Consider the following 288,358-nt stretch of genomic DNA (forward strand, 5'->3'; position numbering starts at 1 on the left):
CCGCCATTAATTATACAGTTATATATGAAATTATACACTTATTTATGGAAAACTACAGTTATGATATCTGTTTTTGAATACATATAAACAGTTATCATCGGATAAATAAGTGTATTTATGCTTTTATAAGTACAGCAACTATATATACTAGTACTGTGTCTGTACGTCTCACATATATTTAGTGAAGACATTTTATCCGTAGTTGCATTTTACAAGTCAAATTAAGATATCACATTTAGGATTACAAACTTATATTGATGTAACTAAACATAGCATTTATACTTATATATGTATGTATTCTTCTATAAAGATATATTTCTTTTTCTTTCATACCTACACGTGTAATACTGGCTGGTCCAGGGCAATACACTTGTGTCGCCTGAGGCTGTATTGCATGGCTACCCATGCAATAGAGCCTCGTGACGTCACGGCGTCAACAAAATCTCTATTTCCTTGGTAAAATTTTAATATTTCTTTCACAAATATGACTGGTTTTACTATAAAAGATGCAAACAACGGAATTTGTGTTGAAAGTATCACATTATTTTTCAGGTATGGAAAATTGACTTCCAGTCATAGATTTCTTCGAATTATTTCAAAATGGCGGGATATTATAGTTGTAAAATTGCAATGAAACGTCGAGGTATGAAAGAAAAATACACTTTCATAAGTGGATATGAAGGATAGGGATATTCTACCCTCAGGATCACAAAATGTTGCAAAACCCTCGGCAAGCCTCGGGTTTTACTACATTTTGTGACCTTCGGGTAGAATATCCCTATCCTTCATATCCACATATGAAAGAGTCTTATAATATAGACCTTATAATTCAGCGTAAGACATCAAAATGTTTCTGTAGTTACAACTTGAATATTTTAAGTTATATTAAATATGTATTATGGACGTTTAATACAATTTGATTTGAAAGAAATAAGTACCGGTTGCAGAAATAGTACAGATTAATAGACATAGACTACATAGATATGTCATATAAACCAGTTATATACGTATACCAGATACCAAAAGTAAGTGAGATAAGTAAAATACAACTACGGATGAAACTTCTTCACTTAATATCTAAGATAAGATAGTCTGTTAGATATATGTGAGAATCTATAGTTGATATACTTATAAGTGCATAAATACACTTATTTATCCGATGATAATTGTTTATATGTATTCAAAAACAGATATCATAACTGTAGTTTTTCATATATAAGTGTATAATTGATGGCGGTAATGCTCTTCCGTATAAAACGGTGCACATAAAAAACGAATTATCAACAGACTCTTTAGAAACAGAAAAAAATGCTTTTTGTAGTAACGACAAAACGTCAACCTTGATGTCTACTCAAGCGGAACGGCGAGTATTGTGGCTTAAGATATGGGTGTATTATATGTATGTATAAGTAGGCTTATATCGATTCAATATTTTGAGCATGTGTACAATATATGATCATGTTTAATGTATTTAACAAATCACCAGCACACCCACGTGTTGTAGTGCTATATAGTGTGACGTACGACACACCCGGTTTCGTATTGTATGGAGTTACTGTATAGTGACCATGATGGAAATACACTATTAGGAAAATAAGGTAAAGTATTAATTCTGCAAGTCGTGCATTTTGTCCGGTATTTTAACGCAGTGACCGTATTGAATGTTACGGTAAATATTGATAAAGGTATTGTAGGAGTGTCATGAATATGGATATTCATCAGTCTACTATCATATCCTTTGCACATGTTCACATATATACATATACATGTATACAACAACAAAGCCATAGTAAGAAGTCAGAAAAGGGTGTGATGGTTTATGTACGTGTTTCGGAGGGGGTTTCTATAACCTCTTCCAAGAGGCGAAACCCTCATGACAACAGAACATTGACCTCTATAGTCAGTGAGACAAAGTCTAGTAATAGGCGGAGTCATGCATACCATTACACTTTTAGTAACTAACTAACTTACTCTCATACTAACTAGGAGTATACTTCCTATAACATCCATACACATAGATCTATGATGGGACAGGAAAAAACGGATCCGTTTGAAAGAGAACCATCGTGGGCAAAGAGGCAATTGCAAGGCCCAAGGTCCCACCTAAGTCTGTGAGTCATAGTCAATAGATGCAAGACATCTGTTGGAATACGATACGCTCATTATTCGGCCTTCGTATTTACGTGTAATTAATTATATTCGATAATGTGATTTCTGCGTCGATGAGCGTCGCATTATATGAAAATGCATTTATATTATATATATGTATGCATATGGATGTATCAAATCGCAGGACTTTAAAAAAAAAAACAGCAGTCGTATGCGCATCGACAGTTTATAGCAACAGGTAAAAAACAAACCTTCACCCGAGTATGGGTGTATTTAACTGACGTACCAGATTTTGAACCATAAACACTAGCCTATTGACATTACATACACCGTATACAATATTGAAAGAAAGCGACCATGCAAGTCGAACCGTACGACATAAAGCGTGGGGCTACGTTTAGTGTTAGGCTTTAAAAACTCCACAGTGAACACCTTCCTAAAAAGTCAAAAGTTATATGAAGCAGATATCAAGCGTTAAGAATTGGTTTAGATAATTGACGTTAGAAAGCACGACAGTCATTTGGAATTTATTTTGTGCTGTGACTATTGGGGAAGTTTAGCAGAAACTACACCAGTCGCCTATGTAGTGTGAGTATATGTATATGTAAGGTTTCTGCAAAAATCGGTTTATTATTTTTATCATCAGAACTTGCTAAAATAGAAAAAAAATAAAGAAAAAATACTATATGAGAAGAGAAGTAAACCACTATAATATTGTCTTCCTTTATTAATTTCAATGAAGGTATTGGGCTATTTATTGATCAATATCCCATTATTCTGTGTCTGTTTCTATACTTCTATAAAAGATTTTATATCAAGGACATTTGTTTCGGTGGAAACGGTCGTCAAATGCAGGTACTGTGATCACAACGTAATGTAAACTGTTTAGTTATGAAGAACACATTTACTGTGCCAAACATACGTATTGTATATTTCATAATTTTGCAATCTTATGCATATGTACATAAATGTAACGTGTATATATATAGAATCTCAGAAACAGGTGACGAAGAAAGACGATACCTTAGTATATATACATAAACGAATATTGGCCATTTGAACTGCTAATAACGAAAATAGCAAGCCTCACAAATATGTTGGAAAATACGTATTGTAAATTGCAAGAAATGTGTTAACATAATGCATTGTAATACGTACATATAGTTCAAAATTGGAGACAACAAAACAAAGTGATTTTGGTCCTAAATTTCCTTAGCAACCCTGCCAACTTATCTATAACTCCTTATGACACAGATACACAACACACTTATGGATTTGACGATGGCTAGGTAAACAAATATAGACCATAACAAACCTAATAATCTTGTGTTTAAATATACTGTCCATATGGACATGTTTGCCTTTACCTGTACATATATACGAAATAAGAGACGCGGTAGTCTAGTTTTGGGACATTTCGCCTTTGAAAATTGTAGTTATCTGCTCTTGCGAAAACAATCAATACCTGCCCACAAGGACAGATAACTGTGTAATATGCAAATGACGTTGCATTGATACAATTTCAGTTGGCTCAGTTGTAAATAATTGGACATGAAAGTGCATTTAATGTTTATATCCTTAGTTTCACAGAGATCTGAGAATCAGTTACAGTTTATATCAATTTCAACCACCAGAGTGCCTATTGATCAGTTTAGACGATTTAGGGGTCTTGATCAAAATCCGGTAAAAATCGTATTCTACATGTACCCTATTAATATTAAATCATCTAAAATGGTCTATGGGCACTCTGGTGGGTCGAAATTGATATAAACTGTAACTAATTATCAGACCCATGTGATTAGTTTTGTGCAAATATTACGCCATTTTTTCGATGAAAATTATGATGTAATTGGCTTTATTATTACTAATGACTGTATACAGATCTCAGTATTCCATCTTTACATTTTACAGTTATCTGATTTTGAGGATAGTCATTGGATTGTTAGTGAGTGTGATGACCAATAAATGCCTTAAGTGTATTACAGTACTTGGAGGTCTGCTGTCTGCCCACCTGATGTCACACAAGGCAGGTTATGATCCGAAACATATGGTGTCACAATTAAAATCAACAAGAAGAAGAGATAACTCGTATCATACGCTCCTCAAGATTAGACAAAGATGCTCCACCACTGACAAATTGATTTTTTTTCACTATTAAAAACAGGAGCAGACGATTTAGTATTTTTCTTCAGTTACACAAGTTACTTACTTTACACCTATATCATCATTGAAAAGTTTGAGCATCTAATTTTACTTGAAGTTAAAAATATGAAAAATAATTAATTGCACCCCGAAAAATTCCGTACCACTATATCCTTTATGGAATGAACTACTGAATGCGCATGCACCAAAGGCAAAATAAATTATTTTATATTATTTTTTGTGTTAATTATACTATTATATACACGATTGAACACCAATTATTGTTCAAATGATGAATATCATTTATGCTCTGTCGGCGGTGGAGCATATTTAAAAAAGATTCATCGATAATAATTTGTGAAACGCTGAAACCGTACCTATAGGACATAACTGGTCATGATTACTGAAGCAGTATTATACAAGTACACAAAAATCCGAATCAAAAATGATTTACGAAATGATATTTTGAATTTTGTCACTAAGGTATTGTTGTCAGGTCAGACGCCATGATAACAATGTCATTGTATCGATTGGTTAGACTAATGGGACAAAAAAACTTGGCATACATTTGTAATGTTGATCACGGAGAGATGTTCGAAGTCTTAGAAACCACGGGTGGTTGGTGTGACAGGTTAAAACAACTACAGTGTATTCAGAATCTGTTTATATTGATCTAAATCGCCTCGGTGCCCATCAAGGAGGATTGATATAGAAAATTCTTTATTGCTCATCGAACTGAACACATAAATGGTAGAGAAAAGAAATAAATAAACCATTTGATAAGACTTCGCAAAAATCAATGCGAATAATGGTAACGTCGTATTGGAGAATTGATCCACGGTATTCATTATTCCTCAAGGATATATACCAGCTCATTTTTTATCGATGAACGGCCGCCCATTGGCAGGCTTCAATACCTAACAAATAGGCTAGGTAAAACATATTAAAAATAAGACTTATAAGATCACACCGATTTTTTAAAATGCTTCTCTTAATTGATGTGTCAACTGTCAACTAAATTCTAAAATTCATTATTAATATATTGGTGACGAGTTTCTTTCTCTCGAAGTTTTAAACTAACAATACTTTACAGTTTGCTGGCTTGATCGATATGTACATGTATACATTCATTAACATAAACTAGTTAGCCTTGTCTACTGGAAACTATATTCATTATTTATTTCAAATACCATACAAGCACGTAACAATATGCTAAATCTATATGAAGCACGTATACACATTCACGTTTATGGGAACATTACCCAAACACCAAATTCACATATACTAAGTATACAAAAATATAGCAATACACATTATATGAACAACATGCAAAATGAAGTCATGTAAAGATTTTGCTTATCATTCATGGCTTTTATGGCACAAAAATTAAAGGATGTACTGTACGCATATTTTTCAGATTATCTAAAGCAAATTTGTCTTTTTACTCGAGGGTTGAACTGTTTTGACTTGACAGGGCACTATTTAAGCTGTGGTGACGGAAGCTTATGTCGACGTAGAGATTTCTCTGGTAAATCGCTGATTGATATACAAGAACAATGAAGAAGCTGACACTTCTGATTCTGGGGTTAGCGCTATTGGTGTATGTTCTGATCGGGGGCGCCGTGATGATGGCGCTCGAATCGACTAACGAATCCGACACCAAGACGGTTACCAGGGCTACCTTCACCGACTTCGTAGGTAAGAGTCAACAGAAACAAAGGCGTATATATAATGTCATTGTATTAATACACGTCCTTTTTATTTGTCTGAGAACTAAAACTCCTGCATTTTTCGACCATTTTTGTTCCAAAAACTTTAGTTACTTTTACATGACAACTTGACTTTATTCTATGGTGAATTTCAGACTCAAGAATACGATTAGATATATAATTAGGATATGTCGCAATATATGCAGTCTGTAAGTAATTGCCAGGTCCGTTGTAGAACGAAAGTGAAGTGGCGCTGACATTTTAGAAATTATCTTTTTGATGTTGACGAACTTGATTCCAATGCTCTTTATTCCAGCTGCCAAGACGTGCGTGTCGTCAGCGGAACTGGAGACGTTTGTCCGCGCTGTCATTACAGCATATGACCAGGGGATCATCGCCACCAACCAAACGGACAGCGCCTCCCTCTGGGACTACGGGAACTCCGTCTTCTTCGCCATGACAGCCGTCACCACAATCGGTATGTTGGTGACGTGACTAATGGGGAACTTTAATTCCAGGATAACTTACAAAGTCTTTGATATTTCTGAACACTATTGTTTAAAAAAGAGGCATTAATCTTATCCACAATGATTGCGTAAGTAATCAAAGATATATACCACGCATTTCATTCCTATGTACAACTCTTTCCTAACATTGATATTGTTTTTCAATGTAGAATCAGATACTAATATAATTATCATTTGTTGATTACAATAGTTGCAAGACGTCTGTGAGTGACTTTCAATAAATTTCGGCGGAGAAAATGTTGTCATTTATTCCGAAACAAAGCCGAAACTTTCTCGTGTGTCTGCAGCATTTTGTGTTATTGACACATGTTGTGTCAACGGAATATTGCTCTCCACATTGACATTTAAATATATAACGAACATCCTGTACCCATTGATTTATAACAATAGAAGGCTTCGGATCAATGAACATAACGATATTGGCATGTTTTAAAATAAAGCAATGTAAATTGACAGTTTGGGTATCATTTCAGGTACACGTACTGTACAATATAATGGCGACCGGAAGAGCACTTTGCGGCTCAAGTGCTCGGATGGTCCCGGGTTCGGATACCGGTCTGGTCGTGCATTTTTCCTATAAGGAGCATAATACTAGGATAAGTTAGGAAATAGGTTGGTGACATAGTTTGATGGTTATAGCATATAACCTACTGGTGGAAGTGCTTTAAAATGTATTTAAGCGCAATTTGCCTGTTTCTAAGGTCAATACCACAGGTATCTGATAATTAGTTACAGATTATATAATCATGGACCCACAAGAGTGCCCCAAGACATTTTTAGACGTTTTAGAGGTCTAGATAAAAAAACCCAGTAAAAATCATACTCTAACATATGAATCTGATTAAAATACAGATCCTTATTATCACTACGTTGGATAAGAGGATCTGAGAACACCCAATTTGGGGTCACGTCAAGATGACCTTTTGAAATGGCCAATCAAATTGGCACTGCCAGAAACTTGACTGGGGACGAAATAGTTTGAAAAAGCTGTCCAAATCATTTTCATGTATGTAGCCATCTCGCCCGAAGTGCACAACAAAGCTAATTGTATATCTATACTGGGCCGAACAGATATTTCCAGTTGATGTTGTAAGGTGTAGAAACTGCATTTGCTCTGAAATACACGTGGTATAAAGGTCATCTGGACGTGATCCCTTATGGGATATTGTCAGATCCTCTTTTGAACGGAGTGGTTATTAGGATCTGTGTTTTAATCAGATTGCTAACATATATTCTCTAGACGTTTTAGAGGTCTAGATAAAAAACCGGATATACTATGTAGATTATGATTTTTATCGTATTTATCCGTTTTTTATATAGACCTCTAAAACGTCTTAAAATGGTCTTAGGGCACTCTGGTGGGGCCATGATTATAATCATACTCTGTAACCAATTATCAGAATCCTGTGGTCAATGCTATATATAACTTAATATGATTCTTCTCGCCAATAATAACTACTAATAACTTAATTAAGTATTCCCGAGAACTGTTTTATAATTCTGTTGTATATTTTTTCCAAGGTTATGGTAACCAGAGTCCAGCCACGAGCGGCGGCCGTGCGTTCATTGTTGTATTTGCCTTGATCGGGATTCCTTTTTGTGCTGTGTTTCTATCAGGAATCGGTGATAAAATTGCCGGACTCACGAAGTCATTTCAGGACAGGAAATTTTCAAAGAATCACGATGTTGCTGAGCATCGTCTTAAAGCTCTTATCGTTCCCCTTACTGGGTTTATTCTGCTAGTATTTATACCTGCCGGCATTTTCACCGCCACTGAGGACTGGTCGTATGCCGAGTCCTTGTATTACTGTGTTATCACCTTGACAACCATAGGATTTGGAGATTACGTTATAGGTGAGTATTGATCCAGAGTTATCTGAACAAATGAGCGGGATGATCATAATGTCATTATTTGAGGTGAAAAACACGTTGTTTCATCATGTAATGTTATTTTAAAGGGACAATTCACTCACGCTAATTCTTTTACATAACCAAGAAGCAAAATATGGCATAAATGTATTGTTCTACATTTCTTATGAAACATATAACATAAGATATTGACAAATTCCACGTCATTGTTTAGTATTTTAATTGATACCGTTGTAATTACAAATCGTTGATCAATACGATTAAGCAGGTACAATATGTACGCTGTACCAATATCCGAGCCAAAGTCACGCACGTTAAACAAATGAACTACATAACCACTGTGGAGGTGATATAATGATTTTTTAGGCAAGACAATTCACCCAATAAGGTAAACACACTTCTGTCAGAGCGATTTGAGCTGTTCTAGACAAAAGTAGCATTACTCTACGAGCAAGGGACTGGGTTCGGCATACAAGATATTCGACCACAATGTGTAATGGCGGACAGCGAGTGAGTTTGAATATTTCACACGCATTTCACCACCATGGGATTTTCTGACATATCACAGTAAAACCGACTGATCTAATTTGCATTAGAACTGGGGGTTTCCCGATATATATACAAATTTTAATGTTCTCGTAGAATGAATTGTCCCTTTAAAATCGAATACATGTTATGTTACAGCTCACAAAAATTAACATACATACATGTTAAATTATAAAATTGACGCTCATCCTCGATACTCCAGGGGTTCCGATCACTTACGATCTCTACACCCCTGGACTATTTCATTGTAAAATTGAAGGCAGCTCAGTGAAAAACATTTGACCACAGGCCAGCAAAAATTTCTTTTGAAGACTACAGAGTGAGCGATGTCTAACATCGAAGTCACACGGTCGACCACAGTGTACCGTAATACGGTTCTTTTGATGTACATCAAATGACTAAATTACCTGTTCCGTTCTGTTGCCTCCAGTTTTACTATGAGATAGTCCAGAGGTGTAGAGATCGAAGCTGAGCGAAACCCCTGGAGTATCGAGAATAACTGACGCTCTGTAAGACATTTTGTTGGATTCGAATCCCAGTTCAGTTAGCATATATAACTCCATGAACCTACATACATAGGTTTGTACTTATCATATGTAGAATGTTGGTGCTTAATCTTCTCCAACCACAGTCCCAAATAAAAAAAAAAAAATGGTATCATATTATGATTTTTTCTATCGGTTCTGAAATCTATTTCAACACAAAATTAAATTAAAGAACTTGTATTATAATCTGTAAAATCTACATTAAATGTTTCTCAACTATTGCCACGTCATTTTAACGTAACGTTCAGTGTATTGTACATGAAGGGGAAAATGCGACTGGAAGAGAAGTAGTTTTTATACACCTGTTATAATCATTTTAAACATTTATTCGTTTAAATTACTTTTGTTGTAGAACTTAGTTTCTCACTTTTTCCTTGTCAATAGGTACCGAGGAAGTCGATTTCCGTATTGGTTATCGTCTGCTTACTCTGATTTGGATAGTGTTAGGACTGGCTTATATCGCGTCGCTCATATCACAAGCACAAGCCGAGTACACTAAGATAGCGGAGAAGGCGGATTCGAAAATAGAGAAGAAAACTGGAAGCAAAGTAAAGGTATGGGCAGAAAATGACAATAATTATTAAAATCAATGTCATTTAAAACACATTACCAGGTATCTGATTTCCTAAGTCTTCTCATTGATGAGAATACTGCCTTTAAAAAGGTTCGCAGAAAAGTTGTGACTTTATTTTCAGGACCTACATGTAGGAATTAATTGCCAGTCTACATTTTTAACATGTATCAAAGTGTCTTTGGTCCAAATAAAAATGGCTAACAAATGTTATATTTCAATTTGGTTTACTTATGACCTCTAGAATATTAATATGATATTTTTACCTGCTACCCCTTTCCTCTTAGACACCACTAGAACGAATATACGTACCCGGCCTTCTATACCTTTCGGAAACGACACCATATTCCGTCTAAAAGTCTTCTGAGCTACAATATTGCAGCTAAGACACCACTAGTTAGCTGAATACAACGCGCATATTGTTCTTGTAACTGTTTGTTGTCGGTTGTGCAACTAAATACATTTGTAGCTTACTGCCCCTAAATATGTAAACTATTAAGTTTTATGTTTTCTAATATCTCAGTTTTGTTTATCCTCCAGGTCGACGAGGAAGAGAAAAAACCAGGAAATATAGAACTCTGACCAAAAGCGAGCTATTGTTTGCAATATGTGCCTAATGTCCAGAACTTATAAAGTCCGTGCAGTATCTTTCCTCAAATGGTTTACAAAAGGATGAATCGTGTTACTGGAATAACAAGATCTTCAAATAGTGATAGGATTTTCACAGATGGTGACAAATTATTTTGTTCCATAGGATGTCTATGTATTGGGCGCTGCCAATGAAGGTTCAGGTCTTTTAAAAAGATATTCTCGATTTTTGGAAGATTAGACAAAAGCATTTTTGTATTGAACACTGCATTTTTTTTTATATCATAGTGCTTATGCCAAAGTTTCACTACATTTTCAGCATTACCAGTGTATCTCAACCTCAAGATGGTTTAACAATAACACTAATAATGCTACTCCAGGAATGTTAGAGGTATAGCTCCAGGACAAACTTTTGAATCATTAGGAGTTTCTCAATATCGATAATCTACCAGGTAACAATCATGCATGATGGAAAGTTGTATATAAACCTTCTTGTAGGAAAAAGTAGACTTCATGAGCACAAGTGCTTCAGGTGATTATTTTATATATTATACGACTCATTATGTCAATTATTTTATGCGTGTTATTTTTCAGTTATTTGATGTATTTGAATATTGCCATTTTAGTAAAGAGTTTTTAATCTGAGCAAATACTTGATCAATAATCATATTCAAATCGAAGTTGGGTATAAAATGTCAAAATATACCTGCACAACATCTCCAAATAAGTCATAGCAACTAGTGAACCAGGTGTCCAAAAGAGTAAGCGTTTAATGTGCCTTCTGAGGTGAATGTTTCAGTTCCCCAAAAAGATCATTATGTTCCAATGAACGCATATGGCATTAATAGTTGTTTAAGATAAGTTCAAAGTATCAAAACTCCAAAAATTGACTAAATTATTTTTTTCCATTATTTAATTGATGATTTTCATTTGATCTTTGGATAATTATTTTACATGAATCAGATCCATGGTTAATACATAATTGGCCTCATTATTACAATAATGTAGTATCGACCAATTTACTGACACAACTTTCAGTCTTATACAGAAGGAAAAAAAGGAAAGAAATACTATACATTGTTGTTTGCCTACCGTATCAGGAGACACTGTCTTCCTAGCTTGAAATGCCATCTGACAAGTAGTGTTTAATAATATAAATAAGTTAAACCACTTTGATGTTATTAGTGTTTGTATTTGTACAAGTTTAGTTTAACACACCAAACAATGGAATGTAACAAAAATACATTCAATCATCACAGTAGTTTGTAAAATTGTCAATACCACAAACCTACAATGGTTTTAATGTGTTTTGGCAGCTATTGTGTCCTTAAGTTTATCTTTCGCACCGTCTGGCAGTATAAAATAGTATGCCATTATAAAATGTACAGCATCAACTCCTGTTTACCTGAATACTTCCCTATAACGATAAATAAATGATTGGCATTTCTGACATACATGATTAACTAAACACTCTCAGTTTGGAAATTTCTAATTTTTGGTACTATACAAAGCAGTTAGCCATATCTGTAAACTGTGACTAAACCAAAATGTAGAATTCTGATGCAGGAGCAGTTTTGTGTACATGTATACTGAATTTGAATCACTATCATTTATGGATAAATTATGAGAATTTATGTCATTCCAGAACCTAATTCGATTTGCCCTCTTTTTCCAGAATATAACTTTCGATCATTCAAATCTGCTTCTGGAAGCTCCTCAATCTATACCATGAGACATGAGAAAACTTTTCTTTATAAAAGAGAACAAATTGAGTTGGCCTCGAAGAGATATTTTCATGATCATATTAACCCTTTCATGAGCCTCATAAGGTGAGCTCCATCAAATGAACAGTTTGAAATACAGCTTAGAAAATCGACCAGTGAGAAGTGAGTGAATGTTTGAACTTGTTTATATATGAACCAATGAAGTCCCATTGCCCTTTTTTGCTTAAATATGGCCCGATCGGGGTCAGCATCATCCTTTGTACAGGTTTGTATCCCAATCAGCTGCCAATACTTCAAGTGGTGTACTACACAAAAATAATCTTTGGTTTCAGTTTTTAGTTATGAATACATTAAATACAAACATAAAGTAACAGTAAGCAAAAACAAAGCTAGAAAATATTAAGTTCACAGAATAAATCTTAACCTTTTCAATATATATATATTTCTAAAATAAAATAAATAGAATTAAAAACTAGATTACAAGTTTCCATCAATATTTCCTAGCTTAAAGCACTATTGGACAAAAACAATACATGTATTTTTATCATATTGACAGAGAAATTCTGATTTCACCAATGACCACTGCAGCATTAGGATCATGTTTTCTTTTCTCAGAAAATGTTGGACAAAAAATAACAGATTATTTTTCTTTTCAAAAAGCCACGACCTGCATACACCATTTTCCAATAACTTCTCGTCACAAAAAATCTCTAATTGTTCTATTGTTAACAGGTAAAACATCACAACTTAAAAATGTTTATTAACACATATTCACTAAAATTTCATTAGAGGGAGATGAATTAAAACATGAATTCGTAATTATTGGAAACAAAACTTTGAATAAATCCCTCAGTTTAAATGATTATTACTCCTCAGATCTAAAAGAAAACACTTGAGCTATGGGCTTTACATTTTATAACAGCCACCTACTGCTATAGTTCACGTAAAATCTGTAACACTGTTCCGTGCTATAAATCATTCGAGGTATTTATTGTGGCCAAAAAATGGCCAAATGCATATGGTTTATCATTAATATTATGAGATCAGAGTTACTTCTCTTTACTCTACTCTGTACGTACAATACAGTGGTAGTTTACCGACTTTGGAGAATTTAAAGTTGGAGACCGATTGGCGGCAACAAAGCCATGAACAGACGATTCCTTTGAATCCGAACATAAATCAAAGAAGCAGTTCATAAATTCTCATTAAAGATGCTCCACCGCCGACAGAGCATAAATGATATTCATCATTTGAACAATAATTGGTGTTTAATCGTGTATATATACATTGTATGTCCAATTAACACAGAAAATAATATAAAATAATTTATTTTGCCTTTGGTGCATGCGCAATCAGTACTTCATTCCATATAGGATATAGTGCCACAGATTTTTTTCGGGATGCAATTAATTATTTTTCATACTTTTAATTTGAAGCAAAATTAGGAGCTCAAACTTTTCAATGATGGTAATGGTGTAAAGAAAGTATTTTTTGTAACCGAAGAAAAATACTAAATCGTCTGCTCCTGTTTTAGATAGTGAAAAATACCATTTGTCAGCGGTGGAGCATCTTTAACATGAGCCCATGAAGGATCATAAATCTGTCATAAGTTTTGTCTTAGCCAATCACAGAGGATGTTATTAAAATGTTATATAATCATTTTTGATTGGCTAAGGAAAAATAAACAGTGAAAGTCTCAAATTATTTCTTAGACCAAATCAAGCCTGTTTGCCAATAACTCTTAACGTAACCTAATTTAAATAAATGATAAATTAAATGAATAAATTATGAATGAATTAATATGGTTAAGTAACAAAATGGAGATTATTATTTTATTCTAGGTCAAACAGAGGTCAGGATCGGTATCAAATAACGTTTCAAGCCACACTATTTCAATAAGGAAGACAAATTGTCAAACACAATATACAATTTACATGTACACAGCATTTTCTCCAGCACGGATTGCACACCTTCACCACATTCAACTCGTACACTATATATATCTCACATATATTAAAGGAATAACTCATTGACAATAGCAAAAATTGAGAAATTAAATTATATATAGCACATGTATATCATTTATAACTTTGTCCAGTTCTCAGGTCCATAAAAACTAAATAACAAAACCTGACATTCGTAAGTACAGATAAATAAAAACATTTCCATGTTACTCGTAAGTCTGCTTTATCAGAATACAGCTGTATTAACAATTTGTGTCATGGAAAAAGTTTCTATAACCATCTCCATATATATACTGAACAGTACTGTAAAATCTAATAATGTGTTGTTATTAAAGAATAAAAACAATTCTATGAGATCAAATTATTATTTGTAGAATATGAAGATTTTCCTTTTTTTAAATGTAAATTTTGCATTAAAATTATTATGCAATTACATTCAAACTTGATTACATCAAATTCAGCTCCTTGACAATACACTGTGTACAAGGTATCTTAATGAAGTCCATGTGTATTTTCAATATACATTCAATATAAAATAAGTGTCTAGATAAAATATTCAGGACCCAATTTCACAAACATTTCTTAACTTACGAAAATTCCTTTACTTGATTTCCCAAAGTTTAGCGGAGGATAAAAAAAATTGCTATGATACTAAGTTAAAATATACATCTCCAAATTCAAGATCTTAAGGTTTTTTTAATCATTATTAACATAAATCTGTACTGACCATATACAACATAGTAAATGAATAAATTCTAAAACGGTCTTGATGAATTCACATGAACACTATTTCCTTGTGTGGAGACGACACTATATCAACATAACTTGTGTCTGTAAAAGAGTTGCTTGAGTTAGTTAAATGCTTTGATGAATACATGTAAATCAGCATGACCTACAACATAAGGTATGAGATACAAATACATGTGTATAATTTATATAAACTTTGTACCTACTTTCCTATCTATGGTAAACACACACAAACCCAGTTATTTTCATACATTTTTGCCCCCCCCCCAAAATAAAAATCACCAAAATGGAAGAAAATAAATATATATACCCTTTGAAATATCATCAAATGTATAAGCGAGACATGCTTTTTTTTCCAAGTACCCTTTCGAGATTTTGTCCAAATTGTTCATATTTCATTGATACATGTACATTGTATGAATAATTTTGTGTCTTGTCTAAATCTGGCAATAATTAATTTGTATCTGAATAACTATTAGCTGGTATTCCAACTACCCAGTAATGATAGATATGCTGGTGATAATAGTTCACTTTTGATATTCACAGATAAAATGTGTTTTTCTTTCACCAGCATATCTGCCTTCAATATTCAAATCGAAATGACAAGTCACCCAATAGTAAACAATTTACATAGGTAATAACTTTTGATCACATCAGGGATGTCAATCTGTTTGGTCAGTAAGACAATTTGCTACAAAAATAACCTGCTAAATAATACATACCCTTATATAGAATTCGGCTATAGAGAAAACATGGGATGCTGAGGAGATTCTTTCCCAAATCATCAGCCTAAATACTTGGCCTTCAAAATGATCTAGAATTAATGCTAAAATCAAACCAACATTAAATAAAACATAACAAAAAATAGACAACTATCAATTAGCCAGAGAACACAACCTTGTACAAGTACACATAAATGTTCTTAATCCAATGACTATAAATAATAGTTTTTTGTAATAGTTCCATAAAATATAAACAAATGAGCTAATATCAGGATTTCATAAAAGACATAGAAAATGTAGAACTTAGAGATTTAAGACTAACAATCCTTCGGCGTGGTTGGAAGCGTTGACAGAAGGGAAATCGGCCATGGAGAGCCATAATAGCAGTAAGGAGAATAACAATACCAAGTAGAATATAGCCAAACGCTAAAGATGGTGCTTCTTCCTGAAACACAGAAAATCAGCTTATTTAATTTAACAGTTAGCTGCTCTTGTAAGGTTATTATACATTTGTCATAGCGTTATAATAATTGATGACCTTTATAGTAAAATAACTGATTTAAGACATAAAACTGTACAGCTAACGATTTTCATGGGGATGATGTTTTCTCAATTTTGCAGAATATTGTTCAATTTCAAGCTGACGAAATTACATTTTCTCGTTTTACGTTAAAATCAGAATCTTTGATATATGTAAATAACCGGCGATATGGTACCTCTGAACAAGGTAATTGTATTTGTAAAAATATTAGGTAGCAAACACAAGGAATGTTGAGAGCTCAAGTATCTTGCCTCACAAGGGCAAGGTTCTTTCTTTCTCACTCTAAAGAGAGTGTACATAACATGAATATTAAGTCCTTTTACACTATGACTGATGTTTGATAAATATATTATTATGAGGTTACTTGATGCGTTGATTAATTAATTATTAGCATGTCATAATAAGATAGTCACAACAAAGTCAATTTCAAGATAAACAATAATTTGATATTGCTTACAAAAGTGCCATATTTTCAATATATCTTACCAAAACAGCAGAATTCATCTTCACTATTCCGTCGTTAAATTTCCAATCTATTAGATAACTGAAAAACTTCACATATAACGGGTGTATTTCTTGTAAGGTATTCTGAAAAAAGAATAAACAGAACACAATATGGTAAAAGTTGTGCAGAACTATTAGAATCATATTGATATAATAAATGTTAAAAGATTAATAACAGGGATCCTGTTATAGCTTTACATTTACATTCTCGAGTCTAAATATATGTTAAGGTTTTAGTAAATAGGAAAAATGGTGACCCTTTTTCATAATGTACACTTTGTTGAAGACACCCGACAATTGATTGTAATAGAAATATGTTATAGGCTACATTTATCATCCATGTATCAGGATAAGTATTAAGTAAAGCCTAACGTAGTGCAATCGACTGTGGGTCTCATTCCAACAATGAAGTGTACATTAATATTGAAGTATATAATACTGAGAGTTAAACTATAAACAGCCATATCAAAATCTTTTAATTTGTAATGGCATGAAGTCAATATCAATATGTAACAGGGCAGGAGGACAAACTGAAGAGCAAGTCAATGTCAATATGTAACAGGACAGGAGGACAAACTGAAGAACAAGTCAATGTCAATATGTAACAGGACAGGAGGACAAACTGAAGAACAAGTCAATGTCAATATGTAACAGGACAGGAGGACAAACTGAAGAACAAGTCAATGTCAATATGTAACAGGACAGGAGGACAAACTGAAGAACAAGTCAATGTCAATATGTAACAGGGCAGGAGGACAAACTGATGAACAAGTCAATGTCAATATGTAACAGGACAGGAGGACAAACTGAAGAACAAGTCAATGTCAATATGTAGCAGGACAGGAGTACAAACTGAAGAACAAGTCAATGTCAATATGTAACAGGACAGGAGGACAAACTGAAGAACAAGTCAATGTCAATATGTACCAGGACAGGAGTACAAACTGATGAACAAGTCAATGTCAATATGTAATAGGACAGGAGTACAAACTGATGAACAAGTCAATGTCAATATGTAACAGGACAGGAGGACAAACTGAAGAACAAGTCAATGTCAATATGTAACAGGACAGGAGGACAAACTAAAGAATAAGTCAATGTCAATATGTAACAGGGCAGGAGGACAAACTGAAGAACAAGTCAATGTCAATATGTAACAGGACAGGAGGACAAACTGATGAACAAGTCAATGTCAATATGTAACAGGACAGGAGTACAAACTGATGAATAAGTCAATGTCAATATGTAGCAGGACAGGAGGACAAACTGAAGAACAAGTCAATGTCAATATGTAACAGGGCAGGAGTACAAACTGAAGAACAAGTCAATGTCAATATGTAACAGGACAGGAGAACAAACTGATGAACAAGTCAATGTCAATGTAGACAGGCAGGAGGTAGACAAACTGAAGAACAAGTCAATGTCAATATGTAACAGGCAGGAGGGACAAACAGAAGATCAAATATGTAGACAGGGAGGACAAACGATGAACAAGTCAATGTCAATAGACAGCAGAGGACAAACTGAAAAAAGCAATGTCAAGTAACAGGCAGAGAGAGTCAATCAATGTAACAGGACAGGAGTACAAACAGATGAACAAGTCAATGTCAATATGTAGCAGGACAGGAGGACAAACTGAAGAACAAGTCAATGTCAATATGTAACAGGGCAGGAGGACAAACTGAAGAACAAGTCAATGTCAATATGTAACAGGACAGGAGGACAAACTGATGAACAAGTCAATGTCAATATGTAGCAGGACAGGAGGACAAACTGATGAACAAGTCAATGTCAATATGTAACAGGACAGGAGGACAAACTGAAGAACAAGTCAATGTCAATATGTAACAGGACAGGAGGACAAACTGAAGAACAAGTCAATGTCAATATGTAACAGGGCAGGAGGACAAACTGAAGAACAAGTCAATGTCAATATGTAACAGGACAGGAGGACAAACTGAAGAACAAGTCAATGTCAATATGTAACAGGGCAGGAGGACAAACTGAAGAACAAGTCAATGTCAATATGTAACAGGGCAGGAGGACAAACTGATGAACAAGTCAATGTCAATATGTAACAGGGCAGGAGGACAAACTGAAGAACAAGTCAATGTCAATATGTAACAGGACAGGAGGACAAACTGAAGAACAAGTCAATGTCAATATGTAACAGGGCAGGAGGACAAACTGATGAACAAGTCAATGTCAATATGTAACAGGGCAGGAGGACAAACTGAAGAACAAGTCAATGTCAATATGTAACAGGGCAGGAGGACAAACTGAAGAACAAGTCAATGTCAATATGTAACAGGGCAGGAGGACAAACTGATGAACAAGTCAATGTCAATATGTAACAGGGCAGGAGGACAAACTGAAGAACAAGTCAATATCAATATGTAACAGGGCAGGAGGACAAACTGAAGAGCAAGTCAATGTCAATATGTAACAGGTAGTGGTGTTCCGATTAATCAAGTTTGTCGAGTATCGTTGGTTTGAGGTGTTTGATCAATTAATCGAGTAAGAAATCTGTAATCGAGTTTCGTCGGAATTTTCCGACACCATGATAACCAAAGTATAAAGTTAGCTGATCAGTAAATCATGCAAAAAAATCAAAACCAATTTGTTATAATGATTCCCTTGTGTGTGATTGTCACTCATCATTTCAAATTTTAAGAGTTTAGACGAATTGAAGAGCGCATAAGTAATAAGTAGTGATGTAAACGTTCAGATGAGCATGATTTGTGAAGAAAATATGCCATATGACAAGAGATCCCAGAGGGATCTTGGCGCCCACCATAGAATGATCTATGTCTGACAATGGAAAGAAGGATCTTTCCCTGCTTTTCAAACTTTTTCAAATATACAACATATGACATTTAAGACAAATCACTTTATTGCTTTCTGAGAATCAGCGGTGAAATCCAAGACGGCGACAGGTTAGCCATCGTGTTGACCAATCAGTCCCAAAGGTACTATGCACAACTAAAGTCCAAGGGGAAACTACACATGAAATATGAGAGATATCCCTTCAGTAATTGCTGACAAATAGCAATAACTATCAAAATCCAAGATGGCTGCCTGGTGGCCATCTTGTTGACCGATCAATTGAAAAATGCAATATGCACAACAAGGGTCCTAGGGGAACATACATATCACATTTAAGAAACTTCCCTTCAGTACTTTCTGAGAAATAGTGGTAACAAACTTTAACTATCAAAATCCAAGACGGACGCAAGTCGGCCATCTTATTCACTGATCAGTCCCAAAATGCAATATGCACAACTCGGGCCCAAGGGGAACGTACATGTGAAATTCCCACCAGCACTTTCTGAGAAATAGTGGTAACAAACTTTAACTATCAAAATCCAAGATGGCCACCGGTCGGCTATCTTGTTGACCGATCGGTCCCAAAATGTAATATGCACAACTTGGGTCCTAGGGGAACCTACATATGAAATTTGAGAAAGATCCCTTCAGCAATTTCTGAGAAATAGCGGTAACAAACTTTAACTATTAAAATCCAAGATTGCCGCCGGTCGGCCATCTTGTTGAGCAATCGGTCCCAAAATGCAAGATGCACAAATAGGGTCCTAGGGGAACCTACATATGAAATTTGAGAAAGTTCCTTCAGTACTTTCTGAGAAATAGTGGTAATAAACTTTTATCTATCAAAATCAAAGATGGCCGCAGGTCGGCCATCTTGTAGAGCGATCAGTCCCAAAAAGCAATATGCACAACTAGGGTCCTAGGGGAACCTACATATGAAATTTGAGAAAGATCCCTTCTGTACTTTCTGAGAAATAGCGGTAACAAACTTTAACTATTACCAGAGGGATCTTGGCGCCCACCAAAGAATGATCTGGGTCTGACAATGGAAAGAGGGATCTTTTCCCTGCTTTTCAAACTTTTTCGAACACACTATATATAAAATTTGAGACAGATCGCTATAGTACTTTCTAAGAAATAGTGATAACAAACTTTAAGTATCAAAATCCAAGATGGCCACCTGTCGGCCATCTTGTTCACGATCGGTCCCAAAATGCAATATGCACAACTAGGGTCCTAGGGGAACCTGTATATGAAATTTGAGAAAGATCCCTTCAGTACTTTTTGAGAAATAGCGGTAAAAAACTTCAACTATCAAAATGAAAGATCCCTTCAGCACTTTTTGAGAAATAGCGGTAACAAACTTCAACTATCAAAATCCAAGACGACCGACTGTCGACCATCTTGTTGACCGATCGGTCCCAAAATGCAATATGCACAACTAGGGTCCTAGGGGAACCTACATATGAAATTTGAGACACATCCCTTCAGCACTTTTTGAGAAATAGCAGTAACAAACTTTAACTATCAAAATCCAAGATGGCCGCCTGTCGGCCATCTTGTTGAGCAATCGGTCCCAAAATGCAATATGCACAACTAGGGTCCTAGGGGAACCTACATATGAAATTTGAGAAAGATTCCTTCAGTACTTTCTGAGAAATAGTGGTAACAAACTTTTAACTATCAAAATCAAAGATGGCCGACTGTCGGCCATCATGTTGACCGATCGGTCCCAAATGCAATATACACAACAAGGGTCCTAAGGGAACCTACATATGAAATTTGAGACACATCCCTTCAGCACTTTTTGAGAAATAGCGGTAACAAACTTTAACTATCAAAATCCAAGATGGCTGCCTGTCGGCCATCTTGTTCACCAATTGGTCCCAAAATGCAATATGCACAACTAAGGTCCTAGGGGAACCTGTATATGAAATTTGAGAAAGATCCCTTCTGCACTTTTTGAGAATTAGCGGTAACAAACTTCAACTATCAAAATCCAAGATGGCCGACTGTTGGCCATCTTGTTGACCGATCGGTCCCAAAATGCAATATGCACAACTAGGATCCTTGGGGAACCTACATATGAAATTTGAGAAAGATCCTATCAACACTTTCTGAGGAATAGCGGTAACAAGAATTGTTAACGTACGGACAGACAACGGACCACGGACAAAAGGCGATTTGAATAGCCCACCATCTGATGATGGTGGGCTAAAAACATGACAGCACAGAGAGGCATCATAATCGTAAGCCTTTGAAGGAAATTTTATATGAGACTTGTTTATACATCAAGGAAAAAAAATAATCGATTTTAATCGATCATTGATTGGTTAAATAAAACTGATGATCGACCATGAAATTTCAACTGATTCCCAACACTAGTAACAGGACAGGAGGACATACTGATAAACAAGTCAATGTCAATATGTAGCAGGACAGGAGGACAAACTGATGAACAAGTCAATGTCAATATGTAACAGGGCAGGAGGACAAACTGAAGAACAAGTCAATGTCAATATGTAACAGGGCAGGAGGACAAACTGAAAAACAAGTCAATGTCAATATGTAACAGGGCAGGAGGACAAACTGAATAACAAGTCAATGTCAATATGTAACAGGACAGGAGGACAAACTGAAGAACAAGTCAATGTCAATATCTAACAGGGCAGGAGGACAAACTGAAAAACAAGTCAATGTCAATATGTAACAGGGCAGGAGGACAAACTGAATAACAAGTCAATGTCAATATGTAACAGGACAGGAGGACAAACTGAAGAACAAGTCAATGTCAATATGTGGCAGGGCAGGAGGACAAACTGATGAACAAGTCAATGTCAATATGTAACAGGACAGGAGTACAAACTGAAGAACAAGTCAATGTCAATATGTGGCAGGGCAGGAGGACAAACTGATGAATAAGTCAATGTCAATATGTAACAGGGCAGGAGGACAAACTGATGAATAAGTCAATGTCAATATGTAACAGGGCAGGAGGACAAACTGATGAACAAGTCAATGTCAATATGTAACAGGGCAGGAGGACAAACTGAAGAACAAGTCAATGTCAATATGTAGCAGGGCAGGAGGACAAACTGAAGAACAAGTCAATGTCAATATGTAACAGGGCAGGAGGACAAACTGAAGAACAAGTCAATGTCAATATGTAACAGGGCAGGAGGACAAACTGAAGAACAAGTCAATGTCAATATGTAACAGGGCAGGAGGACAAACTGAATAACAAGTCAATGTCAATATGTATTAGGGCAGGAGGACAAACTGAAGAACAAGTCAATGTCAATATGTAACAGGGCAGGAGGACAAACTGAAGAACAAGTCAATGTCAATATGTAACAGGGCAGGAGGACAAACTGAAGAACAAGTCAATGTCAATATGTGGCAGGGCAGGAGGACAAACTGATGAACAAGTCAATGTCAATATGTAACAGGACAGGAGTACAAACTGATGAACAAGTCAATGTCAATATGTAACAGGACAGGAGGACAAACTGATGAACAAGTCAATGTCAATATGTAACAGGGCAGGAGGACAAACTGAAGAACAAGTCAATGTCAATATGTAACAGGACAGGAGGACAAACTGAAGAACAAGTCAATGTCAATATGTAACAGGACAGGAGGACAAACTGAAGAACAAGTCAATGTCAATATGTAACAGGGCAGGAGGACAAACTGAATAACAAGTCAATGTCAATATGTAACAGGACAGGAGGACAAACTGAAGAACAAGTCAATGTCAATATGTGGCAGGGCAGGAGGACAAACTGATGAACAAGTCAATGTCAATATGTAACGGGACAGGAGTACAAACTGAAGAACAAGTCAATGTCAATATGTAACAGGGCAGGAGGACAAACAGATGAACAAGTCAATGTCAATATGTAACAGGGCAGGAGGACAAACAGATGAACAAGTCAATGTCAATATGTAACAGGACAGGATGACAAACTGATGAACAAGTCAATGTCAATATGTAACAGGGCAGGAGGACAAACTGAAGAACAAGTCAATGTCAATATGTAACAGGGCAGGTGGACAAACTGAAGAACAAGTCAATGTCAATATGTAACAGGGCAGGAGGACAAACTGAAGAATAAGTCAATGTCAATATGTAGCAGGGCAGGAGGACAAACTGAAGAATAAGTCAATGTCAATATGTAACAGGACAGGAGGACAAACTGAAGAACAAGTCAATGTCAATATGTAGCAGGACAGGAGGACAAACTGAAGAACAAGTCAATGTCAATATGTAACAGGACAGGAGGACAAACTGATGAACAAGTCAATGTCAATATGTAGCAGGGCAGGAGGACAAACTGATGAACAAGTCAATGTCAATATTTAGCAGGGCAGGAGGACAAACTGAAGAACAAGTCAATGTCAATATGTAACAGGACAGGAGGACAAAGTGATGAACAAGTCAATGTCAATATTTAGCAGGGCAGGAGGACAAACTGATGAACAAGTCAATGTCAATATGTAGCAGGACAGGAGGACAAACAGATGAACAAGTCAATGTCAATATGTGGCAGGGCAGGAGGACAAACTGATGAACAAGTCAATGTCAATATGTAGCAGGGCAGGAGTACAAACTGAAGAACAAGTCAATGTCAATATGTAACAGGGCAGGAGGACAAACTGAAGAACAAGTCAATGTCAATATGTACCAGGACAGGAGTACAAACTGATGAACAAGTCAATGTCAATATGTAACAGGACAGGAGTACAAACTGATGAACAAGTCAATGTCAATATGTAACAGGACAGGAGTACAAACTGAAGAACAAGTCAATGTCAATATGTAACAGGGCAGGAGGACAAACTGATGAACAAGTCAATGTCAATATGTAACAGGGCAGGAGGACAAACTGATGAACAAGTCAATGTCAATATTTAGCAGGGCAGGAGGACAAACTGAAGAACAAGTCAATGTCAATATGTAACAGGGCAGGAGGACAAACTGAAGAACAAGTCAATGTCAATATGTAGCAGGGCAGGAGGACAAACTGATGAACAAGTCAATGTCAATATGTAACAGGGCAGGAGGACAAACTGAAGAACAAGTCAATGTCAATATGTAACAGGACAGGAGGACAAACTGATGAACAAGTCAATGTCAATATGTAGCAGGGCAGGAGGACAAACTGATGAACAAGTCAATGTCAATATTTAGCAGGGCAGGAGGACAAACTGAAGAACAAGTCAATGTCAATATGTAGCAGGACAGGAGGACAAACTGATGAACAAGTCAATGTCAATATGTAACAGGACAGGAGGACAAACTGATGAACAAGTCAATGTCAATATGTAACAGGGCAGGAGTACAAACAGATGAACAAGTCAATGTCAATATGTAGCAGGGCAGGAGGACAAACTGAAGAACAAGTCAATGTCAATATGTAACAGGACAGGAGGACAAACTGATGAACAAGTCAATGTCAATATGTAACAGGGCAGGAGGACAAACTGAAGAACTAGTCAATGTCAATATGTAACAGGACAGGAGGACAAACTGAAGAACAAGTCAATGTCAATATGTAACAGGGCAGGAGGACAAACTGAAGAACTAGTCAATGTCAATATGTAACAGGACAGGAGGACAAACTGAAGAACAAGTCAATGTCAATATGTAACAGGACAGGAGGACAAACTGAAGAACAAGTCAATGTCAATATGTAACAGGGCAGGAGGACAAACTGAAGAACAAGTCAATGTCAATATGTAACAGGGCAGGAGGACAAACTGAAGAACAAGTCAATGTCAATATGTAACAGGGCAGGAGGACAAACTGAAGAACAAGTCAATGTCAATATGTAACAGGACAGGAGGACAAACAGATGAACAAGTCAATGTCAATATGTAACAGGGCAGGAGGACAAACTGAAGAACAAGTCAATGTCAATATGTAACAGGACAGGAGGACAAACTGAAGAACAAGTCAATGTCAATATGTAACAGGGCAGGAGGACAAACTGAAGAACAAGTCAATGTCAATATGTAACAGGACAGGAGGACAAACTAAAGAATAAGTCAATGTCAATATGTAGCAGGGCAGGAGTACAAACAGATGAACAAGTCAATGTCAATATGTAACAGGACAGGAGGACAAACTGAAGAACAAGTCAATGTCAATATGTAACAGGACAGGAGGACAAACTGAAGAATAAGTCAATGTCAATATGTAGCAGGGCAGGAGTACAAACAGATGAACAAGTCAATGTCAATATGTAACAGGACAGGAGGACAAACTGAAGAACAAGTCAATGTCAATATGTAACAGGACAGGAGGACAAACTGAAGAACAAGTCAATGTCAATATGTAACAGGACAGGAGGACAAACTGATGAACAAGTCAATGTCAATATGTAGCAGGGCAGGAGGACAAACTGAAGAACAAGTCAATGTCAATATGTAACAGGGCAGGAGGACAAACTGAAGAACAAGTCAATGTCAATATGTAACAGGGCAGGAGGACAAACTGAAGAACAAGTCAATGTCAATATGTAGCAGGGCAGGAGGACAAACTGAAGAACAAGTCAATGTCAATATGTAACAGGACAGGAGGACAAACTGAAGAACAAGTCAATGTCAATATGTAACAGAACAGGAGGACAAACTGAAGAACAAGTCAATGTCAATATGTAACAGAACAGGAGGACAAACTGAAGAACAAGTCAATGTCAATATGTAACAGGACAGGAGGACAAACAGATGAACAAGTCAATGTCAATATGTAACAGGGCAGGAGGACAAACTGAAGAACAAGTCAATGTCAATATGTAACAGGACAGGAGGACAAACTAAAGAATAAGTCAATGTCAATATGTAGCAGGGCAGGAGGACAAACTGAAGAACAAGTCAATGTCAATATGTAACAGGGCAGGAGGACAGACTGAAGAACAAGTCAATGTCAATATGTAGCAGGGCAGGAGTACAAACTAAAGAACAAGTCAATGTCAATATGTAACAGGGCAGGAGGACAAACTGAAAAACAAGTCAATGTCAATATGTAACAGGGCAGGAGGACAAACTGAAGAACAAGTCAATGTCAATATGTAACAGGGCAGGAGGACAAACTGAAGAACAAGTCAATGTCAATATGTAACAGGACAGGAGGACAAACTGAAGAATAAGTCAATGTCAATATGTAACAGGACAGGAGTACAAACTGATGAACAAGTCAATGTCAATATGTAACAGGGCAGGAGGACAAACAGATGAACAAGTCAATGTCAATATGTAACAGGGCAGGAGGACAAACTGAAGAACAAGTCAATGTCAATATGTAACAGGACAGGAGGACAAACTGAAGAACAAGTCAATGTCAATATGTAACAGGGCAGGAGGACAAACTGAAGAACAAGTCAATGTCAATATGTAACAGGACAGGAGGACAAACTAAAGAATAAGTCAATGTCAATATGTAGCAGGGCAGGAGTACAAACAGATGAACAAGTCAATGTCAATATGTAACAGGACAGGAGGACAAACTGAAGAACAAGTCAATGTCAATATGTAACAGGACAGGAGGACAAACTGAAGAATAAGTCAATGTCAATATGTAGCAGGGCAGGAGTACAAACAGATGAACAAGTCAATGTCAATATGTAACAGGACAGGAGGACAAACTGAAGAACAAGTCAATGTCAATATGTAACAGGACAGGAGGACAAACTGAAGAACAAGTCAATGTCAATTTGTAACAGGACAGGAGGACAAACTGATGAACAAGTCAATGTTAATATGTAGCAGGGCAGGAGGACAAACTGAAGAACAAGTCAATGTCAATATGTAACAGGGCAGGAGGACAAACTGAAGAACAAGTCAATGTCAATATGTAACAGGGCAGGAGGACAAACTGAAGAACAAGTCAATGTCAATATGTAGCAGGGCGGGAGGACAAACTGAAGAACTAGTCAATGTCAATATGTAACAGAACAGGAGGACAAACTGAAGAACAAGTCAATGTCAATATGTAACAGGACAGGAGGACAAACAGATGAACAAGTCAATGTCAATATGTAACAGGGCAGGAGGACAAACTGAAGAACAAGTCAATGTCAATATGTAACAGGACAGGAGGACAAACTAAAGAATAAGTCAATGTCAATATGTAGCAGGGCAGGAGGACAAACTGAAGAACAAGTCAATGTCAATATGTAACAGGGCAGGAGGACAGACTGAAGAACAAGTCAATGTCAATATGTAGCAGGGCAGGAGTACAAACTAAAGAACAAGTCAATGTCAATATGTAACAGGGCAGGAGGACAAACTGAAAAACAAGTCAATGTCAATATGTAACAGGGCAGGAGGACAAACTGAATAACAAGTCAATGTCAATATGTAACAGGACAGGAGGACAAACTGAAGAATAAGTCAATGTCAATATGTAACAGGACAGGAGGACAAACTGAAGAATAAGTCAATGTCAATATGTAACAGGACAGGAGTACAAACTGATGAACAAGTCAATGTCAATATGTAACAGGGCAGGAGGACAAACTGAAGAACAAGTCAATGTCAATATGTAGCAGGGCAGGAGTACAAACTGATGAACAAGTCAATCTCAATATGTAACAGGGCAGGAGGACAAACTGAAGAACAAGTCAATGTCAATATGTAACAGGGCAGGAGGACAAACTGAAGAACAAGTCAATGTCAATATGTAGCAAGGCAGGAGGACAAACTAAAGAACAAGTCAATGTCAATATGTAGCAGGACAGGAGTACAAATGAAGAACAAGTCAATGTCAATATGTAGCAGGGCAGGAGTACAAACTAAAGAATAAGTCTTACCTTAAGTTGTTCACTTTTAGGGTTAAACAGATTAAAACAGCTTTTCCCATCTGGTGGCTGTTTCCATGGCCATAACTCAATAGCAAAGGAAAAGGGAATCTGGAAAAGATACAGGTCATTGCTGTAAATATTGTGCTGTTTTGCAATCTGTAAAAATATCTTTAAACGAGGTAAATGGTTTATTTGCACTTTTTGTGGAAAATCATACTAAATCAAACGCTGTCAGTTCTAAGAGTTCTTTCACAGTGAAATAAAAAAGAATACATTATTTTCTTATTTATATCATAGTGTAATGTTTTCACTGCACATTTTTATAATTCAGTGATAACTCTGTCTTTATCTCTATCAAATCTGTGTACCATTCTAGTTCCTGCCATGAAATCAAAGATAGTGCCATCAGCTGTGTAGTGATTAAGGACATAGGACTGTCCATAGGCATATCCATGTTTAGTAGCATGTGACAATTCAGAAGCTAAATCCAGCATGTCTTCTACGTTACTAGGGAGACGATTTTGTAGTTTTGATTTTGTATCTGCAAATGAAAATGTTTATCAAGTATATAACTGAAGTTTTATTGGGGTATCATAAATATCACATTTATTATTTTCAGACTCATGGGAAGCTAAGGAAATGGCATTATTGTGACATCAAAGGATGTCACCTTGAAAACATATCCCAGTATAGTTGAATTCTCAATACAGGGTTCCAACATCATAATACATGTGTTCAAATAAATAAGACGCCACAATCATCCACATCATTCTGGTATCTCAAAACTGACTTATTTTAGTAATTAAGAGCTAGCCAGATGACTTTATATTAAATAAATGAATTTTTTCCTTTTTGCATAGCCAGTTGGACCATCTTTATCGGTATATAATATTGAGGGTTAAGGAACAGAACATAAAATATTGAAGTGAACACTTACGAGGTATAATAATGTAGTAAATACCTGCATAAGGAACATAAATCTGATTAATTCCTGAATGAAAAGAGACAAAAGCATCAAACTTGTATTTCAGTGTCAGCTCTCGAAAGACGTCGGCCTCTGGCTCTGAAAGTAAAAATAAAAAAAAAAGAAACTGTACGTAAAATGGAGAATTCATATGGATATTCTAAGGTACTGATTATGTATATCCAAGTAACAAGTTTATAAGATTAGGTTTGACATAATAAGGAGTATATGAATTAAAGAAACAAAGAAACTAACTCGATGTTTAGTATTTATTGCTTCTTTCAATTGCAACATTTTGGGGAATTTACTGACAGCCTTCCCAAGCTGTAAACATTAGTAAATTACTTTTCACTTCTTCTAAAAGAAAAGGTTAGTGTTTACTGGTGATTACTTGGTCATAATGGACATTCTATTGTATTGAAGTAATTATAGTCCAAAGGTTTCTGAATATTTAGCCCCTCTGTACGGATTCCTATGTATGTACTATGTCAGGTACGCCACCACTGGAGGCAAGTTTAAATCCCATGCACATAAGGCAGTCGCAACATACTGACCATAGATCAATGGATTTTCTTCCAGATAATTTGGCTTTTTTCACCTTAAATGACCACTGCTAATAACAGACAAAATAACATGGACATTAACCGACCGTATGCAGCCTGCTAAATACAATAAACTACGTCAGATCAGATGTTCAGAACCCTTTGGGGCGACCTCAATTTTACAAGCAAATTCGTGGAATTTCCATCCTCCCTTTCAGGATATATTGAAGGCATTTGACCTTATTACCAAGTTTGAAGGATATTGGTTAATATTTATTAGAGTTATTGCAGGGAAATGGCGAAAATGACTTTTTTTTTTATTTATTCAAAGGGCCATAACTCTGCTAAATAAGGTCCTTCGCAAGTGGCGATTGAACTTGGCCGAGCCCTTAAGACATTTAACTTTGTTACCAATCTTGAGGAAAATAGGTTAATATTTATTACAGTTATTGTACGGAAGTGGCAGAAAATGACTTTTTTTTTTTTATTTGAGCTAGATAAGGTATGTTGAAAGTCAAGATCAAACTTATTGCATGCAAATGACAGAAAATGACGTTTTTAGTCATTCAAAGGGCCATAACTCCGCTAAATAAGGTCTATCGACAGTAGCGATCGAACTTGGCCGATAGAGTCTTCAAGGCATTTAACCTTGTTACTAAGTTTGAAGAAAATCGGTTTACATTTGTTACACTTATTGCACGGAAATGGCAGAAAATGATGTTTTTAGTAATTCAAAGGACGGTAAGTCCGCTAAATAGGGTCCATCGACAGTCGCGATTGAACTTGGCCAAGTCCTTAAGGCATTTAACCTTGTCACCAAGTTTGAAGAAAATTGATTTACATTTGTTACAGTTATTGCACAGAAACCAAGTGTCACAGACAGATGGACAGACAAACCGAAATTAATATCCCCCGTTTCGGGGAAAGTGGGGTACAATAAAGTCTTTGGAAGCTAATCACATGCCCTACTAAACCATTCTAATCCCAAGTTGTCAAACAGATCTTACAGACAACTTCTTTGACAAAAAATTATTTTGGTATTAAGCAAATACATGACAAGAGCGGCTGTAACATATATATACAGGCCCAATTATACAATGTGGGCACGCCAAAGGAATAGTTTCCCCTACCTGAGAAAGGCTGTGTTCCTCTGTACTCCTCATCTGTCGGGTCTGACGAGCTACCCTTACCACCAAACTCCCAGTCAAAGTTACGGTCAAGGTCAACCCCAGTACTAGTTCCACGCCAACAGTAGTTGTTCTTCTGTTCCAACAAGCTACGTCCGTCAGGATTTGCCATACCAATGATAAAGAGGTCAACTTTTGATAGTATTGATCTGGTGAACTGTTCAGCATAACTGCCAGGCACTGCAGACAGTCCTGCTGTTAGATTACTGAGGAAAAACAGCATGGATTCTACAGGAAGGAACTCTCTTGCATGCTCTCCGAAAGAAAAAAGCACTTTGAGTTTAGGTGTCACGGTATTTTTGAATAGTTGTGTTGATGTACTTCCAGTAAAGTTGGTTATATGGATGACTAGCTGAGATTTGCCAAATCGCGAACGATAGCTTGAGTCTAATCTCATATAATTTGTATTCCTTTGAACAATATCATTTATTTTCCTTTCCAAGGCAGAAATGTTATGGTAGTAGTCATAGCTTGGTAAATATATTTCTTTTTGAGGTTTTACATCAAATCCCAATACAAAATTGTAAAATAATGATTTAATGACGAGACTGAGAAAGACAACAGTGAAGATCCTTTGTTGTTCCATGACAATTCGATTTAAATCTGAAAAAGAAAAGAAACATGCAAATAACCTGGTAGCTAAACACAGAATTTACAAATATTACAGCATGCTTGAATGGCAGCAGGGTCAATTGTTGAACAGACCAAAAAGTAGCTTAATAGCTAAAGCATCCAGCTAGTGTTATTGGTCCTGGATTTGAACCCTGGTCTGGCCACTACAAAAAAGAATGGGAGTTCGAATCTAGCTACTGTCGCAATAAATATCTCTTCTGGTTTTAGAGTTATGCACCGGAAACGAACCTGGTACAAAAATATGATATTTTCAGCAATGTTTCCATGGTTACGGAAAAAATGCAAAAAATGAAAACCTAAAAATAGCAAAAGGCACTACTAGACCATAAGACCAATGTGTGTATGAAGTTTCGTGGAAATATCTCTACTGGTTTTAGAATTATGCTCCGGAAACCATTCGTACGGACGAACAGACGGAACCCATTTGTATATCCCCCGCCAAACGAAGTTGGCGGGGGATAATTACATGTAGCTAACTTGGTAAAAGAGCATCAATCTTTAGTAAAGTATTAAGTTACCTAATGTTTAGAGGTCTTGGATTCAAACCTTTGATGTCCAATGACTACCATATATAGATATATATTTACTGTTTGCACCGACATTGACTCAATAACTATGCTTTCTAGTATTATCATTATCAGTGTATAATGATAGCACAACACGCGCGGTGATTCTATTGTTACATATTGTTAATAGTCAACCTACTCAACCTTCAAAATCTTGTCTACTCAAAACGTTTTTTCATGTAGTCATTGTTTCTGCTGGTCGCCTTATAATGAATCCTCTCTTTGCACTAGGGGGAATCGTGTAAGATAAAAAAAAACCCACCTATATATTAGTATAGAACCTCATTTAGATTATACTTGCACATATTATGTCACATGTATGTAATGGTTCTTGAACGGTAGACACTCCTGATAGTTTTTGGTGGTTCATAGGTTCAAATCCAAGCCTGGCCTTCCATTTTTCTGTGATCACTATATTTGTACAATATAACATTACCAGTAATTATAAAGCACAACGAGATACTTTTGAGTTTTAAATCATTATGTCGTGTCCGCAATGCCCATCTGAAGTTTCTCAATGTTGTACATCTTATTTCATTAGATTAAAAGTGACTGCAGGCTAGCACTATAGCTAACACTACAGCTACGTATATATATATGTAGGTGCTTGTAGCATGCTGGTAATTATAAATCAAAGATCCATTGGAAACGAAACAGTCATATTTACTTACTTTTATGCTCTAAAAATTTAGAGCCCAACCAATACTTTTATATCATTAAACCTATAAAAGAAGATGAAATGTGGGTTCAGATAAAATAATGATGTGGAAAAAGTTAAGCCATTCAGGTACACAATGTATTTACATATCCAATGAGAAACACTATGTATGTATACAGAAGAGATTCATTGTGAAAAACTGGCGATTAATGCTGTGTCGTTTTATATCCAAATGTATACTGTACAGTACATACATGTAAATTATCTACTGAACTGTCTCAGAAGTACAGTTAGCATGTGTGTGGGTTAATCTAATAATATTAGATGTCGATATTTACAGTCTGATATTGAGAAACTTCTGATGGACAATATCGACGTAATTATCAAAAATGTCACGTCATGCTACCTGTGAAATTCATGGGAGTAGTTTGCAGGTTTGGCAAATATTTATTTATCACTACAATAGTTATTTATATCAATACAAAACTGGCGAAAAACAACATTTTTGGAGATAAAAATGCTTGCAGGCAAAACCAAGTTAACCAACACCTGAAACTTACAGGGGATATTGATGTTTGTAAGATCGATCCTTTGAACATGATGCACTATTCATTCGAAATAAAAGCGCAAATTACCAAACTGTTATAACATATCAAAGTTATTCTGCTGTATTTAACTAATAAAGAGTTTATCTTAAAATCCCTAAGCACATACGGAGGTTCATCTGCCGATAATTGTTTCTAATCTGGACTATCATATATAAGCATTCATATTCATACATTATATGTTTTATGAAAGTTTTGTGATTCTGTTTTCAATATGTTCAGAAACATATATATTAGAGATTGGCGACTCCGCCATTTTCACGACCAGCGGATGTACCATATTTAGATAAACTCTTAAATAGTTAAATACAACAGAATAACCTTTAACGTTACATATTATAATAAAAAGTTCGGTAATAACATGCTCTATATGTTTCTGATATGTTTAATGGTTGTTATAAACAAGTTTCATGAGTCGGTTTTGAGCGAAAGCATTTTTATCTTCAAAAAGGTTGTTTTTTGTCAGTTTTATATAGCTAGGCCTAGTATTGCTAGAACCTCAACAAAAACATGCGCCTGGTGTGTGGTTGCATGCATACACGACTCGCGCGATCGGGAGTAAAAGGAACAAATCCGAAGTGTTTTAGCCATTTCAGAATTCGGTTTTAAAACAATTCTCAGCTTACTTACGAATATCTAGATCACACTTGGTCAATGCTATAGCATCTATAGTCTACCCAGTAGGCTAGGGACACATTTTTAGTGTGTAAATTCGTGTTTTTCACAATCGAGAATTAGCCGCAGTTGCGTATTTGTCATTTACTCCGTTACGCCAAGAGTTGTCCCCCTTTATTTTATATTTGCTAAAATTTTAAAAATATTCATCCGTTTTTTAGAGCTGTTTAGATATGCATAAAATTACATGTATATACAAATACGAATTTCAATATATCATGTTTTAAAAATGATAATACTGTTAAAATTTATCTGATGTTTGATAACTTTTACCAGAGACTGCCTCTGGTTGCATATTGATTTTGTTCGTTAGTAAAAACGAAAGCTGAAACTGAATACAAACTGACAGTTTAGACCATGGATTCATAAGCGTCATCTACGTCCTTCATTTGGCTTACTGTACACTATGAGTATCCTATCTGATTGTTCATATTTTCATTTGTGACTCATCTTCATATTTTACAGGAACCAGTATGTAGAGATAGAATTAGACAATAAAGTTGGCATTACAGACTGTAACGATTTACAGAACCAGTCAGAAACATGATATAAATATATATAGGCCTACATGTAGGCGTTTTGATAATTTTATCCATCATAACTGATCCATCCATTATTTTTAATTTTTGTACAATGACTGATCAAACTGATAAATAAAGAATGATATGGTCTCCTGATGAGATGCATGTATGGTTGTAAATTAAACAATATAGTAAGAGTTTTTTTTAAACATTTTTATTGATTTTTTTAAAACATTTTTATTGATAATTTCTTTATAAAACATTTTACATCACAAAGACATATTCAATATTTATTATTCCTATTTGAATCCAGACAAAATAGTCTTATATTAATTATTATTCTAAATAGAAATACGCATGTATAAATTAATATGAAACAAATTTTAAATCTTCGGTTCTACAGTTCATTAGGGGTGAATAAGTTAAGTGTCACATATTCTGCCCCAAAATAATGAAGTTTTATATTGTCCTTTATGTTATTAAATTGTTCATAAACTTACCATATGCCCGGAGAACAGATATAGAAGCAGGTTACAAAATTTGTATGTGGTGCAGAACTATTAAAATGTGATTGTTGGCTTGAAGCTAATAATAAGTATTTGCGCCAACTTTTGTTTAGAATTAGAATAACAAATCTCTTTGCACATATCAAATCAATGTTCATTTGGATTCCAGCACATTGAATTTGAAAATATTTGAAACCATTTAACTTGAAGACCGAGTATTTCATTGGCCCAAGAGAGAATTCAAACAGAGTATTCAATGCAACATGTCAAATATGCTAATCTTATGCTAATATCTTGAGATTTTATTATTTTAATGATCATAATTTTACACATCCAAATTCATAGCTCATGTTTGTTTAGCTAACAGTGATGGTTTGATCTGATCAGGAGCCAATCCTTTCACACTGTAGAGTCTCTCTGCTCGCTGCTGTAGTGTCCCGCCACATTTCATTCCTCTGGCCATCAATTCCTTTTTTAACTTGTCCAGACTAAGGGCTTCCAGTTCCTCTACAGATGAAACATTATCCAGATCCAAAGGTTCATCCTTTAAAACAAGAATTATGAAACATTTGAATTTTTCATTTCTGCTTGCAAAATATACCTGGGCTCTTAACTTAAAACTCTCCATACGAAAGCATTACAGATTTTAAGGAAGGCTCCTTAACATCTTTCCATAACTTCTGTTAAGCTTTCCTATGGGAAATTTTAAGTTAAGGAATTCTTAAAAGTTGAGGAATATTCTTGAAACTGAAACATGGATCCATGACCGACATAATTATACACGTGTATCTTTAAAAAGACAACGATATGTACAGAAATTGCTAATGATATATATATATCAATAATTCATAGATATATTCACGATACCAGTACTCTGAATGTTTGTTTTTCCATTAATGATTAAGTTGTTTTTTATTTAAAGCATTAACACATTTTAATAATTTTTTCTATCAAAAATAGTATTATTCTATTGCCAGTATGAGAAGAAGTAAAACTTGTTTCAATACAGGGGTTTTAAGATCCCAAAACGATGTGAGTAAAGTACAATTTACCATTGATTAGTTCCACACCATCCAATGATTACGACATCACAAAAATCACGTCAAATGATGACGTCATAATCACTGGATGGTGGGACTAATTTACGGTAAATTGTAATTTACCCGTATAGTTTTGGGATCTCAAAACCACCGTATTCCATTGTTTTTCAACACAGTATAAGGAATCTGATATAAATCCCTACCTTTACAGGTACATCCTTGTGTGCTTCAGTGTTTTTAGGAGGATGTTCCTTTAATTCTGTTAATAGGCTATTATTACCAGATTCACAGTCTATACCGGGGGCAGTCTCAGTCTTATCAGTTTTGTTTGAATCTTCTGTAGTTCTGTGTTTGTCACTATCTGAATTTAAGTGCTTAATTTTGCTATTTTTGATGTTGTCTGTTTCTGTGTTTTTTGTTACACAATTGTCCTCACAGTCCTCGATTTCAGTTTTAATTGACTCCTTTGTCAACTCTGTACATGTGATGTCATCATTCTCATCACTGTCACTTAAGTCTTCTATGTCAAATCCAAGCCTGGAAAATTGAAATTAATGCAGTTATAGGTTGATTTTTTGCAATTGTGATGAAAGAATCTTCATATCAATTGTGACACAAAATTTCAATGTCTTGAGATCTTCTGAAACAAGAATAGAGAATTTCACACACTGAGAATACGTGAATTTCACATTTACTGTGACCCCTCACTAAACATTCAATCTCCTTTAGCACTAAAGCAGGAGTCAAATATTTTGATAACTATTTTATTAAGGTATTTTCAACTCTGAGATAATGACACGAGTGGACGGTACAGAGAGCAACATATATAGTAGATCTAATTTTGATTAGATTGCATAAATTTCATTCAAGTGTAACACAAATGTTATCAGGTGTTTACTGTATGAACTCTTTCATCATATAAAATCAATTATTTACAAACTGAATCTTGCTTGTATCAAGCATTTTAAATTGGCTGAACAAAATAATATCAGTGGTCTAACAAGAGGCCCAGAGGGCCTGTATTGCTCACCTGGTTTGTAATGCCAAGTACTGTTGTGAATCCTCCTGCCCCCAGGGGGTCAGAGCCAAAATTTATACAAGTTCTGTTCCCCTTCCCCCAAGGATGTTTGTGGCCAAATTTGGTTACAATCCGTGCAGAACTCTAGGACAAGTAGCGATTTATAGGATTTACCTCTCTTTCCCCTATTGGGCTCCGCCCATCCTTCCCCCAGGGGGTCAGAGCCAAAATTTATACAAGTTCTGTTCTCCTACCCCCAAGGATGTTTGTGGCAAAATTTAGTTACAATCCATAGAGAACTCTAGGACAATTAAGTAGCAATTTATAGAATTTACCTATAATTCCCCTATTGGGCCCCGCCCCTCCTGCCTCGGGGACCAGATCCAAAATTTATACAAACTCAGTTTTTATTCTCCCAAGGATATTTCTGGCCAAATTTGGTTACATTCCATGCAGAACTCTATGACTAGTAGCTATTTAAAGGATTTATCTCTATTTCCCCTATTGGGTCCCACCCCTCCAGCCCCCGGGGGGCCAGAGCCAAAATTTATACAAATTCTGTTCCCCTTCCCCCAAGGATACTTGTGGCCAAATTTGGTTACAATCCATGTAAAACTCTATGATAAGTAGCGATTTAAAGGATTTACCTCTATTTCCCTTATTGGGCCCCGCCCTCCTGCCCCCGGAGTGTCAGAGCCAAAATTAATACAAGTTCTGTCCCCCTTCCCCTAAGGGTGTTTCTGGCCAAATTTGGTTACAATCGATGCAGAACTTTAGGACAAGTAGCTATATATATAGTGATTTATAGAATTTACCTCTATTTTCCATATTGGGCCCCGCCCCTCCTGCCCCCGGTGGGTCAGAGTCAAAATTTATACAAGTTCTGTTCTCCTTCCCCCAAGGATGTTTGTGGCCAAATTTGGTTACAATCCATGTAGAACTCTATGACTAGTAGCGATTTAAAGGATTAACCTCTATTTCCCCTATTGGGCCCCGCCCCTCCTGCCCCCAGGGGACCAGAGCCAAAATTTATACAAGTTCTGTTCCCCTTTCCCCAAGGATGTTTGTGGCCAAATTTGGTTGCAATCCATGCAGAACTCTAGGACAAGTAGCGATTTATATGATTTACCTCTATTTCCCTTATTGGGCCCCGCCCCTCCTGCCTCCGGCGTGTCAGAGCCAAAATTTATACAAGTTCTGTTCCCCTTCCCCCAAGGATGTTTGTGACCAAATTTGGTTACAATTCATCCAGAACTCTATGACTAGTAGCTATTTAAAGGAAATGTTGATGGACGGACGGACGTTGCGCCATGACATAAGCTCACCGGCCCTTCGGGCCAGGTGAGCTAAAAAGGATTGAACAACAGGCATAGCCTACATAAGTTCTCTCCCTAAGTAACAACTAGTACATAGCAAGATATATAAGTTAAGATACGCAGTGTTGTTTACAATATATAACAGTATAAACATATTATAATTATCAGATATAAGATTTGAATGTGTAAGTTTGTAGTTACAGATATATTTTAATCATGTTTAATTGCTAAAAACTCTCTTATGTATATAGAAGATAATTGCCTTGTTTTAAAAGGTTATTGGTACTGAATCCAGTATTCAATGAAAGGTTTCCTTCCACCCATAGAATACAGACCAAAAATGTCCATATCGGCTTACTAGCCATTGGTCATCCCCCATGAGTTTTGGGGCCAGTCATGGATACTGGATTGTGTATTTAAAGTAAGATTGTTAGGGGGAGTAAGTCAGTTTTTATGAATACACTTTGAAAAATTTTAAAAGTACATATAGGTAAAGCTACATTTAACTGTTATATATTATGTTTCACATATATACCAATATGTAATCATCTTTCCTGTGAAACACAGGTTATCCTAACGAGTAATGATCACCAATCTTACCATTCTGTAGTCTTTTTAGCTTTGGCTGGTTTGTATGGTTGTGAGTCTGTAGACCTCTTACGACAACCAGTTATACTAGATGGGCCAGGAGCTGCTCCCAGACTGTGGGATGGACCAGACATGGTTTGTGCTTTTTGTAGACCTATCAAACAATAACACCACAAAAAACTTCTACACATTACGCTCAGAGAAATGCAAAAGAATAGTTTTCAATGGTATGTAATCATTTTAAACATTGAATGATATTCATCACTACGTATTAAACTTGTGTAGAAAATGAAATTTTTTTACAAATATAGTACACCTACATATCATGCTAGAAGATACTTTTGTACTATTTTAGGAAAGAATCCATTTCAATCTTTACCTGTAGAGAATTATATCCATAGATATATCTGCTGGGATTACCTCAAATCTGAATTGGGACCTCACATGTGTTGGGACAAAATGCCATAGAAATGACATGGGCTATATATAGAAAATACGTACATGGTTAGTATCTTACAATACAAGGTTTATTTTGGTGCGAAAATTTTGGTGAGGAAAGCTGAAATGACGAGGCTTTGCCTAGTCATTTCGGCTTTCCGTGTCGAGCACCAAAATAAAACTTGTATTGTAAGATACTAAATGTGAATTCTGTTTATCCTGCAACCATTATGATATTCAAAACGAAAGCAAATTGCCAGTTAGTTACTTGGTTTCGCTCGAAGCGAGACGCTTCATTGATGCGCAGGAAAAGATTCATTCAGTAAACTGAATGAGAGTATACTCCTTTTTACTGCCGTCGGAAATATATAAGCGCATTCGCAAACAGTACTAGTATTTCTATTCAGTGTGTAATATCCCTGAAACAATGTAAAAATACTGAAAAAACAATAATTACCCATCAAAGAGTTACTTTACAGTACATACCTTTATCATGAGCCAAGAAAAAGACGACACCGCCGTACGAGATTTTCCGTATCGTAAAAATGACGTCATTCCGGTGAATGTGACGTCAATTTTTAGCGGGATTGCATGACGTTTCATTCACCATAAGGTTAAAGTTCGGGGTCAAGTTAGAAAATGTTCTGTCAGATGTGAACAAATTCATGTGATCGTATTGACGGATAAAGCATTTCGTATTGACGGATAAAGCACAAGTTTATCCGACAGTAGTTATCCGTCAGTATGTAGGGCAGTTGCAGGATAAATACAGGTATGTAACCCTATTTTTATGGCAGGGACACAACAATTTGAATCTTTTCAAGATCTTTTCATTAACTGCAATTTAATACCTTTTTGAAGGGCATCCTCTAGATTTTCAGCAACAAGGTTTTTTTGTTGGTCATACTGAGGATCATCAAACTTGTGATTGGGCAATGCTCGTCGCCTAGCAACTCGTTCTTGTCTTTTTTCTTCTTCTTCTTTCTCCTTTTGAGCTTTCTTTCCAATCCATTCTTTTAACCTATGAACACAATCCCACATAATTAAGTGACATTGTACATGATATGGGGTTATAAGTGAACAAATCTATCAATTATTACTTCCTTATCTGTGAAATGCCATATTCACCTCTGTATGTACTGATCATATTCTAAACAAGAGCTGTTTGAGAATAGCAAAGCTCGCCTCTGGCAGCCATTAAAGACCTAAGAGCTTATCATGCAAGCACATGTTTACCCATTGGGCCGCTTGAAATTCTCAAAATCCTGTGTTTAACCCCTAAAGTGAATGCCCATATCCATAACATATGTAATCCTAAGCCCTAATATCAAGGCAGAAATCAATGTCAATTGTATAAAGTTAAGTATGAATTAGCACCTGACGCCAGAGTTATTCCATAACCCCCTCTCTTCGAGAAGCAAGCTAAAAATGAGTATATGTACTGTACATGTATAATTTTTTTTAAATACTGTATATCATTTACAATAACCTCAAAAGTGTTGACAATATAAAGTCAAGGTTTAATTGATATGCTAGACAATAGCCTAATTTCATATACCAGTGCATGCCAAACTACATCCTGACGAACTTTTCCAAGAAAACTGTCATCGGTCCCATAAGATCTTTAGTATCACGGGACCAAATGTCCAGAATTGTTTTTATATTCAAGGGAATAGATGGCTGTCATATGCTAAAATACGAATATTTTTCTTCCCTCTCTTATCATAGTTCTTTCATGACTTAATCTCAATTGTCAGTTATCGACTACATTTCCTTATATGCTTTCGCTATATATCCTCTTTTTTCAGTTGCGTTGCTTTCATAGCAAGTCTAAAACTGTCAAAGTTAATCAGTTATAGTACCAGATATGTTTTAATGTTGAAGGGATGTGAAGTAACAATATGAACGAGTTAAAGAATAATTGGGAGCAAAATATAACTCAAATATTGTATTTATGTGCTTTTCAATTGAAGCATTAAATATATTATTTACTGCTTCTAAGTGATATAAAGGTTTTTCATTAAGAAATGCTGCAAATGCACAATTTGCTTAATGAAATTCTTCTTTTTTGCTTAAACCCCCCCCCCCCCCCCAACTTTTGCAACTTTTGACGTAGATGACTTATAAACTCTTGCTTTTGCTTAAAGATGCTCCACCGCTGACAGCACCTAAATGATATTCTTTATATGAACAATAATTGGTGTTTAATCGTGTATATATATGTCTAATTAACACAAAAAATAATACAAAATAATTTATTTTGCCTTAGGTACATGCGCAATCAGTACTTCATTCCATATAGGATATAGTGCCAAGGAATTTTTTCGGGATGCAATTAATTATTTTTCATATTTTTAACTTGAAGAAAAAATTAGAAGCTCAAACTTTTCCATGGTGGTAATGGTGTAAAGTAAGTAACTTTTGTAACTGAAGAAAAATACAAAATCGCCTGCTCTTGTTTTTGATAGTGAAAAAATCCCATTTGTCGGCGGTGGAGCATCTTTAATCAATCTGGAAAGTTAGCGTGAAACTCTAAACTTTGAAATTTTATTGTATCATTGAATTCTGAAATTTTATTGCATTATCTAATATTGTTGAATAAAATATGATTGATTATTATGAGATCTTTTATAATTTGGACTTTTATCTACAAGAATAAATTTGGTCTGTTAAAATCTTGTTTGGTCTGGTAAACAATTCTATTTCATCAGACCGAATGTCCTGTAAAGGTTGGAGAAGTTTGGCACGCACTGATATACCTAAACACTTCTAGCATGAGACCATCCTCGATATTCCGGGGTTATCTTCAATTCCGTTATATCAACCTCTGGGCTATCTCATAGTAAAACTGAAGACTCTGTGTTTTGACAACAAATGAGCAGGTGGTTTGGTCCTTTGAGGTACATCAAAAGAATCAAAATAATTATATATACAGTAAACTGTGGTTGACAGTATTGCTTTGAAGTTGAGTGTCGCTCTTTGTAATCTTCAAAGGAAGTCTCTGTAGGTCTGTGATTGATCAGATTTTTTTTCTCCTGAACTGACTTCAGTTTTACTATGAGATATTCCAGGGGTGGGAAAGTAACCCCTGGAATTTTGAGTATGGCATGAGGCAAACCCTAACACAAAATGTAAACACATGATTCTCTGGTGGATGGCTCTTTGTCACTTCAATTTAATCAACCTCTGTATTTGTTAATATGTTCACTATTAAAGTTCAAGTTCTGTCAATGAAAGTTTCTTACTGTTTCTCATTATTCACATCTCTCATTCGTCGTCCACTTAGGTCCCGACACGCCTCATGGTTGGTTGTTTTTTCAATTTGAGCTCCAATGGCTCGAAGCATGGATCCAAACCCTATAGATTTAGCAAAAGTCATAAAACAAGAGGCCCAGAGGGCCTTTGTCGCTCACCTAGTTTGTAATGCCTAGGAATGTTCTGAATACAAGTTCATTGTTTCTTTTCTGAATTCCCCTATTGGGCCCCACTCTTTCTGCTCCAGGGGGTCAAAGCCAAAATTATACAAATTCTGTTAACCCCAAGAATGTTTCTGGACCAAATTTGGTTAAAATCCAAGCAAAACTATATCACTATTAGCGATTTACAGAATTTACCTCTATTTCCCCTATTGGACCCCGCCCCTCCTGCCCCCGGGGGGGTCAGAGCCAAAATTTATACAATTTTCTGTTCTCCTTCCCCCAAGGATGTTTCTGGCCAAATTTGGTTACAATCCATGCAGAACTCTATGACTAGTAGCGATTTAAAGAAAATGTTGACGGGCAGACGTCAGACAGACGACGGACGCCGCACCATGACATAAGCTCACCAGCTCTTCGGGCCAGGTGAGCTAAAAACAAGAGGCCCAGAGGGCCTGTATCGCTCACCTGGTTTGTAATGCCAAGTAATGTTCTGAATACAGGTTCATTGTTTCTTTTCTGAAGGAATTTTAATATTAACCTCTAAATCCCCTATTGGGCCCCATCCCTCCCGCCCCCAGGGGGTCATAGCCAAAATTTATACAAGTTCTGTTCCCCTTCTTCCAAGGATGTTTATGGCCAAATTTGGTCACAATCCAAACAAAACTCTAGGACAAGAAGTGATTTATAGGATTTACCTCTATTTCCCCTATTGGGCCCCACCCGTCCTGCCCTCGGGGGGCCAGAGTCAAAATTTATACAAGTTCTGTTCCCCTTCCCCAAAGGATGTTTGTGGCCAAATTTGGTTACATTCCATTCAGAACTCTATGACAAGTAGTGATTTAAAGGATTTACCTCTATTTCTTCTATTGGGCCCCGCCCCTCCTGCCCCTGGGGGATCAGAGCCAAAATTTATACAAGTTCTGTTCCCCTTCCCCAAAGGATGTTTGTGGCCAAATTTGGTTACATTCCATTCAGAACTCTATGACTAGTAGCGTATAAAGGATTTACCTCTATTTCCCCTATTGGGCCCCGCCCCTCCTACCCCCAGGGGGAACAGAGTCAAAATTTATACAAGTTCTGTTCCCCTTCCCCCAAGGATGTTTGTGGCCGAATTTGGTTACAATTCATGTAGAACTCTATGACTAGTAGCGATTTAAAGGATTTACCTCTATTACCCCTATTGGGCCCCGCCCCTCCTGCCCCCGGGGGACCAGAGCCAAAATTTATACAAGTTCTGTTCCCCTTCCCCAAAGGATGTTTGTGGCCAAATTTGGTTACATTCCATTCAGAACTCTATGACAAGTAGCGATTTAAAGGATTTACCTCTATTACCCCTATTGGGCCCCGCCCCTCCTGCCCCCGGGGGGTCAGAGCCAAAATTTATACAAGTTCTGTTCCCCTTCCCCCAAGGATGTTTGTGGCCAAATTTAGTTACATTCCATTCAGAACTCTATGACTTGTAGCGATTTAAAGGATTTACCTCTATTTCCCCTATTGGGCCCCGCCCCTCCTGCCCCCAGGGGGTCAGAGCCAAAATTTATACAAGTTCTGTTCCCCTTCCCCCAAGGATGTTTGTGGCCAAGTTTAGTTACATTCCATTCAGAACTCTATGACTTGTAGCAATTTAAAGTACCGTATTTTCCGGACAATAAGTCGCACCTGTGTACAAGCCGCAGAGGCCTTTTTTACGATTTTTTCAGGTTTTGTACACACATAAGACGCACCGTTACATAAGCCGCAACCAAAAGTTAGGCCCATGCACCCACGCAACCCTCTGTGTAAACGATCGATCTCTAATGAAGCACGGTAATGCTTATCGATCGATTAGAATCACGAAAACTGTCTGTAAACTTGTTCTGTAAATGTATAACAAATAAAACTCACAATGATGTAAATATCTTTAGCAAAATTGATTTGGTCATGTTTCTGTTCGTTGTTTACTCTGCCATTACGTAAGACTTCTTGTGTGTAAACAAACATGGCGGCCGTACGAATTCACGCTTACTCTCTCTCATATTTCAACATGCCGGTTAAAATACTTTCCTCAATATGCATACGATTTTCTTTTATATCTATTTTGATATACTTCGCGTATTAATTATATTGATGTGTATAGGATTACTTTATTATCAAGACTATCATTAACCTAAAATTGACTTGCCATCCCATGATGGCCAAGTTCACCGAAGCCATAATTTATGTAAACTACGCGGATAAGATATTCGATGGTGTATTGCCACTGCAGAGATCGATTAATGATTTTTAAACGAGACAAGTTAATGGTGCTTTTATTAACATCGCAATAATTTCTATATTACATGTAATTCACACTATATAACTGAGGAGCCGATTTATCTGATTTGCACAGCGACATGATTCTGAGAATACACAAGTTGACCGTGTGTACACGTGTGCAAGTTTATATTATAGCAGTCATACAGAACTATATTGTTTTTTTCCCCTTTTCTGCGGCCAATGTTTAGCTATCCACTCGAAATAATATTTCAAATAAATAATAATTTAACTATTGTTTGATATTTGAGGGTTTTTTGACGTTTTAAGTTATTATTTTCTTGGGTAACGATCCTGCAGCTAATCGAAGCGAAATCATCCTCCAATGTGTTGTGACCTGTAAACAACCACGCTTCAGTCGGCCGCCCCTTTTCCATGAATTAAACAATTTTACGATTGAACATGTATCTGGTACGTTATTATTTTTATCTTTATTATATTTTCATCACATATTATATCGTTTAAACACTTTTACAGTGATATTTTCGATGTATAACTTTACTAAACCGCTATTGTGTTGCGCTAGTAAACAAACACGTTTCAGTCGGCGGATTTTCCTTGAATTAAACAATTTTACGAATGAATATCCATCTGATATGTAATCATTTTCATCGTTAATATATTTTCATTGCATATTTTATCTTTTAAACACTTTTACAGTGATTTGTTCGATGTATAACTTTAAAAAACTGGCGAGTAAAACTTACGATTTTCACATGTGAATCACGACGTAATAATGCCAAAACATCGTCAGATTTTGGTTTTCGTCCACAGATAAGTCGCACTGGTGTATATGCCGCACTCCCGATTTTCAGGGAAAAAAGTAGCGGCTTATACTCCGGAAAATACGGTATTTACCTCTATTACCCCTATTGGGCCCCGCCCCTCCTGCCCCCGGGGGATCAGAGCCAAAATTTATACAAGTTCTGTTTCCCCTCCCCCAAGGATGTTTGTGGCCAAATTTGGTTACAATCCATGCAGAACTCTATGACTAGTAGCGATTTAAAGGAAATGTTGACGGGCGGACGGACGGACGGACGCCGCGCCATGACATAAGCTAACCGGCCCTTCGGGCCAGGTGAGCTAACAATATACTGATTTCATACAGCTATGTTCTATTTATCTGTACATTCCTGGCTACCAATTATTTTTGTTAATTGAATATTGGAATATAGAGAGTGTGACCATATAATAGAGAAAACGAACCCGACTATTTCATGACCTGTAATATTTCCAACTTCCTATATTTACCCCTTTACATCAATTATCACAAGCAAATTTGTTGAAATTGTATCCTCTGCACTACTAGCTAGTTCATCCTGACCTTTACAAAAATAATAATATATTTAAGATATACATTATTAAAGCTCAAAAGAATGACAAATGAAGGCTTAGTGCCTTCAGTGAAATTTCAGTGAAATTGTATGATAAAGTTTTGAGACCAATACCTCCTTTTCCCCCTGGAAGCTTCATGGTGACATGGTACACACCACCAGCCTGCAGAATATCACTAGGATGGACCACTTTGCCATTGCTTGTTACATATACATCTTCTTCTGAATAGTGCTGTAAATAAGAATAAAAAAAAACATCAGATAAAGATGTACAGTGAATATATTAAATACATTGAATACATTCTTTTACAAGAACAATTGTATTAATAATACATTTAATTCTAATCTTAACTAAAAATGAGGAACCACATGTTTTAATCTATTGGGTATTGAATATGATGTAGATCTAAGCAGAATAATCCAACTGAATTTCGACAAAAAACTAAAATCACTAATTTCAATTTGGAACAAAAGAATTCTTACACCAATTGGCAAAATAGCAGTAATAAAAACCTTACTAATATCCCAGTTCAACCACTTATTTATATCGCTTCCAAATCCTGATAACTTGTATATTAAACAAATTAATTGTCTGTGCTTTGATTTTTTTATGGAATGGTAAACTGGATCAAATTAAAAGAGATGTAATTATTAAAAAATATGAGGAAGGGGGGCTTAAAATGATTCATCTAAAATCTTTTATAACTGCTCTAAAAGTATCATGGATAAAAAGAATTTATTGTAAAGAAGGAAAATGGAATATTATTCTAAGATCTCCATTTGACAAACAAAAATTAGCGAATACTGGAATTGAACCATACATAAAAAACAATCTAAAAATTGTAAAAATTTATTTTGGAGAGATGTTCTAGAGGCTTGGTGTACGACCTTAAGTTCAAGTAATATTTACAAAACAAATATTTTAGAAAACCCTATTTGGTTTAATAATGAAATCAGAATAAATCATAAAATTATTTTTAAGAAGTTATGGTATGAAAAGGGTGTTATATTTATCTATAACATTTTGAAAACAGACAAATCCATATATAGTCTAGAAGAATTTCGTGAAACGTATAATATTCAGACTAATTTTCTAGAATATCAGGGTATGAAAAATGCCATAAATCATGTCATCAGAAACAATCAACAAAGTTTGGACTCTGAAAAAATATAACTCTTCCTAACATACCAATAAACCTCAAATTGATTTTAAGTTGTAAAAAAGGTGTTCAAAATATATATAATGTTTTAATTAAAAATGAAGTTATACCTACTGCTCAAAATAAATGGAATCAATATTTTGAAATTGATCGGGATGAATGGGGAAATATTTATAAACAACCTTTTAATGATACTACTAGCTCAAAGCTTCAATGGTTACAATTCCGAATAAATCACAGAATACTAACTACAAAAACATTTCTTTTAAGAATTGGTAAATCAAACAACAATCTATGTACATTTTGTAAAACACATCCAGAAACAATCACTCATATATTTTGGGACTGTGAAAATGTATCAAATTTGATTGAACAATTAAGAATTTCTATAATTACTAATAATTTAAGTCTTAGATTCGAAAAACAGGATTTTATCTTCGGCAAACAAGATAGTACAAATACTAATTTCCATATTGAAAATTTGATACTGCTTCTAGTAAAACAATACATTTACAACTGCAAATGTCTAGAAAAAGAACTCAATTTAAACAGTCTAAAAAATCATATTAAATTTGAACAAAAGCTCACAGGATTATAATATCCAATAGTAATTTAAAGCGGAAACCACAAGCACTTGCAGAATTACAAAATTGGTTAAATGTATAAACAGTAATATTTAAAAAAATTTTGAAAGATCTGTGACCTAGGTTTACTTCCCCCCCTCTTTTTTTAAAATTTTTATTTTTTTGTCCTGTCTTTGGTGTAATTTTTTATTAAGAGTTGTCTCCCCTAGTTCAATTTCTCATTACATCTGTAGGAAGGGAAATAACTCTTGATAGACCTTTTATGTGAATGTGTGTGTGTATTTGTTACGTTAATAAGTTACTTGTAAATATATGTATGTACATACGTTAAAATATTCAATTTGAAATAACTCTACAAATGTAACTTCTATTGTACTTGTCTTTCATGTATCTTCTGTATATGTTGTGATGTGTATATTTTTTGAAAAAAAATGAATAAAATTTAAAAAAAAAAAAGAACAATTCCTGTATGCTGAAAAGTGTGGTACATGCATGTAACATGATTAATATAAAGAAATATAATCGCCGATCAGGGAAATTTAGTGCAAATGTCATGGTTGATTGACATTAACCTGTGTTCTATTTTTAGCCCCATAGTAAGCAATAGAGGATATTTTGTTTGTGACTTTTACCAAGGATTTATAAGTGAGAAGGATTCGTGACTGTCTCTTTACACTACTAAACACCACACGAGACGCCTATGAACCGGGAATAAAAACCGTTTTTCTCAACAAATACTTGTCTTATCAAGTCAAACGAAACACCAATGTAAAGTTTATTAAATTTTACAACGTTTATAACTTGCTTTAAGGACGGAAAAATTAGAAAATATGTCTTAAATTTTCGTTAAAAAGTACGACAGCTCATGAAATGACGGCCCCGCTTCAGAAAGTAAGACGGTAACCCTCGCACCCGCAAGCTACATCAAAGGCTGCGCCGGCAGATATCAAAGGAAAACGGTCGTCGCCCAACGTCACGGTCAGTGCACAAACACAAAAGCTCCTACGTTGTACTCCCCCAAAACCCAATGTGACTTATCCTTCTCATATACGTCCTTGCTTTTACAAACATTCAGATAATGAAAGTTGTTTCCAATTGAGTAATAATGTGGAAAGTTGTATAAGTGATGATGCCATGTAAAAATTATGACGCCTTTTTTTGATAACAATGTTAAAAATAACATTTTCATTTCAGTGAAACCTGCATTTGCGTAACAAAATTATCCCTCAAATACAGGACTGTTACTCAAATGCAGGACTATACTGCATAAGAACGAATATACGTACCCGGCCTGCTATACCTTTCGGCCGGGTACGAATTGGTCCCTATGTGTCGTAGTGGAGCACTGCCTCCGAAAATCACTCGGGCACAGTTTTCTATACTTTTTTGTAGGTTTCCAATTATTTTATGCGTATACATGCATTTACATATCATTTTTGTCCAAAACAAACATAACTAGCATTTTTAATATCTACCGTACTGCTCACAAGACGTCAGATTCACAATTTGTGGACTTGCCGTATAAATTCCCTTCAGAAAGCCCTTTATATATATTATGTAAAAAAATAATGCCTCGATGAGAATTTGATATTTTATATGGTTCAGTTTTATTGCCTAGTTGGTAAGCAATATCAAATAAAGTACGATAAAATGCAAACAAACGTTTTATAATTTTGCTCCATTAGCAGTAATAGGCACCAATTGTAGCTCTAAAGACGACACCATATTCTGTCTAAAAGTCTTTTGAGCTACAATATTGCAGCTAATCCTGCATATACGGGAATGTCCCCAACCATGGGGTCCGATGCATTGTACTGCTGATACAGGGAGCTGGTTGTATCGTTTAATTAATGCTGGCGGACCTGGATCTTTTGATACGTGACTGTGAGGCTTTACGGCCTAGTAGGGAGTTACAGTAGCAATCTACTCGTGTTCATCAGGTCGGGGAAACCACTAACTTGCGTATTATCTGCACGACAAATGGCCAGTGACCACCTTTGCTTCATCTCAGAATATGGGAGGGCATGTTTACCATTTTAGAGCCATGTGATCGCAGCAGATCATCCAACACAATATTTTCAGCATGATTAAGGACATGAAAACAGCGATTCCCGTAAGAATGGTCCACGATAAAAATGTTACTACTCATATTCGTTCAGCTGTCGTCGAATTTAAAAACAGGAAATACAATTGGTATTGTAAATAGCGGCATATAGGAGTCAAATAAAGTCCGGAACAAAGATAAAGTTTCGACTAATATGTGTAATAAATAAAACAGAATATTCTATCGCAGAAATGTAGACAAACGATACATTTATTAGATGATAATATTTCCCTTCTATTCATTTTATGATGATATTAACTATTTATTAGTAAGTATTTATGAATATCCGGAACATTCGACGTTATAATGCTACTTCCCAGCATGCAATGCTTTAAGTCCTTGTTCCGGGAAATTATAAAGACGAATGAGCAGTCAAGCCTTCATTCTTATTCCGTCATCTAAGACTAGAAATTAAGCTGATAATATGTTTTCAGGAAAACTGTGTTTTCTAATAATTCTTATGACAGAAATGAATACTTTGTCGACGAATTGCATGTGTGAACATACAAAAACGCAAGAAAATGAAGCAGATAACGGCAGAATGACAGACGACGTGGACAAGAACATCAGAACGTATGTAAAGAAATATTTAAATGTTTCCATTAATGTTTCAGATAAGACCAAGTCATCATATGAACATGTTGATAAAATGGTCAGATTTAGCGCTTACGGAAAAGATTTTACTATCGTTTTACACAATGATCGAAGTATGCTGTCACAAAATTTAACTGTGAAAATAGGAAAGTTAGTGATGACTGGAAGTCAGTTCTCAGATTCTGCATTATCCTCAGTGTTTTCAGGATACATTTTGGGAGAAACGTCTTCGTTTGTTTATGGAAAAATACACAAATGTTCATTTGATGGTATTTTACACACTAAAGACGAAGAATTATATCTTGAACCGTTGTCAAAGTACATCTCAGATGGAATTGATCGAACTTTCTTTGATAAAACTTCGATCATTTATAGGAAAAGCGATTTAGTCGATCAAAAATCACTGGACCGATTTGAAGAAGGAAAACGTTGTATTTCAGTCAACAGTTCATCAGTTCATTCTCAATCGGGTGTAGTCAAGACTCGTACTAAACGCTCAAGAGCAAAACGAGCGGCAATTTATTCTTATTCGTGTACGCTTCATATCGTAGTGGATCACACTTTTTTCATTAATATTGGCCACTCGTCGCGCTCTGAAACTATAGCTGAAATATTATATCTGATTGGAAGTGCAGATCACATTTTTAGAAGCACCGACTTCGACGGAGACGGCAAGGGCGACAATGTTGGCTTTATGGTCACAGCGATAACGATATATACCAATGAAACGATAGACGATTACAAAATGGCTGACAAAGCTGACGTTTATGAATATCTAAATCAATTTTCAAAGTACAATTTCAATGATTACTGTCTTGGCATTGCTTTCACTGCCCGAGACTTTGAAGACGGAGTTGTTGGTCTAGCATGGGTAGGAAATTCAGACGAATATGGGCCTCCAGGAGGCATATGTCAGACACAGTTAAGTTTATCGGGAGGCAGTCTTAACCTGAATACTGCTCTAGTAACACTTTTAAACTACGGTAGCAGAGTTCCGAGCTATCGAGCAGCACTGACAGTCGCACATGAATTCGGACATAGCTTTGGTAGTACTCATGATGATGTTACCGATAAGTCATGTGCACCAGGTAACGAGATGGGCAATTATATAATGTTCCCTTACGCAGCAGACGGTTCTAAACCAAACAACAATATATTTTCAAGTTGTAGTTTGAGTCAAATTTATCCCGTTATTGTGAACAAGGGTACATGTTTTCGCCAGGAAATGGGATCGGTTTGTGGAAACGGTATTGTGGAGGCAGGTGAGGAGTGCGATTGTGGCAGTTCTAGATTATGTGAATTCTACGGGGATATATGTTGTGTGCCTTCAGATGTTACTCTTGAAGTTGACAGACCCTGTCATTTTAGAAGAGAGCAAGCTAAGGTGTGCTCCTGGACAACATCTCCCTGTTGTAACAGAAACTGCACTTATATTCCAGCGGCTGATAACCACATATGTGCGAAGGCAACGATGTGCAAACAGGAATCATTGTGTGACGGAAAAAGCGGAGAATGTCCAAATGGTTCATTTTCAAGGAATGGAGTAACTTGTGATGGCGGAAAGAAGGTGTGCAATAACGGACAATGTTCTAAAAGTATTTGTGAATCACAAGATATGAAAATCTGCCAGTGCACAGAAACAGAAGACAGCATGTGTATGTTGTGTTGTCAGTCCGATAATAATACGGAATGCCAACCTGCACAGAACTTTGGTTTCTTTGGCGTTTTCGGCGAGGTACTTTATCAAGATGCTGGCGAAGCATGTTACAACAACGCCGGAATATGTGACAAAATACACCAATGTGTTCGAAATTATCAAAACGATGTTATCAAACGCCTTGGGAAGATGTTCAATGATGACAATTTAGATGAAATGAAGACTTGGTTAAAGAAGTACTGGTACTATATAGTGATAGCTGTGATTGGAGTTTTAATACTGGTTTTCATATCAATTCTCACCAAGAAGAAACTTGACAATACGCATATTGATGCCTATCGGATGGGCAGATTAATGAGAGTCACAGAACAAGCAAATCTGGAGAAAGAGCGTCAAAAACGACAATTCAAAGAACTTGAGAAAAAATATGACGAAAAAATAAAGAATGCAAAAGAAGGCACAGTTCAACGAGAGCTTACAGAGGCAGTATCTAGACTAGCAAATTTGTTTCCAACGGCCAGATCAGAAACTATTGCAGATGTATGTAGAAAGTGTACTTCAGAAGATATAGCAGTAAGACTACTGCTCGTGAAGGGCTACCCTATCCGACGAATGGTTACTTCATAAGTTGAAACTAATTAGTTGATAAGTCTTCTTTGAGTCGTTTGACTAAAATTTGCCCCATTTCCAATAAAACTGTTTCCATTGGTATCAAATTTACCGATTTTTCATGTGTATTTCTTAAGAAAAGTGATTTACCAATTCTTCCCCATTTAAGCGAAAAATATCGAATCATTTGATTTCAAAATTTCGAGGGGTATGGAGAGAGAGACATGAGGGGAAGGCAGTGATAGGTGTGTGGACGGGTGGTCCCTGTGGCACGTACACATACATGTACATAAATACATTGCAAAACAAGCGATTTTTGCGCTAGTTCGAATGATGTAACACAGCACCTTACTTGCTACAGCCATACTAATGGTTGCATATGTCGACGCTGTATTTATTTTATTATAACATTGCTTACGTCGATAATATACATGCTTAGGCATTGACATTAAATTTCAAAATCGGTACAAAATGATTCACTTTTTACGCGAGATTGTTGCGGTTCTTCTAAAGTTTAAAATGTTTACAATGCAAAGAGTTTGGGAGTTTGGAAATATTTTTACGGTATTTAATTAAAATATCTTCATGATAATGTCGACTTTGTTGATTTTAAAGTCTACGCAACACAGTCATAACTATAAATGACAAGACACCACATTTTTTATATGCGTGGGTCTTAACCCACAGATACATCGACGATTGCTACACAACGGATATTTCATGTTAAATACAGATGGTGAACTTGAATATATAGTGAAACGTTTCATAAAGCAAACCTTGCTTCTACCGATGCGATTTCGACTTTAGCGAGGTTCAACTGTATATTGTTTTTACACTTCTGTTGTTAACATACACGTCATTGTTATCTAAAGGACAATCATATATCACCTGACTAACTGTTTACTTCCATACATATGCTATTTTTTTCTCTCGACCTGCACATGTAGAAGGACATCTTTGATATCTGGTTATTTTTTCTCGATTACTGACATACCGTATACAATGAAGCAGAATTTTTATTTTTTTAACTTAAAATACGGTTACTAATTATTGAAATCCGTGTGAAAAAAATCGTTGGAACCTATTTCATTGATAAAAAGTACATATTACGATGTATGTGTGACCTTCGCGTTGTCATGTTGAATAAATTAACATCTAATGGATATAATTTTCATTGGCTCACAATGTATTCTATTTAACATCTAATTACATAATTTTCAGTGGCTCACAACATACCTTATTCTATTTAACATCTAATGGAGATAATTTTCAGTGACTCACGATATATTCCATTTCCCATATTTATTGTTTAACTATATATATCAAGTTTAGCATCATTTTCAGTGTATTTTGGAAAATTGTTTTCCTTTCGTTTTTCTCAATTTATCGAATATAAAGGAAATTCAATTATTTTAGAATATAAAAGTTCAAAATACCTTACTGAAAGGGATGCTTGTTTTCTAGCAAAGTTCATTTTCTTGGTATAATTTGTCGGTACTATTGAAAGTTCAACAATTGAGGATTATTTGTGTTAGTATCTTCATAGTTTATGGCGTCGCATGAAGTAAATGTAATATAATTAATGATGTAAATAATTATAATTCCTACGTGGTAATATATGTAGCAGGATCATATCGATAATGCCATTTTTTATGAATGAAATATTTTCTTAAAATCTAAGCGAGTCAATCGTTTTGTTGAAACTATCAAATTGTGAGCTGAATAATTAACACTATTTTTAAGCCTAGAGCTGGGTCACTGGATCCGTACTTGGTGTCTCAGAAGTTAATAAACCGCACACAACGAGCTCGAAACGAAATCTGACAGAAAAATAAAGGTATTAGGAATGTACTATAAAACAGATTTAACCGATAACTTGCTGTCCGACATTAGATTTTTCAGAATTTAATTCGATAACCAAATAATAATAATGTGCCGTAGTAAAATTGTATTTATGCTAGATCTAGTAGTTAGAAGCAGATTTAATGGCTATAATGGTTTATATATAGTAATATATTGTAATGAATATTTTTTCAAAAATCTTTTCATATTTTGAGTACTATAGATTAATTGAATCACAAATGCGGCTGTTTTAAATTGCGAATATAAATCACGAGTTTTAAATCTGTTAAAATAATTCCATATCAAGATTAGCACATGGCACTATAGTGTGTTGATAATTTATGATTTGAGGGAACCCTCTTAACAGGACAGATTATATCACTTGACGTCCTATATATTTACACCAAAATTGATATTGCCCATCCCATTTGACATACTCTGTACCTATTCAAGTGGGATGCTATCAGTCATATTGATATTGTGTCATATGCGATGAACTTTATCGCATATGATATCTAATGTATTAAAACAGAAACAGTCCGTTGACCTAACTTCGTCCAACTCTTATAAGAATTATGGATAACAGACTGGTTGAAGCCGGCTGATGACAGAAAATCTTGAATGTATTATGACAGTTAGTTGGGATTTCTATAGTCATTAAACGGATAAGATTTCGATATCTGATTTCCATTTCCAACCGTTAAGTTGTATCAATAATACATGCCGCAAAAATGGATGCCGTGGTGTGCATTGTGTTGGAAAAGGGCGGTGTTTGGGTTTTGGGGTTGCATAAGAACCCATACATGTCCGCCTCGTTCCGTCATATTCAAGTGGGGACATTTATCTTATTTAAAATATCTTTGAGACATTTCTAGTTTTTCGTAAATCCTTACACCAGCAAGAACCCTTGTCACTATTTTTTTTACTTTCATATTAAACCAGGTGAAATTAAAACAAGTATTGACATCAATGCTTAAAATAATTTTTTCAGACTACTTGACAACATAAAATAGTTTTAAAATGAATAGTCGGTCACAGGTAGGCTAAAGTCGGTAACAAATTGTGTTAATATATCCAGTATAATATCCCATAATCTCAATTGTCTAAACTGGACAAATTAAGCAGAAATTGGCCGTCGTTTTGATATGTAAGGACTTTTGGAAGGCCAATGAATGCACTTAGATTGGTTAACCTCGCCCGACTATTCACTTTGATGTACGATTCCGTTGATTTATCAATGTTTTCCCCCAAAACCAATAAGTAACGTCAATGTCTCTATTTTGACGTCAGGATAGCATCGGGTTTTCACGCCTTTCTATGATTATGTTTTCAAAGAGGTACGCGAAAAATATAATAGGCAAATCAGAAAGTCATAAAGGCTAAGTAGGGCTATTTTTCCAAATCAATACGCAAATTAGTAATTCTAATGTCAACTTGTCATTATTTGTGCAAACAAAGAGTAACTCGATAAGAGTATCCGATAAGAAATCATCTATCATTTGACTTGAGATATACCATTTCATTCACTTTTGCATGTTTTTGTCAATGTGGGAAAAGTTAAATGAACTCCGGATAATGTATGGTTCATCATAATAAATTTTTATCAGCCATGAATAACAAATTTTTTTAATAACCCATGTTTTGTGTCGCGCATGACAATCGAGGTTTGTGTTTTTATATATAAATTAATGACTTGATTCTTAATTAGAATTTGATTAAAATCTCGTATAATAGAAGTAATTTATAAATATCACTCGTCATTAGGGAATGCCGAACGCGTCGAACAGTAAAAAGTATTCTCAAATTATTGTAACTGTAAAACTTCTCCGCATATATCACCAAACACAGTCTTGTAAATTGAAAAAAACTTTTTCAACAATTTGAGAGGCGAATCGAGTTACTGTATACATATGGGGGACGAAATACATAGGCATTGGTAAACGAATATTTTTTTGATGTCAAGTGACAATTCTGAACAAAAAGGATTCAAAACATCATCAACCGAAATAAAATGTATAATAAATCTGAAACTAATCAAAATCACAACTAGTAGCAATTGACCGATTTTTGCAATCATTTGGGTAAAAGTTCTGATGTTTGTTGTTGACTACAAGTCGAGGACAAATTAAGTACACACATATATTTAATATATCTAAAACGATAACTTTATCACTGAACAAAGGTGATCGTAAATATAGGATCCTACGTATTCATACATGTGTCAGCATTCTTGCCTGACACTGCCTAGTGGATTTTGTACTCACTGATATGAAAAATGGATATAAAGGCCGCCACCACGCCATTTTAGCAGAAGCTTAGCGATATAGAAGAGCCCCCTGCTCCAAGTAATGGAGCTCAAGCTACTGTTAGTCGTTGCCCTTGTGGCTTCGACTCAGGCGGGTGAGTATAAATTGATGCTCTTATGGTGGATTTTGTTATTTTCATTTTTCAATACAATTTAAAATTCGATTTGTAGTTGTTTATAATTACTTTTAGTAATTGTTATATTTGTTTGGCTACTCGTGTTTCTATTCCTTTATGTATGTTCGATTTCTGTTCTTGTGATTTTGTCGTTCTCTTCCACCCATCTCTGTAATTCTTTTTACTCGATTTCTTACTGTTCATTTGCGTATTTTTAACTTTTGCTGTTGTCTTTCTTCTGTGGCTATTACTTAACCACTTTGTCATTTGCATTTTTTTTAGTTTCCTTACTTTGATTTTCAATTATTATTTTAAGGTTGTTTAAAAATTGTGCTATGTTTTGGTATTTATATCTTGATAAACTTGTATTGTTGCACTTTATCAATTAGATATTATTGATACAGGTATTTGTGACTATTAATAGGACGTTAAAGTAATTAACTTAAAACCTAAACCTAACCCGTGTTTGTGACACATGTTAAAAATGTCTTCAAATGAAAAGGATTTCGGATCTTTTATGATTTTTTGTCTTTCAACATTTTTTGGAAATGTAATATGTACGAGTAGATATTAATGTACATGTATATTAATAAATGCATTTATTTGTTGTCAGCCTTGTAATTTCACTTTTCATCAATTTACGGAATATTCTGTCATTTTTTCCAGGCCCTATAGACTCAGTGAGAGACAGTTGTTCACAGTCATGTCCAAGTAAGTATCATATCACTCGTTGATTAATGGCTGTACCATTTTTATCTTTGTTGCTTTCTGATATAAAAGCTGAGAACACCGAACCTTTGTGGTTGACTTAATGTTGTTAATGTCTAATGAACAAGGGAAAAGGCGAATGGCAAAATAACTTCATTAAACTACTATCTCTTTTATTTAAAGGCACAAACAAATTCGGATACAGACCTGGAAAATCATACGAGTTTGACTATAATGTTAAGACATCAACAAGTGTAAAAGGGGCGTTCGAAGGTTTATCTTATATGGAACTGACGGCCAAAGTTCACGTGGAAGCTCTTTCCAAATGTGATTTTATCCTGAGGGTAATTATTCTATTTTTTCTTAATTAAAAAGTTTACATATTTTTGTTGATTCAATCAATATCTTTTTAGATGTGTCTTAAAACATTCACCAAGTTGTTTATTGTCTGACTATTCAGAATAATATTCATTGACTACATGTTGCTACAAGTAATTTCATTTCGCTAATTTCTTGATAATACAGAGAAAACAAATTTAAACTATTTGAACTAAATTTCATGCGAGTTCAATGATTTTGAAATTTGAAATAAATAATTTTCATTCACTCCAAGGTTGAAGATGTACGACTTCATGAAACAGATCCCACGAACTACGAGAACAAGATATTGTCAGCTGGAAGTGAAGAGTTGCGTAGTGTCTTAGAGAGACACGATCTGCGTTTCTCCTTCCAAGACGGTACTGTAGATGAGTTATGTCCTTCTTCAGATGAAGTTTCATGGGCACTCAACATCAAACGAGGTATCTTATCCGTCTTCCAGAACAGCATGGATGATTTGAGACGCGGTCAGAAAACTTCGGAGGTGAGTTAATTTAACAGAAATGATTAAAGATAATTTCCTTCTCAAAAGAATTACTTAATAATACAGTTTACTAACATCAGTAAAACCCTTTGATCATCTTTGAATTCCAATAAACAACACTTTTCTATCATTTTGTCAGTCCGATGTCAATGGCAATTGCGAGGTCGAGTATTCAACAGAAAACGGCCATGATGGTTACGTAGTTAGGAAGACCAAGAATCTTCTCGGATGTACAGAACGTAACGACTACAGTTCATCTGTTCAGGGCATCCCATACAGAGTGCCTTCCGTAAGTAGTCGACACAATCGTATTTTGCCGAAAAAATTTATATGTAGATTTTCAAACAATGCATATTAAACCAAGAATGACTTTTGATTCCTTTCTCCTTTGTCACATATTTCACCCTTGTAATCGATAAATGTAAGTTTCTATCAATAAAGGCTTCTGTTGGCACGTCCAATTATGTTCAAGATAATTATATACAATGATTATCTTTAACTCCATAAACTATTATAATCACAAATCTTTACAGGAAAACCAGGCCATCCCTCTCCTCAACAGTGAACATAACTGCCAACAAGAGATTTCATCAAGAGGATTGCTTACGTCTGCCAGCTGTATGGAATCCCATACCTTCAGGCCTTTTTCACGAGAGGGAAGTGGTGCTGTTACCGAGAGCAAACAGACCCTGAATTTTGTTCGTGAATCAATCCCGTCGTCTACACCAGGTAGGGCACAAGATCTATAAAGGAAGTAATGGTTATATTATAATATATATATATTACACCCAATACTTACTTCTAGCACCTCTTCAGATACAGGAAAAATACTGTAAAATAATAAAGATTTTTGCCGTGGTCTAGTTGAGAGATTTCACTTTTGTTGTCATAGAAATATATGTGTGCAGTTACAAATACGACTATTGCTTTCATATAAGTTAATTAAAGTTTTATGCTATTTACAAACAACTTCAAAGAAAAAGAAAAAACCAAAACGAAAGTATTTTATCTAAAAATATATTACAGGCGCAATCAGTGATCGACGAGGAATGACATTCGAACATGCGTATGGCCCTGACAAGTCCATCCGATCACAAGCCGAGCTAGAAGAGAAACTTATGGATATTTGTAGGAATACACAACAGGATATTCGTCCAGAAACCCCACAGTTTTTCTCCGACTTGGTGTACTTGATGAAAACTGTCGACTCACAGGCTCTCCGAAGAGTCTATCAAAAACTTCGAACCGGAAGTTTATGCCCTAACAACATAAAGAGAGTACGGTAAGAACACATGGTATTCACATCGCATGTCTTGGCCGACGTTTTATATAATTAATACAAAAAGTGTATAAACTAGCTTCAATTACTGCATTGAATGATCTGAGTTAAAGATTGCTACTTTACATTCTATGAAATATACCCAAAAACTGATTACCAAAAAGAGAAAGATTACTTTCAAAAACTGTAGATAACGCATTTAGAGTTGTCCCGTTTATATCACTCTTTTCACCATAGTTTTTTTATATGATATTACAGAAAGTTTTTCTTGGACGCAATCCCTATGGCAGGAACTAGTTCCTCTCTGAGCATGCTCACAGAACTAATTAACAACGATGAAATCACCGGGGTGGAAGCTGACATGTGGTTGACAACCCTATCCTTCATTCAACACCCGACAAAAGATATGTTGAGAGAGGTTATGGTGAGTGCAACAACTCTGTCAAAGTGATGTGCATTGTTTTGCATATTACCCAAGTCGTTTCAGAAAAAAATAATGTACTGGATTAGTGAACACTACTTTTTGGTGTAGTTAAGTTATACTGTATGATTTAAAATTTCAGCCACTTCTTTCAAGAAACAACGGAAAGGCTATGCTAGCCGTTACATCTCTGGTCCACAATTTCTGCCGCAAAAGGACCTGTGATAATGATATGGAAGTCCGAAGCATCATTTCAACCATTGAAGGAAAGATTGAATACGGATGTAACGTGGACGGAGACAGACTGCAAAAGGTACCGCATTTCTAAGTACAGATTATGGAATTAAGATTTGAAATTTGAATTTTGAATTTTATTCGATAATATTGTGATATAATTGTGTTTTAAACTTTTCAGACAATTATGAGTCTCCGCGCTCTTGGTAACTCTGGTCATGCTACAAGTGCAGTTTCAACGATCAACACTTGTTTGACAAGAACAGAAAACCCAACAGACGTCCGACTTGCTGCCATAGAAGCGTTCAGACGAATGTCTTGTGATGCTGATGTATGTATTTGCAAATTTTCTTTATATCACGAGTGTCTGCCCAAACGTGAAATGAAATGAAAATTAAGGAAATAAGTATTGTTTACGTCATTTTATTTGTTTTGTATTTACAGAGAAGCGAATTACAATCAGTTTTTGCAAATAGAGAAGAAGATTCCGAGATCAGAATCGCCGCCTACCTTGCGCTGATGCAATGTCCAACTTCTGCAACCATCGCCCTTGTCAAACAGCAACTTGAAAATGAGGATGTAAACCAAGTTGGATCATTCATTTGGTCCCATCTGTCTAACATCCAGGAAACATCGAACATTCACAAGCAAAACATCCGAAGAATTTTGCAGAATGAAGAGCTGAGGAGAAATTTTGATCTCGACAACAGGAAATTTTCCCGCAACTACGAAAAGTCCATTTTCCTTGAAAAACTTAATGCAGGTGCAGCGATTGAGAGCAATCTCATCTGGTCTTCTTCCTCCTTCCTACCCCGCTCAATGATGGCCAATCTGACAGTGGATCTCTTTGGCCACTCTGTCAACTTTTTTGAAGTTGGAGGTAGAATTGAAGGTTTAGAATATTTCTTGGAATCCTACTTCGGACCAAACGGTTACTTCAGTGACAACGAAGCTGCCGAAATTAATGAACACACCATTAAAGGCATCAGTGGCAGAAAAATAAGGAACATCAACAACCAGGTGAATGTCAATAATTAACATAATCGCGGCGATGATATTACACTTTATTGAATAATTTGCTTGACGTTCTATCATAGTTATTTTCTTATTTTCTCAATATCATCACATCAAAAGATATTTGGCTTAAAAGTCAGTAGAGGTCATTGAATGATTATTTTTCTGCATTTTCTTGCTCATTTTATTGTCAACTGCTTCATTTGCTTGCTTATAGTTTGGATCTGCAATGAATGAACTTAAGGGAACGCTTTACACAAGAGTTTTCGGAAATGAACTTGGATATGCTCGTTTTGATGGAAAACAATCATTGTTCAACGAAGACTTCAACATCTTGGAAATGCTTATCAGTATGTCCAAAAACCATGATTATACACTTACGCAAAACTTCATGTTCATGGACTCCAGCATGATCATTCCAACGAGTTCCGGATTCCCACTTAACCTTACAGTAAATGGAACCGCTACAGTAGATATGAAGGCTACAGGTAAAATGGATTTGCGGAAAGTCGGCACTAGTCCAAGAAGTTTGATCATCCGTGGTGCTATTCAACCAAGGTAATTATATGCAACATACATATAAAAAGAAAATCAGTGATTGATGTGTGAATAGTAATCATGGTTTTGTAATAGTAAGTTGTAGCACATGATAAAACGCGGCTAATTATGCAAAATGTTACAGATGACTCTGTTTCAATGTTAATGTACATTATTGCATTAATTTCAGTGCTGCTCTCGAAGTATCAAGTATGATGAGCGTTGATGCTTTTGTAACAAAAAGCGGAATGAAAATGGTTTCAACACTGCACACAAGCACTGCTCTTCAAGGAAATATTGAACTTGCCGATGGTCATATTTTGGAGATGGAACTTGATATGCCCCGCGAGAAGATGGAAATCGTAAATTTCAAGTAAGTATGGAACTGTGATAAATTGCTATTTTCACCATAAATCAACGTCATTATCTTATTTCTTAAATATTTCACTTATTTGACACAGGACTGCCTTTTTCACCGTCCACAAAGATTTGCAGCGTGAACAGCGGATGGTTACTGAAAATAGACAAACCCACAAAATGTGTACAGGAGAAGATATGATAAAGATGACAGGTGTTCAATTGTGCGGCGAGATCCAGTTTCCCAACGCTTCATTACAAACGGACGCACCATACTTCCCACTGACTGGGCCAGTTAATTTGGCTGTTGATCTAACGAAGAAGGACACCCTGACAAGCTACAAATTCGAAACCAAATTTGTCAAGGTACACCTACTCAGAACTAAGTGGTTCTATTGATATTTTTGAGTTGATGGTTCGCTTTGATTGCTTTGAATAATTGTGATATGAAACTAGTTAGTATTTTTTAAACCTTAAATATTAAAAAAAATGATTTGCTTTACAGCACATGTCATACCATCGATGTTGAAAGATCACTTATACAAAATAGTTAAAAAATACCTAATATGAATACCTTATAATTTCAGACAAAGAGGAGTTTAGCAGCTAAGATATCATTTGATACACCCGGGTCCACTGTAGATAGAAATATGGGAATTGATTTCTTGATGAACAGCATGGACAAATCTTTGACACTGGATCTCGTTTCTCCATGGAAAAGGGCAAGCTTGACAGGTAATTAAGGTTTTGTATAATATGTTTTATAATGGTTTATATTTATTTCAGATGTCTCTGTTCAATTATCAACGTTAATTCAGATATAGCATCTTGCAATATATGTATTGTACTTTCATATCTAAAGCGCCGCTTGTTATGACATGGCATGTCTTTGTTAATCTAGTTAAGTTGTTGGAACTGATATTTATTTTCAAATGTGCTTAACATCTTTTCTCTCATTTGTACTATTCGCTGAGAATATTATTTGAAAAATGTTTGATTTGTAAAATGAAATTCATTAACATGTCATTTCTTGGTAACTATTTTGGTATTTTAGTATACAATATTACGCATAATATAAATACATATATTAAATAATTTCTTGTTTTTGTCTAATTTATTATTCCCCGCTTTCTCCGGGGGATACTTAGTGACAAGGTTAAATGCCTTAAGGGCCAATTTCGATCGCGCCTGTCGATGGACCTTATTTAGTTATGGTTCTTTGAACTACTAAAAATGTTTAAGCGTTCGCCCCTGTGAGGAAGGCTCTGGGTTCTGTCCCCTGGCCGAGGCACACCAAAGTCTATAAAAGTGGTAGTTTCTGCTCCTGCTTAGCGCTTAGCAAACAGGGAGTTGGACGACTGGTTCGCCCGTTGTCAGTATAATGTGACCGGGTGGGGTGTGTTGCTTGGTGTCTTCGTCGGCATGTTTCAGTGATATAGCACTATAAAAAGGACAATAGCTCCACTATACAAGAAGACACAACATAAATATACCGCAGTCTCCCAAAACACGCACCTCGCACAACATACACGCAACACACCGCATACATGGGAGGCCGTCCTTACATGACCGTAGCTGTTAATAGGACGTTAATTAATTAAACAACCAAAAACAATCAAACTAACTAAAAACGTCATTTTCTGCCATTTCCGTGCAATAAATGTAAACCGATTTTCTTCAAACTTAGTAACAAGGTAAAATGCCTTAAGGACTCGGCCAAGTTCGATCAAGACTTTCAAAGGACCTTATTTAGCGGAGTTATGGCCCTTTGTGTAAATAAAGAAAATCAGTTTCTGCCACTTCCGTACAATAACTGTAATAGATATTAACCGATTTTCTTCAAACTTAGTAACAAGGTTGAATGCCTTAAGTGCCTGGCCAGGTTCGATCAACTCTCTCAGCGGATGTTATTTATCAGAGTTATGGCCCTTTAATCTACTACAAATGTCATTTTTTTCTGTAGTTTCTGTGTAATAACTAACAAATGTTAAAACTAATATTGTTAAAACTTGGTAACAAAGTTTAATGTTTTAAGGGCTTAGCCAAGTTCGATCGCCACTTTTGACAGATCTTAATTAGCAGAGTTATGGCCCTTTGATTTAAAAAAAAAAATCATTTTCTACCACTTCCGTACAATAACTGTAATAAATATTAACCGATTTTCTTCAAACTTGGTAACAGAATTAAATGTCATAAGTGCTCGACGAAGTTCGATCGCCACTTGCGACGGACCTTATTTAGCAGACTTGGCCAAGTTCGATAGCCACTTTTGGCCGACATTATATTTACCTACAATATGTCCTGAAAGCGGCGGATGGAAATTCCACGAATTTGCTTGTTCTAATATAAACCATAATTGATATAACTTAAAAAGTTGTAAACTTCATTCTTGTTCCAGGATCTGTGGCATATGAACGTGTACACAAACAATTTCAAGGCCGTCTTCTTATCGATACGGTCCAGGAGTATTCAGTGAATGCTGAGGTCCGACAAAGTCGTAGAGGTTCCATTTACATCTATACCCCAGCAGTTGACATCACCATGTCAGGCCGAGATAGTATCTCTCTCACTGGCTCTGTTGAATATCTTCCATCCAAGTCTGTTGAGGGCGATCTCACATTGACCGGTATCACAGTCCAGCCTGTGAAGGGAAGATGTAAGTATATTCACTCATGACACCCTTTGATGTTTAAAAACGTATTTCAGTGACATGTATCATTTAGTAACATTCCTTTTAACCTGTTCTTGTGTTGAAAATAATAAATTCATGATTTGATTTCAGTTTCCATTCAGAACAAGAAAACTATCCGATCCATAGAAGGTGGCATAAGTTTTACAAAAGGCAAAGAGTATAGTGTTGATGCCAGGGTCCAGACAACAGGAACCGCAAAAGCAATCAAATACAGACCACATTTGTCTGTTCGTACACCACTAAAGCAAGTAATTGTATTTGGAGGCACCGCTGATTATAGGCGTGGAAAATCTATCGCAGTCGATTTCACACTCAGCAAGATTGTCGCTAAAGACATCAAACTCGAAGGTGAGTGTGCTCGTATGGAATCTTTTACTCAAACGCCACTACTACTTTCAAAACGTCATCAAAAGGTATCTAAAGATATCTACTGACAGCACATATGTTTTATATCAATGGGCAATGTTGAATGTCATTATAATTGTTATATTTGCAGTTAAAATTCGCAACATGGGAAAACGATACCAATCAAAGGTGGATATCACAACCCCCTACCTTATCACCAAGATCCAATCCAGCATTGGGGTCAAGGGCGGGAAGGCTTTCGTCACTAGAACTACTCTGGACTACATTGTCCCAAAAGTTATTCGAGACAAAGTCACTGTCAATGGAAAGGGAAACCTCGCGATCACGAAAGCCTTAAAGATGTTGAAAGGCACACTGTAAGTTATGTTCATTCTACAAATCATTAACGTTACTATTACGAAGTAGTTATTGCAGGTAAGATACACAAGTATTATCAACACTCTTATGTCGTCATTAGATTTTACTTGCACTACTTTTAGTTTAAAGTACTATCTATTGGAATTAACCACCGTAAGCATGTTGCATGTATCGTGTTAAGACTTAAGATATTGCATTATTGCTTGATATATTTCCTCTTCTTTTACCTTTTAGAAACGTCGTTTTCAAAAGGCGACCTCAATATAATATCGATACCTCGGTAGAAGCCAGTCACACCAGAAAAAAAACTGGATTGACGTTTGACATGGGCTATGGTGAAAACGAAAATGACCAGAACAAACGAATTACTCTTTCCACCACTGTGAAACACCCACGTTTGACTTGGCCTGAATCTACATTATCTACAGATTTTGACCTTAAACATTTGGGAATGGTAAATATTTCATGTCGTTCTTACCTTTGCCATGTGACGTAACTATATCTCCCAACTAGGCATTTCGCAATCGTATCACAGAAAAGCTGAGTTTTCAGTTATCTTCGCATATTACTCGAAATTATACTCGTCATGACCTCCTACTCTCAACTTTGTTGCATTTGGAAAATATGGCACGTTTATTTCTGTTACAGGGTATTGATGTAGGATTCCGAACCAGTCATACACATGATCGTAAACAACTGGAAACGTCTGTAACAGTATTACCCGATCGGGAGAACGAAATGTCTGCCACACTTCGCCTGAAGAACAAAAGCAAAGGAACGAAAAACCTGTCAGGTACACTGGCACTATCTTATGGCGGCGAAAATATTGAGGTAGGTAATGATTTGAATGAAGGAACTGATGGAGAATTCACAAACACCCTCACCGCACAATGGGCACAGTCGAAGAGAAACACCATCGTCTCAACTTTCAGATTACCGTCCACACACGAATTGATTGGCTCTGTTGATGTTAATCTCGCCGACATGAAGAGAGTCCGTATTTCTGGTCAATACCTCCTCACATGGAGGAACATGAGCGCTACGACAGAAGTCCGTATTGCTGGAGATATATATGCCCTTTCTAGTTCATATCAACTGATCAGAGGAAAATCTAGTATCGTTACAGATATTAAATACCCATCCAGACACATTACATTTGAAGCCGATGTGACGAGAAGTTTGCCTCTTTACGCAGTCAGAACCAATCTTCTTTGGGATGCCAACAGAGATACTTCCAAACGTTTCCTCGTAGACGGTCAAGCAACCATAGAAGACATCAATACCATCGACATTACAGCCAACAACAAATCGCCACTAGGCGTATATACTGTAAATCTGAAACACCGCGGTGGTAATAACTACATATCACACGCTGACATAGAATGGGGCCGATCAAAACGCATCACCGTAGACACGACCTTCAGCAACAAGAGAAACAATAACTATGCAGCAACTCTCCAGATTTCCTCTCCATTCCGAGGCTATAGATCAATCGCTTTGGAAGGAACTCATCTTTCTGACAGTTCTCGTTACTCAACGAGTCTTGATGTAGACTGGAAGCCTGTCAAGAAGATCTCGACGACAGTGACGGTGCAGAAACCAATTTCTATCTCAAACTTTGAAGGCGAGGTGGTTGTCAAATGTCCAGTGAAAGGATTCCAAAGGACAACATTTGGAGTAAATCATAAATTTACCGACAGTTTATCATCAATGGCTAAATTTACGTGGAACAAAAATCTTGTACAACTCAACGTAGATGCTGCTAACAAAGGTACATCGTCAACTCGAGATGTAACTGGACGCGTAAGCTTGAAGACGACGATTGCTCAAATTGGTTCTATGTACATAGGTGGAAGACACCACGATGATGGCACAAGATTTGTCAACAACTTCAGCGTAAATAAAGACGGCCAGGGTCTTGCGTACGAAGGCGAAATGACTCATGACCGATCTGGTTGGCAGGTGCAGAACAACGGCCGACTTTCCCTAGCTGTACAATCCCACTCGATTCAATCTTCATGGGATCACCAAAACACGCTTAGCGATGTTAGAACCAGCCTCAATGGTAACTACGGAAACAAAAATATTGAAATGGAACTAAACGGAAACCAGAATCTTGCCATCGAACGTGGAACTGCCTCCCTAAGGATGGAACTAAGAGGCAATGTCTTGCCAACTCTGGCTATTTCAGCAAAGCATGACCATGCTAGTGGATCATTGACCAATGGCCTAACTATTGAGCGGAACTCGGAAACTCTGGTGTCAATGAAAAACGTTTTTGGGAACGACAACGAACGTATTGGCTCTACCCATACAATGGAAGTAATGAATGAAGTTTACGCTGTCAAATTTGATTGTAAATATAACGACTTCCCATACACTGGAGCCATGCGTCTGGAATGGGCACCTAGAAAGAGCATTACTATATCAACAAATTTGAACCAAGCAAATGGTTTGCTCAGTGGAACAATGAGTTTACAGTCCCCAGTTATGACGGATATTGACATTACATTCAACCAAAACAAAGAAGCAAGAGAACTTATAAACACTGGTTCTATTCATTACGGATCAACTCAAGTTCTCTCTGTAGAAAATCGTATGAGGATGGACAACAGCAAACGCGTTTTCTTCCTTGTCACTTCAGGATTGGAAGACGTACCAAGACTAGAAACAAATATGTTGTTTACCGGAGATTTGAATGCATTCCAAGCTTCAGCTTACTTTGAATTGGAGCCAATTGTTTCTAGAATGTCAGTTTCTTCTCAATGGAACATGCAAGGAGATATCATTGGAAACCTCAGGATTGATACGCCATTTGCCGTGCTTCCTTACAGTCAACTCACGATCACAAGTAAACTTCAAGGAGAGGAAAGGATTTCTGTTATCAACATTGAATATCTTCCAAGGCGCATTTTGAAATTGGAAAATTCTTACAAGAACTTGCCTGGCGATCTTCTCGGAAGCCTGACTCTCACTACTCCATTTGAACAGCTTCCTCGCGTAGGTGGAATGGCAAAATTCATTGGAAACAGTCGGCGATTCAGATCTAGCATCGCACTAGAGGACATACACGGCCAAAAATATGAGGCAAAAACCAGTTTTGGAAATGAGCGAAGGCTAACTGGAGAATTGTCTCTCAAGGCACCTCATATCAACGATATCGTCGCTATGATCAACCATGAAGGAAACAGCAGGCAGTTGACCAGCCATGGGCAACTTACCTGGTTGAATGGGGACAGATATCAGACAGTTGTTGAATTTACCCGCGAAGGCAAGCTGGAAGGAAAAGTCATACTGAAATCTCCACATTTTGAAGATATAACTCTAACTGCACATCATTCTGGAAATGCTCAGAGATTCCAGTCAAATGCTATGCTACTATACGGAGATCAAACATCCGAAATGGAAATAATTTTAGTGAATGATGGCAATTTAGAGTGTTCCGCAATCCTTCGTTCACCATTCACTGGTGACATGTCTGCTATCATCCAACACAATGGAAATATTAATGCCTTCCAGTCCCATGCTGAAGTTCAGTACAAGTCTCAGAAACAGTTTGAAGCTGATGCTACTTTCAACAATGCAAACACCGAAGGTACTCTCAAACTGAAAAGTCCAATGTTTAGACCTATCACTGTGCTATTTAACAAAAATGGAGAATGGAGCAACTTCCAGTCACATGGTGAATTACAGTATCAGACAGGAAGCAGGATAGTAATCGATACGACCTTTAACATTGTCGACAGAATTGAAGGATCTTTCAGAATTCAGACACCATACACAGAAGATATATCAGCCGCTGTGCACCACACTGGTAACCTTCGAAACTTCCAATGCCATGCTGAACTCATTTATCACCCAACAAAGAAAATTGAAGGCGATTTGTCATTTGTAAACGCCGACAGGAAAGAGGCTTCATTTGCTCTGAAGACTCCATTCTGTGAAGATATTTCTTCTGCAATTCAGCTCGAGATGCAATCTGCTCTCTTCAGTACACATGTCGAAGCTCAATATGGCAGCGAAAAGATCCAAGGTGACGTTTCCCTGGGATGGGGAGTGAGAAAGTTAGGATCATTTGCTCTCAAAACACCTTTCACAGAGGACATGCATGCCGCTTTTGACCATTCTGGAAATTGGAAACAGTTTTCTAGCCATGCCGAACTTAGCCTCAGTCCAAGGGATAAAAAATATGAAGCTGACATCACCTTTGCAAATGCAAGAAAAATCAAAGCAACTGTTTCTGTAAAATCTAAGCATTTCGAAAACGTGAACCTAGCCTTCACCAATAGAGGACGTTTAGCTAAATTCAACAACAAAATGTCTGCTCAGTACGGCGAGGACAAATTGGAAACCGACCTCACTTTCGCTTTGAGACCATCCGTATCCACTGTTCTAGTCGTTACAACGCCATTCAAAGGGCTTCGTAAGTTACAAGCAACAATTAAACATGATGGTTCATGGGAAGCATTTAATTCCAAAGCAACGGCGGCGATAGGGAAATCAAAGATTACGGCCAGTGCCAGATTTACGCTATCACCATTTAGCGCTGAAATCGACGCTCAAACACCATTTGCGGGATTCAAACAAATAGGTGCCTCACTTTCTCATGTAGGAACCTTTTCACGATTTCAATCAAGAGCAGAAGTCACCTACGGTAAACAAAAGTCCATAACTGGTGACCTGCAATTCAACAGTCAACCATTAACTGGACAGGTGATCATCACAACTCCATTCACTGGATACGAAACATTGAAGGCAAAGATGACACACGAAGGAAGCAACAACGTGTATCAAAGTACAATCAATATCAATCTACCTCGTAAACAAAAGCTATCAGCTACAGCAAATATGGACTTGACTTCTGGAGTTTCTGCTGATTTAGCAGTAGTTACACCATTCAAGGGCTACCAAAAAATCAATGCCGTTTTCTCACATACAGGATCCCTTTCAAATTTTGCATGTCATGCAGAAGCTGGAATAGGTCCAAGGACCATAGTTGGCGATGCCAGGTTCAGCATGTTGGATATGGTATCTGGAGAAGCTACTCTTACAACACCATTCCGTGGATTTAAAAAGACACGTGTAGCATTCTCAATGGATGGATCATCCCGCGATTTCCGATCCCATGTTGAGGTCACATTGCGCAAGGCAAAACACGAAGTTGATCTTGCATTATCCACCCTATCTAACGTCGCAGGAAATCTTGTAATCAAGAGTCCGTATGTGAGGACGATTAAAGCGACCATTTCTCATTCTGGAAATAGTCGTGGATTGACATCTGAAGGAAAATTGGTACGTGGTGTTACAGAAGTCGTATCTGGACAGTTGAACTTTAACACAGAACCCTCTGTTACGGGTACAGCCACTGTTAAGTCTATGTGGACATCGCCTGCGATTGTCACCTTCTCCCATTCTGGCGATCTGCAAAATTTCAATTCACAAATCGATGCAGCCTATGGAGATTCACATGTTATTGCCGAGGGTACCCTCGATACGAGACGGGATATTTCCGGTAGTGTCAGCGTAAGAAGTCCTTTCTATCCATTGGAAGATGTTAGAGCAACAATGTCACATGCTGGAAGCTTCCTGAACGGTCGATACCAAGTCGGCGGTAGTTATAAGGGAGAGGAGGTTGAAGCTATCATCACTGTTGATTCTGAGACAAAGAAGGAGGTAGTTATTGATATATCAACACCATTTAGGGATTATCAACACATGAAAGCCGCATTGAGCCATAAATGTACTGATGAAATGATGACAGGAAGCATCGAAATGAAACTGAACGAAGACAAGGTTGAAAGCCAAGTAAATGTCAATATGATGAACGGTCTCAGTGGAAGATTTATAGTGAGGTCTCCTTGGTACAACGATATAAGTGGTGAATTAAGTCACTCAGGAAATTTCCCAGCGTTTACCACACACGGCGAATTGACATACAGTGGCATGAAGCAGTTCATGACAGACATTAGCCTTGAAACTAATCCACGCGTAACTATGACCGCGGCCATCACCACCCCATGGGAACAGATACGTACTATTGGAGCTACAGCTAGACATCAAGGTTCTATGGAAGATTTTTCATCGTTCTTGGAGCTCTTGCGTAACGATCAGAGGATGGTAGGAGAGGTTACCATTAATTCCCGAGACGGATTAGATGCCAGAGTAACACTCAGCACACCATTCACAAAAGATGTATTGATAACAGTAACTAAGCGAGGAACACTGATAAATATGCAAACGCATGCAGAGTTCACTTATGGTCGCGTCAAGCAAGTCGAATTAGACGGATCCTGGGATTTGACATCTTCCATTGATGCTTCAGTTATTCTAAAAACACCAGTTGAGGGCTTCAATAATTTGTTATTCAAAATAAGTCATGTTGGAGGAATGAATGGCTTCCGTTCTAATCTCGTAACAGTCTACTACATGAACCAGCAAATTGAAATGGAAGCTGTATTTAAAAACGGTGCCACACAAGAAGCCACAGTAGTCTTCACATCTCCATTTACATCTGATTTCCGAGCTTCTTTGGTGAAATCATCAGAGGAGACAACTGGAGAGGTTTATTACAACCAAAGAGAAAAACTATACACCAAGATCACTTATTCAACATCACCTGTGGTAGAAGGATCCTTCCTTTTGAGAAGCGTTATTCCAGGCATGGAAACATTGAACGGAGCATTGAGACATGAAGGCTCTTTCCAAACAACCAAGTCTCATGCAGAATTTACTATCAACGGCCAAACATCACAAGTCGACGTGACATTTAAGAACGGATTTAAAAAACAAGGTTCAGTTCGAATCAGGACACCAATGACAGCTTTTGAAGATATTGGCGCATCGTTTTCCCACAAACTAGGTAGAACAATCCTGGAATCTGCAATACAGGTGAACAAAGGCGAACAGCAAATTTCTGCCGACATTTCTCTCAGATGGCGTAATGACATCGAAGGATCATTCAATATAGCAACACCTTTCATGAAGTTCAGGAACGTTCGTGGCTCGTTTACACACTCTGGGACAATCCAACAATTTACATGTCATGCCGACTTCCAGTATGCTCCATCTAAGAAATTGTCCGGCGATATCACGTTTTCCTCTACGAATGCATTTGAAGGAAGTGTTTCCATCAACACTCCATTTGTTGGTTATGAAACCATGGCTGCTGCATTTAGGCATGATTTCTCAACAGAAAACCTTTCCAGCCACCTTGAAATATCCTACCAACCAAACCAGAAACTAGAAATGGAAGTGACTGGCTCTCTCGGAGACTCATCTCGAGGTCAAGTTGTGGTGAGAACACCATTCGCAGGATACGAAGAGACAACTGGTTCGTTCAGTCAGACTTTAAGACCAAATGGCTATGCTGCTCATCTAGAAGCTGTGTACAGTCAAGGACAAAGACTGGAAATGAATTTGAATGTATCTCCTAATGAAGGTCAATTTGCTCTTAGAACTCCTTTCCCTGGATTTGAAGACATTTCAGCAGCGTTTAACAAAGAGTGGACATCAGACAGAATATCTGGCCATGCTGAAGCTGCTTACCAAGGACAGAAAATGGAACTCGATATTGTTTTGTCTGTATCAAACGGAAAATTGGTCATAAAGACTCCTTTGTCTGGATATGAAGATATGTCTGCCAGTTTCACTCACCGAGGAACAACAGAAAGTTTCGTTTCTCATGCAGATATTTCTTACCTCCAGCAACAGAAATTTGCTGTTGATGTAACATTTTCGATGAGAAACGGACAATTATCAGTGATGACACCGTTCAAAGGTTACGAGCAGATTGCAGCGGCTTTTACCAACGCAAACAGTAATGACGAAATGTCTGGTTCCGCTGAGATGACATACTCTACCGGAAGGAAAGTTGAGATCGAATTTACACTTTCCTCTACGGCTGGTCATTTAACAGTAAAAACGCCATTTGCTGGGTACGAGGAAATAACGACTGCGTTTACGCATCAATTTACAAGTGAACGTTTCACTGGAAAGGCTAAGATTTCACCAAAGCCCAACAAAGTATATGAAATTTCCATGGACCTTTCCCTGACCTCTGGACAGCTAACCATAAAAACGCCTTTGCAAGGCTATGAAATGATGTCAGCAGCATTCACAAACCGAAAAACAGAAGAGCGTTTCACTCACCAATCGGAACTTACCTATCTTCCCGGTAAAAAACTGGAACTAGATATCACAATGTCGCCAAGTGATGGGAGTTTTGCTGTTCACACACCATTCTCTGGATACGAACAATTGTCGGCCGCTTTTACACACCAAATGGCAGAACAAAACATGGATACGACTGTAGAAGTTACTTACAGGCCTGAACATAAGATCAAGGTTAGTGCATCTGTTTCGTCAGAAAGTGGTCAAGTTACTATTACGACGCCTTTTAGTGGATATGAGGAAATGACAGCAGCATTCACAAACCAGATGACAGGTAATAACATTGCTACCCATGCAGAGATTACGTATTTACCCGGGAGAAAACTGCAAGCAGATTTCTCACTTTCGCCAGAAAATGGTCAAATTACTGTCATGACTCCATTCAGCGGATACGAAGAAATGTCAGCGGCTTTCACAAACCAGATGTCAGAAAATAGTATTACTGCGCATGGAGAGATTACGTATTTACCAGGAAGAAAATTGCAAGCCGATGTTTCACTTTCGCTAGAAAACGGACACATTGCCATCAGGACTCCATTCCGCGGATACGAAGAAATGTCTGCGGCTTTCACAAACCAGATGACAGAAGATAGCATTGCTGCACATGGGGAGATGACATATTTACCAGGCAAGAAACTTCAAGCCGATCTTTCCCTTTCGCCAGAAAATGGTCAACTTGTTATCATGACTCCATTCAGCGGCTACGAAGAAATGTCAGCGGCATTCACAAACCAGATGACAGATAATAACATTAATACACATGGAGAAATCACGTATTTACCAGGAAGAAAACTGCAAGTAGATGTTTCACTTTCGCTAGAAAACGGACACATTATCATCAGAACTCCATTCCGCGGATACGAAGAAATGTCTGTATCTTTCACAAACCAGATAAACGGAGAAAGTATCACAAATCACGTGCAGATTCATTACCAGCCTGGAAAACAAATAGAAAGTGATATTTCTATTTCGCCCAGAGAAGGAAATATTGTCCTAAGGACCCCTTTCACTGGATATGAAGTTTTATCGACTGCCTACCGCCAGGCAGTCACCGAAAGAAGTATTGCAGGATATTTTGCAATATCCTTCAAACAGGACGAAAGATTCGAGGTCGATATTGCCCTCTCCACAATGGCTGGGCATTTGACAGTGAAAACCCCATTTGAAGGATACCGAGTGATGACTACCTCATTTACAACTGATGTCTCTAGTAATACAGCTTCAACTAAGTTGCAATTCTCTCTGACTCCAGGACAGAAATATGAAGCCGATGTTTCTTTGTCTTTAAGAGAAGGACATGTTATTGTTAAGACCCCGATCACAGGATACGAGATATTTTCAGCAGCTTATACTGTAACAGTAAACAGGGCAAAGTTCGCTTTCCACGTCGAAGCAACAGATCCAACTAGTAACAAAGTTGAATTAGATGTCAATGCAAGTTTCAGAGACCGTGTGAAATGTAATGTTGTGGTAAAGACTCCATTTACAGGGTACGAACAACTCGGATTGACCATCTCCCATGTCATGCAAACAGGAAATATACAAAGTTCTGCTTCAATTGATTATGGAAGGAAGATTACCGTTGCCGCCAGAATGACAACACGAGAAGGTTTAACATCTTCGCTGACTGTTAAAGACGCCATTTGATGGATACGAGTCATCTAAACTAACCTTTTCATTCAACAAAAATGACAAAATGGTTAGCAGTCAATCATCTGTAGAGTTTGGAGGACAAAAAGGAGAATATGATCTTTCCTTCGCATTTAAACCTGCCATAGATGCCAGTTTCGTTCTCAAAACACCATTCACTGGTTTCGAGATGACCTCTGTCACGTTTCAACATGTCATTTCAGTTGACAATCAACAAGTGCATGCACGTGTTTTATATAGCAACCAAAAGCAAATATCGCTCGACATGACCTTGCAGACATCAGATGCCTACATTGGAAGCATGTCGCTGAACACTCCATTTGCTGGCTTTGAATCAAACACTGCTTCATTTGAAGTTACCCTTTCTGAATCTGGATTGACATCCAACGTTGCCGCTGCCATTGGAGAAAGAAGCATCAGAAACACATTGAGCTTGACAAAGAACGACAACTCTGTCTCTGCTTCAATCAATCTACAAACACCTTTCGACCATTTCGAAAACATGGGTCTAAGATTGAATGCAGTTGGATCTTGGTCAGACAGTCAGATCGATTTGTCCACCAGCTATGACGATACCAAACCTGTTGAACTCCTACTGAAACATGCTATCTCAGGAGACCGATGTGATGCTAGTTTCCTTTTCCGTACGCTTTATTATCCAGAACTGACAGCAAGCGTTGCTCACAACGGCAACTGGCGATCATTCTCAAATGATATTCAGTTGGCAGCTGGAAGGGATAACAGTCTACATCTCATCACAACAAGCAGATTTAGTGAGGATTTAGTCGATATTTCATCTACCTTTACCGGTTTACTGAATGGACAAATGCACTCAGTGAAGTCGACAATTAATCATCAGGGACCGATCGACAACTTTAGGACCAATTTGAAAAATACTTTCAATGGCCGTAAGTCGACTGTGAATGTATCATTCCGTAATGCAGCATCTATTGATGGATCTTTCTCAATGAAAACACCATTCAGACTATTCAGAAACATTGGAGCTTCTCTACAGCATTCTGGAGACATTAACCAGTTCACCACCAGGGCGAATATACAATTAACTCCGGCTAAAATAATTGCAGCCAACGTAGACTTCTTCAAACACCACCTTAGACGTATTAACGCTAACGTTGAACTAACTTCACCATTTGAAGGACTCGAGTTAACGAAGTTTGTATACAGACACACAGTGACATCTAATGACATCAAATGTTTCAGTGACGTCACTTACGGAACAGACAAAGTCAGTGGTGCATTAAAAGCATCAAGAAGTCCACTATCGTTCGACGTTTCTTTCCAAACACCTTTCACAGACTACGAGGAATTGGCTGCAAGGGCCAAGTATGCTAGACAAGGTCTCAGCCATAATATTAATATGAACCTGAAATATCGCACTGGAAAGGAGATTGCTTTCAAGTCATCAGTCGACCTGGCAGCTAGCCCCGTCACCCTAACAGCTGACCTTACTACCCCATTCGCTGGATATGAACTAACTGAACTGAGATACACTCATAGTGGACGATTCCCTGACTTCAGATGTAATGCAGAGTTTTCAGCGTCTTATTCCGCTCCAATCAACGGAGAATTGACAGTTAGATTCGGGTCCATCAGTGACATGGAAACATTCGTCACATTTACTAGTCCCTTCTTTGATAACGCCGAGACCCTGAGATTTGTTTTACGTAACCAGAAAGACACCAATGAATACCAGTCGCACACTGAAGTAGCATGGACCCAGACAGATGTGATCGTAGTTGATGGATCATTTGCTCGCAGTGAGACTTGGAATGGAAACACCGGTAGTTTTGGCCTGACAATAGCGACACCATTTTCATTCTTACGCTCCGGTGGTGCATCAATACATCATGAATTAGTGTCATCAAAATACACAGAAACAATGTCAGCTCAATGGAACGGTGAGAAAATGCTTGACATGGATGTTGTATTTGGAAAGGACACATCATATGTAGCAGGGTTAACAATGCGAGCACCACAACCAGTCGCGTTGTCATCAAAAGGTCAGCTAACCGACGATACCATTGGGGGAGAGATGAACTTGAACTGGAATACCGACAGCCAGGACAGCAACATGATGTTGACAGCTGCTCTGAACGACAGGAGTGATAGCTTCACCACAAGGAAAGAAGCTTCACTGACAGTAAGAAACAGCAGAAATGCAGTTGGTGTTACTGGATCACTCAGCAAATCATCAGTTGCTTTCAGCTCCAGCGGTAATATTATTATTGACGGTGTAAACAAATATGGAATCGACTTTAACACACGTGATAAAGCAAGACGTTCCAACAAAGAACAAAGCATTTCTCTGGCTATTCGAATTCCATCAAGAACTGTCAAAACCACTGGTCTCTTCCGTGACGCCTATCGTGTAAAGACCACTGAAGCCGCCATCTTCTGGGACGCCGAGAGGGATGAAACGAAGACAATTGGAGTGATTGGCACATTTACACCTCAAGGGCGATCGACAAAGGCTGACTTTTCTGTTAGCTTCCCAAGTATTGGAAAGGTAAGATATAAATTAATTTTCACACTTTTGTATTTTGAATTCTTCATGCTTCTCGATGAATTATAAATTTTCTTATTGCTCTGGATTATATTTATAGAATTCAGATTTTTGGTGATGGTTACGTCTTATTGGCATTTTAACAGAACGTAAAGCTAGACTCGGAGGTAGTAATGAACAGTGGGAATATCATCTTTGATGGCAAGACTGAATTCAGCTACTCCAGTGATGAAAGCAAGAAATTCGTTCTCCATTCACGCGTGGAAGACCTTTCCTCTGGATTTAGAAAGAACTACACTTTCGTTGTCGGCGTAAGTCACCCTGCGACCACCGTCGATATCCAGCTGACTTCACATTTGGCTCAAATAGACAACAAATATTCTGCCAGAATGAACTTGGACTACCTAACTTCCAGTCGTAGCAGAAAGAATTTTGTCTTGATGGGAGAAATTGACAAAATGAGGAAACAGATGAAAGTCGAGGTAACGATGTCTGTTATATAAATGTTGATTAAACAAATTTTCTGAAGTTTAGTGTCTTTGCCGTATGGTATTTTGACCTCATTTAACTTAAAACTTATTTGTTACAGATGGTTTCTCCAGTTAAATCTATGAAATTGTCCGGCCAAGTCAGTACCAGTGTTCCTTACAGACTCTTTATTAACAACGAGTATGACGAAAGACCAATTAACGCAGAGTTAATTGCTGATCCTAGCAAACTCAGTATGGCCTTCCATATGAATTACGATATTGGTAAGTGAATCTTTATAAAAGACTAATGTCAAAAGTGAAGAAAAATATTCTAAGGGAAAAATGATATAAACTTTTAATGACATTTCTTCTTTCATACTTCTATAAGCACTTCATTGTTATATCATTCCACTATGTCGTCAGATACTCCAGGCAAGATGTTCCACGCTGAAGCCAAGTATGTCAACAGTAGCGCGATCAGGGCTGAGGTCTACAGAGAGGAAAACACACAGAGAATTACCGACAGTTTGTTCGCCATGCGTCTCAACACATCCAGAATGCTTCACTCTAGACTTCACTGGCGCCCAACGATTGTTCAGGATCTGAAGGTATAGTGTAATGAAATAATATAATTGAGTATTAATGAAAGGCCTTATAAAAACGGATATAAACGTACTAAATATTAAACGAGTTCAGTAATTAATAATTCACAAATTTGTAGGTGATCAGAGATGTCTCTTTGGCATTATTGTATTTACTACTCGATTATATGATTTGATTACATGTATAATTTCATAACGATTTCTGACTTCAAACAGTCATATGGACTTCAGCGCATGATCCGCAACAGCAGAGACCTTGTACAGCTCTATAACGAAATAGCAACTGGATTGAACGAGGAAGTGAACTCAAAATACAGCATCATCAGATCTGCTCTCTTGCAAGAATTGAAACCATATGTGCAATTTGCAGCCATGAACATGAGAGGAATTCGGCAAGATGTGACATCTATGAGGGGATTGACGAGTTGTGCTGAGTTGAACAGCCGTATTGAGGAATTGTCGTAAGTAATAACGAAAATAGACAACATCAGTTCAATCACTAAAGTAGGACTTCATTTATGTTGGAAATATTTGTTAGCACATAGTGTGACCTGATTCATTATCTTTATCCTACAGGCAATGGAGCAATGATATTGCATCTCGAATGGAGAATTATGCCAGCTGGATGGAAACCGCTGCCTCTTCTCGTGTATCATACCCCATGAAGGACAATATTGACATGTACATTGTGGCAGGAAGTGAAATGTTATTGGTAATTACTTTTCCTACACAATGGTTTTCCATAATGTAGTCATCAGTCTACACAACTTACTAATTTCAATATTCATACAGAAAATCTTTTATACGGCCATAAAAATATTGTAGTTCTTGCTATAAATTGGAAAATGATATACATAAATAATGTTACTTATTCAAATAGTTGAATAATATTTCAAAATTGATTAAATTTGCCCTAAAAACTGCGAATAAAAACTAAAACAAGTGAGGAAACTGGTTTTTCTGCTACTTTATTATTTTATTTTGCTTTAAACAGACTATGGGTGAAGAATCAAGAAGAAACTACGCTGCCATGATGAACCTTTTGGATGAACACCTCGCAGAACTGTCGAGAACTGCCCTGCTAACATTCAAGACCTACCACGACCAATGGACAAGTACGTTCCAGTATCTTTGGTATTGAGCTGTAAATCATGAATACGAGACTGATTAAATCAATTAAATAGAAAATGTTATATTCGTATTAACCTTTATTGCTTAATTAAAAATATCCGCGATTTAACTAAAATAAGAAAAAATAACTGATTTTAAAATTTCGCGATATATTCTATATATATTTTCTCAATATTTCCCGGTTTTGATTTCGAGATATAAGCCTAGATCAATACGGTTGTATTGTTTGTTCTAGATGCAATTGCCCAACCATTGAATACAGATGTCGTACGCATGGCTAAAGCCAAATACAATGAGTATCTCACTAAGCTGACCAACCGATTGTCGTCAGTCAATATTCCTCAAAGATACACGTCCGCTATATACAATCGTAGGGAACAGATCAACTCTGCACTATATGGACTACTGGACAGACCTGAAATCAACTACATGCAATCCCAGGTAGGTTTAGTTGTATTCCCACAGAGTTTAAGACCATTTTTTGTATGAAATATGTGTATCGATGAACTTCTCAATAGTATATATGATAAACTATCATGCAGCCGAAAATGCATCTAACAAAATACATAAAAAGTACAACTTTCAGTGGTGGAAATTGTTGGAAAGTTAGCTTGTCGACTATTGTGAATATATTACTCTGAGCTGTTAATAACTTTTCTGTAATCATTGCTACAAAAACGTACAATTTGATTTGTCGATCGGCTCAAGATATTACAAAACAATTTTAATCATAAATGTACTCTAAATGACATGTTTAATACCGTAATTCACAAGTAAGTAATTTGTCCTTGTCAGGTGGCCGCTGCTTACAAATACTGGGAGGTTGAAGAGAATGCCAAGGCCGCCGCCAGGAGCGTCTACAACCACATCATGGAGATCATTGAAGAAGAAATTGAATCCCTGAAATCCGTCATCACTGATCTAGAGAAAACAAAGATAACGGTGTTTGACATCGCGAACGGTGAAGTACAGACAGACACCTACCTGATTGTTCCTATGAAATCGCTAAAATCTTTACCTGGCATTGACATGGTCCACCACTACAATAAAATCCGATCATTCATTCCGGACACCAGTAAGTGGGGAAAGATCGTTGATAACCTACCTTCCTCTGATGTCAGCACATGGATGCCTCCTTTCGATGGTAAGTGGGACATGGAGACATGCTCCATTCTATGTACCAAAATTGTTAATGAACAGTACACATTAGGTATTACAATATTGTGTGATCAAATGGAGAATAAAGCGTACATTGCGTTATATATACCGACTTATTAATAATAGAAAAAATAGCTGTGAAATATTTTTTTGTATTATTAATACCCTAACTCGTGGGTAATCCTCAAAATACGGTAACTGACCTCCTTACTGCTGAATTGAAATTTATTTGGTGAGTTATTTTTCTTGTCAGTTTACGGAACTGTTGAGGGCAACAGATTCACCACGTTTGACGGGAAAACCTATCAGTTTAATGGCCGATGTAGCTACGTACTAGCCGGTGATTACATGGATGGAAATTTCTCGATCATCCTCGACTATATGGGCAAACAGAAGCGAAGGGTTATCATCACTACCACTCAACACGCTGTACAACTCCTCCCAAAGAATAAGGTAAAATACTAATCATGCATAGCTAATATTATACCCTAAAGATAAACAACGTCTGTTCATTTTGTTCCTCAATTATCGCAATCGACGTCATTTGATCCGACTATATAATTACTTTTTGATGTCTTAACTCTAAAAAGAAATAAACCGCTCAAATTTTGAAGGAGTTTAATACAAAAATCGATTAGTTTTAGTAATTAATTCGATTTTAACCATTTTAAGATGACTTTACAATTCTAAAAAAAAGTTTAGGAAATTGCATAGCATTATCTAAATATCTAAATGTTTTGTTATTCATTTACAGTTAAGAGTTGATGGAGCCATCACGGAAATGCCATACCACACAGAAGATATATCTGTCATCAATGAAGGTGATGACGTCACAGTTACTGGCCGTGGCTTCACCGTCCGTCATAACCAACCAACTGACATGTACGATATCGGACTGAGCGGCTGGTACTTCGGCAAGACTGGAGGTTTACTTGGAACCTACAACAACGAACGTCGCGATGATTTGATGATGCCATCACGACAACTCACCAATGACGTCACTTCCTTTGCCGACTCATGGGAAGTCAATGACAGATGTCGTTAAGTTAACTGGACATTTACAAACACGTCGAACCCAAAAATGTAGCTAATCAAATGTTTTGTTATAATTTGTCTGTTTTTTTTCTAATGTTTAATTTTAATAAATCGATTAAAGCACGCAAAACTTGTGTTTGTCGTCAGTGATTCTACAAATAACTTTGATAAGAAATGAGGCATTAATATAGGTATATTGTTATCATGTTAACGGTATTTCTGTTTCTCTTTAAGCATTAAACTATCTTACTATATAATCAATTGTCTATATAGGTGACTTTGCAGACATGTTATTGGCTTTTAAAGTGACTACCATCCTTAGATGCAAATTGACAGACAGGAGTTGGAGGAGTTTTGTGTTTAAGGGTGACTGTCACAATTGGCCAAGCTCATGTGTTTTGACATTTAAGAGACATATCAACACAATGTCTGATATTGGCGGTAGGTTGTATGATCTTACCCTGGTAGTCAAGTACTCAAAATTTACAGCAATTACCATTAAAGTCCATAATATTTCTATCGATATCACACTGTCTAAACAATGGATTCATCGGGTTAATGAATCCATGGACATCGTTTTTCTTACATGTAACATACACATCAAATAACCGTAAAAGGACTTTTTAAAGAAACTCCATATTTAATATAGATATTATGACTTTTAATTCGGTCTTTATATTCCAATACCGACGTCAACACTGGCTTAAGAATATTTACTTTACCATCTTACAAAAAAAAGTTGCTGCTGCTTGTGAAGATAAATAAAGGGTTCATCTTCAGTAAATTTCATTAAAAGGATTAATATGAATATATTTTATGATATGGAGATGGAGATATAACAAAAACATTTAATCTTATATTTAAAGGTACAGCATTTTATAATTAATTGAAGGCAATTTCATAAAGGGAATAACCATCTTAATGAAAAATAGACCTTCGAAAAGGCCCGTGTATATAGAAGATTGAGCCCCAGATAGAAGGTTGTTGAACAAAACAGGAATATAAATGTTTATTTTAAGATAAATATCATGCGATAATAGCACAGAGAACAAACCAACTGATATTGAAATAAGAATGTATATTGACAAAATCGTTTTGTTTCAATAACTGATGATTAGCCATATATTTTGTCAGACAACAGGGCTAGTATGAAAATGCGATTATTCTTCGGTGTGTTGCATGTAAAATAACAGTTTGAAGCACTTCACGGTACAAAATTACTCTATGAATGTACACGAAGGATAATATCTTAATATGTAGATTTTTTGAGAACATAATTCCTAGCATCCTTATATCAAAATCAGTGAGGGGTAGTTATATGTTACTGAGTACAGGTAGATGATTTATATAGAAACTGGAAAACTCGTCGTTGGTGATCCTGGGGTTACTATCCATATTGAAACATTTACTCCCGAACTACATTACAGTCAGACTAAAGGCATTTCAGGGAATATATATGGGGAAAATATATATGACCAATCAGAGGCATACAGATATATCATTAGAAGATTGCAAAAATTAAAAACACCGTTCGTGTGAAACGATTTTGTATCTTGTTATAATGAGTTAGATATCAAATTATTTTTATCAAAGAATACTAATTTGAAGTCATATCATACGAATATACACTGTACGCGTAATTAAATGTAGTTCTCCTGAAACCATCATAATAATGAGATATTTGATTGCTCTCATTTTGACCCATATATACTACCCAATTTCATCTTGAAGCGCTATCAAAAATTTATTTTTCAACTATAATGGTCAAGGATGGAACAGCCATTTGAACAGCCATTTTTTAGTGATCACTTGTACGACAATTGTGACGTCATATTAATAATGACGTCAAAATAAGCAGATGACAGTTCATGTACTGGTTGACACCATCTGCGTTTGGTTATTTTACATAGTGGGTTGCAGTGAAAATTTAAACATTTGGCTGTGTAATCAGGGGATTTTATCATAAAATTGTTATCAAATATAAATGTAAGCCTTACACTGCATTCACTTGACAATTATGGGAGCATGAATGCCATTTGAACAGTGACAAATTTATTATAGCACGCTAACGCTTCATGTTGGAATCGCCGCAAACCAGTTGACATCCATATCCTATATTGTCAACTGATTACAGTTGAATGCTAAAATGAAGGACAAATGCATGCCTGATGGTATCGTATAATTATGCATGCTTTAAGGAGTGTGAATATACTTCAATATTTTATTTCCTGGACATGACTAGCCAGATCACTGTACGCCTCAGTACAGGTCAGCATTTATAGGTTAACCATAGATACATGATTGATCTCCATGTCCATGTCCATGAAAAAATAACCGTCGTTATTTAGGGCGTGATATATAACACTTACGCATGGGTACATGATATGGTTCTCATCAAATCACATTACAGGATTTACATGTTCATAATATGTCAAGTAATGCTGCTGATAGAGGAAAAAGTATAGAAATACAATAGGGAATAAAATAATTGGGCAGTATGTATATTAGAATAGCTATAACTGGGCAACATGGTAATTGCCGATTGTTATTATTTCTCCGTCATATAAGTAGGAACCACCATCAGACATGTAAATTGACAGAGAACTTTAATTTCAGAGAACAACGGATAAATGGTAAAATAATCAATTGGAGGAGTACCCGGAGAAAAACCACCTGGTGATTGCCCACCATGAAATTTGAACTCATAGGTGAATGCTTATATGTCAGGACATTTTAACCACTCAACAACCGCGGCCCCGCCCATTCATAGCATATATACATAAGGGCAATATAATGTAGAAAAACAGAATTATTTAGTACGTTCGTCAATAATATATTATAAGTAGGCCACCGGTTTCATACTAAATTCACTTTCATTTTCACTTTGATCCATCCTTAAAGCTGTTTTCCAATACAGACAGAAATATATAATTTGTAACTGTAGATCATCCTTTAAAACAGGTTATTACTATATTAAACACGTAGTCTTCAATTATTGCATTAAAGAGTTAACAGTCTATAACCATATACACAATTCTATCATAATCTTTAATGTTATATCCAATTATCTATCTTATAAGGTGCTTAGTTTGAAGTCCCATTAGGTTTTTGTAATATTTCAATCATAAAAATACACATCAAAATGATTGATTTGATAACCTTAAAACATTATTACTTAATTAAAGACGGAGGATTCCGGGAGAATCCGCTGATTTGTGTTGTTGAATCACACATGAGGACCGCTATGTATATCCCTTGACCCAAGTTATTTTGTCAACTAACATGATCGATGTTGACAGACAACGCCAATGAATAGTTATCTTCTTTTCTTGGTTTTGTAAATGAGGCTATATCAAAACTGCTTAAAACCTTACTTATTTTTTTAATTCTTTACAAAGATTTATCTTGGATTGATATATAAAAAAGTGAGTTAACCATGAAAAGTCAAACTTGGACATGTCCCTGCAAACATTTTTGCAAGGAATCATACATTGCAATATACACAGGTAAGAACGGAGCGAGTACACACGCTCGTTTCAGAGTAGTCTGAGGCGTGTTCTCTACTTATTGATACTGCGTAATTTGTGATTTTGTATACAAATGCTGCGCGTGTAAAGTCGTCAGAATGAAGTATGTAGTAACTTTTATGAGGTAGAACCTGTATATTTAAGACGACGAACATTGTAAAACATTGAATTAACCAGAACATGCCAGTTCTGTCAGTAAATGGAGGAGTGTCAATATGGGCCCTCTGGCAGCCAATACCGATAAACATTATTTTTTGTTTACAGATACCCGCGGGTTAGGCCATATTGATATGACATATGATGATGATCAGGGAGAGTCCCTTAGAGTTATTGGGGGTTAAGGTTAAATAGTAGGTTTTCTGTTTTGTCCATTTATCCATTTTATTAGCCATTGATATGATGGAAAAAGGTAAATTGGAAAATATGACTTTTGTCAAAAAATAGGTCACACTTACCTAATTTGGTAAAATGTCAATTATGTAAGAATAATTTCCTCTGGTGCCATTAGAAATCAGAAAAAAATGTTATATACAATCAGTTTGCATTGAGCAACACATATGTATATTTGAATATTATAAATTCAGGAAAAGAATATTATCAAACGGCAATCTGATTAAAATACAGATCCTTATAACCACTCCGTTCAATATAGGATATGACAATACCCGATATGGGGTCACGTTCGGATGACCTTTTACCACGTGTATTCCAGATCAAATACATTTTCTACACATTTCTACGTGAATTGTTAACGCCATTTCGTCCCAGTAAGCATATACATTTAGAATTGTTGTGCACTTTGGGCGAGATGACTACGAACACGAAAATTATTCGGACAGTTTTTTCAAACTTGTTCGTCCCAAGTCAAGATTCTGGCAGTGCCAATTTGATTGGCCATTTCCAAAGGTCATCATGACGTGACCCCTAATGGGATGTTCTCAGATCCTCATATTAAACGTAGTGATATTAAGGATCTGTATTTTAATCAGATTGATCAAACGGATGGGGTAATCATGTCATATCATGATGTCCCAAACATCTGTAAACAAAAATATGTTTATAGGTCATGGCCGCCATTAGGCCCAAATTAACACTCCTCCAAAGGTAACTTATTGATCATCCAGGAACGATAAAGTCATAAGAAATACTGATGTTTAGTTTATAGAACATTTTGGGACTTAAAGTGAGTTACCTCCCTTTTAACACTTCCAAAGCTGTTTTCCGCTATTTGGGCTTTTCGTCACATTCAATTAAATTCAACTATAATAACCAGCTAATTGGATTTAAGCATTCAAATGCATTAAAATAAGAAGACATCTTACAACAGATGAAAAGTACTTGTAAAAAAGTACATTTGATGTAAAAAATATCGGTGAAAATTGTACCTGTAAATTCTCGTTCCTTTTGATTTATAATGAGATTTTTTTAAATAAAATTTTAATTTTCTAGTTTGATTATCAGCGATATACATGTCAGCTCATTCAGAATATGACAAAAAATGAAGGTAAAGTTATTACTGAATTATATTCATATAAAGACAATAAAACATATCAACCATTTTATACATTATATGTATCTATACCTGTACATTATTTGGGTTACCAATACAATCAATGTAAAGAAAAGTTAATTTGATTGACAGTATGAAAATGAATGATAACGTACAACAACAAGAATAAAAAGGCATATAAAGCCATCGGAAATTAGAATTAAATTTTATTACAAAAGCTGAGAGCAATGGAACCTACCGGAATGACAAAACAGTAAACACACAAAGAGTAATTTTATAATAATCTACGGGGTTCGTGATCATTCGGGTAAAAGTTCAGATGTTGACCACGTAACTAGAGTACAAATTGCACAACAAAAGTACACATATACATATTTACTACTAGCACGCAATTAAATCTGATATTATCTAAAAAAGATAACTTTATCACTGAACAAAGGTGATCGTAAATATAGGATCCTACGTATTCATACATGTGTCAGCATTCTTGCCTGACACTGCCTAGTGGATTTTGTACTCACTGATATGAAAAATGGATATAAAGGCCGACACTGAGCCACCCCGTCATTAGTAGAGAACGGTATTGAAGTATAGAAGAGCCCCCTGCTCCAAGTAATGGAGCTCAAGCTACTATTGGTTGTAGCCCTTGTGGCTTCGACTCAGGCGGGTGAGTATTTATTTACATTTATGTTCATATGGTTGATGATGTTATTCTAATTTTTGAATACAAATTAAAATTCAATTTGTAGAAGTTCATTATCTTAATCCATATGATTTAGATGACAAGCAAGATTTTTTATCATACTATTTAACAGTTGCAGTTAGTTACTTTTTTATTTGTTTGGCTACTCGTGTTTCTATTCCTTTATGTATTCTCGATTTCGTTTGTCGTTCTCTTCCACCCATCTATGTAATTCTTTTTACTCTACTTCTACCGTTCGTTTATACATATTTTTAACTTTTGCTGTTGTCTTTCTTCTGCGGCTATTACTTAACCACTTCGTAATTTGTATTTTTTGAGTTTCCTTATTTTGATTTTCAATTATTATTTTAAGGTTGTTTATGAATTATGCTATGTTTTGGTATTTATATCTTGATAAACTTGTATTGTTGCACTTTTTCAATTATATATTCTTGATACAGGTATTTGTGACTGTTAATAAGACGTTCAAGTAATAAACCTAAAACCTAAACCTAACCCGTATTTGTGACACAAGTTAAAAAATGTCTTCAAATGAGAATGATTTCGGATCTTTAATGATTTTTTTTTGTCTTTCAACATTTTTTTCGGATATGTAATACGTACGAGTAGATGTTTATGTACATATATATCAATAAATGCATTTATTTGTTGTCAGCCTTGTAATTTCACTTTTCGTCAATTTACGGAATATTTTGTCATTTGTTCCAGGCCCTATAGACTCAGTGAGAGACAGTTGTTCACAGTCATGTCCAAGTAAGTATCATAACACTCGTTGATTAATGGCTGTACCATTTTTATCTTTGTTGCTTCCTGATATAAAAGCTGAGAACACCAAACCTTTGTGATTGACTTAATGTTGTTAATGTCTAATGAACAAGGGAAAAGGCGAATGGCAAAATAACTTATCCATTTCTTTTATCTAAAGGCACAAACAAATTCGGATACAGACCTGGAAAATCATACGAGTTTGACTATAATGTTAAGACATCAACAAGTGTTAAAGGGGCGTCCGAAGGTTTATCTAATATGGAACTGACGGCCAAAGTTCACGTGGAAGCTCTTTCCAAATGTGATTTTATCCTGAGGGTAATTATTCTATTTTTGCTTTATTAAAAAGTTTACATATCTTTGTTGATTCAATCAATATCTGTTTTTAATGTGTTTTAAAACATTCACCAAGTTGTTTATTGTCTGACTATTCAGAAATATTCAGAATTATTTATATTCATTGACTACATGTCTGCCACAAGTAATTTCATTTCGCTGATTACTTGATAATACAGAGAAAACATTTAATCAAATTCATGCGAGTTCAATGATTTTGAAATTTGAAATAAATAATTTTCATTCACTCCAAGGTTGAAGATGTCCGACTTCATGAAACAGATCCCACGAACTACGAGAACAAAGATATTATCAGCTGGAAGTGAAGAGTTGCGTAAGTGTCTTAGAGAGACACGATCTGCGATTTCTCTCCTTCCAAGACGGTACTGTAAGATGAGTTATGTCCCTTCTTCAGATGAAGTTTCATGGGCACTCAACATCAAACGAGGTATCTTTATCCGTCTTCCAGAACAGCATGGGATGATTTGAGACGGCGGTCAGAAAAACTTAGGGACGCGTTGATGTTTAATTTAAACGAGAATATGATTAAAGATGATTTTCCTTTCTCAAAGTGAATTTACTGTAATAGCTACAGGTTTCAACTTAACATTCAGTAAAATCCACTTTTTTATTTATTCTTTTTGACATTACATTTGATAACAACTCTTTTCTTGATCGATGTTTGGCTGTCACGATGGTCATTGGCGAAAATTGCTAAGGAGGTCGAGTGTATTTCATCAGAAAACGGACATGATGGCCGCGTTATCGGTAGTTAGGACAGACCTAAGAATCCTTGCTAGGTTGCTACTAGAACGCTAGTAACGGACCTTCGGTATTTCATTGTTCAAGTGGCACTTCCCCATAACAGGCTCGTGCCCGTCAGTAAGTAGTCGACACAATCGCATATTTTGTCGAAAAGAATTTATATTTAGATATGTGTATGGATTTTCAAAACAATGCATATTCAAACAAGAAAATGACTTTTGATTCGGTATCAAATTAATCCTTTCTCCTTTGTCACATATCTTACACCCTTGTAATCGATACAATGTAAGTTTCTATCTAATAATAGGGCATTCTGTTGGCACGCTGTCCAATTAGGGTTCAAGGAATTAATTCATATACAGATGATTATCTTTAAACTCCATAAACTATTATAATACACAAATATTTACAGGGAAAACCAGGACATCCTCTCCTCCTAACAGTGAACATAACTGCCAACAAGACGATTTCATCAAGAGGATTGCTACGTCTGCCAGCTGTATGGAATCCCATACCTTCCAGCTTTTTTTCACGAGAGGGAAGAGGAAGTGGTTGCTGTTAAAGGAGAGCAAACAGACCTGAATTTTGTTCGTGAATCAATCCCGTCGTCTACACCAGGTAGGGGCAAGATCAATAAAGGAAGTAATGGGTTATATTATAAAGTATATATATATTTACACCCAATACTTACTTCTAGCACCTCTTCAGATACAGGAAAAATACTGTAAAATAATAAAGATATTTGCCGTGGTCTAGTTGAGAGATTTCACTTTTGTTGTCATAGAAATATATGTGTACAGTTACAAATACGACTATAGCTTTCATATAAGTTAATTCAAGGTTTATGCTATTTACAAACAACTTCAAAGAAAAAGAAAAAACCAAAACGAAAGTATTTTATCTAAAAATATATTACAGGCGCAATCAGTGATCGACGAGGAATGACATTCGAACATGCGTATGGCCCTGACAAGTCCATCCGGTCACAAGCCGAGCTAGAAGAGAAACTTATGGATATTTGTAGGAATACACAACAGGATATTCGTCCAGAAACCCCACAGTTTTTCTCCGACTTGGTGTACTTGATGAAAACTGTCGACTCACAGGCTCTTCGAAGAGTCTATCAAAAACTTCGAACCGGAAGTTTATGCCCTAACAACATAAAGAGAGTACGGTAAGAACACATGGTATTCACATCGCATGTCTTGGCCGACGTTTTATATAATTAATACAAAAAGTGTATAAACTAGCTTAAATTACTGCATTGAATGATCTGAGTTAAAGATTGCTACTTTACATTCTATGAAATATACCCAAAAACTGATTACCAAAAAGAGAAAGATTACTTTCAAAAACTGTAGATAACGCATTTAGAGTTGTCCCGTTTATATCACTCTTTTCACCATAGTTTTTTATATGATATTACAGAAAGTTTTTCTTGGACGCAATCCCTATGGCAGGAACTAGTTCCTCTCTGAGCATGCTCACAGAACTAATTAACAACGATGAAATCACCGGGGTGGAAGCTGACATGTGGTTGACAACCCTATCCTTCATTCAACACCCGACAAAAGATATGTTGAGAGAGGTTATGGTGAGTGCAACAACTCTGTCAAAGTGATGTGCATTGTTTTGCATATTACCCAAGTCGTTTCAGAAAAAAATAATGTACTGGATTAGTGAACACTACTTTTTGGTGTAGTTAAGTCATACTGTATGATTTAAAATTTCAGCCACTTCTTTCAAGAAACAACGGAAAGGCTATGCTAGCCGTTACATCTCTGGTCCACAATTTCTGCCGCAAAAGGACCTGTGATAATGATATGGAAGTCCGCAGCATCATTTCAACCATTGAAGGAAAGATTGAATACGGATGTAACGTGGACGGAGACAGACTGCAAAAGGTACCGCATTTCTAACTACAGATTATGGAATTAAGATTTGAAATTTGAATTTTGAATTTTATTCGATAATATTGTGATATAATTGTGTTTTAAACTTTTCAGACAATTATGAGTCTCCGCGCTCTTGGTAACTCTGGTCATGCTACAAGTGCAGTTTCAACGATCAACACTTGTTTGACAAGAACAGAAAACCCAACAGACGTCCGACTTGCTGCCATAGAAGCGTTCAGACGATCTAGAGAAAACAAACAAAGATAACCGTGTTTGACATCGCGAACGGTGAAGTACAGACAGACACCTACCTGATTGTTCCTATGAAATCGCTAAAATATTTACCTGGCATTGACATGGTCCACCACTACAATAAAATCCGATCATTCATTCCGGACACCAGTAAGTGGGGAAAGATCGTTGATAACCTACCTTCCTCTGATGTCAGCACATGGATGCCTCCTTTCGATGGTAAGTGGGACATGGAGACATGCTCCATACTATGTACCAAAATTGTTAATGAACAGTACACATTAGGTATTACAATATTGTGTGATCAAATGGAGAATAAAGCGTACATTGCGTTATATATAACGATTTATTAATAATAGAAAAATAGCTGTGAAATATTTTTTTGTATTATTAATACCCTAACTCGTGGGTAATCCTCAAAATACGGTAACTGACCTCATTTGTCTTACTGCTGAATTGAAATTTAGTTGGTGAGTTATTATTCTTGTCAGTTTACGGAACTGTTGAGGGCAACAGATTCACCACGTTTGACGGGAAAACCTATCAGTTTAATGGCCGATGTAGCTACGTACTAGCCGGTGATTACATGGATGGAAATTTCTCGATCATCCTCGACTATATGGGCAAACAGAAGCGAAGGGTTATCATCACTACCACTCAACACGCTGTACAACTCCTCCCAAAGAATAAGGTAAAATACTAATCATGTATAGCTAATATTATACCCTAAAGATAAACAACGTCTGTTCATTTTGTTCCTCAATTATCGCAATCGACGTCATTTGATCCGACTATATAATTACTTTTTGATGTTTAAACTCTAACAACAAATAAACCGCTCAATTTTTGAAGGAGTTTAATACAAAAATCAATTAGTTTTAGTAATTAATTCGATTTCAACCATTTTAAGATGACTTAACAATTCTAAAAAAAGTTTAAGAAATTGCTTAGCATTATCTAAATATCCAAATGTTTTGTTATTCATTTACAGTTAAGAGTTGATGGAGCCATCACGGAAATGCCATACCACACAGAAGATATATCTGTCATCAATGAAGGTGATGACGTCACAGTTACTGGCCGTGGCTTCACCGTCCGTCATAACCAACCAACTGACATGTACGATATCGGACTGAGCGGCTGGTACTTCGGCAAGACTGGAGGTTTACTTGGAACCTACAACAACGAACGTCGCGATGATTTGATGATGCCATCACGACAACTCACCAATGACGTCACTTCCTTTGCCGACTCATGGGAAGTCAATGACAGATGTCGTTAAGACTACCGGACATTTACAAATACGTCGAACCCAAAAATGTAGTTAATCAATGTTTTTGTTATGATTTCTTTGTTTTTTCTAATGTATAATGTTAATAAATCGATTTTAGCACGCAGAAATTATGTGGTCATTGATTCTACAAATAACTTTGATAAGAAATTAGGCAATAATATAGGTATATTTTTATCATGTTGACGGTTTTTCTGTTTCTCTTAATGCGTTAAAATATTCTGCAATGGAATATATAGCCTACATACATTTAGGGGGGACTTGGTATACACTATTTATATTGCGCGCTAGCGCATTGTGAGATGACTGTCTGCAAACAACTCTGGCATCTATACACCATGGATTCCATAAAAAGAATTTTGATACTGATATTACCATGATTAGCTCATTTTGGGGGTCTATGCATTAACATTGTTTAAGTTAGCCGATGAAAACTGAAAACCGTTTATCAACGACGATTTAATCCACAAGATGGAACAGCCATTTTGACGGTGATCAGTTGACGTTATCGTGTCAACATTAGAAACGTCATAATGAATGTAAATATTGTTTTATTGATGTGACATTAATTAACCCTATCACAAATTTAAAGCGTCGCTTCGTTATCTGTATCGACCTAAGATGAAGTTAAAACACTAGATAAAGTAACGGTCCCTGTGTTAATCTAAACGTCAAGTGATCACCCTTAGAACACAAGTACTTAAAACGTGATATAATTAACAAAGTCGATTTTATGTCAGATCTTTCCTTTTCATTTATTAGAATTTATTTCAAACAGTTATAGAGATATCAACAATGCATATTAATGTACCAATGAGCTGAGGTCTTCTCCCCAACCACATAATAAGTATTGTTAATGCATGTGTTTATACCATATAAAAATAATTCTAAATATACGCGTACATGTAATACTAATAGCCGATATGACAATCAATTTCCATTTCGAAGACAACTCGTACTTATTTGTGTACTTATGATGATGCTTGGTCAGTTGTCTGATATAGGTGACAATGTCACATCATACTGACGGGACGCTACCAATATTGGAACATTTTTAAAAAGATGATTGTAAAAAGTGTTTAGATCCCGATTTCCCCACGAATATTTCTATATTGACATTTTAGGTGTGCGTTAGTCGTGTAAAATGGGTCACGATTTACTGCAGACAAACAAACAACGTGTTCCTGGTACATATGCACTTGAGTATCAGACAGCTGCACAGAGTAGATTTAACGATTTGTACACGTGGCAAAACTTCAAGGTCTAGTAAATAACATTAGAACTACTCGGAAATATATGTCTGCAGTATATTCGTGTAGTGTCTCCAGGTTTGATAATAAGTCCATGTAACATTCAGATTTTCAGACCAAATTTTTTTTTGTCGAATATTGCTGGGATTTGACATCGGCCATGACGCGATCAAGAATACAACTTATTTCTCAATATAAGAGCTACATGGATAGATTTATCATGCAGCTTTTGTTAAAAAGAAACATTCTGGTTTTCCACCTCGAGCCCAAAATATAGCTAATATAGCCGGTATTCACCACGTAACACTGCTAAGGAGTGAGAATACTAGACTTTATAGATCACAATGATTTTATAAAAACATTTACGGTTACTATAACATTACTGTTCTCATCAGTACCTTATCGCATTGACACAGACGTAAGTAACTTAAAATACCTGCACCCGGCAACGACATGTTGTAAAGTAGTAAGGTATACCGCTATTACAGTTTAAAGACCTGGAACGTGACTGGTGCACTAGATACATTATACCAACTGCATGAATATGCTAATTAGAGAAGCAACTACAAGTTGAACAGTTGAACGTTACACCAGTTAGGCTAGTGAGTGTGGTGTTCACCTCGGACATATCTGATATTCCAAGCTGACTGAGATGGTGCCTTCAATAATCAAGACGGTCATAACGTTTTTCGAAAGCAGCAAGACACCGATCACCTATATTGTTGCATTAAGTGAGTCTTTTTTCCATTGTTCAGTGACACAGCTGCACCATGATTTCATTATATAGCAACTTATAACTTATTTTAGTTTAAATCAAAGATAGTTCAGCAGAAAATATACGATAAATATATATAAGCATCTTAAGATAAATAAATTGATAAAACCATACAACTGTCATGTCAGCAACGATACTTTTATGTATATGACGTGCCTCACTACCGCTTCACTCTCCGGTGGTCGAGTTGGTCCAGACATATAACCACAAACTCTCCACCTCTGGTTTGCGAGTTCGAAGCCTCTGTTGGGTAGTGTTTTTTTTCGGGTATTCCCGGGTTCCTCCACCACTTAAACCTGACACATCTTTAATTGTCCTTGTTAATAAATAGTTTTTTTTTTCTAATATTATGATAAAATCGGATGTAATAGTATCTGGTACAAAAAAGTGGTGTGATGTTTTGAGAACGTTGATAAAAATGGCTTGGTGCAAAATTCTATAAAATTTCGTTCTGGTAACAAAAGATGCAAAACTGGTTTCAACTATAGTGTGAATATGGTATTTAATTAGATATGTGACTATTACTTACTTTTATTGAAGACCAATATTTCAGGGTTATCTTTATATCGATAAGGCTTCAAAACTAATCATGTCAGTTTTTCATGGTTGCGGGATCTATATATGTGTATATACAAAATAGGGATCTATATATGTGTATATACAAAATAGGGATCTATATATATGTATATACAAAATAGAGATCTATATATGTGTATATACAAAATAGGGATCTATATATGTGTATATACAAAATAGGGATCTATATATATGTATATACAAAATAGGGATCTATATATGTGTATATACAAAATAGGGATCTATATATGTGTATATACAAAATCGGGATTTATATATGTGTATATACAAAATAGGGATCTATATATGTGTATATACAAAATAGGGATCTATATATGTGTATATACAAAATCGGGATCTATATATGTGTATATACAAAATCGGGATCTATATATGTGTATATACAAAATAGGGCTATATATATATATGTGTATATACAAGATAGGGATCTATATATGTGTATATACAAAATAGGGATCTATATATGTGTATATACAAAATAGGGATCTATATATGCGTATATACAAAATAGGGATCTATATATGTGTATATACAAAATAGGGATCTATATATGTGTATGTACAAAATAGGGATCTATATATGTGTATATACAAAATAGGGATCTATATATGTGTATGTACAAAATAGGGATCTATATATGTGTATATACAAAATAGGGATCTATATATGTGTATATACAAAATAGGGATCTATATATGTGTATATACAAAATAGGGATCTATATATGTGTATATACAAAATAGGGATCTATATATGTGTATATACAAAATAGGGATCTATATATGTGAATATACAAAAAAGGGATCTATATATGTGTATATACAAAATAGGGATCTATATATGTGTATATACAAAATAGGGATCTATATATGTGTATATACAAAATTGGGATCTATATATGTGTATATACAAAATCGGGATCTATATATGTGTATATACAAAATAGGGATCTATGTATGTGTATATACAAAATAGGGATTTATATATGTGTATATACAAAATAGGAATCTATATATGTGTATATACAAAATAGGGATCTATATATGTGTATATACAAAATCGGGATCTATATATGTGTATATACAAAATAGGGATCTATATATGTGTATATACAAAATAGGGATCTATATATGTGTATATACAAAATAGGGATCTATATATGTGTATATTCAGATTTTTTCTTTTAAACAAAAAATCAAATTATACGCTAAAATTTTACATGGCATAGGAAACCGCAAAATTTAAACGTACCAAAATATCCCGATTTACGGTATCACTATTATTATTATGATATCTATGCTTACTATGGGTTACCCCCTCTTAAATACTCATTCCTCAGACTCGGATGAATTATTTCCCTTGAGGAATGCAGAATATGGTAATAACTCTACACAATGCCGATAAAGTGTTTCACGTATAAGAAAAAGATAATTTGCATTTATATGTTAACTTTATTTTTTACCATTCTACCCAATATGTTTTAACATAATTATCCTTTCTTTTTTCACCTTTTTAATTTTTTTTATGTAATTAAGGATGTATTCTTCTGAGGTTTCAGTCCCGTTGAAGTCTCGTTTCGACAAAGATCAAAAACGTTATGAGATTTTCAAATACAATATCTGTAGCAGGTTGCCAGTTTTACCAATTTTGTCAAAAAATTGCATTTCTATTTTTAGTAATTTCTTTTTTTATATAGGGATTTTAAGAAATGGTCCATTTGGCGGCCATTTTGAAATTGTGTCTTTTTTCGCTATGAGTAGATCCAAAGTTTTACCTTTTTTTACTGAAATTGTTTTTACTTTTAAAATCATCACTGCGCCAGCATTTTTAGCTGTATCGAGCTAATTTTTGCTGTAAATCTTTACTAGGTTCGTGATAATTGAAATGTTGAGCATTAATGTGTGAAATGATACACTTTTGTCACTTTATTTTTACATTTAATGGTAATTTGAGCGCTTTTATTTTTAATCTAAAATACTGAAAAATAACAGTTATTCAAACGGAGCAAAAAGGTAAGCCTAAGGACCCCCCATTTTTCTGTCTGATTTAGAAAGAACAACCCTTTCCTTATTGATATGCAAAATATTAACAAAAGTTTAAGACCAGAACTTTTTCTATAAAGGGTTAAATTTGGCAAAAAAAGGCTGAAATGGTGCATTTGATAGCTCAAAATTAAGGGGTAGGGGTAGCATATGTTGTTATTCTGAGAAAAAAATAGTCTTATTAATCAAAACTAGTATATCTTTAAAGAAGAATACTGAAAAATAAGTTAAACAAATATCCATACATATCAAACACCTCATTAGGAAATTTTGACTTTAATCTCTTGTGTATATGGTCAAAACGGGAAAATTCCCATAAAATCCAATATTTTGTCAACTAGGTATCTTTGAGTGACAATAGCTCAAAACGAACACACGGATATATGTTCTTCCTCCATTTTCTTTTATGGTATGAACTCCTAATTCCAAAAATCTATATGAGAAAAAAAGTTTAAAAACAAGATCATTTTGACTTTTCAGAAGAGTACATCCCTAATGCATAAAAATAAAACTTTTTTATCTACAATATTAATTGTTATATACATGTATATGTATACAAATATAAATTTGGTTATTTTTTTAATTAGATTTTAAGCAAACTTATCAATTAAAAAGTGACCATGGTGTGTGCAAATGCAAGTTTGGAAAGTAAGAAAGTACTGTGTGTGAATGTAAGTGCATAGAAGAATAAGATTACATATTCACTAAGTAAAAAAAATGCTGTATGATAATGTAAATAGGAAACTTTGCACATGTGAATGCAAGTGTAATGGTGGGATACTTAGTAAGTAAGAGAGTGTTTGAATGTAACTGTACGGATGGATGAATTTACAAAAAAAATCCTCATTATTACATTGTATTGATGAAAAACCCGAATAAATTAAAAAAAGGCACTTAACTATTTAAACCATCCTAGTCAACAGAACGAATTATATATTGATGATGCAACTTCCTCTCAAGCTGTATGTCTATAAATATAGTTTATATTGACATTTTATCAAGATCACTATGGAGTCTGCCTGGATACAATACATGTGGTCGTAATGATCAAAGCACCTCAATGAATAATTTATCAAGCATATTTGTTACATATTTGCTACTGCCAAATTACAATTAATTATATCTGTTTTTGTCAGCTCTTGGATTTAAACTATTTCGGTGGTATGTGGCGGGTGGTGTGTGTGTCTCTAAGAAACGTCTAGATGGGAAGACTGTCATCATTACTGGCTGTAACACTGGTATTGGTCTGGAGACGGCCAAGGAATTATCCGCTAGGGGTAGGTAGATATGTCACGGAATTGTCTGATAGAGGTAAGTAGCTAGGTCAAGGAATTATCCGCTAAGGGAAAGTAGCTAGGTCAAGGAATTATCCGCTAGGGGTAGGTAGCTAGGTCAAATGTCAAGGAATTGTCTGATAGGTGTAAGTAGCTAGGTCAGGGAATTGTCTGATAGGGGTAAGTAACTAGGTCAAGGAATTGTCTACTAAGAGTAAGTAGCTAAGGTCAAGGAATTGTCTGATAGGGGTAAATAACTAGTTCAAATGATTGTCTGCTAAGAGTAAATAGCTAGGGTCAAGGAATTGTCTGATAGGGGTAAGTAGCTAGGTCAAGAAATTGTCTGATAGGGGTAAGTAGCTAGGTCAAGTAATGGTCTGATAGGGGTAAGTAGCTAGGTCAAGTAATGGTCTGATAGGGTTAAGTAGCTAGGTCAAGTAATGATCTGATAGGGGTAAGTAGCTAGGTCAAGTAATGATCTGATAGGGGTAAGTAGCTAGGTCAAGTAATGGTCTGATAGGGGTAAGTAGCTAGGTCAAGTAATGGTCTGATAGGGGTAAGTAGCTAGGTCAAGTAATGGTCTGATAGGGGTAAGTAGCTAGGTCAAGTAATGGTCTGATAGGGGTAAGTAGCTAGGTCAAGTAATGGTCTGATAGGGGTAAGTAGCTAGGTCAAGTAATGGTCTGATAGGGGTTAGTATCTAGGCCAAGGAAATGTCTGATAGCGGTAAATGACTAGGTCAAAGGATTGTCTGCTAAAAGTAAGTAGCTAGGTTCAAGGAATTGTCTGCTAGGGTTAAATGACCAGGTTAAGGAATGATCTTCTAAGGGTAAGTAACGGGGTCAAGGAATTGTCTGCTATGGGTAAGTGGCCAGGTCAAGGAATTGTCTGATAGGGGTAGTAGCTAGGTCAAGTAATGGTCTGATAGGGGTAAGTAGCTAGGTCAAGGAATTGTCTACTTGGGGTAAGTAACTAGGTCAAGTAATGGTCTGATAGGGGTAGTAGCTAGGTCAAGTAATGGTCTGATAGGGGTAAGTAGCTAGGTCAAGGAATTGTCTACTTGGGGTAAGTAACTAGGTCAAGTAACGGTCTGTTAGGGGTAAGTAGCTAGGTCAAGGAATTGTGTGTTAGGGGTTAGTAGCTAGGTCAAGAAAGTGTGTGCTAGGGGTAAGTAGCTAGGTCATTGTTGGAAATTTATTAACAGTGTTCTCTCTTTTTTTGATTTTGGTCCCGATATTTGTAAATGGATACAAATTTTGCACTCTAATGCACTTTCTTTTATAAATCAAGGTGGAAATCTTTCAAACTTCTTTGAAGTCAAAAGAGGCTGTTGTTAGGGTGACCCTATTGCTCCCTATATATTTATTTTTTGTGTCGAAATACTTGCGATTAAAATTAGAAAGAATAAGAATATCAAAGGTATAAATATAGAGAGTATTCCAATAGTTCTTTCCCAAAATGCGGATGATATTTCCCTTATTTTAGATGGTAGAAAAATATTTTTGAAGGAATCTGTGAACGAGCTTAATAACTTTGCAAACATCTCTGGTCTGAAAATAAACAAAAGCAAAACACAAGTTGTGTGGATTGGTAGTAAAAAATATAGTGATGATATATATTGCCCAGAATGGAATTTGCAATGGGGTATAACAAAATTTACAGTTTTAGGTATAGACTTTAGTGTTGATTTACATAGAATCCCCAGACTAAACTATGATAAAAAAATTAGGTAAACTTAAATCTTTGATAAATACCTGGAAGAGAAGAAATCTCACACCTGTTGGCAAAATACATATTATCAAGTCTCTTCTGATATCTCAATTTAATCACCTATTCATAACATTGCCAAATCCGGATAGCCTATTTAAAAAAAATTAATACAGAACTCTATAACTTTTTATGGAATGGTAAATCTGAGAAGATAAAACGAGATATAACTATTAAAAGTTTTCATGAGGGTGGACTTAAAATGATTCATTTAGAATCCTTTATTGACTCCCTGAAACTAACATGGATACGTAGGTTGTACACATCAGAGGGAAAATGGAACTTGTATTTTAAAAAGGTTTGGTAATGAAAACATATTAGCGCATTGTGGTAGTGATTATATTTCAAAATGTCAACAAACCTGTAAAAACCTGTTTTGGAAAGATGTTTTCAAAAGTTGGTGAAAACTTACTTTAAAGTCTGAAAATATTAAAAAGATAAATGATAATGTTCTTAAAGTTCCTATTTGGCATAATAAATCAATAAAAATTAACAATAAAATAAAAGTTTTTTTTATAAAGAATGGTTTCAGAAGGGTGTTGTAGTCCTAAATGATATGATAAAAAATAGTTAAAATGTTGTTTTTATAGTTTATATGAGTTTAATCAGAAATTTAATATGCATAGAGATTTTCATACAAGGTGTAATTAATGCCATTAAAAAGACTTTCTCATCAGATTGAATTTCCAATAGGATTTTAAATTACCCGTTCATCCCAAAAACTTTTATAAGGCACTTTGCCAGAATACTACTGTTGCTACAGGAAGAAAAAATGGGATGATATTTTTGGTTTTGACAATCAAAAATGGAGACAAAAATTATTCCTTTTATCAGTACCACAAGCACAAAATTGCAGTGGCTTCAGTTTAGAATTAATCAGTATATTTTAATCACAAATTCATATCTGTTTAAAATAGGCCTTGTAGACACTCCTTACTGTCATCAGTGTAAAACTGAAATTGAGACTATAGTTCATACATTATGGGACTGTGAAAATGTTCAGTTATTCCTATCAAATTTTGAAACCGTATTAGAGATGCTTTTAATTCCATTTACCTTTAATAAGGAATATTTCATTTTTGGACTCTCTAATTGTTTAAAATTATACAGATAATGTTGTCATTTTAGTACTAAAGCAATATATTTAAAGTGCTAGATGTCTCCAAATTGGTTTATCAATGAATGCGTTTAAAAATCTTTTGAAGGATATGTACAGGACTGAAAAATACATTGCAACCACCAAGGGTGAAACATATATTATGAAATTTGTCAATGAGTGGAGATTATGGGAAAGCTTTTTAGAATAATGTAACTTTTTAAACTTTTTCTCTTAATATACTTTAATTGCTTTCTTGCATGATCTTTGTGTGGTATCTAATCTTTTTACAAATGATTTTAGAAATCTCATTGAGAATGATGAGCCTTGTCAGTCCATTGCCACTTCTTCTTTCTCTCAGTTCTTTCTACTATTCTTCTTTTTTACTTAATCTCTTCTTTTGCTTCTCTAAAAGGGTGCAACTTACAAATTTTTGTCATTAATCGTTCAATTAAAACTCAAGAAAATTATTATCATATTGTATAGGGAATACCTGGTACTGTTAACCACTTTGTCTACACGGCAACTAGTTTTTTTTCTCCTTTTCAGATTTGATATAATTCAGTCGAGTGATTATTGATTATATATACACTGCTCTACAAAAGTTCTGTTACAACTCTATTAGTTCGGTATAAAATTATTTTTGACAAAAGTATTGGGGATATAATTTATTTTCATTTGTTTTAAATGATGTAAAGGGAGATATTACTACTTTGGTGTTTTAACACAAATAATTTTCCTTATTAAGTCCTAAAAGTGGTTTTTATTAATAATTCAATTATTTCATATTTTATACATACCTATCAAATGTCTAAAAATAGTAAAACAAACTTACATATGGAACGTATTTCCATGCAAACTTAATTTAAAATGACAAAATTAATCACTGCTCACCATATGTTATCATTTTTGTTATTCTTTAAGTATGATTTAATTATGAAAAAGTTCATATAACAAAATGCAGAAATTATCTAGAGAAGACCGTTTCCAGTGTGTTTTTTTACCATGGTAATGGTGTTCCGGTGGCACAAACTGCAAGGATACTTGGAACTAGCAGGTAAGTTATCATTGTTTTCATTGAAACTTTTGAGGTTTTTGCAATTCATTATTTGGCATGCAGTTTTAAAGTTTGACAATTTCTCTTTTGTTACAGAGAGAACGTGTACAGGGCTATTATAAGATTCCAAGATACGGGTAACTACGAGGATCGGGAACGTTCTGGCTGGCCACGTATTTCTACGGATCGGGAAGACAGATTGCTAGTTCGGGCCAGTCTAAGAAATCGTAAGGAGACCGCGTTCCTTAACTTCGAACTGAATGGATCCAAACTGGTGTTGTGGCATCCAATACCACAGTGAGGAGAAGATTACACAATGCAGTGTTGAAGGGTTGTGTTGCTACCAAAAAAAACTCTTAACAGCTATCCATCGTCAGAAGAGGTTGGCATTTGCACAGAATCACGCAAACTGGACCTGTGTGGACTGGTCAACAGTTCTATGGACTGATGAGTCAAGATTCACTCTCTTCCAAACAGATGGTAGAACGTACGTTAGAAGAAGAGTGAATGAACAGTTACATCACGAGTGTGCAGTGCCTACAGTTAAGTTTTGTGGAGGTGGTGTGACTGTTTGGGGTGCTATGTCTTTCCGAGGGACTGGATTTCTAACTCTTTTGAAAGGAAATCTCAACGGAATAAAGTACATTGCCATTAAAGAGAACAGTGCAGTACCATCAGAACATCTGCTAGGCTACGGAAATAACTTTTTCTTCCAGGATGATGGTGTCCCATGCCACAGAGCTCGTATAGTAACTGAATGAAGGAGGAAAACAATATCCAGTCTTTGGAATGGCCCCTACAATGCCCTGACCTGAACCCAATTGAAAATCTGAGGAGAGATCAGTGTATGGAAGTCTGCAAGCACAAGTGCGTAAACCTTTTGGAACTGGAAGCTGCATTGCAGCTAGCATGAGATGAGATACTTGCTAGGATATGTAGAACATTGATCAGAAGTATGCCTGACCATATACAGGCAGTACTTAGAGCACGTGGAGGATATACCAAATATTAACAGAATTACAAGGTTTTTGATTTTTAACAAATATTTCAACTTCATTACCATACATGAACTCAGGGCCATTGACTTATCATGAAAAATTGTAAAAGTATCTGGACAATAAAATATTCATATGGTAATTAGAAGAATATTGAGATTATTTTGTTTTTAAATCTTATTTATAAAAAAATGCATGTGCAACATAACTTTTGGAGGGCAGTGTATGTGAAAACACGTAATAAGTAATTAATATATATAATGCATATATATATCTACAGAGAGGGTAAATTTTGTTTTTTCAATGAACACCTTGAGAGTGCATTATATCTAGCAGCCCGTGTAAATAGCTTGGTTTACAGTATGAGAGAAATTCAAAGTTTATAAATGAATATTACGATTTAAATAATGAATATTGAATATCATATGTAAATGCTTTTTGTACCCATGTAAAATCTCTTCAAAAATAAAAAAAAAAAAAAAGTAGCTAGGTCAAGTAATGGTCTAACAGCGGTAAGAAGGTGAAAAGTTTGTCTGATGGGATAGTTAGGTCAAATAGTCGTATGCTAGTACTAAGTAGGTCAATGAATGATCTACAATGGTTAGTAAGCGAAGGATGTGTCTGATTGTAGTAAGCAGTTCAAGATTCGTCGACAGGTATTAAGTAGGTCAGAGATTTGTCTACAAGGGATAAGTAGGTCAGGATAAGTAGGTTACGGTATGGTCTGATAGGGATTAGGGACATTACAATAAAAGAGTTATTTGTTTGGCTGGTTTACAGTAGAAATAGCAAATTCAATATAAGAATTAAATTACTGAGTTATTCACATAAAAGTGAAACAACAGAAACTTTGGTTGTATTTTAAACCCGTGAGTGATAAGATTAAATATATTTCAATTTCACATATTAGTGGAGTTGGTTTTCGACATTACATGTAAACAAGGTTCTGTTATATTCTTATAATTTTAGGGGCACGAATAGTAATGGCATGTCGTGATATTGACAAAGCCCATAAAGCATCGGAAATAGTGAAAAAGTTCTCAGGAAACTCTGACGTCAGTGTAGAGCTACTAGACCTAGCTTCACTGGATTCTGTGAGGAAATTCGCAGAGAATGTCAACAACGATGAAGCCCGAATAGACATCCTCATAAATAATGCAGGTATGCTGATATACTTACTTACTCTTACGGCATTTGTAACGTTGTCAATCCATAGTAAATTTCAATTACGCTTTGAAAACAAAGGGGGGGGGAACAAACTAGGAAGGTCAACAACACATTCATGCCATCACGGATACCATCTCATGTGTATTTCAAAAATTGAATTTTGTCGCTTTTTTATTGTTCGTTTGATTCCATTCCCATGTAAGATATGTTAATATCGATGCAGACTACTTGATAAGTACTGTTGTCGATCTCTTGTTTCATCTGTTGAGCTATGCGGCCTAAGGTCTGTTAAAAATTTTGACTGACTCTTCCGCTGAATATATGTCGATATCTATTCGCCTTCAATGAACTCTTGTCCCTCCTCCCCATCCCCAGGTGTGATGATGTGCCCTAAGTGGCGGTCTGATGACGGATACGAGATGCAGTTTGCTGTGAACCATCTCGGTCATTTCTTGTTGACAACACTATTGCTAGACCGGATAAAGGAATCGGCTCCGTCCAGGATTATCAACATCTCGTCTTTCGCACACTACGGTAAGCTATACAATATATATTGCATATTTGAATATGTAATTGACAAAGTTATTATAATGAATATTAAAAACAACACATCTAAGTGTTGATTTTCGTTCGTGCCATTCCCATATCAGGAGTGTGTTAACGGCTTTTTTCGTTTTTTTCTTCTTGCTAGCATTGTCCATTCGCCTTAACATATACATCATAGCAGTTGTATGTGCTTGCATTGCATTTACATAAATTGGTTTCCCACTAGTTTTGATATATTATTTAAAACATATACTACATGCTTGAATATATTTTCTTCTGAAGTCGTCACTTTATATTGACATCTGTGAAATGCATCAACATTTCCATAGGGGAGAGTATTAATTTTGAGGACATAAACAGTGACCAAAGCTACTCATCTATCTATACGTACAACCAAAGCAAGCTGGCAAACATACTGTTTACAAAGGAGCTGGCCAAACGCCTGCAAGGTAAGCATCATTATTAGCAAGCAGTGATTTGTCTATGAAAACGGATAAAAAAGCAAAACCGTGGCAATATTTAGGATGGCAACTATTTCAAAGCTGATGGAAATTTATATTAATATTATGAAGTAATATCTATAGTGTAATTTTCAGAAATCTATGTATGTCTCCTATATTTGTTCCTGGAGCATTGTATTAGTAACATCTCGAGAATCTGTACTGGTAACAGGACAAATATGTTTAATGCTATATCCCATTACTAATTTGAGGAAGTTTGGGGGATACTTATTTACGACAACAAAACTTATGCCATTATGTGAAAACAGCCGAATTCGTGAAAAACAAAAATAAATCATTTCAATGCTTATTGGGGTTCGCAATTGCGATGCTGTTGGTCCCAATCTTAGGATTTAAGATAGGCACGTGAATTTAAATTGTGAAAGTCAAGCAGTAAAATTGAATTTACTTATGTGTGGATTAAGATGAGAAGAGATGAACCAATTTCGTATGATTGATAATATACTTTCATAATGCAATATCAAATTGTCCTACTGAACAGGCACAGGTGTGACAACCACCGCCATCCATCCTGGGACCGTTAAAACAGAGCTCAGTAGGTACGTGAGAGCTTGGTTTCGTCCTTTTTACATTTTTATGAAGACTCCATTACAAGGAACTCAGACAACTCTACATTGTGCACTAGATGAACGACTCGACACCGTTTCTGGAAAATACTTCAGGTATGTACCGGTAAATACTCATAGTTTATTTAGTGTTAGGTGTAAATTAAAATGCAGTAAAATTTTGATATTTGCGAGCCCTAGTTTTTTTCGAATTTCCCAAATTTTCCCGAATCCTTTCCGTTTTTTGTTTGTTACATAGAAGTTTCTAAAAAGTTGGTAATCTTTGGTGTTATGCAATGCGAGTCATTTGTACAACGAGACATCTAGAAAATAAAAGCCATATCAATTTGATGTAAAATATAAACAATTTCACACTGTAGTACTTTACATGTAGGGAAATAAGTAATATTAATTACTTGGAATGTTTTTTACTTTATCCAGATCTGTAACAAAACATTCAGAGAGAGTTTTTATCTCCCTAGCAAATACAATTCGCCAGATCTAAAATCTTAAATCTAAAATGTTAGCTTTAGTCAGTTTTTCAAACTATGACCGACATCATCTTCTTAATAAATGTCTAATTTTGTATGTGCGAAAAATAAACATCATGTTCCTTTACCCTATCCCTGCATCCCTTCCTTTTTCCTACCAAAACACCTTAGTATTAGCACTTATAACTCGTAGTAGAAATAATCAGTACCAATTGAATCTTTATTGAATAGATATTTTTAAAGCTAAACACGTGTGACGAAATGTATTTACAAACATGGACATTAAAAAGGCTATTATCTTCAGTGAGATGGTATTTATTGGACAAGCATATTCCAGACTTCGTACATATTCTGTTAAACAAATAGTGCTGAGGAAAGCTTTTTCTCCCATACGTCACAGGGAATCCCGTGGTTGCTATGGCAAAGATATCTCTATCTTACACAGGGGGGTGGGGGGGGGGGGGGGGGTGGGTAAGACAGCTCACACGCGCTAGACAATAAGGTGACGTCATCAATACATGCGGCGTAACTGCGGCGCGCATTGTAGATGACGTCATCAATTTTGACGCATAACGACGTTACTGCGATAATAGCGCAATGAGAAAGCTGGAAACCAAGTGGAATTTTATCACTTTTTTCTACTAAGATAGAGAGAAAAAGAATCAAACATGGGTCTGTGAAGTGGACAAGGATATATCAACCCTCGTGAATGAGTTTGGTCGACAAACCTCGGCAAGCCTTGGGTTGACCGGCCAAAATCTTTCACTCGGGTTGAGATATTCCTGTCCACTTCACAGATCCATGTAAATTATATTAATCTTTCATGATCTTGTTATGCTGGTATGATTTTAACCATCGAGACCGCAAAAAGCTCAAATACATTTATGCATTTATTCATTTAATGGTTTGTTTCTGTAGTGACTGTGCAGAAAAACAACCATCCAGAGCAGCGATGAATATGGAGGACGCGAAACGACTGTGGGAGCTCTCAGAAGAAATGGTGACGAAAGCAACGAAATGAGACGACATGTGAAATCAGCGCCTTTCGATATAATTGGATTTTTAAGTTGAAAATTCCATTTTTAAATTTCACTTTATTTTATGCAATTGATAGCATTACTATATTTCCGTTGAGACCTCCAATCATTACAATTTCTAACAATAAACTTACATTACTGGCCATATTTGTTGCTGTTAATTATGATATATATGTTACTGATTAAAGATCATGATACTCCGGTTCTTACATTATTGCCTTCCAATTGTTCGATCGTATATTCTCTTCTCTGCATTGTTTGAAAGGAAAACTGTAATTGTGTATTCACCTAAAATGACACTCAAAATGACTTGCAAATGAAATCATTTATCAAGTAAGGAAACTTTCATGTCAATTTCATGTCCAAATTATTGATTTTTTGCCCTTTTAAGGTAATCTTACCCTGAATACTTTGACATGAAATGGCCTGAATTGGCCTTTACCAAGAAGAGGCTTTCCTGAGTGTGTCAGTTTGGTTCACACGATAAGTTTTTCCCCATAATTTAAACACAATATTACAATCAATGAGACTACATGTTTTGTAGGTAGACAGGTAGACAGTCAACCTCGATTGTTTCAATAACGATATTATATATATGAACGATAAAACATGATTGAGAACAAATTATTGTCAATCAGATATTTTTTTTTAAATTTTAGATTTAAATCTATTCAGTAATTCATGTAAATAACAATATTTTTCCATTTCGCAATAGGGCGCTCATTCCAGTTTCCATTTTTAATTATCTTACTTTTAGAACACACAAAATTACCCCACTCTTACACTCTTAGTCTTTATTACAGATGAATTCAAATTTGTGCTTGGATACATGTCAATCATTCGTCGCGTCCACTCAAAATAATTATATAGTTAATTTGAGTTAGTTCCAACAAATGTCTATAAATATATCAAGGGGATTCTTACATAAGATAGTCAGAAGGGAGACAAATCCGTTTTATACATTCTATTATTCTAAAAAAACATTTACGTTAAGGAACTCGAACACCATATTCAATTATTTTTTAACTTGCATCACTCTCTGTCTCTTTTTTACAGATATAGTCAACATTCAGACATAATTAAATACTAAATACAAATACTTAGTTAATATAAATAATATACTGTATAGTAGTGGTTTTCACCATTTGGACTTTTTGTACTTGAAAAAAATAATAAAAAAATAAATATCAGAGGTCACATAATCTTAGAGGTTACGTCTTCAATTAGTAAAGGTAATAATAATTTTAAGTTTAAAAGAAACGAATGCTGGACGTTCCTAGTACGCGAGTTCTAATATTTGTCTACAATATGATGTATCGCGGTTAAAAATATGCTTATGGAAAAATAAATGTGTGTGAAGGTGTTTGTGTGTTTTTATTTTTGTTGTTTTTGTTGTTTATATATATATATATATATATATATATATATATATATATATAAATTTACCTTTTTTCATTTCGCACAAAGAAAGGCATGTTGTAATATAATTCAGTAAAGAGGTATTGGGGCAGAACGTCTAATACACTCACAGCACATGTTTGACTATCAATGTACTTAATTAAAACAATCATACACAATGCGTCGGAGCTCCATCTACATGACAAACTATAGCCGAATTCAAACAGGCACAGGGTTATATGTTTACACTGCATAGAGTAGAACATTGGTTTGAATAAGGCGACCAAGATGGAATCACCAATTTTCGAAATGGCTGGAGATTTTTTTGGAATCCAACAAGACATTGATGACCTATATTGTTGCATTAGGTAAGTCTTGCCATTGTTTTGTTGTATTTTTTTTTCATAACAAAGCAGCCGAACCCATGTACGTTCATTAAAAGTTAACCTTTGGGCAATTATCTGAAGGATTCACGAATTTATGCATTTTTGTGTAATTGAAAATAAACTTCAGATAGAGTTAATGACAAAACCATACGGCAGTGACGTTATAATATGGGGTGACTAAAGTGTTAGTGAAACAGGCAACCTAATTTGAAATCGATGTAATGAAATATCAAAATCTGACTGAACGCGACGATACTTAAAGCAAGTTTGTAGTTTCTATACACAATGATAGTCATACCATGCGTGTGATTGACACTCATGGACTACTATATATAGCAATACATAAACCTTCTTCTCGGCGTATTACATATATGTACATCACCCTGAATCCCTGAGCCCATATACTAGGCATTATACTTAAATTTGGACAGGTTATAGCTTACAGTCCATATACCCTAAAATCTCGATAATAAGCCTGAATCAAAAATAGGCCGATCTTGAAAAATAAGCCTTGGATTTCTTACAATCAAATGTATCTTGTAAATATGCTTGGTTTACAAAAAGGTCGCATTAGGAAGTAAACTTTTAATTCCTTACATGGATATTAACTTAACAATTTTTCTGACGTGGGGTCAATATAAAGTTCTCATAACGTTCGGTAGTGGTGTTATTTTGTTATATACATGCATACATAAATACGTATAAATAAATGTATTAATTATCAAATTTCTTCATTTATTTTCTATTTATTTTTTGTTTTGTTTTAATTTGAAAATTGAATTTAAACACCAATTAAGAATTTTCGAAAGTAAGCCTATCCCGCCTTACATGGTAAATGAGTTTGAAAATAAGACGGGCTTATAAATAGGCCGGTCCTTGAAATAAGGCTGGGATTTCCTACCAAAAAAGAATATAAGACGTAGCTTATTATCTAGATTTTAGGGTAAATCACAACCATAATATTATCTATAGGGCAATGTAATAACAGATGATAAAGCACAGCTGGCATATGAGTTAAGTAAAATGTACGATTTTGGTAAACGTAGCGCATTTGTGTCACAAGTATATGTGAAGTATACTTTTTGGTAGTACAACTGAGGACTATTGCTGATTTTTACCTGTTTAGGGTACAAAATGTATCAATTTGAAATACATAAGACGAAAATAAATCTGCGAATAAAACTGAATTTGGTGTTTTATTAAGGATTGATTTTAAAAGAAGAACGTTTTGGTAAGGTTTTCTTTTGCCTCACTTCCTAGTATACACTAGACAGACGTGTGGTGAGATCTGGCAGACCACTGCCTACTTTGTAATTCTACCTGACGGAAATATAAAAAGTAGCCAATTGGTCATAGTATATAATAGAATAAGTAAATTTATCAGAATTAGGTCTGATTCTGATATTTAAACAAAAACCAAAATTTCCAACAAGACTCTTAACAAGTACACTGTTTTAATGTTATATATTTACTAGAATCGTTCCATTTCGTCCTCTTTCATTCTTTTTAACCTTCTGTCTCTGCTTTGTCTCTCTACCTTCATCTTTCTCTCTCTCCCTCTACTTCTGATATTGATCTTTTTATGTTCATTTAATTCAAGACCTGCGATTTTCGTTTATTAAATACGTTCATCTATATATTGCCAATTACATACATCATGTTGAATAGGGTCTTCGATCCTTGGTTTCGTCTTAATGCGTTGGTACGTGGCGGGCGGTGTGTGTGTCTCTAAGAAACGTCTAGATGGGAAGACTGTCATCATTAATGACTGTAACACTGGTATTGGTCTGGAGACGGCCAAGGAATTATCCGCTAGGGGTAGGTAGCTAGGTCAAGGAATTGTCTGATAGAGGTAAGTAGCTAGGTCAAGCAATTATCCGCTAGGGGTAAGTAGCTAGGTCAGGAATTGTCTGGTCGTCGTAAGTAGCTAGGTTTAGAATTGTCGGCTAGGGATAAGAAGCTAGATCAAGAATTGTCTGTTAGGGATAAGTACTTAGGTCAGGAATTGTCTACTGGGGTAAGTAGCTAGGTCAAGGCGTTGTCTGCTAGGGGTAAGTAGCTAGGTCATAGGTCAGGGAATTATCTAACACGGGTAAGTAACTAGGTCATAGGTCAGGGAATTATCTAACAGGGGTAAATAGCTAGGTCATAGGTCAGGGAATTATATAACAGGGGTAAGTAGCTAGGCCATAGGTTAAGGAATCGTCTGCTAGGGTTAAGTATAGCTAGGTCAAGGAATCGTCTGACAGGGGTAAGTATATAGGTCAAAGAATTGTCTGCTAAGGGTAACAGGATAGGAAAAGGAATCAAATGCTAGGAGTAAGTACCGTTAGGTAGTTCAAGTAATTGCATGATAGGGTAAGTTCCTAGGTTTAGGAGTGGTATGAAAGGATAAGTTAACCACGCATGTGTCTGATAAAATAAGAAGATGAAGCATGTGAGTGATTGCAATAGGTAGGTCAAAGATTGTTGACAGAGAGTTAGTAAGTCACAAGTTCGTCTACAAGGGGTACGTAGGTCAAAGAATAGTCTAATAGGGCTAGGGGTACGTAGATTATTAAGTCCAGGAAATTTTCTACTGTGTGATTTTGCCATATGGAACATACCTGATATACAAATGACATGTTCATGATTTCTACCACGTTAAACTGGCTTTCGATAACAAATCAATCAGGATTTCTATGCATATTTTCAATTTTAATTTTTTTATATGCAAAATAGAATGGATTAGACAGAAGCATTGCCTATATAAGTCTTCCCATAAACATTGTTTGAATTATAGGTGCTCGAATCATTATGGCGTGTCGTGATTTGGATAAAGCACACATAGCATCGGAAATAGTGAAAAAGTTCTCAGGAAACTCTGACGTCAGTGTAGAGCGACTAGACCTGGCTTTACGTGATTCTGTGAGGAAGTTCGCAGATAAGGTCAACAAGGATGAAGCCAAAATTGACATCTTAATTAATAATGGTGGTTGGTAGTGCAATATTTTAAAAAGTGAACTTGCGTAGTCTAGTTGTATTCTAATGATTTTTTATCCATGTAATTAAATGTTCTTCGTAATATACCAAAGATTTGATTTGCTTTTTTTTATCTTTCCACTTATATATTCATCAAATTTACTACATGAGGAAGAATATGTACAAAAGATCCATGATACCACAGCCTAATTTAAATTGTAAAGTGTATTTAATTTTAATGTACATGTAGTAAAATAGCCACTTTGCCTGAAGTAATTCACTAAATTTCATACATGATATTGTTAGTCCCCTTTGGAGAAAATTTGAACATGTTTTGTTTTCAATATTAATGATTGTTTAATAATATGTTTAATAAATAAATGTTTAACTTACATTGACTGAATAATATATACAAGGGAACACACAAACAGTACAGTTGGGAAAGAGATTATATTATTTACTTGAAATTATTTACATAATCCAAAACAATACGTGTATATGTACTGAGAGATTATTTTTCCCTAACAAAATGCAATTCGCCAGTTCTAAAATCGTCGTGTGATAAACACGTGTTACGAAATCAAGTAATCATACAAGTATAGCATGGCAATAAAACTATTTTCTTCAGTGAGATGGTATTTATTGGACAAGCATATTCCAAACTTCGTATATATTCTGTTTTAAAAACATAATACGGAGCAAAGCTTTATCTTTCATGATCTAGTTATGCTGATATAATTTAATCATCAAGACCGCAAACAGTTTAAACACGTAGAATAACGTATTCATTTATTCTTTTTGTTTCTGTAGTGACTGTGCAGAAAAACAACCATCCAGAGCAGCGATTAATATGGAGGACGCGAAACGACTGTGGGAGCTCTCAGAAGACATGGTGAAGAAAGCAAAGAAATGAAATGAGACAACATGAGAAATCAGCACCTTTCGAAATATTTTTTCAATTGGATTTTTTTAATACTGAACAATCTAAGTTTAATAATCCATTTTGAAAATTATCTTTAGTATAAAATTCACTAACCATGCTTTTGATAGCATTACTTAATTTCTGTTGAGACTTACATCATTAGCCATGTTTGTTGCTGTTATTTATGATAGAACTGTGATTGATCATGACAATCCCTTTCTACCATTATTGTCTTCCAATTGTTCGATCGCATATTCTAGTCGCTGCATTATTTGAAAACAAACTGTAATTGTTCAATGATCTGCATTCACAGACAAGATGTCTTCAATATTGACATGTATTCATCTAAGACGACTCTCAAAATGACCTGCAAACGAGATCAATTTTCAAGTAAGGAAACTTTCATGTCAATTTCAGGTCCAATTCTTTACCTTTAATAATATTTTGACATGAAATTGTGCTGATTTTGACCTTTACCAAGAAGAGGTTTTGCCCGAGTGTGTAAGTTTGTTGACACGTTAAGGTTGTTTTCTAAAAATGAAACGAACACAATATTAGAATCAACGTGAGCCGTGTTTTAAAACAATATGATTGATATTCGGATACACGTTCATGCAGACTAAATATTTATTGGGGGCATCTGAGCGGTAACGTTTATAATTAGTAAAGCTGATAATAATTTTTAGTTTAAAATAATCGACTGTTGCAATCACTTTGTACATATCTACGTTTAACCGATGGACACGGCATAGATTCTAACCTTCCTAGTACTTGAGTACTAATATCTGTCAACAATATGATGTCACGTTGTTTAAAAATAAGTTTTAAAATAATTTCACGGACAATTCTTTTTTCTATACCTTTGACCTTTTTTTTATCCCGAATAAAGCAAGGCATATTGTAATATAATCGGTAAAGAGTTATTGGAGTGGAACGTCTCTTACACTCATAGCATACGTTTGGCTTTCAATGTATTTAAAACAACCATACACAACGTGTCGGTGCTTTGTATTAAAGCTCCCTCTACTTGACAAACTAGGGCTGAAAACAAACAGTAACCGCAGGTTGTAAGTTTTATTAAGGCGACAAGATGGAATCTCCAATTATCGAAATGGCTGGAGAGCTTTTGGAAACCAACAAGAAACTGATAACCTATATTGTTGCATTAGGTAAGTCTTGTCGTTGGTGGTTTGTAAGTATTTTCATGCCAAATAAGGTTAACCCATGTACGGTAATTAAATATTCATATTTAGGCAATGATATAAAAGATTTGTGCATTTATTTTTGTGTACTAAAGTTAGTAAAGATAAATTTCAGATAGAGTCGTTGACAAAATCACACGCCAGTGGCATTGAAGTACGAGGTGACTAAAGTGTATCGAAAAAAGACAACCAAAATCGAAAGAGATGTAATGAAATATCAAAATAGGACTAAACGTGTACACAAGGCGACGATACCTAAAGCAATTTCGTAATCTTTATTCACAATGACAGTGCTATTCAGGGTGGTGTTATACGCCGGAAAGCCAGTATAAATGTATTGTTATATACATGTAGTAGTTCATGCGTGTCAATCACTGAGCCCATGTACTAGGTGCTGTGTTAAAATATGACAGTATATACCGTATAGGCCAAATATATCACAACCATACAATTCAACACGTATGACAGTATAATCCGTATAGGCCATATATATCACAACCATACAATTTAACAAGTATGACAGCATTACACTGTATCATGTTGAACTACATATGAAACGAGACTACACTTAACTTTGAATAAATCTAGTGTTTTATAAGAGCTAATTCTTGCATCTCTCCAAAACCATATTGCTCTTTCTAACCTTGGCCTTTTGTCTCTGCTTTATCGCTCTTCTTTACTTTCACCTTTTATTTGACTTTCTTTTCCTACTACTGAAGTTGACCTTTTTCATTTAGTTCAATCCCTACAATTTTCGTATACTAAATACGTTCGCCTTTATATTGCCAATTCAATTCATCACGCTTTATAGGGTCGTCGATCTTTGGCTTCATCCTATTGAGATGGTACGTGGCGGGCGGTGTGTGTGTCTCTAAGAAACGTCTAGATGGGAAGACTGTCATTATTACTGGCTGTAACACTGGTATTGGTCTGGAGACGGCCAAGGAATTATCCGCTAGGGGTAGGTAGCTAGGTCAAGAAATTGTCTACTAGGGGTAAGTAGCTAGGTCAAGGAATTATCCGCTTGGGGTAAGTAGCTAGGTAAAGGAATTGTTCGATAGAGGTAAGTAGCTAGTTCAAGGAATAGTCTGATGGTGGTAAGTAGCTAGGTCAAGAATTGTCTGCTAAAGACAAGTAGCTTGGTCAAGGAATGGTCTGATAGAGGCAAGTAGCTAGGTCAACAATGGTCTGCTAGGGGTAATTAGCTAGGTCAACAATGGTCTGCTAGGGGTAAGTGTTTTAGGTCAAGGAATTATCTAATAGAGTTAAGTAGCTATGTCAAGGAATAGCCTGAATGAGAAATTAGGTCAAGGAATTGTCTGATAGAGGTTAGAAGCTAGGTCAAGGAATGGACCGAAAGAGTAAGTAGATCAAGGATTTGCCTGATAGAGGTAAGTAGCTAGGTCAAGGAATGGTCTGATGGTGGTAAGAAGGTCAAGGACCTGTCTGATATAGGTAAGTAGCTAGGTCAAAAAAATGGTCTGATAGAGTATGTAGGTCAAGGACCTGTCTGATAGAGGTAATTAGTAACTAGGTCAAGGAATGGTAGGAAAGAGTAAGTAGACATGCATGTGTCTGATAAAGTATGTAGATAAAGCATGTGACTGATTGCAGTAGGTAGGTCAAGCAGTTTGTTGACAAAGAGTAAGTAAGTCACGGATTTGTCTACAGTGGCTAGATGGGTCAAAGATTGGTCTGATAGGTCTGAAATTTCTACTCTCTGTTTTTATCATATGGAACAAAAGAGAAAATATACTTGATATGTTAGCTTTCGATAACAAATTAACCAGGATTGTTAAGCATATTTTCACTTTCAAACAATTTAATAGAAATATGTGGTCGGATGGTGTAGTGATGAAACAAGTCACCTTTCACCTTACCCCGTTTCCTTCCACACTAAGACCCCTCGCACGCTTGGATTCGGGCCACCGAATATGATTTGCATAAGTTGTACAACTTGTTTCACGATCGATGTAAAATAAATAAAGTTTGTATTTTATAACCAAATGTCAAATTGATTAAACAGATGTATTGCCTATGTAGGTCTTCTTCATAAATTCTAGGTGCCCGGATTATTATGGCGTGTCGTGATTTGGATAAAGCAGATAAAGCATCGGAAATAGTGAAAAAATTCTCGGGAAACTCTGACGTCAGTGTAGAGCGACTAGACCTCGCTTCACTGGATTCTGTGAGGAAATTCGCAGAGAAGGTCAACGAGGAGGAAGCCAAAATTGACATCTTAATCAATAATGCTGGTTGGTAGTTCAATCTTTTAAAAAGTGTTTTCAAAATTATTGCAGAAATAGATCGTTTTAAGTCATAATAATTAAGTCTTATAAAAGCTAACTTCTGTCACATATAAACTTTATTTCAATGTATATTTATCATATATAACAAACAACATTAGTATCAATGCGAAGGCATGCATTTTCCTTAGTATCTGGTGGCGTTCCAATTCATCTTATTGCTTTATTTTAAAAATTTGGTGATTTCTGAAGTCGATGCCGGTATAATGGTATTCACAGAAAAAGTGGATTTTTACGGTCGAAAATTTTAATATAAATGCTTTATATTCAATTGGATTTCACATATATTTTTGTAGCTTATCATTACGGAAGTTGTCTTTGATATATTGAACAGATAAAGCTTTAGCGTTACACTTTTTATGAATTGTGTATTTATTTGAATTTCGCAAATTTAGTGTAGAATAATATATCGAAATAATAACATAAATTTAGGGAAAGTATTAAATACTTTTTTTTAGTAAGTTATGTGTATGTGCGTGATTTATATAGAGAACAACCAACTAAACAATTTACATAGACTACAATGTTAAAATTTGTTAAAGTTTTGTACTATATTATTAAAACAAAGGAATATTAGTTAGCTATTGTGTTATATAATTAAAGTTCTCATATAACACTAGATTAAAAAAAGTTTGGGTCCTTCTTTTCAAACTCCAACTAGGGTAGCTATATTGAAATCAGGTGCATTTTTCACTAAAAATCCTGCAATTCTAATATTTTTACCTTTTCATTATCAAAATTGATCTTTTGAACCTAAATCTCAATATGAATTTCCAAATTAATATCATGGTTATCTAGAAATAATTACCTGTCAAAAAAAAATTACTTTTTAAATTTATAATTAGCCAGCCAATCAGCGGCCGGGTTAAAATTCTATCCTGGGCTCAATCTTGTATACACAGGGGCCATTTCGAAGATCTATTTTTATTTAGTTGGTTGTTCCCTATAGTATCCGTCTGCCCTATGTATAATGATGGTCTGAGGGTTCCTAGTGACATATTTACATAAGCATATTATTTGAATAAATGGACATATTGAAAATTGATCGAACAAACTCTACGTACATCTTGTCCCTCTTACCCAGGTGTGATGATGTGCCCTAAGTGGCAGTCTGAGGATGGATACGAGATGCAGTTTGCTGTGAACCATCTCGGTCATTTCTTTCTGACAACACTATTGTTAAATCGGATAAAGGAATCTGCTCCGTCCAGGATCGTCAATGTGTCATCTATTGCTCACAACTGTAAACCACACACACGAGTTACTTATAATGTCTATTTTGCAGATATTATATTTCTTTATTTTTTGTCTTTGAAATGTGACATAACTCATTGAGATCATAAATAAGCATATGGGTATACCAATTTAATAGAACTTATTTTGAAAACATTAAATCCTGTTTGTCAAGGATGATTTTTATACATTAATTAAGTTAAGTAATATATCATAATATCATTGATTTTCATCACAAGCATAACTGAACACTTACTATCACCATTTGTTTTCATTAGATGGACAAATTAATTTTGAGGACATAAATAACGACAAAAAATACTCCCCGATGTATGCGTACGGCCAGAGTAAGCTTGCAAATATACTGTTTACCAAGGAACTGGCTAGACGTCTACAAGGTAATAGTTATCACTTAATGTTGTCTTCATGTCACACACAATAGTATTTGAATGGGCTTTTAGTCACCTCCTACACAGGCAAAATGTTTTCAGGTAAAGTCGGTCAATTTTAGAGAAATTTTTCAGGTCAGAGGAGAGGTACCTATCACTTTTGGCCGTTTTCGGCCTCTGATGCAGTGAGAAGCATTGAATATCTTACAAGATATCTTATGATCAGCATCATATTGTATAAAATTCAGAACATCCAATTTTTTTCTGGGATCATGGTAAATTCAGATCAAAAAGTGAAAATGGATGATTTTATTATTTCATATAATTAATCAAAAACTTAAGTAGAATTGATATATTCTTTTGCTGTTTTTTTCGTAAATCACGGTGAATTTCAGTTCAGAAAACGGACGAAAAAATGAAGAAGGACACAATAATCTAGTTAAGTATTTAAGTACTTGATAGCTTGAGATTAATATTCTGAATAGCATACAACATGCAGTTGACCCTAAAGTATATATATGCAAAATATTTTCTTATCATTGAGTAGCCATTGAACGGCCCAAAGTGATACCCCTTCCTTCACCCGAGTAACAAAAAAAAACCGTTATGACGGTCAGGATTTTGAGTTGAAATAAACCTGAATTTGACCTTAATTTCACATGATTTTTCTAGGACAATTTGACCTGAAATTAACCTGACGTATTCTTTGTTTGAAATTGACCTGATTTTCATAACATTTTCAGGTCATGCTCTTTTCATGTCAGATTGACTTGAAGATATTTGCCTGTGTATAATAAGTGCATTGGGCCCCATTGACGGGTCTGAATCCGTTCTACTGATAATCTTTATTTCAGTCCATGAAGGAATGGGGTGTTCTTCAACTTTACTACACCTATAGTAAAATATCAGTGTTAGTACACAATTCCATTGAAATTCCAAAGCGTATCTTCTATAGGGTTTAGATTTGTCTAATCATCTTAAACACAAAGACGTAATCTGGTCCTTAAAGCTGTATGCTTTATTCATTCTGAGGTATCAGAGGACGGAGTAAAACGAAGGGAAGTAACTCTAAATCTGATAAATCAGAATGTTTTTTAACTTGTAGGTTTTAAGAATGAAGTAATGGTAAAAGTGATTACTAAGGTATATATTTATAAATGCTTTACAAGGATGTACTAAAACGTATAGCAGGATTCTATCCCTTGTACAGCTGTAAGTACTTACTATTATGATTATTTTACCTTACACAGGTACAGGTGTGACAACAAACTGTCTCCACCCCGGGGCAATCAATACTGAGTTAATAAGACACGTCGAGGGATGGTTCCATCCATTTATTTTCAAATGCATCCAACCTCTCATTATCTTCCTTAAAACTCCACTACAAGGAGCTCAGACAACTCTACACTGTGTTCTAGATGAACGACTCGACACCGTCTCTGGAAAATACTTCAGGTATGTGAACGATGTTAAAGACTTATTGAGTGTATGTAATACTAACAGGTATATGTATAGTATTTAAACCATTTATCTAAACATCTGATACGGTGTATATACGTATGTACATTTTTTATGATTTTAGCCTCTAGTTATACATGATAATATCTATGTAGCTAGTTATCAGGTAAATACACTAGCTTCCTCATCCTTGATAACATTTTATATATGAACCTACGTAATAAGAATTTATTATTTCATCTTTAAGGAATTATTGTCCGGTTAAAATACTTCAAAATTATAGCAAATCCCTACATTAAAATACCATGTATATCTTAAATAGAAACATTAATACTGTTTATTTATTCAACGCCATGGCTTCGGTGTTTACATTGCTAATTATCTCCCTTAGATCATTCAAAATTTATATTTGGTATGTTTTTTATACTTGCCTGTACGTCTTATCTAAATATAAGAAAGTCTCTAAAATAGATGGTAATCAACCTTCTTAAACAGTAATGCTCAAAAATTTAATAGACGTGCAATATTAATTTTTATTAAATACTACCGCAGTGAAATGAATTCAAATAAAGTATCCACAATATATCAGGGAAATTAAAAATGATATGTCAAATTAATATGGTCAAGTGAAACGGTTTGGTTTTCTTTCTTTATCTTTATATACATTACTATGTTGTATTTCAATGCGTACTACATGTATCTATATATTCTCAATTATGTAATTATTTTCGTTTATATGGAACAACTTGTTAGGCAAATTCCGCAACCTTTTTAAGATTGTATCAGACAAGACTGTTCTTAAAGCTCCAATTCTTTTTAGAAAATGATCTGTGATATGAATATAGCCTCAGTAAACTGTCAGAGTTGATGTTCTGAATGTAAATGATATGGATGTTTTGAATTATTTAAAGACAACGCACGGTAATTATAATGTCTTCTATCTAAAAGACACACATTTTTCAAAAGAACTAACATTGCATATAGAAACTAAATGGGGATTTACTTATTAATGTTGTATGGTCTATAACTTTCGCTCTTTTTGTCATAGTGAAAACTGTCTAAGTGTTATACATATTTTATCCGTCTGTCTGCGTTTTAAACATTCTTATTTTACCACTTTTTATAAAGTTGCAGCACTTAAAGCATTTTTAATTATAAAAGTAAAAAATCTTTTTAACGTATACACGTGAAAAATAGGCTCGAAAGATGCCGAATCATTCCGAACACCGTCGCGACAATCCCGAAGTAAAACGAGAGTTGTAAAACCAAGAGAAAATGTCAACAATTTTTCATAAACAAAACATGTGGTCGAACTCAGCAGACTCTATCTACATAGAAAACAATGCCCGCACATTACAATATTTGATACACACAATATTTTACGACAATGTGTAAATTGGATATTTCAAATACTCAATCTGTGGACATATACCAGCATGATTTGCTCATATAGGCCAGAAGGAAAACGTTAACAAACACATGTGCGCTTACGCTAGTTACCTGGATCACCACGTGCAGGTCGTATCGAACGTCAGCCACATGATACGATTCGGAATCAGACAAAACCCGAAGTCACTGAACATGGCGGTGATTGAAGGCGCTTTATTCAAAACCAGGAATATATGATCCCTAGATTTCGGCTCTCTTATAGGCCGAAATATGCTTTTGTGGAGCTAAACCATCAAGTTAGATGTCAATGTTTAAATATCAAATGTTTAAGTTACATATCGTTACAGTGAAATTAGCAGCAATATAACTTTAATGTATCTTTTATTCATTTAAGTGAAACTGTAGTGGTGTTAGTTTATGTTTAATACCAATTTCGAGTTTGAAATACGTGAAGTTTAAAAATGATGCTAATGGATATTTATTAGTCATTGATATAACAATTGAAAAAACAAAATTCACGTTGGTTACATTGTACGTTCCAAATAACGAAAATCAAAACTGTTTTATACCGTTGATACTGATCTTAGTCATTTTTTTTATAATACTGAGTATATAATATGTGGTGATTTTAATCCAGTTTTCGATCAATTAATTGATACATATAATTATTCTACTTATAATAATCCTAAAGCACGAGAGGTTTAAAGCTTATAGAAGGCTATAATCTAACAGACTGCTTTTGGGTCTTGCATCCTAATTTACGAAGATATACGTGGAATCCTATAAAACAATCAAGATTTTTTTTTATATCAGAAAGTTTATTATACCGACCTGAAAAAAGTAATATGTATACATCCTTGATATAAAACAGATAATTCTATAGTTACTATTGGATTAAGATTAAATAATTTTGTACAAGGAAAGAGAATTTGGATTTAATAATGAATTACTAGAATAGAATATAGAAAATGTCCAGTACAGGAACTACTACTCCTCAACACTGGACCCATACAGTTATAGTTAAAGTGGTTAAGTTCATATTCCGGTTGTGGTAGCCTTAAAGATATATAAAATTTCCTGACTTTTTCCAATTATTATCCAATCTGTTTTTAAATCAGTTTATATTGGGTGCTGGAACAACTTGTTCGGGTAGACTGTTCCACAGTTTCACCGTTCTTATTGTGAAATTAGTACTACGTAACAGTGTCCTGGATTGCTGTGGGAATTGCCCCTGCTACTATGCATAGCTGCAACATTAGTTTTAAAAAATATATGCCTTTTATTATATACTCCATTTCTTAGTTTGTATAACTCAATCATATCCCCTCTTATCCTTCTATACGAAGCGCTGGAAGCTTTAGAATTTGGAGTCTTTCTGTATAATCTAAACTGTTCATTCCTGGAAGACATTTTGTTGCCCTACGCTGCACCGCTTCTAGCTGTCGATATCCTTGGTTTTGTAGGGAGCCCACACCGAACTTGCGTAGTGCAGTTTTATTCTAATGATTTTTTTTATCAATTTTATTAAATGTTCTTCGTAACATACCAAAGATTTGATTTGCCTTTTTTATCTTTTCACTTATATATTCAAATTTACTACATGAGGAAGAATATGTACAAAAAATACATGATACCACAGCCTAAGTTAAATTGTACAGTGTATTTAATTTTAATGTACATGTAGTAAAATAGCCACTTTGCCTGAAGTAATTCACTAAATTTCATACATGATATTGTTAGTCCCCTTTGGAGAAAATTTTAACGTGTTTTGTTTTCAATATTAATGATTGTATAATAATATGTTTAATACATAAATGTTTAACTTACATTGACTGAATAAATATATACAAGGAAACACACAAACAGTACAGTAGGGAAAGAGATTATATTATTTACTTGAAATTATTTACATAATCCAAAATAATACGTGTATATGTACTGAGAGTTTATTTTTCCCTAACAAAATATAATACGCCAGTTATAAAATCGTCATGTGATAAACACGTGTTACGAAATCAAGCAATCATACAAGTATAGCATGGCAGTTAAAAACGATCATCTTCAATGAGATGGTATTTATTGGGCAAGCATATACCAAACTTCGTAATATCCCGTTTTAAAAACATAATGCTGAGGAAAGCTTTATCTTTCATGATCTAGTTATGCTGGTATGAGTTTAACCATCAAGACCGCAAAAACTTAAATACGTAAAATAATTTATTCACTTATTCGTTTGTTTCTGCAGTGACTGTGCAGAAAAACAACCAACCAGAGCAGCGATGAATATGGAGGACGCGAAACGACTGTGGGAGCTCTCAGAAGAAATGGTGACGAAAGCAACGAAATGAAATGAGACAATATGAGAAATCAGCACCTTTCGATATTACTTTTCAATTGGATTTTTAAATACTGAGCAAATTCAGTTTAATATTCCATTTTGAAAATTCTCTTTATTATAATATTCACTTACCATGCTATTGGTAGTATTACTATATTTTCGTTGAAACCTCCGATCATTAAAATTTCTGACAATAAACTTACATCATTATCCATATTTGTTGCTGTTATTTATGATATACATTTAATTGAACATGACAATCCGGTCCTTATATTATCTTCTTCCAACTGTTCGATAGCACATTTTCGTCATTGCATTATTTGAAAAAAAAAACTGTAATTATAAAATGATCTGCATTTACAGACAAGATGTCTTCTAATGACTCTCAAAATGACCTGTAAATGAGATCAATTTTCAAGAAAGGGAACTTTCACGTCAATTTCAGGTCCAATTATTCCTAATCCTAAACTATAGGCTTCATGCCCCTTTAAAGTAAATTACCCTGAATATTTTGACATGAAATTGTCCTGATTTTGACCTTTACCAAGAAGAGGTTTCCCCGAGTGTATATGTTTGTAAGGTTGTTTTCTAAAACTTAAATTAACACAATATTAGAATCAACGTGAGCAGTGTTTTAAAACAATATGATTGATATTCGGATACACGTTCATGCAGACTAAATATTAATTGGTTGGCATCTGAGCGGTTACGTTTTTAATTAGTAAAGCTAATAATAATTTTTAGTTTAAAATAATCGACAGTTGCAATCACTTTGTACATAACTACGTTTAACCGATGGACACGGCACAGATTCTAACCTTCCTAGTAATTGATTACTAATATCTGTCAACATATATGATGTCACGTTGTTTAAAAATAAGTTTTGAAATAATTGAACTGAATTGGACTGAAAACAAACAGTAACCGCGGGTTGTAACTTTTATTAAGGCGACAAGACGGAATCTCCAATTATCGAAATGGCTGGAGAGCTTTTGGAAACCAACAAGAAACTGATAACCTATGTTGGGGCGTTAAGTAGGTTTTGTCGTTGGTGGTTTGTAAATATTTTCATGCCAAATAAGGTTAACCCATGTACGGTAATCAAATGTTCATATTTAAGCAATTATATACAAGATTTGTGCATTGTTGTGTGAAGTGAAGATAAACTTCAGATAGAGTTATTGACAAAACCATACGCCAGTGACATTGTAGTACGTGGTGACTAAAGTCTATTGAAATAGACAACCAAAATCGAAAGAGATGTAATGAAATATCAAAATAGGACTGAAAGTGTACACAAGGCGACGATACCTGAAGTAATTTCGTAATCTTTATTAACAATGACACTCAAAACGTGTGTGCTATTCGGGGTGGTGTAATACTCCGTAAAGCCAGTAAATGTATTGTTATGTACATGTAGTAGTTCAGGCATGTCAATCACTGACCCAATGTACTAGTTGCTGTGCTAGAATATGACAGCATTATACCGTATAGACTATATATATCACAACAATACAATTTAACAAGTATGATATTGGTAAACGTAGCGCATTTGTACAGAAAGTATAAATATACAATACATTTTGGTAGTTAACTGAGGACTATTGTCGGACAAGGACAATTTGATTCAAGCATGTTTTGTGTACACACTTGTATCATGTTGAAATACATATGAAAGGAGACTACACCTAACTTTGAATAAATCTAGTGTTTTATAAGAGCTAATCCTGAACGTTTTGGTTAGTTTTTCTTTTGCCTCACTTCCTATGAAAAGCTTGAACGACTGTAACTCTTGTATACACCAGACAGACGTGTGACGAGATCGGGCAGACCACTGCCTACTTTGTAATTCTACCTGACGGAAATATAAAAAAGTAGCCAATTGGTCATAGTATATAATAGAATAAGCAAATCTATCATAGTTACTTAGGTTTTATCCCGAAAACAGAAATTTCGATAAAGGCTCGATAATATTTTTCATCAGTTCACCAGTAAACTCCTTACAAGTACCCTGATTTATGTTGTTTTTACTAGTATTGTTCCATTTCCTTCTCTTTCCGTCATCGTCGTTAGTTTCTCCATATTTTCCTTGTGTCTCTCCTAAATTGCATTGCTCTTTGTACCTTGGCCTTCTCTCTCTGATTAATCGCTCTTCTTTACTTTCACCTTTTATTTGACTTTCTCTATCTACTGCTGAAATTTACCTTTTTCAGTTAGTTCATGGCCTACAATTTTCGTATACTAAATACGTTCACCTATATATTGCCAATTCCATACATCACGCTTTATAGGGTCGTCGATCCTTGGCTTCATCCTATTGAGATGGTACGTGGCGGGCGGTGTGTGTGTCTCTAAGAAACGTCTAGATGGGAAGACTGTCATCATTACTGGCTGTAACACTGGTATAGGTCTGGAGACGGCCAAGGAATTATCCGCTAGGGGTAAGTAGCTAGGTCAAGAATTATCTGCTAGGGGTAAGTAGCTAGGCTAAGAATTTTCTGCTAGGGGTAAGTAGCTAAGTCAAGAATTGTCTACTAGGGGTAAGTAGCTAGGTGAAAGAATTTTCTGCTAGGGATAAGTAGCTAGGTCAAGAATTGTCTGCTAGGGGTAAGTGACTTAGGTCAAGGAATTGTCTGCTAGGGGTAAGTAGCTAGGTTAAGAATTGTCCGCTAGGGGTAAATAACTAGGTCAAGAATTGTCTGCTAGGGGTAAGTAGCTAGGTTAAGAATTGTCTGCTAGGGGTAAGTGACTTAGGTCAAGGAATTGTCTGCTAGGGGTAAGTAGCTAGTTAAAAATTGTCTACTAGGGGTAAGTAGCTAGGTCAAGAATTGTCTGCTAGGGGTAAGTGACTTAGGTCAAGGAATTGTCTGCTAGGGGTAAGTAACTATCAAGGAATGGTATGCTAGGGATAAGTAGCTAGGTCATGAGTTGTCTGCTAGTGGTAAGCGACTAGTTCAAGGAATGGTCCTCTATGGGTAAGTAGTTAAGTCAAGGAATGGTATGATACGGGTAAGCAGCTAGGTCAAATGTTTGTCTACTAGGGGTAAGTAGCTACGTCAAGCATTATCTGCTAGGGGTAAGTGACTAGGTCAAAAATTGTCTGCTAGGGGTAAGAAGCTAGGTCAAGAATTGTTTGCTAGGGGTAAGTGACTAGGTCAAGAATGGTCTGCTAGGGATAAGTAGCTAGGTCAAGAGTTGTCTGCTAGTAGTAAGTGACTAGTTCAAGGAATGGTCCTCTAGGGGTAAGTAGCTAAGTCAAGGAATGGTATGATAGGGGTAAGCAGCTAGGTCAAATGATTGTCTACTAGGGGTAAGTAGCTACGTCAAGAATTATCTGCTAGGGGTAAGTGACTAGGTCAAGAATTGTCTGCTAGGGGTAAATAGTTAGGTTAAGAATTGTCTACTAGGGGCAAGTGACTTTGGTCAAGGACTTGTCTGACAGAGGTAAGTAGCTAGGTCAAGGAATGGTATGAAAGAGTAAGTAGACCATGCATTTGTCTGATAAAGTAAGTAGACGAAGCATGTGACTGATTGTAGTTGGTAGGTCAAAGATTTGTTAACAAAGAGTAAGTTAGTCAAGAATTTGTCTACAAGGGCTAGGTAGGTCAAAGAATGGTCTGATAGGTCTGAAATTGTCCTCTCTCTGATTTTGACATATGGAACAAAAGAGAAAATATACTTGTTAAATTGTCTTCTCTCTTATTTTGTCATATGGAACAAAAGAGAAAATATATCTGATATGTAAGTGACATGTTCATGGTTTCTACGACGTTAAAGTGGCTTTGGATAACAAATTAACCAAAAATTTTATTGTTATTTTCACTTTCAAACAATCAGAAAATGTAGTAGTTAAGTCACTCACCTTTCACCTAACCGGTTTCCTCCCATACTAAGACCCCTCGCGCGCTTTGATCCGGGCCACCGAAAGTAATTTGCATAAGTTGTACATGTACGTGTATAACTTGTTTCGCAATCGGTGTAAAAATAAATAAAGTTTATATTTTATAGACAAATGTCAAATTGATTTAACAGAAGTATTGCCTATGTGGCTGTTCTCCATAAACATTGTTTGAATTTTAGGTGCCCGAATCATTTTGGCGTGTCGTGATTTGGATAACGCACACAAAGCATCGGAAATAGTGAAAAAGTTCTCAGGAAACTCTGACGTCAGTGTAGAGCGACTAGATCTGGCTTCACTGGATTCTGTGAGGAAAATCGCAGAAAAGGTCAAAAATGATGAAGCTAAAATTGACATCCTAATTAATAATGCTGGTTGGTAATTCAATCTTTTTAAAAGTGTTTACAAAATAATTGCAGAAATAGATCGTTTTAAGATATCATTCTTAAGTCGAATAAAAGCTAACTTTTGTTGCATATGAACTTAATTTCAATTTATGATTATCATACATAACAAACAACTTTAGTATCTATGCGAAGGCTTGCGTATTCCATGGTGTCTAGTGTCGTTCAATTTCTGTTTATTGCTTTATAGTTCATTTCAAAATTTGGTGATTTCTGAAGTCGATGCCGGCATGTCAATAATCACAGAAAAAGTGTATTTTACGGTCGAATTTTTTGAAATAAATGTTTTATATACATCTGAATTTCACATACATTTTTTGTAGGTTATCATTACAGATATTGTCTTAAACACATAGAACAAGCATAGCTTTAGCGTTACACTTTTTATGAATCTTCACCCAAAACTACGATTGTGTATTTATTCAGCATCGGTTTTGAGTTTAGAATAATGTATCGAAATAATACCATTAATTTAGTGAAAGTCATTTTTAGTAATTGATCAAATTTAAAATTGTGTGTATGTATGTGTTTATATAGTATTCCTCTTCCCTATTCATAATGATGGTCTGGGGGTTTCTAGTGTAGTATTTACATAAGAATCTTACCAATACCTGGACATATTGAAAATTGATCGAATGTTATAAACTTTTCTTTACGTACATCTTGTCCCTCTTCCCCAGGTGTGATGATGTGCCCTAAGTGGCAGTCTGAGGATGGATACGAGATGCAGTTTGCTGTGAACCATCTCGGTCATTTCTTCCTGACAACACTATTGCTAGACCGGATAAAGGAATATGCTCCGTCCAGGATCGTCAATGTGTCATCTGTTGCTCACAACTGTAAACCACACACACGAGTTACTTAAAATATCAATTTGAAGAAATCATATTTCTTAAATTTTGGTCTTTGAAATGTAACTATAACTCATTGAGATCATATATAAACATATGAGCATACCAATTCAATTGATAAATTTTGAAAGCATTTTAAAATTCCTGTTTGTCAAGGATGATTTTGATACATTAATTAAGTACTATATCATAAGCATACCTGAACACTTACTATCAACATTTGTTTTCATTAGTTGGACAAATTAATTTTGAGGACATAAATAACGACAAAAATTACTCCGATGTATGCGTACCGCCAGAGCAGGAACTGGCTAGACGTCTACAAGGTAATAATTATCACTTAATTAAGGTTGTCTCCATGTCACACACAATAGTATTAGAATAGGCTTTTGGTCACCTCCTACACAGGCAAAATGTTTTCAGGTAAAATCGGTCAATTTTAGAGGATTTTGCAGCTTTCAGAGGAAATGACAAAGGCAACGCAATGAGACGACATCAAGCAATAAACTTACTACGTGCTACGACGACGAAACATTTTGTCAATTAAATGAAAATTGAATTATAATAAAAGTTAAATTTTTGCATGAGATTTATTGTGTTTATTTATCAAAAATCTATTTTGATAATCATTGTAAAAGTTAAATTTATTCATAAAATTTATTGTGCTTATGATAAAATCTATTTTCACAATATTTATAAGAACAACGGAGTATATAAAGACTATATATAATTTTCAATGGCTCGAGTGGAAAAAAACCCTCAAAAACTTGGATACAGGTGTGTATATTATGACGAATATATTGAAACCCTGTTACATTACACAGTATGGTCCTGTTTACGAGTGCAATATGAAGGGAGAGCAACATGAACTGTGATTAAAATGTGTGACTCATGGATATCCTACAGTCTGGAAATGGTCCATATAGACAAAAATATGTTCAAATATAAATATTTTCAATATTCTGCGGAGAAAAAGGGCTTTACAGCAAAAACCAGCCTGATTATTCATGATATTTTGGTGTATGCTGTAGTTACCATGGTTTTCACATGAATGAATAAGCATAGAATTTGGACAAACATCTAAATATCATATCGTAATTGAAAATGTAGTAAAAATATATTGAGTTTTCACCTAAAATACATTAATAACGGTGACTTTTTGATAGTTCACATGCCTAATAAATATTTTATAAAAAATGAAACTATAATTGATAGGAAATAAAGGAACATATCTTAATTTGGATTTTGACATCAAATCATTTATTCCGCTATATATAAATGCTTAGTTCGGTCTCATTTGGACTATGCTTGCCCCGTATGGACGCCTTACCTACAGAAGCATATAGAAATGATACAAAGTGTCAAAGAAGAGCGACAAAATGTCTACCAGGAATGTCACATCTAGCATACAGTCAAAGGCTGGAGAAAGTGAAATTACCAACATTGGCATATAGAAGAATACGAGGAGACATGATAGAACTCTTCAAAAATTTAGATGGAGTATATGACTCCGAATGTTGTAACATTTTATCTTTATGGAAAGATGCAACGGACCGGGAGAGCAGCAAGGGGCATAGGAGGAAGCTATTCCATACAAGATCTAACTATGAGATTAGGAGAAATTTTTTTTCACTAAGAGCTACTAAGATATGGAACGATCTACCAGAGAATGTGGCGCCAAATATAAACTCCTTCAAAAATGTGTTAGACAAACATTGGAAAGAACAAGAACTCTTATACAACTACAAAGCCTTTATACATCATTAATTTATTATTATTACCGGATAAAAATGTATTAAAGATGCTCCACCGCCGACAGAGCATAAATGATATTCATCACTTTTACAATAATTGGTGTTTAATCGTGTATATATATGTCTAATTAACATAAAAATAATATAAAATAAATATATTTTGCCTTTGGTGCATAAGCAATCAGTACTTCATTATATATAGAATATAGTTCCACTGATTTTTTTCGGGATGCAATTAATTATTTTTCATATTTTTAACTTGAAGTAAAATTAGAAGCTCAAACTTTTCAATGGTGGTAATGGTGTAAAGAGTGTAACTTTGGTAACAGAAGAAAAATACTAAATCGTCTGCTCCTGTTTTTATTAGTGAAAAATTACCAATTGTCAGCAGTGGAGCATCTTTAACTGTAAACTCTATATTTTGTCTGAGTAAGTCCTGAAACAGAAACAAGAGGCCCATGGGCCTTAACGGTCATCTGACTATTAGTACAATACAACATAGTCGTTTAAAGATTTTAGTCTATTTGACCTCTGTGACCTTGATTGAAGGTCGAGGTAATTCATTTGAACAAACTTGGTAGCCCTTCATCCCAGCATGCTACATGCTCAATATCAGTACCCTGGGCCTTCTGGTCCTTGAGAAGAAGTCATTTAAAGATTTTAGTCTATTTGCCACCCGTGACCTTAAATGAAGATCAAGGTCATTCATTTGAATAAACTTGATAGCCCTTCATCCAAGCATGCTGCATGCCCAATATCAGTACCCTTGGCCTTCTGGTTCTTGAGAAGAAGTCATTTAAAGATTTTAGCCTATTTGACCCCCGTGACCTTGAATGAAGGTCAAGGTCATTCATTTGAACAAACTTGGTAGCCCTTCATCCCAGCATGCTACAGGCCCAATATCAGTACCATGTGCCTTCTGGGTCTTGAAAAGAAGTTGTTTAAAGATTTTAGCCTTTTTGACCCCCATGACCTTGAATGAAGATCAAGGCCATTCATTTGAACGAATTTGATAGCCCTTCATCCAAGCATGTCAAAGGCCTAATATCAGGTCTCTAGGCCTCTTAGTTATTGACAAGAAGTTGTTTAAAGGATTTTTAGCCTTTTTGACCCCTGTGACCTTATATGAAGGTCAAGGTCCTTCATTCGAACAAACTTGGTAGCCCTTCATCCCAGCATGCTGTAGGCCCAATATGAGTATCCTGGGCCTTCTGGTTCTTGAGAAGAAGTCATTTAAAGATTTTAGCCTATTTGACCCCCGTGACCTTGAATGAAGATCAAGGTCATTCGTTGGAACAAACTTGGTAGCCCTTCATCCCAGCATGCCACAGGTCTAATATCAGGTCTCTAGGCCTCTTAGTTATTCACAAGAAGTTGTTTAAAGGATTTTAGCCTATTTGACCCCTCTGACCTTGAATGAAGGTCAATGTCATTCATTTGAACAAACTTGGTATCCCTCCATCCCAGCAACCTACAGGCCAAATATGAGTACCCTGGGCCTTCCGGTTATTGAGAAGAAGTCGTTTGAATGAAAAGTTTACGCACGGCGCACGGCGCACGACGACGGACGGTGCATGATGACGGGTCATATGACCTAATAAACTTATCTTATCTCATCTAAAATAATTATCAAAATATTTATATCAAAAAATTATTTTTGAATAAAAAATGCAAGACTAAAGTGCAACGGTTTTTTTATAAGAGCGCAGCTCTCTGCGCGGCCGAAGTCCGCGTAGAGCGAAGCTCTACTAACCATAACACGTGTGTGAGCATATAGATTCCAAATACATTCCAGTACCCCTTGGACTTTGAAATTGTGTCCCGCGGGAAAAGTCTCGCGCCTCCATGTAGGCAGCCATGTTTTAATTCTCGTTATCAGCACGACGAGATTTTAAATTTTCTCTGTAGGCGAAACGTATCACCAGGATACACTTTGAAATTACTTTAAGTAGTTTTAGATAACTACACAAGGACAAGAACGACACGATAAATGGACTGGTCAAAATGATATACTGTCTGTGTGTTGTCAAGCGCACGGTAGACTGGTTCCCTTCCCTTAGTTCTCTACTCTCCGCCAGGCTGCGCTCCGCTCACTAGGGACCGGTAGCGGGTAACCATGATGATTTTTTTGATTGGTCAATCTACATATCCGGTTCGCTGGTATCACTTTTTTTAGACGTGGGAAACCCCTTTACGCACGAAGCGACGGATCTTAACGTAAAGAATAGATAATTTATTTGAACGATATATAAACAAAATTAAATAAGATCTTAAGTTTTGAAATCATTTCGTGCTAACAGAGTTTAGTGTGTTCATAGGAACGACGTTAATGACGTTATTTTCTCTTAACGGAAGTAGCCGTCTCCATGATGACATATCATGCGCAGAAATGATGCGCACTACTCTGGAGTTGGAATTCTCACTCAAGATGGCTACTCGCTACCGGTCCTCAGTGAAGCGTACGCAAGGGAGGTAACTGAGGCACGAACCAGTCTAAGCGCACGGCACCGTCAGCCGTGACATCAGGAAGCTTGGTGCTAAAGATGACGCCACATATTCCCGCGCATTTTTTGATACATGACATGGAGAAAAACAAGATCGAAAAATTTGAAATAATCCAGTTGAATATTTCTTTCTGATCTGTATATGACGACTGCTAGACACAAATATTGAAGAATATCATTTATTTATAAAATGATCGTTTAAAACAGTTTTAATCTCATTCTGAGATTATAATCCTAACTATATTTACATTTTTTTTATATGTAGCTGCGCTCTTTCTGAGGCTTTGCCTTAAATTCATCATTTAAGAGCGCAGCTCTCTGCGCGACCGAAGGCCGCGTAGAGCGAAGCTCTACTAACCATAACACTGTGTGAGCATGAGCATATAGATTCCAATACATTCCAGTACCCCTTGGACTTTGAAATTGTGTCCCTCGGGAAAAGTCTCGCGCCTCCATGTAGGCAGCCATGTTTTAATTCTCGTTATCAGCACGACGAGATTTGAAATTTCTGTACTAGACTAAATGTGTTATCAGTAAACACTTTAAAATTACCGTAAGTAGTTTTAATTTAGACATATACAACGCAAAAATATACTGGTCCAATAAGGCAATATATACTGTGTATGTTCTCAAGCGCACGGCACCGTTAGCAGTGACGTCACAAAAACTGAAGCCAAAAATGACGGCACAGATTCGCGCGTATTTTTGATATCATGGCATGTTGCCAAGTTTTCTCTGCATCTGATAAAAACAAGATTGAAGTATATATTGAACTATTCCATTTGGATTATTTTGAATTCTTTCTAACTATCGATAGTATGTTCATGTCAGTGAAATATTTTATTGTTAATCTTGTAGAAAAATATAGACAACATAAAGTTATCATGTTATAATCTTTTACATGTAGCTGCGCTCTTTTGAGGCTTTGCCTTAAATTCATATTATTTCTAATTAGGCCTAGTAGTATGACGAAGAAAATACTAAAAGTTTGTTTTTGAGACGCCTCCTCAAGCGGAAGTTGATATTACAAAGTAAAAACTGGCTCGGAATAGCGAGGGAGATCGGACCTAAAGTCATCAATGGACTTGGATTTTATCGAAACAGCCATGTCTTTTTTTGCAAAGAACAAGTTACTGATCTCATCTGTAGTTGGATCAGGTAGATATATTTTTTAACAGGGCGATGATATTTTCAATATTTCATAATGGAAGCATGCGTACCCTAAGTGGACGCCGGTTGCCAACATATCGTAACACTTACAGTAATGCTTCATTATTATTGCGAACTGTTTCTCTGTTTATGAATATTGTGCATGCATATAAAGTGAATAACTTATTATATACATAGGTACGCACCATTGCTGACAAATTTTGCTCACCAATACGATGTGATTAATTAATAACTTATATAAGATCACCTTGACACCTAGGGGTACAGGTGTATTCTCGGAACTCCTCTGGAACGTCCATTGATCTATCCTAGTGCAAAGGGGGCATTATATGGGACACTAGAGTAAAGCAACTGTATGATAATCTACAGTTTTGATTTGTTATTAACTTGTCTTAAACAATGAAGTTTGTTAATCTAGATTATTTACAATGTTCACTATAACATGTAGAATTTATATGGATTCAAAGGATGAATGATGTAGCTATGTGATAGGTTTAGCAAACCATATATTGAGCAGGTATCCCTTATTTTCAAAAGGTTTTCTATTTGATCTGGATAATATCAATAAAAAAACTTTGAAGAAATGAATGAATGAATTTAAACATCCAATTGTAATTAGATTTTATTTTTATGAAATCTCAATAATTGATATACCCTACTTTGTATCAAGCGGTTCGAATACCCTTGTTGTGCAACCTTCTTGAAATTTTGGTAATTGAAGTAATAATTAATCTGAAAGTAGCCGAGCTTAATAAATTTATACAGGGATCAATATCTGTCTCAAATTTTACATGTTAGAACTTTCAGGAAGTTTTTTATTTCTCATAAAGTACTGAGGGTATCTCTCTGCATTAAATTCTATATAGATTCCTCTTTTTCCCTATATATAAAGTTCTATGATTGTATTTTGTATATGATCAGTTAACACATATAGCTGATAACCAGCCATCTTAGATTTGACACTTTTTTTGTGCTCCATGGCTTTAATTATGATTAGAAAACAATTAAGATAATTAAGCTACTTGTGTTCTCTGGATTTTAGTGTTTGGTTTTGTGCTGCTGCGACGTCATCTAGCTGGCGGTGTGTGTCTCTCTAAGAAACGTCTAGATGGGAAGACAGTCATCATTACTGGCTGTAACACTGGTATTGGTCTGGAGACGGCCAAGGAATTGTCTGCTAGAGGTAAGTAGCTAGGTCAAAGGTCAAGGAATTGTCTGTTGGGGTAAGTAGCTATGTCATAGGTTAAGGAATTGTCTGTTGGGGTAAGTAGCTAGGTCATAGGTCAAGGAATTGTCTGCTTAGAGTAAGTAGCTAGGTCATAGGTCAAGGAATTATATGACAGGGGTTAGTAACTAGGTCACAGGTCAAGGAATTGTCTGCTAAGAGTAAGTAGCTAGGTCATAGGTCAGGGAATTGTCTGATAGGTCATAGGTCAAGGAATTGTCTGACAGGGGTTAGTAGCTAGGTCATAGGTCAAGGAATTGTCTGCTAGGGGTAAGTAGCTAGTTCATAGGTCAAGGAATTGTCTGCTAGGGGTAAGAAGCTAGGTCATAGGTGAAGGAATTGTCTGACAGGGTTTAGTAGCTAGGTCAGAGGTCAGGGAGTTGTCTGACAGGGGTAGAACATCTAGGAATTGTCTGCTAGGGGTAAGTAGCTAGGTCATAGGTCAGGGAATTGTCTGACAGTGGTAAGCATGTCAAGGAATTGTTTGCAAGGGGTATGTAGCTAAGGTCAAGGAATTATCTGATGGTAGAATGAATATATGTACCTGGCCTATTATATGCTTTCCAGTGGAGCACTGCCGCAGTGAATCACTTCGGCAAAATTGTCTATGCTTTTTATTGGTTTCCTATTATTTCATGCTTACCGATGCATGTATAATATCAATCATTTTTGTGTAAAACTAAAATAGTAATCATTATTAATAATTATTTCTCCCATACTTCACAGGTATTTCCTGTGGTTACTTTGGGTTGACAAGGCAAAATCTATCACTCAGGTTGAGATATCCCTGTTCTCTTGGCAGACCCATGTAATATTCTATTAATTTTACCTCTCACATGTACGCAAGAGGTCAGTTTCACAGTCTGTAGAATTATTGTACATTTTAATTTCCTTGAAAAGACCACCATACTTATAATTTATCTGTGATAGAACCTGAAGATGAAGATTTATTTCAGGTGCCCGGGTGATCATGGCTTGTCGAGACCTTGATAGAGCCACAAAAGCTTCAGAAACTGTAAAGGCGTTCTCAGGAAACAATGATGTCAGTATACAACGATTAGACCTTGCTTCACTGGATTCTGTGAGGAAATTTGCAGAGAGAATGAATGAGAAAGAGGAAAAAATTGATATCCTTATTAACAATGCTGGTAAGCCATTTAACAATGTCGGAGAACTGCGGTTGATTGCACTCTGCAACGCTTCACTTATCATGTGATAAGTGTAGCAAAATGCTATTAACCGTGGATCTCCAATAATGGATATTTATCAGAAATAATGTGGAAATCAAAAATGATTGTGACACCATGATACTTGACGAATTGAGGAGAAAGGGTTACAGTATGCAACACTGAATTCATACATATATGTAAAATATGTATGGTCAGAAAAACTTTGATTTCAATCATTGTATGTATATATTACACTGTGATATAGAAAAAAAAAACAAAAAAAGTTGACCTTTAAACTTTGTTCATTGTGATAGGTCAAATATAGAAATGTTTGAATACTTGAGAAAAAAAGATTTGTGCATAATTTCCATACAATATACCGGTATGTCTTCTTTTATTTGAATTATTCTCCAGGTGTGATGATGTGCCCTAAGTGGCAGTCTGAGGATGGATACGAGATGCAGTTTGCTGTGAACCATCTTGGTCATTTCTTGCTGACAACACTATTATTAGACCGAATAAAGAAGTCTGCTCCGTCCAGGATCATCAATGTCTCATCTACAGCACACTACAGTTAGTTGTTTCATATGTCATATTTTATTTTTGTTCTTTATTTTGATTTAAATTAGCATTACAATTTCTACATGTTCTCTTTGAAGGTTTATATTTGAACCATTTTTGTAGTTTCTTCTTTAAAAATCTAAATGGAGTCATTTTTATTGTTTGAACATTTGGAACATACAAAATGTCTGGTTAAGTGCAAAATGATTGTTTTAGGCATATTTGAGCTTTGCATTGTTTTCTTAATAAACTTTGATGTTCATGAGAATGAAAAGAACCAATCAAATTACTCACTTGTTACTTTATGATATACAGTGTTATAGTAGAACATTTAGGTTTTAATTAAAAAGAAGTAATTTATATATCACATGAAAATCCAAATTTAAATCAAAATTAGATCTGAATTACAGTTTGAACATAGCTCTCATCAGTCCTATTTTGTGCTTAAGACAGTATTCTAATGGCATATTACTGCTTGGTTATGGAAGGGAGCCAGAGTTCACAGAGAAAATCCACAGACCTACAGCAATTAATTCATAATTGACATCTGTATCCCTAAGATAAAAACTACTTGTGCATGGTGGCACAATGTACAAAGACACCAATCTTAGATTAATTTGTTTAATTGACATTTCATTTCCTTAACAGGAGGGAAAATCAACTTTGATGATATTAATAGTGATAAGAACTACTCCGCCATGAATGCATACTCTCAGAGTAAATTAGCCAACGTCCTCTTTACCAAGGAACTTGACCGACGTCTGCAAGGTAAAAATAGCTAAGTTTCTGTTGAGTGGTTACTAGTATAGCAAGATAAATTAACAATATCACATGTTCTATATTTTTACAAATGCATTAACAAAAACCACCACACACTTTCATGCCAAAAAATCTACAATGTAAAGGGTCACTTTGGTGATCAATGTGGTAAAAATTATATGATTGTTCTTAATGTATTTAGGTATTAGGTTATAATATACTTACGGCCTTCTTACCTCTTTCATTTGCTGAAATTGAACCTTCATGGTTTGAATTTCATTTTTTAGCTCACCTGGCCTGAAGGGCTGGTGAGTTTATGTCATGGCGCGGCGTCCGTCGGCCGGTCGGCCGGCCGTCTGTCCGTCAACATTTCCTTTAAATCACTACTAGTCATAGAGTTCTGCATGGAATGTAACCTAATTTGACCAGAAACATTCTTGTGGCAAGGGGAACAGATCAGAGTTTGTATAAATTTTGGCTCTGACCCTAGGGGACAGGAGGGGCGGGGCCCAATAGGGGAGATAGAGGTAAATCCTTTAAATTGCTACTTGTCATAGAGTTTTGCATGGACTGTAACCAAATGTGGCCAGAAACATCCTTTGGGGAAGGGAACAGAGTTTGTATAAATTTTGTCTCTGACCCCCCGGGGGCAGGAGGTGCGGGGCCCAATAGGGGAAATAGAGGTAAACCCTTTTCAATCGCTACTAGTCATTAAGTTCTGCATGGAATGTAACCAAATGTGGCCAGAAACATCCTTGGGGGAAGGGGAACAGAGTTTGTATAAATTTTGGCTCTGACTCCTCTTGGGGCAGGAGGGGCGGGGCCCAAGAGGGGAAATAGAGGTAAATCATTTAAATCGCTACTAGTCATAGAGTACTGCATGGAATTTAACCAGAGTTAGTATAAATTTTGGCTCTGACCCCCTGGAGCAGAAAAAATGGGTTCCAATAGGGAAATTAGAGAAAAATCGTAAAATTCCTTCAGAAAAGAAACAATAATCCTGTATTCAGAACAGAACTTGGCATTACAATAACCAGGTGAGTGATACAGGCCCTCTGGGCCTCTTGTTTTGTTAAAGGATGTGTATGTGTTGTTGTTTAGATATGATTGTCTCCCCTTATTTGAAAAAACCCTGTTTATTCAGGGGAGTATAACTTGACTCTTGTGAAAAGCATATAATTTTTAGTCTTCTTATTAAAATTCTTTATATCCAATGAAAATAATGATGTGTCTAGCTTAGTTAAGGTATAAGGTTATGTTTTATGTTTTACGAAAGTTTTTTCTTGTGCAGGTACTGGTGTGACAACAAACACTCTCCACCCTGGAGTGATTAAAACAGAGCTGGTGAGACATGTTGAGGCGGGATTTAATCCTTTCCTGTTTAACGTGGTATTCCGTCCATTACAAATCTTCCTGAAGACCCCGGTAGAAGGTGCTCAAACAACTTTACACTGTGCTTTAGATGAGAAGTTAGATAATGTGTCCGGCAAATATTTCAGGTATGTAGTAAAAAACCATGACAATATATGTAACTTGTATAAATCAAATGTCACTATGACCAGCATATTAGGCCACTATAGCCAGGTTTCTGGATTAAAGGATTTGTGCAGCCAAAATTTTTTTTTTGTAAAACGTCAGGATATTGGTTTAGATGAATGAAAAATCAAGTTCCACTCAATGAATCATCTAGTTTTTAGCGCTATCGGTTGGTTTTGGTCGTGATTTACGGGTAGTGTCGACTACAGTTCAGAGATAATGAGTTAAGCGGTCACGTGGTCTTGTGATGTCAGAATAGTCCGCGGCTACACAAGGTAAGCCTAGTACTTGCTATACATGTATACAGCATATATACATATACGTTAGATCTACAATATGAGTTTTTCGAATAAATGGTTATTCTAGCTTTATGATGTAGATATTTTCAGTTTCAAAACATTCCATTTACACCATTTCAAACATTCAAACAAGCATTTATCGAACTTTAGATTAGATAATCAGTCCAATTTGATAGATGTATCAAAATGATGTTCAGATCAGTCTGGACTGAGATATAGATAGCATCTTATGTAAATTTCTGTGTAATAAAAACAGTATAATGTAACACTATATTTTTACTAGTAAAATCACAAAAATAAGCATGGATATAACTAGAATGTGTGTTTTATTTCAAACTTCTGCCATAACGATGCAAAGACGGCACAGTTTTTTAATTAAAATAAAATGTGGACGGTTGTCAGTTATGTTATATTGGAGTAACGATACGAACTTAAACCGAAAAATAATATATATATCTATATTGTTGCCTTTGAAACTTTATCCATAATGTTAACTAAAAAGCAGAAATACATCAATGATATTTCTGATGTATGTTTTTAAATTACAGTATAAGTGTAGATTTAAAAAAAATCATTATTTCAAAATTATACAAAATCCTTAAAATAGCCTATTCATTGTCGATCCTTTTGTATATCATACCGAGATTTAAATAGTGTGATACAAAATGTATATGAACATGCTTAGTGATATTTAAATAAGTATATTTAGTGTGGTAATGCTGTAACCCTTCTTGTATGACTATACATGTAGATTCGAAACGGTGAAAATACATGCTTAGAATTATCACTAATACCTTAGAAATTACGGAAGATTGCTATATGCCACGATTCCGTTATTACAGTACTTAACTGGAATAATTTTTAAGGTTAAACCTTAATTGAAATAGTTCTTAGAACCATATTTGTTTCTGAATAAGTCAACTTCCATTATTGTTTTACCTGTGTACGACCAAGGACATATATCTCACTGATAAATCCTTGGTACGACATACATATATATATATGTGTGTGTGTGTGTAATACATATTCCTAGGTATGATCAGGGATATTTTATTTCCATTTACTTTTACATCTTCATTTTAATAATGAGGGTGACAATTAAAAACCTAGAGCATAGATGTACGGGGTTTCCATAATTCAAATAACAATCCAATTAACGGATGTCCTAACCTGATTGACAGTAAGACAATACCAAATACCCGATATAGTCCACCGAATAGCAAATTACCCGCGGCCAGATAATTACAGGTGAGTTCGATGAATGGCGTTGTGTACAGGTAAACAACATCCTGGTCCAGGTATTACATAATCATCAAACCAAAGGCATATCAAAAATAAATTCTTTCTACCACATGTTGAAACGTATTACGGTATTGTAATAAAAATGTATCTCAATTTATTCGGTTAGCAACACACAACAAAATGTTTGTAATGATCAATCATCGGTGTGTACGTACGTCAAACATCATATCCTCGATGCTTTAATCAAGGATTTCTTTACTTTTTACGTAAAATTTCATTTTACAGTCACAAACTTTGCAATTCACAATGTATCAAAGATACAGACTACAGGAAAATATCTAATTAAAGCTTATTCGTTGCTGAACTCTTTGACAAAAAAAAAAATCCGAAACTTTTATTTCTGTGCGGATTTTCTTTCATAATTACATGAAGATACTTGCTATTAAAGCATAAATTAGAGTATTTGAAACATCGAATTTCACTCTTTTAGTTATTTACATTCCAGCCAAAGTTATTATACGATTAATTTCACTCAAAAGTAATCATAAAAAAGCGTTGATCCGCTTTTCCTGTGACCGTCGATATAAGTGATAGCACATCAGTTATAGTACAGCTATAAGCTACGGACTATTATGACGTCACACGGTTTAGAGCTAGAAAATATGCATAATCGGGTAGTCAGAAAATTTGACCTCGATATCGACGGCTTACAGGTTATTCGGGTCGCGCGCGGCACGGAGAGGTTTCTACACATGCTAATAAAGCCATTTCCAGCATAAACTGAAATTATCATTTTTGACTGCACAAATCCTTTAAACAGGTTTTAATTACTATAAATTATTACCCTAATAAGGAAATTTTATGCAATTACTTCATATTAAACATGTATCCCGATTAGACAAGGGTTGGTTTTGCTGTTAGTTATACTGTATGGGGCTCCTGTAATTTGTATAATATTATATATAAATATATATTTATTCCATACAACTTCTGTATCAGTAGAACAGTTCGACAGTACCATGGATAATCTGTTGTCATATTATTCATTACCAGCAGGTCCCTTTGTAATGTGTACAACATTTTTCCAAAATTCTGGAAACACACTTTAAAAATTTTAATAATAATAAAGAATTGTAGGTCTAGTACCTGTAATATACCGGATATGCTATGATGAATAGCAACCAAGATGGATAAAATGAAAGACTTGCTAGGTTTTTAAATCTTCTAGGTCACTGATGAATTTTTTAAAATTTATTTATGACCATATATATAGACCAACATAAAATTAGAAAATATAAAGTTATGATATAATTGTGCCAAGACAACAGGTTTCAATATTAATCAGATACGGTTCAGCTGTGTTAGTGACTCTATCTCAGTCTCACGTACCACGAATACACTGTTGAATTTGAAGTATTCTTAGGTCATGCTAATTTTTTCTATTAACTCATACTGGTTAATTGTTTATCAGTGACTGTGAGGAGAAAGAACCTTCAAAGGCAGCAATGAACATGGAGGATGCTAAAAGACTGTGGGAGCTCTCCGAGGATATGGTAGCCAAAGCAGGCAAATGATGTTTAATGATCAAATCATCAAGATGGTATAATGTCATAGAGCTTTAAAATCACAAACACACATACACATATTGTACAACTGACAGTTTTTCTTCAACTTGAATATGGTTAAATACCAGGAGTCCAAACTAGCCATTGTCTATTCCCTTGAATGATTGTGAGCCTTTTTATGGAACAGCCCTCTCTGTTACAGGCATATACTGTATAGCAGCTTGATTTCGAGGGTGATTTATTTTCATAATATATTCATGTTTACACTGGTCATTATGCAGTGTTATTATATAGTAAAAACACACAGGGAATCTAAAAGCCGATCGTTTTAGACAGACGGTCGTTAGAGCAGGTATTACTGTACCAGCGAAAAATTCATTGATGTACCTAAGAACAATAGTTCAAAGAAGTATAGGAATAAGTGAATCACAAAATTTAACCTCCATGCACGTATGCTCTGTTTAGCCAAATTAGGAACATGTGACATACTGACCCCTCGAAGTTAAAGTGCTATACATTATCTTCTTATAGTGTATAGTAATACAATTAAAATTGATTTGTAACTACAAAAATAACAACTTGTTCGTTTTAAGTGTAAATAATTTATGTATTTATCGAGTGAAGGAAACAATATCTATTTGCCTGTTTACATGTATGTAGGGGTTCAAACTCCTTTTATTCAAAAATTTTCTTCTGGAAAATACCCTATTCAAATAAGCGGAATCCTCTGTATAACCTTTAGGTATACAAACATGTATGGATTATCACTTCCTTTTAGACATGTTCCATTCCAGAGTTTTCCAAGAAATGTGTAAGTAATATATATAATGATCATAGGATAAGTTGGCTTTCCTTTAGTAGCTACAATGTAGGTCCCGACTCTCCAGTGTTGTCAACTCGTCGGTGTAACCACAGGCGGCTGCATCTGGTTTTGGAAAAATAAAATTTGTCTCACCTTGTTCATATAGTAGGGGTAGGTTATTATATTTTTATCAAACCAGAAGCAGACGCCTGTGGTGTACTGGTACAATAAGTGACACTCATTCTCATTATATATCTGGTCTTGCTAGTTATCACACTTGTTATATAAACCCGTGTTTTTGTGTGATCGTAGATTATGACTGCCATTGACAGCACTTTATTATTTTCATATTATATTAGATTGTCTGCGAGTTTTCTTTATCATATACAATAGTAGGATATAACAGAGACCAGGATTTTATATCGACTTAATCATACTAGCCGTGAGGTATGTTGTAACTAGTAATCACCAGGGTAACAAGTGTTTTGAGAATTGTTTTCATTTGCAAGGTTGAAATAAGAGGTGGGTAGGGTGGGTGTAAAATACTATACCCAGGTCTGTCTCAATCCATTGCGTACATCCCGTTTTGTTTTCATTTGACAATAGACATTCTTATATTTTGTGTAAATGAGTTTATACAATTAATAATAAAAGATAATTCATTTAGTCACAAGATATGAATTTATTAGTGATATGAAATCTTATTACAAGGTAAATTAATAGTAAGGTTATATCAAAGTGAAAAAAATAATAGATAAAGTACTAGGTAATAGGGACATATTATTTTATTATACGAAATCAAAGAAAAAAATCTCTGTTGTGAAGATAAGTTAATCAATGATATTTGTTCCAAGGTAGACAACTCATGTGACATTCTAAATAAGTGAGGTTAAATCATGATTTGTTCAGTAGAAACTGCAAGGACACTTTATATATTTAGGCCTACATAGTGTTCTCATGTGTAATACTTTTGATTACAGGACCAGCACAGGAATGAAAATCAAAATATACATCTATAAATATATAAATGTTGTTTTAAAGTTGTTTGAAGTATTTTCTTTTTTCTTCTTGTTTTACAATTTACTGGTATGCCATCTCTAAATTGGTTCTTATTGAAGTATTTGGAAACAAAGGTGTTAAGTTTGGAATTAGAATTATGCAAAATAGTTTCCAATGTTAATTTTATTTTTAATGCTTAGTGGTTAATTCAGTGGATTCAATTTTGCTTTTCGTATTTAGTTTACATGTGGAATAAGGTACATTGAAGTTCAAATGGGCATTTCTGTTTTATTTTATTTTTTTATTGTATTTAAATATCAACTATTAAAGCCGTTTGATATTACAAGTTTGTTACATGTACTTGTATTTGGTGATTTCAGGATTGAATGAAAATCCCTTCATATTGCTGAAAATTAAGAGGGATGAGTTTGTACCCTATGTATTACCAGTATTAAAGAAAATGTCATACCCTAATTAAAAATGGTTTTCTTAAACAATTGATTATTTAGAATCAATGTTATTCAATCAATATGATATAAACATATACATGTATTGTATTCGACCCAATCAGCACCCCTGTCTCTATTATAAATACCTCTTCTCTCTTTTAAAGCCACAATTTCACTCAACTCAATTTAAAAGTCAAAATTTTATCCTATAAAGTGACCCTTATTTTTTCAATTTTTAAGCAATCTGGGCACTTATTTGGTCAGATATGGTAATTTGAGTTGATGTCTTAATTTGAATTGTAATAGGATTATATTTTGAACATGTGTATGTTGTGCCTTCTAGCTTGTATTATCGGTATATAATGGATTGCAACTTTGTTTACATGCACAGCTGTCTTGGTAAAACTTACACAATCTGACTTTATTCTGATTCTGACTCTTATTTTTAAATATCTATAATCAATGTACTGATTCCTCCCCCACTCAAGCAAGAAATAATTACCATAGTACTGGTACACAAAAATCAGGTATTAAAATTAACAGGACTGTAGTACAAGTTCTGAGACAAATATATTTTCTATATCTCAAAAAGTATTATCAATTTTTGCAATAATAGTACTTTTTTTGTGATTGACCATTTCTCTCTAATATTCCACACATATTTACATGTACATGACTTACTGTTTTCACAAATATGAAAGTCTCCACAAGAATTGAATTTTTTCTACACTGCTATTTTTTTCTTAGTAGACTGCAAAATTTTATTCTGTTTAACATGCCACAAGGGGTACTTTTATATGTATAATGTTATTATATATTGGTATACCTCCTCCTTGAGAATATTTTTATATTAATTTTTTATGACCTTATTGATATTTGGTATTATGTACCAGCATGTTCTAATTATTTCCTGATTACTGTGTAGTGGACTTTGGTTCTTGTAGAATAAACAGGTCCTTTGGTTAATTTCAAAATAACTGCTTTTTTATGTTTCATTAAATTCTTTAAAAGTACATATTTTACTATCAAATATTTACTTTAGCTGCACTAAAAGTGTATGGTACTGGTATTCAAATTCCTGCTGCTTCTGACCGGCAAAGAGGTCCATTCCATCAGAAGCAAACTTCGTTAATGAGGTGAAAATTTTGGTTTAAAAAATGCTACAACTTTCTAGTTGATATCCCGTAATGTTTTTAATAAGCTACTGCTTTATTTTTGTTTTTTTATACCTTAATTTATGTTTAAATGCACTTAAAATGGTCCATAAAAAGTACATGTACCGGGTATATACTTTTTTTTTCTTTTACTTTTTTTAAGTTCTGGGTATATTTTCTTCACTGCTGATACATCATTATTATACTGTTGTACATAATTATACATAATTATACAGGTACATACATCTTAAAAATATATTACCGGGTATATAGATGTCAATATTATGTTGTATATAAAGGTAATGTACATAAGTCTTATTATAATCTCTGAGAATAGCCTGCTGTTTGGTTTTATCTGTGATATCGCTGTATAATGACCCTACATGTAATTTTTTTTAAACGTTACAAACTGAAGTTCTCTCCACAATTAAATATGTTACAATAAATGGATTATTCTTGTCCATGGACAAACCATTATCAATCCTGGATTATATTGAATTTCTTGATTTAATGGAAAAAGCACTGCTTTATATTATATGAATATAGGATTTCTAAGTTTCACCCTATAATTATTATTTATATTGAGTCAGACAATTAGGTATTTCATTGTAAAAATGGCGGAAAGATGTATATTTTTGAAATTACAAATTGAAAGTCTGCCATCCCCTTTTTGGATCTCTGTCCTTTAATCAATATGGTATGATTTTTTTTCTAAATGCGCTATTTAAATTACCTTAATTAGCAATTTCACCATACCTTCCATTTAATTGGTATATTCCATATGACATTAAAATGGCATAGCAATATTGTGAGAAAAAGTTTACAATCATCAGACTGGAAAAAATTTACATGCTAAAGGGTACCTTTGTGTGGCAAACATTTTAAAGAGTACATTTGTGTAGCAAACATGTTAAAGTGTACATTTGTGTAGCAAACATGTTAAAGAGTACATTTGTGTAGCAAAGATGTTAAAGGGTACATTTGTGAAGCAAACATGTTAAAGAGTACATTTGTGTAGCAAACATGTTAAAGGGTACATTTGTGTAGCAAACATGTTAAAGGGTACATTTGTGTAGCAAACATGTTAAAGAGTACATTTGTGTAGCAAACATGTTAAAGGGTACATTTGTGTAGCAAACATGTTAAAGAGTACATTTGTGTGGCAAACATGTTAAAGTGTACATTTGTGTAGCAAACATGTTTTAAAGGGTACATTTGTGTAGCAAACATGTTAAAGGGTACATTTGTGTAGCAAACATGTTAAAGGGTACATTTGTGTAGCAAACATGTTAAAGGGTACATTTGTGTAGCAAACATGTTAAAGGGTACATTTGTGTAGCAAACATGTTAAAGAGTACATTTGTGTAGCAAACATGTTAAAGGGTACATTTGTGTAGCAAACATGTTAAAGGGTACATTTGTGTAGCAAACATGGTAAAGGGTACATTTGTGTAGCAAACATGTTAAAGAGTACATTTGTGTGGCAAACATGTTAAAGAGTACATTTGTGTAGCAAACATGTTAAAGAGTACATTTGTGTGGCAAACATGTTAAAGTGTACATTTGTGTAGCAAACATGTTAAAGTGTACATTTGTGTAACAAACATGTTAAAGGGTACATTTGTGTAGCAAACATGTTAAAGGGTACATTTGTGTAGCAAACATGTTAAAGGGTACATTTGTGTACAAACATGTTAAAGGGTACATTTGTGTAGCAAACATGTTAAAGGGTACATTTGTGTAGCAAACATGTTAAAGGGTACATTTGTGTACAAACATGTTAAAGGGTACATTGTGTGTGTTAAAGGCTTTGTGTAGCAAACATGTTAAAAATTTGTGTCAACAGTAATTTGTGTAGCAAACATGTTAAAGGTACATTTGTGTAGCAAACAGTTAAAGGTACATTTGTGTAGCAAACATGTTAAAGTGTACATTTGTGTAGCAAACATGTTTAAAGGGTACATTTGTGTGCAAACATGTTAAAGGTACATTTGTGTAGCAAACATGTTAAAGGGTACATTTGTGTAGCAAACATGTTAAAGGTACATTTGTGTGGCAAACATGTTTTAAAGAGTACATTTGTGTAGCAAACATGTTAAAGGGTACATTTGTGTAGCAAACATGTTAAAGTGTACATTTGTGTAACAAACATGTTAAAGGGTACATTTGTGTAGCAAACATGTTAAAGGGTACATTTGTGTAGCAAACATGTTAAAGTGTACATTTGTGTAACAAACATGTTAAAGGGTACATTTGTGTAACAAATATGTTAAAGGGTACATTTGTGTAGCAAACATGTTAAAGTGTACATTTGTGTAGCAAATGCTATAATGGTTGTGACGTTATTATCTAAGATCTATACATGTGTTTAATATATATATTATCAATACTATTCCATTAGAAAATATGGTGACAAGGTGTAGCCACTCACTTTTCATCCATCTCCCTGATTATATTCCATGTGGGTTTTCTCCAACTCTCAAGTTTCTTCCAACTCCAAGACTCCTTGTGTGTTTACATCCACGCCATCGAGAGTGATTTTGTATATTAAAGATGCTCCACCGCCGACAGAGCAGAAATGATTTTCATCATTTGAACAATAATTGGTGTTTAATCGCGTATATATATGTCTAATTAACACAAAAAATAATATAAAATAATTTATTTTGCCTTTGGTGCATGAGCAATTAGTACTTCATTCTATATGCGATATAGTGCCACAGATTTGTTTCGGGATGCAATTAATCATTTCTTATGTTTTTATCTTTAAGTTAAATCAGAAGCTCAAATTTTTCAATGGTGGTAATGGTGTAAAGTAAGTAACTTTTTGTAACTGAAGGAAAATGCTAAATTGTCTGCTCCTTTTTTTAATAGTGAAAAAATACTATTTGTCAGCGGTTGAGCATCTTTAAGTTACCATATATAAGGTTTAGAGTTTGCTATAATTCCATTGCCTTATATATGTACAGAGGTCTATATATATTGTTTATATAGAACAGAAGCAATATTAAATTCTTCATAAATACTTACTCTTTAATGCATGGTTATGCTCATAACTGTAAAAAGAATATACCCAGCATAACATTTGTATGTTGGATTATTCCTGCCATTAGTGACACCATATGTCTAGAAAAAAAGTCTTAAGTTATCATTGTCATACAGGATTTGCACATTTCCCCTGATATGCACAATATCAATGTAGTATATGTACACATGGAAACTGAAGCTAGAGAGAGGAGGAAAAAAAGGCCTCTTTTGTATTTTACATAACATTATAACATTGCATTTCCTAACTTGTGAGTTTTCGAAATGAGTGCTTAAGAATAAAGTTGATGATTGTTATATTATGTTAAACCATTATAAAGCTTAAATTATTGGAGTCAACCAGCTACTACAATCAAAAGAGTTTATAGTAAGACATATTGTAACTTATTTGTTGGTTACCTTTTATTAAAATTTGTCAATATCAATGTTGTTTTTTTATTTCCATTATTAGAAATATGAATTCTTATAGTCGGTTGAATAGGTACCTTATACGCTGCATTTAGCGTCCTGGCCAGAACACTTATGTAAGTGGTGTACGAAAGTATTCAGCCATATCTTCAATCTTTCTGTACTCATGGTACATAAATCTTGTACAGTATCCTGTAAACATGCATTTACCTTTTATCCTGCGAGACACATTATCATGTTGTGATTGACATGAAAGAATCGCAAGTTCATGTAATATGGGGTATAATGTTCATGTTAGAGGCTTCACATGTTGTAAAACATTGTTAAATCCATGGAAGGGGGGCATTTATACAACTTCAACTCCTTCTCAAGAAATGGGAAGGGTCACTAATTATGGCAAATATGGCATATTTGTCATTCTTCAACTAACCGTTCCCACCTCTTGGCATCCTCAATACTCCAGGGGTTACTTTCACTGTTGTTATATATCCACTCCTGGATTATGTCATAGTGTACTTGAAGGCTCTGTGTGTGACAACAGTTGAGACAGGTAGTTGGTCCTTTGAAGTATATTAAAAGAATCATATAACGGTACACTGTAGTTGATTATATGATACGGTTGGGCATCGCTGTTTCTGTAATCTTCAAAGGAAATTACTGCAGGCCTATGATTGGTCAGGTATTTCTACTGAAAAACCTTCAGTTTTACTGTGACATAGTCAAGGGGCGAATATTATGATAGCAATAGTAACCATTGTAATATCGGAGATGACCTTTGGGTAAAAAGAGGTTGACACCTTCATGGGGTATTACCATGTACTGATGCTTTTGGCGTTTTTCTCGTAGAACACTTGTTAACCTGACACATCTTTAGTGTGTTTTACTGAATTTGGTTCAGTGGTTTAGGAGAAAAAGTCGAAAATGTAAAATTGTTTAAGGACGGACGAAGAACAAAAGGCGATTCGAATAGGGTCGTCTCAGGTGACCTAAAAGTATCAAGTCAAATTTTAGTGATAATTCTATTATATAAATATTCTGAAGACTGAAACCATAAAACAATCAACAAATTAACCTATTGGTACATCTTCTCATGCAAGTTAAGCCAATAGCCTTCATCTAAAAATAATTCTCACCTTTTAGTCTATTGATATCTAATATTGCTAAGGGTCGATCATAACCTCATATTTCAGCTGCTATTATTGAGCTAGATAATAATGGTATAATACCAGAGCTGTATCAGTGCAGCTCTAACATGCACCGACTTCATACAAGTACCTACAGAAAAAAGTTGACGGAACACTCTCCACAGAAATAAAACTTAACCAGAACAGAAACTTGTCCAGATATAGGTCAATTTTATTGCAGGTAGATATTTTCCTCCACAAAAGATTAAATAAAGAAACACTCTATTGTGAAATCTTGGATTACCTGGTAAAGTGAACTTTCTCAGCACTAGACAATAGATACAATAACACCAGGAGTCTTGTCAGGATTCCTTTAACTTCACAAAATGCCTTACAATCATAGGTCAATTTTATTGCAGGTAGATATTTTCCTCCACAAAAGATTAAATAAAGAAACACTCTATTGTGAAATCTTGGATTACCTGGTAAAGTAAACTTTCTCAGCACTAGACAATAGATACAATAACACCAAGAGTCTTGTCAGGATTCCTTTAACTTCACAAAATGCCTTACAGGTAAATTAAAACTTTCATACAGTAATGCCAAGTATTCTTGAGTAATTTACATCATCAATTTTTAAGAGGAGGGCAATCTTTCCCCAAAACATGATGATGCATAGTTATCTCCCCTTTGTGGGTAGGTATTGATTGTGACGTCATGTGTTTGTGCGTATGTCATACTTTTCAGAGAAAATGATGTTAATTTTGCACTTAAAATAATGACATCGCAATGGATATCGCAAGGGTGGTAACTCTAATATACAAAGACGAAATACATCTATTCCATAGAGTAGATTGAAATATGAAAACAGACATGAATTTTGTGTCAAGTCATGGTACAGAAAAAGAAATAATTGTTAACAACTAATATATAACTGCATACATCTCTTGTAATAGAAATAATAAAGGAAAACATCAACAAAAGAAGAATAAATATACATTAATGTATTGTGTCATTCTGTTAACAGAGAGTACATATACCTATAATAAATACCCATGTACAATATTGTAGGTTAATAAGCATCTAGGTAGTGGAATGACCTTAAAGACTAAAGTTAACTCGGAGATATATATGTTTGTTTATTTTAAGGAAGAGTTCAGGATTTTTGGGTCTTGTTACTCTACAAAAATACCTACTATTAGTTTGATTAAGTATGTATTCTATCAGAGAGGTACATGCATTTTTGTTTATATTATGCAAATCACTAAAAAAAAGTAAGGAAAATGGATAGTTTTAAACTCAAAATTATCTATTTTCTTTAACTTTAAAGACATTTCAGTAGTAATAGCCCATTAAAATAGATTGACAGCTGAATCTATGGTTACGAGTAGACCAGACTTTCTGTACAATACAACTGAACAACTCCTTCACAGATCTTTAGCATTTGGAAACTAAATTGAACTATGCAATATATAAATATCCATTAGTGCAAAAAAGTACAAAACTATAGATAGATCAAGTCAGAATACACAAAAATACAAATTCTATCATATTTTTTTTCAATTACTATGTACCTGGTAACACACTTAGAAGTGACAATACTCTGATATATATTGGGATAAGGTGTTCAAAAAAAAGGTATTTTGTCCTTGCCTATATAAAGTATCATGTACATTAAAATATCCCAATAGTATATACAATGGAAAAATATCTTTTACAATACAGTACCTGTAATTGGAAATAACTCATTTCGAAATACTGGTAGACTTAATGTAGTACGGTTCAAGTTTACTTGACCAGATGAGTATATTAATAACAGATACGAAGTAATCAATATAACATGCAGATCTTTATTTGAGAGAGTTCCATCATTATGTATAAATAAATGTTCACAGTTATTCACAGTTATTATTTTTCCCTTCCCCTTTAAAAATCTATGCATATACACCGAAAGTTTTATGAGTTATAATAACTTTTAAGTCCTTGATGAAAATGGACAAACACAAGTGTTATTTCAGTTAAAAAGTCTTTGTGAAAACATATATGTGATTTCAAAATATGAATTGTAAGATTCTTATTTTGTCTATTGTTTCAATTCATATTATGGCTAACATCATATTCGGCGTTACCTCAAATCAAAATCAGGAATCAAGCATGTGCACTTTAAATAGCCTAATGAGTTACACAAATGCAGTTGTCATTTATTCCATGAGATAACAAACAGCTCCTCTACTAAAACTGTCCTCAGACTAACAAGTGTAGTTAAAGGATCAACAGTAATTATATTACTGTGCATACAGTAGGAACAACAAATCTGCAAATACAATCGTCTTGGACTTTGTCACTATTTCAATTCTTGACCATTTTTTTTCCACAAAACAGACCCACTACTGGAACAACAATAGTTGTAAAGTTAATTGTGTCTAAATAAATTACTTATTCACAAATATTTGTCATTGGAGAATAATCCTAAATATATTCATCTTGCACAATTTTCACAGTACTCAGTCTTACTCAGGTTACACCGAAAACTGTGAGACATACAGATCTGTGGCATAGATTTTCTGTAGCATCATCTCACTGTAACTTGTCCATATATATCCTCACCAGGAATAATGTCGGATAAAGTTTTAAAAAGTTTCTAAACCTTCTGACAATGCTATAAATTGAGAAGTAGCACTCGTGGGTCCTCAATCGCTGATTTGATTTTTCGTAAGAATGTCACAGCCTCCCTTCCATCTATCAGTCGATGATCATACGTGAGGGCCACATACATCATTGGTCTGATCTCAATCTGAATCAGACATCATGCAAATGTTAATACTAGTAACAGTAACATCTCCAAATAGAAAGATGACAGTTTAACTCAATATGGGGAGTTACCTCTCGAAGACCAGACAAATGACATTTAATTATTTGATGAGTTACCTCCCTTAGACTATACTCCACCAGAATATTGCAATTCTAGGACTTGTGTAAACATTGGATGATTTTCCAAATTGATTAATTCAGATAACTATCATTTATTCCCGACACCTGATTATGATGGATAAAAAAATGGTTGTTTTTTTTTTTTTTGCTACATATTTACCTTTCCATTGATGACGACTGCCTTCTGATCTATCCGGTGCATGCCTAGAATAGCGGATTGTGGAGGGTTAATGATTGGGGTGCCAAAAAGAGAGCCAAATACTCCCCCATTACTGATGGTAAATGTGCCTCCATCCATGTCCTCTATAGCTAAGGCACCTGCCCGAGCCTAAAGATAATAGGAAAATCAGAAATGATCTAATAATCTGAGGAATTTTATATACCCAACAACAGTCATCATAAAAATGGTATGATTAAAAGCACATGCTGTTTTGCTATCTTCACAATATGATTTTACAAAAGTGTGATACAACTACCTGTAAATTAAAATATTTTTGACAAACCAAAGGATATGATGAATATTTTTCTGATATCCAGCATGCCTTATAGTCATTACATTTATATCAATTAAAGCAAATATGAAGCATATAATGATCATGATAAGGATTAATGCAATCTAATTGTTATGATCCATTAAGATAGCATTGATATCAAACTTTAGCACCGATATCAATCTTTCCTTCATAGATTTTTACCTTTTCTCCTAAAGCAGCAATTTCTAATTCTATATCAGCATAGTTCATATTAGATACATTCCGTAATACTGGCACCACTAAACCCTGAAATTTTAAAACAACCGTTATAAATTAAGACCTGTAATTAGTGGAACATCAGTTTTACATTTCAAAAATATATAGGCAGGTTTAGCGGACTTCTCAAGTTTTATGTAAATAAATAAGGAAAAGTCAGGAGTTGCAGAGGCAGGAGAGTGAATCCTTCAAGATAAGATCACAAATTACAGTGGGAATGTAAAACAGGAAATCACATGACTGCCTTACCGGTCTAACATAGTATTTTGAATCATACAAAGAATGTAATTTACATACCAGTAGTTTTGGAAACTTGTCTGAATGACATTCAGTTGCTGGCATGAATGTTTTGACAGACACATTACTATTAATGATTTGGATAACCTTATTTAAGGATATCAAATTCGATTGTTGATATTTTATATTCCATAATTTTAAGTTATTCCACATTAATTTTGTTAAAAACTTACCTGTATCGATAGAGGACAAGGTATTTGCACATACTTACCACAGGGTAAAGAGGTCAAAGAATATTTGAAATATATCCTTGCTGTAGTTAACTAATACTCCCAGCAAACAAATTCACAATTAATATGAAAACACACAAACACCTCCGAGTGTCCTCCTTATAGTACATATACAGTAAAACATGCTTAATGAACATAACTTGATGTCAATAGCCAGCATTCAATACTTCCCATAATAAAAAGCAATTGGCTTCATTATAATATCAACTTCATTCAAATGTTTTACCAAATTAATCAGAAAATGCAAATTTATCTTTCAAGCAAACCAAGCTGCATGTTTCAAATTCACCTTCTGTAAATAAGACTATTCACAGAGTTTTTAGTGAATGTTAACGTTCCATTGAAAGCATGTTTTGCTGTGTACCTTTGGTGTAGAAACGGCTACAGAAATGTCTACGTAGTCTCTGTACACAATTTCTTTATCGTCTATAACTGCATTCACAACTGGCTGATCTTCCAGGGCAAATGCCGAGGCTTTCACAAACGCTGACATAAATCCTAGTTTTAAGCCATACTTCTTCTGGAAAGCATCCTTGTAACAGCTCCTCATGTCCATAATGTTGCTGTAAGGTAAATTATTTTATTTATCAGTTTTTATATTTGGAATACTCTTAATCAGTGTTGTTTTTATGCACAAGGTTAATGAAATGAGACATCTTACATGATAAATTTTGCCAAATAAAAAGTTATAAACTACAAATGGAAGGTTAACATGGCAACGATAGCAAACTTCTATTTATATATAAAAAAAAAAGATAAAAAAACCCAAAAACTCTCTAATGAATTTGAAATTTTCGCATAATGTATCTAAATACGATTAAGATAAGATATCAAAGTAACATTAGTTAAAATATTTTGTCAAAACTACATCAGACTGGGATGAAGTGAGATAGTATTTAGTTTTATTAGCTTCAGTTTGCCTCTCTCTCTCACTTCAGTTTTGCAGAGACCTACCTCATGTCTACCTCATTAAAGGTAGTTAACATAGCACAAGTATTCTGTGCATCCTTAAGACGCTCGGCAATCCTCAGACGCATTCTGTTCATCTTGACCTGCAAAACAAATTCAGTTAACCTAAAGCAAAGCACGTTTTTAAGTTTTTAATATTTTTTATCTTATTATTTTGTGTAACTGACTATTCACCAAAATTCAGGAAATTTTTACCACATATATGCATATAAATCTGTCAATTTTTCAGCATGCATTGGTACATAAAATATTTTGACAAATGACAGAGCAGGTAACAATATCTTAATCATCAGAATTTGTTGATTAAATGTCAAAATTAATCTGGGTCCTGTAAATTTAAATATCAAAACAAGTTGATAATTCCTTGCAGAGCTTACCCTAGTTTCAGTCCTAGCTCCTCCGGAGGGTGCACCAGTACTTTGGGGACTGGCTGGCGTGGGCTTGATGGCAGCTACAGGGACAGATGTGGTAGGGGCCGAGGGGAGAGGTTGAACTGGTGGGGGTGTGGTGGGAATAGGACCACTTCCTGCTGCTGCGGCTGATGCCCCCTCAGGGGCTGGTTCAGGTGCGCCTGGTGCAGCAGGAGCAGGTTCATCAGCCTTCTTTTCTGCACTAGCTGCTGGTGCATCTCCTTAGAAACATAATTATACTCAAACATTGATATATATAAGAACAATGCCAATAATAAAGAAACAAGATGACATAAACATGGCATGTAGAGGTATATTATTTTCCTGCAGACTGTGAAATAATAGCATTATCTTACCTTGCATACCTATTGTTACTAAATGGGGTTAAGATTATAAGCTTTGGTGTTCTGACTAAATTATCGAAACATTAAAGATAACAAGAGGCCCAAGGGCCTTATTTTAACTGTCATCTGACTACCTTGGCAATAGTCATATAGGAAATTGATTAGATATCGTATCATGGTAGCCATTTTCAATTTGGGATCAATCTGAGATGTAATTACACTTTGTCAAGATCATATCAGGATCATTTCAGGCACATTTCAGCCAAATCACACCAATACAACTTGATAAGAAGGTCAAAATGTGTTTTCAACATGGAGGCTGTGGCGGCCATCTTGGATTTCGAAACGACCCAAAAAATAACAACACTTTGTTAGGACCATTTTAGGATCATTTCATGCAGGTTTCAGCCAAATTGGACTGGTAGAACTGGAAAAGAAATTCAAAATGCGAGAAGTTTAGGCATGGTGCATGGCGGACGAGGACGGACAAAACATGATGACTATAAGTCATCCTGACCCTTCTTGTCAGATGACCTAAAGATAAAACGATAATTGGTTTTAAACCCTGTATACTCATCCAATATCTTGTGTCTGTGAATTGCAAATTTAACCTAATTATATATGTCTGACTCACCCGAGAGTTTCAGTTTGAACAACTGTTGGCCCGGTTCTACCCTTTCACCATCTGGAACAAATAGCTCCTCAATGTAGCCTGATGCTGGACAGGGCACAGGGATGGAGGTCTGAAAACACACAAAAACATCAACTGCTAAACAATCTTTATACTCGTCAATAGCAAACCTGGTATCAATATTGATAGGTTGTCTCCCCTGGAACAGGCCTTTCAGAAAGATTGATAAGATCTTGCAAAAAGACTCCTTTATATATACTTGTCAAGTGATAGCAAAACTGGTATCAATATTGTCCAGCTGTCTCCCCTGGATCAGGGCTTTCAGATAGATATGGTGTTTAAGAGATACAAGACTTGCAATCCTAAAGTGAAGAGGCAAAATTTGGAATTAAACACACAAAATATGTACATAGACTCTAGCCTGCATGGTACAGTTAAGGATTTTCAATATTTTACCTTGTCTGTCTCAATTTCACAGATAACATCATCTTCTTTAACATAGTCACCAACAGCTACAAATACAAAACAACGAAATATCAAAGACCAGAAATAAGATAACAAACTCTGATCTCCTTCGATGAAGTTTAATGCATTGTAATTTATTGTCCTTTTAATATTCAAATGAACTTTTTCTACTTGTAATACGTTAACATGTATTTTTAATGGATATTATAAGCTCACAAATACTTTTTTCCTAGTTGGTTGGTTGATTGGGACCTAACGTCCTATTAATAAACAAGTTCATTTTTAAAGGACTTTTTTCGTAGTAAACTGCTACAATAAGAACTAAAGCTATTTCCCCCCTCCTTACCCTTTTCCCAGCGAACGTCTCCCTCTGTAACGGACTCAGCAAATGCTGGTGTATTTACTATCTTAAATTCGTCACCTGTTGGTAAGAAATTTATAATGAATATCACATTAAATGTCTTGCCTAGCAGTCATGCCCAGTAATTTTATTATAACTGACTGCATTCTCTAAAATGTGAAAACATTAAAAATGACACAGATGTATAAAGGTTCAAGTCATTAGTAATTATCAAATAGTATTATATGCAATACCATCATTGTCATAACGTCTATGCAGGAACTGCAACTTTAACTGACTTATTCATAACTGAAGATGAGATTTGAATCCTACTCAGGGCTGCGGAAAAATTTTGAAATGTACTCGTCCGTCGGACAAGTGCTTCATCACAATCTACTCGTCCGAATGACATTTTTACTTGTCCGCAATATTTGTCAGATAAATAAGTAGATGTGACTGTATATATTAGCCTACAGCGGTTTTAGATATATCCATTTGATTGTTAGAACTGTATTGATGCCGATTCGGGATAACATGACTAACAGACAGTTTTACAAGAAGACCGACAAAACATTTAATTCCCAAACAATTTTGTATGCAAGTGTTATAAAAAAGATATCTTTTTAAAGGGTCGATATTTTAACTTACTTTCCAATGTAGTAGGTATATATATTATTTTTAAATCCATTAGCTTACTGGTAAGATTTTTTTGAGGCGAATGTCGCTAAAAACTGAAGCAAATTTCGCTGTGACATCTTGTTTTTCGATACACCTCTAGACTCTTGATTACGATATCAATAGACCTCGGATTTATTCATGTTACAATGCTGTACATGCGCATGCGCATTGAAAACGAAAGTCGGGAATTCCTAGAATGATGCAGAAAACGAAAGCTTATCATTGCTTCGTCGTATTTTTAAGAAACCGTTACGAATGTCAGACCCTATATAAATTTACCGAGAAACGATATAATTAATAAGGTGTAGGTCATATAGTCATTGTCAGAATTTTTCACTCGTCCGACGGACAAGCGTGATGTCAACATTCACTCGTCCGATGGCCAAATCCACTCGTCTAGACGAGCGGACGAGTACTTTTCCCCAGCCCTGAAGATGAGATTTGAATCCTACTGGATGCCCTGCTGATATCAAACAGCAGCATTTAGATTAAGTTAAGAAACATTTTCATAACTGAAGATGATAACAGAGAAAATCAAACAAAAGTTGTACTTACGAAATACTGCTGTCTGATGGAAGCTCTGTCTACTGGTCACACCAACTGGAATTCTCGAAACATTTTGCAGTCTAAAATAAACATGAAATGATGTTGTTCACAATATCACGGCCACTATAATTACCAGTTAAACATTTCATCAAGTGAGGTTACAACTAAGGTCATTTTAAGATCGCCTCCCTTGAATGGTAGCCAACAAGATCACATGCATCATTAAAACGTTTTATGTGTCTGTGGGTCACAGGCACATTTCTTTTCTTCCTAATCCCTGGCCTTGCCTCACTAAAACCCATTAAGGAGAGATATTAAAACAGAGTTAGATATCTGGCTACATCTGCAAAATACTTATTCAACTTTTTTACAAGACAACTTACAGTTTTAAGTTTTCATGTTGCTTCAATGATGCTGCTGCCTGTCTGGATGCTGAAGGTAGAAAAGAAGTAGAAAAAAATCATCTATCAGTCATGGATACATTATATAAAACATTTTCATGATACAGGAATTACATCATAAGGCTTTTTCTGTATAAGAACTTACAGCCTTTGGGAGTTTATCAACAATAACATTTATACTGTAAATAAAAATCATCAGAGTTTGGTTTGGTTAGGTCTGTTATATCAACATCCTATTATCAGAGTAGAGATTCTAATTAGAAATATATTTTCTACACAGGAGAATTCCATCCAGGTGCAAGATAATCATCTGAATTTTTTTTTGCTGAACAGAACAAAGTAATTTTTGAAGATCTTGACATACCTGTGCTTTTCCAAGCAAAGCTAAGACTCAATCAGTATTAATTGCAACTGAAACTACCGGTAACCAAAGGTGACATCATATATAAACCAAAGGTGTGGTAAATATAAGCTACATACTATTTATATATCAGGTACATTTTTTCATTATAGATTAAAGTTTTTTTAAAAGATCAGAAAATATATACTGCTGGCCCAAAAATATCGATCTCATTTTAAATTCCCATTTTAAAAATTAAAAGTTGTTTCTGAAAAGTATATGTAGTGCCTCTTTAAAGCATATAACAGATATTATGTATCAATACTGACATTTATCCTTTTATTTGAATTAAAAAATGAAATTCCTAATTCGGTTAAGTCTATTTATGGACATGCAGTAATGTGCAAGAACATTGATCAAACTGAAACCTACAAAAACTATCCTTGATATCCAAGGGGTTACTACCACTGTCGTAATATTCACCCCTGCTATATATACGTCATAGCAAAACTGCAGGCTCTGTGTGCAGCAACATATGAAAGAAGTAGTTTAGTCATTTGATAGTCAGATTACCCGGTAAATTAAAACAATCAAATAACAGTACAGTGGCATAGTCCAGAGGTGTATATTATGACAGTAATATATAGTAACCCTTGGAATATCAAGGATGGCATTCAGTTGTCAAAAGGGAAAACTTTTTTCTACTATATGAGGTACAAGTAAAAGTATTTTTTAATCCATTGATCTTTCAAAATAATTTAGAATGTAACATCAAAATATATGATGGTCAAAAAAAATATTCTAATATCTGGAAATCAAAATGTTTTGATAAAAAAAGAAGTAAGAAATCAAAATATATTACAATACAATATATAAAACAAACCTTGTCTGTACATCAATTCCTTTAAATCACAAAATTGGTTTATACGTTTACTTACCATTCAATGGATACTTCTCTTTGGCTATGGTATTGATCTAAAATCAAAGAAAAACGTTATTACAACATCTTCAAAAACATAAACTGCTAGCTTGTTCTCGGATCTGTATGAGGATCAAACATACCTTTTATTGCCCACTTACTTAATGTTAAGTTTGTTCTTTTTATTTATTAACCAATCGAATAGATTTTTCAATTTACAAAAACACTCGTTTTTTTTATCAGAAGATATGTCAGACGACATCAATTACTTTCCTTCCACAAAAGCAACCAATGTAATGGTATCATCAAAGGAGAGTTTGTCAACTGAGTCGTGATGGCAGAGAAATACACCAGCTCCCTAGGGACACACAAAACTTCTCACATCTTTTGTTACAGCAGCTGAATTTTTTATGGCTTGACAAGGAGTTACAATGGAAGTAAATGGCAATCCTTAACAACCTTCATAGTCCACCTACTTTACCCAACTTACTGTCAAATTATTCATACATGCAAGGAAAAATGAAAGAAATATGATCTGAACAACGTTTCCTTTTAAGAGCAAAAAAAGATATGGTAACTGTCTGCTTCATAAAGAGTGTAAATAGAATCAAGAAGAGAGTCGGCCATTATCATTTCCTTGTAGAATAAATGGTTGTCTCTAAACCTGTCTTATTAATGTGCTGCTAATGACCCCATCGTGGTACTTCTGTCTACAGGCAGGCATTTACAATATCTGGTGATCATTAGGTCGTTTGGACCTTTCTTTATACATCAAGTTATTATTGATCTTTGTGAGGCTTCTCTCTTGTTTTAGTCTATCGATTGTTGCACATTTTATATAGAAAGTTACCATTTCAATGTTTGGTTGAATTGGGTCTGTTTGTTCTACATCCTATCTAGATCCTGGGCCATTGAAGGACATGCCAGGTTCAGGAGATGAAGGAAAGCCATAGTCCCCAGAGAAAAACCAATGAATCTGGTCAGTATGCTGGCCACATGGGTTTCATACTCACAACCCAGAGGTGGAGGACTACTAATATGCGGATGGAATTATCAAGTTCAAGTAATGATCAAAACCCCATCTTTTTTTTTTTTAAATTTGGAGTTACAAACTTATAGGACATCACTAGCTGGCCTCAACCTCTGAGTCACAAGTTCAAATCCAATGTAGGGCATGCAGCGTTTTGCACACCTGCCAGGTTCTGATCGTAGGCTGATATATTTTCTCTGAATACTTCCGCTTTCCTCTACCTCAAAAACCTAGCACTGAATACTGTATCGATCATAAATTATTAATATGTTTTCAAATTCAAGAAATAATTATATTGCAATGTATAACTATGCTTAACCTGCCAGAAATACCTAAAAATATCACTTGAATCACGAGGTAAAAGTGTGGTAAGAATTAAGAAAGAAATTTACTGCAACACAGAACATACTATTGGTTCAATATCATGATATGGATAGTGTATTGTTTGTGTGTAGGGTTATAAAATATACCTACCAGAAATTCTTCAATTGAATTATGAAAAGCAATAAGAATTTCAGGACACAAATCGAAAGATATGGGACCACTTTCAAAAATTGTTGATTAATTGGTTCTTTTAAATTCATTATTGATAATTGGCAAGGACATCGATGGTAAGGTGAAGTCACTTGGGGTTTTGGACGAATAAGTCACTTGCGGGTGTGAGGGTTACTTTCTGAAGCGGGCAGTCATTACATGAAATAGTGATAAAAAAATTACGATTAAAAAAATTATGACATTTCTTCTAAATCTTAAAAAAGGCGGTGACAAATCCTTACTACCTTCTTATTAATCTTTGTTATCAATTTTAATTTTTTTTTCCATTAATTATAATTTTTCATTTCTTTTCGATGATCGGCCCATCACTTTAAGAAGCACTGAGGGAATGGTTGCTTTAAGATGCTCCACTGCTGACAGATGCTTAATCATAAGTATATATATTTCTAATTAACCCAACAAAAAATTAATATGAAATCATTTATTTTGTTTTGATGCATGCGCAAACAGTACTTCATTGACATTCCATATAAGGCATAGTGCCATGAATTTTTTTCAGGACGTAATTAATTCTATTTTGAATATTTTTTATCTTGAAGTAAAATTAGAAGTGTGGTAATGGTGTAAAGTAAATAATAATGAAACTTTATATTACCATTGAGCTTTTAATTTTTCATTGTAGAGCTTCATATAAGAAATGTAAATTACAGTGGGATAAGGCAAAGCTAAAAACATTTGCTGAAATATTTTTATAAGAGTTTCCTCCCTTCCATCAAACCTCGTCTATTTTAGGCCGATGTGGAACTACTGTCTCAAGATTTCTGGAGATAGTTGTAAACACGATTCTACTCTGTAGTTTGCCTTTTAGATGCAAAAAATAGCCTAGGCCTAATCTTCAAATTTAAGATTTCAGTGACATGGGCCAAAATATTGGATCTCGATATCGTGTAGGCCTAGGCCTAGTTGCAATTTCACAGATGTCATTGCCTCTTATCCCTCAAGCTCTTATACTAATGGAACTATATGGTATAGAAAGGGAAAGTTATTATACAATGCTATTATTCATTAATTGTGATTAAAAAATGCCTTGTTTCGATTTCGCAAACGCCGGTTGCGAGTTACGTTATGCTGTCCTTCAACGGGGGTCACCGAAATTAATATCCATGTTTATAAGCATCCATTGGATAACCTGTTTTACTTGAATAAAAATCTGTTCTGAATTTGTCACAGACTTCAATTTTGTCCACAACTTGCCTCTCTTTTCCATGGCGAGTTTCTTATAAGTGTCAATCTACACACATATCTTGGTAAACACCTCGACCCTTGCACCAGCATGGCAGCCATATTGAACCGTACAGGGCGCATGCGTGGAAATATAGGTCAAAGTTCATTGTAGCTGTAGTATTTGTCATCTTGTTGGTAAACTGAGAGGACGTATACCTGTAGCCTATAAGGTAAGAAAATTGTATATCTAAGGGTTATCAACCATTTCTTATCTAGATATTCAAGATTAAATATAATTTTTATATTTCTTGAAAATGGTATATTCAGAAATGTACAAGAATTTATTAGAACGAATTTAACAGGTGAACAATATCTAAATTAATTAACTGTCATTTATAACGAATCGTTTGAAAGTACATACTATCATATCCAATGAGCATCATCATGTTAAGGGACTAAATGTGTATACATATCAGAAACATAAATACAGAGCGTATAATGTCAATATGTATATGGTGATATATATATAAAATCAACACATGTATATTTTACTATTAAATTGTAAGTTGTTCATTACCTTTTGAAATTTAACAAGAATAAATGTCACCAGATCAATACAATTCATGTTAAAATGCCTGATGACTAGTGATGGAATTATCATAGTTCGTAATCTAAAAATTGTATTGATAAGGAAGAAACTAATTTCAAATCAAGGATCAAATGTATATTAATATTTAATATGAAGATCAATTAATACAATGACTATATGTTGGTGAATTTTGTTCGATGTTTATACTTAAGCTGATAAACGCAAATTTTGCTGTATATAAGGACAGAAACGTTTTCATATGTTTCTGGTCTTTAATATGTAAATTATACTGTTAGTAAGCATACCAGGTATTTATTCATTGCTCTGTTTCAGCAGTCCAGCTGCTAAATAAAATTTTAATCAAATACTGAAAGTTATAAAGAATTTACATTTAGTCGCATAAGTCGAAGTTTCTCTTTTTCTTATATGGAATGATATTAACATGCGCAAAAACTTGGGATCCTGCTGAAATCGTGAAATGAAGCGAAAAAATAATTTTAGTCCATTTCTTATACGTTTTGAAAGCATTTTCAAACATTTGTTTTTAGTTATATCTGAAAAAGACATGTGTGCAAGAAAAGAAACTATTTAAAATAAAATCCAGATGAGAGATATCATGTCACATTTCGTTTCCGTTAAAATTTCCATGCATATTAGAGAGGATATTTATTTTGCGACATTTAATATTTTAACAGCCTAAGGTATAGTATTTACATATATATCATCTTCATTTGATTTCAATGATCAGTATTTCCAATGATACCAGTTTGGCAAGTACACGATCTGGAATCAATAGATGTTGTCACTTTGTCGTTTTGACGTGGTTTTCCTTCGTCTTAGATCTATATTGAAATTCCTTAGCACCATCCTTCTTGAAACTTTAATTATAAATTAGATAGTGGTATTCAACCAAGGTATCGATAAACTCATGGATATATACATGTATCCATCTTAAATACACGAGTGCAAAAACTTATAAACTATAAATTTCTTAAAATGAAATAAACGAAAACATAAAAATTTGCCAAATGAGCATTTAATTGCAACAGCAACGGGCAATTATATTGCCCAACATGGATAAGGCGTTTTAAATCCCCTTAATTCAAACAAAGAATGAAAACTCACAAACTGCTAATGCGGTTGCAATGTGGTATTATCTAAATAGGCCTACAGAAATTTCCGTTGTATCTGCCATGTCGTGTCTTTCGGCCATTTTCTGGCTGAGAGATGTTTATTAAATAATGAGGAGCCATGATTGACATCCTTAAACCCGGCCTCGGTATCATATCCCTAATAAAATACCATTTTGTGTCATCGCTAGAATGATTATCATCTGTGCGGTGCGAGCCCGCTAAATTGTGGGCGTGTCTAACAGATTGACGGACGGTCGACCAATAAGCCTGCTGTCAGAGGAAGTCTTTTGATGAGTTTTCATGAGCAGTTAATGAATGGGATTTGCATCTGCTCGCGAGACTCGTGTGTAGTGGGATGTGTCTTCGAGAAGTATTTTTTTTCAAACGAGGATTCATTTGAAACATTAAATACGACAATTGTCAAAATTCCCTATCTTTTGTGAGCAGTAGTTAAAAGGACAAACACTATTCATTGGACAACACTATACAAGGTTTTCGACGGGAACTATAGGCCTAACAAATATCAAGCCCTATTTTACTTGCAAGACAGCTTTAATAAAGGATTTTTTTGGTAAGTACTTATGCTATAAATATTAAGTAGTAGTATTTTTTTCTTGACATATTGACAAAATATTTCCTGAAGTGCAATGTCAAGTAATTTTTTGGTCACTTAATTTTTCCGTTTTGTTATAAGAATTTTCTGTGCGATAAACACCCGGTTTGGTTTTCACAGTTCTCAAGATGTCGCTGAAGACTTACTGACTGTATAAAGAAATTGACAGGATATTTTTCACGCTTTTTCTCGGAACAATGCTTTCTTTTCGAATAATTTCATATTAATAAAGACGTATATGTGTCCGTGTACCAGATTAAATCAGTGCATTACCTTATGGCTAACAATAGATTTTCTTAGCAACCTTGCAGCATACTTATGATAACATTCTGATAAGATTTACATTATATTTATACAATCTATGCTGTTGTCATACTTTCTATATTTAATCGTCGATATCTATCAATCTCGACTACAAACCAAAAGGAACTTTGTCCCCATCACGCTCGCACCGCTGGTCGGTTTGATAAGTCATATCTCAAGAAATTAAAATAGAAAACATCACATGTTTTTATAGTTTGTGTAAATATTGAGAGATCGATGACAATATATTCAAATTATCAATCAGTATCACCTATTGATAAAATATCGGTGTTATCAATTTTATTAAAAATTATAAAAATCTCGGGTGTAACATATTAGATCAAACACTCCTATTCTATGTTTCCTTTTTATTTATGAGATTTTCGGATATTTTATTTGATATTCACGACTTTAATTGTGCATTTATTTTATAAATATTCATAATTAATGTACATGTAAACGAATTTTCGTATACAGAAACGTAAAGAAAGAAATATATAGTTTTATTTGTAAAACACTTCTTTGAAAAAAATCCAATTTTGTGGTAATCAAATCCGAGAACGTAGGGTCCCGATAAAATATATAAATTTTAGAGCAATAATAGATTTTGTTGTACTTTGTATAAATTATCATATCGATGAACATTACTAAATGTAATTGATGTTAATTAATTGCATACAATGTGTATATTTATCGCCTGTTTTTTTTTTTTTAACAATTAATGTACATAATTCATATTTGTATCAATTTTAATCTGCCATAGAAAAGGCTTGAAGTCGTTTTATTAATCAGCACTCGTTCGGACTTTTAAAGATTAGGAATTTTAAAGATGCGGTCCGTACCGCTGTGAGGGCTGTTCCGGTTGAATGGTTCGGGTGTGTGGAGTTCTTTGTGTGTTAAGAATGTACCTTGTTATCACAGTAACAACGTAAACGTATTAGGCAGGAAAAGTGCGACTGATATGACAAGCTCGACATCAGATAAAGAAATGGCACGCGACTCAGGTAGGTAATTGTTCACCTGCGTAATGGCTTTAGAAACAACCGTACCGAGGGCACGACTACACAATGACAGGCGTACAAATAATTGACTGCGCGCGGTCAATGAAGTCGGAGAAATTAGGCCAGGTGTTTCACTCTTATGCCTCTCCGGACTCAATCCGTGGTTTATCTTATGTAACTTGTGGTCATTAGAAAGATGAGGGGCGACTGGCTATCATCACCGACAACACCTTGACAAAACATCCCGAAACGCTTGATAATCACATCTGGCATTTCTTAGACCTCAAGAACAGGTGCCTGGCGGCTGACATCTTGCAGAAGAGAATATTATCACACCTATCCCAAGGCTAATTACCTCAATTTTCTATTCAAAAATACTTTCTTGTTGGATATATGATATTAGACTGACTGTTTAACTGTTAGTAATTTCAGAAGCAAATCAGCATTTTCTAGTTATGCTGGCGATTTTTTTTTAATTTATTTATTTTTCAGTAGAGCCTAATTAGAATTATACATACAGCTTTGAGATAAGCAAATATCTTTATTAGATTATATTTTAAACTAGCAATAACTGCAATATTCATATAATAGAAATACAGAGGCAGTATCTGAGCTCAGTCAGTAGCAGATCATTTTAATGAATAGAAGATGATTGAACCTGAGAATGATGCTCAAAGTCTTGAATGGTAATACGGTTAGGTAGAGTGATAGATAATATTAATTTTCTGTAAAATTCCGACTAGCAGCAGTCTACAGACTATATATATATGATAGCAAGACTTTAAAAATAAGCCGTAGATTCTCCATGCAGATTTCATGGCAGTCTTGTTCTTAAAAATACAAAAAGCAGTAATCTCTCAGTTTTTAACTTTGAATTCTTTGTGTTTTGCATTATGATTTCACAAATTGATTAAATAAGGGAGGTAATAATTATTGATTCAAACAAGACCAATGAAATGTTTTTGTAGGATAGACCTTTTTTTAGCAACATTAGTTATGGTATTTTATTGATTTTATCAGTAACAAAAATAAAATTTCTGCGGTATAAAATGATATACAGTATGTTGGTTTTTTTTCATTATTCCATACGATTTGTATTTTATTGAAGTGGGTATAAGTTGCGATATATCATTAGATGAATCATTTTGTTTCTAACGGGGAATTTTCTCTGAGATGACATTTGATGATGTCTACATGGCTATATATTCAAACATATCAAGAAAGTTTCCATGAATTATTGAAACATAACAGAACTTCCTCTGTATTACATGGCCTTTTTCAATATTTATAAGATGTACTTTTATACAAGTACTGTCAAGGAGACGCAGTAATGTCTTTTTTATATATAAATGTTTCATTGTCATGAATAAAACCTGGCTTCCTATATACATTAAACAACACCATGTATCTCAATCGTCTGTGATATTTTTTTTTATCTAATTTCTTCATGCTGAAAAGAATGTGTTATGTTTTATATATGGATAACCCATATATATTAGTTAGAGAATAATTTCTTTATGAAAATGGCAAAAATGATATGAATATGAAAAACAGTCATAAAATAAATGATTTTATTGTCGCAATATATTCTGTATACAATTATAGTCTGTTTTGAATCCTCTGGGTTTTTTTTCAAGGTCATAAACTTATTATAAAAGATATTCAAATGAATTGTCATCAGTGGCAATATTAAAATTCTTTATTAACTTATTTTATAACCAAATTTGTTTAACATCAATGCACTATGAAATTCCAATATTATATTGAAATTTTCAATAACTATATAATAAATACCGCGGTAAATGTTTGTAAAAATCATGAAAAAATCCCATGTTTGGTGCTTCTTATTTTTTTTCACATTAAAAATCTATTTTATATACTAATAATAAAAGCTTTCATATATAGATAATGATTATTATATCAAATGAATGAAAAAAATGGTATTGGAAGAATTTATCTATAAAAAAAACTTTAGAAAAATACTATCCTGGTCAAAAGCTGCTAAAAATCTTAAAACATTTTGATATGAATTATAGCTTAAAATATACATGTATATAAAGCATCATTAATGACACATTCATATGATTGTAAAGAAACAAATAATTAATCTTATGAGAAAGAATTTTCCTTTTAAAATAAAACCATGTAATTATCAATAAAAATAATAATCCATTCTGTTCATCAGATTTCAGTTACTGTAGTCACATGTGCTTATCTTAATGCAATATCAGATATGAAGAACGAAATATTCATACTTAAGATAAATTACACAGCAGAATTTTGCTTTTAACAGCAGGATGGCCATTATTGTAAATTCATTCGAAACTTATCAGATTTTGAAAGCATATCCCTAGCATTTCTTGATAAAAGTGCATAGAATTTTCTTTTTAACCCTTTTAAGAAAGAATGATAAAAGTGATTGAAATGCATTTCTTCATTAGTATAAATGTCATGAAGCTTTGGTTTTATGCACTTCCTAGAATATAAGATTTTCTGCTTTATTATTTAAGGTCGGGTTAAACTTTTGATAACAGAACGACTGAAAAAGAGCAAATTCAAATAGAAATTTTATTTGTGTGATTTTCTGATTATAGAAACAATTATTTTTTTCCTTTTTCTAGTGTTCCTATATAATAAGAAAATAAATTTGTATGATGAGATGCTTAGAAGTGCATGTGTGCATGGTTTTTATTTCTTTTGAATTGTCTTCTGATAGACTCTAAATTTTGTGTTATTTACTACAATCGAGTTACCAAATTCAACCCTTACTTTCGCAAACATATGTTTATCTATTGACCTTCCATTCTCAAAAGATACTCAAAACTGTGGTTGAAATAAGGTGAAGCATTACTTTAGTTTAAACAATATTTTTATGGAGTATAAAGGATAAGAGTACAACATAATATCATTGAGAGTTTGGATTCGGAAACATGTAAATAAATGGGTACTAAATTACTAATAAATATGAATTTATTTGTGGCTGTATAATGTGGTTGAATATGGTGCACATAACATTGAGTATACAACATATTGATACATCTTTGATATAAATCAATGTTTGTGTATCTTTTCAGGTTTGGCTCGATGACTACCAGTGTCCAGTGAGTTCATACTGACCACACGTTGGCATGACCTCTGTGTTCGAGACAACCTCATCTCAGGGACATCTATTAAATGGTGAACAGTTTTCCTATCCTTCAGCCCGAGATCCAAGTCCAAAGAACGGATTTCAGGATAAAGGCTACTACCTCAATATTCCGAAATTTGTCAGAGAAAAGGATGATGGAGAGTCTGTGAACGATCGTCAGGACAAAGGCTTGTCAAAAGTAAACTGGGGTGATTTTTTCTACAAAAACGCCTTTATGACACAAAACTCAGACAAGAATACAGACAGTACTACAAACGGCATTGACATGGTGAAAAGCGACTCTGTTATTACAGAATCTTCACAGCTACTTCGAGGTATACTACAACACAAGGACAAGCATCTCAGCGACAAGATGGGTGACAATAATAATGTCAAACATGACAAGCTTTCAGAGGACCAAGACTTAAGTGAGCAAACACCAGTTGTTAAAAGTATGGAGGAAGAATACAGAGAAGAAATGGATCGAAGGTCGTTAAACTCTGGCGAGTTATCAGGGGAGGAGAGTGATTTCAGTATGTCGGGAGATAGGAAATCAAATGGAGGAGAGGATAGCTATGATATGGATAATTGTGATGAAAATGAAATGTTTACTACAGAAAACAGCAATGCTGCAAAACGTGCACGCGTTGAGAACATTTTGTCAAACATGCGTCAGTCACCCACCCCTTCAGATAATAACAGCACAAACAATTTGGAAGTCCGACGACAGAAGCGTAAGCAATACCAGCCAAAATGGCTGGAACACTCAGAAGGTAAACATAGAAAACTGGAGAAGATGGCTCTGCAACATCAACTATTACAGCTCCAAGAACAATTACAACATGTACAGAAACGGTATATGGACTTATACACTGAAGAACACACATCAGTTGAGGAAGGCGACATGAATGGTGCCGATGAAAGATTTATAAACCATGACATCAAGAAAGATAACTGCACAAAATCTTTTACTAAAAATAACTTTTTAACATCATCACCACCAAACTTACATAAAACAACAACAGAGAATGAGGAGAAAGATTCATTTGTTGCTGGTGTCAACGAGCCCCGTGAGGGGACGAAGCCAACAGAGAACGGCCCTCCTCAGCAGGTGGACATTCACAATTTCTCGAACATGTTGAAGACACAACTTGTAGATGTTGTTAACACCACAGTAGATACAGTTTTGGATAAATACATGAAGGAGGGATCTACAAAGACTGTAGAAAAACCAAAGGAAAAGGAACAAAAGAAAAAGCAAGCAAGTAGTGGAAGTCATAGTAGTGTAAGTGTTAGTACAAGTGGTAGTAGTGGGACTGGTGCTGTCAGAACTGTTAAAGATAAAGCCGATATAAAGGCTTTCGACAGGCCGTTGTTTGGAATGCGGAGTTCTCCTGTCCGTGAACCATTCCATGATCATATTGGGAACATAGCTCGCGTCCTGGAGAACAACACCTCCAGTGCCTTTGAAACTCCTCGAGGACTGACACCAGACCTCCTGAGAGGACCTTCACATCACCCATTGCCTTTTCCTCTTCCTCCATTCTCATACTTTCCTCCCACAATGCTTCACACTCCAGCCATTTACTCCTCAACACCTTTGGGAGTCGAGCCTGAGCAGACAGAAGCCCTGCCTCTAGTGGTGAACCAGACACCTAAGAAGAAGCGCACCAAAGTAACGGACACACGCCTGTCCCCACGTGCCGCACGTGCCTTACTGGGACAGGATACAATGGTACTCGGCCATGTAGGGGACGGAGAAAACCATCACCAACATCCAGCATCCTCTGCCTATCAGGCACTGATTCCTCCAGTTCTCCCGACCAGCGTGGCTATCCCAAATCCAGGTCTCCAACATTCCAACATATTTGATTTCTATGGTAGAGAATATGGCTTTTCTGATATGCGGTCATCCAACCACTCACCCCTGCATGCTGACCATCCCTCTCCAAGCACTATTCACTCCTGTTCACCATCAGACAGCTTTCAGATGAAATCAGAAGGGATGGACAGTAATTCTGACGGATTCGACAACAGCCATGTACATATGATATCCTTTTTAGAAAAAAATATCAGAAGAAAGCAGTTTCCTAAGGTAGGTAGAATTTTTCTATCTGTCGGCTTGCATGTTGAGAGGGCGAAGGGGGAGGCGATATATATCTTGAGTTGTCTTGATAATGTTCTCGTTACATAACCTCTGGGACTCCAAACACTTATCCATGTTCTCAGATCAATGTTTCTGACATTTTAGGGCTCTATAAAGCTGGAATTCATTGGATAATCAGTGTGAGATGTAACATAAATTCCAGTTTCACTGATTCTGAACATTGACATTCACCTCAGGATCTCCTTGTTATGTCTACATAATAATCAAATTTAGAAGTTTGAAATTAACATCACATTTCATCTTATCAATTTGAAATATTATATTTCATTTTTACATCTTCCATATTTTTTGTAGTCTTTTGAAGCCAATATGATAGAATTATTAATTCTGTTACTAGTTTAGAAGTGGAGAAATTACTGAAATGCCAACTTGTCTGAAGTGTAGCTATAGCCAAATTGTTATTTAGGAAAGAAGAAATTAATTCATGTAATAAGGCATTGTATCATAATTTTAGGCCTGTAATTACTCTGTGTTATCGCTTGAACCATAACTAGGATGGTATCCTAAATAGGACAGCCAAGCCAAGATTTGGTGGGACTCGAGGGTTCAGACTAGGACGTACAGATAGCACTATTAGGATGTAGTTAGCCAGCAAATGGTATTATAATGAGATAAATACAACATAAAAAGTGAAGCTTTCAACAGGAAGACACACGATGCTGTAGTTGGACCCAGAGTGCTTATTGCCCCCTATAATTACTGTCGATTTATGCAGACGTATTATACAGTTAATTTCCATATTGTGTCCGTGTGGAATGATGTATGTGTTGATCGAACTTGTCTTATCAACTTCTCAATACTATAATTATCTTGTCTTTTTAATGAATTCTGCAGAAGGGGATCGTTTGGACCAGATATTATCTGCATTTATCTTGATCACTTATGTCGCAGCCTCTGTACCACAAGTCTGATCATTCAGCCCTGTGGATATATACCCAATCCTAACATTCATTATACACAACAATCTGCAAATTTTCTACTAAATTTCCTTCAGGTAATCATACTTTATTATCTAAATGTCACCAGCCAATTTCAAAGATTAAGCATTACACGAGAAATACATTAAGATCCTAACAAAGCCCGTTACCTGAAGATACCGAGTTCAGGTGTATTTCTTGATCTGGACTTTGGAAAATTGCTGTGACATATCCGATTTCACTGCTTAAGACCATAATAGTGTTCTGTCAATTGGCTTATTTCTTGTGAACAAGAATATTAAAGTACTTGTTCTGTCAAGTCGTTTTCTTGGTTACCATATGGATGACAAACCAAGATGTGGCCCCACTGCGACAGGCAAATGTACGTTTGATTTACCTGACCGATCAGGCTAATTGAAATGTGTAATGTATTGTCTATGCCAGTTAAGCATTTCAGGGTTACCATAGCAGTGAAAACATTCATCTTTATCTTGAAATCAATGAGACTCTGGTAAAGAAAAGTCCCCTATTGATGCATGAAAATCATAATCAAAATGCTCTCCTAGGCCATAAATTATTTCTCTGGGTCTCTACTATCGAGGATACTGTTTTCCTTATCTGCCCCACGGTATTGTTTCTTCGAGATTGATATAAAAGTGTGCCATTTGATTGGCTGCTTGTGTTAATGTGTTGTCCCAGTATGGTCTCGCGGTGGGCTGTAAGCGATGGCCTATTGTCACAACTCTCTTCCACTTTGTCCGCAGGGATTAAATCTTTTGTTACACCCTTTCAGCAATATTTAGTTACCTGGCACAAAAGACAATCGCTGGGCAGACGTCTGTATTCTTCTATCAAATATCAATACCTGGCCTGAGCACGCTCGCTAGCTGACAGAAAGATCTGAAACCATATAGATTATTATTGTATTGAATGGATTTCTTAAGAACAGAAAAATATCTCAACTTTGTTTCAATGACGGGTTTGATTTTTTAACCAAATAATTACCGTAGCTTAACAATTACGATAGCTTTTGTTGATAGTGCCCGGCAGCTGTTTGATTGGTGACAAAGTCTATCCCCAACAATCTGAGCGCAAGGTTGTTAAATAGCCAATGGGCATCAAGACATCGCTAATAAAAACGTCTCTGAGTAACCATCACAGTTGTGTTATATCAACACCTTTGATTGATAAAACTTTCATTGACATTATTGCTTCATGTCCCCAGGGATGTGTCTTTTTCTTCTTCATCTCTTATGAACCCTAAACATCCATAGTATTTGGTCCATAGACAAGTTGTGAATTGATGATTAATGCCTGATTGACAAAGTTGACAATTACATTTAAAACTTTTAATCATCAAACTTGTATTCACTGCAGGTGTCAAAAATGTCAATGTCAGTTGCCTTTATACCCATATAGACATGAATCTCAATAGTGTTTAATTTTTGGATTTATTAATTTATTATACATTATTTGTACTGTTATATAATCATTTAGAATGCTAGCTAAAATTTCGTAATTAGATTTAAGGATTTAAGCTGGAGTTCCTGGAGTTAAACCACCAATCTACAACTGTTACAAATAATGCTAGAATTATCGTTCATAGGAACTAAGCTCTTCAGCATGGTTTCGTTAAAGTCCCATTAATAGCCAGGGTCATTTATAATATGGTCATACCAAGTTTATAGGTGGAGGAAAGCCAGAGTAACCAGAGAAAAACCACCAACAAGTGGTCAATACTTGGCAATTGTCACACATGGGATTCTAACTCACTACCCAGACGTGTGGTAATATATTTTTAATGTATTTGAAACTCCCAGTGTCCAGGAAAGCCAATTGATGATCCAGTAGAACATATACACATTGGGTTTATAAAAAAAATCATTGATTTAATCAAAATTTCTACTTCTGCGACATATTAATTTTTCTTAAATAATATGTTTCCATGCATGTATGATTGATTGATGTAGAAGTTAATTTCCATGTCTATAGTAGCACTGAAAATGTTCATTTGAATGGACAATTACATGATAAAAATTAATATTTCACATGCATTAGATATTAAACTGTTTTGGAGATGTCATTTGTGACCAAACTTGTGTTTATTTCTAGATTATTTTTTATTGCTTTATTTGTCGGCGCTGCCAGACTAAATGCCCAATCCTTGCTCACAATGAAAACTGTAATACATAGATTAATCATTAAAAACAATATAACTGTTACCACTCCACAACTGTCATTTTCAGTCCAAGTGTCAGCAGTAATTGAGAAATTTAATCCTGTCACTTTTTCTCATTAGATCAAGTATCTGCACTTTTCTGTAACTTTACACTACATTCGAGGAAAACGAATTGCATAATTAGTATGAATTTTAAATCTAACCTGATACTGTCTGTTGCAAATATTGTGTTTTAAAATCCCAGATGACAGAGTGTTTTGTATTGAATCGGAAACATTTGAGAAATATTCCTATCGTTGCCATTAAATTTAAATCAGCTTAAATTGACATGGTTATACAAATTTAAGATAGAACGCTAGATAGGATATAATTGTTCTTTTAACTTTAATGATTAATGTTGTTCCAATGTGACAAAAGAAATTTTTCAAAACTGCTTTACAATATCGCTTCAAAATGTTATTTATTGTTGTATTGATTTAGTTGAAAATTCAAATGAATGAGATTGGCAAGTATATAACATTTTATCCCTTACCTGACTCATTTGAAGTGAAATCAATAAATCGCATATAAATGCTTGTGAAATTAACATACATTTTTGATGAAGCTAATGTTTTAAAAAGTTTATACCAATATTTTTTTTGTCTTTTTAAAAAATTTCTTGCAAAAACTTGAAATTTGAATGAGGATATATCCTGTACGAAAACCAATAATTCAAAAGTTTTGACCAATTATGTTGTGTTTGCCTTTCAATATGTCTATATGGGCCACTTAGGAGTCACGGACAACAAGCCCTCCACCTCTGGGTTGGGAGTTTGAAATTCTTGTGCTGGGCAGTTGCTTGGGAGTACCGACAATAGGTCGGTGGTTTTTCTCTGGGTACTCTGGCTTTCCTTCACCTCCTAAACATGGCACATCCTTATGTAGTTGTTAATAAAACTTTAAACAAAATAATAAAGCCATAATCCAGTAGTGTTTTTTATCATCAACTGTAAGTAACTCAGGTATACTATATCGTAGAAAACCTTGTATATTTTGACAAAATTTTATTAAACATTGTCTTATCAAATACCTACATAATTCAGTTATCACACAGCCCACAGCAGTCTCTAATGACACTTTTGTTATCTTGATAAATAAAGGACTTGGTACTTCAGATATCAGAAGAAACTGTCGTCATATTAGTACCTGATATGCCTGCACTCAGTCATATATGTTATACAAGAGTCTTGCAGAGGCGGAGGTTAAAGAGATAATCTTGGTTTTCCCAATGTTTATCTTAGGAGTAGTGATGTCTTGTGATTGAAATTGATATCTTAAATAATTTAAAATATGTATATTTGTGCCATTTGAATATCAAAATGGTTCTAAGGGAAATTAATGTTTTTGTTCAAGAAACATTGTGGTAGATCATGTCAAATAATGTCATATCAAAGTTACATTGTAGTTTCCATTAGGATACACTACAAAGGTCAAAATGACCAAGGTGTTTGTACCAACAACAGCTACCATTATGATCAAAGCTAATTATGGAGACATTTAATCTATGCAGGTCAATATGTTCAAGGTCTTTAGGTCAAGGACCATTTTAATTTGTCCACTTAAGGTCAAGTACATTAATGACTTTGACCACTTCATGCAAATCCAAAGTCAAGGTCAATGATTACCAATATCCTTTCAGCAAGTCATTTGGGGTGCTGACTTATCAGCACTCAGGAGGTTATATTTACACCCAAAGTCATAATTATTCATTATTCCATTCAATAATTAATCATAGTCATTTTGTATATATGCATGCATTACAATAGTTAATATGGTATTTTACAACTTTTTCAAGGAATTTAATCTGTTGTAGCGTGAACAGAAAAATGTGACCTTATTTTTGAAGTCTTTAAAACTCCATGACCTTTTCAAGTTGGACTTTGACCTACATATTCACAGTTAATGCTTATAATACACTTATTTCCCCTGCAACATGAGTGCACATTGAAGGTATCTTGACAATATCTATTGTTATAGTTGTGCCAACATGTGTGTGCTGTAGTGCTGAGACATATCCACCTGTGTTTTGGCAGTTGTCATGATGTCGTCCATTTGACAATTTTGTCAACAGACATCCATATAGAGGTTATGAGCTCACCAAAGAATGTATGCATTGTATAAAATTCATACATATATAGTAGTTGTTTAAGTTAATGTCACACACTTCTAGAGAATTGTTTTTGATTAGCTCTGATTCACTTTTTTCACAGTTAAATAAAATTAATTCTTTTAAGAGTTTAGTCAAAACAATTGGTATAATAAGATAGCACCAATATTTTGTTTAGTTTTCAGATTTTTTTTTTAAAGCTAAGAGGTTAGAATTTTTGAGTGGATAGCTGCTTTCTGTTTGTCAACATATGCAGGGTCAAGGTGGTAAATGGTGATTTATTCTGAGGAGTTGACAGCAGACATGTAAACACTAGAATGTCTCCCCATTGTGTTAAAAAAAATAAACTGTTATATTATGGGTGTCATACTGGAGATTGGAGAAGGTGACCCTTGACCTTTAAATCTATCAGAGCAGCCTCATGCCTTGAGAATTGTTTTGTACCTCTACAATAGTCGATTTTCCAATTGTACGAGTCTTAAGCGGCGCGCCTATTTTCTTCAATGACATAAGCGATATGCCAGACATACGCGAAGCGAAAGTAGGTTTTCACTACATGCAGACAATCCGAAACTTGGCCTGAAATGAAGTAAAAATAGGGTAAAACACATTTGTTGGGGCATCTGCAATAGTGTATCCATGTTTAGTAGCAAAGAACAAATGCACATGGTCACGTTGATTAATTTCCCTACGACAAATCGGCAGTTTGAACGATGTAAAGTGTAAATAAAGCGACACAAATATGTTAAAAAACATTATGTTGTGAGGAGAACTAGGACCACAAAACACCCAGATACCCAACCTGCATGTTGAACATCATGTATTGCAATAAAAGCAGCAAAACGCAGACCTAAACAAGACATCATCAACTTATACCATAGATCTACATATGCATGGACATGTAGGCCTAAGCTCTTACACGTACAAATGTAGCTATGACAGGGGTTTAGTAACTCTCATATTGAATTAAGGCATCGTAATATCTGCTGCATTTATTTTAATCTCTTTTAGAGTACCTTATGATATCTCAATAACATATATAACAATGTTTTATGTATGATAGATAGAGGATCTTAATCAGGCTTACATTTTTTTTATTAGGATTTATTAGGACAATTGATGGATGCAGGCTGGAAGCCTCTATATCCATATCAACAATATGCATTCATAAAATAAGTAAATAAATTCCAGTATATCAATGGCTATGATCCTACAATATAGACTATTAGATTTTAAAACAAATATTTTTCCAGTGTTTATCTAACATTACTTCAAAGTTGTATACAGTATCTGCATCTATAATATGTTGAGGCAAATTATTCCATATGTCTACTATTCTGTTACTGAAGAAATTCTTTCTTAATTCTAAATTGCAACGTTTCTTAAAAATTTTCTCAGTGTGACCTCTCTTGCCTGTACTGTCCATTTGGAAAAAGTTCTCAGTGACTCTATGATCATATATGTTTTTAAAGGGCCACTACCTTTCCGAAACGGCTTTTAATTTTTAAAATAGGAATGTAAAACGAGATCAATAATTTTGTAGAGTCGCAGAAGTTATTAACTATACGTTTACTAGCACACTTATCATCGCCTTCAGAACTGTTTAATTAGAATAAATAAAATGTTAATTTTGATAACGCGGCTTGTTTTATGTTTCCCGCCGTCGTCCTAAATGCCGCGCGGTAGTTGATTATCACTGCACCAGACGACAAAACAGCGAAATGAATCTCCACTGTTATCGTACATTAGACAGGAAATCTTGCATATTTTTGGTGTTGTAACCTCATCTTAAGCCATCAATATATATTTTCTTTTGTTATAAATGTTTTTAAGAAACCTTTAAATTTTGCTCCGGAAAGGTAGTGGGCCTTTAACTATTTTAAAAACAGTTATAATGTCCCCTCTAGTCCTCCGATGTTGTAAAGTTGGAAGATTTAGTCTTTCTAAGCGTTCCTCGTATGTTAGGTTTTTGAGTCCCGGAATAAGTTTTGATGCCCTTCTCTGGACATGATTGAGTGTCTATGAACACTGTGGAAAGTGGCATATCAAAGCGTTTAAGGAGATTAATAAATTTAATATTATCAAGCCATGAGTGTAAGATTCTATTCAATTCTATATCAGATCAGTACAATTGTGTTATGGAAATCTAGATAGAACTTATCAACTTTCCATTTCAAGAGTGGTGGAATCAAGCTTGGAGTTGACAGTTTTGTCAACAGAGACACTTGTGTGACATCATATTTTGATCATGACGTCATTATTTGTACCTATGATGTCTCAATAGTATTTTTAATTGACAGGTGTGTTGTGATATTAATGGCATTGCTAAACGGGCCAGTTGATTAGTTATGTGATAATTATACATTTGTGCTAGATATTATAACATGTCAAACTACTGTATATATATTTTAAGAATCAAGCAAAATGCCAAGTCTACATCCTTATCCTTCTGTGGTTCTAGCTAGTGGTTGTCATTTAAATAGTACCATTTACAATTTATATTGAATAAATAACTTTCTAGTATTGTTACTTAGACATGACAAATTGCCCAAACTAGAATCCAGAACATGTTGAAAAGACAATGTGACATCTCAATACTTTCACATTTTGAAGGAGCTGTACCCTTTAAAGTAAAGCCAATTTTGGACCAAACTAATTGAATTTGCGGTGCAATACGTCTTGTGCAATCTTGAGAAGCAATTCATGGAAAAAAATAAAAAATCACTCAATTGTAATAAATTTGTCATTTTATTCACTTATTTGTATAAAAAGTGTGTGCTTTATTGCTTATTTGTAACAGCATACACTAAATGTTTAAATAAATGCTATTGAAAAAAGGTAATGATCTATCAAATCCAATGAGTATATCCCTGTTTGGGTGTATTATAAATATCATGGTCATATGACGGTAATATTCAGATTTCTCAGAAATAATTGATTTATTGTTAACTTATTAATGCGATTTTATGCAATGAAACCTCTATTGAATGCATGTGTTTCATTGAGTATGGACATTTTATCTCAATCACTTTCTTTCTGTGTCATTTACATGAGGAAATCCCATCTACACTGTAACCAATATATATGGAAGTTCACATCAGATATAGACCTTTTTGCTCTATATGCACTATTTTTAATAGACCTACATGATTTTATATACAGGTCCTGAAGAACTAGGTACTTTTTTCCTTCTTTCCCATTGAAATGCAGAGACACCTGGTTCATACTTTGCTATGATAGATTCCAGCAATGATTGTGGACAGTGATGACAATCTATTGCTTCACAAATCTTGTGGAAGTTAAAAGCTGTCAGTCGGCCATATTGCATCATCTTCCAGACTTAATATCCAGACTTCCCACAGGGGCTGGTCTCGATATCCTCAACAATTTTTGGTGCATAATTTCCAAGATTCTCTATCAATTGTTCTAAGGTTGAATTAAAATCACTCATGTTCTTAATCTGATTGTCAATTGAATAGGCAAGACATGAAGTGGTCTAATTCCTCTGTGACTGTTCAAATGATTCATCCATATTCTCATACAATATATCCATTTTCTGAGTGTCTGGATGCAGCTGAAATATGAATAAAATAACTTGATTTTAGGCTGTCCTTCTAGATCTGTACATTCACTACTTAACACATTTTCATACAAACATTTTTTGTAGGAACAACACTTACTGCAATACAGTAAGGAATAGCTAGTTTTACATTACATATATAAATTATCTATAAGAGCACTTTAATTTCCATGAAACAACATGTTAGTAGATTTATAGATTTGATCATGTGATTCCTTCACAGTTGGTTTTTATTAGTTTGACACCCTATTAATAACCAAGGTCATGTAACGACATGTCAGGTTTCTTTGTGGAGGAAAGCCACTGATAAGTGGTCAGTTCCTACCAATTTCTCCACATGGGATTCTAGCTTGCAAACCAGAGGTAGAGGGCTTGTAGTAGTATGTCGAGACATAAACCACTCGACCACTGCACCCAACCCCCCTCCTTCTATCCATTGATAATGAAAAGATTCTTGTGCTTTCATATAAGGTTACACCTCCTAAACATGGCACATCCTTATGTAGTTGTTAATAAAACTTTAAACAAAATAATAAAGCCATAATCCAGTAGTGTTTTTTATCATCAACTATAAGTAACTACAAATCGTAGAAAACCTTGTATATTTTGACAAAATTTTATTAAACATTGTCTTATCAAATACCTACATAATTCAGTTATCACACAGCCCACAGCGGTCTCTAATGACACTTTTGTTATCTATTTAAAGGACTTGGTACTTCAGATATCAGAAGAAACTGTCGTCATATTAGTACCTGATATGCCTGCACTCTGTCATATATGATATACAAGAGTCTTGCAGAGGCGGAGGTTAAAGAGATAATCTTGGTTTTCCCAATGTTTATCTTAGGAGTGGTGATGTCTTGTGATTGAAATTGATATCTTAAATAATTTAAAATATGTATATTTGTGCCATTTGAATATCAAAATGGTTCTAAGGGAAATTAATGTTTTTGTTCAAGAAACATTGTGGTAGATCATGTCAAATAATGTCATATCAAAGTTACATTGTAGTTTCCATTAGGATACACTACAAAGGTCAAAATGACCAAGGTGTTTGTACCAACAACAGCTACCATAATGATCAAAGCTAATTATGGAGACATTTAATCTATGCAGGTCAATAATGTTCAAGGTCTTTAGGTCAAGGACCATTTTAATTTGTCCACTTAAGGTCAAGTACATTAATGACTTTGACCACTTCATGCAAATCCAAAGTCAAGGTCAATGATTACCAATATCCTTTCAGCAAGTCATTTGGGGTGCTGACTTATCAGCACTCAGGAGGTTATATTTACACCCAAAGTCATAATTATTCATTATTCCATTCAATAATTAATCATAGTCATTTTGTATATATGCATGCATTACAATAGTTAATATGGTATTTTACAACTTTTTCAAGGAATTTAATCTGTTGTAGCGTGAACAGAAAAATGTGACCTTATTTTTGAAGTCTTTAAAACTCCATGACCTTTTCAAGTTGGACTTTGACCTACATATTCACAGTTAATGCTTATAATACACTTATTTCCCCTGCAACATGAGTGCACATTGAAGGTATCTTGACAATATCTATTGTTATAGTTGTGCCAACATGTGTGTGCTGTAGTGCTGAGACATATCCACCTGTGTTTTGGCAGTTGTCATGATGTCGTCCATTTGACAATTTTGTCAACAGACATCCATATAGAGGTTATGAGCTCACCAAAGAATGTATGCATTGTATAAAATTCATACATATATAGTAGTTGTTTAAGTTAATGTCACACACTTCTAGAGAATTGTTTTTGATTAGCTCTGATTCACTTTTTTCACAGTTAAATAAAATTAATTCTTTTAAGAGTTTAGTCAAAACAATTGGTATAATAAGATAGCACCAATATTTTGTTTAGTTTTCAGATTTTTTTTTTAAAGCTAAGAGGTTAGAATTTTTGAGTGGATAGCTGCTTTCTGTTTGTCAACATATGCAGGGTCAAGGTGGTAAATGGTGATTTATTCTGAGGAGTTGACAGCAGACATGTAAACACTAGAATGTCTCCCCATTGTGTTAAAAAAAATAAACTGTTATATTATGGGTGTCATACTGGAGATTGGAGAAGGTGACCCTTGACCTTTAAATCTATCAGAGCAGCCTCATGCCTTGAGAATTGTTTTGTACCTCTACAATTAATATGATGTAGCTTGAGGCAGGAAGTGGCCGCCATTTTGTGTCACCTGTTGCCGTACCAACTGTCTCGAGCCCTGGAGATATCAGAACCGACCAGTGAATTAATTACAGGTGCTGCATATTTAGACACTTTATGGACTTCTTCTGCCAATTTAATTCCCTATCTAAAATGACAATTAAATTCTCACTCCAGTCATCATGGAGATGAAAGGGATTGTAAGATCTAATGAATATGCAGTAGGAATATATGTATATCAGTCATTGACAACCTAAGAAATAAATAATTAAGTGCAGATTAAAAAAGGAAAAAGAAGATCAAGGGACCTTTTTATCAAATAGTATAATGAAAGATAAGGGCCTATCAATTTGTATTTGGGATAATAGTAAAGTTCTAAATAGCTAGTGTACTTTTAATTTCTACAAAAAGAGACTTCTCATTAAGAAAAATGATATTATGGCAAGGTATATTAATTATTATATCACAATGATTTGAGTATATTATCTCCAGGATTTTTGAAATCTGAAAAGCAGATCATTTTGAATATGTAAAATTATTAAGTACTACTAATGATAATCTTTATTGAAAGAGAAATATTGGTCTAGTTTTTAAATTATCCATATGTATAATATTAGTGAAAGCATCTAATGGTTTATTAAATGGAATGGAAATTTGAATAACAGATTTCAGGCGTGGATAAAAAAAAAATGTATTTAAGGGATCAAAAAATTTCTGCGGACTTGTTTATGTTTCCTCTTTCCTATTCAATACTGACCGGATCAACATGGTCAAATCTAATTGTGTAATGTTTTCAATTTGCTTTCCACTTCCATAAATTGATTAGACTTTTATCTAATTGTAGAGTCTTCTTTTTAAATATTAATTAAAGATGATCCAGTGTACATTAGAGAAGTGGAAAAACCAGACATTAAAAGATGTTCTTAGAAATCTGACTGTCCCAGGGGAACCGTTGCGTTTCAATGTTTGGATCTAATTGAGTTTCTTTAGCGCAAGGCTGGGCAAAACACAAGTGCATATGCAATGGCCGGTCTAGTATCAAAGGGGTGCTTTACAGTATAAAGACTGGTATGCTATTAAGAAAATTAGATTTCTGTTATGGGGAAATGTAATTTTCATTACCGGTGGCCATTGGGTTCTGTTGTGATGGGACAGACTAGGGGAGGTGCGTGGCCTGTCAGTCAAGGTGGGATAATGGTCGTGTTTTACAGCCCAGCGGCCACGTCTTTGAGAGCTTGCACGTCCCACTTACTTTGTATATAAACCCGAGGAAAAAAAACACAACACCACATCAATTTTTCATCAGCGCAAGATTGAGATGTGCTTTTTGGCAATTAAGATGGGTTGGTGTTGGCGGGAGGTTTCGCACTCATGGTGACTAAAGATAATAAGACCAGTGTCTGCAAGTCACCATTAGGTTGCGTCTCCAAGAATGGCAGTTTTCCTCCTCAAATTCCAAGGTTTTCTCACTCACAGACTTTTGGCTTCCGCCAATATCCCATATTTTGTCACGACTAGTTTTGGTTTCTGTCACATTTTATAGACTGTATGACACATATCGGTGGCTGTACGACAGTAGAAACTTGATTTAGACACCTTCTCGTTGAGAAGACCCAGGGTAATAGTCCTGTCGTCACTTTTAAAACAATATAAGCCCACAGCTAAAATGTTCTATCTAGATCTTGATTGAGACCTTCAGGCAGTAAACTTCATTGGTCTGTTCTTTCTTTTACTTATCATCTTTACATGCAGTCTCTTTAAAACCTTTGAAAGTTTTTTTTATTTTTTTTTTTAATTTCAAAGGTGGAATAAACTTTTGACAAACTTTTGCTTTCCAGTAATGGCAGCTTGCAATACAATGATGGCAGTATACCTTAGGTTTTACTGTACTGTGATGGCAGTATACCTTAGGTTTTACTGTACTGTGACGGCAGTATACCTTAGGTTTTACTGTACCGTGATGGCAGTATACCTTAGGTTTTACTGTACTGTGATGGCAGTATACCTTAGGTTTTACTGTACTGTGACGGCAGTATACCTTAGGTTTTACTGTACCGTGATGGCAGTATACCTTAGGTTTTACTGTACCGTGATGGCAGTATACCTTAGGTTTTACTGTACTGTGATGGCAGTATACCTTAGGTTTTACTGTACCGTGATGGCAGTATACCTTAGGTTTTACTGTACTGTGATGGCTGTATACCTTAGGTTTTACTGTACTGTGATGGCAGTATACCTTAGGTTTTACTGTACTGTGATGGCAGTATACCTTAGGTTTTACTGTACCGTGATGGCAGTATACCTTAGGTTTTACTGTACCGTGATGGCAGTATACCTTAGGTTTTACTGTACCGTGATGGCAGTATACCTTAGGTTTTACTGTACCGTGATGGCAGTATACCTTAGGTTTTACTGTACCGTGATGGCAGTATACCTTAGGTTTTACTGTACTGTGATGGCAGTATACCTTAGGTTTTACTGTACTGTGATGGCAGTATACCTTAGGTTTTACTGTACCGTGATGGCAGTATACCTTAGGTTTTACTGTACCGTGATGGCAGTATACCTTAGGTTTTACTGTACCGTGATGGCAGTATACCTTAGGTTTTACTGTACCGTGATGGCAGTATACCTTAGGTTTTACTGTACCGTGATGGCAGTATACCTTAGGTTTTACTGTACTGTGATGGCAGTATACCTTAGGTTTTACTGTACCGTGATGGCAGTATACCTTAGATATTACTGTACCGTGATGGCAGTATACCTTAGGTTTTACTGTACCGTGATGGCAGTATACCTTAGATATTACTGTACTGTGATGGCAGTATACCTTAGGTTTTACTGTACCTGATGGCGTATACCTTAGGTTTTACTGTACTGTGATGGCAGTATACCTTAGGTTTTACTGTACTGTGAGGCAGTATACCTTAGGTTTTACTGTACCGTGATGGCAGTATACCTTAGGTTTTACTGTACCGTGATGGCAGTATACCTTAGGTTTTACTGTACCGTGATGGCAGTATACCTTAGGTTTTACTGTACGTGTGTAGTATACCTTAGGTTTTACTGTACCGTGATGGCAGTATACCTTAGGATATTACTGTACTGTGATGGCAGTATACCTTAGATATTACTGTACCGTGGTGGCAGTATACCTTAGGTTTTACTGTACCGTGATGGCACTATACCTTAGGTTTTACTGTACCGTGATGGCAGTATACCTTAGGTTTTACTGTACCGTGATGGCAGTATACCTTAGGTTTTACTGTACTGTGATGTATACCTTAGGTTTTACTGTACCGTGATGGCAGTATACCTTAGGTTTTACTGTACCGTGATGTATACCTTAGGTTTTACTGTACCGTGATGGCAGTATACCTTAGGTTTTACTGTACCGTGATGGCAGTATACCTTAGGTTTTACTGTACTGTGATGTATACCTTAGGTTTTACTGTACCATGGTGGCAGTATACCTTAGATATTACTGTACCGTGATGGCAGTATACCTTAGGTTTTACTGTACCGTGGTGGCAGTATACCTTAGGTTTTACTATACTGTGACGGCAGTATACCTTAGGTTTTACTGTACCGTGATGGCAGTATACCTTAGGTTTTACTGTACCGTGATGGCAGTATACCTTAGGTTTTACTGTACTGTGACGGCAGTATACCTTAGGTTTTACTGTACCGTGGTGGCAGTATACCTTAGGTTTTACTGTACCGTGATGGCAGTATACCTTAGGTTTTACTGTACCGTGATGGCAGTATACCTTAGGTTTTACTGTACCGTGATGGCAGTATACCTTAGGTTTTACTGTACTGTGATGTATACCTTAGGTTTTACTGTACCGTGGTGGCAGTATACCTTAGATATTACTGTACCGTGATGGCAGTATACCTTAGGTTTTACTGTACCGTGGTGGCAGTATACCTTAGGTTTTACTGTACCGTGATGGCAGTATACCTTAGGTATTACTGTACCGTGGTGGCAGTATACCTTAGGTTTTACTGTACTGTGACGGCAGTATACCTTAGGTTTTACTGTACCGTGATGGCAGTATACCTTAGGTTTTACTGTACCGTGATGGCAGTATACCTTAGGTTTTACTGTACCGTGATGGCAGTATACCTTAGGTATTACTGTACTGTGATGGCAGTATACCTTAGGTATTACTGTACCGTGGTGGCAGGATAACTAAGGTTATTTTCAGTAAATAATTCATCAGTCAAAATGCAATTTTTTAAAGAATTTATATGTATTTCACTGTCAATTTTACCCCTCCTTTTTATATTACGGAATCCAAAATGCTTCCATATGTGTGATTTTAAAGTTGTGGGAGGTTCTTTTAATTCTATAATGTCTCCGGGTATTTAAAGCTCCACCATGTTTGTTTGTGGGGAAATACTCATAACTGCTCAAAAATCCGGATTTCAGTCGATCCGGAAATTGGTGGGGTGTAACATTATATCAGGGGGAAAAAAAGCTATGAACCGTAGGTACCATGTAGTTTATACCTTGATATATTGTCCCACTGTTTGTTGTTGCTTCACTCAGGTTTACTGTACCATGGTGACAGTATAACAAGGTTATATTGTACACAGTGTAATTGTAGTGTAAGACTGTGTTACTGTGGCAATATAACATGTATAAGGACAAATTAGAGAAAATCAGTTAATGTTTATTGGTAAGACATTTAATTCTACATAAAAACTTTCTGGATTTGTCAGCTTAACCAAGTCTTTATGTATGTTTTCTATAAATCAATTCTATGTGCCTTATTCTATGCATCAGACATTGTTTTCAGTTGCTGCTTTTGTTTCATCTTGTGTTGAGGAGAAAATTGAGCTCTTTTCTTCCCGTTTATCAGGATAATCAGTGTTTGTTATGGTTCTCCCTTCCATGTTTTTGTTTCCATTAAATCACTATTTTTCACATATGATAGCATGCAAGTTGCCATTGAATGCTTTCATCATTCCTCGGCATCATAAAAGCTGTAAAAGCAAATAGAATTATGACTTTGATTTGAGTTTAATTGTTGGGGACATACTGACATTCAAAACTAGTCATTGTTACTTGGGCTACATAAATCAGCAGACAATGTGAAATATGAAATTGTTTTAGGCAGCAATCCTTTCATTAAGAAGAATCTTCAAAAATGACTGTGTCATTTGCAGCGTTTGATCCAAGAAGCGAGATGTCACATAAAACCAAATTGCGACGGAGAGCGTGGTTCCTAATGGGCGACCTAATGAAATCGTGTGTAAAGTAATCATGAATATGCTTCCCCAGATTTAGCTTTCCATTTTCATATAGACAGTTTTCTGACTGAAGTAGATCAGCATTAATATCGGGTGAAAAACAATGAAATAGAGATTATTTTACTCCGATATCAATTGCTTGTCTTTGAAGTAACCATTTTAGTATTGAACACAGCCACCAATCCCGAGTCTTATTGTTCTAGTTGATGTGTCTTGATGCTCGAGGCCCAAGGCATGTCAGATACGACTGTCTTTCGTAATAATTTGAATGTTTTCACGTGCTAAACTCAGAGATCAATTTGATAAGATTTTGCTATGGTAGCCGTTCTGATTCAAAGACCACTTAGAAGTGTGGAATCTGTATGTAGCCTTATAGACAGGAGACGTAATATGTTGTCGTAGACCTGGAGTACTTGTTTAAACATCTATTGCAGTTCACGCTGTCACAGCTTTTTTAACGAGACGAGATAGAAAATTACAATACAAATGATGTCTTTTGTTGATGGTCTGTTCAAAGGTAACATGATAATGTACGATACAAGTTTGTCAGAGATAAAAACGTAGTGTCGCAAGAGGAGCAAATATTATGAGAAATAAACCGCTTCCTTCTTAGTCACAAGCTTGGAGATAAAATTCAATGTGACTTAGTAGGGCCATTAATTACGTTCAGCGTGTACCTTGAATATTGCACGATAGTTTTATCTATGGTTTCCGCCTGACCTATTACCAAGAGGCTGGTTTCATGATATCGCACAGCAATTGTGTAAGTTTTCCAGAAACAGGCTATCTTTGAATCGCGGATGTTTGTCGACACGTCCTAGGATCAGAAAATTGACAAGTAAAAATTCAATCTGGATTCATCCTGCTTTGTCTGGTGTCAGATCAATTAGAAACTGGCAATGCTTTCCACAACTTGTTTTTACTGAACTGTTGTGTTTGATGTCAATCAAATTTATGATTTATATAGAACAATATGTTACAGGGTTTGGTTTAATTTATTGTTTAACTTTTAAGGTGAAAATCAACCTCAGGACAGCTAAAGAAATTACTGTACCCTGCGTAGCATTTGTTTACATGTAGATGTTGTATTTCATTAATTACCAACAAAAAAAGTGAAATAATTATTAAAATCATTGTCGCTTTAAGGAATCGTATAACGTTAAGCTCACTACATTTCAAAAAAAAAAAAAAAAAAATACAAAAAAAGGAGTTTCTTAATGCAAAAAATAGATGTTATTCTACAAATGGATATGAAGAAGAAAAAAAACTAATATTAACATTACTACTTGTATTTTTATATTACTATAGATATTGACATATGTTGCACTTCAGTAACTGATAGTAGTACTTTGATGCCGCACAAGACACATGATCATATAATATAGGCGATGGAAACAGCCACTTCTCACGTAAAACACGAAAAAAGACACTAGCAACATATTTTCATTGTCAAAAGAACAAAACAGCTGTCATCATTAGCCGTTTACATGTTCCAAACATGTATTTCATTCACGCTGATCTGTTACCACCTTAATTATATATCAATATGATGATATGCTGTTACCACCTTAATTATATATCAATATGATGATATGAACAGAATTGACTTTATAATGAAAATTAAAGGACATGAGGTGAAGGCATTAAATTATGAAAATAACTAAGGAACTAAATATGGTTTTAAAACCCTAGGAGCATATGTTTTAATAACAGATTAAGCGTTATTGATAACTCATCCATGATTTCTATGTGATGCAGTCAACCATAGCACAATGATGAAGAGACAGGGACACTATATATATGTATAAGATCAAAGGTATGCAATGAGTATATATTTTTGGAGTTTGATATAAAAATGTCTTTTTTTTTAAATTTAACAAGAATTTATTTGCAACAGATGGTAACATGCGTGTTACTTGTGAGAGAAAACTTGATCTTTCACAGTGAAATTATAAATATAGAGATGGGTGTCAGATAGCTGAATACCGGTTTGTTATAGAGATGAGGTTCTAAGTACACAATGGATTATAGTTCATAAGAAATTTTAGAGGTAAATGATTTTGAATTGCAAGTGCAGTTTGACACAATCCATTTGGCCAGTCATATTCCATGGAAATATTCCCTCCATCATCAGAACCTGTCATGTCCAGATATGAGCACAAGAATGTTTAGGATAACACACAAACTTTAAAAAATCAACTACATAAACTTTGATCCTGGAAAAATGATTATGAAAATGTTGATACTGATAATGTATTCACAAGGAAGTTGAACAGTACAAGTTGGTGGTTGCTAGTTTGACCTTAAAGATGGTGGCTTTGAGGTCAGGAGATAGGCTACCAGTGATAGTAGATGTTTCCAGCTTGTCTCAGTAACACTGATTAGCTCAAATCTCTCTGACCAATAGTTCATCCCGATCAATTGACATAATGTATATATCAGTATTGTTTGTAGGGTATAAGGTTAGTTTACATTCAGTTTCATAATTCATATACACCCTGATAAACATCTAAAGCATACGAAAACTCTCTTTAATACATGTATTTTAGTCAGGTGACTGACTAAATAATAAAAAAAATGAGATTTATATTCTTCCACTTACATACTGTTTAGAGTTATGGAGATGTAATTGTATGTAAACTTGTGTTTCATTAGTTTTTCACCTGTGACTGTATGATATTCTGTGACTTGACGAGAACATATTCCTTAACTCTGTATACACCAGTACATTAACCCCAATGCACCTGAGGAAAGCCAAACTGATGTTTTTCTATGTCCGCTACCCAAGTTCTGCCATTCTCAAGATCTATTTCCCTGATGTCAAGTTCAACAAGAACAACACCGCCCAGCTTGTCAAGTGGTTCAGCAACTTCAGGTAAGTTTTTAATATTTCTATTATTATTTAATATTTTTAATATTTTTATTTTCTCCCTTTTTCAGCATTAAACCATATTGCACCATTAGCTAATATTTGATATTTACCACATTTTGAGAGTGAAAAGATCCCTTTTTATAGGTGAATTGATGTACTGTTAACAAATTTTGTTTTGGTGGGATCAAACTTTAGCTCAAAGGTTTACACAATGGTTAACTCATACACCCCTTAGGACACATTTAGACTCTCCTAAATCAAAGACTAGATTAGTCCATTATGAAATTTCATGGGTAAATGAGTTAATTCACGAAATCACCATAATAACTATATAAAAGATACCTGTAAACAGATTTTGCTATAGGTGCAATTTTATTTTGGTGCAAAATTACTGGTACGAGAAGCGCTAAGATAAGATTACTGCTAAAACCTGTGCGTGTGCGTTAACGGTATGATAATTATGTTTATGCATGCATGCATATTAAAATGAGATGTTAATGGTAGAGAGGGGGAATGTATAACATTACTGTATACTTTGTAAAAGGGTTGCACTATAAGACTAGAGAGCATGAAATACACATTTAAAATTTTTATATTTTCTATAACATGCAAATATATTGATTTCAATGGGAATATTGTTTGCTTATCATATCTGATACTTTTAGCATTGAATCAGTGATCATAAGAGATAAGAGATACTGATTTTAACATTTTCTGGATTTTAAGATGTCATAAAAAGAATATGGGAACATTTAGAGTTAAATAGCACTAAATGGAAGTTTTGTCTCAAACATCAATTTCTGTTTTCCTTTATTTTGGCCTTCTAAGCATTAAGTGCAAAATCACTTTCTTATTTATCAGATTTTCTGTGAATGCAATAAAGATATAATTAAAAGATACTGTTTTAGCAGTTGTGTGATTTTATCAATACACAAAACTTGATATTTTGAGTATAACAATTAAGGAAGATGGATAAAAGTAATTAAAGACCTGTATTTCTGTGTCATGATAATGGATTTATATGCTTAAAGCGAAAGATTTCCATCCTTAAAGTACTAAAATGACAAAGACAATAGTTTATACACATACATTTCAGATCAAGAAATAACTTTAGGCAATAAGTGTGCGATTTTGATGGCGAAGACAACTAATGCGCATAAACTGTAGTTTCAAGAAATAACTCCAAGGGCGTTCTAAGTATATATACATGAGGACGTTCTAGAAGTAATAAAAATGGTGTGATACAGCATGATAACGAGTTTAGTAAACACTTGATGCTGACGAGTCAACACACAATGAACCAAATTAAACAGAAAATGTCTGTATTGATTTGAGACTGTTTGAGTAGAATCACAAATTGCTTACAACTAATTGGTTACTATGGTATCGGTTTTCTTGATAAAGAAGAGCTTGGGGGCCCTTACGGTAATGTCATTAGGCGTGTGTCCACCTTTTTACCCCCTCTTCTCATAGTGTTTCCATTGATCAGGTAACGTTTACTTAGCTTAAGAAGTTAAACATCACATATTGATTAGATAGTGTGGATAAAGAGAGATGACACAAAAACGAGAAGATTGATCCCTTGCTTTTAATTGTTAATACTAGTCATCGTTATCTGGGCCAGGCCTTTTCTCCTTCCCAGCATATTCCAAGACCTATCAAATCATCATTTCTTTATGGTAAAAAATGGTATATTAGTTTGTTGGTGGCACATGGAAAGCAAATCAAGCAGTGTATGTCAATCTTTCTAAAAGGTAATAGAATTTAATGTATTATTGGTTTCATTTGTTTGAGGGGTAGAAATATTTATGATGGAAGAAAAAAGGAGCAATGGAAAGGTAGTATTGTTTGAAGGGGACAAATGTTTCCTACAGTTAGGGGTAGAGGGTGGGTAAGAATGTATGGGCAAGAGTTAGAAATGGAATTGTGGGCAGTGGGAATGGGTGGAAGTTTGATAGCAACTACAAGGTTAATAGATATAGGGACAAAATGAGGTGATTAGAGGATTGACAGAATGAAAAAATGAAGAGGAGATGTGATGGAAAGTGATCATGATAACGGTGTTATGTTAATATTTATAGAGAGGATATAGCTATAGAACTAGGGGGATAGAGTTGAAGGCATAGGACATGATGCAGTCAACTTATTTCTAACTCCGTATGTAGAAAATTGTAGCAACTTGACAAGTTATGATCTATTCAATACATCCACACATAGGATATTAAATAGATGTTTTAGATAAGCCGACATCTTTGATCAATACCACATAAGAAATTGATACAGTTTGTTATCTTCATAATCCCTAAGGACCTCGCCATGCATGAAACAGATCCAAGACTCTGCCGGTGTTGAAAAAGTGGATCAGCACTTTAATAAGACCATGTCATTGTTTGAGCTTTGACATGAACTGCCTTGTCGCCTGCTCGTAATATGTATTTGACTTATTAAATTTTTATGATGTCATTTCTTTAATGCACTTCATAGGTACAGGATGAAAGTTTGTTGTAATGAATTATACAGTAGCTCTTGGGATCAATTACAGCCGGGGCTGTTGCTAAGTGATTGGGAAGACATTGGTCTCGAGTCTTCGGTAATATATTGCTCATTGCCTACCAACCCAGTTTAATAGGAGTCAGCTTAGATTCTCAGCACCCATTATTGTTACAAATAATTTATTAACACATTCATGTGACATTTTCGCAAAATGTTTTCAACTTTATCGGTCATATCAAAAACAAAGATCTTTTTAGGCAATGAAAATATCTTACCAGTACAGTTCTACAAATCTATAAAAGCTAAATTAAAAAAAGTAGAAAGACATTTTCATTTGAGCATGCATTAGAAGCATATAGGTGTAGATATACACCAGTGCCACAAAGCGTGATGTCACCAAGTTTGGGCTTGTTCAATGATAGACAAATACTGCATTAGAGAAATTAAATTGTCCCTGAAAGATCTTCTCGTTATCTAGATCAAGTACAAAGCTTTGTGTTTCCAAGTTCACAACATGAAGACAGGCGTTGTAATTTTCATGGGTTTTTTTTTTGTAATTTTCATGTTTCTTTGGGTTTTTTTTTTTTTTTTTTTTAAATTATTTTTGTTTCCACTAAAATTTTTGTTATTATAGGCTATAGATAGTAACTGGTGTTTTGATGAAAATTTCATCTAATGTATTTTTAATTATTAATTAAAAGGTCAATTGGTCTTTTTAAGAACTTCATATTTATAATACTTGATTATCTCCCCTGTATTAAAAACTTTTGTTAGAACCTGATACATGAAAGAAAGAAAAAAATCATTATGATGAAAGCTACTGGTAATTCAAAAGAAAATCAAACTGCTACAATGTTTTATATAATAGTGCAATATAACTTTTTTTTTTCTTTATCTTAAAGTCAGTAACTCATAATTATGATTATTCTTTTTTAACAAGGTAAAAAAGTTTTTTCATAAGAAATTAAAGATTAATAAAATCTCTCCAGTTAATTCCATTTTAATTGTAATTTAAGTGAAATGCTCAGTCAGGTGGCGTTATAATAGCTATTTATATTTACAGGTGTTTAAATAATAAAGGTTAGCCGTTGATCTCACTTGTGAATAATTTCTTAAAAATCAAACAATATTCTGTAATTCAATATTTTAATTGTTAACAAAATAGGTGTGATGTAATGACTGGATGGTGCAAGGTGATACATTAAATAAAGAAGAAGATTTGTCAGGCAAAGTGTTCGCCACACACCTGCCGTGTGTGGTGTATATTATATATAAACCAAGTGTCAACTTAAACATTATACCTAGGATGTGTCTGGGATGGCCACAGATGTACAGAAGATAGAATTCCCTTTAATTGCCGTTTTTGTAATAAAATTTATATTCCCCTTGAGGGGAAGTGTGAATTTCACTGCTTCAAACAACAGCAGCTTTCGATCAAACCATGAAATAGCTTATACTCTTGTATTTAAAGTTAGCTACATTTTTTTTCACAGATTGTAGTTAGAATTTGATGCTATGAAAATTTCTACAGATTGTAGTTAGAATTTGATGCTATGAAAATTTCTATACGCTAAAGTTTAAAATTTCACACCTCAAATGTAATGTAAGTAATATTGGTATTGCTCTGTTGCATGAATGATATAGGTGTATTGTTTTGTAATCAGACGTACAAGACACGTGTAGACAAGGTAATTAATATATTGATTAAGGATAAATATGTTAAGGAGTTTTGTTTAGAGAGAAAAGAATGGGTAGTGGAGTTTGGTTTAGAGAGAGAACAGAATAAACGGGGGTGGACAGTAATAAAGATATTGATTTTATAGAAAGAAATGTGAGATATAATAGCTTCAAAAGTACAGATTTTAAAAAGGTGATCGAAAGGATGGAGAGAAAAGAAACACAAGAAAAGGGGAAAATGCACGGAAGTGAAGGAAGTTCTTAAATGTGATGGAAAGATTGACAGAAAGTGAAAAATGAAAATTTGAAGTAAAAGAACTTTTAAATGGATGATGTAAAGGAGGAGGAAAATAAAAAGAAATGAAAAAATTTCATGGAAACTACATATAGTGGAGGGAATTTATTGCCATGGGTGGTAGAGAAGAGAGAGACAGGAGAGTAGCAGTAAGAGGGTTTAAAAAGATAATGGGAAAGGAAATACAGGATAGTGGGGGATGGGGGAGGATAGTGATGAAAGAACAATAGGGGTCACAGAGGGAGTGGGGGGAGGAGGGTAACCGGAGCCATTTATGTAAACAGGAAACTCAAGTTAGACCAATAAAGAATGGCTGTTATAGACTGTTGAAATATGACATTTATTTATAATGAAGAATTATTTCTTCATCATGCCAGCATGGCTGTGTCACCACAATTAATCTGGGCCCAGTCTAAATCTAGTGGCTGTCATTCCTGCCAGCAAGGCTCTTGATTAATGGTGTAATCGGGTTCTCTGCAAGTTTATCAATTTCCTTAATTGTTCACAACAGATTGCTGATAGGAATTAAAGTCTTAGCTCCCATCATGTATGATTCAACTTTTCATTGTCTGAAATTTAATCTTCCATTATCCAGCTCTCCCCATTGTTATAGACTGTGTAAAGAGTTTTGTTTACAGTACAATCTTCTGTGGAAAACAATTACGTAATAAATCAGCTAGAACATACATAGGGGGATATAAATGCTATGCAAAACAACTTTTTTTCATCAGTTTCAATTATTAGAACAAAGTTTGTGAGAATACTTAAAAGAATGTTTCAGTTCTTGGCGCATTTGATCTGATGAAGAGCGGCTGATACCCATCAGGATAGCGACAGAGTTACACAAGCTAGTGTGTCTTATGAGAGTAACTTTTCATTTTTAACTCCTCTGTCGGTGACTATAAGACCCAGCTGGGGGAGAGAGTGTTGATAGATGACAAATCGGTTAGGATTCCCCAAATTATGCATGATGATGTTGGTTGGAGCCCTGCAAACCTCCCTGGGAAGTCGGGGACACTAGCTTTCACTCGTCTTGTACCCTGACTTGCAGCATTTGACATTTAAACGGCCATACATCAGCGGACTAGCAGTATTTAAGGGCAGCTATTATCCACCAATAGAATATTAGCCTTCTGGTTTTAATACCTTATCTAGCCATGGACAATTTATGTTATCTTAGCATATTTTGGATCAAATCCCAAACCTTGGAGAAAATGGAGCAATTATTGTCACTCATAAAGCCTCTCGTTTCTCAAATTATATCATTAGATATATCAGAGAGAGGAAAATTGGCCTCGGCTCTCAAGGAAATTGACTGCTGGGGAGGCGATTACTGCAAGGAAAATTTCATGCCCAATTTAGAAATTATAGGAGTCTCCACCATAAGAGTCACAAACATGCTTTGTAAAATGGTCCCGTGTACTGGATGATGAATTGTCATTTAGTTTGTACATGGATGATAGGGGATAGCTCTATGAACCCCACACTGTCACAAAAACAGACAAACTGACTGAACGTTATTAAATATCCCTTTGTTATAGAATTAGACATCACATAATTATTATTAGCCATATTGGGTAAAAATTATAGGAAAAATGCTTCAGAAGTTAATTGATTGAGTGAGAAACCGTTGAAATATGGCATTTGGTTTGTTTGGTTGAAGAGCTGCAACTAATTAAAGAAGAACTGAGGAAATTTAATAAGGGTCAAATGTCCCATACGCACAAGAAAGCTGTGTGCTCAGTTCCATAGCAGTGAATGAACCCTAATGTTAATGTACAAAGGATTTATGTAATATTATACTGTACTCTAGGAAGGAAAAATCATCCTAAGCCCTGAATGCCACAAAATTTATTCCTGAAAAATTTGTGTAATTTTTGCTGATGATGATAATGGTAATTACAACTAATTATCATATTTGATAAAAAGAAAACTAATTCTTGGCTTAATTTGTTAAAATCAATCGTGAAGATAACAAAAAATTAGAAGGCTAATTATTCAACCACACTTTTAGAGGAGAGAAGATTTTTTGATGTTTCAATTTGATTTTTAAAAATGTTTTAGAGAAGATTTCAGAGAGTTGTTGATATTTAATTAGCAGTGTTTGAATAGTATTATTTCAATATAAGACTAAATGAAAATTGATTTTTATTTTGCCTGTAAAGAAATCAATTCCATATCTCATTTGAAGGGTATGAAATCATACAAGCAGATTCCATTGCTTCAAATTGGATGAAGGTAAACATGTACTTTTAAGTTATCAATCACGTTACTTCAAAACATTTGTTATCAAATAATGAGTTTGTCAACAAGAGACCTTATCACTATCCTATGGAAATGCTTCGCTTCAGTCGACTCATCAAAAAAATATTTGATCACTTGTCTTGGGCCTATCTTTTATGGACGGTCTAATTTGATCAGGTATTGGATATTTTTTCTCTCTTATGGCAGGAAAATGTTATGATTTAATACGTTGATGAACGGAAAGTGATACTATATTTAATTGGTCATCTTTTGCATGTGAAAGGTGATATTTCACTTGTCGTTTGTTACCGTTAAAACATTAGGTAAATCATCGTGTCTTTCGTCATGGTGATGACTTCGCGAGATCAGTGAACAAATATAGGATTGGTTTAAAGCACACACGCATGCTCTCATAAAATTGGTATCTTAAATTAAGTCTAAAGATACACAAAGGCAACACTTATTAGACTGAAGCGGGTTTAATTATTGGACTGAAACAGATTTAATTAGTGAAAGTATTTCTAATTTATTGCAGTTAAATACTGTTAAGAACTATTGTGTTTCAAAAAACAATGCAAGTAGAAAATTAATTATTAATTCACGCATGTTTCATTTTTACAAGTAATTTGAATGATGTGATAGAAATGGGAAAAGAAAACTTGACATTAAAGGAGAATTACTGTTAACTAATAGCCATGAATAATTGAAATTTTAATGGCATCAGGCTTTGTGACTGAGATCTAGAGAGACGGGTGATTCTTTTTGATAATCTTATTTCGACATGAATGCTTTGTTTTTTTATTTCACATGTTTGTATCGTCAATAATGTAAGTTATATTTCCGACACACATATTGCCGCGGGACTTGTTTGCACCACAACCTCCCTTAACACCACACGCTCATAAAATAACTGTTTTCCTTATAATCTTAATGAAGCAACCACATCATTTCCTATTAAGTATAAAATGGTTTTCTCAAATGGATATTTCTGATAATTGTTAATGTACTCTTGAAATTAATCGGCCATTTCTCCCAGGAAGATAAAAGAACAGAGATGACAGAGAAATCGGCGAGCTGCTAAGTAGATGGATATTAATAACAAGTGGTAAAAGGGACGGTGATTGTCGAGTAAGGGAAATGAGTCGCAGCTCACCGAGGCTCCGCGACCAAAGTGGGCGTGGCATTACATTATGGAAGTCTCTACGGCAATAGTGGTCACAAGATTTAGTTAAACACCTTTCGCTCAATCTTGTGTAATCTAATAATGGGGGATAGCTAGTCGGTTAATCCGAATGAAGCATTGGCCAAGAGTGACAGCTGCTCGGCTACAACCTCCATTTCCAGCCTGCTAACTGTCGTTGCCGATTTGCAGGCCTGTAATTGTTAGCGAGTGATGTGTAATTTTCTTGTAAAATGGAGATTTGTCTTAAAAGGAGTCAATTGAGGGATGGCAAGTTTAAGTGGCGGTGTCTGTAATTGTGGCTATTATCATTATAACAATATGGCTCCTTCAGAATAACAAATTAAAATTTGTAAACTGCTTATCACCTCAGAATTCGAGGTGTCGGCAGAAAAAAACAAGAAAATGGTTTTAAAAACAGATTTTATTTCTCATTAAAACAAATTTTTAGGTGCTTTAAAAGCTATTTATTATATAGATAACAGCATACTAATAACATATATTGTATGTATCTTTAATTTGTTGGTCAAATTCATCACAGAATTTTCCAAAAAATTTCCATTCAAAATAGTAAAAGGGTTAAAACAGAATACAAGACAACATTATTGTGACCTATTCTCCAGTACTTTTCCATCTGTGTTAATTAAATGTAAATATAGGTGAAATTATGATTATGTAATACACTGTATTATCTCTATGTCACTAAGAGTGATCCCTTTATCTGTAAACAATGGTACACTGTATGTCCATCTGTAGATTGAGATGTTTTTAAATAACTACAAAAAAAAAAGTTTTAAGACCTATCATTGATATTAAAATCCTAAATCATTAAATGTTTTGCATGTAAATCTAAGATTTAACTGGTAGGTTGTTTCCTACCACTGTCTTTTTTTATTAGGATTAAGCTGGTGAAATTAAAAGACTTTGGAACATTTTAAGCTAACAAATGAATTATCAGCTTATCAAAAGGGAAGTTTATAATTATCTAAATATCATTTTGTTTACACTCTTTTATCTATTGTTCTAGTTTAATGCTTTAAATAATGTGTAAACTTCAGTCTACATTTTGACAAGTTGAATTAAAGTTAGCTCATAGGTAAACATGACATTCCAGATACTATTTAGGTCTAAAACAAAATACCAATCTCACGATCAACTATAACAATGGCGATTCAGACACTTAAATTTAATGTGTTTTTTTCCTTATAAGGTCATAAACGGTGCATTGAATTAAACTGAGAACTGGAGTAGTGGTGGAAACCTACAATAACAGTCATGCAGCTATACAAATATTTGGAGAATTAAAACAAAACATTGAAATAGGAAAGGTGATTTTTAGACAGAAGATAAACAATATTCATCTGTTGATGTACTGGGAAAGTATGGCATCTCATGGACTTTAAACAATTATCAAAGTTCACACACTCACACTCTGAGTATGTATAGTGTACAGATATGAAGAACAGTTTAAAAGTAGAAAGAAATAAAGCAATAGGAAGCTTTTCAATATTTGTATCAGGTACGTGTCAAGATAGTCAGGTGCTGGTGTTGGGAGGTTTTTATATCAGATGTCAGAATTGTAAGGTATATACGTGTATTAGGAAGGAATCTTTTCAACCTTTATATCATGCAGTATTATAAAATTAACAGTATTTAAATTTGGAAGTGTTATTAGTTGGAGATAATCTTTTTAACATTTAAATCAGAAGTTTGCAGTTCTGGATTATATCATGGGTGATCAATATTATATTTATATTTATATTTAAAAAAAAACCATGATGGAATCTTTAGAGATTTTGGAAAATAATGGGAAAATATTTAAATCTTTCATATCAAAATGAATATTAGATAATTGACCATGTACCAGTATATTAATCTTGAAAAAGAAAGAAAACTAACATATTAAGTATTCATACACAGATCAAATTATGCTGAAATTGACCTTTTGTAATTCCAAGAAAGGAGTCTTAATTAACAGGTTGGCATTTGAGTCCATATGGGGAATCTTTCTGTAAAATTTGTGCCATTCTCAGTCCAATTAAAACAACAGAAATCTGTTTTTGTGGAACATTTTTATAATGATATTTACCAGGTTTAGGAATGGTTGAGTTGTGAAGTGTTTTCATTATGATTTTTACCTGTGTCGGGAATGATGTCACAGACCAGGTATGCTAACAATCTTGGAAGGTAGATATAGTAGGAATTAGCCTGGTGTCTGTGGAATTAACCAACAAGCCTAATAAGGCTGTTGTGTAATTAGGCCTATTGCCTGAGCTAACAAGACATGTGACAATGTATCAGTAATTTGAATCAATAGGCTTAATCTTAAGGATGGTTAATTAGGCTGGTCTCGATCAACAGTCTCCAACTTATAAGACAGATTAGACCAGGTGGTGATAGCTTAGATGGCTAATTTCTCCCAGATATTTAGTGTTGAAATCCTTTTACAATGTGATGAACTTATACAGATCATGGAACTATGATACCTTATAAAGGCGTTGACATTTGCAGAAAATAAATGTTGATGCTGTGAGTAAGCTATATAGGTGGATAGATTGACTCACCCGTAAACAACGACCCAAGTTTGTGTGGTTGTATATTTACTTTAGGTATTATTGGCTCGAGAAAGCCTTGTACGCTGTGCAGACAACTGTCTCTGACTGTGAATGCCATTTAAATATGCTTATTTGTAAAGATTTGTTTCCAAACATTTGCAAAGCAAAATAATCTGTTTAAGGAATTGATTGGATTTGATACAGATCACTGAATATTTACAAATAGTGTATCTTAAAGGTTTGTCGGTCTTAAAATGTTGCTGTTAAATTTGGTTCTGAATTAATTAGTTGTCATTCCTTAACGTTTTATATATTTTTAATAAATAAGGAAAAAGGTAAAACCTGTAGAAGAATAAAAAAAAATTTAAGAAAAAAAATGCTAGTTGAAATATAAAGCACTGTGCACACCTATGGACAAACTAAAAACAAAAAAGGTATTAAAAATTTAAATTTAGTGCTCAGGGAGACAGGGGCAATATTATTAAAAAAAAGAAACTAAAATGTGATATGATTTGGAAATAAAGTGGGGTTTTTTTTTTTTCCAGGGAGTTTTTCTACATTCAAATGGAGAAATATGCCAGGCAGTCACTTGGTGAAGGATGCAAGCACCATGACGACCTGAACGTTACAACAGACTCTGAACTATACAGCGTGCTGAACCTCCACTACAACCGCAACAACCAAATTGAGGTTGGTATTTGCTAGATGGCTTGATTTTAATTTTCAAACAACTTTCCATGCCATTGGGTGGATTCAATATGTTTTTAAATTGCCAAACTCGTCTATCGTTATATTGCTTGCTTTTTATTGTGCTTTATCATTGGAATCACACTGGCATAAAGCACTGAAGAAGACGCACAACTATCTATCCGCAGTGAAACAAAACATATTGCCAGAATAGGATGTTCAATGAAAATTTGAATTGTCACCTTGAGTATTGTGGTGTATTAGACAGAAGCAAGTCACAGATGACAGTCCCCATCTCTGTGGCATCTTGCAGGAGTTTTGGTCTCCATATTATCAAGTCTCAAGTCTTGAGGGAATGGTAAGATAGATTGCCGAATGACATCCAATTAATTAGCAACACACTCAAAAAGGAATTTCATTGCATTTGTCGGTAAGTTGTTCAAATAAAATCGACACATAGAGCAGACACAGGCTTCAACCATGAATCACCTCCCATGCAAAAGAGTTCCACTTGGCCGTACAAACACGACACTTTGTGGTCCCGCCTTGCTTGGTGTTTATTGAAAAGCATTAGCTTCTAACAAAACCCTCATCTATAATTGATATAGCACTCCCATGATGCAACTTTGCTAGTGTCTATAACTTCTGTGAAGAAATTTCATATCAACCCTGGACCCTTATCAATATCCAAATTATAGCTAAGATGATACAATTAACTAATGCCTGCTTACTTCAAGTATATTAATATTGCTATCTGTTACCCTGAGGGAATAACTTTTCAATCTACTTGAAAGACTCGGTGCGGTGGCGTAGTGGGGTTGACTAGGGTAGGGCTCATCTTATCCTTTGTTACATTTATTTTCCTCATTTGCTGTCTCTCGAGACTTGCTATGATACAGCACCAGGGCTGTTCTGATGGCGGAGCTGATATTTCTCAGACAATAATTACAGTGAGATTTTATCATCAAATACCTAAAACTGTGTTTGTCATACACCAGAAGAAATGATCAGGAACCGCACCGCAGACACAATTAATTGGATTGAAGTTGGTGTGTTAGCTTGTTCTAGAAGACAATGTCAATATGACTGCATGCGGAAAATGCTCATAGAAATCACTTTGATACGTCCCGAGGGAGGGAATCGAGTTGGAATATGGACTTAATATGTATACAATGTAGGGGGAGACAACCCATCAGTGTCATCATTCTTAATGCATTCTTCGAATCTTCATGCTAGGCTTGTTTCATATTGGCAGAAAGTGACATTAAAATGTCATTCATTTTTTCTCAATTTCTATAGGGATAGTACTCACCTATGCTGAACTATCTCTCTATCAATACAACACACTTTGCTTACAAATAGCTGTCATCAGCTTTGTTCACCAGCTCCAAATGGTTCCAGCCTAGTATTCGAGCTTTATTAATTTGGCACGATAGTGAGATTTTGTTGCCTGATGTAAATGGCTGCCTGATCAAATGGATTCTGGGAGCTGATTCTTCATCCGATCAGCAGGCAAGGAATTGTCACTTGCCTGACCGCCCGAGCGAGCAGACAGCCGATGAAGCAGCAGATGCTTTTATACATCCTTTCTATCTGCTGTCTAACTTGTATAGCCCTTCCCATCTGATGACTGGTCATTCGGGTGTGTACAGTACTGTTTCTCGTGTTTTATTCTCAGTAAAACGATAGAGAGATAGGCAACAAAGATAAATACGTGTCAACACTTCTGCCAACTTACTGATGGTCATTAAACATCGAGTCGATCGAGCATAGCGTAACATATTCGTAATGTTGATTCTATCATAAGACTCGACAGCTAGCCGATCAAGCATAACATATTGGTAATGTCTAGTCCTGTTGTAAGACTCCACATCAAATGGATGAAGGTGTCATCTCTATAATTTTAGACCTAGCATAAGACTGATCTATAGTTTGATAATGTATTTATTTTATCTTTGCAATTGTGTCTTGGAACAAATTCCTCATGTGTTTCCAAGATAATAAATATAACATTAAATGATTGATTGTATTAGAAAGTTTCAACAAAACTTGATAAGAAAATGAAAACAATTAACTCAAATTTATTACCGGTAGATACCTTTTCCTTCAGGGTCTTGTCAAGAGATATTTAAATCATTTCATTAATAGGAGGTCTCAAGGAAAGCATAAAATATCAATACCTAAATCAAGTGTCAAAAGAAACTTTTGATGAACTGAAGTTTTTATGAATTCTTCAATTTCGAATGTTCAATTTTCAAAAGAAAATTCAAATGAAATGAGACCCATTTTGTGATACAGTTTATATATACAGTCTTTCCTGCTCTGTCTTGTTATCTTCACCCCAGCTCCTAGTCCACACTATCTCTGATGTCTTTTCTGGCAATCGTTGATGGTCTCATTTCAATATTGCATACATCCCAAACCGTTAGACCGTCACTATAGCCCCAATCCTTCCAGCGACTGCCGTTAGGCAAGCAGAATGCAAATGGATTACAATTTGTCCATTTTGTATGATACTATCTGTTACACAATACAGAAGGTCAACGTTTCTGCTCTTTTGGCGATGGGGATTTGAAACTCCATTACAAGGAATTTTCTTTGTGTTATAAAAGGTCCATTTCGTATGTGAATTTCTTCGCTAATGATTGGCTTTTGGACAAACGGTCTGTCAGAATATGAGAAATTAGCATGTTGATGTGCTAAGTCAACGGATGGATGTCTGCATCAGCATCTTATGTGTAGTGAAGAAGACGTAATTCGACTTAACTTGTCACGGGCTTGTTATGTTATATTGGCAAGAAGATTCCAAGTAAATCCTTCTTAACAGGGACAAGGAATTCCAAGTCAGAGAGCTTATGTATCTTAATGACTGTTGTGCAAATCAGTAGGCTTACAAACCACGATACCGACCCGTACACTCATTGGAGGATTACTAGGGAAAGTAAAATAAATCCCTCACAGACATGCAACTGTCTTGCTCTCAGCTATAAAAATTGTTCCATTAATTCTGGCGTTCTTTACATGTATATGTATTGTATGTGCTGTGAACAGTTTGGTAGTAGGTCTTCATCAGTTTTTCTTCTCTATCATCATATATCATGTCGCGCAGTTATAATCCGGAAGCTTTTCAAACTTTTTCCAGATTTAAAAGTACACACATTATAGTGAAAAATATATCAAGAAAGGTCAAAAGAGATTGTGATCTCGTTGTTGAGCCATTTACAAGTCAATGTAAGATTTTAGTTGTACTTTTAAAGAATCACCTGAAATGCTCAATTATTTCTTCACATTCATCTGTTTTAGGTGCCAGAGAGTTTCCGTTTAGTGGTACAGGCCACGCTTCGTGAGTTCTACAAATCAATCGTGGCCAACAAAGATAGTGAACCCTCCTGGAAGAAATCGATCTACAAAGTTATCGCCCGCCTTGATGACACCCTCCCTGAATATTTCAAATCTCCAAACTGGATGGACCAACTTGGGGACATGTAAACGGTCATTATGACAACATGACTGGCATCATGTTGACATGACAGCATAAATTATGTCATATGACCATTGGGTATCATAGATAATGGTGGACAAATGTGATCAGGTTTGGCAAGGGAGCCACTGAAAGTTCGGCAGTGTGTGATCAAAGATGGAGAATATTCAAGGTTATGTGATCACTTTTCATTTACAAGACAATTAATTACATATAGTCAATTGTTGTCATGGCCATGCAACTTTCGTTCTACATATGGAAATGGTTGTGATAGTTGGGTGTATTCAGACCAGAATTAACAAATTTTTGTGTCACATCTACCTTAAAAAATCAACAAATATCTGGGTAGAAGACAGTCTTCACATGTTTCATTGTAGTATATACATATATATATATATATTCTTTTTATACATTTTATATAGTAACGAAAGTACAATTTAATTTAAAAAAAGGTTTGTTTGAAGCAAATTTATTTCGGGTAAAAGTATGTTTCTTTAAATAAAAAAATTGAACATGTGTCTCATAAAAACAAAAAAATTTCTTAAAGATAAAAATGCAAAAAAAAAAATGTAAAACAAATGCTGGAGAAAATAATATCTATGGAAAAAATCAAACATATGTACATTTCTAGAAAGAAGATTTCTTTAGCATGGCTAAAAAAATAGCATCTTCAGCAAATATTTTATAGTTAAAGTGCATAACTTGAATAAATGATGTTATAATATTGTAAATAGTATAGAACGATATTAATTTAGTTTACTAAGAAAGTCATGTATTGGTGACTTGTTGTTAATCAAACTAGAAACATAATTTGATAATATTATTGAAGTTATCAGCATTGCAAGGGCAGTATGTGCAAGTTATTTATCCTAATATTTGCTTTAATTTCGTATGTATATGTACTTTGTATGTATACAGCAACATTTCTTATTTCTGCAAATAATACTAAAAATCCATTTTACTTAGATTCAATTATATCTACAGTATATATGCCTGTGTCTGCAAAACAAAGATATGTATGTCCCAGTGTTCACTTTCATAACTACATACTAATTGTTGGTTTTTATCAAATTTGATTTGCAAAGTTTTAAATGTTTTTAAGTTACTCCACAGATTGGGTACAAAATTAGTCATAAGACAAAGTTACTCCACAGATTGGGTACAAAATTAGTCATAAGACAATATTAATTGAAGTTGTATTTCTTGTAATTTTCACCATCACAAGCTGTCATAAAACATACAATGTATGAATACAGTTGCTTATATATGATGGTTCAGATCCATGAAAGAACCAATATACTGTTGACATAGCGGTAAATGTCGCATGAAATATCACAAGTTTTTGAAAGAACCACCACAGTCAACGCTATTTTCAAACTTTTGAGTAATATTGGAATACCGAGTTGCATCACGTGACCGACATGGGTGATACCCGTACAGATTGGTATAGATCAGAACAGTTTGGATACTTCCGAGCTATTTTAAACGTGCATACGTTAAAAATCAATATTTCAATTTAATTGTTAAATAACTATTCGAATACAAACTTGACAAAAGTCGGAAAATATCGAAATTTTAAAACTTAGAGAGGTGGAGAAAAATGTGTAGAACACTTTAAATACTTTTTCTATGCCAAAAACACAATAAGTCACAGACCATACAACGTTAAGGTAAAGGAAATCGATATATATTCTAATATGAAAAAATATATATAAACTATATCTATACACTGCCCTCAAAAAATTCTATTACATATGTAAAAATGTACTGGCAATTTTTTCTCTGCAAAAACTCTTGAAAAAACAATGAGTTAGAGAAGATAAATTAGTTGATAAATAACATATACTCGTATATCTGTATTAAAAAGTTTAACATGTTTCTGTACTTTATGTATATTTGTAAAACTGCACTTGTAACAGAACTTTTGGAGGGCAGTGTAAATATTGATTAAAAACTGATACATGATTTTTTTTTTATGAATGATGTCAATTGAATGAACAATCTATTAACTATGAAAGATATAATACAAAGTCGCTTGTGTATATGTATATTATAAATTTTGTTTTATGATTTATGGTTTCTCACTTTCCTGGAAGATTATTGTGCTGTTATAAAGGATATAGGAGTCTTGTCATATCCCTCCTCTAAAACCCAATGGCTTCCTCCTTTCACTAACCCTTTAATAAATGAACACATCCACTCACTGTCCATTGAGAAATAAGATTGTGTACTCCTTCATCCAACTATTTAATGAAATCATTAAACATATCTATCAAAAACCTTCATCTACCAACCATTGAACATCAACCATTGAATTTGGAACCATTGGATTCCTTCATCTGACATCTCCACCTTATCTACTTCCTTGTAGTTTTTCTATAACAATTTATTAAACTCGTTAACGCTCACCTGTTTGTACCTGTCTGTATTAACCTAGTCAACATTATTAAGATATTTACAAACATTTTTTCTTTGCACTATTTTAATATGCTAATTATCATAACATATTTCTGCTACAAATTGTGATTATTGATTATACACCTGTAAAACGCTGTCATTTTTACCTGTCTCCTGTTTAACATCAAACAACACCTGCTGCTTGAGATGTATGCCTTGAGGTGGTGGCAACAGGCCGCAACTAAGACGTACATTTTATATCATTCTGTTTGACAGCGATAAATGAGTTGTAATGACAACCTGTTTCCATGTGAAAAATATTCAATTAACACAGAGGTAGAACTAATCAGAAGTACCTGTTTCTATTGTACTTTTATAAGTACAGATGTTCACCTTATCAACCTATTGGGAATATATTAACAACCTGATGATGCTCAATTTCTGAATTATCCTTTTTGAGAAAACTAAGCTGGTATTTCTGATGTAAACCAAGGGTCCACCATTGCTATTTGACTAAAATACTTTTACATCATTGTCTGTGAATTAAAGCACCGGTGCAGACCTCTCTCCCTCCTCCCATCTCCATAAACCCTACAGAGCAGCTAACAAAATTCACTCTTCAAAACCACAAATTACAAAAGAAATTCATACTGCAACAATTTTGACATATTTTTATCTCAACAAACTTAATTAGAGTTGAACTCTGAACTAAACACCAACATATACTTGGTTCATTTTATGGTAAATATGAGCAAAGAAACAGAATTCTTAAATGGAATTGTTTATTATGCCTGGTATGTTTTTGTAGATTCGGAAGACCTTGTATATCTGTTACGGTTTACCTATACTTATACGTAACCATATTTGTTATGTCTTTTATATTATTGTATTGTTAAATGTTAATTGACCTATGTCTATAATTACATAGGTGGAAAGATAAATCCCTCCCAATGTTTGATTATTTTTTACTCTCCAACTCCAGTCATTCCACAAGTATTCTACAATATATGTCTCTTGTCTACAATCATCAAGAAATCCTTACAAAGTGCAATTTTCTTACCTGTTATACTATTGTTACCTGCTCAGGTGGTATGAAGTATATGTGTTCACTTACTCACTAACAGTTATTATGAAAGAGAATTCTTCTGGTTTGGTGTCGTTGTTTGGTACCTAGATCCAATATTATTATGTTTCCTATATAAACTTTCATAAAAATTTGCAAAAGAATGTTAAAATCTTATCAATAAAAAGTTCCCATCATTAAAATGGAGAAATGTAAATTTATAACTGAGTTAAAGCTTGGACTAAATTGATGTTGATTACTAGATATTGTTACAGTTTGTGAAACTTTAATTGTAAAAAATATCTTTTCATACTTCTTCAAATTCTTGATTCTACAATTGTTTCCCCCTGATTATGGCCCTACAAAACATGTTGTAATCCTACAAACATTCCATTGTTGTTTAACCGTTTTTTATGAACTCCAATACTTTTTTCCATTCCATGTGTTTTTGCACTAGTGCAGTTGATTCAAAGGTCAACCAGACCTTTTTATAACTTTAAATTAGCTATATAATAAATTCTTACTACTTTTTCTACAAATAACCCTGACACAATTTTAACTCGTTTTTCTGCATACCCAATGTTATTTCAATCGTGGAAGAACAACAACTGAAAAAAGAGCAAAGACAGTAAGAATCATCTTCGTTTCATCTAAAAGAAATTCAGACAAATTTGGGGAAATTACTCACCAGTAATGGTCTTATTTGTTTGAAGAACGTGAAATCCTTTATAAAAATAACCAAATTTTTCACCAATCCTGGCTCAAGGATGAAAGAATCTTTGACTTAAGTTTTGACTCGGCCAATCAGAAATGATTTAACTTTTTGTAACATCATCTTTGATTGACTAAGTCTGAAATTAAGACAGTTTTGGACTGTTCTATGATCCTAAGACCATTTCTCCTATCCTGCTTTGAGCCGAATACGTTGTCTCTCTATTTTTATACTCTATATCTAGTTGTATAGAATTGTCCTAATTGACATATATAGCCTTTTTGTGATGAACCTATTGATGATGATTTATTTTATCTGAACAAATCCTGTTCTTCATTGTTTTAGATGTTCTTGATATTGCACGATCAAAAGAATTTGCATAATTTTCTGACATAATCAATTTGATTTCTTTAAATGGAAGATATTCATTTGAAATGCATACCACAATTAATATTTCAACATCATTATCAAATATGATTTTTTGTTTTGTTTATTGCTGCATCTTGTTTTTTTTATTTATTTAAAGTCGTTTCCAATGATTTTTAGATACCACCTCATAAGAAAGCTAGTCAAATGACGTTGAGATTATTTTACCATTTATATTGTATTTCCTGTATGTGTGCATTATTATTTTTTGTTAATTTATTATGTGGTATTGTAGGTAGTGGTTTCATTTTACATATGTTTTGTACAAGAAGGATGGTTTAGAAACCTTTTAGATTCTGTATTATGGAAATGATACCTGGACGTTGATGAGAGTCAAATGCTTTAATTGAAATGCATATTTTTTCTCTGTTTATTGAAATTTATATACAGTATAAGATTATTGAATAAATATATATGAAAAAATCATTTAATTGCATAAGTTGTTTTTTCCTATGAAATCTTTTCTTGCTTACCAGCATGGTATACAGAGAGTAAACAGTGAAGATTACACAATCAAAGTTCCAAGGTTAATGTGTTCTACATAACAAAAGTTGCTATGGAGAACCACGTTATGGCTGTGCCCTAATTGGACCTAGTAAACCTCACGATTTAGTGCAACTTACTACTGCCTTGTCAGAAATACGTCATGTGTACACCAGTTCAGACTTTTCCAATGACAATGATTGTCAACAGTCGACCAACGATGCCATAGATAAATTGATCGTCAAAAGTAGTGGCAGTGTTATGTTAAAACGGAAATTGATAAAGGTGCAGGTAATTTCTGTTTTAACAATGTCCTTGAGGGAAGCTGCTGTACCTAAATTACACTGGAAGACCACGACAGTTTGAAAATAATTAAAAGGCTTCCAGGATTGACCATGAAAAGAAACATTCGTTTACGTGACAGAAATTAAGAATTATAACAATAATATACATTGTAAATAAATATCATATATCAACAGCGATTGTAACGTAGTTTTGGACGACGGACGGATAGGCGATTTCTAACAGATGATCATCGACAATGTAATGAATATTCATTAAATTTATAAAACATAATTAGAAGCGTTTGGTTAGAATTTGTTAACACTTTTCATCATACATTTTATTCATTCCAAAATTATATATCTATTATTGATGGACAAACACAATTGCCCCCCTTTTTGTGCGTCACTATGACTACTTTGAGTTAAAATAAAGACATTTTATAGGATTAAAGTCTGAAGACTGAACACACAGTCTAGGTTCGGGGCACTCATTTCAATTAAAACAAGACCAGACCACAGGCATCAAATGCAAGTGGAGCGGGAATATGCACGACCAGACAGGTGTTCGAACCCGGAACCTCCTTCGCCACATCTCTACCGCTGAAGCTACCAGCTGGTCGCCGATGATCTAACAGTCTATTTCCGATGCATAAACATTTGTGGATCTAGATAACAACTTTCTTCAAATCGGCAAACGATGCCCATGTATGACACAGTGCTGCTTAAGCTGTTACTAAGATGTTATCGCCTTGATTGGCACGGGTCATTAAAATACATTTAATCAGTGACTGCAGTAAAAGTACATCTACATTAGTAGTTCATGAATATACTTTCATCAATGAGGAAATTAAGGTTACGATCCGGAGAAAATCATAAGAACCAGAACCGATGATGGTATTGAATTAGTAATCTTTTCTTTCATTCGAAAGGGATATCTAATGATTGATGTTAAGTCGATTAATAGTGTTGATTGCCAAAACGAATACAATGTGCTATAGTCATATGGCTCATCGCAGAGAGTAGGGGACAGTCTACCAACCTATACGGAATTGTATTTATCTTATTATTGAAATATTCGTTAAATATGAAAAAAAATATCTGCATTCAAACAATAAATAATTGTTAGCATGCTTTTTACAACACATGTTAGACATCAAAACGAATAGCATTGTCACAGAGGACAAACGAAAGCAAATTTACTAATTTGACATTGAACAGGACTCCCGGTATCTTATGTTGCACAGCATAGGAAACATCCTATTAATTAAAGTGCCATCCCTTTGTATCTGTACCAGTATGACGAAAGTAGTGGTGATCATTTCCAGGGAGGCTTTTATGTTACGCTTGGGTACGCTCAAATCTCTTGTTTCCATCTTACGTAGCTCATCTCTACTCACCATGAAATTCTATTGATATGATTAATCGCCATTACAGATATTTGATTATTGTGAAAAACAAAGTTTCGAAACCATTTGTTCTTAATTATAATCAGCAGCGCTATGTTATTATGTTTTGTTCATATGTTGCTGCCCGGATGTAAGGATGTAAAAGGGGACTAAAAATGGAATCTTATCTTTCCTCAAGTGCCGGCCATAGAAAGCAGCCGTTTTACTGATGACCTATAAATGAATGTTTACCTGGGTGAGGTAGGCTTTGGGAGCTGATGATTTCTTGTCGTCAATAAAGGCTTATTTTACCCGCCTCCATCGACGGACGTAGTTGGTAGATGTACATAGGTTGATAATGCTTGATGTCCTATTAACAACTTATGTAAATGAAAGACTGGATCATGCTTTCAAAGACAGAGATCAGGCCACCCAACCACTCAGGAACTACTGTATAACTTTTGTGAATGTCCCGGCTAGGGGGACAAAACATAAAGTCCTAGGGATGATAACTCAACTCAATGACAAAAGTGGTTTCAGAAGTTTTTCAGTTAAACCTCTAACATTGTTGGAGTTGGCCGAAACACTTCGGGTAATAAAATAGAGGTGCTGTTCATGCTTAGTATCCATTGAGAGTGCGATTGATCAGTCTACTGTCTGTTTTAATGTCTTCGGCAGTGAGCAGTGATTTGGAAAAACAATATAATTTAGAAAAGAAGCTTCGGTTTTTCAGATGACACCTATCGATAATATACAACGGCCTGTCAAAACTGTATGTTTTTACCACAAAACTTCTAAGGGTGACTATGTTTAACGTTCTTTGTATGTAATGCATTGCATGTTCTTCTTGCATGTGTTGTTTTGAAGACTGAATGTGGTGTATTCGTGTGGTTTCTCTTTGAGGTAGTGGATAGTTCGTCCAGTTTTATTGCCATCTCAGTGACGTATATGCCCAAAACGCTGATCAGCACAAGACAATCACATTATACTGACAAAGGGCAAACTAGTCGTTCCACTTCCTTTATAGTGAATGTATAGCATGGGCAGATGCAAATATTTATATAGACTCTTATGTGTCTTGACCAAGTGATAAAACGATGCCTATGTCACCAGGTAAAACTCAATGCTTACATGTGACTCAATGCTTACATGTGACGATGTCCAAGGAGGCTTTATGCAGAAATTCAAAGGCACACAAATCGTGTTTTGTTCAGGATTTATTTATATTTTTGGTACACTCTTATTTTCTAACGAATTTTAAAGATTGCCGCGTGATGAACTCAACATGCATGCGGTTTACCATATATTTGTACTAAAAATAAGAGGATGCCTTTTAGGTGATTGTTCCATTTGAACATTTTTCATTTTACGCGAAAATATCTGCATTTTAAATATTTCCTTGTTTCCAATGAAACATCTACATGTATTTCAGAAACAGAAATTGTAATGATCAACCCAGATCGTGTGAACAATGTACTAGATTGATTTCACCATCTTGATCCCAATAGAGCATCACGGTGATTCTTTCTAATCACTAAGTCTATATTGGTCAATTGTTTATAATAGAAAGTAGTTTACTCCGATGCCGGTGAGAGTTCTATAGATTCTGATCTGACTTCACTCCTCTCCCTGTGGACACGGTCTTTGTGTACAGAATGTCTCGCACTGTCCGTTGTTACTTTGAACAAACAAAATCTTTAAATCTCTTTTTCTCCTGATCAATCGCCAACCATTCTGGATGACGTCATGGTTAAGCGTTCACATACATAGACAATCCTACTTTTGATTATTTGAAGATGGAACATGTCAGTCGATAACGTCTATACTGATGGGACTGCATACATGTTTTTTATGTTCTATATCTGACAGTGTTGCACTAAAGGCGCAAGGGAAAAGATAACAGCACGTTATAAGGTGACGATATTTAGAGGTCAATGGAATGAACACCCTAATAGGTTGGTTGTTTGGACTTTACGTCCCACTAACCTCCAAGGTCATTCAAGGACGGACGCAAATAGCAAAGGTGATGCTATTATCCTTTCAACGCTCTCCAGATTTCCAAATCTGGAGTCTTTAACAAATACAGTTCGCTATGTCACTCTTTTTCAGTTTTCTGTTTTATAACCTTTAATGGAATGAATCATATGAAGGCATCAACACTGCATTATACTCCTATTGTCAAAAGACCAGCAATTCAATAATCTGCTTCTTTGTAGAAAATGTACATAAAATTAAATTTGTCACATCATTGGGACCACAATAACAGAGGGAAGGTGTTTTAAAATTGATGTATTTGTTTTTATATGCATATTTATTGGAAATTGGAAAGGAATCTATCGAAAAGGTCTTCTCGCAGTCCCTTGAAAATGTTCCGTTAAAGCCAAACAATTAATCATAAACATGATTTGATATAATAAATAATTAACTACAGAATGGTGAGAGCCTTCTCTTTAATGAGATAACTATCTGTTTTAATTACACATTTCATTAAGGCATGTTCAAGACTTTAATCGCTGTCATGTCTGCCATTGTAGGCTCACAATAGAAGAGTTTGGTGGATACATCCATAAACGTTTTTATTGAATTCTTCAAACCTCCCGAAATTATGTTCGTCTTAATGTCTAGTTAGAAACGGTTGATCCAATAAATATACGAAAATATGAATCAGGTGTGGTTAACTAGCCCAATAAATCTAGTTGAGATCTTGGTCTCGTCAGTGTCGATACGAGTAGAAAGAGGATTACGAATTTTGTCCAGCAGACCGAAGAGACGATGCTGAATTCTGTTTGGTCTGGTAGATACCTAGTTTTCCTTCTTTGACATTAAGACCAAGTTAATAGATTTGATCTGTGCCAAGCTCATGGTAGAAGTAGAAACTCTATCGATTAATATAGATGTCAGAAACCGGTAAAAATTTGATAAAGATTTCCTGCAATCCAATTCATTCTTTAAAAAAAGCTTAGATAAATTTGATAATTTTAAATGAAATATTATTTTCAATATATTGGATACGTATTTGGCAAATTCTAATTTGTTTGTCTAAATTAAATTCTAGGCATTGATTATATAAGTTATGATGACATGTACTAAATAAATAGAATTTCAATCACAACTTCCTTTTCGTTTTAGGACCAATACTTGGTTTTTAACCCTTATAGACCCAATAATGTGTGACCACATTTTAACTTATTCAATACATAGAACTAAACGACCTACTGCGGCCTCAGTTGATGATGAGATTATCAAATACCTGCTGGACATGGTATCGTATGTCAACTGTAATTCGAGAAGTCAGTAGTCTTTATAAGGGTGACAATGGACCACAACAAAGGTCAAAGTCTTCACAGGGTGCCAACGTCCCGTCACAAAAGGCCTGCTTATACAAAAACCATAAAATCAGGCAGAGATAGGCTTAATATCGGGGGTCATCATCTTTTGGGGAAGTAATAAAAGTTCGGTCACTACACAACAAGTCACGTGCTCGCCTGGTGGACAGTGGTCTTAGCTCGTTACTTGGTATTCAATATTGTAATTTATGTCTGCCAGTTCATATGGTATTCCATTATACCATATTATAAATTTATAATGGTCAAATATCGTTTCAAACAACTTTGACATATCGGGACTTCATCAAATTGAGATTGGTCACGTGCCCTACAAGTGGAGACAGCTGCCGGCAGCGGGATGGGGTCTGTTCTCAAGTCGGAAAGGACGGCTGGCGATGCGTCGGTTATCCGAGTAGTGTCATCTTTCTGTTTCTTTGGACCGATACACGGTTACGTTGCCTGAAGAGGCTGTGGGGCGGAGTTAGCTTAAAGCAAACAGATAGCGAACACACTTGAGTGGGAGAGCGGCTTTCGTAGAGTATCGGACACCGTCAGCGAACATCTTCCTCCTCCTTCAAGTACAGACATGAGTACCTATTATTTGCTGTACGGCGATTTGAGTAAATATTGCTAACTACATTTCAGAACATTGTTTTCTTAGAGACAATATGCTTTTATTCCTTCTTGTTGAAGAGAAGTGTAAACATACGTCCAGAGCCATAAAACACAGCAGAAATAAGGTTTGCTAACAGACTCCTTCCGATGACACTTTAATGTCATTCTTATGAACATTGGCAGCCATTATCGTTACTTGTAATGACAAGTTATCGGTCGCTTCAGCGCTTTACTCGCTCGTCTGTTTGATGTGTCGTAGTCCTGTCTGGTCGATATAGAACTATACAGTTATGATAGTGTGTAATTGTCCGTGACATGGACTGCTAGTTAATGCTGTTTTTCCTCACCAGATGGGTGTCTTATATGGTATTTCTGTTACATCATCTAAACATCGCCTTCGTGGGCACGAGTCGTTATGTATGGCGTTTATATTCCCATAAACTACCCAATATAAAATAATATTTCCTGTAGTCCCTCTTCCGATTCAAGTGATACTGTCTGTACCAAAGGAATATTGCGGCTCGTCACACTCCTTGGTGTGTGATGTTGTAGTCTTTGTACTGATCGCCGTCAAGGTCTCACGTCCCTACTACCATCTATCGTCGACGCGTAGCTGCAGCAGTGTTTGTTTGTACCCAGAACTTTATTAATTACACCTCATTAATTCATATCCCAGAAGACGTAACCGGTGATTAAGTTCCCTTTACGTATAATTACTTCTGGTATTAAGTGGTGGGAGACTCTGTCTCTCTGTTACTGAATCTGACACTCTAGATGTCTGTAAGTCTATAACGGACCATTGGCGTTTGCTCTGAACTTGTAGGCCGTACTAAATCATCACTGTTTACCGATACGTGTCAAGTGAAAAATTTGATTTTGTGAAAACACCATTGTAGAACATCTACTTTTTACCACTATCTATTTTCGTTTCTGCTGTATTCTAAATTATTTCTTTGAAAACGTTATTATATGTAAAATTAGTTTTTTACTTTTAAAATTGACAAATATGAAAAGAAGAAGCATTAGATAAGTTAGACCAGGTTCCAGGAAAGATAAGCGTCTTGTGTTGTCCTTCCTAGGTCGAGAACAAATTCAGATAAGTTTTCAAAAAACCAGAGTTGGGTTGAGGATGTCGAAATTACAACATTTAATACAATTTTAGAAGCAATAGTCTGTGATATTGTTACATTATCATTGCAGTATTCTTTGATGAATGAGAATGTGGTTTATTGTACTTTTAAAAACTGGAATGACACAGTTAGGGCATTATTGGTAGAACATTGTACTACGTCAGTCTATGTTTTTGTTATTGTTTCTTAGAAAAAAACACAAACAAACAAACAATAGCATAATTTAATTTGAGTTTTAAGCCAATTAGTTACATTGTATACATATTTAATACAATGCAATACTGAAATGTTTAAGACAGAAAAACACAATACAGATGGTGGATAATTACAGTAGCACACACACACACTGTTTATAATTTGTATTTTAATGCGATAGTGATATTAGTTCATTCAGGTTACATGTTACATTAACCTCGATTTATATATTTTAATATAGCAGTTGTGCCAATTTAGATAGAAAAATGATTTGAGCTTACTGTCGATGTTGGTTACAACGGAAGGTTGTTCACCTGATATTTATATAGAAAAGGTAACAGATCTCACATGTTTGAGGACAATGGCGATGGTATGTAATCCTCTATGTACCTGTTAGTATTTGCAATGCTTCAGGTGCGTGGGCGAAATTGGCTCTATCTTCCCCTACTCTCGGTGCAGACATTCTGAAAATATCTCTTTATAATGCAATTGCAGTATTGTTGAACCACTCCTTGAAACAAAAGACTTGATTGTTATTTGTTTTTCATCTGACAATGATCACATCTAAAAGGATTTATTTATTTATAACTAAAAATAACTGGAAAATCTAAAGTTAAACTGAATTAGCATTCCATTGTAACAGTTAACGATTGTCAGTTACACTGACTTCATACTGAAAAATAGACAAGATTAGATAATGGAGTGTAATAAATACTTATTTTGGATAATGACTAATTACTGATAAATAATGGAGAATTCTACAGATTTAAGAATGTAGAATTACACAAACGAAATAATCAGAAGGATACTTAATAATGTGGACAAACCCACAGTCAGTTCTATAGACAAAACATTATGATATATACATGATTATACCAAAAAGTTAATATACTATTGTTTATATGGTGGTGATAAAAAGTAACCCCTAGACTGTTATGGAAACTTAAAAACACCTTCCAATACCAGCTGTAAAGAATAATTGAAGAAGCGTTAACCATACAAAATATCAGATTATCGCATAAAGTTAAGATATTTGTTCATGAATGATATTAATTATCCTTGCGACACACTTCATCAGACTTTGTTAAATGCTTTTTGTTTATATCATCTCAATTCGAATTTCATTTGAAACATGTTTGGTGGGTACCTTTAAAAAAGCGGAGCACGGTTGCTCTTATGGAACATCTGGTCCAGGAATTAAAAACATACATACGTTTGCTTTCTTTTGGCCTCTCTTAAATCAAAAATCAGTTTAATGTACAGTGTTGTTATCATGTCGGGTATTCATCATTTTTGAATAAGGTAAATGAAATCAAATTGTAGAATTCTTTGACAATGTTAATAATTAAATTTAGGTGAACATGTTAATGTCATTATTTACACTTTCAATACTGGCCTCGCTTATGTAAGCAAATAGATTTGTCATTAAAAACGACATGGAGCTGATGGATTTGTGGCTGAATCTTTTTCGCGGTATTCATATAACGTATAGAGTCAATACCTCCTTGATATTACACGTCAAGGACCATTGTAGTGCAAGCTTCTAGGACTTTAAGGATTGAAATGGTCGATTTCTAATCAACAATTCTTTTTGTAGTGTTTGCTTGAACTGATAGACCCATTGGCATGTTTGTCTTCAATACACAATCATACAATAAGAAATCTTCAAGACATTTGAATGTCTAAAATACATAACATTGACTTAATTGAAAACTGATAAAGAACCAACTTTTTGCATTGAGAACTGCATCGAAACACTTACTTCTTCGTTAAATAAACATACATTTTTTGTCAAGATTCTTATGTTTAAAAGTGATTCTTTTAGGACAAAACACAGTTACCGCCAGCAGATTTCAAGACAATTCAAGACCAATGTTACCTTTGTCTTTGTGACGAAGAAATAGCCTTCAAAAATTCAATACATTGAGAAACAAAATTGAAGTGGGCGTGTTACACGTTAAAAAAAAACTTTTTCTCACCATCATTCTCAATTAGTAGTAGTCGACTTTGATGGCTTAATGGGTATTATGTAATATTTATACCTGGTGAATATGCCGGACGATCCTGTGAAACACTGAGGAAACCTTAAAGTGGGGAATCGATAGACAGAAAGTAGCTTCTCAATGGTAGCGATACATCCTACTTGGCTTGAGCAGTCTTCTTATACATTACGTTACAGTTACATATGGCGTATGTTCAGAAAATCCTTAAGCCTTTTTATGCAACCACTGTCCCTGTTTGTACCACAACACGTATATAAGATATGGGGCTTTGCTAATGTTCTTCAAAGGTTTCCAGACATTCCAGGTCAGGTAGAAAATGCAGATTTATTATCCGTTGTTTGAAGTGTTTCTGTAGAAGAAGCAACATATTCTAGCAATAAAGTAAGGCATTTGTATATGAGGTGGAAACTGTTATCAGGATTACTGGCCAAGAAAACATAAAATGGCACAAGTAATGTCAATTACAGCTCTAGTTCTTATCCCGTCCTCCTGCTGTTTATTGATTTAACCATAAGACAGGTAGAGGCTTTGTATGGACCATTGTTAGGCATAGTGGTGACTGCGCGTGCAAGTTAATTACCTAACACAAATATTATATTTGCAATTATTGGCTTCTGCCTGAGACCAAAACTTGTGTCTGGACGAGAAGAGACCAATTCATTCCTTAATGGCTTACCGTGTTCAGTTTTTGTCTGCTCCTACATGACGTCATGCATCTCAGTCATGAACAAACTTTCTTTCTTTCTTTGGGAAAATAAGCATGAAAAGAAAGGATGGTTGAGACGCACGCCCAAAAGCCATTTTTTCGTTTACCTTAACCATAAACATACACTTATTTTGTTGTTGTCAGCGTGTATGGAGATATGAAAAGCAACAATAGCGTTAGATATTAAAAGATTTTGATTATTTTTAAGGAGATGAAGTCAAAAGGAAACTAAATTATATTGACAAAATATAATATATCAATGTTTTGCTCAAGAAAGATACATGGTAAAAATAAGATTTTTTTTTTACTTTTCTTAGAAAAAAAGCCTGTTCGAAAGTGATATTAAATATCGCTAGCTTTACCTCGGTAAGATTCATGTTTGAATTGTTGGTATCTCTATGTTATCGATCAATACAAACAGGACAAGGGAACTTTCCACAATTATCGCCTAGAAAAACAAGAAATCAACATTTGGTGCTTGAGGGCATATGCACGCAGATTGTCGGCAAGATTCGCGAAATGAGCCGAGACGCGGACGTTTTGTGTGGTGATACCATTGAGTTTCACTGTGAAGACGAGATCGGTCTCGTCCAAGTGTGGAATCAAAGCTTGGTCACAGGTACAACCTTCTGTAAATATCTCACTTAAAACATATTTACCTGCTTACTAAATCCAATATCTACCTATATACACTCAAAATCAAACACTATTTGACGTTTTTCTTTGTAGGTATAACTGAATTTTAATTTCAACTGGGAGAAAATGTGTCTGTTTTCATAACCGGTATGATATATGTATTAAATTGATATATGTAAATAGAAAATTCAATTAAAAAAGTATCACACCAAGATACGTTATAAAGATACAGAATATAGAAATTAATACATTGTAATCCTAATTTGGATTTTACTCAAGATGAGATATAATCGGGAAAAAATTAGAGGAAAAAAATGCAGGTTAATTCTTTCACAAATAGCAATACAACAACAGACATTTTAAATATTTATTATCTTCTGTTGTTTTCTCATTTTTTGTTATCTTAGTAAAATAATAATAAAAAAAACTTTCTTGTAGAATAAATACAAGTTACATTGATTAACATGAGATGTTACCATTGTAAGCTTTATAAGAATCCTAAATTCCTATTTCATGGTTTCCATTGTTAGTATAGATACTGGACGCCAGACTACATGTTCAAGCTATCTCCAAGTGTTATCTAAAATCTAATCGTACATTCTTATAATAAAACTATCCTTAATAATTCATATCAAGTAGTACACGTGGAACAAAAAACCCAACTTTAAAAGCACATATGCTGCCAGTTTGTAATAATTTATTCATAGTTATGGTGTATTTATGGTATAATGCATATAATATGATCCTCAGACTTAGGACATTTACCTTCTCTAAAGGAAAAACTATCATTAATATTTTATACTTTCTTTGGACTTTGAATATCGATTCTCTACATGTCTTTCATGGTGAAATAACACCAGGTTTAAGTAGTTCTCTCGAATAAAAGAAGTGATACTCACTATCTAAAGAATTAAAATAAACATGTAGATCGACAAAACCGCAAGAGCAAAGTATGAACAAAATAAAAATATTCATAAGATGTTCATAGAATATTAAGATGAACCAGACCATAGTTTCATCTATGTTCCTTCAGAAAGATCCCTACCTTAAAATTCTCCAAAGGAAAGTGCTACAGATGGTTATGAATCAAATCTGAAGTTATAAAGATGAATAAATTCTGAAGTTAAAATGATTTTTTTTTTCATTTCTTTTCTGTAATGCTTTTTCATCTGAGGTTTTTCAGGTTGTGTTTTCCAAAGTAAAGAAAAATTTATGATGGACCAGAACCAGGTGTCGATAAAGAGTAAGCGTTCTTTATTTATACCAACCATATGGAACTTTGTCTAAAGGGGGCTGATTGACAACACACAATGAAAATAGCATGGTGCCACCGAACATACGAACACACAAAAAAACATATATAATTCCGGATACAGATACTTTTATGTAATAAAATTTTTGATTTCGATTCTAAATTACGGTGAACTTAATTAAAATAAGTATTCTATAGAACCGACAATTCAGGACGCTACATTGCTTTGCTTGTTTATCTATATCATTTTTTAAGTCGACAGACAACTAAATATCCTAATTGACTCAAAATGACAAAATATTTCGGATATACACTATTATCTAATAGGTGGGATGTCTTGTTTCTTTCATACAAGATGTTGTCTCTATTGATGCTCATAGTGTGGTAGTTTGGGATAAAATAACTATTATTTCAAGAAGGGATTCTGTGTCTGGCGAGAACACAAAATGGAGGCGAAATTGACTGACAGCTTTGCAATTAATTATCACCTAAGCGCTGACAGAATGAATTCTATTTACAAGAATCTTGTATCTTAAACAGAGCAGATGGAACGAAAATAAAACAATTTTCAGAAGGAAATGCAAAAAGGTGAAATTTTCACACACAATGACACTCTACATGTTAGTTGCAAATGCACCAGGCGTCTCGCTGCTGCGAATATTTTAAAGTGAGATATATTTGACGAAGGAATTGAGAACCCGTTCGTTTTAAGTTATATAATTCAAGTTTATGTACAAAATTAAAACGGGACTCTTTATAAAAAATATTCAGTTTGGTGATTTGTAGCATATTGTAGATTAGGATAACGTACGATTTATGTGAATCGGTGTCAAAGTTTTTATATGACAAATTATCTCCAGCACGCAACTGTTACAGGGTCAAATTAAACATACCACCTCTACTTTTTGTTTAGGGATGACTGTTTAAATCAAAAAAAGAAAAACACGGAAAACAATCTTATTAGATCGTTAATGTCTCTCGCACAGAGCTGGACCGCAATGATTGATTATAGCCACAACGATAATTTTAAGTGGTGGAAACTAATTCGGGTCTTTTGCCTTTTTACTTTTTACTTTAAATTGCAAATAAGATAGTTTTTGTTACGAATTGACATGAAACTTTGACATACTATCAATCTACAAAGCAATGATGCGCACACCGCACGCGACAGAGGCTGCAGATGTGACGGTCTCTCGTGTAAAATCGTGTCGAACATATTCAGACAAGACGTTAAGGTTCACAAGTCATAGCTTATATGACCGGACGTCACATATATCAACTTGGCAACACCGGTCGCGTGCCGAGAACGCGCTGAGACCGTGACACGCCCCTAAAGGGCATATAGGCCATTTAAACGGTGGATCCTATTCCACGATGGACTGATGCGCTCGCGGACATTGAATGACCGACAACAGGTAGACGGCAGATGTTCTCCTTACTATCACACCTTGCGTAGGAAGTCCTTAGGCCCCAGGTATATTGTAGCAGAGTTGATAAATGCTACAGTTTAAAGTCTATAGGCAAGATCGAGTGAAGTAGATAACCAACGGTGACGGCTTTAGAGAAGATGACGGTCGATAATAGCTTGGACACACTGGACATGATATAAACCATCATCACCTCTATTGGGGGCCCTGATTAACTATACAGGTAACTACGGCGAAGGCCTGATTAATAAAGCCAGGTAACGATAAAGGTGAAAGGAGATGAGATCTATATTATGTTACGACTGTTTGACGGAACAGCTGTACACCACCCCGACAGGTATCTGACTGGCACGTGCGATAGGTACCCGGGGAAGAAAGGAAAATAGGAACTTGAACCGTGACGTTGTATACCAAGGACCTTAACGTGACTGACTCAGGCCATGACAACATTGCCAACATTCATCAATTTCACGCATACTTAATCGCTCCATCTTAGCGTAACGTAATGCGATTTGAAATATTTATGTCTTACTTCGTTGACAATCTTGAACGAACAAAGGGTTTAGCGAAATGGCGTGTCAAGGATACGCCTGCTTCTGAATAAATGACCATAATCGCAAAGAAAAAGACAATAACCGGAAAAGACAATTATATTTATCATATGTTTACTACTTGGTTAATTAAGTCAGAGGGAAAATATTGGTAAGCTATATTACACTTGGGACAAAATCTTGTTAAAAACCTCATCCTTTACCTGTAGTTGTCGAACGCCTGAATAACAAATACGAAGCTAATTAGGCCTTAATTAATAAGACATATACCCCTACGAAAATAGATGTGAAACTGAGGAGGATTTGGGATGTGAAAATAGGGAGGGGCAGATGAAATTGACAATCAGTCAAAAATAAAATAAAGGTGTGCAAGAAACTGACAATCCTATTGAATCATAACCCAGTTAGGGGCATGATTCGATTTTTTCTAATCAACTGAAGTCCTTTTAGGTGAAACGTCGCGCGTCTTTTCACGGCGATTTTAAATTGTAAATGACTTAATGCTCGGTTAGTTTTTACTGCATCAGTGCACAGGTAATAGGCCGGCGCTTTCCGTCATTATATTGATCGGTTCCTTGTAAGACGAAGGTCGGCGCGTACCTTCTGGTGTTGTATCATGTGTAACAAAGGCGTAAACCTGTAATTGTGAAATTATAGGGGGCTTTAAGGATCAGGAAGGAAGAAACAAGAACTATTGAGGATAAAAGATTAACTTCAATAGAGATTTAGGTAACAAAGTTTAATTAAACCATACCAATGATAAAATGGTTGATGAATATAATTATCTCATATCTCAAAGCCTTTGTGATGAACAGATAATCTTAATGTATAATTTAAAGTTGTATACAGATACATGTATTTAAAGAAAAGGACATAAAAGAAAAAAAAGTGAAGAAAAATGTGAAAGGGAAAATACTAAATAAATTACGGAGGTAATCAATGGATATAACAAAAGACTAAGGAATAAGGAAAGGTAGTGTGATAATGAATAAGTGGACTACACCTTACAGCTGTGTAACACCTTTTGGTCTTTCCCTCTGAGGTCACATAAAGAAAGAAAAAAGAGAAGGGAGTTAGGGGATGATAAAAGAACTGAACCGAAAATCAAATAAATTGATAAATCATCATTTATTAGATATCTTGCTTATCAAGCTATGCTACAGGAGTGACCATTAGAAAAAAGACTTTTTTTAAAGAGTAAATGCACGATTAGTTCTATTTGGTATAGATATATGAAAAATGCTGATGATTGTATCTCTGATGTTGAAATAATGACCTGGTCTATTTAGATATGCTTGATGATGACAAGGACATGCTTCATGCTTTCGAATCTCTGTTTAATGATGTTGTTGATAAACATGCATGCACCAGTGTCTCCGCCTCAATTTATTTTTTTATTAAAAGTACTGTTGAAGTTGAACTGAAGTCATCTGTTTGTTACCTATATGTCTCATGTTAATGATTAACTTTAAACTTTGACAATAATGTAACATTTGTGAAATATTATAAGCAGGTAAAAATTGATAAAATATTAGATATATGACATTCAAACAAACTCATATGATTTACAGTTATGATTAAATTGTATCATACCAAAGAGATCTTTTGTAGTTAGGGTGGTAGATACAATAAAACAAAATAACATTTATGTTACGAATCATATAACCTAGCGAAACATGATAATTTTACGTTTTTCTTATCAGTTTGACATCTTCTAAAATAAAACAGTAACACATACTATTAATGTATCATCTAATAAATGAATGAACCAATCAATCAATAAATCAATGAATATGAATATATGAATGAATAGATTAATCAATCAATTAACCAATCTGTTAGTAATTTCAGACAAGTTTTCTTTTGCTTCTGACATTTCTTTGTATTTTAATTTTTAAAGACAAAAATGAAAATTATTAAGATACGAGTTCCTTTCTTGTAATGGTTTTTGCAATATTTTGCTAACATATAATACAGTTATGCAGTCACGTATTTTATAAACTGTACAATATTGTCACATTTATTTGCCAGTACATAGGAAAAATCTCTAAGGATCAGAAAACAATAATACAATCCACTATCCGTATTAAATACCCCAGCCTGAATCACGTTAGAATAAGCAATGAGTAGAAATGTTATAGTTATATGTACCGTAATTCTCATACTCACGAATCAAGAAGGCCTTTTAATATTTTATTCATCATCAGAAATATACCAAAATTTCGGAATTGCAACACTTACAACGCATAGGTTTTAATTTTACAAGTACAAATAAGAGCTGAAAAAGCATCATATTTACATCTAGAGTACAGTGAAATGAGAACATATGGTCAGACCATAAAGCCAAGTTGTGGTCTACAATTTCATTTCATATTTGCAAGTTTTATTAATAATTGTAAAGTGATCTCTGCAGGTATATTTCCATCTAAACATACATAAGGCATAAAAAACAAGAATGTTACAGTGCATAAATTATGTGTTGTAACTAATGTTCATAAGGCATCATGCATGTTTCTCTCTGTCCCTTTGAATGGTTTTCACAAACGAAGTCATCAAGCCTGGTAGTTTTCAATAGTTGGAAATTTTGCCTGTCAAACATTGCGCCCAGTTATGGTACATATAAATGGTCATTAACAGTTATGACACAGATATTTAAACCTAAGACAGGAACTAAAATAAATCATTCCATATCGTGAAAAGAAAAATTAATATTACTAAACACCAAAATAAGATTACAATACGTTTATGAAACAATTACTACAACAAAGTGTTACTCAATACCATATCACATTTTAATATTTATAGCGTGGCATGAAAAAGTCATACTGAAGGAGGATAGTATAGTGATTCTCAAAAATGGGAATTAAAAGTTTTCAGCCAAGTTAAGCAAGAATGATATTTCTAAATATAACAGACACATATCTTGACCTAACCCGCCTCTACTCGTCCCCTTAAGAAGAATAAAAAGTGACATTATCAAGGCATAATCAACTAATTAGAACAACATTTGGGGTACAAAAAAAAAACAAGAACCAGGCATTCCATAAGAGAAGGCATTCAATGCATCACTAGCGACTCCCGCAATACAAATCAAGGTCAATATAGAGTTACAAATATAATAAGAATGAAATTAATTACCTTGACACGTTGAGGTAAAGATATTTAATTTGGCGTTGGGAAATGTGTAAGCATTTATAGTTGTGATTTCGCTTTGTTTGTATATATGACCCACAGTTAAATGAGTGAAATAAGATACCTGATAATTGTTTTCCATATTACGATGGATAGTAGAAAATTAACTTTTACTTATGTATGTCATCAAAATATGTACAGACACTACGTATAAGGTAATTCGATTTTCGCGAAAAGATTTAGTTTTAGGAAGTGTTAAATTGGATTTCTTTATATTTATATTTTCGTCTTATCTATTGGTACAGTTACGTCTTGTTGATATACACCCTATCTCAAACAAATCTGAAGTAGTGGTGATTATACTGTAGGTATTCAAATATAAGTATGTATTGTTTCGAGGCCTATCATCCACTTACATATAACATAAAGTGGTTTCTTATGTGGGTTTTACTTCAAAAGGACTATTTCCTATCATAGGGAGAAAAACCACAATCTACTCGGAATTTTATTAAGTTACATGTAACTCTTTCTGGTCTAGTATTATCTCCATATTTAATTCAAGTTGGAATTTAGTTTTATATATTTCATTAAGGTATCCAATATATATATATTTTGTCTTATCAATTTAATTATAATTGCACGGAGCCAGATCGATTATGTTTTCTTAAATGCACATATAAAACCCTTAAAATATGACTTTAAGGTATATGTAATTGTAAGAAAATGATTATCATTTTTTGACCTTCTTGTGAGGAAACCACAATAGTGTGATAACAAATAGGATGTATTGTGAATAAGGAGGAGGCATATTGGAGGCAGTTACCATAGTGTCCTATCTAAAACCGTCCAAAAGTGTCTACCCTTTTAACGAGAAGTAAATGATTGACTTGTACCTAGAATGTATAGGAAATGGGAACTTCGCGTGTCATCACATGCAGATTTAAAACAATTACATGAAAATCATTGTCAATGACGCTATTTATGACGTGTCACAAGTCTTTCCTACTTCAGTTATGGTGGAACTAAGCTTAACATCAGAAAAGCAGTGATGAAAAGATAAACTGCTGTTTTATTTGGTTGTTGCATATTAAGCTAAAACATGCAATATATATTTTGTCGTTTTCCTTTCAGCACATTAAACTTTGGTAAAAAGTCACAGGAATAAAAATTGTAACGTTTTATTGTATTATTTTACTTTATAGTTTTATGAATAATTCTACCTTCATACAAAATTCTGATGTCATCACCCTGTCTTATTCATGTAGGATCTCCTCCTCCTCCTCCTCCTTTCCTCCTCCTCCTCCTTTCCTTCTCCTCCTTTCCTCCTCCTCCTCCTGCTTTCCTCCTCCTCCTACTCCTCCTCCTCCTCCTCCTCCTCCTCCTCCTCCTCCTCCTCCTCCTCCTCCTCCTCCTCCTCCTCCTCCTTCTCCTCCTCTTCCTCCTCCTCCTCCTCCTCCTCCTCCTCCTCCTCCTCCTCCTCCTCCTCCTCCTCCTCCTCCTCCTCCTCCTCCTCCTCCTCCTTCCTCCTCCTCCTCCTCCTCCTCCTCCTCCTCCTCCTCCTCCTCCTCTCCTCCTCCTCCTCCTCCTCCTCCTCCTCCTCTCCTCTCCTCCTCTCCTCCTCCTCCTCCTCCTCCTCCTCCTCCTCCTCCTCCTCCTCCTCCTCCTCCTCCTCCTCCTCCTCCTCCTCCTCCTCCTCCTCCTCCTCCTCCTCCTCCTCCTCCTCCTCCTCTCCTCCTCCTCCTCCTCCTCCTCCTCCTCTCCTCCTCCTCCTCCTCCTCCTCCTCCTCCTCCTCTCCTCCTCCTCCTCCTCCTACCTCCTCCCTCCTCCTCCTCCTCCTCCTCCTCCTCTCCTCTCTCTCTCTCCTCTCTCCTCCTCTCCTCCTCCTCCTCCTCCTCCTCCTCCTCCTCCTCCTCCTCCTCTCCTCCTCCTCCTCCTCCTCCTCTCTCTCCTCTCTCTCCTCCTCTCCTCCTCCTCCTCTTCTCCCTCCTCCCTCCTCCTCCTCCTCTCTCTCTCTCCTCCTCTCTTCCTCCTCCCTCTCTCTCCTCCTCCTCCTCTCTCCTCCTCCTCCCTCCTCCTCCCTCTCCTCCTCCTCCTCCTCCTCCTCCTCCTCTCTCTCTCTCCTCCTCCTCCTCTTCCTCCTCCTCCTCCTCCTCTCCTCCTCCTCCTCCTCCTCTCCTCTCCTCCTCCTCCTCCTCTTCTCCTCCTCCTCCTTCTTCTCCTCCTCCTCCTCTTCTCTCCTCCTCCTCCTCCTCTCTCTCCTTCTCCTCCCTCCTCCTCCTCCTCCTCTTCAGATGTTAAAATTGATTTTGTTTTACATTGGCATTGGCATGTTGGTGCTTCAAGTATCCTATTTGTACATTTAATTTATTGTAATATATAACGTTTTATATTATGGAACAGACTTCTGTTTTACTGTCGTTTGTTGGGATGAAAAATGTTATAAAACAATGCCAGTGTGGCCTATATAAATATGTACGTAAATTATTGTTTACAATCTATACTTTGGTATATTTGGGCTAGTGGACATATATCGGTGCGGTAGAATCAGATACTTTTGACAAGGTATGCGATTAAATCAAAGTATTTATATTTTCTTTAATATACCATTTTGTTTTAAGTCATGCGCATAATTCATAACAATATGTGTATATGTTAGGTGAATGCAGTTTGAATATTTTTTTGATGAGCCTAAGATAAAATAGTGTATTCATACCAATGTTAGTGGGTAATTTACTGGCGATTTAAAATGTGATGCATGCTTTAATACCACTTAGTGTTCTTTCTATCTATTGGTTATTAGCAAATAATGTTATTGAATGACGGAGAAATAAACAAACCAAATAAAACAAAATGGTAAAAAAAATGTTTAACGGTTTTTAACAGAAAAAAAACCCGAAGCAAAATGATTTGTTTGTGAATTCTTTCATACTTCGGTAATTTATTACGCACTCTGTCGTCTTTGTAGTAAGAGATATTATGTGTACCACCGATAATTATTCGTGTAATGAGATATATGCGTTAATTTGAAATAACACATTCCCGATATTTACCAGTCAGACAAATACTCATTATATTAAATGATGTATTTAACAATAATTTATTGTATCTTCTGATCATGTTTTCTACAGAAAGACGACAGCAGATCAAGTGATCAAGCGGTAATAGCAGGCCTTCCACGCGTCATACGGAGATGATTAAAAATGACCAGTAAGTGGGCGATAATAAGTCCTAATGATTAGCATATACCTTACGCACGAGACCAATGTGTGATGTGGTGTTAGCTGTGAAGACACGCGTCTTTTAACACTTCCTAGCCAGAATCATTACGGATTATTTTGCCAACTGCTGACACATGCCGTCATACAGCATGGCATCTCTTAGAAAGCGCCTGCATAATCAATCGGAGTCACGATATCAGATTAAATATGTTACCCAGGATATCAAGATGTGTTAGTGTACTTATCTATACCGGCTCTCCTACGCGCTCCAATTACATATGATCATCCTTATTTTCTATTTTAGCCATTTTATCACGGCTAGCAGCAACCGAGTATCGCTGTTTCCTCTGTGATCATTAAAGATTTCAACAGCCATCTGGATTTTTTTAAACAAACTGTAATCATAACTCTCTTCGTAGCTCTGTCGAATATAAATATGTAACCCTCTTATCCTAACTAGCTCAGATCTGTTTCCTTTTTATCTTTTGGATTTGGCCACATAAACATGTATGTACAAAATTCTAATAAAAAGAACTAGATTGTTTCCGTTTTTGAAATAAGAATCAGATACAGTATACCTAAAAGGACAATAACAACAAATTAGCGTTTTGCTGATAGTTTATATTGTCTTAAAGACTAACCTTGTCTTTCCTTGTAACTAGGAATTTCTAAATCGCGACATTGTGGCCTTTTTTACTCAGAAAATAACTTCCTAGTTCCATATAATTTGCTTTTGCGGTTGCACTATGTCGTCATCATTAGGTGAATCATATTACCTCCAAGTAGACGTTGAACCTATTGCTATAGAAAACCAGCGTAATTAGTGGGTATATTACCCTACCCGAGGGTAGGGATGCCATTGACGTATATTGTCACTTAACTTGTTGTTGATGTCATTGGAGTTATATCATTGTTAAGAGACCACTAGTCTTCACCCTTACTCCATTAGGAACATGTTACACTCGTCCACCTTCATTTTGTAATTGTAGCTGGGCGTACGTCCTTTGAGTCGATACCAAATTACATCATCTTTATATGAAATAGTACATTTATGTTCTATAAAAAGAAATCCGTACTGATTCCAATGTGTTGTTGTTTTACCTTTCAAATGAAACAAATAAAAGTGACTGTCATTTACTTTATATGTCACCTTCGACAACATCATTACAGATTTTATTTTATTTTTTTTATTAGAATTTGATGTTCCTTTTGACAATCTTAATTATTCTTAAAGATTGGTTTCCGCTATGTATTTATTTGTTTAGTATTTTGTTTGGTTGTGCACGGTACATTCATTAATCCTAAATAATCAGATAGTTCGCTGTTTAGTTACTGAATGATATGTAAAGTTATTACATATATGAATAATTTCAAACCAATAACAAGCCAAATACTTAATTTATTTTTAGTTTCTCGTGCTACTTTACAAAGTTGAAATTAACACAGAACCCATACTGTAAATGTATTTATTTGGCGCAATGATAAATTCGTCCAATCGCTAATGCATTATAATTTATCTTTCGATCTTCCTATGCTGAGCTTCAATTCTCTATTATATGAGTTGCTAACGTTTTAAATGAAAACGGAATAAGTGCAATGGAAAAAAAACCTAAATATCTAAATAAAATAAGTAGTAAATAACGTTTAAAACGCTTCTAGTTTTGCATCTTAATATATCCTTATCTGGGAGAAATATTTTCTCAAATTTCGATCACATCTCTCTTTACTAAATAACCACCGGTAAAAAACAAAATAGTATTAAATATTACACAATTTGATCTTGTTTACTTAGTGCTTTAATAAGTATTTCATTTTTTGTTATGTTGCTAAAACGTTCATTTCATAACTTAAAACAAATATTGTCAGACTGACATGACATAGTCGTGAATAGGATGTCTAGAAAATATGTTGACGGGTAATATGTAAGTAAATATCTATACATATATATCGGGAAGTTTTACAAGTAATACTTGACGCTCAAACAATACATGCATGGTACCGCATCTTCTGAAGCAGGCCAATATTATCTGAACGGAAATAGAATTGTATATTAGGAAATTCATCTCAATTTCACTTTACACCGGGAAGTTTCTATTTAGCTATGCGAGAGGACGGAATATACCTTGAGATTTATTAGATATGTCATTTAAAAGCATTGTTTGTTGGTGAATTCTGTCGAATTGGGTCAAAATTAAATCGTTTTCCCAAAACTGATAATGACTCATCAACATCTAGTAGTTGTCATCTATTCGAAATTAACAACAGCTCTCAGAGACATTATATTTGCTAATTCAAGGAAATATTATGTAAGAAATGATGTACCATAATAGTTACAACGGCAAAGAAGCCGTTGTTGTTCTAATTTGTATTGATTTTAAAAAAAACCTGTAGCCATGATTTGTATGAATTATATCCATATAAATGTACATTTTACATAATCAATACAGTATTTTGTGAAATTCTATATTGTTCCAAATATGGAGAGATGTTTTACGATATAAAGTTACATTAATGTTATATTAGACGATATAAAGTTATATAAATGTTATATTATACGATATAAAGTTTATTTATATTACATTATACTATATAAAGTTACATTAATGGTATATTATACGATATCAAGTTAAATTAATGTTATATGATACGATACAAAGTTACATTATGTTATATTATACGATTCAAAGTTACATTTATGTTATATTATACGATACAAAGTTACATTTATGTTATATTATACGATACAAAGTTACATTTATGTTATATTATACGATATAAAGTTACATTTATGGTATATTATACGATATCAAGTTAAATTAATGTTATATTATACGATACAAAGTTACATTAATGTTATATTATACGATATAAAGTTACATTTAAAGATGCTCCACCGCCGACAGAGCATGAATGATATTTATTATTTGAACAGTAATTGGTGTTTAATTGTGTATATATAATCCTAATTAACACAATAAATAACATAAAATAATTTATTTCGCCTTTGGTGTATGCGCAGTCAGTACTTCATTCCATATAGGATATAGTGCTATGGATTTTTTACGGGATGAAATTAATTGTTTTTCATATCTTAAACTTGAATATAAAATTAGAAGCTCAAACTTTTCAATGGTAGAAATAGTGTCAAGTAAGTAACTTTTGTAACTGAAGGAAAATACTTAATTGTCTGCTCCTGTTTATGATAGTGAAAAAATACCATTTGTCAGCGATGGAGTATCTTTAATGTATGTGTTGCTACTTCTATATTTCATTAATACTATGAGTCAGTTCGTCATATACTTTCAACAGCGATATATTTAAGAATAATATAAAGCTACATGTATGTTGATACGTATAATCCAGAAATTTCGGAGAAAAAACGTCGCCTTACGGTTAGCACCACGAAGTCGAACTCACGATGGAAGGTGAGTTGCATGATATTTTGCACCTTACCAACCCGATAACTCTTATTACTACATTACTTTTAAAATAATAAAAACCAAATAAGCTGTGTATGTACATTTTATATGTATTACAGTTAAATGGCATTTTCATAATTCCCAAATGCATATTTCCACGTGTATTGGAAAAACAATTAAATCGTAACTCATACCGTATTTACTGCTTCTTTTATTATCATTTTTTTAGTTCATCTCGAATTATTGCAGAATCATCGATAAATGATAACAATCACCATCCAATGAGATAGTCGGTGACACTTTCTATATTGTCAACTTCACTTTTTTGGATGAAATCAAAATTTTGTTTGACCAGTTTCTGTATAAACAAACACGCCATAGTCAATTGGTATCTAAGTACACCATATAATCGGGTAAATATTGTATTTTAAATACCAAACACTGAGGCGTCGTGTTTGGTAGATAGAACCCTGCAGGTGCGCGACGATGTATCTGGTATGATCAGGTGTCTATCAATAAAACAGTTTAATTTGTGAGGTAAGTCATAACAATCGGTACAATTATCGACTCATTCCTGGCGGAATATTCCAAGAGCTGGATCACGCCGATCGAAGATGCCTCTTCTATGTTCTATTGTTGTTTGGCTATAGTGAAAAGGTGAATTAGATATTGTCTATTAGCCACCTGGCTTGTAAACAGGTAAAAGGACAACAGGTTCAATTAATATTATAGTGATGTGTTTGATTTCAGGTAGATTTTCATCACCCATCATGAGGGGGAGGGGGTATTATAATTAAATTAAAGATTACAAAAAAAAACGATGAAAAAGGAAAAAGATATATAAGAAGGAAGAAAAAAAGAACGAGTGTAAAAGAAAGAAAAAACGTTAACGATGAACGTCACGGGGAAAAAGAAAATTCAACATGATGATTTAAGATCTACAGCATTTTTTCAATCGTGTCATAAGAAACATCCCTCATCCCCTAATATGTGGCTTTAACAAATCTACCCAATATTATTTTAGAAGTTGGTTCAAGATTGTTTAAATGTCAACATTAGCAACACTTCAGTTTGAGACTAGATGGCTATTTTACAATTGAACCAACAATTTTAATAAATGATATTCATTTTCGTCTTGCTTTTGCAATAAATGATCAGTATTTCTCTTTAATTTTATGCGATTCCTTTATCATCACAAGATTCACATTTAAACCGGCCAGTGGGTCACTAAACCTTGAATTATACAGAAAAGTAAAAGGCGAGTAACATCAATTATGGAGAAAATGGTCACTCTCTTTTGGCGCATGGTTCTGATTTCTTTGTTTTTTATCGATTCGTCGTCAAAAATCTTACTGTCTTCCATTGTCCTGGTCTCAACATTTTTGTTTTAATGTAGTTTTCTTTAACATTTGAATAGATAGTTCCATTGTTAAAGAAGCTGTTTTTATTAAGGTTATTCTAAAATTTCAACACATGTCATTTACTTCATCTAGGACGCGAATACAACCCGAAAGTTAGTGTTGTCATATAAGCGGCCTTATAATTATTAGGCCGTGCAACAAACCCAACTGAAAGGTAAAGCATTAGTAAGACGCTCATTCCTCAAGAACATCTGGTCCCACATATCTGTCCGCAGTTAAGGGATATAGGGGTTGTTAATAATAGTCGTTTTATCGTCTTTTCGTTCCTTTCATATATATTTATGTAGGACGTATGGCGATATTAATCTATTTTACAATTTAAATAGGTCTTTCTATTTCTTGAAACATGGATTTGTTCATCATGTGTCTTATGTCCTCCGTTATCCTGATTTCACTAACAAGTCGCTCGGTTGCTTCTCCGGGCAGATTCAAAACTACAATTTTTTTCAGAGTCAGCCATGTTTGTGTGGTTGTCCTTTTGATGATTGCGGCATTTCTTGGCAAATGGATATGAATCGTTTTATTTTATCCACATTTGCCATCCTGGTTTTCTGATAGGAATAAAAGCAATTTATCTGCAAAGAATTGCATATGCTTTCATGCGTTATTGTGATTCAAATGTTCATTATTTAATAAAGAAAACGATATAAAATTTGGAACAATTTTCTTCAGAACATGAGAAAAAAGTGTTAGTGTTTTATGACATCGCTTGGGGCATGAAATTTGAACAATGATATCAGTTTACCGCAAAATAATTCCAATTTTCCTTGGAAGTGCTGGTCGATATTTTCCAAAGAAAGGATGCTTCACCATCGGTTTTTCTATACAGTTGTCATAAATTTCTGAAGAACACGAAAACATAGCTTTAGAATCGGCATATTTATTGAATAATTGCTATCAACACTTAATATCAAATTGTAAAAAACATTATCATGAATAAAGTGATTAATTACACCACCAGATTTTAGTCAGAATGTTTTGAACAGTTTGGTCAAATATCTTAATTTAAATATATTTATCAATTTTCTTTTAAAGTGATTTTAAATGTTTTAATGTACATGTTCAGAACAATCGATTTTCATATTGTAATGCAATGCCGTGCAAGATTTAGGTGGAAGAAAGTCGAGGAACCCGAAGAAAAACTGTAGACCTGCGGTCAGTTCCTGGAGACTTTCCATCGTGATGTTTGTAATAGAAGCCCAGAGGTGGCACTAATGGTTATATTTTGGGACATCTTAATACACCAACCCCTGTGGGCTCCATTTTAGTTTGAAGAGATGGATTGCAAAAAAAAAAAAAAAAAGATATTTTGACAAATAAATCCATTCACAAACAATTTGTTTAATCTGACCTGGTGACTTCGACACAGTTCTCGCCTTCTTTGTTTTTCTGTAAGAATTTCACACATATAATGAGGGTCTAATAGGAACTTAATTATCTTGATTATCAGTCTTCTCTAACGTCACACTATGTGCTGTTGACCTGCGCTATGACTAGTCTGTACAGGTATGGTCTGTTTACATGAATATGAAGTACGTAATGATAATTTGTGTGACCTATGGACGCCATTGTTGCAATCGGGTTTAGAATATCATAAACAAAACAGCATGAATTAAATAATTTTGTGTTTACAGGATTATAATATCAAAAGACAAATATTTTGTTTTTGTAGATATTGACATTAGAGAAGTACAATCTCTAGAACCTTGTGAATTCAGCTAAACCAACGATATGTTTTGACGCAAATGGAAATTTCTAGGGCATTGTAGATACGACACTAAATGATTTGTATTTCTAAGTAAATTTAAAAAAGAGTATATAAAGAGGTTATATGAAAGAACCAATTGTGATTGGAACAAATATGATCAGTAATGATAATGGAGTTCTTCATTTTCCCTCATTATTTACAAACATGTTTCTATGAAGATGATTTATGACATAAACAACTGCAGTGGTTTGTTAGGAAGGCATCACGAAGACACCAATAGCCAGTACAACGTAAGATTGACTATACCAGTGACATCACCAGTCGGTTACCGATGACGCCAATAGTCGGGGTAACGGATGCTACGGGGACACCATCAGCTAGGGTCATTTATGGAATGCTGCTCAAATGATAACCATAGAGCTAGTGCTTTTGTGATACATTGATATTATTATGTACTTATATTTCGACATTCCCCAGTGATCCTCTTGTCTGATATTGTTAACATAAAACAACGACAACAAAGTATTGTCTTTTCTAAGGAACAAAGACAAATATCAAAGATGGCGGATGTTGGTCGATATCGCCAACACCTTTTGTTGTCACCTATGAAAGGTTTGCTGGCGTAAACCGCTTCACCGTCGCCTCCGTATTGTTAGCAACCAATGCAAGCCACGCGTGTGATTCGAGAGCATGACCTAAGAAGGATAGAGAGGGTCACACGGCATAGATAATTAAGTAACGTTGATAGTGTTCAAAACAGGTGTCTAATGTGCTTTAGCGAAGACGTCTTTAATATCAGTTCCTAGTCGGAGTTTATTTACCTAGCGTTTTCTCTTGGGTCCTAAACTGTTTGATTAAAGCTGTCGTCTGCTCTGCACACCGGCTGTTATCAATCAGGGAGATTTTAAATCAAGTGTTAATAAGTCAAAAGTATGAAACTGTCGTCCTCCCCTCTGGTATCGTTTAGTCATGTTTAATAGGTTTTGTCTTTTTCGCCGGAAGAAGCCATTCTCGATCGTCCATAAAATATTCATTTTCTTACGGTAAATAGCTGTGAAAGGCTTGATGGACGAATTTACACCTGACATATAGCTATCCTGAAAAGGTATACATTGCAGATTAATCAATAAGCAGATCCGAGTATGATAATAATTCCGCCGGATTTCGTTACAACTTTTTAATGACATTAAATAGAGATAAAGTCAGTGAAACCTAACCCCCTGTATCAATCTAGATGTTTGAAATCATATGAAATCTTAATAACAGTTACATGTTATATGATAAAATAACCATCTGCAGGATAGTTTGGCTTAGAATACAGCATCACTAAATTATGGAAAATATACAATATCCTTGTATAATATCCGTGTATCATAGGTAAAATATGTTTGAAAAAGGATACAGGTGTAATTTCCTGATATTTACTAAATAACTTTATTCAACATTTAAAACATAAATAAGCTTGTCACCAAAGAAACAATGGAGATGGAACAGTTTCTATCAAGCAGCCAACTGAATGATATATTGCGATGTCTGTTGTATTAACGGAAGTGAATGAAACAAATGTTTTCATTGGTCAAAATTCTTTGAATGCAGGGTAAAGCTATACCAATAATTAATATTTCATTGTCATAAACCAATAGCTGTGGGAGAGAGCGAAATTAACAAAACAACCTTATAAAGGCGGATGTTGTTGAATTTATATAATTATATCAAATGCGTATCTAATGTACATTTGTATTTTGGTTTTCAGTTTAGAAAAGGCAAATAATAGACGTTCATATGCACTGCGTGATTATTTAATTAATTTGCATACTAGGTGTTGGCCAGGAAAAAATGGCCAGATACAATGAAATCGATAATTGTTGTGAGAATAAATTTCATGTCTGATGCAACATGAGGTTAAAACAGTACACTTTGGTAAATTAGTAAAGTCAACATATAGCAGTTTCTTTTGTAACGTAAATACTTTTTTTCACATTTTAAGTATTGTGGAAATATTTTCCGATTTAGGTTATCGATGGCTATAATTTCGACGTATGTTTTCAGTAAGGAGTTTTACCAAACCATGCCTGGGAGGAAGACTTCTTCTTGTCAAATGAAGTCGGGACAGGTTAAATCCATTCACTTAAATTCCATGAGCCAAACGATACTATTCAATCCACTTTAAACTACAAATGTAAGATGTGTTTAATATCTTTCTCTTATAGAAAATCTGTTTTGTGAGCATGTTAGATTTAACAATGCAATGATTTGTTGTACTCAAATATCTTTATACCTGCAGCCCCATAAAATGATCGTTAAAGGCGACTAAACCTATCTTTTAACGATGACACAATGGGTAACTGACTGTGTTATTCCCAATAACTCCAATGACACCACCTCACTTTTGGCCATGAGTTGAGCGTTTGTCCTTCATATTCTTGCATCGTCCTCTGTGGAACTCTTACTGTCCTTTTGATACTGTTATTTCACTGAAGCATGTCGCCAAAGACACCTAACACACCCACTCGGTCACATAATCTATCCGATCATGTTATATGACAAGGTGGGTAACAAGCAAAGCAGTTCCGCTCCCTTTCTGATGATCACTTAGCAAGAGTAGAGGCAAAAGCTAGTACCTTCTTATGACTATGGTGCGTCTTGGGATGGTAGAAGAACCCAGAACCTTCCTCACAGAGGCAAGCGCTCAGCTCAAGACCAAACATGGAGAGGCGTTGTCAAAGGATACGTTAGCAAGAAGAAAGTCAGTTAGGAAAACAAATTTGATAAGGTCCCAAAAATTGTTTTTGACATGACATCACACATTGTCTGAAGGAAAGTAGTTCTACATTTGAAGTTGCCGATCGAAGATATCACATTATTTTTAAAAAGAAAATCTTATAAGCTTTAAACAAAATGAGAGCAGGAACCCTTCAATCGGCTTACATATCACCACATAGCGGTCCTATTTTCTTCAACTGATAGCTAGGATGAATGACTGTCATAAAATACATATTTCTTTATGGTGACGCCGAAACTTCTCTGAGAAAAATAATAGGTTTATGTGAGAAGGTTTGATAGCATCTACTGATCAGTCGGTTGTCTGAAGTGGTGTTTGAGAATAAGTCGGAGACGTTTAGATACACGAATGTCCGTCTATTATCTATATACAAGGTGTTTTGCTGGTAGACGCGGACATTGGAAAACACGACGAAATTGCTATCTTTATGGACATTTTATGTCCAAGCTTTCACAAAAATTGATTGTTTCGTTTTCATTTTTGTTGCCCAGAAAGATTAATTTACAAAAGTTTCCCACAAGAATGACAACAGGCCTTGCTGCACCAAAGCAATGATAAGGAAACAAGCTACAAACGATTTTATGAACAAGCCACTCCGTCACGATCGCATCTCTATTATGGTCCGAATGAATATCTATCAAGCGTCATGTCTGCCAGCATGTAATCTAATTCTCGTTCAAGAATCTGTTAGGAAAGATGGATTCGCAGGAGAAAAAAATCATATGTCTTTTTAATTATTTGAAGTCTGTAGACAAATTGTCTCACCGATAATTAGACCGCTTGACAACTGCTGTTCCACCGATCGTTCGGCCGTACACGTCTCTCAGAGACTTTTAATTTATCATTGATTCCTCACGGTGCTCGTATTGAAAAGACCAGCGAGAATTTCACCCGATTGTTCAAGGGATTCCGCCCATTTATGATCAATATATTTGGTAATTGAGTAATAGAACTCTCCGGAGAGAGAAAAGAAATAATTATCCATACTTTCAATCATACTAAAAGCATCTTTCATAATTAATATGCTAAGATAGCAGTCGGCTATGGAATCGTAAACGATCATGAAGGATGACTGTTGGTTGTTGGAGAGACGCCCCACACCTCACTTATACTGTTTACTCGAAACTGTCGTAACACAATACCGAGAACAAGAGAAGATCCATGGATGGGCCGCTCAAGCTTCTGATATCGCGATATATAATGTCAATGGACTTATTTTGGGTGGCTACTTTATCATCAATATTTCCAAAGTAAACATAGATGCTGGCTTTTAATCCCTATTCACAAGGCTTTTAAGGTTTACTTGTCGCCTGATCAAATGCCGAGCAGACGACCGATGGTAAGGCGGGACTACGTGTTGCCTCGCGTTCATGACATTTTCGCTCCATCCAATTTCTCACATTTCTCATTTATCATCCAATGCCATCATTTTTCTAATTTGTGGATATATGAAGAGGAGAATATTTCCTTGCAAGAATTAAACATTCATGAGTAGTATCATAGTGCAGTGTGTACAAGCCATCTCCGTCACCGTCCGGATATGGTTTTCTCGTGTCCTAATCGCAGATTATATTTCCCTACAAACAAAACATTGTATCCATAATGTATAACGTGATTTGCATAATAACTTAATAGCCAAATTGATTGCATCGGAAGGTAAATGTAGCATCTAACTCTTAATCAGGCATGCTCAATAGTCCATTATAAGTAAGGTTTGGATTGGATTTATATTGCCCAATATTATACCAACAATTAAAGCAATTAAAGAATGATCTTCCTATGGGAAGTGCGTGTGTTATGATTGATTAAATGTTCTGGGTGAATGTGATACAGACGTATTGTGTCTTCTTGTGATAGCGAGATTCTCCGTTCACTTTTACTGAAGCATATTACAAAAAGACATTGAACAGCAGACAAGAAAAGGTCATGATATACCGACAACAAATAAATTAGACGTCAAAACTAACAAACCAGTAACCTCTCTCTTTATGCTGAGCATATATCTATGCAGGAGCATACACTACCACTTTCCTAGATTGTGGTGTGTCTGTTTTAGTCTCGGTCATGGGATAGAACTCCAAGATAACCTCACAGGGCAAACGTCTAAGTCAATGCTTAAAATGAGACGTTGTCATTGGAGACGTTAGGAAAATTATAAAAACATCCCGAATTTAGTCGCCTTGTCGATTAACAGGGATATCAGACAATTCTAATGCCCTTACCGCAGGACCGAGCTTCCAATTTCCTAACTACTTAGTACTAAGCTGAACAAGAATACCATTTTTTAAGTCTATGATATGTCGCGGTCTGTCATAAGAGCTAACGCTCAACTTCTATTTTGTAACTATATTTCTTTGACAGTTTACTTATTTTTATTTACATGTCAAAAGTAAGGCTTCTCTTATCATGCTATGTGGAAAGCAGTTGTCCTGCCAACAGAGTTTCACGCACAGTATTGTTCAGCAGTCCCTGCCATCTCATCGCACCGCAAAGTACCAAAACAAAATACATTCCACCATATTGCACAGTGTCACATCCATATATCTTAAAATCTCTCACACAGACACCCATGTCATATCCTGCCACATATCCTTATATAATATCTCACAAAATGCAACACGAAACGAAATAAAAAGACGGAAAAATTGAACGAGCGATAATGAACAAGTATTATATTCCTGGTTTGTTATATTTAAAATGAGTGTACAATTTCGATAGAAGTACAGGTATCACAGTAATAAAATGTTCTATTTTTGAATGATCAATAAAAACAAAAATTTGATATTGATGTTTATACTTTATTGTTGTCATTCTAAAGCGATGAACCTCGCGTGACACGTGTAAGTATCCACTTAACTCTTTCTACATTTAAAGCCACCAAAGGGTTTACAAGTCAACAAAATAAACACCATATTTAGTTATGGGTGGAACAGCTGTTTTAAAGATCCTATTAATCTGGATTAATTCGCTCCACACTTGTCCACCTACCGTGATAATTCACGAATGCATTCTTCCTAGATCAAACATCTTTATTAGTTTCCTGTTAACATAATGATCACAAATTTCAAATTTTGAAAACCAAACAGGTAAGCAATATGGTACATTTTTCCATAAGTAGGAGATAATATTCCTCTGTGTGGTCTGCAATATAAAATTATTGTTTGTTAATGTATCTAGAGATGCCGCGGCCAACAATTGTTAAACTAAATTAAACGTGGCTACTAACATTGAAGCTAAGATAGCTTCTCTTTCTTACTACCTGGTCTTTTCCCTACGCTATTTTGTCAACATCACTTTGTCTTTGCATAGCGCTGCTTCCTTGAGTTGACGCGGGAATGAAACTTTAATATTTCGAATGTAAATTCTTCTTGTGATACCTATTGCTTCGACGTTTATATGTATATATTGATAAAACAATGCCTCGGTGTATATTTATCAATTAATCGAACTAATCTAATTACAATAATACATATAATTGGAAAGACTGGACAAGTTTATTTTCATAGCATTGATTCCTACCTCTGTGAAGTATACGCTTTGACAAAGATCTATTCCGTGTCTTGAAATAAGGTTGCATGACAAAAGTGATTTGTTGACTTCAGGAAGCCTCTGATTCCTTAGATGTGATAATGGTCCATCGTCTGAGTCCAGATAATTAATATCACGTGAATGTATAGGTGAGGAATCAAGATTGTCTTAGAAAGGAATTGTATCTTAATATATATGGAGTACCTGCTACTTGATCTGATATCAATCTTAATTAAACTTAAAAGTAGCACAAGTCATATTTTCCTGACCGAACTGTCAATATTAAATTCGGGTTTTCCTAATCGAACAATGTATTTTTACTCATTTAATTGAATAGTGCGGATATTCAGTAGTCATAACTACCCATAATAGATAAATGAAATATTTATGTTATGCATTACTGTAGAATACTAACTATTCGAAAGTAATGGATAATAAAAACCAGAGAAAGTTTCTACTCAACGAAAATATGCTATAGGGTAAAGGAATCGGCCATATTTGTATACCTACTGGTGAAATTGAATAGCAGGCTATACATTGCGTGAAAACATTTAATGTTGGGAGATGTAAAGGTGTCTGACATTATAGCTACGCCGAACAGGAAGTAGATCTGGAACTCATGATTTTCTCTTTCACCTAAAACCTAAATGTGAAACACAATACAGTCTGTAAGATATATGTTTTAATTGTATTGTATGCCTATATGCATTTTCATATTGATAATTTGTTTGTGAAAACCTTTCCTTTATCTTTCTACTCTCTATTTCAAAATTTCCAGATATGACACGATATGCTGTGAGGAAGTACCTGGTTATATTCCTACGTTGTTATATTACATCATTAACTGTTTTTCTGCTATCTGTGCTGGTACTCAAGTAATACCTGTACTTTTATTCCTTTCATGCAGTACTACATCATATTCTTCCCTATCCGCTGATGCTGACTGATGCTCGTTTTTGTGTATACGCTGTACATTTTTATATATTAATTCCTGATGTTTCCAGAGATGATTTTCTCATATTCAACACTTCAGTGACTAATCACTTTGTATCAAATTCATATGAGATTGAAAACCAATTGATTTTTTCCGAAAACCCCCCACTTGGTATTCATTGATATTTGATTATCATATACATTATGCTAAACATCACATACATATCGCATTGATGAAAAGACCGAAGATATAACATAGAAAATAAAAAGAAGCCATGTAACACGTTTCCATGGGAATATTATTCCTTATGTCCCGTGTACTGATAGCAGTCTGGGCGACAAGGAAGGAGTGCACTGATAGTCACAAGGATATCACACTCACGCGATGGCCAAACACCCATAAATAGAAGATGACGGATAAATTTCAGTGTAACATGTGTTTATCCGCAAATGTATCTATACATTAGTGAGAGTTTTTATGGACCTTAAGACAGTCGTTTCGGTTGAATGAACGCTTATTTAAAAAGACTACACATTTTACATTTACAGAAATATATACAATATGTGTTTATTTCATAGAAGATAACAAAATATATGAAAATTTGATATTATACATGGCTTTTATTTTACATTAATAAACAAATATTTACTGATAATCTAACAGAATATCAAATATCTGTACAATGTCTTTTTATGCATGATGATGCATACATGATGTATTTATTTACAATGTAAAACTTGTGCTTAAAATATTATGTATGTGAGGTAATTATTAGTGACTTATATAACGCATGTAACCTAGACAATTTATATGTCTCATGAGTTAGATGTGCTAAGACAGGATAGATTAGTTTGATTTCTGTTGAATAGGTATTCGTTACTTCGTTACTTATTGCAATGACCATTGATAGTTCTGTAATTTTTAAGAATTCGCTTTCTAAAATGATCATATAACATCCATTTAGTATGAATATGAGTAACAATGCCGATATTCTAAACAATCTTCAAATACTATGTTGGAAACCAACATATAGTATATATATATATATATATATATGATATCGTCCAATTACATATATTTATTATTGTTGAGGAAGACTATGGAAAAGCTCTATGGTCGACCTCTGATCTCATCAAGAAATATTACATGTGTATGTATCTGTTACATAGGAATTTGATAACTTTTATATGTTTTTTTTTACTAAATTTTAAACATGTATATTCACAAAATTTCAATTTTAATTTTCAATTCAATTTTCTATTGTGATAGGATAGGACCTAAAGATATCGCCATGTTCTCTTCTGTGGCACGTAGTCATGTTTTCTGATTTTCATGCGTCCCTGTTAATTATATTCTTCAGTAATATATAAGTGATTTGTAGTTTTGTTTTAACATCTAGAAATAACATCCTCCACAGACAGGTCATTGTAACATTTTTTTTCATGAATTATTTAAATGCTCCGATATATGACCATATTTATAACATAAATATCGAATCATGATATTTGTCTTGTGCTGATAAAAAATACGACTTTGCATAACATTACAATTAAGCTGCTATTGTTACTTTTAGTTTTATCATTTGATTTAATAATGTACAAACAATCTTAAAAAAGATAATCTTCAAGGGCTGTAAAGAAAGGGCATATAATGACCTGTTAGCCATGTTACAATTATTGAAAGACAAACAATATCATTATAAAATAAAAGTCAAAATAGAAATCATACATTTTTTTCAACTGAGTGATAAATTTGAAATATCAAAAAAATGTATGTCTTAACCAGGTCTAAATACAACAAATGTTTTAGTGCTTCTAGAGAATGAAAAATCATACATTAACCACCTATATTGACACACATTATTGTCCAGTATAATGACAATGTCCTAGCAATTATATACTCTTCAAATTGATTTAATTGAGACAAAATATATCCATATTTTTGCCGTATATACAATTAGATGTTAAACTACAGATATGTTGCTTAGTATTATTACATATCCAACTGTCTTAAAGAAAATTATTTATTTTCAATAATAAAGTGATTACTACTGTGATGCGTATACACTATTACATGAATAACAATAATTCATTTTGTTATATTTTCTAAGAAATACTCATTGTTAAATGTACTTATGCCGAATGATATTGCAGTCATTGAGATAAAAGGACATTTGACCTCTAAAGGAAATTCTCTTTGTTTCGGGCCACAAGGAAATAATTTAGTCTATTGTTTAGTACCGGCTACTTTGTTTAAATAAAAGTTTTTTGTAGTTTGACAATAGCAAGCTTTAAATGAAATTTTTGTCAGCGATTCTCCCAGAAAACTCTTTGAAAAAGGATAAAATATGCTGCACAATGTTTTGAAATAATATCACTCAGAGTTCTATGCATGTTTTGAATATTAAATTCCAGTCCTCTTTTGATTAAATCTATTAGGTAGAGGTGTTATCAAGCTAAGCAGTCTTATTTATTTGATTTTTGATACTATATATCTTACATTTGATCTTGTATATATATATTGTATTTGTATTGGAAAACAGGAAGGAAGAGGGTACAATTGTAAGTGGCAGTGGACAGTTACGGATGATCTGACGCCAGGATTAGGTGGTATGTTTCCTGTGATCACAAAAGGGGAAGGTCTTCAGTGGTAAAAGGCTCATCTGTGGTGTTAAGTAGGTAGGAGAAATCTAGGCCACTCTTAATTCTACTATTGTTTTATTTTACAGATGGAAAAAAACAGACTTAAAACAAATATAAATGTAATTTCATAAGCCCCCGAAACATCAAAAACGTCTGGCCTTGTGTGAAAAAACCACAATAAAATTGCCTTAGCAATTCTGAAGAAATAAATTCCAATAGTGTATGTAACTACTATACATTATGGCTATGTTATCACGCACCAAATTATCGGAAAAAAAATACATTGCTAAAAGTCATACATGTATTTAGTGCTATAGCTTCACCTGTGACTCCAAATATTCATGTTCTGTCGATACAAAAAAAAATCATTTGTTCTGTTTCAGTTATGCAGTGTGCCTTAAAAATAGTATTGTTTTTTCGTTATTATTCAATATATAGGTTTATAAAAAAAAAATGAAAAATAAGTTATTCAAATTATCTTTTCCTTTACCAATAAATACTTTTTCTAGAGAATATAATAATTATGTGGTTTAAAGAATCAATTCTTTTTAAATTGCATTCGATTAAATTAAATTAAATTCCTTTTATTCTGTGAACTATTTGAAGTGTATATGCGTATTTGGTTTTCACTTATTTAATAAGTACTGTTTATTGTTTGTGATTTAGAAATCCGTCCGTTTGTGTATTGAAAAGCTAAAAAAACCATCAGAATTAAATAAATCATTAGACGAAACAAAATACATAGCTGCAAACTTTAGTGGTGGGGATGATGATGATGATGATGATGATGATGTATGACATGAAACGATATATGACCATTGATTGAATGATGCAAAATTATTATTTGTATTAAATTTTGAAAGTTTAAAAGTTTAAAGTTTGAAAAAAACCCAATTACAAACACATTTTGGTGTGTATAAGACGTCGACGTTAAGAGTATTACACAAACTGAAAATCAAAAGTATTACACAGATACAAAACTATTCAGAAGTGGGTCTTCTTAAACTTTATTATCATTATGTAAATGTCACTATGGGTTATATGTTCTTATCATGCCAAGAAAAGAAGTATAAAAAAAAAAATCATGTTTAAATGTAGAAATACTAAACAAGGGTAATAAAAATGCAAACTACCGATATATTTATTTTTCTAATGTTGACTTTTTCTGTTAATTTGTAATTCATTTATTATAATATGAACTGGTTATCTTGTATTCGGCAACATTATACATGACGATACCTTTTTTGTTATTGATGAGATTAGTATTCAATAAATATTTATACAAAAACAGTATAACGCGTGTGATTGTCATAAGTCAGTATAGTTATAAATACAGTAGTAGGCGAGCTATTGTCGTAAGTCAGTTGAGTTATCAATACAGTAGTAAGCGTTTAATTGTTGCAACTCAGTAGAGTTCTAAATACAGTAGTAGGCAGTGAATGTCGTAGTCAGTAGAGTTTATAAATACAGTAGTAAGGCGTTTGATGTGCGTAAGTCAGTAGAGTTATAAATACAGTAGTAGGCTTTAATTGTTGTAAGTCAGTAGAGTTATAAATACAGTAGAAGCATGTGATGTCGTAACTCAGTAGAGTTATAAATACAGTAGTAGGCATGTGATTGTCGTAAGTCAGTAGAGTTATAAATACAGTAGTAGGAATGTGAATGTTGTAAGTCAGTAGAGTTATAAATACACTAGTAGGCATGTGATTGTCGTAACTCAGTAGAGTTATAAATACAGTAGTAGGCATGTGATTGTCGTAAGTCAGTAGAGTTATAAATACAGTAGTAGGCGTGTGATTGTCGTAAGTCAGTAGAGTTATAAATACAGTAGTAGGCATGTGAATTGTCGTAAGTCAGTAGAGTTATAAATACAGTAGTAGGCATGTGATTGTCGTAAGTCAGTAGAGTTATAAATACAGTAGTAGGCATGTGATTGTCGTAAGTCAGTAGAGTTATAAATACAGTAGTAGGCATGTGATTGTCGTAAGTCAGTAGAGTTATAAATACAGTAGTAGGCATGTGATTGTCGTAAGTCAGTAGAGTTATAAATACAGTAGTAGGCATGTGATTGTCGTAAGTCAGTAGAGTTATAAATACAGTAGTAGGCATTTGATTGAGTAATACAGTAGTAGGCATTCAGTAGAGTTATAAATACAGTAGTAGGCATTTGATTGTCGTAAGTCAGTAGAGTTATAAATACAGTAGTAGGCATGTGAATGTCGTAAGTCAGTAGAGTTATAAATACAGTAGTAGGCATGTGAATGTCGTAAGTCAGTAGAGTTATAAATACAGTAGTAGCGTAAGTGAGTAGAGTTATAAATACAGTAGTAGGCATGTGATGTCGTCGTAAGTAATCAGTAGAGTTATAAATACAGTAGTAGGCATGTGATTGTCGTAACTCAGTAGAGTTATAAATACAGTAGTAGGCATGTATTGTCGTAAGATCAGTAGAGTTATAAATACAGTAGTAGGCATGTGATTGTCGTAAGTCAGTAGAGTTATAAATACAGTAGTAGGCATGTGAATGTCGTAAGTCAGTAGAGTTATAAATACAGTAGTAGGCATGTGATTGTCGTAAGTCAGTAGAGTTATAAATACAGTAGTAGGCATGGATTGTGTAATTGAGTTATAAATACAGTAGTAGGCATGTGATTTGTAAGTCAGTAGAGTTATAAATACAGTAGTAGGCATGTGATTGTCGTAAGTCAGTAGAGTTATAAATACAGTAGTAGGCATGTGATTGTGTAAGTCAGTAGAGTTATAAATACAGTAGTAGGCATGTGAATGTCGTAAGTCAGTAGAGTTATAAATACAGTAGTAGGCATGTGATTGTCGTAAGTCAGTAGAGTTATAAATACAGTAGTAGGCATGTGATTGTCGTAAGTCAGTAGAGTTATAAATACAGTAGTAGGCTATGTGATTGTCGTAAGTCAGTAGAGTTATAAATACAGTAGTAGGCATGTGATTGTCGTAAGTCAGTAGAGTTATAAATACAGTAGTAGGCATGTGATTGTCGTAAGTCAGTAGAGTTATAAATACAGTAGTAGATTGATGTGATGTCGTAAGCAGTAGAGTTATATACATAGTAGTAGGCTATTGTGATGTCGTAAGTCAGTAGAGTTATAACAGTAGTAGGCATGTGATTGTCGTAAGTCAGTAGAGTAGAGTTATAAATACAGTAGTAGGCATGTGATGTCGTAAGTCAGTAGAGTTATAAATACAGTAGTAGGCAGTGATGTCGTAAGTCAGTAGAGTTATAAATACAGTAGTAGGCATGTGATTGTCGTAAGTCAGTAGAGTTATAAATACAGTAGTAGGCGTGTGATTGTCGTAAGTCAGTAGAGTTATAAATACAGTAGTAGGCGTGTGAATGTCGTAAGTCAGTAGAGTTATAAATACAGTAGTAGGCATGTGATTGTCGTAAGTCAGTAGAGTTATAAATACAGTAGTAGGCATGTGAATGTCGTAAGTCAGTAGAGTTATAAATACAGTAGTAGGCGTGTGATTGTCGTAAGTCAGTAGAGTTATAAATACAGTAGTAGGCATGTGATTGTCGTAAGTCAGTAGAGTTATAAATACAGTAGTAGGCATGTGATTGTCGTAAGTAAGTAGAGTTATAAATACAGTAGTAGGCCGTGTGATTGTCGTAAGTCAGTAGAGTTATAAATACAGTAGTAGGCATGTGAATGTCGTAAGTCAGTAGAGTTATAAATACAGTAGTAGGCATGTGATTGTCGTAAGTCAGTAGAGTTATAAATACAGTAGTAGGCATGTGAATGTCGTAACTCAGTAGAGTTATAAATACAGTAGTAGGCATTTGATTGAGTTATAAATACAGTAGTAGGCATGTTAATGTCGTAAGTAAGTAGAGTTATAAATACAGTAGTAGGCGTATGATTGTCGTACGTTAGTAGAGTTATAAATACAGAGTAAGCGTGTGAATGTCGTAAGTCAGTAGAGTTATAAATACAGTAGTAGGCATTTGATTGTCGTAAGTCAGTAGAGTTATAAATACATTAGTAGGGGTGTGATTGTCGTAAGTCAGTAGAGAAATGAATACAGTAGTAGGCGAGCTATTGTCGTAAATCAGTAGTAGGCACGTGACTGTCGTAAATCAGTAAAGTTATAAATACAGTAGTAGGCGTATGATTGTCGTACGTTAGTAGAGTTATAAATACAGAGTAAGCGTGTGAATGTCGTAAGTCAGTAGAGTTATAAATACAGTAGTATTTATTTGATTGTCGTAAGTCAGTAGAGTTATAAATACATTAGTAGGGGTGTGAATGTCGTAGTTAGTAGAGTTATAAATACAGTAGTAGGCGTGTGATTGCCGTAAGTCAGTTTGGTTGTCGTAATACAGTCGGGTCCTATACGACACCTGATATTGTCGTGACTGTAAACATGGTGACACTAGAGTGGTATCCACATAACAATGCATGCAAGTCTCGTTTCATCCCGATAATGTATACCGTTGAAGCCTACACAAATAGTCCCCAGAGAGCTCACGAATAATTTCACACGTGCATGAATCTCTGATGCGACTTACAATGTTTGATTTTATTGTTTTTCTTCTATTGAATGGATATTTGATATTGGAATTCGTTAGTATTAATTATTTCACATAACACATTTATTTCAGTAACAGGTTTTTAGATATGGATATTGGTGAATCTCGAGGGTATACGGGTATTTGTAGGAAATGTTTAATAATGTATAAGAGATTCCGAACGATTGAAAAAACGCGATAATCATGATTGCGCTACACAAGACAAGGGACATAAAATATAATGGCAACTATAACATAATACATAGATTTGACATAGTTTTAAGTGTTTAGGCAGTTACAGGATCTTCATTCAATACACAACGCCCATATATTCCTTTGTAATACTTTAGAAAGCAGTGTTAAAAAGAGTACTTCAAAGTAGAATGTTGTGTATTTCAGCGGATTAATCTTGCATGTTTGTGCAATTGCAGATTTGTTTAAACTCCTCCAAAACGTGTTAAAAAACAAAGATATATTTATCTCACAATTCATTTTTTAAATAGCATCATATTTTTATTGTGCACTAAATGATTTTAATACAATTCTTACAACAAATATTAAATAATAGGACTGAAATCGCACAATATAAGTATTGACTAGATTAACGACCTATTCAGATAATATCATTAAAGGAGGTGCTTGAAGTTTTGGGAGACTGCGGTATGTTCGCGATGTGTTGTTTGCAATTGTGAAAACGTTTGCCCTTCTTACATATCACATGTTGCCAGAGACACAGAATATACTAAACCTTACTGTCGCTCCGCTCCCTTTTTGCTGAGCAGTAAGCAGGAGCAGAAATTACCACTTTCATAGACCATGATGTCTCGTCCTGGGGACAGAACACTGAGCCTTTTCTCACAGGGGTGGCCGGCGTCAAAGGAGGCGTTAGGAAGAAGAAAGTCATTTAGGAAGAATAGAAAACATAATATACCAAATTATCTCGCCAAATGTAATTATAATGATGAATGAAAGAATGGCAGAGTGAAAGATGTGCATGGAAGATAACTATATCAATAATTCATGAATATGTGATTAATGTAAAACTGATGTATTGTTTGACAAAAAATAAAAAATTACAAAAAAATATTATCTCGCCAATCCCTACCATGCAGTAGGTACACTTTGGCAGATGGATTTCATTCAAAAGAACATACTTTTTATATATTTATTCTATTTTAATGCGATAGTATTTGCTTCATTTTTTTGCACAATTAAGTTATATAGATAGAAACATCTACACGTATATATCACCTAAATGTTTGGGGTTTTTTCAGTCAATTTTAACAAAGGCAACACGACAGGTTTATATGAAGACGATTGAAAACAAAGCACCATTTGATAGCTGCAATAAATATAACTAAACATGTGTCAAACTAAGACCGCAACAATGTAATAAATCATCAATCTCCCTTTGGTGTCTCAAACGGACATTTTGTATTTACTGCAATGTGACGTCAACCATTTCGTTTCTATGGTCTCTATCTTAAGAATCGTGGCGATATCCTGATAGCGACGTCATAATTGATTACCAAATTAATGTTATATTCGTGACATATGCTTACCGGCCAGGTACTGACAGCTGGTCGGTTGTTTTTCTCCGGGTATTCTGGCTTTTCTCTACCACTTAAATCTGGCACGTCCTTTAATAACCCTGGTTTTGTATAACACATTAAGCCAATCAAACAGTATCTTATCAAACAAAATTTAGTATTACTGTACATAGTTATTGCAGACTTTTTACACCCAAGATAACGGATTAAAACGTAAAATCACGAGTTATTTCCCATATGTAAACACGCAATAATGTTTTACATTGGAGTATGTAGCATTCTTGCATCATAGTAGAAGAATATTAGATATAATAAAGTTTATATTGAGTGTGGTATCTGAATTAAACTTATGTGCAATTTTACGGGGATGCATCTTGAATGCCCGATGGTCTTCGCTAGTGTCATTCATAGATATACAGTATAACTACACGAAACTTGATATCTCGAGCTGAGAAATCATTTGCCTATTATACGAGCATGAATTATTTAGCAACGTAGAAACTCGACATGACATTACAAAAGAATCATAGAAAGCGATGAAAATTTATATCCTGGAATGATATTGCACATACAAAATACATTAACTTGATCGGAACCAACAGATGTTAAAGAGTATAAGATTATTGATTTTTATTGGAGAAACTACAATTAACGACCTATACTGTCGTGGTTAAATACACAAACAAAGCACTAATTTTATTTCATAAATACTTTTAGTTCAATATCAATTTAGCTTAATTTTTATTAACACATAAATGTTCAGTTAAAAGATAATTAGCACAGCGATAAAATACGAATATTTAAACTAAAAATTGATAATTTATACAAAACAACATATATAACTTTATAGTTAATTATTAACCAAAAATTTGGCTTCTTACTCAATAAAGACAGATATTTGTTATAATGAAACTAATAAGCTATATTTTGCTTCGTTTTAACAGCTTTTGTAATTATATGGACATAATATATTTTGGAGAGTTACCGGATAAAATATCAGTGAACAACGGCTAACATTTTTCATCGGTTTCACCATCAACTGAGCTTTATAAGACATGTTAGGAGACATTTTGTATATGATGTTTATCAATATCTAGCTTGATGTTTTAGGATATCATCATCATTGAATAAAAATAGCAATTGAGATTATCTATGAATATATATATATATATATATATATATATATTGATTTGTATGTATTGTTAATATGTAAGGAGAGGGCGTGTATAGGCATGTTGCCTGTTGCCCAATTCCGATTGTCTTTAAAATTCGACAATAAAATATTCTGAAATGAAAAAACTAAGCTTTATTTACATCTCTGGTTTCACGTAGACGAACCTCCTGTTAATTGTAAAGAACCCTACACTCTCTAAATAAGAATGAGATGTTTGTTCAATATACATATATCTCAAACAGAAAACAACACACATATAACAAAACCCCCAAAACAAATAAACAAACAACAATTTCCCCAATCACCAATACCTGGTAAGTATTAAATATATTCCTACCTGTCAAAACAAACCAAATCACATATGTGATGCAAACAAGCACGGAACTCATTAAAATGATACAAGGGAGGATGTGTAACACTTGCCTATTAACTGTTGTCAATGAGATGTAACGGTAACTGAGGGTTCATTTGTAGTTTATTCAGAAATCCTTAGTTTATATCACTTTTATATCTCATATTAATCGGACTTGGCTTTGTGTTTATGTTTTATGTTGTAATGTCAGTACTATGTACGAACGAGTAATATGTGATATTCTGATATTATTGATTTTAGAACGATTGAAACATAAGTTCATTTTTGTTTCGTCTTCCAGATTTCTAGGATTTCAAAGCAGTTTTGTGTTAATTTGATTAATAATTCGACTGCCTGCATGGTCTAACAAGAATATCGATACTGCATTTCTTAGAAGCTCAGTTTTTTACTGCATTAGTGATATCAAAATTTGTTTTCAAAATTTGGTTTTCTGATTTTAAATATGGAATATGTAGATGTCAATATCGTGAAATTTTCGGCCAACCCATCAGTGAAAAATCGTTTTATATGTGACCTTTATGTAATCTAATTTGTAATTTATGACTTATTTTAATAGTTACATACAGTCACCATCTGCTATAGAATAATCTGCAAAATGCAATATTTTTTCACGTTTTCTAGTTTTCCTTTGAACGACTTCTGTTGGAGATGAAATGTTTGATGGCGATAATTACAGTTCTTGTTACCCTTCATGTTACTCGAATCATGAAAATATGCTTATATTACTTTTTAAACTTTAACATCGTTTAAAAGGAAGATTGTATTTAAAATGAAAAAAAAAACAATTATTGAAAAAAACTCCGCTTGTCTGAATGACAGTTATTTTCATTCATTATTGACAGATACGTAATTTATGTTTTATTGGTTTTTATTGAAGCAGGTGGTGTTTTTTTATAAAGTATTCATCACACTATATATTATGTACACTTGAATTTGAAGATGTTTGTGTAAAATCATCATGCAACCAAAATACTTCGTCTATATTACGTACTTTTGTTCATTGACGTATGAATTTTACTTCATTTAGAGCGTTTGTTCTATAATAGTATAGCCATGTAAACAGCGATAAGTCGATTGATAAATCATCTCAGATTATCAAGGAACGTCATATCTGATCATAAGCGGCTTTCAATATTTTTTCTGATGTTTTCCATGGAGTTAAGACCAAAGATCATCCCATAGTTAGCAGATATATAGATTGATAGGATATTACAGTTTATTGTGGTGTCATATTACATGCATTTTCTAATGCCCCAGTGATTTCAATATATGTTTTTATTGTTTAGTAGTTGTCTTTTATTTTATGGCATTGATGTGTTATCATCATAAGCCCTCGATCATCCCGTCAAACCAACGTCAATTCTGTTCTCAACTTAATTGATTATCAAGAGATACTTTAATTACTTTAGCTCTGCATTGTTTAAGACCAAGTATCGTATAGTATTTTTCTGTTACTCACAATTATTGTTGAATCCTAGGCTTTTTCCACAATTTTAATCAAGAAATGCCATATACTTCATTTTCGCCATGGTCTAAATGTAGCGAGTTCTATTTGTGCTGTATATAAGTGGGGGTAATTTTCATGATAATATGTTTTCTAATGCATATATGAAGATTTAAGTTACAAAAATACCTTGTTTATCTCAAAGCACAACTAGCTTTATAAATAAATTTGCTGTATAATGACTTTTCCGTAATAAGCATAAATATCTCTCGCTAAAATTTTCATGTTCAAAGTATCTGAAACACAGGCTTCCTTATTTGGAGCTTTTAATTTCTATGGTAAAGATCAAAAGACATCATTGAATCTTGGAATATCAGCTTTAGATGAATTGCCTTCATAAGCGAGGATATGAACCCAGAAGGATATAAATCGCCTACAATATTTTTTATAATCCTATAAAATGACGGTATTAATCGCCATTAAGAGCAATGCCAATTGAATTAAGAAGAACGCATCTGATATGTTACACAAAGAAAACGACATTTAACAGGTACAATGCCTCCCATCAATTAGTGGAGATTCAAACTTGACTCCGTCAGGGCATTTTTACGTTGTTTCTACGATTGATACCACGACTCGATCGCTTAAAAGACCAGATTTTACGAGCACTTTGTTCCTGGGACTGACATTACAAGTCGTAACTGTCTATCGAGAGAATTAATCCGTTCGTATAAAAGGAAAAACATACCTAGCGATAACGCACGTTTATGGCAAGTCAAAGGTATCGCAGGTGATATTAGCTCGATAAATACGTCTGCATCTTAGCTACCTGTGAAACCAATCACCCTTGGTCTCTTACACCCATAAACAGAGTCAAAGCTCCACGACTTTTCACCGTATCAATGTCTGACGATTACCATTATCATTCTTTCGAGAAAAACTGATCATTTATCTTAAGCGGTGGTCTGATCGTTATGATGCTCGATCAGATTTCAGGTAAATAGCATGGCGACCCGATACCTTCACCGTGACAAACGCTTTCTGCCTTAGTAATCTTCTTCAATCTTAAACAAACAATATTGTTTGAAAATTAATTTCTTCTTGTTCATGATGATATGTCATAATAAATCACCATGGAGAACAGATTAAACTTCTACAAAAACAATTTTCTATATCGATTAAGAGGAAAACGCTTAGGCAGAAAGTCATCCTTGATATATCTCCCTTTCACCACACATCTGCTCCAACCGTCTTGTCACTATAAATAGACCGTCTCGATTTAATATATTGACGTTCAGTCCTCTTTATCTACCCTCTTATCTCATTGGACATGGCTAAGCGCGAGGCAGGCACGCGCTGCAAACACGCAACCAAAGGGCGACGCCTTCTTTCATTAAACATTTACACCCTCTTTATTTTCTGGAACGGCTAGCAATTACATGTGATTATTAAATTTGTTCGTACTCCACATAGTCCAAATATGTCAACAAAGATTCCCTTGTCTATTATGAAAAATTCAAACAATACCTTTGATATTGTTTATAACAGATCTAAAGTTAATGGTTGACGTTCTATTATAATTTCTTTTAATATCTTTTGTTTATTAAATGAGAGAAAACAGGTTGAATAAAGACTCTCGTGTTCGTTGGAGCCGAATTTAGAAGGTAATTTGAGACTATTAATGATTTCACGTTAACATTGCGGCGTGTGCGCGACTTATCTAATGAGGAAGACGCCGGCTTTTTCAACCATGAACACGTGCTTACTGTAACGCACGCAATGAAGTGAATCGTCAACAGTTGCCAGCGAAGATGCTATAATTCACATCTTGCTATTTAAGGTATACATGCATCATGGTTGGTTATGTATTTTCTTTTTTTATACACAAATGCCAATAATTTAGATTCCTTAATTATGTTAACTTTAAAGGCACAGTATACGTAAGTTTTCTGTTTTTTGTTTTTTTTTGTTTTTTTTTTTAATTACAAACATGTACATGAAAATTACCACGTTCTTTCTGCATAAAACGTTGACTAAAACCATATTAAGTTGTTACCGAGACCAACTGTGAAGTTTCGAATAAAAATTATCAAAATATTAAAAAAGAATTAATGTGGCCCACAATAAATACAAACCGAAACGATATGAAGAAGTTCATGGAAACTCGATTTCCAGAAAATATCACGTGACGTTAGCAATTTATATATACAAAACGCGTCGTTAATTGTCGTGACCCGATCGACTTCGCACGTGGGAACATTAATTAATTATTTTTCACAAACAATCTTTATCTGCTATGGCAAGAATTTTGGAGCTTAATTAATGTGTAAGCTGTTATTATCTATTAACTCATTATCGATAGTATGTGTCTAATATGTTGACGATACACTTCCGACCCCCACCTGTTTGTCGGTTGTCAGTATCATGGGGCTTGGTAGGTTTATTTAGAGTACACTAAGATTTTTGTGTTATATCTCCATAACATAAAAAATCTATTCAAGTTAATCTTTAAATAATTTAATTTCATATGTCACACTCATTTCTATTGGTTAGATCTTTGAGGGTATTTTTCCCATAGACCGAAAGCATTGTACGTCACGTATTATGACGTCATAAATACAAAACTTTTTCGCATGAAATTTTAAAAGCGGCACAGTCATTGGTCAACCTGAATATTTGGATAAGATATCAATGCGCCACAACTCAATTCGTTTTATTGTAAAAGTAAGTAAAATTACGGAAATTTATGCCTTATTAGTACCTGATTAAGTTATCTGAATTAAATTATAAGCATTATTCTCAATATCTTTTGGGGTTATGTAGTCATAGACAAAAAAAAGGGAGGACATTCTTTTTATATTGAGAATATTGCTTATCAAATGGACATAATAAATTACACACCACACCAACAACACATTGCTAACAGGGGATGTCATCAGTTTATAATTACATTTTCATTGCAGTCCTACTATGTAACCTTACCAAGCGCAGTTGGCAGTCACATAAACTATGAACATCAATCGCTGATAATGACGTCATTATCATTGTGACGTCACAATTGTCGTGCCAGCAATTACGGAAAACGGCTGTTCAAATGGCTATTCCATCATTGACGATAACGAATGATTAATTCATTACAGATGCAAAATCCCTTGGTATGTCAACATAAACTTGTAACCAAATGTAAATATAAGCATTGAACGTCTTTCAGTTGACATTCATAGCCAATACGCTAGCGCGCTTCATGGAATTTGCCTCTCTCCCGTTGGTATTCATATTGGCTATGAATGCTTACTGAAAGACGTTCAATGCTTAAATGCCCCTTCTAATAGGGTGTTAGGTCAATGAAGAATAATGAGTAATTTCTAAATGTATTATGTATAAATCTCACAGTTATCTCTAAAGAATTATCTGATATAGTACACCAACTATTCTGTAATAGATGAAGAAAAATGACTTGATGACGACGCGAATGTCGGAAACTTTTCCTGTTATTATTAGAGGGAATGCATTTACTGAATCTGCATCAGCCAAATGTCAAAATTAGATAAGCCATCAAAACCGTTGTATCTGTTAAAATCAGATGATACAAGAGATAATTTTAATGATAATTCTGTATGTTATATGCTATGCTTAACACAAATTTTGTTCAAAATTGTAAACATTATTTAAATGGATATTTGATTTTAATAATAAAGAAATGTAACTAACCGAAAAGGAGAAAATAAAGAGAGCATATCGGATTCCAACCTTGGACCTCCAAACTCTAGCCGAATGGTCTACCAATCGAGTTACATGATCACCAAAGATCGACTCAGCCCATATGAGTAAAGAGCAATATCTGGTGTCACAGTAATATTCAATACAGATAACATATCTTAAATATATATTTATATATCATATAAATTGTTTAAGACACATAAGACTATTGCAGAAGACAGCGTTCCTGTTTCTAGTCTTCAACGACCCCGGAAAGACGTGAGGTTAGAAAGTGCTTCACGTGACATAGCAAGAAGTTGCCGCACATGTTTAGACACACAGGAAGTGGAGTTCCTGTGAGATTGCCCATCACAATACAATCAGATGTCACAGACATTGGTCATAATTAGATATTTATGTTCAACATTGCTTTTCCTTGTTTTGTTGGACCCCTGTCACGTGACTTCCAACAATACCGATAAGCAGTCGTGTAGGCAGCCTCATTTTGGATTCCATGCTTCTGTCATATCTCGTAAACTTCTTTGACAGTGTTATGCATATCTTTGGTCACTATCAAGATAAAAGACGACCTAATGTAAGCAGCACTGGTCATGGTTTCCGGTTTATGCTAATTCGACCGACAAGATGGCGAATATGTATGTAGCTTATTTGCGTGTTTCGTTTTCATCAAATCATTAGAAGTAAACTGATAGAAACAAATGGGAGGGTAAACGAATTTCCGGTTTGTGTTTAAGCGATGTGTCGTCACTTACGTACAAGATAATCCATTTCTCATGCTAGGAGTAGAGATATGTGGTTTTTGGTACACCTTAAAATTATCGATGCACGTATAATTAGTTTGTGAATAAATGGCAAATGTGTTAGCTTGAAATGTCGTGAAACGTTTGTAGGGTAGATGTTTTACGGGATCAGTCTTTAATGTGCATAGTCTAAGAAACTTTTGAAATGAGGACCAGCCAGTGTTTTCGAATAATGTATTTCAAAACATCATAAATAATGTTTACTTTTTGAAAGTAAGATCGATTCAACATACAAAATTGAGACATTGTTTACAACGTCTTGTTTTTGTCTACAATACATACTGATTTGATGAGAAAAATACAAGCTACTGTACATTATCCCTCTATCAAAATAACAAAATATAACAATTAAAATGGTTAACATTTACAATTCTTATAGAATCTTGTACGCCATGTAGTTGAGATACATCTTTATGAAATGCCAAGTGTAAACATTATTCAAAACCGATGGTTTTAGAAATACAAATGTACTACATCTGAATGTTGAAACTTTTCATGACATGTGTATGTCATTTGACTTGAAGCTGTGAATGCCACTTGGATACAACACATATGGTTCTGATGGCCACATAACGTGACTTGCCGTGGTAAGAGATTTGTTAGATGTCTACAAGGTACTTTGAGGTTTTAATATCAGGCAAAAAAATACTTCGAAAAAAGTCGGGATTGCGATCTCAGACTCCAGTTCCGGTCATTATTTTAGAGTGAAGACCTACCGACCTATTGTTTTTGCCAATGTAGCCCTAAACAGACATTTTTTTTTGGCCTTTTGAATACTCTTGAGAATATCCTTTTTCATAATTCGTTCAAAAATATTTTCCTTCTAAATCATAATTGTGTAAGTACAGGTTACAAAAACTACTAGCAAAAACAATACCTTATTAGCTACGGCACATCATCCATCTGCTCTGTTCAGTTTACAACACCTTCTCTTCTCACATAACCTCTGAAATATCACCCTCCCCCAAATATCTTCGCGTTAAGTAGTATCTACAAGTATTATATACCCATCCTTTTTTGTCGAGGTTTCATGTTAGTTAATCTGAGTTTTAAAGTATATATTCAGTTCTTATATAAAATCCAAGGCGATGTTATCGGTGTTTGGCGGTTTATAGACGTCAGAGCTAAAACCGGTCAACACTAGATCCACAGGTAATCTTCCAACTTATCACTTTACAAACATATTCTCTTGCATCCAACATCAAGAAATTAAACCTGTTGTTTGGTTGTTCACATTTTTATTTCAAAACTCAAAACGGGATATTTAGCATTACTTACGGGTCAAATAAGGATAGATAGCTCAATAGTATTAAAATCGCTGGCGAGGTAGCCCTCATATCACTAACGAGGTAACCCCCACATCACTATAGAGGTAGCCCTCACATCACTGACGAGGAAGCCCTTACATCACTGACGAGGTAACCCTCACATAACTGACGAGAAAGCCCTCACATCACTGATGAGGTAACCCTCACATCACTGACGAGGTAACCCTCACATTACTGACGACGAAGCCCTCACATCACTGACGAGGTAACCCTCACACTACTGACGACGAAGCCCTCACATCACTGACGAGGTAACCCTCACATCACTGACGAGGTAACCCTCACATAACTGACGAGGTAACCCCCACATCACTGGCGAGGTAGCCCTTACATCACTGACGAGGTAACCCTCACATAACTGACGAGGTAGTCCTTACATCACTAACGAGGTAACCCTCACATAACTGACGAGGTAACCCTCACATCACTGACGAGGAAGCCCTTACATCACTGATGAGGTAACCCTCACATCACTGAAGAAGTAGCCCTCACATCACTGACGAGGAAGCCCTAACATCACTGGCGAGGTAGCCCTCGTATCACTAACGAGGTAGCCCCCACATCACTATAGAGGTAACCCTCACATAACTGACGAGGAAGCCCTTGCATCACTGGCGAGGAAGCCTTAACATCACTGGCGAGGAAGCCCTCACATCACTGACGAGGTAACCCTCACATTACTGACGAGGTAGCCCTCACATCACTGACGAGGTAACCCCACACTATGCCGACGAAGCCCTCACATAACTGACGAGGTAGTCCTTACATCACTGACGAGGTAACCCTCACATAACTGACGAGGTAACCCTCACATCACTGACGAGGAAGCCCTTACATCACTGATGAGGTAACCCTCACATCACTGAAGAAGTAGCCCTCACATCACTGACGAGGAAGCCCTAACATCACTGGCGAGGTAGCCCTCGTATCACTAACGAGGTAGCCCCCACATCACTATAGAGGTAACCCTCACATAACTGACGAGGAAGCCCTTGCATCACTGGCGAGGAAGCCTTAACATCACTGTCGAGGAAACCCTCACATCACTGGCGAGGTAGCCCTCACATCACTATCGAGGTAGCCCTCACATCACTAACGAGGTAACCCTCGCATCACTAACGAGGAAGACCTCACATAACTGACGAGGTAGTCCTTACATCACTAACGAGGTAACCCTCACATAACTGACGAGGTAACCCTCACATCACTGACGAGGAAGCCCTCACATCACTGATGAGGTAACCCTCACATCACTGAAGAAGTAGCCCTCACATCACTGACGAGGAAGCCCTAACATCACTGGCGAGGTAGCCCTCATATCACTAACGAGGTAACCCCCACATCACTATAGAGGTAACCCTCACATAACTGACGAGGAAGCCCTTGCATCACTGGCGAGGAAGCCTTAACATCACTGTCGAGGAAACCCTCACATCACTGGCGAGGTAGCCCTCACATCACTATCGAGGTAGCCCTCACATCACTAACGAGGTAACCCTCGCATCACTAACGAGGAATACCTCACATCACTGACGAGGTAGTCATCACATCACTAACGAGGTAACCCTCACATCACTGACGAGATAACCCTCATAACACTAACGAGGAAGCCCTCACATCAATAACGAGGTAACCCTCACATCACTGAAGAAGTAGCCCTCACATCACTGACGAGGAAGCCCTAACATCACTGGCGAGGTAGCCCTCATATCACTAACGAGGTAACCCCCACATCACTATAGAGGTAACCCTCACATAACTGACGAGGAAGCCCTTGCATCACTGGCGAGGAAGCCTTAACATCACTGTCGAGGAAACCCTCACATCACTGACGAGGTAGCCCTCACATCACTATCGAGGTAGCCCTCACATCACTAACGAGGTAACCCTCGCATCACTAACAAGGAATACCTCACATCACTGGCGAGGTAGTCATCACATCACTAACGAGGTAACCCTCACATCACTGACGAGATAACCCTCAAACACTGACGAGGAAGCCCTTACATCACTAAAGAGGTAACCGTCACATCACTAACGAGGTAACCCTCGCATCACTAACGAGGAAGAACTCACATCACTGGCGAGGTAACCCTCACATCACTGACGAGATAACCCTCATAACACTAACGAGGAAGCCCTCACATCAATAACGAGGTAACCCTCACATCACTGACGAGGTAACCCTCACATCACTGACGAGGAAGCCCTCACATCACTGACGAGGTAAACCTCACATCACTGACGAGGTAACCCTCACATCACTGACGAGGAAGCCCTCACATCACTGACGAGGAAGCCCTCACATCACTGACGAGGAAGCCCTCACATCACTAACAAGGAATCCCTCACATCACTGACAAGGTAGCCCTCGCATCACTGACGATCAAGCCTTCACGTCATTAAAGAGGAAGCACTCACAGTTTTTAATAAGAGTTAAATATTTTGTTTAAAATATGATTTATTACTCTGACAAATAGTATTTTTTTACTATCAAAAACAGCAGCAGGCGATTTAGTATTTTTCTTCAGTTACAAAAGTTACTTACTTTACACCATTACCGCCCTTGAAAAGTTTGAGCTTCTAATTTTGCTTCAAGTTAAAAATATAAGAAAATAATTAATTGCATCCCGAAAAAATTCCGTGGCACAATATACTATATGAAATGAAGTACTGATTGCGCATGACCCAAAGGCAAAATAAATTATTTTATATTATTTTTTGTGTTAATTAGACTTATGTATATACGATTAAACACTAATTATTGTTCAAATAATGAATATCATTTATACTGTGTCGGCGGTGGAGCATCTTTAAAATATGATTTATTACTCTTATGGAAAGTAAATTTGCGAATTGACAATGTTCTCCACCATTGATTGTGAACACATTCCTTTATTAATGGTATAGTACGGGTGTTTCCACACCCCGACATACAGGACAGGGTATGCTATTGGTAGCAAATGTAACAAGTTTATTTAAGTTACATATATCCGATACAAAAGCGTTAAGTGAAGAAACCCCTCAAATGTTCCTGGTATATAAAATTTGATACAGGAAATGGTTGAATTAGCATATCAAAAATCCCGTAAAACATGCACGCAATATCAAGTTTTATTAAGAGCATTTGGAGATGAGCCTGTTCAAATATGACGAAGATGTTGAAAAACTATCGATAATTACCTCGAGGTTCGTGGTGACATGGAAAACTTGCCTAAAATGTAGGTAAGTAAAGGCTAGTGTCATCGTTATTCGAATACTGGTACGATTATGATGTATATACGCATTCTTGTCGATACTTTGTTTAGGATTATACCAATAGATAATAACGTGATTTATCAGGAAAAGAAGGACTGGATTTAGTTGGTTTTTTTTTCATTCCATACCCGCAGTCATTCAAGACCTTAAAATCATTCTATACCCAAAGAACTTTCAAGATGGACACCCGAAGACATTCAGATTTGATAAAGATAGAAATGTACCAGTTCGGTGTGTTGGGCGGCATGCTTCAGTGAGATAGCACTATAAAATATCCATAGGACGTTTACTAATCAAACCAATAACATAATCAAAATGGCGACTAAATATGTTATCTGTCTTTTACTATTTCCCTATGGCCTCCCTTAACAATGTCTCATATTTCAGCATTAAAAAAGAAGGACGACTGGTTTGACTGTTGCCGGTATGTGACCGAGGTTGTTGTTGTTCGATGTCGTTGACAGCATGTCCTAGTGAAATACATTTGTAACCATAGCAAGAGGTTCCAGCCTTAAAATAAACTGCAATACGCAGAGCCCTTTCGTTGTTCTAGTAGGGTATGCATAGGTATGAGATAATAATTAAAGGCTGAACGTGGAATGAAATCGAGTGAGATATGAAAAGAAGAAAATAATTTTGAAAGAACGAAGAGAATGATATTCAAACTTTTAAATCACAACAGATACATGTTTTAGCTTTGATATTCAGAATAAAATGAAAATTAATAGGAAACACTTGTCGGTTGCATAAACAAGTAACTTCCCCCATGTATCCGATGCGTACATACAGTGAGTGTTGGTTTCGGGAGACTGCAAATTTAATTGCTTAGTAAGTTTACCATTGAAGCATTCACAGAAGACAAATTAAGCCGAACCTTGGAATTTACATCACATTAAAGTTCCTGAATAATTAATGGAAAGATGCAAAAGACCTACGCACAGGATAGTGTTTTCCAATACAGTTACCCTGCAGCAGTGATTCCTGAATAAGTAGAAACACATGTAGTGTTAAGCACTAGCCTCTGTGAGAAGGTCGCCCGTTGTTAGTATAATGTGTGGGGTGTGTTGCTCGGTGTCTTCAGCGGCATGTTTTAGTGATATAGTGCTATAAAAAGGCAAAAGTAGACAAGAGGAGACAACACAAAAATCCCACTGTCCCTAGACACACACCTCGCACTTCAAACACGCAACGCACCACATACACGGGAGGACGTCCTTAAATGACTGGCTGCCAATGGGTGTAAATATCATAATTCATAGTACATGGATTTGGGTTATACGATAAGAGTCGCAGACAAATTCGTACTGACCCGGGCCGTTATTTTATTGTTAGCTTTCAGTGATCTTTCGTTAAAGATGCTCCACCGACAACAGAGCATAAACGATATTAATCATTTTAACAACGATTGGTTTTAAATCATTATATATACATGTATATCTAATTAACACAAAACATAATATAAAATAATTTATTTTGCATTTGGTGCATGCGCAATCAGTACTTCATTCCATAAAGGACATAGTGCCACGGAATTTTTTTCGGAATACAACAAATTATTTTTAATATTTTTATCTCAAAGTAAAATTAGAAGCTCAAACTTTTCAATGGTGGTAATGGTGTAAAATAAGTAACTTTTGTAAATGAAGAAAAATACTAAATTGTCTGCTCCTGTTTTTGATAGAGAAAGACTACTATTTGTCAGCGGTGGAGCATCTTTAATATAAATAGAAGTGTACATATAGGAGTTATCAATTTATGTTTTGTACCCCTAGCTACATCAAGAAACAGAAGAAAAGCTCTAAATTCTTTTCTAGTTCTTGAAGTTCTCTTTTTCTGAAAATGATTCCAGGAGACGTGCTTATCTGTCTCACAAACGGCCAAGGTAGTCAGGTCATGCAAGAGCTTCATCAGCAGGCATCGATCTGTTATTGGTAATAACTTCACAGTACATTAACAATGAAAGCACTACAAAGCACTTGGCTAAAGTCCGCTACTTAAGGAGTATTCCCCTTAGCCACTTGATTAATCTTGAACGGTCTCTAATAAGGAAATCTCTAAACGAGAAAGACGATAAAACTGTTATATCAACCAGTTTGGTTTACGGATCAGTGATAATCCTTTGAAATGACATTTGAATACATTTCTTCACCTTTCCTAAGAGGCTGTATTGATATAGTTCATTAGAAGTACATACACACCATAAAGCCAGAAACTCAATATCTTCACCTACTTCATTTCCCTTTTAGCAGTTTGTTTCGTTACCTGGTAATTTATAGCAAATGCAACCTATAAAATATTGTTAAAAACCACTGTAAAACAATCGTATCCTTTGAAGTTTAGCGCGGTACTGATGCTGTTTTTGGTGATTTGACTGCAAGCGACGCGGTCTCCGTGTTAACAAATAGTTGCTTTGCAGACGAGTTTTGGACACATTTTGTGGCTCATTGGCGGTTTATGGAATAAGCATCTGCAGGCTGTTTAAGACCAGGGAGGGAGACGGTTAGGAGGGACCTCTGTCACACTACCCTACCATTATCTACCCGTCTCTAATCCAGATTTCAGCTGCCACGTGTTTACTCACACAATTCTTATAGCAATTTGCGTTAATCATGGAAGCTAGATTTTAATATTAGCAAAGTTTCTCTTCATAGTGTGTCTGTATTTATTGTCGTTTTTAATTATTTGATTGCTTAAATACAGCGGTTAAGATTTTACGACCGAATAAGATGGATATTCAATCTGTTTGGGCGGGCCTCACATATTGTTCAGGATAAATAGTGCAGAATTGGATACGGTGAGGCGCAGATAGGCATCTTAAATTAAGATTTCTTTTGAATTCGTTTGAAATGTGTTATTTTATATCAAAGTCATGCCTCCCCGATTATATTGACAACAAAGGATGTGCTTGCCTTTTATGGTGAAACCCGGAGATAAAGTCTTAACTTGTCAAGAAAAGAATTCAAATGATTTATGATATTAAAATACAACTCATTCAGATATTTTTGTACAAAAGGTATTGTTTGGACAATCTTTAATCCTTCATTCTAGAAGGAATTATAATTTGTAATCAGAAATACTATCGCATTAGTTTAAAACTTTTTTTCAACAACTGCTGACGAGGTCTAGAAGGAAATATTCTAATATTTTGATTTCATTTCAGCCAATTTTATTGAATAAATCAATCTTAAGGAGTTTGGTCATCGTTTTCCATAAATCATAGGTATATTGCTAAAAATAAAATAAAATCTGCTTTGTTGAGGGTATACCATTCTCATCCCATTATACTTTTCTGGCTTTTAATGCAGTGTTCGTTTTGCTGATACAAGCTTATTTTCTCCTATAAATCTGTTGTAACAAGCTGATATAATATGCAGGGTGTGTGCTAAAAAAGGCAAACGCTTAGCTTTACAATCATATAAGGATTGTTTGAAAAATTGCACACACGTATTTAGAATTTAGGGATCAGATTTGATACAGTAATTGAATACTTCCGTTGATTGTCTATCAAAATATAATCCAACAAATTAAAACTTACGTTTAATTACAAAAATCAAATTATTTCAAATTAAGTAGACAAGATGACGTAGAAAATAAATATTTACAAGGGTCCTCGATTGGAAATAACGTGGACAGATCTCACGCATATAGTCATCGACATATGGTTAAATCACATTAAAAGCAACTTTTTCACTAATCCACCAATCACATCCGTAATTTGTTTCATTTTTTGAGAGGTGGTCATATCAATAGTTATAGTTACGAGATTAAAGTACAAAGAGATTATTTCATTCGTAGCTAAATTATGACTTAAATCCTGTGCGATATTGAATATTAATCATCACTCTCGGTTAAATAAGCTGCTCATTTAACTAAAACTTTATAGATTCTCATTTATATTTTGAAGTTTATACGACAGCCAATGTTTACATGCCTTATAATCAGTTTGTGGACTTTTCGTTAATTTATCCTATGCTGGAAACTAAACATAAATACAAGAGATTGCGGGTACAATTTAATAATGAGCCATCTGTACAACCAACTCAGTGTTTGACAAGTAACACTTTTATTTTTCGAGTATTTTCCGGTATCGCATCCAAAGTTATCAAATACTGCCAAATGATATTTCACACAACGAGTCGTCTCGAGTACTCGTCAAAGTTTTTCGCTACCTACGACATATGCTGAATTGGTGGTAGGTGAAAGGCTTGATTTATTGATGTAATGTGCGGAATCGTAAATATTCTGCTTGAAGTATTATGTTTATCGAGTGCTTGTGTGAGGCGTGTCTGAAGTTCTGCAATGGACAAGGGGGAGTCACTTTTTCCCGATGAAAGCTGTAAATTTTGTTGTGAATTTACGGAGAGGAATATTCACAGATAGGTGCAGTGGTCAAATGGTCTGGAAATCTCGAATCATACCGTCATTCATATGACATCAAACTTCAAATTGGCAAATTGACAAAATGAAATTTGAAAAGCATATCATTTATATTTATTGTACATATCTATTCTGAAGCAATACTTAGCAATATCCGCTGAGAAACCGATGGAATTGGATTGAAATGTATGACATACAGCAAAATTCATGTTTGTTTTTGTTTTGTTTTCTCTGTTTGTGTATCACCATTTATTCTAGCTAACATCAACATTCTTCACTCAGCAGATGTACTTTTGAAAAATTAAATATCCTATAGTAAAAGCTAAAAACAAATAAACAAACCAGTGCTTTAAAAGCAATTTTTGACATTTTTTCTAATTGGTCCATCACTGTGGCTGAAATCGTCCCTTTGTGTTGTGATACCTATCATAACAAGATCAGTTCCGAGGGCTTCTCGTTGGTTCATCTTGGTAAATTAAGACTTAAATAAGGTTTAGAATAGAAATATTGGTTGTGCTATCCACATTCGTAATACGAAATGATGACGTAAGAGTTAAATTAAATTATGTGATCCGATACTGGTGTAGGGTTTTATAGGCCTAGATATTACATATAAGGCGTGTTTCCGACAAAAGGAGGAGAAGGGCCAACGCCAGTAGTTACAATATAACAACCGTACAAACTTCATTCTTCCGCACACGCACGACTCCAAGTGTAAATATAGGATACCTGAGAAACGTTCCCCCTCACAAGTCGAGGAAATGGGACAAACAATTTCACTCTGATAATCAATTAAACAAACTGATTCGGGTATTGTTCGTCAGCTGCCATCTTTGGTTCTTAGAACGTGGACATTTTATGTGTGAATACGTGCTATTTTCACAGTGACACCTACGCTGGTGCTAAAAGCTCAGTAAAAGCTCAACTTCCGGTATACCGCATTGAAGCATTATTTCGAAAATGTTGCAAAGTGCACAGTCTCCGTCAGTTACGGGTAGAAATATTAAGATATTAGAGCCGACCTCCTGCCAGTGACAGGGACGTATTCTTCTCAGCGTTATCTGTTCCAATATTTGCACAGCAATCAGGTGAATTCTTGTTAAGTGTAACGATCGCCAGGTAAATTTTAATTAAGCTCATGAAAGGGGGAAACGGGAGGTAGAAGACGCATACCATAGAAAAAATACAATATAAAAAGTGAGATGGTCAAAATTACCGACTCGTGTTCGTTTGTTAATGCAAATAGCGATAATCACAGCGTAATGGTACTGTTTGATACAAAGGCAAATATTTCGTGTGTTATTTAATTAGTTACAATTCCATTAGATTAGTGATTGTGTTTGTCCAAACATGTTTCTTTAGTGCTAGTTTTTGTATAGTAGGGGAAAAGTATGGTTCTGGTGCATTTTCCAGAGAACAATATAATGAATAGTTCCTTTAAAATTGTGTTGAAATATTTATGACATTTATTTTTATCTGTTTATTAAATTGAAACTTAGAAACGAATAGGCTTGTGGTAACGTGCATCCGGCATTGCATATAAAACAATTTGAATATAGTATAAATGAGACGTGGACTACTACAATAAGACATAACACCAGTTAACGAAACCTTACACATGGTTATCAAAAGGAAGGTTTGATAATATCTATATCGGTTTAGTTGTAAATCCACTATTACAATGAGACAAAAGACCTTTACTACAGCCTCCCAAAACATACAGATATTCACAGACACACAGAAATCATATTGCACACAGTGGAAACCGTCATTACATGGTCCTAGCTGTAAATAAGACGTTAAACATAGCCAACCAACATATCAATCTCTGTTGTAGTAATGGTCTCTCATGGGGGCTGTATACATATGGCTGCCATATTTGTATGCTTTGCGTCGCCTTGTGATAGTATAGAATTAATGTCGTCTTTACAATATTGTCTCAGTGAAGCGTTTAGAACTTCTAGAAGAAAGTTCCTTGGTATATGCTAAAATACCAAGGTACGTGTCGTTATAGACTTCAAAACCTGCCTCGCAAAGGCGTATAATCAGATCATGTAGGGTTTACACAGTATAAGACACGTGCATGATATTAGTATACGTGAGACCCAGGAACAACTGTCACGCGAATCACTAAATAAGGTCATTTCATTGTATAGGGTTTTCTGCCTAATCTGAAATAATCGACGACATCGGATAAAATGGAGGCCGACTTGTAGACAAGGTGATTCAAATAAAATAGCATTACAACTTAAAGAAGTTAAAATTATGCTTTTTTGTTTAAATCCCTACAAAAAACACACAGACAAATAAAGCACAATAAGAAGAAAATCCCCATCGTTTTTATCTTGCCTTACCGAACATCTGCATGGTATATGATCGTAAGGTCATCCTTGGCTTCAGTCAACACGTCACACTCTCATCGGATTAAACCTCGTCAATACCGGAGTGAGGTGTCCATGCCCTTATCTTAATTTAATTACAACAAGTTTACTTGTACTTGACAAGATTTTAGAGGTAGAAACTGTTTTAGCGATTTTTCTTTTCTTTAATGTATTTACTAATAATGTATGTGACTTTTTTTCACGTAATACGGTACCTTTTATGATTTTTATGTTTGCTGATTTAATGAGAACCCTCGAAGTTTCAAAAAGAAATAACAAAATACTGACTATGACATCAGAGAATTAGATATATATTTTATCAACTCATAAAGTCGGTGATTGATGTAGCGGAAATATCATCCCCCATTCATACCTTTACAGGGTACGGTAGCAATACTATGTCCAATGACTTTTCATTGTTAGTATAGCGCTACAGACGATTTCCAATCTGGTTTAAACTAATAATGTTCCTAGTCTCCAGACTGCGTAAAAATAATAAAAACTGTAGTTTTTGATTTTATAAATGTGGTGTCTACAACACAAACAGCAAAACACATTTTATTCAATATGATGATGGTTTCAGAAAAGACGTGTTCTGGATGGAATGACTTCTTTAATCATATGCATACCTTGAATCTTTATGGAGACTACTCAATGATATTGTTGCACGGAGATTGTACATGAGCGTTCCTACTCTATCACGACCCATTCTGCCCTAAGTGACGCTTTTGTCCCTTAATAGAACAATGTGCCACATTTACCTCACAGAATGGACGATCTATAAAGTAATTACGGATCTTTTCTTCCCTCAATTAGAACCTTACCATCTTTCCCACACATCGAAAGCCGCATCAACAATGTCGCTTTGTAATATTCCATGAATTTAGCCGACTTAAATCAATCGCCACACAGGTATTAACTCATTATGAAGCCATCTTTTCTTCTTTACAATCGGTCGGCTGCTGGCGTTGTGGGAAAAGACATTTAGTGATTGTAGAGAATTCATTGAACAAAAGCCGCTTCGTCATGTGTATATAATCTAACCGCATTCTTACCTGAATCTCTAGTTTACCTGTGATACCTGTCCGCAGCCTCAGTTTCATCTCATTTCGTCTTTTGTCCCGTACCTCGTCATCATCGATCGGGTCGCGTTTCGCTAAATCTTGCAATATCCTGTTTGGTTTAAGGAGGCGCATTTGTCGATGTTTACGAATATCAGCAACTACTTTATCAGAATCAAAGGTGCGAACGGCTTTTATTAACATTCTTTTTATGTTAGCACGGGAGAAGATTTACATCTCATTTCGTTCTTGTATCAATTCACTTGTTACTTAAGCCACGTCCATTAGAAAGTCATTATTCTTACTCTTAATTTAATTTCCACCAATAGACCTGTGGCTTAATGTACAATTTCAGAGACACTTCCGGTAAGACCGGAAGTTAATTATAAGTTTCGAATTCAATCAATATTTCTAAACCTTTAAAGGATATTGTTACCTTCTCAAAAGCACAATGCAAATATTTAGAGTCGAGTTCGTATATTAGAAATCGAATTGCATAAAAGGTAATCCGTGAAAATGCTGAAGGCGTGTACTTAATTGATAGTCATATGGACGTAGCTAAGTTATCTGTATCGAACGCTGAAATGAACAAATATAATATGACTGGGTTCTCAGTTGGCCCTGATTGTCTCATGGCCTTTAGCACAACAAGCGATGTGTGGAAAGTTGAAACCTCATCTAATGTATGGAAACAAACATGTTTGATTTGGATGGTAGACAGCCTGTAAGAACAGCCGCAAATCGATGAAGGTAAAGTGACAGCGATGGTACCTAATCCAGCCCTAATAGCATAGGGTGTCTTTAACCGGAAGTCGACGAAACAGGTTCACAAAACCCGTAACCATTCAAGTGAGGAGGACATAGAAAACCGGAAATTGTCGATATTCAGGTATGGACGAAAAAATGGACGACGGCGCGTTCCTGAACTGACACAGGTACCTCTTCACAGCATCCCGATCTTCAAGTAATGAGAAACGAGAGAAATGTTGCAAAGTGGCGGAGAATTAATCATTTGTTCCAAACAAAGGCTTGGACTTAGATGTGATCGCCGTGTATTACTCTCTCACTATGGGGCCAATATACAGGGCGGAACCTGGCAAGAAGAAACAGGACGTGTAATTAAACTTACCATCGATCGTCTCCACATTGGGTCTTTCCCCACACTTAATGTATTTCCGAGGAAGAGGAGCTGGACCAAATGCTTCTATTATCCAAGCGTAATATTACATTGTATAGGTGGAATACTAATAACAGGTTATCTCTTCGGTCAATTTTGATATTCTATTCTTTGATGTTCAGGTCTAATCACGCTGTCCATATACATGTTCTTTGACTTCAGCATTGCTTACCATCTGTTAAACGGAATATTATATCGGTTTTGTTGTAGGTACAAGAAAAAATCTAGATTATCGGTTGATCATGTAGAACGCACTTTAAAACGTTTTGACCATGTCATGGACCTTCGAATGCATAACATCAAGACAATAACCCGAATTGTCGTGGTATTATATCATTAAAAATGTTGTCTTGTGGCTGTTAAAGATTTTGTTTCTCTACTCAACGCAAATCAGAGGTCCTGAATTCCATTTATGTAACTGCAAGCTTTGGGTTCACAGTTTTAATGAGTTGATTTAAGATTATTTGGTCTGAACCTTGAACTTTCTTAAAGCCATCGGTAAAGCATAAAACATGACTGGATGTCTTGGGGTGTCATAATTTGATTAGTAAATTGAATCCTTATAGTACATGTAATGGCACCTGAGTAGGATAATCCAAAAAAAAAACCATATAAATCTGACATCGAGTTAACTCAAAACAATGAACTATGCATCTCAATGAGTTAACCCGAGGCTAAACTTATATGTTCTGTCATGAATTACCAATATGTCGCCTGTCCATTGTTGTAAACAGTCTTGTTTGTGAATTAAAAAGTATAGAGGCTTAATGTTCTCACTCAAAACAAAACATTTATCAGTGGTTTAATTTATCAGTGTTATTAAATATAAACCTTAAAAAACGATATTTGTTGAAATAAAAAGAAGGTTTTTACATCTTTATAAATACTCTAATTGATAAAATCTGACAATGATGACAACCATGCAAGCAGAAATACGTTCACAAGAGACAAAATTGTGTCATTTTATTTTCATCATCGAGACATTTTCTTATGTATTATCAATAAGAAAAAAATGAAGTATTTTAATTGGTTGTTTGCTGATAATAATCAAATATTGATACCAATCAATTAAAAAAGCTGCACAGCATCCTTGAAATGGAATTTCCAATATTATCGTTGGCTGATACACATAATCATGAAGCAACATACTAATAAACTTCTGCCACAGCATTAATTTCTAAACGTTATACAATGTGTAAAGAAGAGGCTCGGCGATGGCTTTCTCGGGGAATATTGGTTTTACTGTAGGCTTATAAATATTTGACGTCCAGGGATATGGTACAGGGCCGCTGTGGCCGGTTACCTGATCCTCGTCCAGTTGTCAGCTCTGCGCCTGATTGTATCAGATCGTATCAAATACGCCTTGCGTCTATCTCTCTCTCCTCTTTCTACAGGGCTCAATCTATCACTGCTCGGCGTCACATACCTTAGAAATTGTCATTAAACACTTCTCTTTGCAACCGTGAATAATTCATGGACATTTTCATATGGTTATCTATAACGGGCAAACATTACACAGAAAAGATGCCTTATTCAATAAAGATCTCCCATTCGATCGGCCTCTTGGGAGAAGGTCGCCATAATGTAGCAATATTAACTTGCATTTCATCATGACCAAACAGAACAGGAAAAGGCGATTGGTTACCAGAGGAAAAAACTTTGTCTCATTAGACTACTAGAATGTCTATAGTCATAGGCCTTGTCCTGATGGTTTCTCACATAGACAACCGAACAAAAGAGAGTACATTGTATTTTGATATATATATATATATTTGGAGAATTACTCTATGCTACATTAGAATTAGAGATGATATTACCAACAGAAAAAGGAATTACATTCAATTTTTACATGTGATATGTCTCTGGCGTATGCCGTTTGTGTGCCAACAAAACTAAAGAAACTGTGTCCACCAAGATATTGCAAATATGTATTCGCCTTTTCTCATGTGATTGCATGCACCGTCCGCTTAGGTGTATTTATTCATGTTGTTGTCTGCGACGTCTGCCCACAGTACTATAATACCATTATGCTGTTTCTCTTGTCCCTTTCTCCGGGTTCCATGTCTAAAGGTCGCTTTCCTGAAGCTTGACATAGAATTATGCAAGTCTCGCCATTAAGCCGATTGGCGTGTCAGCGCTGTCGTGTAATTAAACGCAAATGCATGATGTTCAGTCTAAGCAGGCAATGCTACCAAGACAAGGTTTCCTGGAACAGGTAATGACAGAAAACAGGATAAAGAAAGGAACACTTTGCTATGTTACGTCGTAAAGAATCTAGTGATGGAATCAGGCAAACTATTTCGGTTTCTCTTGTCCCTTTCTCCGGGTTCCATGTCTAAAGGTCGCTTTCCTGAAGCTTGACATAGAATTATGCAAGTCTCGCCATTAAGCCGATTGGCGTGTCAGCGCTGTCGTGTAATTAAACGCAAATGCATGATGTTCAGTCTAAGCAGGCAATGCTACCAAGACAAGGTTTCCTGGAACAGGTAATGACAGAAAACAGGATAAAGAAAGGAACACTTTGCTATGTTACGTCGTAAAGAATCTAGTGATGGAATCAGGCAAACTATTTCGATCCTGTACAAGGTGTAGACGATTGATGGAAGTTTTAACGTAAATAAATATGTGTCTTAATAAACTTTAAAAAAAACCCAAATTATCCTTACTGGCAGTTATTCACAAGGTTCATATTTCAAATTTCAATTAAGGTAAGAAAATAGGTTGTTAAGCAAACTGGCTGTTTAAAACAGAAAAATATCAGACGGAAATAGGTTTTTGGCCTTTGGTTCAAAATATAACGTTTATATCTATATAATACTTTTCCTACCTTAAATGATGCCCCAACGCCGACAGAGAGTAAATAATCTATCAATTGGGCATTAATTGATGTTTAATTGTGACGTGTATATAAATGTCTAATTTACTGAAAAATACATATAAAATAATTTGTTTTGCTTTTGTTGTCTGTTCAATCAGTACCTCATTCAACATGGGAATAGTGGTATGGATTTGTTTTTCATTTTTGCAATTAATCCTTTTAAATACTTTTATATTGAAGTAAAAATAAAACAACGCAAACTTTTCAATGCTGGGAATACTTTTGTGACTGAAGAAAATTACTAAGTTATCTGCTCCAGTTTTTAACAGATAAAAATACCATTCGTCTGCGGGCGGTGTACATGTAGCATCTTTAAACACCATTTGACACATAATATAACTAAGTATTCAAACCAAATCGAACTGCATACTATGTTCTTTTAATATAAAGACCTAGTACTTTGAAAACATATTGCTCCTATTTAAAGAAGAGACGTTGACACAAGTCGAATTGACTTCGTATATTTCGTTGTATCAACGATAGAAATTCTGCTTTGATTATATTAACTTAGACAGATTTATATAAGGTTAACACTCTACATACCCTGCTATTTCTACCTGTTCAATTACAAATCAAAACAATAATTTATTCGCCATTCAACAAAATAATACACAAGAATAATGATATAGAAAAATAAGCTTTGAGCTTCCATTATTACTGTTATGTATGTAATGTCACGTACTGTAAAATATACTTATATTGCTGAATATTAATTAAATATAAATGGTAATAAAATAGAAATAACATTAATGTTATATTATAAGAATATAACATTTCGAAACTAAAATTATTACAATTGTATGGTAATTATTTCAAAAACTCATTGGAAAGATAAATAATTTCTCTGTAAGGTAAGGTATGCGTCACTGATATATAGAGCTCTTTTTATAAACAAAATCATGGATTAAAAAATCATGTCAGCTTTGCCCTACCTCAGAGTTCATACCCTGATACTATACTATATATATATATATATATAAATACTATTGGTTAGAAATTAATGCCATGTCCCTGTCGTTGGAACATTAGAATCATCAAGCTGATGTAACAGTTTGAACAAAAAAAAAAATCGAGGTGATATGATAGTTGGTACATAAGAAACATCAAGGTGATATGATAGTTAGTACATAAGAAAGAACGTGGTGATATGATAGTTGGTACATAAGAAACATCGAGGTGATATGATAGTTGGTACATAAGAAACATTGAGGTGATATGATAGTTAGATAATAAGAAACATCGAGGTGATATGATAGTTAGTACATAAGAAACATCGAGGTGATTTGATAGTTGTTACATAAGAACATCGAGGTAATATGATAGTTGGTACATAACAAACATCGAGGTGATATGATAGTTAGTACATAAGAAACATCAAGGTGATATGATAGTTGGTACATAACAAACATCGAGGTGATATGATAGTTGGTACATAAGAAACATCGAGGTGATATGATAGTTGGTACATAAGAAACATCGAGGTGATATGATAGTTGGTACATAAGAAACATCGTAGTGATATTATTGTTGGTACATAAGAAACATCGAGGTGATATGATAGTTGGTACATAAGAAACATCGAGGTTATATGATAGTAAGTAAATAAGAAACATCGAGGTGATATGATAGTTGGTACATAAGAAACATCGTAATGATATTATTGTTGGTACATAAGAAACATCAAGGTGATATGATAGTTGGTACATAAGAAACATCGTAGTGATATTATTGTTGGTACATAAGAAACATCGAGGTGATATGATAGTTGGTACATAAGAAACATCAAGGTGATATTATTGTTGGTACATAAGAAAGATCGTAGTGATATGATAGTTGGTACATAAGAAACATCAAGGTGATATGATAGTTGGTACAGTGAAAACGTGGCATATCGCATCGTCTTACTTTGTAGTTTATCATTGTAAACAAACCCAGTTACCATTATCACCAAATAACGTTTATGTCAGAGACATTTGAAGTACAAGTCGCCACGGCTACCATATGGAGTCACCATGGTAACAGCGTGCGTGCTATTTACGTCAAAGAATGTCACGATTTGAACGCCAATGTTATAAAAACCTCGGGTGGTCAGTACACCCGACGAAGGTGCAAGTTCAGTGGCATGGTAGTAAGTTCCAATCTGGCACGATCTGGTGGGGAGGTGCTAAGAATACCAAGGTAGACAGATGTCTGACATTTTGTTCATCACGTTATAATTAATTACCAGTGACAAGACTCGTTTCCGTAATGCTATTTTACCGCTCACACGCTGTCCCTCTGATTGCTTTACAACAATGACATGCGCATTGGGAAATTGATAAAGTACGATGAGTCTGTTGAATGTTTGTAATCTACCGTCAGGCAGCTGTCCCATAAAGAAAGAGTCTGTGTGTCTAATCAAGGCTGTAGTGTCTATCGTTAGGATTACTTACGATTTGAAGTACTCATGTTGTGTCATGGCATTGTTCAGCCTGTCAGAAAAGCATTGAACTTTCACATACCTACAAGAAGGTCAGGGTTCGATTCAGTGATATAAACAGAGCATTATAATGAACTTCTTTTGTTTGGCGTTAGAAAATTTACATGTAATACCTGAAAATTACCGAAAGTCGATTCTATAAATATGCATCTTATTTCATTAGAAAATTACTTTATCGCAAATGCGACGTTGATGTCTGAGACATTCGTTTTTATTTGTGATATATTCTGTGAGTCGGATGTAGCTCGTTTCACAGAAACGGATACTATAGCACTTAATACATGTGTAATATTAGGTACATCCTGTTTTCTAGCAATGGATGGTTACCAAGAGGAAATTGGTGATCTTTCAGAGGACATCAAACAACAAAACCGCATTGCTTTGTTTAAACGTTTTCGTGATAACAGAAAAAAAAACTTTGAATTATCGACAAATATATGGTCTTTCTTCTGCGTCAATTTGTACAGATTGTGTTTAAAACTATTTGATTGACAGGTTGAGTGTTCGTTTTAGAGATAGTTTTGTTCATAGAAATCAAGGCGTTTGGTTCAATATCGATCTTCAAAAACAAAAAAGTTGTTCCGTCCCTTTTAAATTTATTTACATAAAGCAAGGCCCGCTCAATGTAAATTATCATAATTGTCATGGTACAATTTCCTAAGGCATATACGAGGAGGACATCAGTAATATGAGAAAGCAGATTATTTACCTTTGCGAAAAATCTTTGTATGGGGTATCTGCGTATCATTACATCATATTGATTAAACCTGATGGTTACTTATCGCCATTGTAAAGTGTTGAGTCCTATAGTGGCTTGAGATTCAGGCGAACAATGCGATACCACAAAACTGGTGAATCAATTTATTAAGGATGTTTCAAAACGACCTTAACAATGCTTTGTCAACGTCAAAGACAAAAAGGTCTGTTGGCGTCTTTCTGATTCCCCATTATTCTGTTTACATACGATTCCTCTGTGTTAAATCGATCCTCATCTGCATTAGCGAAAAACAGATTTTACATCAGTTGAGGGTAAAAGAAAAAAATTGCTTCTTATCATCTAGATTTCTTTTTTATGTATTTCGATGTTTAATGAACACTTTCGACCCCTTTGCATCATGGCTGAGTTCGAATTATACTTATAGCTCTGCAGTATCTAATTCCATTCCTTTATTATTTACTGCAAGTTACATGGCTTTTTTAAATGGCGCCTATATCTTTTATGTATTTTACTATTTTCCTAGACGAAATCCCTCGATCAAATAACCATCGCAACCATCAAACAAGAAAACATATATAATGCATGTCTTTTTCAAACCCACAGCTAAATTGAACTGTACTCACGGACACATAATTGGTGTGAAATATGAAAATCTGACAAAATATTGACGATTTATGATGTATCATTAATGGAAATGAGGAGAACTTCTTGTTCCTTTTTCGCACGTTTCACCAAGGTAACTAACTCTATTACCATCGATCTTGCTTCGGATGCTGTGTTATCGGACTTAGATCTGCCGACTCTTCATTTCCTTGCGTTTAAAGTCCAATTTCATTGAGAAACCCCTCTATTATGAATGGATATTAGTATATAGTGGTATTTGTCATATGAAGTAACAGAAGTGATAATTCTATTATATTGTTTTACAATATTTACTACAACTAAAACCATATTTATTATTTATAATTATTTTTGAATAACAAGTTTTGATACATTATCACAAGGTTTAGATATCGTTGGCACCGAAACTCGGATTTAATCAGGCTTCAGACAATTTGTACAGAAAGTGTACAGTAAGTATAAGAGAGTTTCGAGAGCCAGGACGATACATCAGAACGACATTAGGAATATATTTGATATTCCAACATTAAGAACAAATGTTGAGTTCTTGATTGTATGGATACAGTATAACTGTTACGAAGGGTACACTAAGTTACCTATCCACTGAGAAGAAACATGTTTGATGTTGACCCCAGAGGTCGTTCAGGCTTAATGTGAAATCGCGTCATACTGTATTCAAAATGAATAGATCCTCAGTTAACAGTGTAAGTTAGTGTCTTTTAACTAAAGGTCATTCATATCCTGTAGGAAACCTAATTTTGAAATTAAAATCTTTCAGTATAAATTCAGATGTTTGTGTTTTTATTGTTGTTTAATTTCGCTCAATCCTTTACAGGAACTGTAGCGCTTACTGTTGTCCTGCTTCTCCGGGTCACCATCGTTAATGGCGTCTAGATTTTTACATCGCCTGTTTCGGGGATTGAGGTGAGCTATCTCCTTTGTGGGATTTTGTCTCTTGAACAAATACACCAGAATTAGTAATATTGACAGTTGGGAAGGTTAGCAATTAGCAAAGAGTATGTTAGACAACTGGTTCTCCCATGTTCAGTACGTGACGAGTTAGGGTACCCCTGCTAGATTTTTTAACTATATGTATTTCACTGAGGTAACGCTATGCAATACTAACGAGTCTTCCTATTACAAAAGGTTCAGCAAAAGTATTCCGTATTCTCCAAAAGGAATTATTCACCACTCGCATGCACGTTACGTTTTTTAACACAAATTACAAAGATAATCTTGAATTTGTTTGAGGTTGTAACAACATCTTAGGCCATCAATATGTTTTTCTGAAGTAATTATCGTTTTTAAGAAACCTTTTTATTTTAAAATTGTTTTGTTCGGAAAGGTAGTAAGCTTTAAGTAAAACCAAATACTAAAAACACCACTTGTATTAGACAGACACCCCGAAATAGTATAGATAGATATAAAATAATTAGTTTCCTTTAGAAATTTAGTACATATGTTCACCTTTAACCGCACTACTATTGAAATAATTCGCAGCATGACAATCACGTTACGGTAAATAATATATTTAACCATTAATAATGGATTAGTAGTGTTACAGTGGGATGACACTATAAAGACTCTAGCCGCATCGACGCAGAATCATAGCATGTCGCCATTTCCTTAACATCAACACGATGCCATAATCACAAAAGTACTTAGCGTAACCTAGCTGTAATGCAAAGAGTGCGTGATAATATGCATTGTATCCTGTATCCGTCTTTATAGGCATAGGATGGCGTTCTGCATATGTCTGTCCTCGCCAAGTGTTTATTTAATCAAACTGAGTGGTGTCGAATAAACACCTCATTAATTAAGTCGATTTAATTGTGAACAAATCAGATAACGAAGCTTCCGACCCCAAGACTCACAATACGGCATACAATAAGCGCCGCGACGCATCTTCAATTAAGAAAATTGATAGAAGATACAAAGGTGAAGAGACTATTACACTGAACCATACAAGGATTTAGTATTTAATTCCGCGAAGTGTCCCCGGTTTATTGTCGAATGGGGAGGAGACAGGGACTGGAGACCGAGATACACATGACGGTCCCTTCAGCTTGATTGGATGTGGCTTGCGTGTATTTCAGACGGAGAAGTCGTGTTGAATACCAGAAAAAGCCATCAACACTCCCATTAGAATACACATTTATTAATCCTTCACCGGTTCAATATTAAAAGAAACGGGGAAAATTATCAGGTATGAAAGTGAGGAGGTCTCTACGTGAATCCTCATGAGCATTATCCGGGAAAAGGTATTAAGGATACCTACAAGATTGGACCGGGATAATTTCATAATTTCACATTCAATCACTTAGAGTGCAAACTATAAAAAATTCTCTGCAAACATGAGAAGATGCCGAGATGAATTTGACTAATGTACCGTATCATATAAAATTAACTGCTTTCATATCTTTCACGGATCTAGAATACATTTGACCGATAGCCGTAATAAACCGTATAGCACCTTTCTCCCTAGTTCAGGTGAGAGTAAAATAAAGCATTTCTCGCTTTCTCGATAGCACCCATAAAACAAGCGAATTGGCAACTTTATTTGCATTGATACTATTGATAACAGCCCTCTTAACTTAGCCAAACAAGAACTTAAACTATTCTGTATAATAGCCAAACGATGCTCTACTCATAATTATCATTTTGTTATTGAATGTTTGTTTTTTCCTCTGAAGTTTATTAAAAATCTAAGTGAAAAGTTCTAGATACATGGTTGAAGTATTTACACCAAGTATTGATGATATTCATTTGTTTTAGCGGCTTGGCCGCCTATATTTTAAAACACCTGAGTATTGATAGAGAACAAGGATCCGCTGATAGAAGTGGTAAGCTTGGCTGCTTCTGGCTCTATTGACATCGCCCATAAACCACCACGTCATTGAAGTTATATTGTCACCGAAACATAGAAGTATTCCATATTGTATCTCACTGAGAGATCTTTATCATCCATACGGCCTCGGTTCAGGATAGCACTGTCAGCCATCTCCTTTACATCCCAGTCAATATTGTCCATCCCGGAAACTAGTAATTATACCGCAATATTACGACATAAATACACCTTTCTCATTTAAGTGAACAGGCACAAACTCTGTATAATGCCTTAATGCTTTCCTCTGCAACAAGATACTAACTAATTCATAGAAACCAACAAAATCAAATTTCTTCCCTCTATTGAAATTGATCCAATTGTGCGCTTTTCCATGACGGAGCTGGTAATTGCAAGGCCGAAGAAACAATGGAAAACAATTTCGCGGGACAAACTTGGTTGTCAATAAGAATAGCACTTCTATACAATGGAAGGACATCCCGATATTTGACACTACACACTGGCAGATAAGACCAAAAATGCAATAGAAAACAGAGAAAAAAATCGAAGAGGAAAGGTTACAAACCACTTACATGTTAAAGCTTGGAATGCACTCCACTGTTTTGCCAATTAAAAATCTTAGTGGGACAGGAATCTTCCATTAGGTGCGAGAGGAGACAATGGGTGTGGAGGGCCAGGTGCTTAGTTTGTGTGAAACTCAAGCTTATCCTAATTCAGATCAACTGACAGTTTTCCTATTCCCATCGGAGGTCCAACTCGAGGAATACGGGCGTCAGTTTTATGCTGATTCATGATTGTATCGCTCTGCTTAAGGTACACTTTATCGTATAGAATAGACTTATTATATAAAACCGCTGTTAGTATTTCAGGTTTGGTTCTAAAATTGAAAAGATAAGAAGACTTTGTGTAATCAACTAGTTCAATAGACAAACAAAATATAACCAAAGAAGAACAAACATACCATTTAAATGATGTTTGTTTAGTAGCCACAAGGAGATTTTCAAGAAACCACAACGAGAAAATTAAAAAAAAAAACCGATAGCGTTATTTTAACTTGACTTTCCATCGGTTGAACTCTGTTTTCATGAGATATCCCGGAAATTGAAGTATATCTATCTATGATGTCATACACAAATTATGTTGCCTCCTAATTGTTCTGGTGAAATCGCGGTTTTACGGCCAGAAATGTGATAGAGAGGTTTTGTTTGCCACGAATTACGTATTATAATTATGAAATAGGTTTAAATATCATCAAAATTATCATTGTTTTGAGAAATACTCGTTTAGGGATTTTATGATATGAAAGTCGTTAGGATCATGCCTCTTATGGAATATATGGTCATAAAGTCCATGTTGGACGCTAAATCACGTATTTCAATTGATAGAGCATTTGGCTAGTGCTCGTTTTGGAGGGTCCTGGATTCCAGCCCCGTTCTGACTGTGCATTTTGCGCTCCTGCTCAGAGTATTAGTGCTGGATAAATGCAAATATTTCAGATTATTTTCATGCAGAAGAAAAGAAGGGGATATGTTGATTATTTTTATTTTTGGGGGTTATATCAAGTCGTCCTGTGATAACACTGATCTGTAGGCGACTTCGTCTTACTGAAATATACTTTTTCACAAAGCCTTGAATGTAATCATAAGAATTGGGAAGAAAACATTATTTAGACCAATGGCCAAGGGCAGTTTAACATTACAGATTATTTGGGAAATCCTCCATGGTCTCAGACGTTTCCTTTGGTTAGTTTCTACCTGCAATATAAATGGCATTTAAATTATTAGTGAATCTGTAAAGCATATTTTTGAGAACTTTTTGAACATTCATAGAAGTCATACAAATAAATCAATAGCGTGAAGTATTGAATTACTGAGTTTGTATTGATACATCATAATAACTACAAATCTTTGTAGATACATCAACTAGCAACATATCATGTAATCTTAATCACTGATAATCATGTTTAACTATTGTTTTATCCCAAAAACGTATTTCCCTACGTCATTCCCAAATGATGACAAAATGTATTACATTGGATTTATATCCAATTAGCAAAACAAAAGGTCTTTTTAGAAAGTCCTGTGAACATAGTTTTTAGTGGAATGCCATTTTCTGTTGACTTACTACTAAAGTTACTAGGAACCTATATATTAAGATATTTCTATGTGATATATAGAAGCAT

At 34.9% G+C, this 288,358-nt stretch overlaps 15 protein-coding genes across 20 annotated transcripts; 12 read left to right on the top strand and 3 right to left on the bottom strand.

Moving 5' to 3' along the window:
* The first annotated feature begins 1,364 nt into the window (after window positions 1-1,364).
* On the top strand, window positions 1,365-11,181 carry LOC138318442 (potassium channel subfamily K member 2-like). Of its 2 annotated transcripts, none has more exons than XM_069260787.1 (6): window positions 1,365-1,598; window positions 5,726-5,949; window positions 6,277-6,438; window positions 8,009-8,341; window positions 9,832-10,001; window positions 10,559-11,181. In XM_069260787.1, the coding sequence occupies exons 2-6, from the start codon at window positions 5,808-5,810 to the stop codon at window positions 10,598-10,600; spliced, it is 849 nt and encodes a 282-aa protein (XP_069116888.1). In that variant the 5' UTR covers window positions 1,365-1,598; window positions 5,726-5,807; the 3' UTR covers window positions 10,601-11,181. The 2 variants fall into 2 exon arrangements, with proteins under 2 accessions (XP_069116888.1, XP_069116889.1); XM_069260788.1 differs by lacking the exon at window positions 1,365-1,598 and adding an exon at window positions 2,160-2,697.
* A 596-nt stretch (window positions 11,182-11,777) lies between these two features.
* LOC138318440 (carboxypeptidase T-like) lies at window positions 11,778-34,580 on the bottom strand. The gene is made up of 7 exons (XM_069260785.1): window positions 34,227-34,580; window positions 31,078-31,737; window positions 29,403-29,504; window positions 28,810-28,982; window positions 28,451-28,549; window positions 16,791-16,892; window positions 11,778-16,208 (listed from the first exon to the last, which is right to left on the bottom strand). Exons 2-7 carry the CDS (start codon window positions 31,718-31,720, stop codon window positions 16,032-16,034), a joined length of 1,296 nt encoding a protein of 431 aa, XP_069116886.1. The 5' UTR covers window positions 31,721-31,737; window positions 34,227-34,580; the 3' UTR covers window positions 11,778-16,031.
* Window positions 34,581-34,986: 406 nt separating this feature from the next.
* LOC138318441 (splicing regulator SDE2-like) lies at window positions 34,987-50,670 on the bottom strand. The gene is made up of 7 exons (XM_069260786.1): window positions 50,520-50,670; window positions 46,858-46,975; window positions 42,944-43,055; window positions 40,550-40,719; window positions 39,273-39,414; window positions 36,542-36,875; window positions 34,987-35,842 (listed from the first exon to the last, which is right to left on the bottom strand). The coding sequence occupies exons 1-7, from the start codon at window positions 50,634-50,636 to the stop codon at window positions 35,645-35,647; spliced, it is 1,191 nt and encodes a 396-aa protein (XP_069116887.1). The 5' UTR covers window positions 50,637-50,670; the 3' UTR covers window positions 34,987-35,644.
* Window positions 50,671-50,943: 273 nt separating this feature from the next.
* LOC138318444 (disintegrin and metalloproteinase domain-containing protein 10-like) lies at window positions 50,944-54,033 on the top strand. The gene has a single exon (XM_069260789.1). It carries the CDS (start codon window positions 51,016-51,018, stop codon window positions 53,467-53,469), a length of 2,454 nt encoding a protein of 817 aa, XP_069116890.1. The 5' UTR covers window positions 50,944-51,015; the 3' UTR covers window positions 53,470-54,033.
* A 3,564-nt stretch (window positions 54,034-57,597) lies between these two features.
* LOC138318445 (uncharacterized) lies at window positions 57,598-83,410 on the top strand. The gene is given in 31 exon segments (XM_069260790.1): window positions 57,598-57,693; window positions 58,381-58,425; window positions 58,606-58,766; window positions 59,036-59,284; window positions 59,424-59,573; window positions 59,818-60,013; window positions 60,311-60,566; window positions 60,822-60,987; window positions 61,127-61,297; window positions 61,400-61,549; window positions 61,663-62,238; window positions 62,450-62,790; window positions 62,960-63,142; window positions 63,231-63,492; window positions 63,714-63,861; window positions 65,525-65,782; window positions 65,909-66,166; window positions 66,315-66,540; window positions 66,776-66,995; window positions 67,190-76,348; window positions 76,350-78,887; window positions 79,031-79,366; window positions 79,474-79,636; window positions 79,778-79,962; window positions 80,173-80,417; window positions 80,533-80,668; window positions 80,951-81,071; window positions 81,323-81,528; window positions 81,883-82,231; window positions 82,499-82,698; window positions 83,000-83,410. Coding segments are annotated over 31 exon segments (17,997 nt in total). The 5' UTR covers window positions 57,598-57,641; the 3' UTR covers window positions 83,291-83,410.
* Window positions 83,411-88,777: 5,367 nt separating this feature from the next.
* LOC138319655 (vitellogenin-like) lies at window positions 88,778-90,450 on the top strand. Its single transcript, XM_069262802.1, has 4 exons — window positions 88,778-88,984; window positions 89,729-89,773; window positions 89,946-90,106; window positions 90,379-90,450. Exons 1-4 carry the CDS (start codon window positions 88,933-88,935, stop codon window positions 90,448-90,450), a joined length of 330 nt encoding a protein of 109 aa, XP_069118903.1. The 5' UTR covers window positions 88,778-88,932.
* Window positions 90,451-90,517: 67 nt separating this feature from the next.
* On the top strand, window positions 90,518-93,051 carry LOC138319656 (vitellogenin-like). The gene is made up of 6 exons (XM_069262803.1): window positions 90,518-90,572; window positions 91,302-91,388; window positions 91,808-92,063; window positions 92,318-92,483; window positions 92,623-92,793; window positions 92,896-93,051. Exons 1-6 carry the CDS (start codon window positions 90,518-90,520, stop codon window positions 93,049-93,051), a joined length of 891 nt encoding a protein of 296 aa, XP_069118904.1.
* An 8-nt stretch (window positions 93,052-93,059) lies between these two features.
* On the top strand, window positions 93,060-94,429 carry LOC138320036 (apolipophorin-like). Its single transcript, XM_069263127.1, has 3 exons — window positions 93,060-93,255; window positions 93,528-93,727; window positions 94,028-94,429. Exons 1-3 carry the CDS (start codon window positions 93,108-93,110, stop codon window positions 94,316-94,318), a joined length of 639 nt encoding a protein of 212 aa, XP_069119228.1. The 5' UTR covers window positions 93,060-93,107; the 3' UTR covers window positions 94,319-94,429.
* Window positions 94,430-96,020: 1,591 nt separating this feature from the next.
* On the top strand, window positions 96,021-110,844 carry LOC138318448 (retinol dehydrogenase 12-like). Of its 2 annotated transcripts, XM_069260795.1 has the most exons (7): window positions 96,028-96,308; window positions 100,128-100,268; window positions 106,150-106,341; window positions 106,723-106,881; window positions 107,223-107,342; window positions 107,896-108,076; window positions 109,369-110,844. In XM_069260795.1, exons 1-7 carry the CDS (start codon window positions 96,230-96,232, stop codon window positions 109,469-109,471), a joined length of 975 nt encoding a protein of 324 aa, XP_069116896.1. In that variant the 5' UTR covers window positions 96,028-96,229; the 3' UTR covers window positions 109,472-110,844. The 2 variants fall into 2 exon arrangements, with proteins under 2 accessions (XP_069116897.1, XP_069116896.1); XM_069260796.1 differs by lacking the exon at window positions 100,128-100,268 and having other exon boundaries at window positions 96,021-96,308.
* A 1,560-nt stretch (window positions 110,845-112,404) lies between these two features.
* LOC138318446 (retinol dehydrogenase 12-like) lies at window positions 112,405-125,681 on the top strand. Of its 2 annotated transcripts, XM_069260791.1 has the most exons (9): window positions 112,405-113,089; window positions 114,054-114,245; window positions 115,043-116,323; window positions 117,168-117,317; window positions 118,420-118,611; window positions 119,747-119,905; window positions 120,174-120,293; window positions 121,535-121,739; window positions 125,377-125,681. In XM_069260791.1, the coding sequence occupies exons 3-9, from the start codon at window positions 116,245-116,247 to the stop codon at window positions 125,477-125,479; spliced, it is 1,008 nt and encodes a 335-aa protein (XP_069116892.1). In that variant the 5' UTR covers window positions 112,405-113,089; window positions 114,054-114,245; window positions 115,043-116,244; the 3' UTR covers window positions 125,480-125,681. The 2 variants fall into 2 exon arrangements, with proteins under 2 accessions (XP_069116892.1, XP_069116894.1); XM_069260793.1 differs by lacking the exons at window positions 112,405-113,089; window positions 114,054-114,245 and having other exon boundaries at window positions 114,966-116,323.
* On the top strand, window positions 112,966-115,145 carry LOC138319657 (retinol dehydrogenase 13-like). Its single transcript, XM_069262804.1, has 3 exons — window positions 112,966-113,089; window positions 114,054-114,249; window positions 115,043-115,145. The coding sequence occupies exons 1-3, from the start codon at window positions 112,966-112,968 to the stop codon at window positions 115,143-115,145; spliced, it is 423 nt and encodes a 140-aa protein (XP_069118905.1).
* A 44-nt stretch (window positions 125,682-125,725) lies between the features above and the next one.
* LOC138318449 (retinol dehydrogenase 13-like) lies at window positions 125,726-131,145 on the top strand. Its single transcript, XM_069260797.1, has 4 exons — window positions 125,726-126,504; window positions 127,761-127,910; window positions 129,550-129,741; window positions 130,452-131,145. Exons 1-4 carry the CDS (start codon window positions 126,447-126,449, stop codon window positions 130,634-130,636), a joined length of 585 nt encoding a protein of 194 aa, XP_069116898.1. The 5' UTR covers window positions 125,726-126,446; the 3' UTR covers window positions 130,637-131,145.
* A 4,704-nt stretch (window positions 131,146-135,849) lies between these two features.
* LOC138318447 (retinol dehydrogenase 12-like) lies at window positions 135,850-145,959 on the top strand. Its single transcript, XM_069260794.1, has 7 exons — window positions 135,850-136,038; window positions 137,093-137,233; window positions 138,232-138,423; window positions 138,859-139,017; window positions 139,654-139,773; window positions 141,056-141,263; window positions 144,313-145,959. The coding sequence occupies exons 1-7, from the start codon at window positions 135,960-135,962 to the stop codon at window positions 144,413-144,415; spliced, it is 1,002 nt and encodes a 333-aa protein (XP_069116895.1). The 5' UTR covers window positions 135,850-135,959; the 3' UTR covers window positions 144,416-145,959.
* A 7,417-nt stretch (window positions 145,960-153,376) lies between these two features.
* LOC138318451 (dihydrolipoyllysine-residue succinyltransferase component of 2-oxoglutarate dehydrogenase complex, mitochondrial-like) lies at window positions 153,377-165,539 on the bottom strand. The gene is made up of 13 exons (XM_069260802.1): window positions 165,417-165,539; window positions 162,657-162,693; window positions 161,361-161,409; window positions 160,987-161,057; window positions 159,760-159,834; window positions 159,405-159,460; window positions 158,952-159,060; window positions 157,941-158,194; window positions 157,549-157,646; window positions 156,959-157,157; window positions 156,014-156,097; window positions 155,479-155,646; window positions 153,377-155,181 (listed from the first exon to the last, which is right to left on the bottom strand). Exons 1-13 carry the CDS (start codon window positions 165,525-165,527, stop codon window positions 155,047-155,049), a joined length of 1,446 nt encoding a protein of 481 aa, XP_069116903.1. The 5' UTR covers window positions 165,528-165,539; the 3' UTR covers window positions 153,377-155,046.
* Window positions 165,540-165,547: 8 nt separating this feature from the next.
* LOC138318450 (prospero homeobox protein 1-like) lies at window positions 165,548-210,409 on the top strand. Of its 3 annotated transcripts, none has more exons than XM_069260799.1 (5): window positions 165,548-165,616; window positions 172,100-174,202; window positions 193,307-193,461; window positions 204,448-204,592; window positions 207,893-210,409. In XM_069260799.1, exons 2-5 carry the CDS (start codon window positions 172,154-172,156, stop codon window positions 208,076-208,078), a joined length of 2,535 nt encoding a protein of 844 aa, XP_069116900.1. In that variant the 5' UTR covers window positions 165,548-165,616; window positions 172,100-172,153; the 3' UTR covers window positions 208,079-210,409. The 3 variants fall into 3 exon arrangements, with proteins under 3 accessions (XP_069116900.1, XP_069116899.1, XP_069116901.1); XM_069260798.1 differs by lacking the exon at window positions 165,548-165,616 and adding an exon at window positions 167,414-167,679; XM_069260800.1 differs by lacking the exon at window positions 165,548-165,616 and adding an exon at window positions 168,890-169,028.
* The last annotated feature ends 77,949 nt before the right edge of the window (window positions 210,410-288,358 follow it).

Source organism: Argopecten irradians, chromosome 3, assembly GCF_041381155.1.
Source record: "Argopecten irradians isolate NY chromosome 3, Ai_NY, whole genome shotgun sequence".
Taxonomy (NCBI): domain Eukaryota; kingdom Metazoa; phylum Mollusca; class Bivalvia; order Pectinida; family Pectinidae; genus Argopecten; species Argopecten irradians.

Excerpts from the sequence above, each read along its gene's own strand:
- LOC138318450 (XM_069260799.1), top strand. The coding sequence starts at position 172,154 with ATGACCTCTGTGTTCGAGACAACCTCATCTCAGGGACATCTATTAAAT. Across the intron at positions 193,462-204,447 it reads AAGTGGTTCAGCAACTTCAG|GGAGTTTTTCTACATTCAAA; the intron begins GTAAGTTTTTAA and ends TTTTTTTTCCAG. Across the intron at positions 204,593-207,892 it reads ACCGCAACAACCAAATTGAG|GTGCCAGAGAGTTTCCGTTT; the intron begins GTTGGTATTTGC and ends CATCTGTTTTAG.
- LOC138320036 (XM_069263127.1), top strand. The coding sequence starts at position 93,108 with ATGAAATCGCTAAAATATTTACCTGGCATTGACATGGTCCACCACTAC. Across the intron at positions 93,256-93,527 it reads ATGGATGCCTCCTTTCGATG|TTTACGGAACTGTTGAGGGC; the intron begins GTAAGTGGGACA and ends TATTCTTGTCAG. Across the intron at positions 93,728-94,027 it reads AACTCCTCCCAAAGAATAAG|TTAAGAGTTGATGGAGCCAT; the intron begins GTAAAATACTAA and ends ATTCATTTACAG.
- LOC138318444 (XM_069260789.1), top strand. The coding sequence starts at position 51,016 with ATGTTTTCAGGAAAACTGTGTTTTCTAATAATTCTTATGACAGAAATG.
- LOC138318442 (XM_069260787.1), top strand. The coding sequence starts at position 5,808 with ATGAAGAAGCTGACACTTCTGATTCTGGGGTTAGCGCTATTGGTGTAT. Across the intron at positions 8,342-9,831 it reads ATTTGGAGATTACGTTATAG|GTACCGAGGAAGTCGATTTC; the intron begins GTGAGTATTGAT and ends CCTTGTCAATAG. Across the intron at positions 10,002-10,558 it reads AAACTGGAAGCAAAGTAAAG|GTCGACGAGGAAGAGAAAAA; the intron begins GTATGGGCAGAA and ends TTTATCCTCCAG.
- LOC138318446 (XM_069260791.1), top strand. The coding sequence starts at position 116,245 with ATGGAATCTCCAATTATCGAAATGGCTGGAGAGCTTTTGGAAACCAAC. Across the intron at positions 117,318-118,419 it reads CAAGGAATTATCCGCTAGGG|GTGCCCGGATTATTATGGCG; the intron begins GTAGGTAGCTAG and ends CATAAATTCTAG. Across the intron at positions 121,740-125,376 it reads GTCTCTGGAAAATACTTCAG|TGACTGTGCAGAAAAACAAC; the intron begins GTATGTGAACGA and ends TTGTTTCTGCAG.
- LOC138318449 (XM_069260797.1), top strand. The coding sequence starts at position 126,447 with ATGGCTGGAGAGCTTTTGGAAACCAACAAGAAACTGATAACCTATGTT. Across the intron at positions 126,505-127,760 it reads AACCTATGTTGGGGCGTTAA|GGTCGTCGATCCTTGGCTTC; the intron begins GTAGGTTTTGTC and ends CACGCTTTATAG. Across the intron at positions 127,911-129,549 it reads CAAGGAATTATCCGCTAGGG|GTGCCCGAATCATTTTGGCG; the intron begins GTAAGTAGCTAG and ends TTTGAATTTTAG.
- LOC138319656 (XM_069262803.1), top strand. The coding sequence starts at position 90,518 with ATGAGTTATGTCCCTTCTTCAGATGAAGTTTCATGGGCACTCAACATC. Across the intron at positions 91,389-91,807 it reads GATTGCTACGTCTGCCAGCT|GCGCAATCAGTGATCGACGA; the intron begins GTATGGAATCCC and ends AATATATTACAG. Across the intron at positions 92,794-92,895 it reads ACGGAGACAGACTGCAAAAG|ACAATTATGAGTCTCCGCGC; the intron begins GTACCGCATTTC and ends TAAACTTTTCAG.
- LOC138318440 (XM_069260785.1), bottom strand. The coding sequence starts at position 31,720 with ATGGAACAACAAAGGATCTTCACTGTTGTCTTTCTCAGTCTCGTCATT. Across the intron at positions 28,983-29,402 it reads GATTTATGTTCCTTATGCAG|ATACAAAATCAAAACTACAA; the intron begins GTATTTACTACA and ends TTTCATTTGCAG. Across the intron at positions 16,209-16,790 it reads AGATGAATTCTGCTGTTTTG|GAAGAAGCACCATCTTTAGC; the intron begins GTAAGATATATT and ends TCTGTGTTTCAG.
- LOC138318451 (XM_069260802.1), bottom strand. The coding sequence starts at position 165,527 with ATGCGCCCTGTACGGTTCAATATGGCTGCCATGCTGGTGCAAGGGTCG. Across the intron at positions 157,158-157,548 it reads TTTAATGAGGTAGACATGAG|CAACATTATGGACATGAGGA; the intron begins GTAGGTCTCTGC and ends TTTACCTTACAG. Across the intron at positions 156,098-156,958 it reads TAGCCGTTTCTACACCAAAG|GGTTTAGTGGTGCCAGTATT; the intron begins GTACACAGCAAA and ends TTAAAATTTCAG.
- LOC138319657 (XM_069262804.1), top strand. The coding sequence starts at position 112,966 with ATGCGTTGGTACGTGGCGGGCGGTGTGTGTGTCTCTAAGAAACGTCTA. Across the intron at positions 113,090-114,053 it reads CAAGGAATTATCCGCTAGGG|GTGCTCGAATCATTATGGCG; the intron begins GTAGGTAGCTAG and ends TTTGAATTATAG. Across the intron at positions 114,250-115,042 it reads TTAATTAATAATGGTGGTTG|TGACTGTGCAGAAAAACAAC; the intron begins GTAGTGCAATAT and ends TTGTTTCTGTAG.
- LOC138318447 (XM_069260794.1), top strand. The coding sequence starts at position 135,960 with ATGGACTTGGATTTTATCGAAACAGCCATGTCTTTTTTTGCAAAGAAC. Across the intron at positions 138,424-138,858 it reads TATCCTTATTAACAATGCTG|GTGTGATGATGTGCCCTAAG; the intron begins GTAAGCCATTTA and ends ATTATTCTCCAG. Across the intron at positions 139,774-141,055 it reads ACTTGACCGACGTCTGCAAG|GTACTGGTGTGACAACAAAC; the intron begins GTAAAAATAGCT and ends TTTCTTGTGCAG.
- LOC138319655 (XM_069262802.1), top strand. The coding sequence starts at position 88,933 with ATGGAGCTCAAGCTACTATTGGTTGTAGCCCTTGTGGCTTCGACTCAG. Across the intron at positions 88,985-89,728 it reads TGTGGCTTCGACTCAGGCGG|GCCCTATAGACTCAGTGAGA; the intron begins GTGAGTATTTAT and ends CATTTGTTCCAG. Across the intron at positions 90,107-90,378 it reads AATGTGATTTTATCCTGAGG|GTTGAAGATGTCCGACTTCA; the intron begins GTAATTATTCTA and ends ATTCACTCCAAG.
- LOC138318441 (XM_069260786.1), bottom strand. The coding sequence starts at position 50,636 with ATGAGTAGTAACATTTTTATCGTGGACCATTCTTACGGGAATCGCTGT. Across the intron at positions 46,976-50,519 it reads GATCACATGGCTCTAAAATG|CACTATTCAGAAGAAGATGT; the intron begins GTAAACATGCCC and ends TCTTATTTACAG. Across the intron at positions 36,876-39,272 it reads GCTAAAAAGACTACAGAATG|GCTTGGATTTGACATAGAAG; the intron begins GTAAGATTGGTG and ends TCAATTTTCCAG.
- LOC138318448 (XM_069260795.1), top strand. The coding sequence starts at position 96,230 with ATGGTGCCTTCAATAATCAAGACGGTCATAACGTTTTTCGAAAGCAGC. Across the intron at positions 107,343-107,895 it reads GCTGGCCAAACGCCTGCAAG|GCACAGGTGTGACAACCACC; the intron begins GTAAGCATCATT and ends CCTACTGAACAG. Across the intron at positions 108,077-109,368 it reads GTTTCTGGAAAATACTTCAG|TGACTGTGCAGAAAAACAAC; the intron begins GTATGTACCGGT and ends TTGTTTCTGTAG.